The sequence below is a fragment of the Lutjanus erythropterus genome, chromosome 23, assembly GCF_056507025.1.
Source record: "Lutjanus erythropterus isolate fLutEry1 chromosome 23, fLutEry1.hap2, whole genome shotgun sequence".
Classification (NCBI taxonomy): domain Eukaryota; kingdom Metazoa; phylum Chordata; class Actinopteri; order Lutjaniformes; family Lutjanidae; genus Lutjanus; species Lutjanus erythropterus.
Genome location: NC_139339.1, coordinates 21,999,768 through 22,288,125, shown reverse-complemented (window position 1 = coordinate 22,288,125; position 288,358 = coordinate 21,999,768). Strand labels below are relative to the sequence as shown.

General features: G+C 38.9%; 10 protein-coding genes across 13 annotated transcripts; 3 read left to right on the top strand and 7 right to left on the bottom strand.

The window, feature by feature from the left end:
• Positions 1-78,006: 78,006 nt before the first annotated feature.
• On the bottom strand, positions 78,007-145,439 carry LOC146306198 (RAS guanyl-releasing protein 2-like). Of its 3 annotated transcripts, none has more exons than XM_084711756.1 (17): positions 145,017-145,439; positions 126,254-126,390; positions 125,146-125,248; positions 124,038-124,094; positions 122,265-122,396; positions 120,961-121,111; positions 118,537-118,710; positions 112,373-112,489; positions 110,770-111,051; positions 103,611-103,685; positions 103,094-103,216; positions 100,772-100,887; positions 100,530-100,671; positions 89,803-89,839; positions 84,457-84,615; positions 82,023-82,085; positions 78,007-79,600 (listed from the first exon to the last, which is right to left on the bottom strand). In XM_084711756.1, exons 2-16 carry the CDS (start codon positions 126,321-126,323, stop codon positions 82,027-82,029), a joined length of 1,797 nt encoding a protein of 598 aa, XP_084567882.1. In that variant the 5' UTR covers positions 126,324-126,390; positions 145,017-145,439; the 3' UTR covers positions 78,007-79,600; positions 82,023-82,026. The 3 variants fall into 3 exon arrangements, with proteins under 3 accessions (XP_084567882.1, XP_084567881.1, XP_084567883.1); XM_084711755.1 differs by having other exon boundaries at positions 78,007-79,587; positions 145,017-145,438; XM_084711757.1 differs by having other exon boundaries at positions 78,007-79,587; positions 103,094-103,213; positions 145,017-145,438.
• Positions 145,440-147,263: 1,824 nt separating this feature from the next.
• On the top strand, positions 147,264-158,043 carry alpk1 (alpha-kinase 1). Its single transcript, XM_084711946.1, has 13 exons — positions 147,264-147,752; positions 149,627-149,781; positions 149,867-150,065; positions 150,263-150,322; positions 151,054-151,140; positions 151,225-151,301; positions 151,413-151,508; positions 151,588-151,692; positions 152,794-154,630; positions 155,841-155,988; positions 156,068-156,230; positions 157,480-157,666; positions 157,790-158,043. The coding sequence occupies exons 1-13, from the start codon at positions 147,647-147,649 to the stop codon at positions 157,999-158,001; spliced, it is 3,432 nt and encodes a 1,143-aa protein (XP_084568072.1). The 5' UTR covers positions 147,264-147,646; the 3' UTR covers positions 158,002-158,043.
• A 3,268-nt stretch (positions 158,044-161,311) lies between these two features.
• Positions 161,312-164,481, top strand: LOC146306196 (ependymin-2-like). The gene is made up of 6 exons (XM_084712583.1): positions 161,312-161,456; positions 161,635-161,669; positions 161,799-161,933; positions 163,370-163,556; positions 163,643-163,730; positions 163,872-164,481. The coding sequence occupies exons 1-6, from the start codon at positions 161,390-161,392 to the stop codon at positions 163,993-163,995; spliced, it is 636 nt and encodes a 211-aa protein (XP_084568709.1). The 5' UTR covers positions 161,312-161,389; the 3' UTR covers positions 163,996-164,481.
• A 1,945-nt stretch (positions 164,482-166,426) lies between these two features.
• Positions 166,427-170,145, top strand: LOC146306195 (ependymin-like). Its single transcript, XM_084711918.1, has 5 exons — positions 166,427-167,107; positions 167,267-167,601; positions 168,625-168,817; positions 168,984-169,071; positions 169,789-170,145. The coding sequence occupies exons 1-5, from the start codon at positions 167,014-167,016 to the stop codon at positions 169,910-169,912; spliced, it is 834 nt and encodes a 277-aa protein (XP_084568044.1). The 5' UTR covers positions 166,427-167,013; the 3' UTR covers positions 169,913-170,145.
• Positions 170,146-171,594: 1,449 nt separating this feature from the next.
• Positions 171,595-174,702, bottom strand: cskmt (citrate synthase lysine methyltransferase). Its single transcript, XM_084712405.1, has 2 exons — positions 174,542-174,702; positions 171,595-172,581 (listed from the first exon to the last, which is right to left on the bottom strand). The coding sequence occupies exons 1-2, from the start codon at positions 174,621-174,623 to the stop codon at positions 171,905-171,907; spliced, it is 759 nt and encodes a 252-aa protein (XP_084568531.1). The 5' UTR covers positions 174,624-174,702; the 3' UTR covers positions 171,595-171,904.
• A 936-nt stretch (positions 174,703-175,638) lies between these two features.
• Positions 175,639-187,188, bottom strand: LOC146306193 (ubiquitin thioesterase OTUB1-like). The gene is made up of 7 exons (XM_084712425.1): positions 187,070-187,188; positions 182,750-182,811; positions 180,928-181,026; positions 180,636-180,754; positions 178,978-179,062; positions 178,306-178,500; positions 175,639-176,222 (listed from the first exon to the last, which is right to left on the bottom strand). Exons 1-7 carry the CDS (start codon positions 187,176-187,178, stop codon positions 176,025-176,027), a joined length of 867 nt encoding a protein of 288 aa, XP_084568551.1. The 5' UTR covers positions 187,179-187,188; the 3' UTR covers positions 175,639-176,024.
• Positions 187,189-189,669: 2,481 nt separating this feature from the next.
• Positions 189,670-214,025, bottom strand: nectin4a (nectin cell adhesion molecule 4a). The gene is made up of 11 exons (XM_084712656.1): positions 213,956-214,025; positions 206,268-206,465; positions 205,440-205,607; positions 203,182-203,460; positions 202,162-202,279; positions 197,124-197,278; positions 196,862-197,024; positions 195,613-195,688; positions 195,146-195,208; positions 192,667-192,858; positions 189,670-192,523 (listed from the first exon to the last, which is right to left on the bottom strand). Exons 1-11 carry the CDS (start codon positions 214,008-214,010, stop codon positions 192,128-192,130), a joined length of 1,863 nt encoding a protein of 620 aa, XP_084568782.1. The 5' UTR covers positions 214,011-214,025; the 3' UTR covers positions 189,670-192,127.
• Positions 214,026-216,320: 2,295 nt separating this feature from the next.
• On the bottom strand, positions 216,321-227,876 carry fcer1g (Fc epsilon receptor IgFc epsilon receptor Ig). The gene is made up of 5 exons (XM_084712994.1): positions 227,683-227,876; positions 220,161-220,255; positions 219,068-219,115; positions 216,809-216,832; positions 216,321-216,706 (listed from the first exon to the last, which is right to left on the bottom strand). Exons 1-5 carry the CDS (start codon positions 227,747-227,749, stop codon positions 216,653-216,655), a joined length of 288 nt encoding a protein of 95 aa, XP_084569120.1. The 5' UTR covers positions 227,750-227,876; the 3' UTR covers positions 216,321-216,652.
• A 228-nt stretch (positions 227,877-228,104) lies between these two features.
• On the bottom strand, positions 228,105-237,895 carry ndufs2 (NADH:ubiquinone oxidoreductase core subunit S2). The gene is made up of 14 exons (XM_084712556.1): positions 237,751-237,895; positions 236,405-236,508; positions 235,122-235,312; positions 234,549-234,669; positions 233,779-233,891; positions 233,175-233,249; positions 232,913-232,990; positions 232,712-232,797; positions 232,372-232,491; positions 230,168-230,297; positions 229,408-229,503; positions 229,089-229,172; positions 228,621-228,678; positions 228,105-228,328 (listed from the first exon to the last, which is right to left on the bottom strand). Exons 1-14 carry the CDS (start codon positions 237,855-237,857, stop codon positions 228,291-228,293), a joined length of 1,401 nt encoding a protein of 466 aa, XP_084568682.1. The 5' UTR covers positions 237,858-237,895; the 3' UTR covers positions 228,105-228,290.
• A 2,369-nt stretch (positions 237,896-240,264) lies between these two features.
• On the bottom strand, positions 240,265-287,669 carry kirrel1a (kirre like nephrin family adhesion molecule 1a). Of its 2 annotated transcripts, none has more exons than XM_084712462.1 (15): positions 287,378-287,669; positions 266,224-266,373; positions 258,600-258,749; positions 258,360-258,517; positions 258,096-258,246; positions 256,843-256,948; positions 256,033-256,181; positions 255,730-255,857; positions 252,899-253,025; positions 251,552-251,652; positions 250,061-250,277; positions 248,418-248,525; positions 248,022-248,149; positions 247,617-247,730; positions 240,265-241,741 (listed from the first exon to the last, which is right to left on the bottom strand). In XM_084712462.1, exons 1-15 carry the CDS (start codon positions 287,424-287,426, stop codon positions 241,055-241,057), a joined length of 2,523 nt encoding a protein of 840 aa, XP_084568588.1. In that variant the 5' UTR covers positions 287,427-287,669; the 3' UTR covers positions 240,265-241,054. The 2 variants fall into 2 exon arrangements, with proteins under 2 accessions (XP_084568588.1, XP_084568590.1); XM_084712464.1 differs by having other exon boundaries at positions 247,617-247,694.
• Between the last annotated feature and the right edge of the window lie 689 nt (positions 287,670-288,358).

Below are 288,358 nucleotides of genomic sequence, written 5' to 3'. Positions count from 1 at the left end.
AAAAACAAATAAATGTTTTTTCATCTCATTTTAATTAAAATAGGTGCTGAATTTTAAAGAAAAAATCTAAAAGTCAGGCCTCAGTAGCCTCAGGTGCTAAATCAATGGAGCTGTCCGTGGTGCTGAGGTAGCAGACAGATTTTTTTAGTGTGCCTTTTCTTTTCTCTCAGTCCCACCCTTCTGGCAGTTTTTTCTTGACTGTATAGTATCCTATATTAAACTATATAGAGAAGCTTATACAGCGGGTTACTTAAAAGAACTAATCTTCTCACCAGTAGGGTGCTCCCATTAGGCCATCGCCTCCTGCAAAAAAAGTGAGCAAATCGTCAACTGCATATACAGTTAGTTTGCACCATCACTTCTGCTCCTTGCATTCTTGCATGCCCTACAATGTAGTATGCAAGATTTGAATCATATGATGCAATATTTGTCAATCAAAGTACAATTCCAAAACAAAAGTATGTTGAAAGGTTTGGGTAAAGGATAAAGCAGGGTTTCAGGTTGCAGGGTTGTTTGAAAATGGAGGACACGTCAGTGTACAGTGGCAAGTCCATTAGAAAGTCACTCTGCTACAGTGGATACAAATTTAGATCTTAATGACCTGGCAGATAAAAATATAAAGTCAATACATAGTCGATATGTCTTTGGTAGGGAGAAGTAAAGACATATAGCACACAGTTGTCACAGCCATCAGCTTTTTCATAATGGCTCTTCTGTCCCCCAACTGTCCCCTTCGAACAGGCTCTGTATATGTGTGTGTGTGTGTGTGTGTGTGTGTGTGTGTGTGTGTGTGTGTGTGTGTGTGTGTGAGTATGTGTGTGTGTGTGTGTGTGTGTGTGTGTGTGTGTGTGTGTGTGTGTGGTGCTTATTATGCTTCTCTTGCATGCTCTCTCCCTGACAACCTAATTACTACTTTCAGCGATACACTGACACACAGATCGAAAACTGCACTCGGGAACGCGGCTCATTTTTGACAGGGTGGTGGTTTATGAGATGTTTGTGTAGGAGGAGATTTTCTCCCTTTTTTCTGTTTTTGTTTTCCATTCTCAGTACTATGGGTAATTATTTACATTGCTGGTGTCACTGAGAAGAATGGAAGAGAGGGACCGAGAAGGGAGGAAACAGAGTGAAAGTTGTGGGGAAACATGAAAGAAGGAGACTTTCTCTTTCTGGCTTCGAGTGAGTAACTCAAAGCATTTGTAGTGCGAGCAACTTGGTTGATGGATCGATCTGTTCTCAGCCACGCTGGCAGATGTTCCTGTAATAACGTTACATAACTTTGATGAGGTAACATAACTAGCTAGTTAGGGATAATTAGGTGGCATAAACTGAAATTAAAAAAAATATATCTTCAGAATGTTCTGCAACAAGTCTGATTTTATTTTGAAATTATTATTTTGAAAGATTTGTACCTGTATCCTTTCAAAATATGGAAAAAAACAGGCAAGATTAAATTTGAAGATACTAATGGGGCTGGAGCACAACTGATTAACTTATGTTTCAGCACTACAGTGTCTTCATCAGAGTCTGTTTGCATTATTAAAGCTGTAAATTAATCCATTTGATGTCCTTATGCTGCATGCACCTGATTATTATTTATATATTTTGGTGGAACATGCACAGAGAACCCTATTTCAGGCAACATTAAGTGTTTAAGTTAGAATTTTGTGTTGATCTCAGTTATTTAGAAAGTTTAGTTTCAGCCATTTTGGCAACAACCCAGCTCATGAGGCGTGAGGCATGAAAAAGACAAAAAAAGACACAGTCTTTTACTGAAAGAATGTCACCCATTCTTGAGAATCAGGACAAATCATGTCTTAACAAACTAAAATAAAATTTAAAAAATCATTAATGCCAATATTATTTGGTGAAAATAATTCTATATGGATTAATGTATACACAAAATATATGTAATATCAAATGTTTTAGTTTGCTTTAGTTTGTTTTAGTTTCTAAACTTGCTCTTTGTTAGAAAATATCTGTGTCCTGGACAGAATTCACAATGTCAAACAATTAAAAAATGTGTCATCTTTGTTTCATCATCTTTGTTTTAAAATTGACTTTTTGGGAAAAAGTTTGCCCTTTAAAGTTGAGTCCCAGATTTCCATCAACTTCATCAGTTGTTTTACAAAAACATGATTTAATCAGGCATGAAAAGGTTTTGTTATACACTAAGGACCCCAATGTCACTTCCTGGTTTAAAATGGCAGGAATACTGCTCAAACTTACTGTTCAAATAAAATTTCTATTTTTTGACAAATTCATTAAATAATATTGCCATCAGATGTGTCTCAACCATAAAATGTCAACTCTGTAGCCTTTCCAAATCAAAGCTAAATAAGTATTATGGTTTAAAAATTTGTGTTTTGCTTAGCTTTAAGAGAACTCTGAGCAACTTTACAAAAATAAAAGGGCTGCTCACTACATCTACACTGTGAAATGAAAACATTTTGTCAACTCTGTAAGATGTCAACTCTGTCAAATTTTCCGTCTGATGGAGTCGACGTCTACATTTAATAAAAAACGTAATCACTATGAGGTTGTCCTGTTACAAGGTTTAATAGCCAAGAGTTTGATGTTTTAAAATATAATTTCCCAGCATAATTGCAGAATAAAAATCAAACCCCACTCAAAATACAGTTTTGCACCAATTCCCAAGAATGAGTGATTTATTACAAAACATGCTACAGTCAAATCAATGTTGATTTAAAGACAGCAAAGATTTTACACCATAGGCCAATTATTGTGAAATGTGGTAGGGCAGCATGCTCAAATAAAAAATACTGGGTGTTTTCTTGTGAAAATATATTCTATTTTATATTTTGCACTGCTGTATACTTTAGTACCTTGTTCATGAGAAAACTAGCCTGTCATGTTGCCAAAAAAGTGAGAGGAGTAGAGCAGTAAACACTTAGTTTTATTTTTCACTTTTATCAAAGCAAAGCACAGTAATATACAACATTAAATTCACTACAGAGTTGCAGAGGGAAAGTTTTTGGAATTTACTTCTGGCAACAAACTCAAGAAAACCTCCGGAGAGCTGTTTTAATCTGAAACTTTCACACCAGCAACTTTTGTTGACGCTGAGCCCCTCTTTATTACCGGTTTCAAGTGATGCCCATCCACACTGCTGTAATTTTTTAACCAGCCCAGAATGTGCAGGACAACTGAGAGTGGGAATGGAATAAAAAAAAAATCGATGTGTGGATGGGTCGGATTTCTCTCTGTGGCTCTGAGTGGCTGAAGGTGTTTCAGCGGTAACAAGATGAGTTTTTGCGTTTCTCAATGGAGCAGCTTAAACACTCTGGCCAGCCAAAATTGAATGAATGGTCTTGTAGCTTTCAGCTCAATACACACAACAAAATAGGCTAAGTTACTGTGAACCAAACTATACAAACTACATAGGGAAAAGAGGTAACACTTTAACAGTTTAAATGGGTGTGCATATGATTGTCATTACACTGTCATAACTATGTCATTACATCTGTCATCAGCATGTGGGAGTCTGAAAGTTTATGTGTGTTGTCATGAAGTGTAATTCGGTGAATGATGTAATTTTTAATGAAAAGTTGACATTGTTTGACATGTTTGGCCTTATAACATTTAATCTTATATCTTGTAATCTTAGCCTGATGACATATTTATGACAAGTCAAAATGACACACTCATAATCGTTTCTTGATGGAGAATGTCACACCCAACTACATATGACATTATAATATAATGTTAAAACATAAAGCTAGACAGCTTCTTTAAGTTTGATATTGTCAAGTTGTCAGGACAAAGACATCATTAGCTTGGTTAATGTCAAGTAGTCATAACAAAGACATTGTTGGCTTGATTAATGTCAAGTTGTCATTTGCATTAAAAATGATGGTAACGCTTTATATTAAGGTGTCTGTAATAAGTGGTAGTAAGTAGGTAATAAGGGCAACATAAGATGCTTATTCACATTAATGTATGTTAATAACAACCCTTAATAATAGCATAATAAACACATTTATTGTCAGATTATAAGACATTTTTCAGTTTATAACTGTTACACATGCATAACAAAGAATTAATTAATCTTGATAAGCATAGTTAACAAGTTTCATCTAAGTCTTATAAGAGCCTTATTATCTATTAACTAACACCTATTACAGACACCTTAATATAAAGTGTTACTAAAATGACATAAATGACTAGACGACTTTATGTTTTAATATTACATTGTACTGTCATATGTGGTTGTGTTTGACACTGGCCATCATGAGATCATTGTAAGTGTGACTTGAATGTTCTCAAACAATGTCAACTTTGCATTAAAAATGACATAACTGATCAAATTACACTAAATGACAACAGTCATAAACATTCATAAAGATTCCTTCATGTTTATGACACATGTCGTGGCATGGTTATGACAGTTTAATGACAGCGTCTTATGCACACCCCTTCAAATACAGCGTTACCACAAGACAAAATGCAGTTGTTGAAATGAAGCCGTCTAACTGCAGCTGCTGAATAGCGTGGCTCTTAAACAGAATGACTAATGCTAAAGTGAGCAGAGCATTTAAAAGCTATGATGCTAAATAAAGCTGTTGTTAGGAAAGCTCTTCCTGCCGGCACATCGGACAAAGGCCCTTCTTATAATTGCAAAGGCCTGTATTTAAATATTGTTTAACATCAGTGGCTAACCACATTTTCCTCTCTGTCTTCTGTTGTCTCTGCTGTCTATATGTAGTGGAGACCACACTCCCCAGGACTATCTTTCAGCATTTTATTGCGAGGCAATAGACATGGCAACAGCATGTCTAAAGGAACAAAAGAAACAAAGCATTCACAGACTCTCTCTTAAAGAAATGCCTGTGCTGTCTTTACAAAAGTCTACATTAAAAAGAAAAGGAAAGTGTGCTTCTTGTCCCTTATACAATACAGCACAGTCAGAACCATACAAATGCAACAGTAATATAATAGAAGTCTAAAACTGTTTGTGTGGTATACTGGTTGCTTGGAAATGGCTGTATATTCAGTCCTGTATCACAGACATTAATATACAGCAAATGGGTGATTCTACAAAACCGGTGAATGTGCTGTCCTTTACTTTTTCGGTCACCAAAATCCTTTAAGTTGACCTAATAATCACATTAATTATATATGTTCAGTGTTTAATTTCGGCAGTTTATTCAAAATGCCAGGTTTGTATAATTTTCACATCATATGTTTAAAGGCATTAAATCTCATTCACATTTACATTACCATTACATACATTAAATTAGAATATTGGAATTGTAATAAATAGATATTTTTTATTAATAATGTGAAATAAATTTCAGTCACCCAAAGTTATGTCATTGGTTACTGCTACACATGGACACATGGACCTTATTTTGAAAGTTATTCATGGTTAAAGAGGACACTGGAGGAAGTGCAGTGGATAAAAACATACGGAAAGTCAGATTTCTTGTTTTTTTGTTTTAAATGTAATGATTTCTTTTAGAATTTTGCATGAAGCTTTTAATTCCATCATTGGTGTTTCTCATATCACAGCCACGAGGGTGAAAAATTGAAAATCCTTCTTTTGATATTGACACGATTTGTTTTGAGGGAAATGTAATGACAACTGAATTACGTTTTCTATGAAAATAATGACAAACTTTTAATGTTAACTGTTAATTAATGTACCTGGAAAGTCAGAGAAATACTGATAGATAGTTCACTGATGAAAATAGGCACTCTCCTAATACACTCTTAAGTCGAACTGACTACAGACAGGATTATTCAGCTTTTCCGTGGTTATGTTTAGGCACGGGAAGCGGCATTGGCATTAACATTAAACTGAGATCAGATCCTTCCTTGGCCTTAACCAAAGCGATTTTGCCGCCTAGACAGAAGTTTGGAAACAAACCGATTCTGTTGTTACAGTACTGCACTTTTGGTGCCAAGCAAGGCATAAGTATAGTTTCATTCACTCAAAGAAACATGAACATAATCCAGATAGCAGTTACCTTTCACCACAATGTCATTCACTCACTTTTGAGAACTGGATAGGCAGACATTGCCATCATTTTTATTCAAAAAAAAAAATTGAACAAAAATGATTATAATGGCACATTTCATGCCTCTATAAGTATCACACTTTTGTTCACATTTTTAAATTGTTTGAAGTCGTGCATTCTTGTCTGGCACAAGGGTGTTTTCAGGCACACGGCAAGATTAGCAATTTATAAGAATTTAAGCAGGACATAATTTGTCCCAATCATTATTACCTTTACATTTAATATATTACCATTATTGGTTATCACAAGCACTATAGGATCAGATGGAGAATTCAGCATCACATAAGGATAAGGAACACTTCATGGTAAGGGTACATGAATTATCATGAATTCATACACAACTTCATGAATAAAAATAGTAGTTCAACTATTAGGAATGTTCAAGAATTAATAGTATCTCATGCATGACAATTTGTTAATTCATGCAATAACTAAAGTATTTCATTAATGATGTCTTAGTTATTAATGATGTTCATGTCTTCTTCATAAGTAAGTCTGCAGTTAAAGGGACACGGCAAAAAACATGCACAGTCACATCAGTGCACATGTATTTGGTTGAATTCCAATTGTTGAATTAATGATTAACTAAGCATTACTTTCTTATTACTGCCTTAAGTCATGTACAAGACACTGTTTATTCTTGTGCATTCCTGATTCCTCTACTACAGTATATGAATAAATTCATGCTTTTCATGCATGAAGTCATGACTGATTTCTGCCATCAACTAACTGCCCTGATTTACTGGAATGATATACTATACTTTTTGAGCATCTAATAATTCATGTACATAAACATAAATATGTGTAGTTGACACAAAAGAATTTACAGATACCAAAAGTGTTTAGTTCAGTTTCTGTCTCTGGCTGATACCTAAACACAACACTCAAGCTTGAATTAACTTCTTTGGAGAATTATCCTACATGTATTTAAAGTGTGTGTATATGTGTTGGCATTAGCATGCTTATATAACACATACACATGTCGGTGCTAAACACCACAGTTAATCTGTTTGCTCTCAGCTGAATCACTTTGACCTGTGTTTAATATGGAGCTCAGTTCCAGCACACACAGCATTAATCCAAATTAACCTGTGTACTTTTGCTCAGGAAGTAAGCAATCTAACTACAGTATATCTTGTATGAATTAACATACTGCATGCCTGAGGCCATATTTCAAATATTTGCATTAAATCACTGTGGAGACATTACAGAGATGTGATCTGCTGTTCACTACTCTTGAAGGAAAATATCTAAATAAATAACTGAACCACCAGTTGCAGTACTCATTTTAAGTAATCTCACACTGCATGGATAAATTGAACAATTGTTAATAGTGCGTAACAGCAATTTTCAACAATACAAAATAAAAGTATTAGTGTAAGGATAAAATGATGGGTGGAATAAATCTTTTAGTGTTTAAAAAGACATTTTATGCAATTTAAAATGCCCCATGCCAATTTTAAAAAGTGCTGTTATTTATTTTATTTTTTATTTTTTTGCTCTCCCTGCTTTTATCTTGTATTGTTGGTCTGAGACCTCTGACAATACAAAATAAAAGTCATTTCATTTTTTGCTCTTGCAAGTAATCTCATACTGATCATTCAATGCATTTAAATAAGCTTTTAGGTTTTAAAGAATCATTTTATGCAATACAAAATGCTTCTTATCAATAAAAAGTAGTGTCTGCTTTGTCTGCTTTTATTTTGTATTGTGGGAGGGAGACCTTTGACTATAAAAAATAAAAGTCATTACATTTTCTGTGCTTGCAAGTATATTGTCAGTGTAATGATAAATTGATTGATGGTGTGAACAAGCTTTAATAGTGCTTTAAAGAGACATCCTAAAATACAAAATACCCCATATCAATTTTTAAAAGTGGTGTGGTTTCTGCTTTGACTGCTTACATTTTATATTGTAGGACAGAGAAAAAAGAAAGTCGTTACATTTTCAATCATTGCACATTTTAAGTAATCTCATATTGTCTGATGGGTGTGAACAATCTTTCGGTGTTTAAAGAGTCATTTTCTACAATACAAAATGCCACATATAAATTTTAAAAAGTGGTGCGATTATTCTGCCTGCTTTTATTTTGTATAATCGGAGGGAGAAGCCTTTGCGGGGGTAGACTTTCCTGTGAAAGCTCAGGCTGGGTTCTACAGTTCAGCTGCAGCAAGCTGTTTTCAAAAAGCAGGGTGCAATGGTTATTTTGGTATAAAAAGTGTTAATGTTAAATAAAAAGGAAAGATTTCACACTGTAAAGAACTATTTAATTATTTTGACCTGCAAAGTCACAGCTAATGGAAATTCAGCTTAAACCAGCAAAGAACATTTCAAGCCCTGATATGAAGGATGACACTGTGACTCAGAGTTATTTCCACATTCTATGCGGTACTTTATATAAGGCGACTGGACTTGAAAACAAGCCTGTGTTTACATTTTCCCAGGCAAAGTTACAGTGAGTTGTGCATTAGCCAGTTAAAAAGAAGTGGGAGGACATTTTTATTTACATCATTTTATTTTTGACATTATATTTTGTGGTTATTGCTGTGGAAACACTATCACTTTTGTCAACAGGGGCCTCTTAAATCAACAGAATGTGAAAGCTCATTGTAATGGCTTTAAAGAAACATTTATGATACAAAAAGCCCCATACCAGTTTTAAAAAGTGATGTTATTATTCTGCTTGCCTGCTTTTATTAAGTAGTTCCAGTCAGAGACTTTTCATAATACAAAATAAAATTCATCACATTTTCAGAGCTTGCAAGTAACGTCCTAGGTATTGGTATGGTATGAACAATATTTTAGAGTTTAAAAAGAGATTTCATGCAATAAAAAGTGCCCCATATAGATTTAAATAGTTTATAGTGGTTTCTTTTTTTTTCATTTTTCAGCTTTGCCTGCTTTTATTTTGTATAATCAGAGGGAGACTGTTGAAAATATAAAATAAAAGACATTATATTTAAGTAGAAAGGATAAATTGATCCGTGTGAGCAATCTTTAATGCTGCTTTAAAAGGGCATTTTATACAATACAAAGTGCTCCATATCAATTTAAAAAGTGGTGTGATTTTTCTGCTTTGCCTGTTTTTATTTTGTATAATTGGAGGGAGACTATCGGCAATAAAAAATAAGATTATTATTATTTAATTAGTGATTACATTTTCAGCTCTTGTAATTACATTTTAAATGTACTGGATGAATTGATGCATGTGGACAAAGTGGTGTTATTTTTCTGGTTTGCCTGCTTTTATTTTGTATTGTCGGAAGGAGATTTTCCTGTGAAAGCTCAAGCTGGGTTCTGTAGTTCAGCTGCAGCAAGCTGTTTTGAAAAAGCAGACACATGGACCTACATCTATCTATTCAATGGTTATTTTGGCGTAAAAGGATTTACATTAAAAAAGGAAAGACTTCATCCTGTAAAGAACCATTTAAATCTTTTGACCTATAAAGTGTCGGCTAATGGAAACACAGTATAAACCAATAAAGAACATTTCAATCCCTTCTATAAAGGATGACACTGTGACCCAGAGTTATTTTCCCTTTCTATGCGGTAGTTTATATAAGGTAGCTGGATGTCCTTGCAGTTATCACCTATGCTTAAAAGAACATTTGTGTTTTGATGGCAATTCCATGCTAAGCTTCACTGTTCATGTATGTTTTATATTATTTCCCATGCAGACATACTGCCTGTACGATTGCTTTCCCCTCAGTCGGTGTTCAGACAAGAAAACATTTCCTTGTCTGTGAGTCATCAGTATGAATAATGACACTTTGGGCTGAATGTTTGTTCACAGTTCCCCCAAAAGAATGCCAATTTAAAGAAGGCAAAGTGAAGGACGGCCTGCTTCTTGCCTTGAGTGTTTGAAGGGTGGCAGGCGGCAACAATACACACATGCTGAGAGTGGAGGACTGATCGGGGAAGTAATATGTGCTGTGGGTGGAAAATATACTTGGAGGGTGCCTGTGTGCTCAACTGGATTAGAAAGTTAAGAGAGAGAAAAACACAAGCAAACAGGAATATATATCAGTCTAAAGCTGTGAACTGGAATGCACAGCGCTGCTCCCTGCAGAGACTTACTATTTTAACCAGGAAAGCAGATTTACACATTTATCTCACTATTTTAGTCTGTGTCTGTTTGTACTGTATGTGTCTGTGCTGCTGTGCTCTGATTCATAAACATGTTCCAGTGTGTGTGTGTGTGTGTGTGTCTGTTTGTGTTCATTTCAGCACCACCTGCATCCCAGTCACCTCTCTGCGGCAGATTTTCCACTTAACATGATAGAAATGCCTTTGGCCATGAATAACACATTTACTCTCTACTGTACCTCAGGCAAAGTATTACATGATCGGTTTCCTCTGCTAGAATATGTTAAAAATGGAAAAAGCCAGCGTTCCTTCAGGAAGCAGAAGCTGGGGGAAGCGGCATGATTTTAAGGATTGGAGAAAAAATGCTGGAAGAGACAGAAAAACAGGGAAGATCAACAGGAAAAAAAAAGGAAAAAACAGCTGCAGCAGTCAGTAATGATTTGCGTCCCCTCCAGAATCGTGGTTTGCTGGGAGATGGAGGGAGAGAAGGGGGAGTGTGCATTTGTGCGTACAAGTGTCTGCCTGCCCATGTGTGTGTCTGTGGGTGTCAGCGCATATGTGTGTCTGAGGGCTGAGTGTGGAGGGGCTAATGGAGTGTTGATTGCCTGGCGGTAAGCAGGCATCAGTGGGTAATTGCTGCTCTACGGTGTAGCAGCTCTAAAATGAAGACGCATTTCACATTCGATCACCGAGCCTCCAGTATAGATGCACGTGCGCGTGGTGGTGGGTGATGGAGGGGTTAGGGTAGTGCATGTAGTCCCTTATCCAGCCAGTGGAGCCAGATTTAGCAATTGGCAGAGCGATATTGAGCAGCAGGCCACGAAAAATGACACCGACACCTTACCTGCCTGGCGTGGTGTTCATGTGTTTCACAGTATAATTGCAAGCTGTTTCAGTATGCTGCCAAACTGATTCTAAGAGAGTGAAGGCATTGTTAACACTGTAGAGCCATGCAGAAGAAAAGGTGCAAAGCTAGAGGTGAAGCTAATATGTCCTGCCCTTTCTTTTCCCTTCTGTTTTCTCTCCCTTTGCGCCTGGTTGAAGTCTCCCCCTGGTGAACCTCACTCGTGTTGCCAGGCGACAAGGTTGCCTGGGAGCAGGGCTTTGATGAACAGTCACAGTGTAATGGAGGTAGCCCTGCCAACACGCAGAACACAGGGACGGACACAGGCGGACAAACGCATGCATGTGTGCAAACACATGCCGGAGTGTCGCAAGCATACAGTTGGACCAGACAGGACACGAACGCACCCAGCAGAGCAGTGTCTGGATTGTTTTTAAAGGGATAGTTTAGATTATTTTAAGTGAGGTTGTATGAGATATTTCTTGATAGTCAACATATTAACTAGAGTAGGTGATGGTCGGCATGTTTCTAGTCTGGAGAAGGAGAGTGGAGTACCAGCACAAGAGATAAGCAATGACTGATGTGGACACAGTCAGCAACAAAAGATATTTTATCCACTTACAAAAGTTCCACCTCAAAAAAACTTGAGGAGCAATTGTGTGTCCAACAACAAGTACTGCAGTCCAAATTATTGTATGATCTGTGGTTGAAGCAATTTTTTTCCCTCCATTGCCTCCTCCACAGACTCATGGAAGCTCAGGCAGGTTGCAGGAACACTGCAGGAGTGCAAGATGTGTGCAATATTATGATTTGACAATAACAAGCAGCGACAAGTCCTCCACACTAAGTTGATCAGCTGTTAATAACTGTCAGTCATCTGTCAAAAATACACACTGGATGGGGCGTCCCATGTACCAAGGCTGTTAGTCCTTTGCAGCAGCCGCTGGTTCAACTAATGCCTGTGGCTCATTTGCTGCATGTCATCCCCTCTCTCTCTCTACTCTCTTTTCTGTCATCTCTTCAGCTGTGCATGTCAAAATAAAGGGAAAAGCCAAAAAAAAAAAAAAAATCTTTAAAAAGAAATACACACTGGAGTTGGAATTCAGTGACAGCCTGCTGGACTCTTAATATATTGCTCAATTTAAATGTTCTAAACATCTACTCCTTCTATAAGATTATTAATGATTTCCCATGACTCATAACACTCACTCATTCAGCAAACATTCTGCATTAATTTAACCTACAATGATCTAATATATTCACTGTTTTACTTTGCTGTCAGACAGTCTTTCCTGAAAGGGAAATGCCATCAAACAAGCCATATATCACTCTCTCCCAAGCAGCCAAACTCCATAGGAAAAATCAGTAATTGTGCTTTTGTTGCTGACCCTGTGCACAGCAGTACATTACTTAGCTTCCATGCTGGTACTCCTGTCTGCTTCTTCAAACTGCTAACCAGCCTTTACTATATCTAATACACTGACTAGTGATGCGTACCTAATACAGCCCCACTTTAGATGATCCAAACTGTCCCTTTAACTGCAGCTTTGGCTCACATTCATACAGTATTCCATGATTAGTTCTAATTTATTCTAAGAAAATCTACAGAATCTTTCTATTTCACAGCTTCTTCAATTAATGCCTGTGATGAATAGAGCCCCTTGTATTTATCACAGTCAGAGGCTACATCCCCGCTGTTGATTTCCACTGCAGTTTTCCATGACCTACTGAAGTCAATTGCTCCTTGTGTTTTTTTTTTCAAAAATCTATTAAAACATTTCACATACTTTTTTGCTGCCTTGGCAAATGTAATCCATCATTTTAAATGCAAGAACAATTTTTTTTCCCTGACATTACTTTTTCTCTCTCATAGGCACTACAGTAGGTGAAGGAAAAAGTAAAAATTACACCTGCTATATCCCTTAACACCCGCAGAATGCGCACTGATGCCTCAACAAAATCTCAAGTGAAACAGATACAATATCACTGCACACAATCAGACAGTAAGATAGATGGAGAACAACACGAGCGCCATGGTCAACACCATCAAAGCTCAGTATCACTGCTCTACTAAAACGGCTGGCTGAAGGGCCTCGGATGTGGTAATTAAAGAAACGTTTGATCAATCCAAGTAATGAAGTGTCTAACCCACACACACCACTGCCTGGAGCTCAGCTAACATGCAGTTTCCATATCTCTTTGCATTCTTAAAGTAATAGCCTAATCTACAACTTTTCCAAATAATTGGCCATTTTCTTACTCTCACTCTGTCTGTGTCGAACATGATAGTTATTCAAACTCTGACTTCGGTTCATAAAAGCTTTTACAGTCGCTCTAGGAATAGTTCCTCTGGCACACATAAGAGATGTGTTTTACATTTCCAGTGGCTCCAGCAGCATTTCAATTATAGCTGCAGGCTCACAGCCGCAACTCTCACAGCCTTTCCAGTCAGCTGCGTACACAGATGCACACACCACTGACTGTTGTGTTTGGGGTTATGATAAGGCGCTGTGAGAGAGAGCTGCCTGCAAACATGCAGCTGCTGCTGGAAAAAGTACTGAGCTTGACTTGTAAAAGTATTACTGCCACCACAGAATGATACTCCCTTAAATGTTTGAGTCCTACAGTCAAATTTTTACTTAAATCTGCAAAGTCTGACATTTTTTTGGCAACTTATGGGCTCTAAGCTATAAACACAACACTGAAATATTTTCAGTCTTGAAGATAATGTTTGGAAACAACTGCCTATTTACACATCTCACCCTTCGGAGTCATGTTTCCGGCCTGCCGACAAATGTACACGCTGGAAAAAAAAACTGCAGCAGGGCCAAAAGTCTTCAGGTCCTCCAAACAGCCCTCCCATACTTTTCTTAAAGTCCAAAAACTTTTAAAGAAAAATCAAAGAAAACACACGGAGTCCAGCAGAGTTTGATTACTGTAGTCAAGTGCAAGTACAGCAAACCGAGGCCTGGTCTTTGGAGAGCACACTGGGCAAGAAGGAGCCTTCTTTTATACCCAATGAGGTTCCTCCAATTGTGGAGCTTAGTTTTCTGCAGTTTTTCTGAGGCTCCTCCCCGTTTCACAAACCCAGGAATATGACGCCGTTGATCACGGTACATTTCATTAAAATGGATTTTATTTTAGAGTTCCAGCAAATACACTTTCACCATGTATTCTTGCTTTTTTCGAGTTTCCACAAGAGTTAATAAAATAAAAATGAATGGCACAAGGACTTTACTATCATATTAATCTCACCAATTGCAAGGGGAAAAAAAACATGAATGTCCAATATTCACTCTCTTTTAGGTTTAGTTTTGGTCTCCACCACTTGCTGAGGGAATATCTGACTCTTTAGCTACTGAATATTCCATTTGTCCTCCAGCTAGTAGCTAACTCTGTCTGTCTTTTGGTGCTCGGCAGGTAAGGCAGAGTGGGTTTTTAGAGCTTTTATTGCTAAAAATTGCTTTGTCATGATTATGGGTTTCACTTTATTTATTTTCTGGTTTAGTTTATAGAGTTGTCCCTCTTGTGCCTTTGTTTGCTTTACATCTTTATCCTTTTTCACATCTTTTCTGATTGCTGATTAGTTTCATCTGACCCTGCGTGTTGCCCTCCGTCTGTTGCCAGTTCATCTTCATCTTTCGTGACAAGCATCCTAGTTTTATCACCACTGTTTCCACTGTTTGGCCTTCTGTGTTTTCTTGGACTTTGTCGGTTTTATTTGGTCTTTGGATTTATGCCCATTGATTTGGATTTGTTTGCCTTTGGACATTTTGACCTGGTACCTGCCTACTCTTCATGAGCTCAGTTTTTTGTACTTTGTGTTTTGATTTTAAATCATTTTGGACTGCACCAGTCTGCCTTCTCTCTGTATATTGAGTCTGTCCTCTTATTTCTGCTTCTCTCTTGACACAAACTTTGACAAGTGTAGTTTTGGTCTCAGCATTGGTGGGGCAGTTGATATTTCAAATATCAGTTTTACATGTGACGTGAGCCTCCAAGCCCCCTCCCTATCAGCCGATCCAACGCCAGCATGGCATGCCTAAATTGGTCATATTGGAAATGTAGCCTCTGGGTGGGAACATTGAATTATCTAATATAACTTCACTGCAAAGATAATGTGAATGAGTTTGCTCCAATATTGGTAGGGACATGCCCCTACTGTCCGTACGCAAACCTGTCAGTTTGGTTCAGTTTCACATCTCTTGCCATGAGAGATGTGAAACTGAACCAAACAGTAAAGTCGTGGGCTACAAGACCAAAACAATGCTAAAAAATCTCTGCAGAGTTCTGCTCAGTTGAGGTATCATTCTCTGTGGCCTCTTCACTACAAGTGACACATACAATTAGTCACGTTATCCACTTTTAATTGGATACAATTGATTACAGCTGCTTTAAGTAAATCATGACATAGAGACACATTTTTAATTAAGTATTCAAGTTGTACTACTTGTTGTTATTTGGTTTATGCTAAAAACATATAGGCCTCCTTTTGAACCTGGCTGTGCTACTGTGCTTCAGCAATGAATTATTTGAACATTCTCCAAACCATGTCCCTGTGGTGGCTCACATGGAAGAAGTTAGCCTTTAGAGTTTGTCTGCCAGAAAGCCTCCCTAACATGTGGTTAATGGTCTCTTTTACCCCAGACCATGACCTTTTCTGAAAACTAAGTAATTCTGCTGCTTAAACTGAACCAAACTGTGAAAGAAAACCGAAAACATTACAAATAAATAAATAAATAAAGGTTATAAGTCAACTAAGTCTAAAAATAGTAAGTCAATAAACCCCAGTCTCCTGGTTAGCCAGCCATCCATCCATCAAAACCTGCTTCTAGATAGGACTTTGTTGTTCTTTATGCTATCACCTGGGTTACTGAAGCAAAGTTCTCAGTTGTTTTTTTCCTGACAGAGAGATTTCTTGCAGAAAGTCCTGAAGGTTAACTTCTCACATGCATGTCCCTATGTCACCCCCACCCCAAACAACCCAAACAAAAGACACCAATAGGTGAATGAAAGGTCCTCATGTCATCACACATAAAAATACCATAAGTCATTTTGCATAAAGCACTACCTATGTCACTACTGATCTGTTATATATATTGTTATATAATAATATGTTGTTGTTTTCAGCTGGTGGTATTGTTATTCTGTTCCTTTAGGTGTGTGTGTGTGTGTGTGTGTGTGTGTGTGTGTGTGTGTGTGTGTGTGTGTGTGTGTGTGTAAACCCCTTTCAACTTGTGTAACAATAAATAAATAAATAAATAAAAATCCAATCAGATTGCACAAATATTTTTAATGCCTATATTACTGAATAAATCCGTTGCATGCAGATAGATGAGATGAAACTGTGTGTGTGTGTTGATGTAGTGTGTGCCTGTGTACATCTGTGCACAGGAGTGTGTAGGAATGTCTGTATCCATCAGTCTAATTGTGATTATGGCATTTAATTAAGCCAGATGATTTCCACTTCTGTGGTAATCATTAGTTAATGTGTGTTTGTGTGTGTGCCTGTGTGCACGTCTGTGTGTGTGTGTGTGTGTGTGAGATAGGAGTTTGGACTGTTCCATTTCTTTAAGACTGGATGAAACTCTCTCTCTGTCTGTCTGTCTCGCATCAGGATTAGCTCCGTGTCATTTTTCCTGGAAAAGAAAAACTCTGTTGACACTGAAATCCTCATCAAATATCAAATGTCCCCTCGCTAAAAATAGTCACCTCATGTCAAGCCAGGAAAACATTCGCATCTCCTGCAGCAGCTGCAACTCAAACGGGAGACATGTTAAAATGTCACCGTCATCACTCAGAACGGCTGCATCACCCACCTCTGTAGCCGACCTCTGTGAGAGGAGCTTCAACAATAATACAACAACAATAGAGCTGTTTGTGGGATGTGTGAAAGCTTGACTCACTGCTGGCTAATTAAATGACCTGTGAAAGCTGCTATGAGAAACACACGATGCTGTGATACACAAACAGATGGAACTTTTTACAGGCATACGCTGTTAGCTAGCCAAGTGTGAATACAGCTAATTGGAATAAAAGCAACGTAAACGTCCCCGCCACATATGTGTGGGTGCATGTGTAGATGAGATATGCATGAGTGGAGAATTTAATGGGGGATTTCTTGTTTCGCTTGTCAGCTAATATGTAAGGACATTTTCGACAGAACCCAACATGTCTCTCTCTTTCAGTCCCATCAATCTAACATCACATCTACACACATACTTTGTTGGCTTTGATTTTGCAAAGAGACAGCATGATGCATACATTAGCACATATTGGGAAAGGTAAAAATAGAGTAGGGTAGATAGGGGACAGTTGTAACAAGGGACAGTTGCAACAATACTAGAAAACATGCTAGAGTGGTGATACTCATACTGCACATGCTCAGTTAGACTCTTGATGCATTCAACATCTACGGATGGAAGTATTTGTTCTTATGTGCTGTATTTTTATAACACTGACCTCACCTTTTTATGAATTAATCAAAGCTTACTTAGTTTTAAACATTGTTTTGTTGACTTCTAAGTGACACATTTAACATGTTTCTGGGCAAATGTGTCCAGCTAGCACATGTTAAGCAGCCTTATTAAAACAGACCATGCAATGGTGTTTTTCATATGCAGGTCACTGTGGGCTACATGAAAGGATAAATCACCAAAATACAAAAGTACATGTTTATAAATGTTTGTTGCATTACAAATGAATTCATTGTTCCTGTCTTTTGATCAGCATCTGTAACATCTGCACTTAAGGAAGGCCTATGTTCTGAACATACACTATGGCTATAACTGTTATTTAATAAATATTACTGAACAAATAAGTAATACAATATTATCATTGTGAACTGATGTATATTTTCATAATTCTGTGCTTAATGAGAAAAAAAGTTAATTTGTTAACCTGGTTCATTTTTTAAGATTTTGCAATTGTCCCCTGATCATGTTGAAATTGTCCCTGGGGTTGAGGTCAGATGCTACTGACATCTTACCTTCTAATATATATGCTATATGTAATCATAATGAAATTGTATGGGTAATTAACAGACAGATTTATGTTTAATGCATACACATTTATTTGGTATCGTCCAAATAGTCTGCAAAAAATGTTGCAACTGTCCCAGGTCTCCCCCTCTTAGTCCTTTAAATGAAATATAATGCATGCAGATAATTATTGAACTTATTACTGCACTTTTGTTTCTACATACAGAATAATAAAAATGGGCTAAAATTAATTTAAGTGCACTTGACTGATATGAATAACCAAATATTTTTCCAGTGATTGAAAATTGCTCAGCCACCTCTGACTATTGCACACTTGCACACACTACAGGTATTTGATACAAATTGAGTTGACATTGATTTGACTCTTCTTTTTGCTGGTATTCCACTGTACTTTAAATATGAAAGTAAAATGTAGAATTTATTCTAAATTATATATATATGAATGTGGGAAATGAATCGAGAAATTTATTGTACCACATGCACAATTACCATTATCCAGACAAACTATCATTTCTTCACATGGACCATCATGTTTGAAAATAATAATGTAATGAGCAAATTCACAGTTTTTCTTCTAATGTTGACATGACTCTCTGCTCCACCTCTGATGGCAACCTCAACAGTAGCTGTTAGTTCAACCAGTAGTCGACTATTTGTGATGTTACCTTGATGATTTAAATATATATTTTTGGGGCACGAAGCAAAGTGTCAGTTAAAGGGACAGTTCACCCCAACATCAGAAATACATATTTTTCCCCTGCCCTGTAGTGCTATTAATCATCTAGATTTCTTTGGTGTGAGTTGCAGATGAGAGATGCCTGCCTTCTCTCCAATATAATGGAACCAAATGGCACTCAACTTGACGTGCTCAAAGTGTCAAGAAAATACATTTTAAAAAAATCAAAACCAGTGTCTCTTTCCAGAAATCATGACCCAGTTTCTCCACAGACCTTGTTGTGAGCAGTTTCATGTAGGAACTAATTTCTTTCTGCAGTAGAATCTACTGCTACATGAAACTGAAATAACTGAGAAGGTGATCTGTTGTATTTTTTCTGTTTAATAAGGAAAATAATAGGTTTAAGAATATTTCCTTTCTTTACATTTTTTGAATTCATTTATTTTGTTGCAGCTTGCACACGTCGCCTAGCTTTCATCTCATCATGTTTCACAGTTTTCTTCTTTTTTTCTTTATTTACTGGAAGTGGCAGCTAGTATGTGATAAATCTTCTATTTTGAGCCATTACTACTTCGATTCTGACACCAGCAACACAGCAAGTTGACATTTTAACTTGATTTTAACTTGATTTTTGTGGCCTACCCCTTTTCTGGCTTGCATTTTTCCTTTGTTTTGTCGCCAGCTAACACCGTGACCTAAAAATGGTCCATAATTCCTGGTTTTAGGTGTTGCTGCAGCCCTGGCAGCACTTCTTGCTTCCATGCCTTTTAGCTGTCTCCAAACAGCTACCTTGGCTGCAGAAGAAAAGAGCTTTGGTCTCATTTGACGCTCCAGAATTGAAACAAGGTCGGAGTAGGGCCATTTTGACACACCTCACAACACTTATGGTGCACATTTGGTCATTTAAAACAATAGGTGCACTTCTAAACGTGTGTGGTTTTCTTGACAACTCATGTTGGATCAGGGAAATGTTATGCCTCAATGCATCTTTATCAAGTGAACTGATTTACTAATTGTGATCACATTTGAAACAGCCTCAACATCAAGAAACATCAACAGAGCTGTAACAATCCGAACAGACTGATCTGCTCGACTGAGTCGTTACTCGCTTAAGCTGCATATTTTCCAGGTTGTCATGCCCGCACTAAGCAGTGCTTCTATAGTTTCACACGTGTCTTACAATTTTTTGGTATGTGTCTTCGAGACCTTTGAGAGTGTGTTACGCCTGAAACCATTTTGTCAGTAAACTGCAAATGATGAAGAAACATATAAAATAAACCAGCAGCAGGGGAAGTAGACTGAAGCTGACATTTGGCTTCCCTGGCTAGAGGCAGAGAGATAGAGTCCAGCCTGAGAATTAGAAAGTCTGCAGCAGTGAGGGGTAAGGGAGGACACCAAGTGCCTCTCGCGCAGCAGTTAGCCCGGCAGTTCAGTACAGTTTACTCCAAACTAAATCCAATTTGGCGTGTTTGCAAAGGCTGGGAACTGCTGTTGAATATGGCACCATGAGCTGATGCCAGTATCCTCACTGAGACTGGAGGTCTGTTTGTTTATCACCCAGAAATTAAACGCTCTGCTTTTGAGCAAATATGAGCCAAAGTTTAATAGTCCACTTACAGACTTTCAGCAGGTCTGAAAAAAGTCTCATACAGTCAGTTATACTCTTAGAAATAAAGGCGCTAAAAAGAACCAAAGGGTTATTTGGTTTGTCCCCATAGGAGAACCCTTTTTGGGTGCTGGCAGAAGCGTTTTTAAAGGTTCAACTTGGAAACTTTTATAAGAGTTCTACTTAGAACCCAACATATATGTACAACCATTTGTGAAAGGTTTCCCACAAAACCCCCAATTCTACAGAGAACTTTTCTATGTTGATATGGTTCCACTCAGAACTCTCTCTGGGGGTTCTATCAAGAACTGTTCCACCTTCTGGGTGCAAACAAGACACCATCCACAGGGTTATACCAAGAGCTTTTTCATCCCAGATGTTTTAGTTCAAATCCACGCAGGAGGTTCTACCGTGAAATCTTTCATATAACAACAGTTTTATCTAGAACCCACCTGAAGGGTTCTACTGCGAACTTTTTCTGAGCCCAAAGGTTATATCGGGAACCAGTTCAGGGGGTTCTACCAAGAAATATTTAATATTCCAAAAGTTTTATCTAGAATCCAACCAGAGAGTTCTACTGAGAGCCTTTTTGTATCCCAAAGGTTTTGTCTAGAACCCACCCACAGGGTTCTACTGAGAACCTTTTTAGACTATGACACAAAAAACCCTTGACAAACCCTTGATGAAGAAGTTCTTTAAGGATTTCAACAGTCCTTAAAGAACTCCTTTTTCAAAAATGGTTCTTTGGATGAAAAGGGCTCTTAATGGAACCTTCAATCTTACAAGGAACTCTGGACGAACCATTTCGGAACCTTTACTTATAAGGATGTAGAAGTACACACCGGTACTAGACTTGATATTAAAGGTAATCCTGTATCAAATGGAAAGAAGGATGACCTTCATCAGACATTCATCTGTGTTCAGTTTTTAAACTTCAGCCGTGAGCTAAAAGGACATTTGGAGATTTAGGGGTTCTTTTGGGTGCTATAAAAAGTATCTGTGAACATCTTCATTAGTAATTTCACTTCTAATTAAGAAAAACTTGTGCAAAGTGACAGCACTTCTACTTGAATAAGGTATTTTGTTAGTCTTCACAATCAGTAGCAGTGTCCTCCCTAACCCGACCCTCCCTTGTTTTTCTCTGTTTTTCTCTGTCCTGTTGTCATCTGACAGCAACAACAACAGAAGCAGCAGTGGCGGCAGTGGTGACAGTGCCAGAGGCCACGCTGCTCTGCCACACAGCGATCTGGCAGTCTGTTGCCTCCCTCCCCTCCTCCTCCTCCCTCTCCTCCCCTTCGATTCCTCTCGCCTCCTCCCTCGGCTCTCTCTCTGTCTCAGCTGATAGACACCTGAGCAAGACGAGGGGTCAACCTGGCCACCGTGCATGTTGGCCCACCTCCACCGTTTGATGGATAGTGTATAACCCAGTGTGTGTGTGTGTGTGTGTGTGGATGGGTGTTTATATTTGGCAGGCCTTTTGTCGTTCTGTCCTTTTTTATCCTGTAGTTTTGGCCCTTTCTCCAGTTCCTGTCCCACTCATCTATATTAGCTAAGTTTTGCTCCACTTGACTGTCTATAGTCACATTTTTGATTTATGCATAGAAGAAATGCCAGAATTGTTAAAAGAAATGCTAAAATATTGAAAAAAGTTTTAACGCTTGGCTGAGGAGGAAAAGGCTGCATATTACAAAGTCAAGATGTGACAAAAGGTGACAGAAACAAATTTTCAGAATACAACTTGACATTGCTGTTCCTGCCTCCTCTGATGCAGACAAAGCATTTATGTTACACTCTGACCATTACAGGCCTCGACTCCACTCCCGTTGGCAGTAGGGTTAGGCAACTGGATAAATATATTGCCAATCGATGATGGGCTGAATCCATCGTACGATTTTTGGGGAATATTTGTCATGTCGCCAATTGCTGGCTGATGGGTTGACGGTGGCCAGTTGGTAAATTCTAACACATCGCCCATCCCTAGTTGGGCCATATGGTGTAAGCTACTGCAAATTCATATGATTTTACCATTGCAGACACATTTCTAATGTCGGAATAAAATTTTACCTCAGGTGGTGCATGCCCCCTTTCACCTGAGTCGTTAGATGTGTTAGTATTAAGGCTCTTTTATGCCCTCTTTTCGTAACTTTCAATAACAATACCAGTACTGTAATGTTTAACAGGTATATGCTCAGCATCTTATTACAGCATTTTCCTGCTCACAGTTGATAATAAGCACTGAGCACTAAGTCCAGCTGAGGTGCAGCAGTCTTACAGGTTTTTGGACTATAAATATCAGATGATGATATATACTTAATTTCATGGAAATCTTTGGTTGGGTCTGTCATCCAGTGCACAGTTAAAATAACTTGGTTTCATATAGGAAATGGACCCCAGTCTCCTATTTGAACGTTTGACCCATCCATCTACCCTGACATCTGACACCTGACATGGTCACTTTTTACACTATGTTTGTCCTTTGCACACTGGTTCTTATGCACACAGCTTAACTTACATCACTGCATAATTAGCATACCTATTTTAACACAAACAATGATTTATTTTCCTAAACCTAGCCAAGTACGTAGTCTAGATGCTGAAACCTAACCAAACTACAGCTACAGGAAATAGATAAATTACAGATTTCTTTTAGTCTAGAAATTTGACATATTATAGTTTTAACACCCGTGCAACATTTTAATGGAAATATAATTAGAACATTTGCTCTGATTAGCCCTAGCCTGCTACATAGTCACATGCTAAAACACATTCACATGCAGGATCTGCAGAGAATTATTCGATGACTAGCCACCAGCAGATGAATTGCTTTGCTCATGGGCACAGTGATGGTAGCTGTTAGTCTCCCCTACCAAATTTTCTCAGGATGGCGTGGGATTTAAACTGCGAAGCCTCTAGTCACAAGTCTGCATTTGTAATCTGCTGCCCTGCTGGTTCATCAGCCTCCCTCTCTCCCTCTTCCACTCCACCAGTATTTATTTTCCCTCCCTGGGCCAGACAGATGGGAGTGTTCAGGAATAAAAGCGTCAGTATTTACCATATTATTTACTAGCATCAGCGCTATTGCCCCTTTGGCCATGCTAGCCTAAGAAAAAAAACACCTCCTTTTCCTCCTCCTCAGCTTACCTGGACCATTTAGGATTTATGTGGGACAACTATCCTGTTGGAGCCATTTTGTAGCTTGATCAAAGATGTGTCAGCGCTGGGATTCACTGCACTGACCCACAGGTTAAGAGTGTGTTTCGCACACTGTGTAGCTTATATATCATAGTGTGACAGATGAATGGTTTTGTATCTCTGTGGACAACCTGTAACCAAATACGGACACTAATGGATTTTTCTCAGCAGTGTGAGTGTGACAAAGTCATAACAGGTGAGTGACTGAAATTATATTATGACAAATGGCTGAAGATATTAATCTGGAGATTTTATAATATGTGGTGTAAGGGGAGACTGGGGTAAGATGAGCCAGCAGGTAAGTTGGCCCATCCCTTGTTTCTGTGCAACTATGCACATTTGCTGGCATGTGGCCATAAATTCAGGAAGTATCCATCATTTATCTCTGTCTGTGATGGAGAAAAGCACATTAGAGAAGTATAAAGTATTTATGTACGTAAAAAACTTTTTTTTTTTCGCCCATCAAAGTAATCAGGCATAAAGACTGTTATGCCACGACATGTGTATATGTATGGTGATTTGCCAATGTTACCTGGGTCCAGACCTTCAAATCTGCCTGCTCTGCTGAGTTTAACAGCTTCACTAGTCTGGCATCCTGACAGCAACAACAGTATAACTGTGAATTCTTGAAATAAAGAACAAATGACCAATCAGTGTCACAGGAAGACTAACGATTAGCCAGTCAACTCCACGGGGCAAGATAAAGGTCATTGTCAATCTGTGCGCCGCTGCTATAGACAAGATACATGCCGCTATAGAGGTGGTTTAAGTCCAAAAAGAAGAGAAGTGTGTAAATAAGCTTTGGTTGTACCATGATAGTTGCTGAAAGACTGTACTGTGTTTACTGCCACAGTAAATAAATAAATAGTCCCCCTTTATTTAACATGTTTATGCAGCAGCAGAGCTAACTGATAGCTAATGCTAAATAGCATTTTGAGCTAACTTCTTATATGTCCATGACCAAGAAAAAACATGATCAATTATCTGATTGTGTTCGTTTCTCTACCCACAGCTTACAGCTCTGCAGCTCTAAAACATAATTGTCTATAGCCTAACTTGTAGCTGATAACATTAGCATTAACGCAAATGTTAGCGTTTCACAGTGTGGAGGCAGACCAAGTCTGCTGTGAAGAGCACATGAAGGCACCATAGTAACTTTACTTATTTCTTTTCTGTGACAGCAAACACAACACACAGCTGATCTACACACTTAACAGTTGACAAAAGTAACACAACTACTCCTCACAACAAGGTATGCTGGTATTTTTGATTGCCCTGATGCATATATTTGCATATTAATGAGGAAAAACTGTTTTCCTTTGCTCTACTGTAACTTCATTAAGTCATATAGTCCAGAGGTCATAGCTATGATACCAAATGTGTTTGTATCTGTGTACATGTATATGTTGTCTGTTATGTAAAAATATGAAAACCTTTCTTCCCCAAAACATAGTGCAGATTGTTTTGTTTTGTTTTAAGCATTTTATTTTTTTTCATTTTAGATGCAGTTTGCTGTTTCAGTGCCTTGAGGCTGATCAGTATATCAATATCATATTTTTTGTGCTGTAATGTAAAAGTAAGCATCAGGCCCAAAAATCCAGTATTAGTACAATGTGCATAACCGGCTATATTAAATACATTATGTTATGAAACTGTCTACAAAAATACATGTCTTCAGTTACCATGGGGACAAAACATCATCAATAACCTTAAGATGAACTGTTTTTTTAAAGGCTGAACAAGGCGGTGTGTGTGTTTGTTTCTGTGTACAAGCACAACTTCGTGTGTCTGTGTGTGTGTGTCTGATGCTGGGAGTGTGTAATTATGGGCAGATTATGGAAGAAGCGGACGGCATGAGGCAGTCTTTGATGGGATTAAGCACTCAATTACCCAGCTAAATCGCCCCCCCACCCCCCAGCCCCCAACTTTCAGGTTCACACACTTCACACACATGCATACACAAGCTTGAACAAACACCTTTGTGAGCACACAAATACATACATACTTTCTGCAACTAAATACATGAGCTATGCACATCTCACACAATAAATATTTTTTCCTTTTTTTTCTTTTTTCTTATCCAAAGCATTGGGTCATCTGATAGTCAGTCCGTGTGTCTCATCTTGGGTGTACTGAGAACTTTCACTGTTCCTGTGATGATGGGATTTTAAGCGGAGAAGCCATTCTGGGAAGAATTGTGTTCTTCCACACATTTAAATTGGATTCTACCTAAAAAAAAACTTGACTAGACAGTTTTACCAGGTGTTGCAGACTATGTGAATGGGCTGGCCTTATCTGAGACTGTCTGGAATATACTTACCACAAAGTCCTGCATGAGTCCAGTTTTGGAAACCTACCCCCATGCGCACCTGCAAAGCTGAGAACCAGAGCCGACCCATTACCTGCAAATGTCAGTCAAATCTGCTCCCACCTGGAACCATGAGCATAAGCCCCACAACCTGTCCCATACCCCTGATTTAACACACATACAGAGCCACTCGCTTGTATTCTCAACTGGCGCAGCACCTGTGCTTCTGCAGCTGTTGATGTGGTTCCATGGAGACAACAAACTTAGCTTGAAAAGCTTATACTTTTAGAAACCTTTTACAAGCAGCAAAGCCACTGAGACAGTGGTCTTACAGTCTTTCGGTGCACAAAAATCCTCCCTAACTTGACCTTTGATGATGCATTGTCCACAATTTGGTGTACTCCACTGGCTATTTTTGCCGTTATGTCATCCATTTTAGACAGCAGCTAGTCTACAGAGCTGTCAGATTAAACAGCGATGCCCCATTGTTTGGCAGGATGTGGGGTCAAAGGTCGGTTTATAGGCTTTCACAATAAAATCCTGGCAGCTGATTAGGCTTCATACATATTACTGTATGTGCTGATGTAAATGTTAAAAATACTGCACAAAAAATCTTTACTTCTGATTTCTCCAGAGGAAAAAAAACATATTATCATATTGTATATGTTATAATATTCCTCTCACCTTTTGCTCGCCTGCAGTTAGTTCATTTTCACTCATGCCTGCTCCCTTGAATCTATATAAATCTATTTTTACCCTTTTTGTCACGTTTTTTGGACTCTAACTTACCATTTAAGAGTTTAAGGGACTGGCCACTGATTGGAAGTGGAACATATAAGTTAGTCTTCATCCTTGAAGGCTTTTCTTTTTCAGTAAAAAATTGAATATTACATATGTGTGCTTTGTCCAAGTATGTTCAGGAGTTAAACATCGTTTTCACCTTATTCTGGTGCATCAAGCTGTAATGTACTCATAGCTGTACTGAAGTGGTAGCTATCTGAGCTGAGACACTAGTCGAACTAGTTTGCACTCAGCTTGTGGTGCTCAAAGCGCTAAAAACAAATGTGAAAAAATTCTAAACCAGTGTTTCTTTCCAAAAATCATGACCTGGTTACTCAAGATAATCCATGGACCTTGTTGTTAGCAGTTTTATGCAGGAGCAACTTTCTTTCATTGCAGTAGAATCTGCAAGAACTCCTTTCTTGAACTTGAACTGGCCCTTTAAACCTGCAGTAACTTTTCTTTTTTTTCTGGCCTTTGGGTGCAGGGAAAACAAGCTTGAACACTAACACATTTTTACCTCTTAAGCTGATGCGGCGAACTTGTTAGCAAGCAGCTGCTGACAGTAGGCTATTTACACATCCAGCAGACACAGAGGAACATTAGCATTAATTTGAAGTCGTGTTTCTGGTGTCATGGTGAAAGTTAATGCAATATTTTTACTGCTCCTTTTAACTCTTCACCGACCAAAACAGCCAAAAAGCAGCACCAGCAAGAGCAACAGTGAACCAAAACAGTAAAAACAAAAAAAACAAAAGGACCCATAAGAATGAGCAAAGCTCTGTAGAGCTGACACAAACTGGCTGCTGATAATTCTCTGTGGGATCAGCCATGTGATTCACTGCCAATCTAAAAATACTGATTCAAATAAAATATATTAAAGTAAGATTTTATCTGAAATTAAAACTGATAATGATGTCCATTGCGTATAGTTTCTATAGGTTACATCAGGCCTTAAAGTCAGTAGAAAAGCTAATATGAAGCTAACTGTACTGTGTTTATTTACTGTATTTACTGAATTTACTGTATTAAATCATAAAATGACCATGATATGCCATCAGAGATAAAGCTCTGACAACAATACCACAGCCAGCATGTTTTCCTTTGAAATTTTCATTGCAGGGCAGAAATACTGTTATTGCTTGCTTGTTTCACATTTATTGGAGTTTACATTTATGCTGAATGTTCACCGAATGAGTGTCTTTTTATGAGTGGTAAGAAATCATCAATAATCTTTTATAAGGCGTAGATTAAATTGAGCAAAATGTTAATGGAGTCAGGCAGGCAGTAAGGCAGACAGACAGTGAACTCCATTTCCAGAGTGTGTAGCAGTGGGCTTTTTGTTCTCAAGAAAACAGGCTTAGCTTTACATTGACAGACAGCTGACAGTTATAAACAGCTGATCAAGTTACAGTGGAGGACTCGTCATTGCTTATCATTGTCAAAACATAATGTTGCGTTTGTCTTGCGCTCGTGGACAGTGTCCCTGCAGCCTGCAGACAACCTGCCTGAGCTCAGAGTCAGGAGTAAACAACTTGCTTCAACAGTGGACTGATTATTTAACAAGCCTTCAACCTGTTTAATATTCCTTCTGTCTCCAATTTCACTATTTGGACTGCAGTACTGATTTTTGAATGCAATTGTACCTTTCACTTGGCTTTTCCATGAGCTGTTTAAATAAAACAGCTTTGCAGATATATCCATCAAAAGTCATTTTAGCAGTCATAGCATAAACACTGCAACTAGTTGGCACGACAAACACAGACAACTTAGTTTAAAATGCTTATCTGCAATATAGCAGGGTTTGACACGGCCTTGACATGCTCTCTCGGGTTTTTGTAAGCAGTGATGAATTTATGTGCACTGTAAACAGAGCAGACATTTATAACAATACGAATTTTTCTTCATTTCAGAAATCTCAGAAATGGACTTCAGACAGGGCCGTGGGTGCTCTGGTGAAGAATCGTCACCTTTGCCTGTCCGTGGGCATAATTACCACCGCCAAGTTCAACTGAAGTTTGATCATGACTGACAGCATTGGAGTATTTTGGTAAGTTTGAGTTTGACTGTTTGGTTTTTCATATTGTGAAGAAAAGAAAAGAAAAGAAAAGTGCGAAGTCAAAAGTGCAATATTTATCTTTCATATGTAGTTAAGTAAAAGTAGTCATAAGTTTCCAAGAACTAATTACCAAAGAAAAGTATTAATGTTGTTTTGCAGTTAAGTACATTACTCAAGTAAAGGTAATTCATTACCAAGCTTGAGAGGGTTACCTTAAAAATGTATTTTGATAAACTTACTAGTTACCTATTTAAAAAAGCAGTCAGTAACATAATCCAAGTATGAAAGTATTAAAGTGATGTAACTTGATTACTTTAAATTACTTTTGGAGTGTCTTAATACCAGATATGTTCAAAATGTTTAGCTGTATATGTTTTATGTTCATTTTAAGTTTATTAATTGTTTGTCCAGCTATTCCTAACTTTGTTATGTACAAATGCACATTTAGACTAACAGTGGTAATTATGCACAGTTAAACTGAAATTCAAATTACAGTGAAACATCAAGTAAACTTCCATAAACTTATTTTGGAGCTTGTAGTTTTTCCCACACACGACCACCTACAGTCAAAAAATATTTTTTCAGTAGTAGCAGTGGTATTGGCAGGTTAGCTGGGGATTTTTATGTAGATAACGTTGGCAGTCGTCCTGACCTGTAAATGTTTATTTAAATTAGATGTCCAGTCTTGGATGATGACAGCATTTTCACAGCTAAAGGCAGAACTGGAACTTTACTGTGATGCTGTTCCCTTTTTCTTATTTTAAGACATTATAACTGTGACATTTTCCCCCAGTGAAGCATTTTTTTCACTATAGGACATGCTAATGAACTGACTGTAAGATCATCTCGTTTCACTGGGACCAGAGTGGTGTTGTAAGCCTGTTCATTACTGTCCCTTGATAACAAGAGTCAAATCTACATGAAGAAAAAGATTTCCTCTTCTTCATATGAACTGGGAATTCAATAGAGAGGTCAAGTCCCTCCTGTTTCAGTGAGCCATATGGGACCTAACCTAAAAAAAAACATGAATGGTAGTCTATAATTTTTCGTTCCATTTAAATTGGGTAATGAATCACACATGATGTTTGTCAACTTAAAAGATAATTTTACAAGTCAAGAAAGTCACAATTTCTATTAGCTTTGACATAGTTTAGTTTAGTTTTGTCTGAAACTGCTCAGTGAACTACATCTCTCTCCTCGCACAATATATGTCATCAACACCAACATTGCTGGCCAGTATAAAGTTAGCTTACCTGAAGTGTTTTATCCGGTGACTCATGGTCCTTTTCTCCTGATTTATGACACATTTCTGCCGCTGTACAGCATGAATAAACCCTAATCTCAAAAAGTCTACTGTTTCCATAAGGACAACAATACAGCTGCACCAAATGTCGTTTTTGTGAGTGACTAGAAGGGAACTCTTTATTTGCAAAACTCTCGCAAGATTAGTACACATTGTTTCTTTATTCCCTCGACTAATTCTGTTTCATAATGTGACAGCGCTGTGGTTAAAATCTGGGAAGGTTTAGTGACAGAAAACAGGGTTAGACAAAGATCATGGTTTGGATTCAAAAGATCGCTCAGAATGCAGGAAAGAGGATCCTCAGATCCCTCCTTTGGTTTTGAAATCCTACCTAATTTTGAGGTCTCAAGGTTGGAAAGTTATGAACAGAGCATGAGCATGTTATGAGGGCTGTATGTATACCAGCAGTGTGAAATGATGACTTTATAAAGTATATTATAGTCTGTGGTGTTCAGTAGTGCACTGTGAAATGGATATAATCATGTGATTTGTCCTAGTGGGGAGTCCAGTGTCTGCTCTATGGCAAATGGATTTATAATGACACAGAAAACGGTAAGGTTATTGTTAAAGCCATCAGTGAGCTGTTACATATCTCAGTGTTCTCTAATTGAGACCAAGTATAGCACAGTACCATTATGAAATCGGGTATGTTAGGTAAGTGGAACAGCACACATATATTGGTGTACCGCAACCATCGCAACCACATAAAACTGCCACAGAGACTCTTTGTATGCTTACAGACTTGGATTTATCTGAGAAGAGACAAAATCCAGGTTCTCCAGCTGAGTTGTGTGTATGGTGCTAGAGAGGTTTACAGTTGCAAGCAAGACTATCTGCACATAAAAGCTGAATGGTCTGTCTGCTGTCTGTTCTCCCATCATCTGTTGTGTCTTTCCAGTAAAAATATGCCTTCTGCATACATTGGTTATGGTTTCTCTGTAGAGTGGTGTAGTAAGAAAGAAAGAAAGAAAGAAAAGAAAGAAAGAAAGATTGCTTGCCAAGCAGGGGTCGTTTAAGGGTGGCCAATCATCCAATTATCTGGATAAAACAGGTGGCACCTCATTGGGAAAGCTCATTAAAATGGCGTTCAATCTTGGCTCTCGGCTGCCTCTGGAAATGAAAGCACATTTCCTGTTTGGCCTGTTGAAATTTTTCAAATAAAGTCAGGCTGGGAAGAGGAGAGGCTTTCCCTGATGCTGAATAATTGGATGTTTGGATCAGAGCCAGTCAAGATTTACTTGCTATTTCTCTTGTGGAATCCACGCTGGACTGGTCATCATGATGAAGTCTGGTCTCAGGCCTTCGGCTTTGTCAGCAGAGCAAAGCATCCCATCTGTTCTGGGGTCGTCCTTTTAATGCAAGAGCTGTCTTTTCCTCAATCTCGCAAGTTTACAATGTCCGCTTGATGGCTATTTATGGTGCGTGAAAGTTCAAATTGAACTTGTGGATAAAGGTTCCCATACCCAATACACACACAAGAGCACCACAAAGGTCTTTTGCGACCAGCGATTCTGAGGGCTATAGGATTTTTCTTCAATACCCATGGTAGTTAGAGGAATCACACTATGACTTTTTTTTCCATATCGCAAATGGTCTATAAAAGCAAAGGTCAGGCATTTTTTTCACAGCGATTGCTCACCAACGTGGAAAAGAGAGGTCGATTGGGGAAAGAGTGGGAATTGGTTTGCAAGCGGCTGCTTTACAGTTACCATGTCAGGGACAATAAGTCTTAATGGCTGCAAGCACCCAACAGCAGGGAAAAGCATACAGGATACTCTTAGAAATAGGAGTTCTTACTGAAGGGCTGAGGTTCTACCTGGAACCATTTATATCTGAAGAACCCTTTTTTGTCAAGGGTTCTTTGCAAGACTAAGGGTTCCATTAAGAACCCTAAATATCTAAAGAAGCCTTTTTAGAAGAAAAACTTATTTAAGAATTGTCCTTATTATCCTTTTTTGCCGGGGTTTGTCATGGGTTTTTGTACTATAATATAAAAGGTTTCTCAGCAGAACTCCCTGGGTGTGTTTTAGATAAAACTCTTGGAATATTAAAAGGTTCTCTGAAGAACCCTTCAGCGTGTTCTCGATTTAACCTTTCATGTCTTATTTTCTAATGTCAAAAGGTTCTCAGTAGAAGCTCCTGGGTGTGTTCTTGTTAGCACCCTTAGACGGTGGAAAGAGATAGAGCTAGGTAGACCACTCTGAAAGGAGACTTTTCTAAAAGGTTCTAACAGGAACCAAAAACAGTTCTCTGATGGGGGTAAGCTGAAGAACTCTTTATGGTTCTAGTCAGCACCTTTATTTCTCAGAGTGCACCTATGTAGGGTCTCTCCTCGTCAAAACCAGCCATCCATTTTTTTGTGCTAGATTAAAATCAACACTTTGAGATACTCCATGAAATGTATTCATTACACACACCGTTTATTTGTTTGTACAGTGAAGATGAACTGGCAAAGTATCAAACTAACACTCCCCTCATTTATATACTATTATTCCACTCTGATAATGCTGTGGGTATTTGTTTTTTCAAAAGCCTTGTTTTAAGCCGTTATCACATACAGGTCTGAGTCAGCACCGGCGCCTGATGGTGTTATAAACATGAACAGCAGAACTTCAGTGTGTTCACTCGCTTCATTAGCAGCACAACAAATATAACTCTGCTATTTTCACAGGTGTTAACTTGAACCAATGACACCTATAATGTCGCGGTGATGATAAAACCTTATTACTTTAACTCAAATGTGTCTAAAATTACCAACAAGGAATAGACATCATACGCAAGCAATGACTTTAATGAAATGAAACATTAGAGACTAAAGAAAGCAGTGATTGTTTTGCATTGAAACTCACAGAAATAGTGAGATTTTCAGTGAGATTTTTAGAATAATGTGTATTACAGGGTTTCTGAGAAAAAAAATCACATGGAATTCAATTCAAATTCCAACCAGTTCATCCTCCACAGGAAGCTTATTCAACACAGGGACTTGAGCAGTAGGGAACATTAAAAAAACACTAATGACAGACTAATAGCAGCACTAAAAAGTCAAGAATATATCAATTTCCTCTATCACTTGTGACTAAAGCACAGTATGCAAGCTGTATAAGGGCTGAGAAATCTTGTGAGGTATGTAATGGCCATTCACATGCTCAGTTATGTCTTATAAGTTGTTGCAACAGTTTCTGGGTTACTGCCATTTATCATACAGGCTTACTGTATAATTTAAGAACAGACAAAAAGGGTCAGAAATCCTTCAAAATACCACATTAAGACACCAAGACCTTGAGTAACACCCCAGAAAAAATAATGCTTTGATTTGGTATGAAATATTTTGACATTCTGAGGTTCCTGTAAGAATTGGATTTTTTTCAACAATTGGATGGCGAGCACTTCTGTTCATGAAATAGCTCAGAGAAATTGTCAGTATACCCAGGAAAGCCACACATCCTCTGAATGCTCTCTATTCTGTGGTTGTGATGTTTCCTGAGGTTGTGAAGCCACAATAGGTCATCTTATACAGAAAGGTCAATGAAATGGCTATGATGGGGACTATGGGCTAGAATTGGGTTCATTACATTCACATGCTTCCCAGTCATACCCAGTTTATGATATTTCAATACGGTTTAGGGATTCCAGTAAGCAGAAATATTTAAAAACAAATTTTGAACCCACTACAGCTATTGAAAGACAGAGGACTGGGACGTCCCCCCTGTGAGAGGCTGTTTTGATGCCCCCTCTGGAACTTGCAGCGTGTCATGTGAGTAATGTAGCAGAAGCACAGAATTAACATACCACATTATATGGCTTTAATTAACCCTACAAGAAACATAAACCATGTGGTTTCCTGTCAAAGAGGTATTGCAATTAGTCACATGATAGATAAGAAAATGACATTATCTATCATCTGGTTTTTGGGGAGAAGTCTTTTCACATATTGTCCAAAATATCCATATTACCATAGTATGCACTGTAAATCATGCAGGAATGTAGTGGAATCAACTAATCAGTTCACATTAACTTAACATAAATGAAGAACTTTTATTAATTCAAGTTAAAACACTTCTGACTCAGTTCAGTTAACTAAAATAAATTAAGTTTATGAATAAAAGTGATCAGCAGACTTCCCAGAATGCAATGTTTGAGAGCTGAAACTCTCCCAAGATCCTTCCTTTTTTATACAGTTTGAAACAAAAACTTGCTGTGGTTGGTTGAAGGTTAGTATTGGATCCAGTCCCTACCACCTTGCAATCAAAGGAAAAAACAGTGATATATTTACTGTAATAAATCATGAAATGACCAGGACATGTCATCAGAAATTAAGGAAATATGTTAAGCTGAAATACTCCCTACAGCAACAGTGCTACAGCAGTGGCGTCCTCCTTTGAAATTTCCATCCCAGGCTTGAAAATACCTCTTTTGTTTTCCTGTTTCACATTAATTAGAGTTCAAATTGATGACAAATGTTCACAGAACAAGTAAGTCTGTGTATGACTCGTAAGAAATCATTAATAATTTTTCAGAGGTTGTTGATAATTATAACGGTCAAAATAAAATATGTTAATGGACTTTGGCAGCAGAAGGCAGGCAGCTACTCCAGAGTGTGTATTTTCAGAGCAGTGGGATTTTGTTTCAGGATAACAGGCTTTCTTTTACAAAGAAATTGATTTTATACCATTTTTGTGAGCTTATTTTTTCCACTACTGCAGTTTTTCATCTGTTCTTTTTTTTTTCAGACTTTTCTTAAAAACATTTATTTCACACTCTTACATCACGTGACTGGCGGGGTCATGTGACGACACAGCTGGAAGCACCCAGCCCTGTTTTACTGATGCACATCTGTGTGAGTTTGGGGCTGTGGCAGGACCTTTCTGTGCAGAGTTGTCTCTGCCTCTCACCCAGTGTCAGCTGGTATAGGCTCCAGCCGCCCCGTGACCCATCTGGGATAAGTGGTTATGAACAATGGAAGAACAGATGGACACCCGTGTACAACCCTACACACACCCCAATGAAGGTCACTGGGCTAAAACACATCAGCATCTTTTCCTTTCTTTCCAACTTTCCCTTCCTCTCTGTACTATAGTGCCTTTAGACAGAGCACTCCACCACTCGTTGGGTAAGCTGCCTCATTTTTTCCATTTCTAAACCCACCAAGGAGCACCTTGTCCCACCAAAACTCAACTTGACACTCACTGAGCACATCAGTTCTTTCTTCTTTTGTCAACTTGACCCTTCAAACTGAAGAGAATGCCGGAATAGTTATTGGTTTGTCTTGAATAATTACTAAATTATCTCAACTTGTCTTTTCAAATTCAGTCAATTTAAAGTTTTAAGGCAGCCTGCACACTAACTTATTCAGGTTTAAACAAATTTACAGTGCATGTCCAAAATGGAATCAGAAAATAAGCAAAAGTGAAATATGTTTGTTTTGACTGAATAAAAGAAGCCTCTACCAGAAGAAAAGGTGAAGGCAAGACACAAAAATACAATCTATTGAGCCTGAAGGCCTATTAGAAGTGAAGACACCAGTAGACAGAAGTGAGATCACCTGTGTGTATATTGTCTGCTGTTGCTGTTTTGTGCCATTAAACAGTCCACAATGTACAGTATATAGCAGTGTGGAGGGTGGTGGAGGCTGCTAGTCTTCCTGGAAATAGTCTTGTTTGTGTACAGTAATTACACTAATGCTTCACATTAGTGTGGTACTTTATTTCAGTTAAAACAAGCAGATGTAGCACTTCCAGGTACATAATGGCCCTGCACTCACACCATTCTCATATGGCTCTAACATTAACCAATGCTGTTAATGTTTAATTGCGATTAATTACATTCATTTTTTTAAATAAACAAACTTGTGCATGATTACCTTGGTGCATCATGTTGCGCAGAGTCCATAGTGGGCCGGTCTGCGCTGTGATGTGGACAGACCCTATAGAAGCCAGGTATGGGGGCCAGGAGGCATCCCCAGTCATCCTGAAGAAGGAGAGTTAATCCTCCCAGACAGCGGGGAACGGCTGCTATCCCGGCCTGTCACAACCACTCTGGGCCCTCACAGCTGAGGCCGTCACACTGGAAGCCAGTGCTCTGCAGAAAAGAACAGGACACAGGGGGAGAGGAGGGGAGGGACAAGGGGGTATAAAGGAGGGGATTTACATGCGTGGCTGTTCTTTTTATGCCACCCAGAGGACTCAGGTGGAGTAGGAGGATTTATGATACCACCTGAGAGGGTAGGAGGAGGCCGCAGTGGGCGTGAAGGATATTAATGGTTTTATTATTTTGACTTTTATATGTGATACACCTGGTCATATGGTCTGCTTCATGCCCTCCTCAGTGTACTTTTGAAAGTACTCAATAGCAGTGGAATAGTCAGGGTTGGGAGGGTTCCTTTAAAAACGTAGTCAGATACAGTTACTACTGACTATAGTTAAAAATGTAGCGAATACTGTATTCCAACTATCAATATTAATAAAATGTAACTTGATTACTTTCTGTTATTTTGGATTACAATATAATATATGGTGAAATTGTTTAGCCTTATATAATATTTATATTAGTTGTTTGGTCCATAAAATGTCATAAAACAGTAAAACATGACATCCTCGAATGTCAGAGAGTAGTGTAGAAACCAGAAATTATTCCTATTTGAGAAGATGAAAGTAGAGAACTTACATAAAAAAAATAAAAAATAAAAAGTGTAGAAACGATCAATCAGTTATTTAATTCTGTTGCAATCTTGTCAGTTTAAAAGAAGGTCCAAAGATGTTGGACCTATTTTTCATGTCTTTCCTGTAAAAATGATCTTCATTATTGATTAATCTGTCACTCCTTTTCTCCAATAAGATAATCAATTTACTGTCAGAGCAGTGAAGGAACCAGAAAATATTCCCATTTAAGAAGTGCAGAGAATCTGGAGTATTTTTCTTTAAGAAAAATTATTAATTGATTATTAATATACAGTGGAAGTAGATTAATTTAATATTCAATAAATAATAGATTAATCATTGCAGTGTGTTTCATGTTTGTTGTCAGGTTTACTTTATTCACCTGTTCCCTCTTTTGTTGTATGCAATTTATCAACTGAGTGATTGATTTAATGACAAAAAATGGCAAAATTTGCACCCAGTGTACCATTTTTTCACTAGAGGCCATGATAATGAATTAACAACTGTGTGTTTACTCTACATGGTATATTATCCTTTATTTTAAAATTGTAATCCTACTAATAATCCCCATTTTTACTAAGTGTATCTGTGATCTAACTGTGATCTACCCACTTAAACATGCACAAGGATATATAACAACAGTTTTGTAATAAAAGTTATTAATTCTGCAGTCCACATCTCTGTTTTTTTGTTTTTTTTTGCCTAAAAAAACAAAACAAAAAAACAGAAAAAGAGGTAGCAAACATTTAAGTCACATTTACTCATTTACTCTGTACAAATTACTCGGACAGTGTCATACATTTGGATGGAATCATGGGTAGTGTAGGGCCTGGACATCATATCATACTAGTGGTTGGTAACACGTGTCTGACTACAAACATGTGGGTCACATGCACCGTTCCAAGTCCATCATTTCAGATCATTAACCTGCAGTTGGTTACTTGTCTTGCGCACCTAGACTTTTGCAGTGCACACACCATGGAAGCCTTATAATATTTGCACTTAGAGGTTCAATGCCTCAATTTGCAGCAGTTTATATTAAGAGTATATGTCAACAATTAACTTTAACAATTCACCTTTTTATTTAAAGCAATACTGTGGGAATAATTAAAATCTGCCTTTATATGATTGAGATATCATAATATCAGGACACAGCTGATATGACTGTCATTACAAGAACTTCATCTATCTGAGCATATGAAGCCAACTTCTTTACGCATTATGCAACGTTCAGGTAGACTTTCAAAATAAAGGCACAAAAACTACTTGTTTAGGTTTAGGCAGCAAAATTACTCAGTGGGTTAAAATACATGAGTTATGTACATCACATAAATTACCTACTTTACCGAAGTTTAAAAATGTCAATATTGACTATTGGTTTTAAACGGGATACAATCCCCGGTCTCTTCGGTGAAAGTCCTGTGTTTGTTTGCCCGATCCATCCAGCCCATCTCCTCCTGTATACATGGACTTTCTTGCTCTTTATATTACATCATCTGACTTTGATGACACATCAAAACATAATGCTAGAGGGATGCCTTCAGAAATTACTTGAAAGGGGAACCTACAGCATCAAAGTTTGGAGTATCGTGGTACTGACCAGGCTGCTGTATTTTAAATATTGTAAGTGAGTGTACAAAACACATGATCGTATTACACAACATGAGCGATATTTTCCAAATTAACTTAATCATAAGTCAATACAATAGCAGATCATCCCATGGACAGATGCAGATACGGGGGACATCATCACTGTAACCACAATAAAGTAGAATACACTACTGTATCTAACACTCTATATGATATTAAGGTCAATATTTTATTTACAGATTACTGTGCTGCTCACCTTGCAAAGCAGCTGGATTCGCAAGATCACACTTGCAAGAATCCATCTTGCCAGGCTTCAAGTTATCCATTTGTGTCTGCACCAAAAGTTGTGCAAACAATCAGCGTCCTAGGAGGAACTACTGGCAGCTACAGGCAAGGTTTTATTTGTGATGATAGTGAGAAGCGTCCATGGAAGCAACTCGTCTCGAACAAACAATGGCAGCTCCTAAAGATGTTAGTGTAGATGCTGCGAGAGCATCAGTTGTATCAGAAGTGGAGAGTATTTCTTTATGAAAAGAGCAATAGGTTGAAGTTAGCCTGTGTTAGACAGACACAGATAGTTTATCCAATCACCTGTCAAGTTTTTTGTTTAAGTGCCGGTCCTTTTCCAGACAGTTTCTAAGGAGGACCTCTTGGATGGTTCCTTGTAACAAGCCATCAGGCATGTCAGATTACTGTGCTGCCACTTAGTGGCAAAAACTCAATCACAGCTGCTTTAAAGTCTGGCAGTTTTTCAACTTGTGTCCTACAAACTATATAATTATTTTGATGTCACAGGTAGTAGGGCTTATTGTACAATACAAGCTACCACATATCAAATAAAATGTGGCATTGTTTTCATCTGAAATGCTGAGTATTGTTTCTTTTTTTTTTTTTTTTTTTTACTTTCCTTGAATTAAAATTTTTTGATTATTGAGGGTCTCAGTTTCATATCTGAGTAGCAGAGCAGGATACAATGCAGGAGGACTTATCCAGACCATCAAAAAGTCACATGATGATTGATGGCATCAAGGGATCAGAGTACAGGATATTTGAATAGTCACAAATTTCTGCATATGCATTTTTTGTCTTTAGAAGAAATAGTTAACATTAATAACATTCCATGCTGAGAGAGAGAGTTATATGTTCAGATTGATGTCAGTCTCACCTGTGTACAGTAAATACATAGAGAGCCAGCAGCTGGTTAGCTTAGCTTAGCATAAAGACTGGAAACAAGGGTAAACACTAGCTCTGTCCAAATGTAACACAATCTCTATCTCTTTTTTTTAAACAGAACAAAAATCCTAGTAGTAAACCAAGAGTCCCTGGTAGCTGAGTTGGTGGAGTGTGTAACCCATGTACCGAGGTTGAATCCTCTGCAGCAACTGTAGGTTCATAGGAAGGTTACACAGAGTATTTCTTGCCCCAAAAAGAAGAACAAAACTTGTTCATCAGTGAGCTTTATATGCACTGGCTTGAAAACGGACTGTGCTGTCAAAAAAGTGCTTGTGCTTGCTATATTGTAAATGTCAGTTGTTCTTTTATCTTATGTCTTGTATCACTTGAAGGTCATATATACAGCATTAGTTAAGCCTTCCTAAGTTCTGCCCCTTTTTACTCAGGAGATCTCGGACAACTTCCTTCTTTCCAGTTTCCTGTACTTAGATATGTTATGTGCTGGCTCATATAAGTTGAAAAGAAATCAAATTTTGATGATGGTGAAAAGATGTTAATGTTGGAGCTGTAAAATTTACATATGATCACATCTGAAGTTAGCTAATGTTAGCAAAATGTGAGCTAACTAACTAGCTATTACAGGTTCCCAAGACCTTTAACTATCCTAAATTTGGTTTTCTGGATAAAAAATAAATAAATGAGCCTTGCACATATGTGAATATAAGACATAGGAATGGAGGAAGTTGGCAGAGGTTCTACCAGCTAACAAATTTGGTCAAGTGTTATTGGAGCACAGAGCAAAAAGGGGTGGGACTTAAGAATCGTCAGTTTTAAAGCTTGTGCTGAATGATGATCTATTGTCTGTCCAAACTTCAAAAAGGAAGTGCAGTTCACCAAACTTACCACACATTGTGATTTATTTTATTTTAAATTTAAAGTTGCCACATGTCACATGTCATGGCATACATTGAATTTATGTGAATTGACAAGTTTGTCTTTGTAAGAAAAGCATTTGAATCCTTTCACTTTGGTCATCTGGATGGCTCATTCTCACAAAGAGCATGTGGCCATGCTCTTGCAGTCATACAAGGTGCAGCAGCTTTTACAGCATTGAACAGAGTGCAGTAAAAAGCACAAACCATTGGATGAATGTACTTCAGTTTTCCTGTCATGTGTGAAAGCTCCCTAACATAGCTTACCCCTGACCACTCACATTTGAAATTCCATCAGTTGTGGTCTTTTCAATATAAAAAAAGAAGCAGAGTAAAAAAGGATGGGGGGCTAGAATGAAGAGAGAAAAATAGATCAATATTTAATTTTCTCCCCAGGAGATATGTTCAGGCACTAATCAGCAGCGACTGGAAAAGATGACACCTGGAATAGCAAGCAGCAGAGCTGAGCTGTCCTCTCCTTCTCCTTCCACCCCGTCTTTCTGCCTCCCAGGGCAGTCTCTCACTCCGGCTCTGCTGTCTGGCTGTCTGTGTCAGCACTGCGTCTCTCGTTTATTCAGTCAAATCCATCTCTCCATCTCTCTCTGTGCTTCCCATTAGCTCTACAGCTTCTACCTCTCACTCGTCTGCCTCCTCTGTCATCCTCTCATTCTCCCTTCATTCATCCTCTGCCCCCGTTGTCTCAATTTTCCCTCTGCCATGTCTCTGGACCTCACTCCCATCCCTCTCTTTTGCTGGCCTCTGCGTCGCCCAATCTTTTCTTTCTCACTTTCAATCTTTTGCTCAATAACTACTTGTCCAGCATGACACACCAGCAGAGATTGGTCTTGCAGGAGAAAGCAGAGATTCACTTAACAAAATCACTGTATGTGCTGCAGGTATCATTCACAACAGGCGTTCCAGCTGTGCGTGGAATTGGTAATCCTGCATTGTGTGCTCTTTCTTCATTACAAAGCTCTCCAGCAGCTCCCTACACATGAATCTCGCCTCATGTGCACATACAGTAGTACCCTTGTTGGAGATATATGGTATTTCGGGATAAAATAAAGCGTCACACTGCTGTGATATTTCCTGGAGAGAAGAATTACAACGCAGCGCTCAGATGATTTCAGCCGACTAGTTGTGATTTGATTTGCAAGGGTTTCACATTTTCATTTAGCAAAATGGAGCAACCCATCTGTATCTCAAAAAGCATTTCAAATTCATGTTCCTTCTCTCACTCAGGGTCTAACAAGACCTCAAGCGCAAAGAGCTTCATTTCCAACTTGAACAAATTCATACAAATTGGGTCTTATCGCTTCAAATTAGTGCTCAGTTATGGGTCCCAGAGATTCCTGACTGATAACAACAGTAGCATTGTTTTTAATATACCAGACCAGTGGTGGAGGAAACACTAAGATCCTTTTATTTAACTAAAGTAATGCCACAATTAAAAAATACTACTTGGGTGCAAAAGCATACATTGCACCCTCAGTTTAATATTTTATACCTTGCAAGTATAAGGTTGCAGGTCACAAATCCATGTTTGCACCAGTCCATATATGTGTACATATGGTAATATATTCAAGGTGCGCAGACTGTCTTCATGCACATCTCCTGCTTTGGTTCATGAATGAGCAGCAGTGCAATGTACAAAAGGGGTGGGTGAAGGTGAATATAGATCAGCAGGTGTGGTGATGCTCTCTCAGCTAGTCACATCACTCATAGCTCGGAAACAGCCGAGCCGATCACAGTTAAACGTGAAAACAAGCAAACAGAAAGCCAGATTTAGTCACAATCAGACCAGTCGTTACATCAGACCAATGCTATTTTAGCAATAATTCTAATATATCTTACCTTGCACATAGTGACATAGTTGATTTATCAATGTTAGCAGCATTTACACTGCAGTGATACTTTTGCCATGAGCCGTAGTAAGTGGATATTTCCTTCATTAAAAGGGAGAATGTGACGTTTTAACTAACCAGTTTGTTGTGTGTGGAGGTCTGTATGGTTATACTGTAGCAGCCAGGTGTCTTTTCGGGCAATTTCACACAGTACACACAGTAAACACAGTGAGGAGCCATGCATAACCGCACGGTGCTGTGACCTGCACTTCTCCGAGGCTGCAGATTCATGAACATATCACTGGTGCCATTCTGACTCATAAACCAAACTGTTGCTGTTGTGGCTGTTTCAACTTTTTCCATTTGTGTTCCATCGTAATATGCTCATCGGGGACCTCACTCACCCATAAAACCTACTATTGTTGCCAGCTTGTACTGTAGGAAGTAGAACTGATTTTAGATGCATTCCCAATCATTTTGTTCTGGACCCCAGCCTGCTCACAGGCTACGCTTACAACTTAATTCACTAATAAAAGTAAATAAGTACTTTCAGCCAAATTACAAAGTCCTTAAAGTATCAAATTAAAAACTAGAGCTTGACAGTCTTTCGAGTCCAATGTCGATAGCTATATTCAGTGATATTCAATATCCAAAAGAAAATTTAGATATCAATATGTTAACTGATTAATAAGTGAATAATCACATGAAAAACCTGAAACTTTTCTGCATCAACCAGGTTCTCATACACACATGAAAGGAGAGAGTGAAATAATTTGCAACCTGCAAGCCACTAAATCCTACAAAAAAAGATTAAATATACAAAAAATGCTGCCTATTAAACTGGAAAATAAAAAACAATCTGTACTATGATATGTTAAAAACACATATATACACTGGACAACATATGCACAAATACCAGAATAGACTGATATTGCAGAGATAGTCCAGTGTAGGGCTGACCCATATATCTCTCTGGTTCTATTGAAAAAAAATCATCATGCAAAATATTTTTTTAAGATGTTAACACATTCCCATGCATTGTATGCCAGCAATGCTGATCAACACTGAAAAGTAACCGCCGTCAAGCAGACTCCATGTTGTTAGATGATGTCTTATCAAGAATTTCTGGCAGGTAGTCTGACCTAAAGGTAGACACACAGCGAACACTGCTAGGCCGCCAGGAACCGCCTACACTCAGCCACCTGTGAGCAGATCAATCCTGCTGCCAATCTAAACGCTTCCCGCTTGTGTCCGGTGTTGCTGCGCAGATTCATGACACATAATGATACTGATTGCTGCAGGAGCTGCATGTGGTATGAGTGTTATTTCAGGGATGGAAAAACTGTCATTTTCATTTATTTACAATAAATTTACAACTAATATCAGGTGTTACTGGTAAAGACACCACAATTTTCCACGCCTTCAAACTTTGTCCTCCTCCCCATCTGCCTATTTCTCGCTGCTGGCTATCCCATTGAGCTCCTCATCATGTGTTTAGACACTTAACCGAAATAGAAACCAAACATTTTGCTCCCATTTTTCACAAGTTGATCTAAGACTTCTTCGATGCACACAAAAGGTTTATTTCTCTAAAATTTTGTTCACAAGTTTGTTAAAATTCATGTTACTGAGTACTTCTCCTTTGCCAAGATAATCCATCCACCTGACAAGCGTGGCATTTAGAGACGCTGATTAAATAACAGGATTATTGCACAGGTGTACCTTGGACTGGTCACAATGTGCAGTTTGATCTTGAAAAATTTGATTAATAATAATTTGATTTTTTTTTTTATTTGATTTTTATTAGGCCCTGCAGTATGGCTAGTTCACACAGGGCTCAGAGGGTTGGTGGTTCAGCTCGCATCCGGCCTTCCTTGCACATGATACTGAACAATGGCCATGCCCTCACTGTGCAAATGGGTGAATGTCATATGTAGCTGTAAGGTGCTTCGAGTGGTTAATGGACTAGAAAAGCACTAGATAGGAATGCTTCCACCATAGAGGGGTGGAGGGGAGGTGTTTGCGATCTATAGGCTCACCACTAGATGCCACTAATTTCTATACACTGGTCCTTTAAGTAACTTTACAGAAAAACTCTGAACTTTGCACGAAGCAGCATAAAATAAAAATATACAAATATTGAATATATTGAATTGTGCTTAAATATATAGTACAGTGTTCTTAGTTTTTTCCAGAAGTGTAGTATATACATAATATTTTACTAAACTTTTAAACCCAAGCCATTTTGCAGTATCTCTCTGCTCAGTTTCTTGACTGCAGCGAATGAGTGAATGAGATAAGAGCTTTTGGAGGTAAGTGGACCTTATCAAGTGGACGGAAAGGTTGTTCAAGGTTGATCTGTTGTGGGCAATTCTGACATCGGACAGCTAGCTAATCAAGCTGTCCTGCAGATACCCAGAAAGCATGCGCACACACACACACACATACACACGCAACCAGAGCAAAAAAACAGACACTCAAGAGACAGAATTACCATACTAGACTTCCCTTTCAATATTTCACTTTACGGTGTGTTTCTTCTGACACTCGGACAACCATCTGTGGCCTGCTGGTGGACGTAGTATTGGTCTCCGATGCAGGACGAGTATCTATCTGTGTGAGTGCGTGTGTGAGAGTGTGAGGATGGAGGTCTCTTCTGTCTACACAAAGCCTCTGGGGGAGAGACGAGAGAGAGGCAAAGAGACAGAGAAGGAGGCAGGAAACCTTTGGCCCCAATGGGAGGTCCCAATACAGCTGCTGCCTGCCTGCCTGCCTCTTTCTCTCTGACTCTCTGCTTGTACTGTCAACCTGTCTGTACACACACACACACACACTCACAGTTGTGTTTCATCACTGCAGAGGAGAGTGCATTGACTTATATTCATATCCTGGAGATTTACAATAACCCTACCCATAATTACTTCCTAACCCTAGTGCGAACGCTAACCCTAAACCAGCATTCTCCTTAAAATTTAATGATTTACATTATGGGGACTTGTGTTATGCCCCCATAAGGAAGGCGAGTCCTCACAACATGTGTGTATACAGAGTATACATGAGTAATAAACACCTGAACACACACACACACACACACATTATGAACACACAACTGCCTTTACACTGCAATGCGTGTGTGTGTGTTTAATAGAGGAATGTGTAATCACAACTCAGAAATAGTCGATTTCATACTGAAGCCCTCTGCTTGGCCCAAGAGACACAAGATGATTTCACACACACACACACACACACACACACACACACACACACACACACACACACACACACACAGCTTTTCTTCCCTAGTGGGAGACAATGTGTTTAATTAATGCTGACACCATACTCATAGCAGGAAACGGTGTGTGTGTTGGTGTGTGTGATCCTATATCTATGCGTGTGTGTGTGTGTGTGGCAGTATGAGCCTAGAAGTCACCACAGCTACACTATGAGGAGCATGAGTGGCCATTAAATATTATGCAAAGCTCATTCCCACACATAGTGAAGCCAATCTCCCTCTCAATGTCACCTACAAAGTCTTAAGAAGCCCTCAATTAACTTATTAGCAATTCTGCAGAGCTTAACATGGGCGCTAATGAAGGAAGTATGGAGAGGAAATGAACTTAATAGTAGGAAATAGGAATCTGGGCCACTATATTCTGCAGCGCGCTCTCTCATTTTCGATGGGGTCAAAAGTTATAAGTTGTTGATATCTTTTGAAATGTTTGCTGGCATATATCAGGCTAAAGCAATAAGACTCGTGCTGCGTTCGACGTCATTGCGGGTGAATTTGCCTGTAGAAGTGCAAGGCTGCGCTGTCATGTCTGTCTCATCGTCAGCATCTTATGGAAAATGAAAAGTCAACCCCCATTCCTCCTTGTTTATTTGTTTTTTATTACCACTGAGCATCACATTATCTTCATCTTTCACTAAAAAACTGCTGTCAATGACACCCATATCTACAATGCATTCAAAACATACTTATAATGCATTATAATCTGCTTATAGCGGTGTTTAATTTATAATATAGTTATAAGCACTCATGCATATTCATAATGCTTTATAACAATAACCATAACGCATTACAAAGTAGTTTATAATTACTTAACATCAAGTATTATAATCCCCCATAACTGTTGGTCACTCACTGACATTTTATTTTGAAAGATTTTAGTGAATTACAGTTTTCACACTTGTAATACATTACAATTTAAAGTATTATAATCACTGATAAACTGCATTATAATGTGATTAGAAATTACTTTAAGTGGTCATTGGGTGCTTTAAGTGAAGTGATGAAATTCTCTAATGACATACCCCTGCCTTAACGTTACCGCTGGTGTTTCTCACTGAAGGAAAAATGCCTTAAATCAGATAGTCTGTACATCTGGATGTGACATTTAATCAACTAGAAAAGGTCACTCAGTGGAATGCAGTTTCCCAGCAGGAAACAGATGGTGAAGCACCTACTGCAATGCCCCCACAACTGCCAGATGCAACCAGCAGGGATTCACAAAATTACTCCAACACGACCCTTACAAAACATTGATTAGAAACATTGATTCTAGCTGGAACAAGATTTCAAATTGAAGCAGTTATCAAGTACTTGCAGCCTCTAGTGGCCGATGAGTGAGAAATCATCTGTCAATGGTTGTACAAAACAGAGCAGTCAAAAAATAGAATTACTGACTCACTCACCTCACCTCGTCATTTTATGTTATTATATTTGTGTGTAATTTTGTCATAATAAGCATCTGAATTGGGTTGTGGCCAAAAATTGTGTTCAGTGATGTCACTAATCTAATCTAAATCTAAATCTAAGGACTTCATCGTTGGGTCCTAGTGGTCTATTCAGTCTACTGAAAACATCATGCCAATATTTTAAGAAAAGATTTTTCAAGGTCCTTTGGCATACAGTCATGCATGCACTCAAAAGAAATTAGGCTGATCGGTAAAGTAGTGTTCAAGATTAGCTGTGGACAAGTTCTCTAGTGATCACGCTCGCACACACTCATTCACACACACGCATGCACACACAGAGGCAATTACATGATTCCCAATCGTAATTAACATTACTTACATAAACGTACTCCTGCTCTGAATCCTTGTTTCATTTAACCAGTCTTTAAGGGTTATGGACAGGGGTTAATGATATCATGATCCCTGCAAGAAAAAATGTCAGTGAGTGATCAGTAATTATGAAGTATTATGATAGTTGACCTTTTAAGTCATTATAAAATGTTTTATAATGTTTTATGATTATTGTTACAAAGTGTGATGAATATAATATAAGTGTATAGCTGCTTATAACTATAATTATACAGTGCTGTAAGCAGATTATAACATATTGTGAGTGTCTTATGATGCATTATAGACATGGGCATCATAGCAAGAGTCACTATTTCATCATTTGCCATTTGCCTACACCCCCATGCCATGCTGATCTAGCTTAGCAGTAAAGGCCACTGTGGAAGTGTGTGTTTTTCTGTTTGTGCTGATCGACATGCGGTGACATTGATGTGGGTTTTCTATGAATATCCTTTGAATTTCCCCCTGGATGCACTTACACACAGTCTCTACTAAGTTATGCTGATAATGACACAGAAAAGTAACAAGAATATATATGTCAATAATTGCATATTTTAACTTGCATTACCTGATGTTTTTGCAACTGAGTGGCAGCACAAACAATCTGTAAACACAACACTGACCTCAGACTAACAAAGATTTTATGGATGTGTGTGTGCCTCTTGATGATTGCAAAATCATCACAACTTACAAAAATTATTGGTAAAAAAGCCCAAATTGTAAAAAGCTAAATTATCCTTTATGTAATCACACCTCATTTGTCTCCCTCTTCCCTGCCCTCTCTCTCCTTCACTCTTTGTCATCTCCTCCTGCACTTCTGTCCCTCTCCCTCTAAACTTCGTCAGCTCCTCCTTCCCCTCCTCTTTCTGCGTCTTCACTCTCTCCATCGTTTGTCCTGTCCTTCTTCACAATTTGTTCCCCTTCCTCTCCTTCTTCCTTCCTCATTCCCTCCCTCTCTCCCCCTGCAGGCAAGAACCGTCTTGCACAAAGTGATGCGATGGTTGTAATTGGCTGCCCTCTGCCACAAATCAGATCACAGCTGGCGCTGGGAGTGCTCTGGCGATTACCCATAACCCCCCACCCCACAGATCAGGGGCTAACTCCAGAGAGAGTTGAAGAAAGGCAAGAGGGAAAGGGTTAGAGACTAATTTTGTTCATCTACTGTGGTTTTTCCTCTTGTCAGCCCCCCCTCAAGCACAGTGATAGCGGTCATCCATCGATTGAACGTATCACAAACAACAGCTCATTCTTAAGTGGCTCCTTTTCAGATTAGCAACAAGCTGATGAGAGGGCGAGCAATGATAAAGACCTGTTCAGTTTTTAAAACATCAGCCGTCAGTCACCTTTCTCCTCCCCTCTCTGCCTCTCTGTTTCTCATTCCCTCTCCCATCGCCTCCTTTCTGTAAAGAGAAAAGAAGCTGATGAAATCTTTGGGCCTGTGAGCAATTGACTCGAGATTGCATGGGCTCCTCAGACACTCCATCGACCCTCCATTCTCAGTGAGGGGTCACGCTTGATGTGGTCCTTTATTAGCTCAAATTAGGCCTCTGTGTCTCCAAGAAGGGAACATCCATCTCCTTATTCATTTGTTCTTCTTGTCCCATTTATTTACTTAGTTGGCTAGGCAGTGGGTTGTTTGGACAGAGAGCATCGGTCGCCCCGGGCAGGGACACAAATAACGTCTTATGCACATTAGTTACAAATCACCAATGCGAGGTGAAGGTCAGAAAATGGCAAGTAGGTGAAGCAAGGGGAGGAAGCGAAATGCAGTCAGCAGGAGCAAAGGCAGCGCTGTTATGTGCAATCTTACTGGAGAAGTAAGAGTGCATTATTTAATCATATTACTCTCTTTATTTGCAAATGCTTTACATTATTGCTTATAGCCCGGCCATGATGAACTGGGGGCTCGTCCAGGATTTTTTTTTTTTTTTTTTTTTTACCATTTGATAACTTTTTTTTTTTAACTGTTTCCCTTATTTCTCTATAGTCACTTCACTCTGGTATGAAGATCTATCACAGTGAGATGTAGTCATTTCTGCTAAAATTGCCATCATTGTGTGATATTTCACTTCAGGCTAGTCTGAAAACTCTCATTGTTAGTGCCGTCTGGGAAGGTCATCCATTATTTGAGAGTCAGCTGCAGAAAAGCTTTGTGTTAGTGAGCAGATGACAGAACCAGTGGCGGAAGGAGTGCTTTTACATAAGTAGATATATACCAAATGGAAAACAATGATTTATCACAAGTAAAAAGTCAGCTTAGTAGAACTACCAAAGTATTAGAAAGTCCCAAAAGTAAAAGTGTGCATTTGATGACAGAGTAATATTATGTAACAATTCTTGTAAAGTTTTAGCTGGTTGAGATGGAGCTAATTTTAACTACTATTATACTGTTTAGTAGTTAAATCTTTAACAATGCATCACATGTATAAGATCATCATGTTTCAAATGTAAAATCTTAATCTATTAAGTACCTTTTATCAGCTTGTACCCAGTGCTGGGGAACTATTTTAAAATTGTAGTTTACCAAACTAGCAAATAAGCTATGAAATGAAATCTTAAATACTCTCAAAAAATTTGTCATGTCTATATCGTTTGGTCCGGACGTTACAACTTTGCAGTTTGATCCAGACCTAATTAAGGGGTGTGAAACCTCTCCCTAACCTAGTGTGAAAACACTTTTTTCGATGGTTCAGACTTTCGGACCAATTACAGGAGATTGCGACAGGACATCATCAGAGCCAGAAGAGGGAAAAACAATGCACCAGGATAAAATGAGCCACGGGAGCAGATGGGGACAGGTGGAGAACAGATGTTTAATTGACATCTGGTCTGATGACTTTATAAACAGTCAACTGGAACTACACTACTGTACTACGATATTATGGTGACAACAATCTGTTCATTCATCTTTCTCCATAAAAGGCCACTGAAGTCAGGCAACATGCCGAATTGTAAACAACGTCGACGTCAGACACACTCCTATCTACAAACCAATCAATGTCAAATATAGGGAGATGCAGTCCACGTAGGTGATGACGACACAACTTGACAAACAACTAACCAAACCAAATGCAAACAGTGTCTCAAAAACATAAACCTTGGATTGGACTGTGGTCCAGACTTTTAGGTGTGAACGCACCCTAAAACTACTTTCAAAAAGTTCAGTTGTTGTAGCTCAACTGCACCCAAACTACATCACATGAAATTACCACAGTCTGAGTCTGGAAACTCATATTTTTACACAACTTAACTGACACTGACTAAAGTCAACTTCAACTTTGTTGAAGTGTAGGTGTGTTTGATTTATGACAGGTCAGTCCTCACTCAGGCAGCCTGAGGATGTGTTTTAAGGAGGGGATAGGGAGCAGTTGCTGGAGCGGCGTCAGGAAAATGCTACATTTCTGGGGAAAGTCATTGCATTTGATCGCAGACAGGTTATTTTAGAGAATAAGCAGATGATTGTCATGAAATGGCAACCGTGGCCAATAAGCTGTGACATTGTTCCATATTGTTTATGTCATGACAATATGATGGAAATGTAGATTGTAATTAAACTACATGACCAGAAGTGGTTCAATACTGAAATACTTACTGAGATTTAAATGTTGTTAAACTACCACGCAAGTACTGCAAATTGTATTTAAAACTAGTAATTGAATTACATGTTGTTAAATACACTGCAGCACTGCTTGTAGGAGAACACAGCACTACTTGAAATGCAGTGGAGGGGAGGTAAAAGTAGCCTAAAATTACTCAATGCTTGGCAGCAGAGGTAACCCAGAGAAACAACAAATGACCATTGTGTTTAAAGTTACTATGTTCTTTTTCTTTTTTTATTGTATTCATTTGATTATGAATACAAAGGTTCCTCTAAAAATCTGTCCTTCAACACAACAAGTACACAGTATATGACCCGAGTCACAGTCTGTCTCCCTGGCCTTCCTCTCCAGCCATTTTTCTTTTCTTACCTTTTCTCTTTTCATCTCTGTCCTTTGTGTTAAACGTCCCAGCATTCTCCAGTAGAATTTCCCAGTGTTGTTTGGTGGATTTGTGCAGTTTTTTTTTTGTTGTTTTTTTTTTACTCTGCCTGTTGTATTGACTTTGAATTTTGGACTGCACCTGTCAGATTTGTTTGCCTTCTTTGGACTGTTTACTCTGGTTGTTACCTGTGCCTGCCTGACCATCCATAAGCCTTTTTGTATTTCAACAGTAGAACAACCAAGGTGGTCATTTTGACCTTTTCCAAATATATATGCATAATAACTTTGCTGAATTCAAAAATACAATGCTGCTGCTGACTGACTTTTCCTAAAAGTATCTCTATTTTCATTTGAAATGTGTTCCCAACATACCATACAAGTAATTGATAAATTAGACTCATTTAAAAATAAAGTAGGGGAGACCAGGAATGGTTGTAACAGTTTTGTCTCAGTATCTATAACTCAGTAAGTCAAAGCTCTCAAATTAAGTATGCTTACTTAATAAAAACAGCAATGTTTCCAACATTTTTCAGTTTTAGTTTTGTACTCATTTCCATTTTTTCCCCATTGGCTATGATTATTTTTGTGGTGTATCTAAGTGTAAGGTTCTTATCATTACTGTTAAAATAACATGTTTATAAATTATAAAATAGATTTAGTTGTTTATTGCTCTGAGTAATTCTAGATTAATCTAAAATTTGAATCCAATCACTGATGCAGAAAAATACTGACTATGCAGTCATTACAATTTACTACACACAAAAATTCACATTTTGGTGTTCTTTCATTTTTACAAAGATAAACTAATAGAATAAATGCATTAATCTCTTAGCCTGATATTTATCATGAGAGCTAATGAGATAAGTCAAAGGTCAAAATGACTGCTAATGGCCATTCTGGTAGTTATGGAGTTCTGGCAATTATAGTGTTAATACTCCACATTAAAACACTGGAACTGCACCAGCTCTATGGACCAAAACTACAAACTACAGTCATTGTCTTGTTTCTCTTGGTTTTCTCACATGATGTGTGGCAACCTTTAGTTAATGGACTGAAACATGCAAAACATTTGGTAACGTCTTAACATGCTTCTCTATTTCTACAATGCAGTCTTCTCCCATCAGGTTTTCCATAATTTAGAAAAGCAACTGTTTCAATTGCCAAAATTTGACTTTGTAGTTTCTGCGTTTTGCTCTTATTCAGATCCGGTACAGTGTTTATCCCTTGCTTTGTTTTTGTCTTTGGGGCATAATGCACAGATCTTTCATCAATGACCTGCCATTGCCCATTTCCACAGCTGATTCACGACTCAATTATCGGCTCATTAACACACCATATCAATTTATAGATTGATGGCCATGAAGAGCAGTGGAGCCAGAGGCACTGACAGGCTAAAGAAACAGTGTTAAACATGAGCAATTTGGTAGATAGCGGATCATTTCTTGTAAATGGAAGTTTAAGGTGCCTTGTGGCTTATCTGCATCTACATAGTGAAACAGATGGTGGCGATCAGGGGGACGTTTCTACAACAAAGATGGATGCTTTTTGTGTGGTTTAGGTGTGGAAAAGTCACAGAGTGCAGGTTTTGCATGTTTCAAAGTCAGGCAATACATCAAAAAGCACAAACACACTAACAAGCCTCCCAGCAGATATTCACAGGTACCCAACAATGACATGTTTAACCCCCACCCCTTTGATCATTACAATGGAAGCGAGGCAACAGGAATTTCACCGTTTCTCTCCTGTAGAGCCCTGCCTCGGCTTGCAGGATACAAAATGTCACCTGGCTGACTTCACTCTGGCCTCGTGTCTCTTTCAACGCAGCAGGAGGGACCACGCTGAGCGATGAAAGGTGAAGAAGAAGCGAACAAGTGTTCTTGGTGTTTTTTTTTTTTTCCTATGAGCCGTGATTTCGCTCTTGGTCAGAGTACGGTCATCTCCGGAGGGCCAGCTCTGTGTTTTCTCCCTCAGATTTGCTTCTTTTAACAGCTCCTATTTGAATTTGGAAGGAGCGAAAGCGAGGTGAAGGGAGTGCCTGTGAGGGGATGATGGGAGCAGACAGAGAGTACAGGGGTTACTGTCAGACAGAGAGCACTCTCTCCTCTGCTTATCTCAAATTCTCTCTCTGTCTGATCACGAATCATAGCCCTGACTCAACTCAAGCGAAGAGGAGAAAAGCTGGACCCCCTCAGCCATCTTCATTGCTTATACCCCTCTCTCCTTCTCTCCTCTCTCCGTCTCTCTGCCTCTCTTCCCAGCCATGCGACTCGGGGCGGCGTGCTGGCCTTTAAAAAGGCAAACTTGTAATCTGATAATTAACAATCTGCTAAATTTCTCAAAAGGAAAACAGTCATGAGAAATGTCTGCCTCATGCCTATGAGTAGGATGACCTTTTGCTGAGGCTGGAATGGCAGGCGAGGCGAGGCGACTCACTTAGAAGCATTTAATTAGCTCTGCTCACGGCTGTGTGCGCTGCCAATGGACAGAGGAGGGGAGGACGAGATGGAGGAGAAGGGAGGAGGAGGAGGAATGAGATAGCCAGCGAGTGAATTCCAGATGTCTCTTGTTTAATACTTTTTCTCAACCTTTATGCAACAGTAAGTTAGTAAGTGTGAGAGAAGATGGAAGAGGAGTGAAGGGAGGTACAGGGGTTCCAGATGGTTCTTCCTGAAGGGCTGAGGCTCTACACAGAGCCATTTGCTTCTGAAAAACCCTTTTTTGAGGGAGGGCTTCTTTTTTATTTTGTGGAAGAAAAAGATACTTCAAAGATTTGTTGAAAGTATGGTTAAAAGATGTTTTATCATTTAAACAAAGACAATTGTAGCATTGTTTCATCATTAAATGGTAAAAGACAAGACAAGACGGTCATAGGTGAAACCCTAAAATATTATTTATCCCATTGGGTGGGTTCTAAATGAAACCCTTGGAATGTAACAGTTCATTGTAAAGCACCCAGGATGGGTTCTTAATGAAACGATTCATGGTAAAAATCCTAGGTGGGATCTAGAAAAAACATTTGGAATATAAGAGGGTTCTTAATAGGACACCTTGGGTGGGTTCTTTGTAGCACCCTAAGAAGGTGAAAAGGTTCTGTATGAAACCATCAGAGAGGGTTCTGGGTGAAACCATTAGACCTTAGAATGGTTCTCTGTAGAATCCGTTAAAGGAGGTTCTGAGTAGAACCTTTCACAGATGGTTCTGGGTATAATCCTTTAGGTTGAGTTTTAGGTAGAACCTTCTCAAAGGATTCAAAGCATATAAAAGGTTCTGCAAGGAATCAAAAAGGGTTCTCCTATAAAGACAGGCCAAAGAACCCTTTATCGTTACAGTTAGCCTCTTTATTTCTCACAGTGTAGGATGGAAAAAGATATCAGTAATGACTAGCCTCTGTGGGTTCTGCAGTATTTTCTCTTTTTGTTGTTGTTGTTATTGTTGACTCCAGAGGGAGTTGTCTGTGTAGCCTCGAGGTGAGCCTCTGAGGTCATGAAGCGTGCCTTTAAAGTGTGACTCAAAAAAAAAAAAAAAAAACAAGAGCAGGACTCTCACCACCCAACACTTTCATTCTCTTGTCTTCTTCTGTGTTTGTTCTTGCTCTTTGCTTCTCTACACCCGGGCTCACTCACCTATCTACACACTAACCTCGGCGGCAGTATAGGAACATATCAGCCCTTTGGCGTATTCAGTGGCTTTCTCTTGTATGTCAGTGTTCATCTGCTGTAAATAGAACAAAGCTTACAAAGCAGGAAGAAATGCTTTGGATACAAACTCTCTTCATTTTTACCCACTGCATCTGCTGCTCTTTCCTTTTTCCTTACATATCTATTATTGGACAGTGTCCGGCAGGTTACTTTCAAAACGCATTTCACTACAAATTAGTGAATACATCCCCCAAAATGTAATTTGTGACATATTCCATTAGATTACTTAAATTAAGTGACATGTTCTTAATACTTTGGATAACTTTTGGAATACTTGGAAACTGTCTTGCTGAACCCACCTGGGTCACTCTGAATGTAATTAACACTTGTTTTTGGGAATGATCTCACTGGAAAGATCACTTTACTGTTCTCACCAGGTTACATAAAGAATTAATACATAAAGGCAGATGCTGCCATCTTTTTCGCCACAAACAGTAGAGCAGCTTATTGTATTTATTTCAACAATTTGGCTAAGCTAATATGCCTGTTAGTTAGCCAAACTAACGAACAAGTCAGATCAAATGCTACTTGTATATAAATCCCAAATCCCAATTTGCCTAAAGAGGCTTTATAATCTGTACAGCGTAATTCTTCCTCAGCGTGCTTCTTCAAACTAGACTTTCTTGCGACCAGATGTTGTTAATATTTGTATTTCCATGCCAGAAATGCATTCCTGACATTGTCCTGTCCACCAAGTGGTGGATTTCGACATTTTGGGACCTAAGGCAAACATAGGCGTGGGCCCCTCCACAGTCATTGTAAATGAATTTAGGAGTCTCAGTGTCTCTGATCTGTAGTCTGGTGGTCAGACAGTGGATACTTCTGTATCTCTTGCCAGATTGCAGCAGGATGAACTGGCTGTGACTGGGGTGGGTTTTGTCTTTTAGTATCATAATGCTTCCTCCCTTTTTCAGCGCTGCTGGGTTAGTTTCACTTTTCACTGTTCGTTTACACGAGTTGAAGAATAATTTTTGCAGATGCATTACAAGATCATGTAATATTCCAAGTTAGTGGAGAGGCCCTGGGACACTCATGAATTAAGCATTCTGATACAGTTTTAGCAGGATTTTTAGAAAGAGCTACTTTATTAATGTAAACTAAAAAGAAAAAAAAATAATAATTTTATGGGCAACATATGAGTAATTCCTTCAACTAATCTATTGTAACTGTGTTCAGAATACCACCAATTGACAATGTAATTGTAACAGAACACTATTATTTGTATTCAGTCAGTCCCCAGCCCTGCTGGAGCATGACTTGCCAAACTCCATGTTTCTATTCTGTTCTTTAAATTCACTTACATACTGTATCATAGCAGTATTTGATCTTTAATTCCACCAACTGGGATCATTTCACTGTTTTGCTTCACTGCTCTATTGCTTTATGGAACACAATATGGAAATATGTCCCTTAAATCAAACAGAGCACACTGTCATAATGTCAAACGCAAACTGAAGTGTCACTGTGATTTATTAGTGGAGAAAAAAGGAATAACGTATCTGAGAAATCCATAAACAAAACAGCCAGAGGAAACCGATGGAAGTCAATTCAACAAAGTCAATAAAGGATCATTATTCCACCTCATTTCAAGCACATATAGACAAACGCTGGGTGAAATATTAGCACTGAGGCTCCAAGACGCAGCCAGAGCTAATGCACTTAGAGGGTTAATCACTGCATTTGTATGCAAATATGTATTTAAGTGTGTCTGCCCTTATGGGAGGGTTTAATGAAGGAATTGGGCCCAGGCAGTAGGTGACATTCAGCGCCTGTGTAACCTCAGCGGATAGCTTCCCTGACGCTATTTGTGAATGTTAATTGCTTTTCGGCTGCCGCCGCCTCCCCAGTCTCCACCTGTCCCTCAGTCCTGAGCAACATGGGACTCTCGCTGTCCTTTAAGCTGGAGCTGTTGTTTAAAAGAGAGACAATCCTCCGAGGAATAATGTTTGTTGTGTTGGAGCATCACGCCAAAACTGACGCCAGTATGATAAAAGTGTCCCACGGCAGAAAAAAAGGCAGAAGCTTCAATTATCGGAGGTCTGACCCCTTTCCTGTCTGGCTGTGTAAATGGAAAGGATGGAGTGAAATCCTCTTTTCCCTCTCCTTTCTCCTGTGAAGAAAAAGCAGTGTGTCCAATTGCACAGAAAGCCAATCTTTCCAATTGTAATTTCATTTTTTTAGATGACCCCACATGAGACAAAAGAGACAAACCTGTGTTTTTATTTCCCACAATTCTTCTCATTCACAAGCACACAACAACAAGAAAGAGCAGAGGAGGTGAGATGAGGAGAGGCGAGAGGAGGAGAAGGGGAGTGAAGATAGAGATCTTTCCATTCCTGACAGCGAGCTTTGAATTGAGGTAATCCACAGAACTGTGGAAATTAAAACCTCATCTGTTAAAAAAAATGCAAATAGACCTTTTGATTCAGCTGCTGAAGGAAATCAAAAGATTAGCACCAATACTCATGGATTATGTTTCACTTTTATGCTCACTCCCCCTCTATTTCTTTCTTTCTTTTTTTTTACTATTTCCTCCTCCCTCTTGCTTCATCCAGATTTCCGTCAGAGTATTAAGATCTCACTGTTTCACAGTGAGGTAGAGAAGAAAGGCAAATGGATACAGACAGGAATTTGAGACAGACTCTGAAATCTACCTGTGATCTAATTTTGGTCTATAACGTTGATATCAGGTACAATACCAGTGCTTTTCTCATCTTATTAAGCAGGATTCACATCTGCAAATGAAATATTGAACATGGTAAATCAGGACTCGACATATTCTCTTATTGATTGAGGCCCAAATCAGCATCTAGATTTGTCACAGAGAGTGTTTGCTCATCCAGGGGTGTCTTAGTGGAGGTAAAACTTACTAATCAGGGCCCCATCTGACCTTTCTTAAGTCCTGCACCATTTTGCTCTGTGTTCCAGTAACAGCTCAGCAAGCTTACCTCACTCTACCCAACAGAACCTCAGTCAACTTTCTTCTTTCCTTAGATATGCTACATGCTAGTCTTTGTCTTGAAGATGGTTAAAACATTTTTCTGGGGGACTTGTAAAAATGACACATTAGATAGTCACATTTTTAGTTAGCTAAGTAAGCAAAAGCCTAGCTAAATAGCTTATAATTGATGCACATTAGCCACCTTAAGATGTGACTGTAACTGCAATCAAGCCAAGCACATGTCTGAGTACAAGAAACAGGAAAGGAGAAAACTGACCAAGGTTCCAAAAGGGGCAGGACATAGGAAGGATTAATTGATTGAGGGCCGTGGAATAAAAAGTTTGTTTTTGTTTGCTAGTTTTATTTCCAAGTGATTAATGTCATAACCAAGTAAAATTGGCTGAATAAATCGGATGAAAGACTGAAAAACTTTGCATCCAAAAAGGAAAAATTAGTGGAGGCTCTCTCAGGCCCCTCTCACCCCTTACAAAAGGCACTTAATGGTTTAGTCCAGTGTTTCCCAAACTTTTTCCTGGGGACCCAATTTTTTTGACAGGACAAACCATCACAACCCAGGCCTTATCAATAAATTCTGGTAAGTTCATTTGTGCATAAATGAACATTCCTAACCATTTTTACTGCTATTTTCACATCACTCTATATTTTTGTTAAAAAGAAACGTGAGACGGCTCTCTAACTCAGCTCTGAGGCCTGCTTATGAAGCAGCTAGTGAAAGTTTTTACAAGCTATCATTTGACATTGACGTGTTGCGGACTTCATGGTGAAGACACTTTAGCTTTGTTTTTCTAACAATTTTCAAACACATGAAAATCTGTAATTTAATCGTGATGCTTGCTGCTCCAGCGTATTGCTAGCTGCTATTACTTCCAGACTGTTCTGCCTAGTCCCAACCAGTTGTTATTTGTAAGAAAAAATTATAAAACATGCATGAGAGACATAGATCAAGAGGCTCACAGAGACTACTTATGTATAAGCCCAGAGTTTTGCGCTGTGCCCCTGTGCTCATCAATAAACAGTGCATAAATCCTGAAATTACCCTGGCTTGTGATTGGTTGCCACTAAACATTTATGAACGCCATGAATCTGTGTTAACACTCCAAGCGTTTAGTCTGGAGTGGTGTTTAATGGGCTTTGTTAAGTGGACAACATTGCTAAGTCTGTTTCATGGCTATCACCTGCTACAGTTAACAACCTCTCTTTTTTTTATTTTGTTTCTGTTGCTCGCAGGCTTCCTCTTAGGTAGCGATATTCCTGCAAAAGCCATATAAATGCTAACAACATCGCATTGATTTTCCTCTGCGTGTGTGTTTGTGTGTGTGGTCGTATCTGATACATCAATCTCATTAACATGGGAAGCTTAGGGTGAAGCCCTCAGCTCGGAACAATGAAAGACGTAAATTCAAACTGTCTGCTGCACAAAATAAGGCAGTGCAGTGTCCACACTCTGCAATAATTTGAGCACATTAAAGCTGTAAACCTAAACAGTAGTAAACAGAGAAGAAGAAGGGCGGTGAGATGGAAGACAATTTATCTCCAATCACATCAAGCTTAACAATGTGGGGTGTGTGTTTGTAAAAAAAAAAGAAAAAAAGAAAGAAAAAAAAGAAAAAAGCAGGACACTGCAAGTTATCACCATGGCGTGGTGACATTACAGAGAAAGGGCACAGAGATCACGGGGATCAGTGTGTGTATCCATGTATGTGTGTGTACAGGGATGTGAAAACAGTGTTCTGGCAACAACCCTTTCACACATTACTGAGCCCAGAGAAGTATGTGGCTCGAGTGGCTTGTCAGACAAGATAGAGCTCACAACAAAGGAAGGTTAGATAAGGGGACGTGATTGTGTAGTTTGTGGAGAACAGTCCCAGTAACCTGTAAATGATGCACCGCAAAGACACAGCAGTCCTGAAGGTGTGGTTGGTAAATGATTTAATTTTAATTTAATTTGTTCATTTTAATTTGCGCAAAAGAATATTTTTGACCCAAAATCAAAATGCTGGTCAATGCTGCATTCTGCCTCCCCCTGTTAAAAATGAACAAATCACCAATTGCTTGTACCTTGAAAATTAATGCATTTTAATAGCAGGTAAATTTTACCTGTTTGCTGTATTAGGTACAGCAACCTGTACTAGTTCTAGTGTTTTGTCTAAAAAGAACAAATTCATTGCATGCCACACTGTGTGAAATGGATATAATAATGTCTGAATAATATCTGGGTCAAACTGTACAAAATTCAATTTTTAGGCATGTCACATGGTTCCAGCTGCATCATAGCACCACAGTGTAAATAGAAATAAAACAGATGCAAGCAGAGACATGTCTGTGCTATTCTAATGTTTTGAAAATGCGTCAGAGCAATAAACAGACTCTGGCCACTGAGCTGACACTGCCACGCATTGAAGAAACTTCCAAAAAAGGAGGAAATTGTGAAGAAAAGGGAAAAGAGGGCAACACATAATGTAGATTTTGGAAAGTGAATTTGATGTTTTTTAGCAGTGGCATTACGCTCACTTGTAATTTGGTTGTCGTAGAATGATCACGTTTTTGGATTTCTGACACTGCCAGAACTTTGAATGTGAGACGCAATACAGCAATAAAATAATTTAACTGACCCCAAACGTACCAGTCACATGATGTTTCACTCATTCTTGACATCGTGTTTTGACAGTTGGTTTAATTTTTACTCTTCAATTGTGCTGGAAAACCATATTTTCATTATAAAGTAAACATTCTCAACAGGCGTGCTTTCTTCCATTGTGATCATTAGCTATTGGGAGCTAATAAGTTGTTTTTCTCAATGTGAGCATCAAAAGTCCTGCAGGTTGGTTGTAAAATGTGAATCTGGAGCTGACAAGCAGCTTCATCACCGTCCTCTCCATCCTTCCCTCCCCCTTTGTTCCCGCTAAATGTGGAGGACAAACGCGTCACGGCGCTCATAAGCCTTTTTAATCAGCGTGAGAGATTGCCCACATATCTGTTAGCTCTGTCACTAATGGCTATTCTTCCTCATTAGGGAATGCTATCGCTCCTCTCCCTCCACCATGTGCAGGCGTGATCAATTCCTCTATCATTTAGGACCAGATCAATCTCGCAGCCCCTCTTCCTTTTTAAACTTCAATATCTCCCCCTTCCATCACGATGCATTACTGCATCTAATTAGTCACATAGCCTGGGGAGTGGAAGTGGAGCAGGGGAACAGGTCTGTACATCCAAGGTGGGCTCCTGTAGAGCAGATAAGTCTTCATTATAAAAGTAAATCCCATATACCCACGCAGACTAGAGAGGGCAGATAGTAACAGACAGTCTCTTGCTGAAAAGTTTAAGATAGCTGTGGATATTGACAGTTTGTGAGAGTCAATATGACAGAAGTTATTTTGTAGCAGTTTTTTTTTTGTGTTGTCTTGTAATTTCTTTTGTGCTTCTTCCTTCCCCCACGTGCCTCTTATTACTGCTCAGATGGTTATTTCTTATATGCCAGGATGTATTTGACAAGCCCTAGAAAAAACATATGTTCTGTGCTTGTAATCACAATTTGACGCATTCCATAGCTGCATGGCATTTTGGTCTATTGGGGTTACTGTCAGTAAGGAACATGCACATGTAATATGTGCTCTTCTACAATGCAAAAAAATCTGCATTTTGTCAGTTTATTGAGTTCAATTATACTAAACCTTTAGTTACAAAACTCTGAAAATCTGGTGAGATTATCTTGCCTGTTTCCAGAGGGGAGAGCAAGTCATTGTTTTATAAATCAGTGTGTTTGATGACATCATGAAGTGGCGTGGGATCATGGGAGTTGTTATCTTCACTTTTAAATAACCACTATTGCTGATGAAAATCTATTCTGTCCTAACATAAAGGTGTTACAAGAATATACATTGCTGGTATGTTGTCACAGTGTTTTCACTTTTGGAGATGTTGTAATGTTTTAGCAATGTTGCAACAATGTCATTACATTAAGTACAGGAAATATCATGCAGAGGACGTTGAACAGATGTTGCAAAATTAGAAAACTTACATTGTAATGTTTCAACAACAGAAATGCGTCGTTGCCTTGAATAAATGGCGGATTTTTCTGTGTTTGAACATTGCTGGAAACATTTGAGATGATGACAGTACACGGTTCAACAAAATACAAAACTAGCATTTTTAGACATGACATTTTAACATGGAAATGTTGCACCTGTTACAGTCTTCGCACTCAAGTCTGAAGTCCTAAACTTTGAGTTTCAAGTCCTAAATAAGTCATAATGTAATATATCAAGTAGTTTCAAGTCAAAAGGCTCAAGTCCAAGAGAATTCACGAGTCACTGGTGTTAAAGTCCAACTCAAGCGAAAGTGCTTTTTTGATTTTGTCAAATTGAGTGTAATGTCATCAAATTTATGATCTTCTTCTGCTTCCAATGCAAATTAATTTGCTTCTAAACTCAAATTTCTGGTGCAAACAAATGTCTTGTTTAAATGTATTGAGACTCACTTGTAATGGAAACAAACAGAATCACCTTTTTTGCTACTGGTGTAGCAAATAAATGCAGTGCTGTTAACATTATTAAAGTTTTCAGTTGGATGTTTCCTGTAGTACAATAGTAAGATAGTCTTCTCCTTTGTGTGGAAGTGAATGAAAGTATGGATGGGCAAGCTTTTAGCAAGGGCATCTGGGAGCCATTGTTTCCTCAGCGTTTAGCTCTGTTATAAGGTCAATACAGCTATGAAAGCTTTAGAGACACATAACACACTTATAAAACCTGAGTGTAAAGTCGTGCCTTGCAGCGTAACAACAAAGCAAAAAAAAAAATCAAAGCTCTGTATAGTAAGAAAGCCACTGTAAGTATGAACAAAGGAGGCCAAGAAAGAAAAGACAGGCTACTGAAGAGTTTTTTTCTCAGGAGGTGATGCCGATTTGATCTGGAATAATAATTAGAAATACTGTTTTGATGACGGTCTAATCAAGCTGACTTGATTATAACTTTTTTTCCTTACAGCGCAGAATCTGATGCAAGGTTAAAAAACAATGCTTGGCTTTATTATATGCAATACACAGGGCATAGTCCTTTGTAATATTATGCCTGATAAGAGTCGATTTAATTATTATGTGTATTTCATGGATAATGCACAACTTTGCTGAATTGACTACAAAGGTACAGCTGGTAATAGATGAACAGAAAGCAATTACATTTTTTTTTCTCCTTTCATTTTTTTGATTTACACTGTTTGTTGCTGTAACCTGCCCTGTAACCTCCAGCAGAAGAGGATTGTAGGTTACCAAAAGCTGTTGTGAGCTGCCTCTCTGCCATGCCCCCGTCCGTCCCACTGTAGTGTAGAGACGGAGGTATTATTTATTAATAGTCGGTCTCCCAAAAGCTCTGTAAAACATCCTGTTGAGCTCCCTGAGGTGAGCGCTCAGCTTCAAAGCAATTAAAACCGAGGCTACGAGAGTGGGAAGAGAGCAAAGGAAAAATGGATAGAGCAGGAGAACGAGGGAGAGAGGTCTGATGGGCCACAAGTCCGGTGGGTCTGGCTGGCTGCACAGTCAAATACTGTACATTCAGCTTTTATGCCTGAGAGGACGGGGGCCCCGAGCGGAATCACCTCGCCATGTCAGGGATCCCTCATCTGAGTTTAAAGCCCCAGTGAGCCTTGGGACAGGCCGAAAACCTCTCTGGGGGATTATATAACCATAATAAGTGAATGTAGTGATCCTTTCCCTTTCTGTTCCTCTGAGTCACATTAAGAAGTTCCAGAGGAAAGGCCAAAGAAGAGAGGTGAAGTCTTCTTTTTTAATTATTTTTTTGGGGATTTTATGCCTTTATTTTATGATATGACAGCTGAAGTTAGGATAACAAAGGGGGGTCAACATGCTGCAAAGGGCTGCAGACTAGTACTGAATCCAGCACGGATTGCACGCTCAATCAGCTGAGCTACCACAGCACCCCAGGGTAAATCTCTGCTTAAGCCGCACTTCCACCCAAAGTACCTGGAACCTTCAGTCCCAGGAACCACTTTTCTTTCTTTGTCTTTTTTCTTTCCCAGAGTCATTAAAACATTTACACATTCCACTGCCCCATCCTTTCTCTCCAAACAATACATATTCATCATCCTCTCAAATTGTCATTAACGCCGACAGTCAATCAAAGCCACATTTCGCATACAAAAATATACTCATCAATAAAGATAGCTGCCCCTCTATTTTTGTGTATTGCTGTCAAGTTGCCCTTTAGCATTATACCTTATTTTTTGTGCACCACATCCTCATACCTACACAACAGAATCAGTCAATTGCAAACTCCCAAAATGTTGGGTTAAGTTTGGTTAGGTTTTGCGATAAAAACTAGTTATGAAAAGATTGTTGTTGGGTTTAAAATAAGTACGCTACATATGTCACATGACAGAAGTAAAGTAATGGGGATCATATAATGAAGCTTAAGAAACTTCAAATAACTCGTTGATTTTCATTTACACCTCCTCCATATGCAGAATTTCTCGTTTTATGCTTCCTCTGTCACAATTACTACTCCCACTAGAGGTTGCAGCTAACACGGAATGTAAATATGGGTTGTAATAAGCCGCTTGGACAGATGAGCTACACTAATTGCTCTGGTGAGTTTTTTCTGGGGTGCAATATGACAATAGTTCTCTCCTCCATTGGTGTATGGAAAATGGATGCTTGAATTTCTGGTTAACTAATATTCATGTTTTTGCTGTCTGATGTTTTAGTCATTAATAATCTCTCTGAGCATTGGCAAACTGAAGAACTATTTTTCAAGGAACTAAGAGGTTCCTCTGGCCCGTTGTCATCTGTATTTCCAAGATTAAGCAAATTAGTCATTTTTGACAGAGTATACCTGGGGGTGGGCCTGTGCTGTACTTCTTTGTCGGTCCAACTGCCATAAGCTGTCTTTTAACTACATGGTGATGTCTCACAGCGCAGCAAAGAAAAAGCCAATTGGTTTGTGGTTGCAGCTTTTTATAAATGGTGGTTGAATTAAAATGCTGTGAGTACTTGACCAATCAGAAATGCTTAGCGCTTCAAGCCCCACCCCCAAAGTTCCTGTACTGTTGGGAAGCAAGGTTAAAAATGTAAAAGATTAAGATAGTTATGTTTTCCTGATGAATTTGTGGTCTTATTCACTAGTTTTAAGTCTTCTTCAATACAGCATTATGTTCATTTGGTAAATTATGGTCCCATTTAGAGTAAAATAGACGATAGTGGAAAGAATGCTTTGGATCATTGATTGATTGAAGTCATTCTCAGTGAATCCATCCAGTTCAGCACACAGAGCTCACAAAACCCAGATCAATCTGTCATTGGTATTGATTAAATATGAATCAAGACTTTGTTACTACATTGCTTATATATCTTTAAAAAATGTTTTCAGAGAAATATTTTAGTGTTCTGTTTAGCTGTAATACAAGAAAGATTGTGACCAAGCAGCTGCCATTATTTCCTGCTGGATGGGCAAGCCAAAACCAAGCACCGCCCATGTGGTAGTATGTCATGCTTGGTGTCATGGTGGCTCCATCCACTAATTATTCTACTGTCTACGGAAAAGTCCCTGCAGTGGAACTGTGGCTTTAAGATCAGGCCTAACTTCCTGTTTAAATGCCTGCACACTTCTGAAAAGCATTTAAATCATGCAGTTCGAAGATGCTGAACTGCCCTTAGGTGTGAATGTGCGGTTAAAGGATTATCTATTAGCCCCTGTAGGGTGTTTACCTGCCCACTGCTATATCGTGGGATACATTACAGCCCCCAACTGACTCCAAAAAGGCATGACTGGTGTAATGAAAACAGACGAGTATCCAACAACTTGTTGACCAAATTAGCTCAAACACAGCCAACAGCTATGAACTTGATATCTCCACCTTCAAAAGAATCAGTCTTGCAGGAACAGTCACAAGCTCTCTCACATTGTATTCAAAGGCAGTCAACTCATAAACCACAAAGCTCATAAAGCAGCATGAAGCAGGGTTATGCCTATATCCATCAGCAAGTGCTGTTAGGCATCATAAAGGCAGCTTAAGTGGTCTTTAATAAAGGAAGGTTTTACATGCCTCTCAGGCATTTTCTCATAAAAAGCTGAAAGGTTTTGGCCAGTCATTCTCTCTTACGGGCTTGTAAAATCTTAGCATCCTCCTCTGATCACAATGACAATATGAATGTCTTTAGCAGAGGTCTTCTGAGCTTCCAAGAGCCTCATAACCCTTGCATAATCGCCTTCATATGATGGTCTGTCCTGGTATGCCCTGTTGCCCCTCCATTTTCTTTCTTTCATTCCTCTCTTGTCACTCACTATCTATGATTGTATTTGTCATGAGCCTAATTTGATCAGAAGGGAAAAACAGGGGAAAGAGAAGATCTGTGAATAACTTATGAGTGCTCCCTCCAAGAAATTGAGGCATTAGGATACGTATATTAGTTCCACTGCTTTGCTATTCTGTGTCCATCGTCAAGGTGGGTTATGCAACTGAACAGGCTGAGACAAAGTGACTATTTTTGGGCAGAAAGGCTGTGTTTTCCTCAGAGACATGAAGGAGGAGATGCCCATCTCTCCAGGACAAGAAAAAAGCAATAAAAAGACAGAAAAAGAGACCTCAAGTGCAGAAGAATTGGTGACCACCTTTGCACAGGAAGTATTGAGGAGCACAATTATTTACAACAAGAAGCAGTAACTAGAGGGGACACAGACCATGCATCCATCTATCCATTTTCTCTTTATTTAGGTCTCAGTGGAAGCAGGTTTAGTAAGATAGCCCACAAATGATTTCTCACATCCTCCAGCTCTTCCTTGGGGATCCCAAGGGGTTCCTAAGCCAGACAGGATGTGTAATCCCTCCAGTGTGCTCTGAGATTGCCCCTGGTCTCCTCCCAATTGGACGTGCACGACCGGACTTCCACAGAAAGACATTCAGAAGGCAGCTGATCATTTGCCAAGAGCAGAAGCAGGTATTCTGAGCTCCTTCCAAATATCCCCAAGGATGAGCCCAAAGAACCAGCGTAAGAAGCTCATTTTGACCTCTTGAATCCATAGTCTCGTTCTTTCTGCCACTCATTGTGACCTATAGGCACTGTCTGAGGCTGCAACCCTGAAAAGGTATTCATACCAAAATGTATCAAAAACGTCCAGATCTCATCCATACTATTCTCGTTGCCTCTTCAGATATTTTTTCACTAAGTCATTGACCTCTGCTAGAGAGATGGGTGTGTTTCCATCAAGACCTCCAGTTCTGCCTCCCCCACAGCGTGTGTGAAAGTTGGATTAGGAGCTCTTCAAAGTGTTCTTCCTCGGTATATCCTTAGTTGAGGTCAGCAGTTCTTGTTCCCTGCTGAGAACAGCCTGGCCTGGGATCTGCCTCCACTTCCTGAGACGTCTGACGGCTTGGCACAGCGCTCAGCAAACTTTATCTACATTCAAGTTATTGCTTCCAGGACCACATACGCTGCACTCTTCCTGGCCTCATGGTACCTGGGGAACTCCCCGGGCTATCCAAACCAAAACATTACCTTTTTTTTTTTAGTTTGATGGCTTCCTCCACCAGCATGTTTTTTGGGGTTTGGCCCCAAGGTACAAAGATAACCTTCTGGCTACAGCACAGAGTATCTGTGGCCAGAAGACATCATAATATTCAGAGATAATTTGTGGTTAAACATATTTATAGTGCAATTTCTTTGCAGTTTGCTTGAAAGGCAGAATGAGTTTTTGGATTACAGGCTGCATATTTGGGGTCCACTGGAAAATATACAACATGCATCATTTAGCAACTAATTTGCACATCTTATAATCCAGTTTTCAATTTAGTTTCCACTTGGGTGTTATTTAATTAACATCTACTGACCACAAGAGTAAGCAGGTTTGTAGCAGATGATTTGTTTACATATTTGGATTTCTCATGTTGGAGCTTGACCAGTAAAGACCCACCACCATGAATCATTTAAGTCTGGAATTGAATAATCTGCACCATATCTTTGCCTAATGAGTACCAGTGGGATAGTCCAGGGGTGGCCAGCACCACTGCAGAATTATTCAATCACCCAGTTGTTTTTAGCCAAAACTAACATTTTGCATGTCTTGGACAGCTTGATAATACCTCTTTTGTATACACAGTATGCATGGATCATGTTATTACTTTATGTAATTAAATGTATAATAGCAATTCACTCAGATCTTGATGTTACTGTTCCTGGTGTTTTCTATTAATTAAAATGATAATTCAAACGTACCATGCAAAAGGTGGCAAGCACAGTGGTGGAGGAAGTACTCTGATTTTTTTTCCTTAAAAATAGTAATATCGTAGTATAAAAATACTCTTTCCAAACATCGTCTTCACCCAAACCTAGCCATACAGTTTTTCTGTCTAAACCTTACAAAGTAGTTTGTTACCCCTTTACAGCTAATCACATGTTAAAAGGCTGTTTCATGGTGTTTATCATGTTAAAAAAAAAAAGGCTCTCTGACCGCATCAGATACAGCAGCCAAAAGGTACCTTCTGCCTCAGTATCAGACACCGAAGGGCGGTGATATTTGATTGGTATGTGTGAGTTGGAATAAGGATTGCATTGGTGTGCGATGATTTCTTTTTACCACATTTAATACACTGAAATTTAGTGTAATCAACTAACCTTGTTGCATTAATTTAATACATACAAGTTTTCTTTATTCATATTCAAACTGTTTTAGTGATTATTTTCAGGACACTTCACAATTTATAAATATGAGTTATTCTAAATTTAAGTCTTTTTGCTTGATTTGATGAACTGAATGACTGTACTTTACAGAGTTCAATCAACTCATCAAATTAAGTTTCAAAAGAAACATGAGTAGTATATTAGCAGACCTCCCAGCATGCATTGTTTGAGAGATAAAACTCTTTCAGTCAAATTAGTTAGTTAAAAGTAATCAATTATAATACATGTTAAATGTTTATCAGTGACTGAATAGTTGTTGGTTTAACTTAATATCTTAGGCTTACAGGTTTATTTGACTATTAAGGGTTTTTGTTTTTTTTTTCGAATCATTATAATATCAGTTCAAGTTGTCTTTTCAAATTCAGCCAACTTAAAATTTTAAGGCAGCCCGATCAGTAACCTTAAAAGTCCTTGATTTAATACAGCATGCATTTTACTCGATAAAAGTACAAAAGTATTGCATTAAAATATATTTAAAGGACTGAAAGTAAAAGTAATCATCATGATGCAGACTGGCCCATTTTAGACTGATACTTACTTTATTGATGGATTATAATTAGTGATACATTTATGTTGTGGCTGGTAAAACTGGAGCTAATGTCAGCTGCTTTATATACTGTTAGGTAGATGAATCTAAATAATACATAATGGTTTATTAGTTGATTTATATTATGTATTAATAATCTGAATCTGCAAAGTAACTAAAGCTATCAAATAAATGCAGTGGAGTAAAAAGTACAATATTTGCCTCCAAAATGTGGTGGAGTAGAAGTATGAAGTACTATACAATGAAAATACTCAAGTAAAATATGAGTACCTCAAAATTTTACTTAAGCACAATACTTGATTAAATGTACTGTACTGTTAGTGTTATTTTTCCGCCACTGACCAAGCATAATAAATCTTAAGAACTACTTCTTGTCCTTCAGTCATAAATCAGCCGTATAACCTGTTCTACACACATAAGCAACATCAAACAAATGAATAAATGAATGAAGGACATAAAGCTTCAAAAAGCTTAAAATCATAGGGTTATTGAGGCGCTCTGGGCTGAAAGCAGGCTATTTGATGCATTCAGTGATGAAATATAACTCACCTTTCAGAGAGATGATAGCTTGCATTTAGAGAAAAGCTCTGTATTGCAGCCATTTATGCATGCATACTTTTATAGCCTATCATATCTGTGCTTTCATGAATACCTCAAAGAGCGAATGTTAGGCGCACCAAAGAGCTGGTTTTAATCTTCAAAAAAAGAAACAAGGGAATGAAAGACAAAGGCACAATGAAGCAGGGACAGGGATGAGCGTGTTACAGTTCTGTTTTTTTCAGGGAACTCCTGACAGCAGCGGCGTCTTGGCCGTGCAGGTTGTACATAGATAAGTCTGAGGGTCACAAGATACGATCTATGGGTCCATCAGTCAAAACACACTTATCCGCTGCTGAGGTTTACTTCCCTCCCTCCCTCCCACTGTCCTGCAGCCTCAGGAATATTAAATATGCGAGGCGTCTCCGCTGCAGATGCGACGCCATTGATTTTGTGTCAATCCCCCAGGCCGCAGTAACTTGATTTGGTATCAGTGATGGCTAAATGAGACTCCTCCAGGCAGGAGCAGAGAGAATGGAGGAAGAGGTGAAGGGGTTGGCAGGTTTCTCTTCACCTGTAAGCTCCACAAAGCACCTCTACACGTGTTGTCTCCTTCCTCTTAAAGACATCAGAGCGGCTTTTGCCAGGCATTTAGACTGGGTTGCACCAACAAAGATTAATTTTAATCTTAAATGAGCTCTAAGCAGAGTTTAGCAAAACTAGATTTACAATGACTTAATCTAGATATGTGGAACGCAGCACAATTGAAATGTAATCTCAGTTCAACATGAGTATTGATGTAAAATGACATTAAATAGAGTTCAATCAATATGGAAATGCTTAATTACCCAGATTAGAATAAATAAGTCAAAAAATAAATCTGATTGCTGTCTAGAAAGCATGAAAGAGGGCAGAAAATCATTAACTCTTGGCTGCCCTGTATTCCTTAACAAAATGTTATATTGTTTGATAGCAAGCTAAAACTTGACAAAACATTACATTGTTTGTGGGCTAAAAAGCAAAAGCAAAACATTACAGCTGTGTCTTAAATCACTCACTACTCACTATATAATGAGACTGTCATTTTGTAGTGCTGTCTGAATGTATAGTGTGAATTATTATACCCTATATAGTGGACGGAAAATATATCACAATGCATCAGAAAATGTAGTGTACATCCAATGGTCACTAACCAAGCACAGTTGTTTTTCTGTCAGTGCAATACATTCATGCATTATGCTGAAAGAAAAACAACCTTGATGCTGTAATTAATGGTAGAGAGAAAATTACCTGTGTAAACATCACATTTTTTGCCAGTTAAAAATTAACAAAACATTTTATTGTTTGCTAGCTGGCTAAAAAGTTAGTTAGCTCAGTTAGTCTTCTCATGATGGCTCAGCAGAAAAGCTCTAATTTCTCCTCCTTTTGGAAAAACCTGATGGCTAAATTAATGGAGCAATATGGCCAAGTCATGGAAGTAACAGACAGCAGCTCAGCAAGGAAAAAAGAGACTGCCTGGAGGAACTGGCAGACTGTTTTAACAGATCAACTGGAGTAAAAGAAAGAAGAGATGCATCCTACAGTTCAACTGGGTGGATTCTGTCTTTCTTCAAGGAACTTGATTTTAAAGTTTAAAGTTTTCATGCAACAGAATTAAATTTAATCTATATTTAGAATAAAAATTAAAGTGAGGTCTAAATAGGTCTTCATTTGAAGCTAGTGAAAGTCCTACATAAGCAAAAGTAAAACCATCATTTAATCAGGTTTAAAAATGAATCCTTGTTTGTGCAGCCTTATAGATGTATAACACACAACACTGGTCACTGTCTCCTCTTCTCATTGATTAAGGAAGTCATTAAAAAATCCTCAGAGTATTGAGAACACCATATCAAACCTGGAGATAGTGTGCTTCTTTAATTTTTTGAACATTACACTGCAGAGCTCGCAGGTCGGGCCGCATCCCGCTGGGTTCCTTCGGCATAAGTCAAATTTTCTTAAAGCAAAATTCATCATAAGTGATTCAACTCTAATGAGGATTCCAAGCGAGTCAGCAACGAGCTTAATGCAATTAGGGCAGCGGCCATCTCATGGAGCTCCTTTGACTTTGCGAGAGACTGTTTGCCCAGCTGCTTCTTAAACGTGAACAAAGCCAGATAAGCAGAGTTTAGAGTGCTCGGGGCATTTGCAGGGGAGCCTGTTTGACTTGTATTACACGCAGTCGACTCAGTTTATTCAGTTTTAATTCAAAGATTAATTTGTCTTGGAGGTGTTGTACAATTATGACCTGTTAAAAAACAAAATGTGTTTTATTTTTCTCAGGAAAGTCGAGACATAAAAAACTGATCAAACACAATCGCACAACTGAGACTCTGCATGCAAATTGTTGTAGCTGCAGTGTTGTTGGAGGGTTTTCCCTCGGTTTGTCTGTGTGTGTATGAGTGTGTGGGCGAATAAAGAGACTGAAAACTGTCAGCTTATGAAAAACAAGCATGAAGCAACATTCCATTTGATTTGGAGTGTGTATCTGCTTGTGCATATGCACAGGTTTGATTTTATGGGAAGTAACGTAGAGACAACAGAGAAATGTAGTGCTGTTATCTGCATTGTGATGCTGCATTGTGATTCACCATAAACCCCGACAGTCAGAGACTCTGTTTTGTGCCATATCACTGGCAGCGTTCCCACCTTCCTAGTAGGAATCAGCCCTCGTCACGCACACAGCCCATTCAGCAGCTCAACATTGCCACCAAGTGGTGCAGAACAGCCATGACCCCCCCTTTGGTGTGAGGTTAACAGCTCCAGATGCTTGCAGTCAGTGCACCACAAGGGGACGGCATTGCAGATGCAGGTGTCACGGTGGGTTCAAAAAGATGAGCAGCCGTCAAATTATGGCGGTGCTTGGCGGTGGTCCCAGTTTTTGATGAGCAGACATCAAATCAATAATCTGTTCATTAGTCTTACAAGAGGAAATCTAAGAGTGATGTGCTGCTCAAACAAATCAATATTGCATGCAGTTACTCATTGTGCCAAATCCTTTTCTCCATCCATGATAACCTTTTATGTCTATCTATAGCTGCTAAAATGCCTACCTGCCAATATCTCTGGCACAAATAGCCCTCTCTATAGCCGATCAGGCTGATGTGCATTGCAATCTCTGGCTAATTGCAAAGGGCTATAGACCTGCGCCATCTGCTGAGGGGCAAATGACGTCTTTGCCAGAAAGCGTTTCAACAGTCAGGGCTCAAATCTTTCCTTTCCTTGCAATCAAGGTTGCAGTACGAGACAATGAGTGAGCTTATTTCCCTGCTGCCTTCATTATTATGTAATTAGCAGCGGTGCTATTCAATTTCCCTCATTTCAGGCTTTTCAGATCAATATCACAAAGGCTAGCCATTTAGGCTGTGCTGCTAGGAGGCCTTTTCTATAACAGAGGTGGAAGTAATGAATTACATTTACTGTTGCTACTGTAGTAGAGTCTCTTTCTGTATTAAAATGAGTCATTTTACCTTTACTGAAAGGAGCAATATGTAGCAATTCTGCCACTAAAAATGAGAACTTCAGTCCAAATAGTGAGTTTGTGCCATATATGGTATATTAAATATGTAAAATCACTATTTAATACACATTCTATTGTTGAAGTGAGTTGTTTCCCCCGACCTCTCCTCCCCAGAGTCAAGGAAGCTTAGGCAGGCTGCAGGAGCACTGCAGGAGCCCAAGATGCAGGAGCGCAACATTGTAATTTGACAATAATAAGCAAGAACGAGTCCTACACTGTAAGATGATCAGCTGTTTATAACTGTCAGTTGCCTGTCAAAGTAAAAATAGCCTGTTATTCTGAAAACAAAAGATCACTGCTCTAAAAAATACACACTCTGGAGTTTGAGTTCAGTGACTGCCTATTTCACTGCCTGCCAAACTCCATTAAAATTTTGCTCAATTTAAACTTTACAAACATCTACTCCTTCTAAAAGATCATTAATGATTTCTCCCGACTCATAAACAGACACTTGTTCCGTGAACATACGGCATTAATTTGAACTCTAACTAACATGAAACAAATGATAGTTATTCCAGCACAGATTAGAAATTCCAAAGGTGAACACCCCGGCTATAGGTTTGTTGATAGAAAAGAATTACAGCACGTCTCCTTCATTCGGATGGTAATTTTATAATAAATCATAGTAAGTATACTGCATATTTCTCCCTTAAAAAATAGATTATAATATGCACTGAGAAGGGTCAAGGAAAGGAGTTGAACCAAGAGCAGATTGTTGAGGACTTCACAGTGCTCACAGAATGATGTTCAGACAGGTGAGTACACCTACGGAGAGGGAGCTCAACAACCGCTGCGTTGCTTGGCAACATAGCGTCGTATGTAGTAGTGTGTAAAAACTGTGCAGGTCTCTCAATATGTGTGTCTGTGGCCACATTCACAGTGGAGTGTATACTGTATTGTAATATTTTATTCTGCTGTTAAAGGACCAGTGTGCAGGATATTCAGTGGCAGCTAAATGTTAGATTGAAAACATCTCATGAAAAATGTGAAAAGCCAGTGTTTGACTTGTCCATTATGGCCTATTGTGCAACATGGTATCTACCATGGAAGATGTAGATATAATCATTCATCATTCACACTCAGGCTCATTCTAAGGTTAAAATCCACAATAATTCATATTTTCAGGTGATTAAACACTAATAAAAACATACTTATGAATATTGTATCTTACATATTCTGCCAGTAAACCCATTGTCCACAGTGCTTTTACATTTCTTGTTGCTCATTTGTGTTTAATTGCCTGAGTTTTGTCTCTTTTCTGGTTAATTTTAGTGAGGTTACACAGAGCAAGGCTGTTGCGTATTTATAATTGATAATAAGTGTGCACAGACTGCAGAATCTATAAAAATGGAATTTTAATTTACCAATAGCGTCACATATCACCAGATATATGGTTTATATTTACTGGAGTATAATACTGTAGCACTCTGTCCCTCTCTACTGAATGGGAAGAATCAATCACTCGGCTAAAAGAGTCGTTCAGTGCTACAGTAGACAATGACCACACACTTTAGGGTGCAGTCGTCCAGGCTTTGGAGGAAAAGTGGCCATGTGGGTGTGATATTTCAGAGAGAATATAATGTTAGAGTGTCAGGTTTACAACATGGCTCCGGCTTTCTTTTTGTCTGCCCTGTATCGACCACTGTTAAGGTAAAGACACAAATCTGGACATTGAAGGTTCTTTTTTGTCTTGAGTCTGCATACTCTTAAAAATCAGTTAAATTGAAGACTCAGATGGCCATGAACGTGATTTTAATCTTGCATTTATCAATGATGAATCTACTTGCTGTTGGAATAGGCAGCTACATGAAGAAATGAATGAATCACAGTTGCATAATCATGTGGTTAACATGACATGCATGTATGTGTGACCGAGGTCGATTGGTCACGTTATGAACACATCACCTCTGCAGTTCATCAGCTCTTTGTTAGCCGACACGGTCCCACATGAGAGCATTTAGCAGTATCATAGCGCAGGATGAGATATGAGCCAACTCAAGGGCTGGATATAGCCGGATCAATGTCCTCCCATTGAAGAGAACATACAGAGAGGGAGCCAGGCAATCAGAGACCCAGACTGACTTCATCTCTGAGAGTAACTAGATGTGGCATCGACTGCAAGGCTCATTTGTGGCTGGTTATTAATGTCTGTAATAGACAGTCAGAGGACACTGGATCACGGTGGCAGAATTGCGCGGTGGCAGTTGTAGAATCGATTTCAACATCTGGACTGAGTCTGGTTTGGGCGGGGATGTGGTTAGACAGTGTGTTGTGTTGCAATAGCTGTGAAGCTGACTTCTGTTGGAAAAGGGTGAAGTAGTTGCACCAGTAGGTTACAATGTGCTGTGGGTATTCTAGTCATATTCTATTTTGCGCACTGTAAAACTAAACTGCCATAAAAAACTTAAGTCTGAAAAATCAAGTTAAGGTAATTTTGCAATGATTAAAGGGGAAAAAAATATTGTTTATGGTTCACAGTGTTTTCATTATTGTGAAAACAAGCAACCATGACTAATCTTAAAATTTCTTGGAGACACACTGTAAAAATCATGCAGGAATGTAGCAGATTCAACTAATCTATTCTGATTAAGTTAATGTAAATATACAAGTTATATTAATTCAAGTTCATTCAAATTAAAATTTCTATTTATTTATACACTTATACACTTACATGTAACATTTAACTCATAAACATGAGTCCCTCTAGGTTTTTTGCTGTGGAAAAATGAATTGTACTGTACAGAATTCAATCAACTCATTAAATTAAGTTTCTCAGGAGAAAAGACTTTCCAGCATGGTTAGTTTGAGAGTTAAAATTCTCCTGAGGCCCTTCATCTTTGAAGTTAGAGGAAAACATATGATGTAAACTTGCTGTGTGTCTCTAATAGACTTTAAGATAATTCAGGTTTGCTTGCTTTCACAATAATGAAAACGCTGCAAACCATGATGCAGGTTAGTGCTGAATTAGTTAATTAAACGAGAATGAATAACATAAATGTTCATCAGTGGTGCCGAACAGCTGTTGGTTCAACTTAATATTTTATGCTTATTCAACATGTTTTCTCAGGTACAACTGAATTAATATCAAGTTTTTAAGACTTCATGTTAGGTGAACTCATGTTTATAAATTCTGATGTGTTGTGACAGTGAGTGCTAAAAAACTGAGTTTAATTATCTTAAATGAATAAAACCTTTAGATTATATTTATTCAACTCATCATTTAAAGTCAAAAGAGGCTTAAAGTTAGAGCAAAGTAAATGCTAGACAATTTGCATTTAATTAACTGGAATAAATAAAACAGGTATATTTGCATTAAGTTAATGAAAAAAGATTACTTGATTCCACCAAATTCAGGTATTAAATGTGAAAAAACCAAATCATCTCATACCCACATAAGTGTTGGACCTCTGTGTCATGTTTTATGCAACTGAATTTTGCTTTCAGTGCAGGGAAAGATTCAGGCTATGCAGCAATTACAGTCTGACTGTTGTTCAGTGAACCTTATCTCCAAAACGTCGCCTTTCCAGGTACAGAGAAAAATACCTTTGATTTCGACTTGACAGGTCTATTACTCAGGTTAACTTTAATAACCTAAGATCTGCAAAGTTTTCCAAATCCAGGGAGTAATTCACACACATTAATTCTTCAAGTAGAAACCTGAAAATTACAAAAAATTGGCAGCTTTCACCTGAGATTACCAGTATTAACAATAATGGGTATTTTATTTGATGTAAAACAGGCTGTATTTTTTATTTCTTTTTTTTTTTTTTTTTTTTTTTTTTATCAAAGCAGCTGCTAAAAGCTGAAAATAACCCCTTTGATTCATACGGACTAAAGTGAAAAAATGGCTGCAGATTGAAATCCCATTTCAGAAAGACAAGACAAAGCCTTGTTTTTTTTTTCCAGAATCATTCTTATTAATCAGAAATTCTTAACCAGAACACATATTAGAGTGATGCCTTCTGCATTATAGTCTGAGGAATGTGCTGTGGGCTTTTTTTTTTTTTTATCATATTCTAATGGGCTACTTTATACACTGCGAAAACAACAGATTTTTATTTTACTTTAAAAGGTAGTGAAACTGAAATTGTCTGAATTTATAAAAATCAAGTTTATTCAGTAATTTTTTTTGTGGTTCGTAGTGTTTTCATTATTGCAAAAAACATATCTTTCAATGTAGTGGGGATACAAAGCACTTATCATCATGTTTTCCTCAAACTATATAAGAAAAGGGTCTCAGGAGCATTTTAACTCTAAAATAATGCATGCTGGGAAGCTGCTAATGTGCTGATCATGTTTCTTTATGACTGATTGATTTATTAGTTGATTGAACTCTGTGCAGTCTATAAGTAAAAAGAACTCATGTTTATAAGTTCTGAAGTGTTCTGAAAATAAATACTACAAAATTTAACTTTAACTTTAATGAATACAATTTGTATATTTACGGTTAATAAAAAAGAGATTTGCTGATGTTCTTCTACATTTCATGATGATGTATTTTTGTACTGTATGTTTTGATCAAAGCAGCTGCTAACAGCTGAAAATAACGCCTTTGATTCATGCGGAGAAGAGTGAAGAGTGAAAACATGGCTGCGGAGTGAAATCCCATTTTCCAGAATCATTAATCACAGAAATTCTTAACCAGAACAATATTAGAAAGAGGCCTGCTGCATTATATGCTGAGGAATGTGTTGTGGGCTAGTGTACACTGTAAAAATAGATTATTTGTTTTAACTTTAACAAAACAAAGCTTTTGTTCACTGGGATCATTGCAAAAACCCTGACTTATCTTAAAATGTATTAAAGACACTCAGCAAAAATGAAAACATGGCTACTGATTAAATGTCAGAAAGACGAGACAGAACGATGTTATTTTTTTCCAGAATCATTCTTATTAGTCACAGAAATTCTTAACCAGAACACATATTAGAGTGATGACTGCTGCATTTAATACTGGGGGATCGTCCGGGTCCACGAGGATTAGCATGACATCAGTCTGAAAGATTCATTCACAGAATGACAACAAACATCCTTCGTCAGGCGGGAAGTGACACAGAAGGACCGGCAGCTATTTAGCTATTTATACAGAAAAATAAATACCAGCAAATGTGAGGAGTCTCATTCAATGACGAACCGGCAGTTAACAATATGGCACTCGAAGTCTGAATTCATCTCTCCACAGGCACAAAAGCAACAGAATCATTTCGTCTGTCTGGAATTTCAAGACTTCATGTTTCCTAAATGAGTGATAAGTTGGCGTGCTACATGTAAAAAAAAAAGAAAAAGAAAAATCTGGCCAAGATTAGAGCCATGAAGGGAGAAGCATGCAGGATATAAACAGCAAAATACAACTTGCATTAAAACAGATTCTCAGGGAAATAATATAATATTTATGCACTGCTGTCAAATGAAAAGCCTCATTACTCCAGTTTTGGTTTTTTGGCATATGTATATATTTGATTATTTTTATTTTTACTGACGGTCTCAGAACTCCAAAGCTCATTCAAAAACAGATAGAGGAATCAGCGGGAAGTTAACCACTTCCCACTCTCTGCTGTCAACATATTTATTAGGAAAGATGAGCTCTTCATCTGACAGCAGCAATTCACTGTTTCTGCTACATTCACAGTTCTGCAAGAAGATAGATCGTCTATCAGAGCACTGGTACAAGACAGTACTGTATACTGAAACAACACAACAGCAACAACTATAGGACAGTTACTGATATTCAGGTAAACATGACAAAAATATAACGTTGTTCAAAGTCCATCCTAATTATAACTGTCCACACTGTCATCCCAGCTGCTTTCTTTTGTCGGCAAAAACGGACGATTTTTGTCATCAAGCTTTGGACGAGCACCACAAATCAACAATATTTTATCTGACATCAAAATTGGTCTTATTATTGGTCCATTGAAATGTATTTCAAAAGAAGACGATAAACAATAAAAAGCAAAGCTTCTCAGATAAAGAAGACAGTAGCTTAGTCTGGGTGGCAGGTTTACATTCTTGACAAGAACAGCACCTCTTTTATGTTTGAAAGAAAAGTAGACAGCCATTCCAATTTGTGCGCTCAAATTATAAACTTCACTGACTTAAACTTTTTACCGAGAAAATACAATTTGTGGATTTTTTTTTTAATATATAGGAAGTTTTACAATAACACTTTTGGCCCACATTGAATCAAAAATGCAGAAATTTTACATAGAAATCATACAAATACATTCCATTCACATTGGTCATCACATTCATGTGAGTCAGCTGGAGTGGAGCAGTTGCTGTTGCAGTATGTGTCCACTGTGTGGCAGCACGTAGGTATCCTGGCTTGTGTTCAGTGCAATTTCTCCCCAGTGTTGAGGGCTGTAAAACTGACATACTGTTGCACATTCTGTGTCTGGCTCCCGACTGTTCGCTGATTTGGCTCCTCGCACACCGGCCGTGGGAGGGATTCTAAAATAGAGAGCTGGAGACAGTCACTGGCCCGTTCATCAAAATCACACTTCAGTTCAAGGGCTGTGATACAGTGACGGATAAATCCACGGATAGGGCATGAAAACACAAAACACACCAGCGCTGTGATAAAAGAGTATGATGGCAGTGTCACTCGCAAGGTTGGATCAGCAGCTGGGCAAAGCAGGAAAACAGTCCTGGGACCCCAAACCACCAGGGGCTCCAGAAAGCACCACATGCACTGTGTGTGTCAGTTGGTTTGTGGTTATCTGAAGAATAAATTGTTTTGGAAGTATGCACCAGTTAATTTAAATATATAATAAACCAGGTGGAGTATCAATGCCAGGCATAAAGGGGAAAAAAAAGAGATAATTTTGAGAATAAATGTCAAGAATGAACTTGAGATGTTATGAATAAAGTCAAAATATCAAGAATAAAGTTTAAATGTTGAGAGTTAACCTTTGTGCCATAACACAAAAACAGAGAGAGTTTTTACATTGTTTTGCATTTTGAAAATTACGTTTAAATGTCAAGAATAGAGTCGAAATAACATTTTGAGTTCATTCTCAGCATTTCAACTTTTGTTGCCACAATGCAATTTTCAAAACTTTCTTTCTCTGTTTCCCTTCTGCCTGGCCCTAATACTCTTATCTTATAAAGGAGGAATGAGGCAAGTTTGAAGACTTTTATTATTTCTGTATTTATCACTAATAACATTTGTGTTTAATCAAATAGCCCCAAACCAATTACTCATTTTTGTTCCGGTCAGTGCATAATTTGGCAGATCAATGGTTCCTAACCTGGAGGTTGGGACCCCCCAAGAGGTCACAAGATAAATTGCAGGGGGTTGCCAGGAAAGAAGAAAATGTCTCCAATGCAAAATCAGGTTTAAGTTTTAGTTTTATCTCCAATCACTGCCTTTTCCTTGTAAAATACTGATTAGTTTTACTTCTGCAGCCCTTTAACAATTACTCCAATCAACTAATCTGAGAAGAGAAAATTGTTCTTTGATTGAACTGCTCACAGCTCATACTCACATGCAATCATGAGAGGCTGTAAGAAGGCAATATTGTGTTTCAAAGGTCCAGTGTGTAAGAATTACAGGGATTTATTGGGAAAATACGTCAAAAAAAGATCTCTGCACACCTGAATATAGGCTGTTTTCTCCCTGTTTCCAGCCTTTATGCTAAGCTAAGCTAACTAGCTGCTGGCTCCAGCTACATATTTAGCATCCCTATTTGACAGACTTACACTCTCCCAGGATTAAAAAGAGAGCAAGGTAAAATTATGTGACCCTTCCCAAGTACTACTGCTACTTTCTTTTCCAAAGTCTCCCCCCTCCTGCACATCAGAGACTCCGAGCTCTAAAAACGAGGACTCCTCATCACCTTCACTCTTTCTTCCCCCAGGCCATAACCAATCATCAACAAAGACACTTATTGAAACACAGCCCCTCCACTCTGCAATACTTCAACATCATACATCTGTTGTTAAAACAGTCACGTAATATTATGTAAATATTCAAGGTCCTGCAGATTCCATTTATTCTATTTTTGTATTGATTTCACTGCATCATATGCTGCTCATACATGACTCAGAGCAAATTATTTTGCTGCATGTATATACGCTAGAGAGAGAGGGGGGGGGGGGTACCAGCATGCAACTTATTGTGGACACTTAAAACAGTCAACCTAAAAAAATCACTTTAAATGTATGCTATATTTAGAATATTTTCACCAGTTTGCTTTCCTGTTAGACAACCTTTTCCATGCTATCCAAAAGTCATACAATGACACAATTTTTTCTGAGTTTGGCTGGATTTATGAGAGCGATATTTGGCTTCTAAAAGAACATTTTTCTGTCAGAATAGGTCAGGTAAAGCAGTGAAAAATGTTCTAAAAATATAGCATGGACCTTTTTTTAAGTGGCTCAGTGGATACCTTTTGTTGGTGACCCTGACCACTGCAGTACACTGCTTATCTTCCGTGCTGATACTCCAAACCGGAGTACCTTCTGTAGGTAATCTACTGACTATCTATTAATGAGCATCTCATACAACCCAGCTTCAAATAATCTGTTTGTTAATATTGTATGACTGGACGATCCTGATGCTGTGCTGTTTGTAGTAATACCATGTATAGCATGCAGCATTATGCAGCATTATAATGATTGTGGGCAGTAGCTATGATAAAAATGTATAATCCTGTTTCATGTTTTCAGAACTGTTAACACACAGCATATGATGAACTTTGCTTGAAAGTCAAAAAGTCAGTCTGAAGGACACCAGGAGTCATTCTGGGCAAAACAGGAAATCATTACCCGAGGTAATAATTAATCAGAAACACCAAAGATGAGTAGGCAGACCAAACAAGACAATGACAGTCATAGTCGGAATGAAATGAATAGTGTGAGAATAAAGTCAACATGTCTCTCACCTGGTTATAGGTGGACATCAAACACTCCCTCCTCCACTGACTCGATATCCTCTTCAGCAATTACTGAAAACACAGAAGGTCAGGGTAAAGAAATAAGCTTGGTCAACCAAATGAAAATGCAAAACACTGCCTGAAGCCAATGAAATGAGTGGCCTTGTCTGTTTACCGTTCAATTCATTTTCCTGGCAGTATTGTCTCACCCATTGATCAAGCATATTCACGCCGATATAAAACAGAGGCAGGCAGGGCACCGTTTTTTGCTAATGTCTAATGAAAACATTGCATCCATGAGTCACTGGTCTCGCTGAGGTGGGCCAATCATATTTCCATTGCAAATTACACTCCATTGTTTGAGAATATCCTCCAAATGTCAGTGCCCCGAATGTTTGGAGGAAGACAAAAGCACCCTTGAAAAGGTGGAGGTGTTGCAGTGCGGAAATGAAATGCTGAAAACGTGTTATAAAAATTCCTCTAAGTGATGACTGAATTAGATTTTTTGGAGAAGACAATTATAATTTTCTGCTTGAATTTTTTGACACATTCTGGGACTGTGGGGGTGTTTTTCACGAGCGCATTGGGTACTATATTGTGTCTTTTCCTGAAATCAAGAGAGCTAATGAAGCTATTTCACGCTTCTTATGGAAACAGCAGAATCATCCCACCTACAACAGTATTTAAGTTTTTTATTCATTTAGCCTATATTTATTTTTATATAAGGGATTATACAGATAAGGTGTAGCTAATACAAACTAATTTGATGATTTTCTTCCATCATTCAAATCACTCTGTTATGTGAACCTTAAAATACCATGAGAGGATCCCACGAGTCACTTCAGTGTTAGCGGTTAAAACGGCGGTGTGTGATTTGTGATGAAACATGATCTCACAGCAGAAATTCCATTAAGTGTTAATGCGAAAAGCTGGACAGAGCTTCAACGAACTTCAATCACGACAATTTCAAAAGGGTTTAAAGGCATCAATACTTGGTCAAGGTTGGTGCTTTTAACATCATTCCAACAAGACATTCACAAATTATCTGCTCTGAATAATAATGTGTCTGGCATGTTTCTTCTACAAAAAAAAAATCATGTGCTTAGTTCTAAATTTCTTAAAATGACATTTACTCTGGGCCACATTTGGTCTCCAAATTAGGTGTGATCTCACATAGGGAGGTGAGAGCCGGGGCCGTGGTAACAGGGGGAGTTGTACCACACTCAGATCCTCCAGCACAAACCAGCTAGAGTGATGACACTTACTCTGCACATGCTCAGTGAGATTCTCTCCCTGCTTGCATGTGGAAGAGGAGAAGGATCATTTCACCTCGGCAGAAACTGATTTCAAGGTATGGATTAACATTTTGGTTGTACAGTTTTTTTAATGTCTAAAGTTCAGATGACTGCAAACTTAAACTTACATCAAATAACTCTAGTAGTAGCTATGCATGTTGCTAACTAGCATACAAGATTTCATGGCTGCAAGATCAGAGACAAAGAGCATATTTCACTAAATCTAAATGTTCTGGCTAAAGACTCAAAAAATGGCACATACATCAAAAGCAATGAATACTGAGTGCTGGACAAAAAAAACCAGATACAAAAGTACAAAAATAAGTCTGCACACCAGAAACAGCTCCTTATAGAGATTTAATAGTAATAGGCCCAAGCCCTTCATCAAACATTGTCTGAATATACCCCCACCTGAATATGTTAAACTCATTTAATGGTCATTGCTTTGCCGTAGCTGCTCTTTGCAATAGATTTACAGTGGCTTCAGAGGGAAGACAACTCATTTTGGCCAAACTAGAAGAGTGCAGATCTCTTTCAGGCAACCCGAAACTAATGTCTGAATGTAACCCCTGCTATCCTATTAGATATCTGCATGAAATTTTGTCATGATTAGTGTACGAATTCTTAAGTTATGTCCAAAAACTTGTTTTGTGAGGTCACTGTGACCTTTGACCTCCAAAATCAAATCAGTTCATCCTTGAGTCAAAGTGTTCATTTGTACCAGATTTGAAGAAACACCCTCCAAAGTTAGATGTCGCATTCACAAGAATAAAATGGACATGAGGTCACAATGACCTTGACCTTTGACCTTTGACCACCAAAATTTAATCAGCTCATCCTTAAGTCCAAGTGATCTTTTGTGCAAAGTTTGAAGAAATTCCTTTCCCAAGGTGTTCTTGAGATATTACCTCCACAAGAATGGAAGAACCTAAAAGCATAATTCTTCTGCAGTTATATAAAAATGATTTTTCATTTTTCATTTTCATAAATGTGCGCAAAAAAAATTAAGCCGACGGGTTCAGTAGTATGTGGGATTAACTGCGGACAAGCTGCAGGTCGCACACACACGAGTGATCGCATCATCCCCTCCAAATGAGCCATGAGCCTGCCTCATGTGCTGTTGATTTAACAACCACAGCAGCACTCACCTGTGTTCTGCAGGCTGGGTGGGGTGTTGGCAGGTGGAGGGAAGCTGTAGGATCTGGCCTGGAGGGCGGGCGGTGTCTCGTGGCTGATGCTCTTGGTCCTCTTCCGGCACTCAACTGCCAGGCGGCTCCGGCAGGCCTTGTGGCAGTTGACCCCGCAGGCTGCGGCCGGAGCGTTCATGTGGTGGGAGAAGGATGGTGGCAAGGAAAGGTGGCGGGAGAGGAGGAGAGGGCGCGGGGGTCGGAGGAGGGGGAGGGAGAGTCGGCGGGAGAGGAGGCGAGAAGGGAAGAAGGGAGGGGAAGGCCGGGAGCGAGGGGGAGAGACAGGGAGAGGGTCAGACAGAGGGACGGGTGCAAACAGAAACATCGGGGCGAACGGAAGAGCTAGTGGTGACAGGAGAGCGCTTCTACACGCCATGCACACACACGAACACTGGCACACACACACAGTGAGACCAACTGTGCCCGACAACAACTCTGTCAGCCAGCGGGAGTCTAAGAGGAGAAGAGTGACGGGTCATTGAGCAAATAAACACATGAGAGTCAAAGAACCTGATCTCTCAAACACACACACACACACACACACACACACACACACACACACACACCTCTCAGGTTTGTCACTGTGGCCAGAAACTTCTCTCTCCCTGCACAAGATTTTCTTCCACATTTAAATTTTAGAGAAGTTTGACACTTTTAACAAAGGTCTTTTGTACATTAAAATTCCAAGTCATTATCACATCCTAACAGTAATAGGCTGATTGAAAAATTATTTTTCTCCTCCAGTTAGGAAATGTATTACCCTCCTCACCCTAAGTGGTCAAGTACGTACCTTTCATTCATGATGAACTCTGACATGCTAATTAAAAACTTTTCTTAGAATTTCACACCGCTTCTTTCCTCTTGGTTTGTTGCTCTGAATTTACTGTTGTTGTTACCTTGGCAGCCACCTACCGAGTGGCAATATAACCGAGGATGTCAATGCTTGGGTAGCCAGTTGATGCCAAAATCTAAACTTGTGATGGTAATCCTTTTCCTACAGTACATTTATTTGTTTTCTTTTAAAAATGGACTGACACCGACTGCTGTATTGTTTTTGTTTTCCATTTGTACATACATAATTCAAACATTCATTTCCAAAGATAAAACTGATGATTAAAACAATTAATTAAACAATAAATGAAATTAGGTCTGGCTCTGAAACACCGGGGTTGCATCTGCTCCGCTGTCTCAGTGACAAACACCACTATGACCTGAAAAGACCTGAAACATGGATGCAAATTATCTGGCATTTTGCTAACATTAGCTATCAGATGTAACTAGCTAGCTAGGATTGATCTCCCCAAATATAAAATATATTCCTTTAAACAAGACTTGCTGTAATATTGTGACTGTATTGATATGAAAGTTAGGCATTGTGACAACACTCATTCCAAGACACTGAGATGCCTCTCATATCTGAGTCCAAATATCTGAATGTCTCCAGCAGTAAAACACACATCCAACTACACACACACACACACACACATTCAGAGCTCTCGACACACTCGGCTCCTGCACTGCTGAGGGTGATTCATTTCAATTATGTCCCTGCCGCTCTCTCTACCTCCCTGAGTACAGGCTAACAATGGTAATGGGGATGAATGGCTGTGGGGCTTTCTCATTGACTTCCTGTGGTCTCATTAATGCACTGGAACAAGCCCGAACACTCACACACTCCCAGTCTGACTCGCAGACATCACTCCTCCAGAGAGGAGAGGAGACGGGAGAGTGGAGTGTTTGGGGGTGTGAGTAGGGGGAGATGTGTATGTACACAGTGCTTGTGTTTGCTCTCTTTTCACCTCCATCTTTTTGCCTCAACAGCAGCTATCACAGAGGCATGTTTGTCTTTTAATAAGGAAGTTATCCTCCAAGCACCAGAAAAGCTCAAAAATTAGATTATTTTAAACGACTGTTCCCAAATTAAAACGCAATTAAAGTAGAACATTTCTTGTTAATTAAGAAATGAGGCAGTGATCAATTCAGAATATTTGCTGTAGAATTCATCCAATATCATCAGTCTGACATTGGCCTATCACAGCTATATATGTCTATATTAGTATCAGCATATATGTTATCCAATATGTGCCTATATGAAAACCTATTTTGTCAACTGTACATAATGCAGATTCTTTTTATTTGTTAGTGTTATAGGCAGCATTGTGCATATTTGATTCTTAATCTTAATTCATGTTTAATATATACCTATATTTTGCTCTATTTTTTTTTATTATAGTTATTTCTAATTATTAAAAACACAGACAAAAGTTGACTGTTTCAGTGCCTGATGTAATTCTGAACAATAAAGTTGTTAAACTGTTAAATATTTTTGCATCTATTAGATATTTTTAGTCTTAAGTTTTAACCACTTTTGAGGGATCACTGCAAAAAATGTATTTATGTATATATTCTATATCCTGTATATTATATTCTGTATAAGAACAGTGGCCATTATGGTGACGTAGTAAATGTTTTACTCCCTAATATTGGCATTGGCCCCAAAAATCCAACATCAATCTGGCTCTGATTTGTTCTCCTCCTATACACAAGCTGCAGGGCGCGGTACACTGCAAGTAACAGACCACAAGACTTCAAAGGCCCCAAGGAGCATTAATTACTCTGGTTGCTATGCAACTCAAATGTTTGATGATGACTTTCAAGCTATTTAAAGGGATAGTTTTTTGAAGTGGGGTTGTGTAAGGTTAGGTTAATTGGTGATTCTAAATTGCCCCATAGGTGTGAATGTGAGTGAGAATGATTGTCTGATGAATTGGAGACCTGTCGCCCCAGTGTCAGCTGGGATAGGCTCCATCCCCCTGCAACCCTTCAGCTGCGCAGCGGGTAGAGATAATGGATATTGTATAAGGTATAAGGTCGTATAGTCAGTGAATTACCGACAGTAGATAGCTTTTTATGTGTCTCTGGATAAAAAGTGGACCCTCCCTCCTTCCCTCCTGCCTGTCAGCTGCTTATCTCTCTCCCTGTGTGTAGATGATACATAATTTTAAAAAATACAACCACAAACAGCACTGATACTTTATCTAATACATATAGTGGATGGCAGATTGTCGTATTTCATTATCTGGAGAAAAAAACGGAGGAACTGAAACTCCAGGAGAACCGCAGGGAGAGAAATGAAGAGAGTTTTCAATCATTGGAAGGGATATTTCATCATTTGTCAAAATCAAATCATTTATATCATATATAATAAATCATTTATATTTATAGTAGACTAACAGTGTGTTTTCATGCTAGATTCAGTCATAGATAAAGGAAAAATATTGTTGAGATCGCGAGCCAGCCCTGTGCTGCAGTGTGCTGTGTTCAGCCTGACTGATTAACCTGGGTGCCAAATGGAAGCGAACAGTGCTTTGGGTGCTTCAGCATTGTGTTCAAGAATTCACATGCATAAAAAAATATCAAATTAAAGGCATAATTTCAATGAACAGTTGCGTCTGAATATCACCACAACCAGTCAAAACCTCAGTGAGAATTACTGGATGCTTCTAAATGGACAGAGTCACAAGTGGCTCAAACTCTCATGTGTTCCCGTGGCCATGAGAATTGGCACAGCAACTGTAAAGTTAACTGTTAGTATAAACAATAATATACCTTAATATTGATGTTCACTAGCCACTGAAAGGGAACAACACCAAAGCATTTTTTGTTCTGGAAAAATGACACTTAAAGAGATAGCTCACCCAAAAATAAAAAATCAGTCATTATCTATTCAGCCTTATGTGGATTGAAGGTTGGGTTTAGTTTTTCAGTCCACAGAACACTGCTGGAGTTTCACAGGAAAACAGTGTTGCAGAATCTCCCAGACAGTTTAATGGTGACCGGTTTTCAAACAGAAAAAAACAACATGACCCTCACTTCCGCGTGCGCCACATCCATCACACCTCCTACACCCAGCTCAGACAGTGTGCACGCACACATGATGATGGCTGAAGATAAGGCTAAAAACATGGTGTAAATGACGTGTACTTGGCACGTCAGGGCTTTAAGACACTCAGATTACACCAAATGAGCAGTGTGGAGGCATTCTGTTGGGTTTTTTTAGTTGTTTTTTGACATTTGAAAACTGGTCACCATTCACTTCCATTGTGTGGGACATTCTGCAATGGCCAGCAGTGTTTTGTGGACTAAAAAACTAAACCTGACCTTCAATCAACATGAGTAGATAGTGACTGAATTTTCATTTTTGGGTGAACATTTCCTTTAAGTTAAAAAAGGTTGAAAAACCTGCTTTAACACACACTGTCCAAAGCAGTACATTGCTTAGGGTCCTACACTGGTACTCCTGCTGCTTCTCCCACCTAGGATTGTGCCAACCGGGTCCTAATGTAAGTATTACACTGACTATGGATAAGTACCTCATACAACCCCACTTTAAGAAATCAAAATTATCCCTTTAATAAAGCTTAAAAATGGACAAGAGAGAGTAAGTAATTGAAATGCTTGTTTGTCACTACATCAACATAATACTTAACTTTTTCCAAAAAAATTAATAACTTATTTTTGTGAAAGCAAAAAACTGAACAAAGGCTAGGCAGCCTTGTGCTGTAATCAGCAAAGGAAACTAAATTGTTGAGCAAAGCAGTGAAATCCTTCCTGTAAAATATCTGCCTACTCTAACTTGTGCCATTCATGAGGCCGAGCTGTAATCAATCACTCCTCCAAAGACTCCAGCAGATGGAAACTTGCATGATTAGCATTTTAGATTTGGCACCGTCTCCAAAGTTTCTGCTTGACATCTGGACAGAAACATATGTAGCGTGAGTTATTTAGTGCGCCGAACGTCTGCAGATTATCACTACTTAATTTCCAGCGTCAGCACAGAGCATCCAGCGAAGGGAAAGACGGAAGCTGAGAGTGTGTTTCGAACGACCGTGAGGATGAGAGGAGGATGATGGGACGTGTTGGAGGTGGCCTGTGTGTGTGTGTACATTTGTGAAATGAAGCAGCTTCTTCAAACACTCGTCTACTGGGAGCCTTGAAAGGGCAAATAATTGTGCATTGTGTGTAGTGTGGTCTCTGCTGATGGAGTGTATCCAGCTGTTGGCGAAGCCAGCTCTGCGTGTGGACGTCCATTAAAAGAGTGTGATATACTGTATTTGCTGTGGTTTCTGTGTTGATGACATTTACTCAGCACTTCAACTCTATGGATCTTTATCTACAGAGGGTTTGTGTGTGGTTGTGTGCGTGTGTGAGAATCGATGGCGTCAAAAAGACTAGCTAATTCTTGTGGGTGGAACACACACATCTGTGCAGCAGACAGAGACTAAAATGTAAATGAATGGTTCTTACCTTTACACTTGTAGCCTTGCTTGTAGAAGCCCCATATCTACAAACAGGCAGAGAGGAATAGGAAGGTGTTAATTAGGATGTGTTTTCATTTTCTTTCAGGCACAAGGAACATTAAAATCATCAGGGTGAGGCAGCAATTACAGAGAGACTAAAGCTGCCTGAAGGTCTACTATCGTAGAAAATTAAATGCTCCTCTTTATTGTGTATACAAAGTTTTGTAATGAACAAATAGACTTTTGATGGCACATTTTTTTACACTTTTAGCGAACTCCGAGTATTTTGTAGTTGTATGCACATTTTGTAAATGATATTTAAGATGAATCAGTCCTCTGTCCTCTGTAAAAATAGTCTCTCAGAGAAGACAGCAGGTTTCTCATTGGAGAAAAGTTACAGGTCAATGTAGTAGTAAGTTCCATATTATATCTGTTTATACAGTAGTCTTCTCTACATTCATTATACGAGTGTGGACAGATATGGATGTAAATGGCAGTATTTCTATTTTCTGACTGCTCTGTCTGTCCATTGACAGCTGACTTCTCTCTCCTCTAAACTGGCCACAAGGAGCCGCAAGTGATCAACAACTGCTTCAGTCTGAAATCTTGTTTCAGCCAGAAAGAACATATGTGGGGGTCGTGTTAATGTTGGCAATCTCTTTCCGATCAGCACTCAGCTGAGTGACCTCTTCTAGTTCCATCTGGTTTCCTGTTATACAGCCTATTATAAAGGCTATTGACCAAATTGATCACCGATATGCCACCACCTCCTCCAGGCCAGTGGGCCTTCAACTACAATAATTTACTCACAGCAGTTCAACTGAGAAGATGGCTCTGCAGTCTCATGTTGTAGAATATGAACATGATGGGAAAGTAGGGCCACTTTTATCCCTTAAATTCATCTCTGCTTGTCACCATATCCTGCAAGTTAAAGGCATGCTATGCAGGATATTTCTAAAAGAAAAAAAATGTATTGACTCTTAGAAACTCTGGACTTCAGCCTCTTTTGCGGTGGTAGTCTCCAGCCAATAGGCTGTGAGGTCAGAACTCTATAAAAATGTAGCAACCAACAGATACATCGCTGTCTATGGTGTCTCTTCTCTGCTCTCTGTCTGTGAGGGCTGCTGAGAATGATATACACACACATACATACATACATACACACACACACACACACACACACACACACACACACACAGGCAGGTAGCTGTAGGCATGCAGCTATGGGGAAACAATCAGATTTTTTTTTGATGGGGGGGGGGGGGTTGGCCACTGCTGCTGCTGTCTGGTATAAACTAATAACAGAGAAAACATGTTATTATAATATCAACAAGATTTCATAAGGATCTTGATAAAATAAGATTTTTATTCTGTAAATGACAAAACTGGCCATTTTTTTGTGGCAGCAACTCACAGTTTTGCACCCATTTTTTTTTAGACAAGTAAGAGCCACCATGTAAAAACATGTACAGAAAGTCATTCCTGCCAAACTGAAATACTGACTGCATGGCCTCCTCTGCCTCTCTCTGTAATTTCAATAACTTTTAAAGCCACAATGTTCTGTTCATGGAACGACTCCCATCAAGTAACTGTCTTGTTGTGGTTTTAATTTATAATGTGGTAAAAACCAAAGGCAATTTTCCATACCACAACTTAAACAATCAAGTTTTGACACACTAGACTCCAGGATTATAGTGGTTTTGAATGGTTTAGTCGGTTAACTACAAATATCATTCATTTTACATCATCGTCAACTATTTAGCATTCCCTAAATGATTCATTTCCTGCTTTGTCTGTTCATTTCACTACGGTGTGAAAATAAGCCTGCGAAGACTTGCTCCAATTCCAGTGCTAGCTGCCCAAACACACCTTTTAAATAACTATAATCATCCTCTCTTTATAATGGGCACGTCATTGTTTTTGTCAGCAACATTTGAATGCAGAGGTAAAACGTACTGGAACGTTTAAAAAAAAGTCAAGTGCATTCTATACCTGCTCATAACTGTAAAACCAAACAACAAATACTTCGTCAGATTTTTCAGGAATGTGTACTTTACTTGAGTATGTATTTTTCTGACAACTTCTTACTTTTACTCCCTACATTTGAAAACAAATATTTTCAAGATAGGCTCATTACTTAAGTTTTAATGCATTTGAGTGGAATCATTGACTTCAATGGACAGGACAATAGAACATAACAATGATGGTTTCTAAGTGTATCAATTAGTGCATGTCGCACACAACAGACATAACAAGACAAAAACGACATAATGAGACCGAAAAGATATAACAAGATGAAAAAAATGTGAAAAGTGTGACAGGACAAAAAATACTTAAGATGAAAAACTATGTAACAAGACAAAAAAGATGCAACGCAACTAAAAAGTGACAAAACGAAAAAGATGTAACCAAGCAAACAGCAACAGGACAAAAAATACGTAACAAGATGAAAAGCGACGTAACGAGACAAAAAAAAGATGTAGCAAGCTGAAAAAGATGTGACGAGACAAAAATAAGATGAAAAAGTGTAACAAGACCAAAAAGACATAACAAGTTTTTTTTTAAAAAATGTAAAAGACATCACAAGACAAAAAAACATAACATATACATATTAAAATAAAAACAATGTGAAAGATGTAAAACGACAAAAATAAGATTCGATGAAAAGATGCAACAGCACAAAAACCAACCATACAGTAAAAAACACATAAGACAAAAAACACGTAATAAAAAGAAAAACAATGTAAAAGATGTAACAACACAAAAAACTACGGAATAGATGTAACGAGACAAAAACAACATATCAAAACCAAAAAGATGCAACAAGATGAGACCAACAACAGAGGGAGATTCAACCACGGGAAAAACAGATGAGGTTCAGTTTGCTTTACACAACACAGTCTGTAGAAATGTCCTTCAGAGGGTTTCCTTTCACTTTTATATTTTGAGTACATTTCAGAGCCTGTGCTTCTTCACTTTTACTTGAGTGAAGAAGCTGAATCAATATTTCTACTTTTTCCAGTCGATCTTTACACAAGTATCTGTACATCTGCTTGAGTAAAGAATGTGTGTAATATTTCCAACTCTGGAGATCAGTGAACTGAAATGAATGGCAACCAGTAACAGCCTAAAAGGTAGGAGATTCATCTAAAAACATGTGCTTTGGAAGATGGTGGGCCGTAAAAAGAAAGTTTAAACAATTAGCAGTTAATGGACTGGACATGTTAAAGTACCCATATAGTTCAAATGCTGATGTCCCTCATTGATGCTGAAGTACCAAGTAAAGGCTGGAAAAAAAATGGATGATGACAGGGGCACAATGGAACAGAGAGAGAGAGAGATGTAGCTAAGAGAGGGACGGAAGGAAAGAAAGGGAGAGACGGAGGAGGTTGGCGGGACAGAGGGGGTGGAGGGGGACGAGATCAAGCGGGATGCGGGGAGCGCACAGACGGTGGGGGAACAATGACATGAAAGAGCCGAGCTGGAGATCACACACCGCACTGGCACATCTGAGGAGGCACAAAATATCCTGACCTCTTCACACACACACACACACAAACACACACACAGCTACATGCATGCATGCAAACACAAACATGTAGATGCACATATACACACACACAGTGGGAAACGGTGAACACAGCCAGAGGCTCTACAACAAAGAGAAGTCAGTTACGAGCAGAACATCTAAACACTACGATCATCACAGTTCTGCCTACACTGACTGACCTTTACTGCCTCTGTAGACTCAAAACACAATGTGCTACAAACACACAATGCCTTACACACTTCTCTGATGGTTTACTGTAAGCTTGTAGAAAACTAAACTATTAATCTAGAAATGAGTTGGCACTTGAAGCAGAATGTCTGCAGTTTATTGTGATGGAAAATTTTTTACTGCCTGCAGTCACACATTCAATATTAAAGAGGCACTCTGTGAATTTTTTATGTTTATATTTTTGTTATATTTTCCTGATGTCTCTTATGCTTAGCTTAAACCTGAGCTGACATGATGTCAAAGGGAAAGTCTGGATTATTTGGAGTGGGGTTGTGTGAGGTACAGGGCAGGGCAGCCTCAGTCTAAGTGTAAGCTTTTTTCTGAATATTTTCACCACTTTACCTTGCTGTCAGAGAATGTTTTACAATGTGAAACTGCTGTTTAAGAAGCCAAATATCTTTCTCTCTCGACCAACCAAACTCCATAGTGAAAATAAGCAATTTTACCTTGCAGAACACAGGGGCTGTTGGTCTACCACTGCCTCAATCTGTCTGTTTGTTTGTGTTATTGTGTGACTTCAGTGTTTTAAAAGGATAAACTGAATTTACCAAAATCACACAATGACAAAAACAAGCCAACAGATCATGGTAGCAGTCGACCGGCAAATTCCATTTTTTAGAGAGGTAAAATTACTAATTTTGCCTATGGAGTTTGAAGCAAGTGATATTTTGAAGCAAGCAAGCGATATTTGGCTTGCGTAACAGCAGTTTCCTGTCAGAAAAGGCTGTCTGACCACAAAATAAAGCAGTAAAAATAGTCTAATTATAGTTTAAAAATAAGTTAAAATTATATTTATGTGGTCCTTTTCTAAGTAGCCAAAATATTGCTTTCTCTGATGCATTTCACCTCACAGAACACACTGACACTGACTATGGATAAGTACCTCATAAAACCCCACTTCAAATAATCTGAACTATCCCTTTAACACATTTACAACTAAACCTGTGTGTGTAATTACTGTTTGACTGCTGTAGGTAAATGTAATAGTAAATGTTTCCTGACTCTAACAAGGAATTTTGAATGAGAGAAAATACTTCTTCCCTTGTGTTGAGCATCAAAGATTTTTCTCCAGTAAGTACCTCATGTTTTAAGGTTACAGTACCAAAAAGCCGAAGCCTTCTACCTTTTCATACCAGACTTTAAGAGTAACAACAGATGACTTTCTTTCAGGTCCTGCTTTACTGAATAGTTCGATGCTTCGGCAAATGCGGGCAGATGAACAGCTTTTATTACACACAGAGGAGAGTTTCTACTTTCCATTTGCATTGCAACATATTTTTGGCAGTCAGCTTCCATTCCTTTATAAAGTGTTTTAAAATCAGAAAAAGTTCAAATGGCACTCTGCAATATTACATGTTATATGGGGAGCTGGGAAGATAGTTCATGTAAAAGTGGCAAAGTGAGCCCAGATGTATGACACCATGTCATATTAAATCCGAAAAAGAGCTTTAACTAACTGTTGTATGAAAACCCACAGTGCAGGAACGCTATTTGGAAAAGGCTGGATAGAAACCAGAGGATTTGCAACTTTTGCAATAGTTTGGGAGATTAGTATCATATTTTGTTTGAATGTAAGAATGCATGCATAATGAATTACAGAGAAAGATATTAAGTTAATCTGCCATCTATGTTTAAATTCATTTTGTTATTAGAATCACACAAGCCAAAGATGATTTGTAACTTACGTGGCTTTTTGAAGAGTGTACTTCCTATATTTAAGTAACTTTTGTTGTATTTTAGCCACATTGTCTGCTGATGCTTTGTTAATATTGCAGGTTCTGTTTGTGCTCCACTCTCTTGAGTCACATAAAATAAATCACCCATTCTTGAGAATTGGCACAAATCGTGTCCTAGCTACACTCTAAGGACCCCTGTCTCACTTTAACAAAGTTTAACAAAGACGGAAACACTGCTCAAGCGCTGGTAAACTTTCTGTTTTGTGACAAATTCATTAAATAATATTGCAATCAGATGTGTCTCAGCCATGACACGTTAACTCTGTAGCTTTTGTCCAAAGGTCAATTAAATTTACCCTCCGACACCTCACTAATCAACACATGATATCCTGCTGAGTCCTGTCATCACCATGAAGTTGCTGGGCAACCAGCAGAGACTCCAAGAAGTCATTGCACCCGGACAAGAAATAGTTTAGTTTTTACACTTCAGGTTTTCTGCAAGATACATGTTAAATAGTGAGCTTTAGAGATGCAGATAGGCTTGTTTTTTTCCTTTGGATAGAGGCAGGATTGCTGCTTCTTCTGGATCTAACTTTGACTCTAACGGACAGATTTGTCTCGTTTAAACAAGAAAGCAAATGAGGGGGGGGGAAAGTCATGGCAGCTAGAGCTGCAATTAGTCAATGAATTGATTAGCCAGTTGAAACAAAATTAGTCACCAGTTATTTTAAAATTTAAAGCAATTTAAGAGGGTCACTCTGGGCTCTGAGAAATTGCAATGAACATTTTTCACAATCTTGACATTTTTGAGGCTATTCACTGGTTAATCCTTAAAATAACTGGCAGATAAATTAATAATGGAAATACTCTTTGGTTAGAGCTCTAATTTGGTCTATTAAATTTGAAGGCTCCTTTCTCGTTCCAAACTTCAGGCACAAACAGATCTGGTGTGGAAACTGAGCCTGACTTAACAAATAGACAGCGTCATCATCTGTAGGATTTACAGCTGTGAATTTAGTCTTATGCAGTGTGTGTCCTCAGCTGGTTTGGACATCAATGTTTGGGGGGGGGGGGGGGGGTTGCTGCAAACAGAACAGAAAATTCCATGGTGTTTAGCTGTTACAGTTACAGGGACTGGAAACAGATTTGTTTTGGCACACCCCCGCTCCACTGCCGAAATTTGCAACCCAGCAGGATAAGGTCACAGAGACATGTCCATGGGAGGTTTGTTTACAATTGCTGGGCTGCGGTATGAACCTAAACGCACCAAACACAGAAAAGAAAGCTTTCTGCAGTTTGAATGGTAAATCAATCAGTATGCATGATTACTTGAATTAATATACTTGGTTTTGTTGCTTGATTCTACAACTGTTAGAAATAAGGGTTCCAAATGTGTTCTTCCTGAAGGGCTGATGTTCTAGCCAGGATCATTTGCTTCTGAAGAAGGGGTCATCAAGGGTTCTGTGTAAGACAATTTTCGGAAGAAAGATTTTCACAAGGAAAAGAACATTTCTTTGTCAAGGATTCTTTGACTGTAATACATATGAACTCTCAGAAGAAACCTCTGGGAAAGTTCTAGAAAAATCCTTGTAGTTTAAAAGGTATTTGGTAGGACCCTCTGAGTGGGTTTGAGATAAATCCATTGGAATATAAAAGAGTTGTTTGTAGCACCCCCTGGTAAGGTTCTGGAGGAAATCCTTGTAATTTAAAAGGTTCTTGGTAGGACCTCCTAAGTAGGTTCTGAATAGAAGCCTTGGAATATTAAAAGGTTCCTCGTAAAACCTTTGGGTGGGTTACTGTTAGCACCCTTAGAAGGTGGAAAGGTTCTGAGTGGCACCCACCATAGAAGGCTTCTCTGTAGAACCTCTCACAGGGGGTTCTTTGTACCATAATATAAAAGGGCTTTCAGCAGAACCCACTAGGTGGTTTCTAGATGATGCCCTTGGATTATTAAAAGGTTCTCAGTAGAACCCTGAGGATGGGTTTAAGATAAAAGTCCTTGGAATATAAAAAGGTTGATCATAGAAGTGGGTTCTTATTAGCACCATTTGAAGGAAAAAAGGTTCTGGATGGCTTCTACTTTTCATGGATGGTTCTATAACCCCTTATGCTGGGTTCTAGTTTGAACTCTGAAGGTTTCAAGTGAAACCTTTATGAAAGGTTCTACCAGGAACCAAAGAGGTTTCTCCTATAGGGACAAGCTGAAGAACCCTTTATGGTTCTTGTTCAGACTTTCTTTTCTAAGAGTGTACAGTAGATTGCCTAGAATCTGTGACTGTAATAAGACATTTTCTCCAGTTAGAACATTTTCACCAACCTTATTTTTCAGTGGACTGGAGTCTGTCAGACTGTTTCTACTCTCCAGCAGCAGAAGACAAAACAACAGACTGTTCTTGCTTTTCTCATTCTGATTCTGTGAAGCTAAACTGTGAAAGCCCAAAGAGACTCTCTGCGAGCTCTCATATTAAAGTGCTCTGAGCCTGCAGCTAAAAACTCGTTGTTCTCTCCTGAGATGCAAAAAAAAAAAACCCTGTGATGTGTCGTCTCGCTTTGTGCATTTAGTAAAATCATCTGTTTGCCATTAATTAGGCTGTAGGGCCAAAGGTGGCTGCAGGCAAACCAGCGCGAGATTATGAGGATTCATGTGAGACAGAGGAGGTGAGTGAACTCTGCAGTGTTTACAGGAGGCCCGGCTTGGCTCGTACAGCGTGTTTGAGACAAGTGTTGAAAAATGGGCTGCGGGAAAATATTGTTTTTGCACAGAAGCCAAGAGGGAATGCACAAAGCAGGCAGCAGACGAGGAAGTGGCTAATGTATCTACCTCTGCAACACACACACACACACACACATATTCAAAGGAAGAAGCACGCTGCCAGAGTCCTTATCTCTCCCTGCTCTCTATTCTGAGTTTCCCCTCGTGATGGAGTGAAAATGCCAGAGCTTCCCCTGGAGAGTGTGTGTTTGTGTGCGCGAGTGTGTTTTTGAGTGTTAATAAACTGTCAAAGATTATATGAATACATATAGTCTGTGACATACCTCTCTTTTGAGCATTACAGTATTTCTCTCTAGCTTCACTTTACACTGTAAAAAAAAGTCATACTTAAGTTTAATGGAATCGACTAATCTTTTCTCATTAACTAATGTAAATATGGAAGTTTTATTTAATCAGGCTAATTAAACTTAGAATTTCTTGTGTTTATCTTCAGAACACTTTAAAACTTGCATGAGTTCTTCTGACTTGAAATCATGAGTTGAATGAATGCACTGTAGACTTCAGTCAACTCATTAAATTAAGTTTCTAAAGAAATATGGTCAGCATATTAGCAGGCTTTCTTGAGAAACTTTCTTGAGATCCTTCTTCCTCTTCATCAATGTGACTTTAGAGCTGTTAATTTAACTTAATATTTTAATCTTATTCAACATGTGTTCTTGAGTACAACTAAATTAATATCAAGTTTGACTAGAAAAGTTTATTTGACTTGAATCATTACTGAATTAACTCAACTTGTCTCTTCAAATTTGGCCAACTCACTGCCAACTGGAGCTGGAGCCAAAAAATACCTGTGACTACTGCAGAGTCATTTGACCACATCACACCCTTTCTCATTATAGAAAAAACCCTGATGTTAGTGGGTGCTAGTGGGTTTTTTATCCAGTGTAAACAGGGCTTAAAACACTTGATGATTTTAAGTTTTTAAAGTAAAATCAAAATGTAAATTTTTACAGTGTGTGTGTATTATATAGAAATGAATGGGATGTCAGTTCAATGTGAGGGCCCTATTCCTGTTCTCATTATAGCTGAGTGCTGACTCACTGTCTGAATAACAGAGGACTCCTTGGGGGACTTTGGAGGATGTTAAGGGCCAGAGGATGTACACACACACACACACACACACACACACACACACACACACACACACACACACACACACACACAGACTTAACACTGCCACATATAAGGGTTATCATCTCGCCCAATTACCTTCCTCCCATATTTCCCAGAGTGCAACTTCAGCAGTGTGTGGCTGTAGCTCAAAGTAATTGGCATTGCCCTGACCTGACAGGAGGAACCTCTGAGAGATGGGCCTATCACGCGCTGATGGCGACTGCTGAGACAAATAATGAAGTGCAGATAGTCTATAAGGCTACATAAAGCTGTGGAATAGGAGGCGCGAGCACAGATGACCTCTGACCTTTTTAAATAAACTGTGACACGTGCCATCGATTGGGTCACTGCAGAAATCAATGCATTTTGAAACACAAAGGCAAACAAAAGAAAGATCAATATTTGTTTAGGACCTTCATGGGAGCCTGGAGGGTTTATAAATCATACAGCTGATTGTGTATTTAAAATCTGCTTCAAAAATATTGCACACACATTACTTTGTTATCAGTGAGGTAATACACAAGCTTTAAGGGATAGTTCTGATTATTTTGAAGTGGGGTTATATGATGTGCTTATCCATAGTCAGTGTATTACCTACAGTAAGTGGTGGTCAGAGTACCAGCATGGAAGCTAAGCAATGTACTGCTGTGGACAAGGTCAGCAACAAAATGTAATTTGGCCACATAAAAAGGCCCACTTAAAGAAAATCTATATCAATTTCAGTGTAGATTTAGAGTATTTCCAGTGTTTTTTCTTTGCTGTCAGACAGCCTTTTGGACAGAAAATAAATATAAATATGGCTCTCTCCAAACCAACCAAACTCTATAGGTAATATCTGTAATTTTACCTCAGAGAGCACAGGAATTGCTGGTCAACTGCTGCCTCAGTCTATTAGGTCTTATGTGTTATTGTGAGACTTTGGCGAATCGGACCTAACCTTTCAAAACGCCAAAGTCACACAATAACACAAACAAATTATCAAATTAAGGTAGTGGTATACCAGCAACTCTTATGTTCTGTGAGGTAAAATTACTGATTTTGCGAATGGAGTCTGGTTGCTTTGGAGAGAGCTTATATAACAAGGCCTTACTGTCAGAAAAGGCTGTGTAACAGCAAATTAAAGTGGTGAAAATATTAAACTGATGATGATGTTTTTTGCAAGTGGGCTTTGTCTTAGCTGGCTAAAATACCTTTTGCTGCTGACTCTGTCCCCAGCTGTACATAGCTCAGTATCCTTGTTGGTGCTCCTCTCTGATTCTTCAGAGTAGCATGCCAACCTGCATCTACTGTAACTAATACACTAATACAGCTATTGCTAAGTTACTCATGCAACCCCACTTTAAATAATGAGAAATATTCCTTTAAAACATGATGGGTGTTCTAGCAATACTCACAAAGCCAGCGCAGTGCTCACAGAATGTGGGCTTGACATAAGTGGTCTCAGTGAAAGTGTGGATGAAACCCATCTTGCAGTTCAGCAAAGAACTCGCTTTCATAAAGTAGTCGATCATCTCCTCTCTGCTGATCTTCCCATCTCTGCGGGAGGAGGAAAACAAAGATCAGATCAGTATGTAAACTGGTTCAGTCTGAAAACTGCACGGATTTTATGGCAGTGAATAAATCTGTAAATTCTCACTGGTTCTTGTCCAGTTCTCCAAACTTGCTGAGGTAAGGAAAGTTGTTCCTGATTGCTTCAAATTCATCCCTGGAGATGTGGCCGTCGCCGTCTGTGTCAAAGTTCTTGAACACCGACTGTGAACAGGAAAGTTGTTAAGGTTAGGTTTTAGTTTTGTAAATTCTATTGCAGAGTGTTGAGTGCTGACTTTCATTTAACTTTATTGCCTGGACTACTTTGATCTGAGAAGGTTGATTTCATCTTAGAAACATTTATATTTGGTGTTAAATGATTCTGAGAATTAGATTTTTTGTTGTTGTTTATATACTCATATACACATATATCTTTAATTGTTTTATTCTATTCTAATTCAAAACATTTCAATATCTGTTCATAAATTTACTGTGTAAGTACCATGGAGGACGCTACAACTTCATTTCATTGTGCAATTCTATACTTTATAATGAAGTGAACCTTGAACCTTGAATCAATATAAGTTAAGAAGTAATAGGTTTCACAATTAGACTTTGATTTAGGCCCCTGTCTGTAGGCCTAGAGGGCCCTGACGGTTTCCCCAATGTTAATCAATAATGAATAAGTTGTTTTTTTCAGCAATCCATGCATAACACATTTATTTCCAAAGACTTATTTGAGTTACTGAATAGATTTTATCATCACATGACCTGACAGGAGCAAATGGAATTGGACCACAACCAGAAAACAACAAATACTCCCTACACATACACATCTTTTTAAACAAAATCATTTAAGTCCACCATGTTGCGCCGCCATGTTTCTACAGTTGCCTGGAACTTCTTGCCACCTAATCACTGATCCTTTAAATAAAGTCATTGCAATGTTTATCCATGGCATAACAGTAGCACAAGTAGAAAAGATTCAGAATGTCTGCTCAGTATTGTCACTTACGCAGCAAGTTAGCAGTTCAGCTAATGTTAGGTACCATAAGCCACTGGACCAGACAAAGTACGGCTCAGTCCGGCTTTTTACTGACTTGTGATTGACCAAGGTCTCCTATTACAGGCTGAGTTTTCTAAAGCCTGAAAACAGAGCTAAGAGGAGAAGAAGTCTAATTTTCTCTCAGAACACTTGAACTACATTATGCTTCTGACTACATAACTGCCAAAAAATGAGCTGCCTACAAGCTTTAAGGGTATCTGCTTGAATTGCTCTTTATTATTATTTTAAGTAGTATAAAAATGCAATGCTTCTGCTGTTGTGTGTGTGAAAAACACACATTTGATTGGATATTCCAGTAGCCAAATGGTTGAGACTCAGATATAAACAACTTCCACATTCCAGCTAGAGATCTTTGTCTCTATACTGTCAGCTCTCCAAAAATCCAAAAGAAAAGAAAGAGATAAAAGAAAGAAAAGAAGAAAGAAAAAAATCCTAATGGGCAGTTATGCATGACAGAAATCTTTCCAACAGTTTAAGAAGATTCTCAACCACTAGGGGACCTTATATATATTTTAACATTTTTCAATTCCAGGCACAGATGTTGGAGGTAGGGGTGTGGGGGTTGATTCCAAATTACACAGTCCCATAATTGTCAGTAGGCTACCTATAATTTTAGGCAGGTGGTGAAAGTCCCCTCCCCACACCCCTTCAAATGGACCTGTCCACTCATGTCAGAGGTCAAGCAGGAAATAATCATATGAAATGAAATCAGAAAGAGTATGACTATGAATCGAAAATCAAGAGAAAGAGAAAACAAATCTTGAGGCAGTTAATACATTATATAACACTTCTTTGCTACGTATGCTTTGCTTTAATATGGACATAAGGGATGTGTACATTACCATCATAGATGTATGCCCCAATGACCTGATTCAGTGTTTTATTATTTTTTAGTTTTGTCACTGGTATTGAAAAGAATTTATTACTAGTGAAATCCTGAAGGGGATGCTTTTTATTAAAAATGAACGGAGGACACAGAAATGCCTGAAGGCACTTCCTCTAATGGCAGTTGAGAGCAAACTGATCAATAATTGGACTTTGATGATACTGTGGATGATTTAAAATGATGCAGAGCCAGGAAAAAAAAAAAATTGAATTCTGCTCATATTTAGAGCACTCCGTCCTACAAAATAGTTTGAATGTCCTTGATTCCAGGGGGAGGAATCATCAAAACTGGAGTTACAAGGATTTCAGTTGACCTTCCCAGCCTTGGTAATTATGGCATAAGATTACTACCCGTTTGTCCAACAGCAAAAAAGCACTTGAGGTACAGTTATCGTGTCAAGATGGTGGAGGAGAGTGTAACAACAGATAATCAACGCTCAGCCTCCACACTGGAGCCCACAGATTACAATCAGAACTCACCTCCACCATCTTCTCTATGTGTTTCTTGATGATGTTCGGGTCGGCGTTGGGCTTCACCGACACAGCCCAGTCATCGATCATGGTGGGCTTGGGGTCAGGTGCGGGGGTGGGGCTGGAGTTCTGCTGCAACCAATGAGAAACCAAAGACAGTGAGATCGATATGAACCCAGGGAAGCAGAAACTGTCATCAAACATACAAAGAAAAGAAAATTGAAGCTTCTGTACAGAGCAGCAGTCAAGGTTGATTTCCAATATCTATTTGTGATGCTTTTATATACTGCACTCAGTGCAAAGCTGAGAAGAGCGTGGGGTGTATCAATAATGGGTTCAAAGAAACAGTGCCTAAATATCGTAGGACATAAAAACTGTGTGAAATCCAGCTTCATAAAGCAGGGTGAAAGGTGCAGAGAAAAACAGGAACATCCATCATAGGCAGGCAGAAGCAGAGTGGGGTCAGCGGGATATTTGAGAACAGGTCAGTACAGGACACAGAGTGTCACATCAGCGTGCTGCTCACCGCTGGTTTGCGTGGTTCTCTCTGCAGAGACATCTGGTAGATCTCCTCCTCTGTATGGTACTGGTCTAGAGATACCTGAGCAGAACAGGGAACAGGATTTTGTCTTTAATAACTTGACTGCACATTGTTTTCAGTGATTTCAATAAATTGTGATGTAAGCTGTCAATTATATAAGATTTCTGGGGCAACTGACAAAAACACCTACAAAACAACAGTGTGGGAAAGTTCATTTATGACTCATGATCCATCTTGAATTCACACCATCATAGAAGGAGCTACAGTTCTTTCCATTAACTTTCTAAATGTGAATGCATACATGGGCTGGTTATAGCCTTCTTGTGAAAAGCTATATTAAGATTTATACACTGGCTGTCAATGGCACTTTTATATATAAAAAGCTGGCAAGATGGCGGCGCACACTGTCGCAGCAGCTCAAAGCTCTCCTTTGTTACTTTTTAATACACTACACAAACCCCCCCTTGTGCAATAACTAAAGCATAGCCCAGTACATCAATACACTTTGCACTTTATGTACTTCAATACACCAGTTCCTCAACATCCTTTGCACTTTATGTACTCAATAATATGAGCAGCGGTTCCCAAACTTTTTCAGCACAGGACCCAAAAGAGAAATCTGGTGTCTCTGCGGGATCCAAACCTACATTATCATTATTATTATTATTATTATTATTATTATTATTATAAATTGATAAAGAACACAACAAACCATGAATTTAAAATGTATATGAAATGTATTCATTAAATTATAAATGTATCACAGCAATAATCAAATTTGCTAAGTGTAATATTAAGCTTCTCCACTTCCTCATTACAAACTTGCACCATCTACTGCAGTGGTTCTGTAACTTTTTGTGCCTAAGGCACATCAAAAGGCAAGATAAAATCTCAAGGCACACCTCTGTTCATATCCATGGAAACCAGCCTCTATCACCAACCAACGAAGGCACTGAGTAACAGCCAATCAGAAGCAGAAGCAGAGTTCCCAGAGTGCCGGTGTGGAAAAAATAACTCTGACAACTGCACAGGTTTTTAAAGGATTTAGAGTATATAATTTCCTTCTGTATTGGGAAATAAGTGCATACGAAGTACTGATACAATAAATTCACCTTCTGTGTAGTCATATATTGCAGTAATAATGTGTGGTGGTCATGGCGCAACAGTGTGCCTTGGCACACCGTTCAGGAACCACTGGTTTACTGAAACACTAGAGGGCTTTTAATTTAAAATGGACACAGGAAGTTGACTTTGTATCAACAGTGTAATGCAGTAACTTTAATAGGGCAAACGGAAGCAGACCAAAACAAGGCTTCATACTAAAATAGGCCTGGTAGTAGTGATAGTCCACATTTCCCATCATGCCTAGTGCTGAACTGAGTAGTCTGTTAAGTTTCTAAGTTTGTTTTATGCTCCAAAATGCAAATGTTACTTTTGTTATCGTTTGTAATGTGTCTGTTCAGAACAACGTTGTATATAGTAGTGTAAGTGTCACTTTTGTGCTGGTTTATGTTTTTACCATTAGTGATGTGCGTCTTACATTTAACTCAGCTGTATTTTCACAGTGTGGTTTAGGTGTCTTGCCCTCGCTCTCATCACTGAGACTCGCTCTCTGTCTCGTACGTCGAAGTGCACACAACTACAGCAAGTAATGTGTGCTGGAGGTGTTAAGTTATTCTGAAACCCTTTAACAAGACAAACATAGCAGGGTTTCTGTACATATATGACCACCATCACTTGATCAGTTCCACACTTAGAGTAGGTTGCAGAACAATGAAAACTATACAATGTGGTTGAAAGTTCAAAAAGCCTGTAAGTGAGCCTTTGATCTTAGATTATTTTATTATGTACTCTGTTCTCAGACATTCAGGCTCAGTTTCTACAACAGTATTGTTTGTATAGTATCCATGAAGAGAGTTTCAGTCTGGAGCTGTTGATGAAAGTTTCACCAGAATTTAGAAAGCTTCTCTTCATTCCCTGCATTCATGTCCACCACAAAATAAATACATTCCTGCAAAGACTTCAGGCAAAAGCAGCGTCCGACTGCAAATATCAGTGCATCAGGCACCAAATAAGGTTGGTGTTTACCTTCACACAAACAGCTGGCAAATATTATTGTAAGTCTTCAATTTGCTCAGTCAACACTGAGGATCAGATCATGCTCACATAATAATCAGATTATTTGGGAATGTCAAATTTAGAAACTCTTTTGACTCAAATTTATATATTTTCTGAGAATGTGCTTTAGTGTAGCATTTACCCAGTCAATAAAACCACCAGATATTTAAGTGTATTTAATAACCAGTTGGTATTTTTGTCCCTTTTTTGTATGTTGGGAATGTGATTGATTGTAGACTAACAACCATTCCCTACTGACGCAAACTATTTGCCTGATGAAGGTCTAGTTGTCGCAAATAAATGTTATATTGCAAGCTGTGACTTTGTGTACTTGTTAGTCCACTTGTTCGCTCGTTGATCTTTGTTTTCTTTATTTGATTCTACGTCTTTGACTGTGATGTACTTTGTGACCGGAGTCCGGGAACGATATTAAATGTATTTAAATAAATTTTGCTTGCTTGCGCTCTCACAAACAAACCTGTTCATTAAAGAAATTGTTAAATAGAGCTACCTCTTACATTATCAGAGCTGCTACGGCAACAGCCGCATATGATCACCCAGTTGGCCTCATGTTATTTGATTAGATAACTGTAATTGTGTTTCCTGGGCTTTATTGAGTTGAAATGCAGAAGAAAAAAGGCTTTTCTTCTTGTTTGGCCTCCTGATTGAGTCAAGCTTACCGTATTTCAGGGAAAAGGTTAACTGCACATTTTTCAGCACATCCGAGATGATACAACAGAATCTCCTTCATTTGAAAAGCTGATGAATACAACTCAGAAAGGAGGAAAAAAGTATTTTAAACCTGTGTGGTTTGTCTGTTTTAGCTGGCAGCAGAGGACGTCATTATTTTGAAGGATATATTGACTTTCTTTCCATCTCCTCACTGTGAGCCAAGCAGGTCTCAAGCTAGATCAACTGCAATAAGCGCTGGCATAAGATAATTGGATATTGACTCTGTCCAGAAAACTTTCCCAGCGCCCCTCAGCTCCCAAACCCGTCAAGTTGTTTTCTGTCATTTTCAAAGAAAAAAAAAGAGTAGAGCCAGCTGTAATCTCACAAGAACACCTGCCGCCAGATCGAGTGATTGATCTCTTGGGATTGTATAAATTCTGAAAACTCCCCGCCTCAAATCCGGGAAACTCTTATCTGCATCTGCCAAAAAAATACCAGCACACACACACACACACAGAGGCTTTTAGTGTGAAGTGCTTAAACATCACCTCAGCTTTCATGCTGGAGTGCAGGCAGCAACAAAGCTCAGATCACTCTCACTCCGTGTTGCCAGTTTAAGAGCTTGCGCTAAACATAAGATCTGTGGTTTTGCAGCAGAATGTGCTCATTATGATTCACTGGCGACTGACATTTTGAAGAAGTTGCATGATTACTGTTTCAAAGGCTGTTTACATTTTTAACATTTTATGGTAATGACTATACTCATTCTTGAGAAATGGTATGTTATGCTATGTTATCAGTGGTCATTGTTAGATTTTATGGGATTCATTTAACACATTTTTTCATTGTTTTAAACAGTCTGGGACAAGGATTTTCTTCTGGCACAGAAATTAAAAAAATTAAAGCAAACTTAAAGCAAAACTTTTAATAATTTACATATATTTCAAATATATGAATACATTTTCACCAAAAAATGAAAGCCCAGAAATCCTTACTTGGATTTATTACCTTAACAGGTATGCTTTTTCACATTGTGATCATTACAAGAGTGATGGTATTAATCATTTTAAAGTTTTTTTTGTTAGGACATGACGCAATTTTCAAGAACATAGTAAGAATACTGTTCATGTCTATAGCACTTGTCATGACAAAGTAGTTCACAAGTAAAAGAGATAAGAAACCACAGATCAGTATCACTGTCCTATCACAACAGACTGAGATTGAGATTTAAAAGATTCTGCTTACACTCTTTTTCAAAGCCAAAACGCTCTGACAGCAAAAGTCATTCAGTCTTTAATCAGGATACAGCAACAGACAGGAGGTTTCTGTGCAGGTTAACAATTTAAAGTTCAGTGAAGTTCAAAGAAGAGGTGCTGAATCAGGGGTCCTGACTCTTTGTCCCGGATAAAAGCATTATTCAAAAACAATGGAATTTGGCTACCGGATAACAGTCGACCAAACGTGTAGACATAAACGTCTGATCCTGTTTGTATCACTGAATGTTTGTGGTAATCTAATGAATGCTGTTAATTTAATTATTTTTCTAATTTATTTACAAAATGTAGTGTGTTAGATCACATTGTTGTACGAGCTGCACGTCTGTTTACTTCCTGTCAAGGCTAGAGTAAGTTTAACTACACACTTAGTGAGTTTTCATCCTTGACTTAGTTATTTCACTTTTCACAGTTAGCTTGGTAATATTGTTAATAGTATTGTTTGTTATGTAGCGTTTGTGAGCATTTTGATAATCAGCTCACTGTTTTAGGTGACCATTAGCAACATTAGCTAGTTAGCTAGCACTGTCATCTTCATTCAGACTCAATAAATACAAAATAAAACTCAACAAAAACGTCTTGACCTGAGAAGGGTTTATTCTGACCAAACCAGATTTAGTGAGTGATGGAGCAGTGGAAAGAAGAGTTTTATTTTGTTTCTGTTGAGTTTGAATAAAGATGATGGTGTATCTAAGACATTGAGGTGGTTATCAAAAAGCTCAGAAATGCTGCAAAACAAACAAGAAAGGCGATTATCAATATGTAACAAGATAGCTGTGAAAAGTCGCTAGCTTAAGAAATAAACTTAAGGATGCAAAATCTTTATTGTGAAGGTAACTTTACTATAGCATTGTCAGGAAAGAAAAAGTGGTTCAGTTCGTGAAACAGATACTCGTCACACTACACTGTGCGAGTAGAAATTCAAACAAATTTAATTGCCTTAAGCTGCCTAACTGCACATAAAAGAATTGTCCTGTTGTGGAAAACTTATCTACTCCCATCATCTAAACCCTGAACACGTGATGTCCTTAAAATTGGGGGAAAAAACATTAAATTCACCATAAGTGGTTCCTCTCATAGATTCTATTCCCACTGGCAACCATTAATCTGTTATTTTGTTCAGCTGCCTGCCAGTGAAATTTCACGGTGTGTGAGTGCCTTGAGGCCTGTTCACCAGCCAGCCCCTCTTTAAAGAGATGTGCATGCATATGGGTGCATATTTTCATTTGTATTTACCCTGGTTACTGGCCCCATATTGTAAGTTTGGGACACTTAATGGCACTGCAATAGCCTTGATCACTGATTTCATTTTTGTTGTGCAATTTATTGTTTATATATTTAAATATTTTATATTTATTTTTTCTGTTTTTAAGTTTCATTACTATAATCATCACAATTTGTCTTAATTTCCATTTCTATAGTTAATTCCATTGTTAGTATATTATTATATTGTTATATATACTGCATGAAGTTTAGTTTGCTCACACTCAGAAGTAGTACAGTACTTAGCCTGTTGAAACAGTTGTAAAATGTTTTCTGTTGCTCTGGAGGAGCTTTTAAAAGGCTAAAAAGATAATCCTGTTGATGTCATCTGGGTTATTATGGCTTAGGCTCATCGATTAAACTTTTGAAAGAAGTTGACATTTAGGATGCTAGGAGGATTTTACACAGTATCCCTTTAAAATTTGTTTCAAAACATTTTTTTGTTTGATCCCATTCCAAAAATTATCAAAATAATATTACATACTATGATAATGGCACATTAACTGATTACTGTAAATCTTCCTCTGCCCTTTTATAAAGTACATCAGACAATCCATCTGATATTCTGTTGTTTATCATTAAAATCAGAAGTGGCAAAAGTACTAAAACTCTGTACTCAAGCAGTAGTGTAGATACTTGTATAAGACAGACTCTGGTAAAAGCAGAAGTACTGATCCAACTTCTTTACTCAAGTAAAAGTGAAAAAGTAAGAAATGTAATCAGAGTATAAAAGTAAAGAGTCACCCTCTAAAAGACATTTCTACCAGCTGTTTCCATGAAAGGCTAACTGAATCTCACCTTTTCTTCGCAGTCGAGTCTCCATGTCTCTATTTCATCTTGTTACATCTTTTTTTGTTGTGATACATTGTTTTAGTCTTGTTATATACTTTTTAGTGTTGTTACGTCTCTCTCATCTTAATTTTTCATCTTGTTACGTCATTAATGTTGTTCTTCCACTTGTTATATCTTTTTCGTTGTATTATATCTTTCATGCCATGTTTTGTGTTGTTACATCTTTTTCATCTTCTTATGTTTTGTCTTTGTATGTCTTTTTTGTGTTGTTGTGTTGTTGTGTTGTTGTCTTTTTCATCTTTTGTCTTGTAATGTCTGTTGTTCTTGATATACTATGCAATGACGGATACATGTGTTGCTGATCCATTAATTTAAGCTGAAACTGTTTTTGATGTTGGGAAAGTGACAAAAATGACACAGTAAAAGTAATCAATAATTCCACTCAAGTCTATTAAAATTACAAGCCTGTTTTGAAAATATCATAAGCAGAAAGTATAGAGTTTTGTGTTAAAACGTAGAGCGTGAAAGTAAAAAGTTGTCAGAACTAAAATCCTGTAGTAAGATAGTAAATTATTTCTCCTTCCTCTATTAAATTTCACTTGTCATTTTCAATCTAATCAATGTTTCCACTCTGGATCATATCTGTTTAAAACAACTGAATGCCATGAGCACGAGGGTTAATGCTTCAAATGCTTTGGTTAAATATAATTTCTGTCCACAGATTTTGTCCCAGCTGGCCGCTGTACAGTTTGTCTGACTGTGAGCCAATCAAATCACAGCAGAACTAATTCTGTGTATCAAACAGACTGCCTATTACACTGGCTGGACACAAAGTGTTTGTCCTCAAAGTTTGCCCTCCTACATCACTGCTGTTGGGGTGCTTAATGAGAGCTTTCCAATTCTGCTGCACTTCATGATGAATTTAGGAGCTGATCGCAAGCTGTTCTTTGCAGGTACATCTTTAATTCAAGCCAAACATCCATCTTGGACGCTGCCTACATGTTCTGTCCAGTCTTTGCACTCACCGTGAGCAGGTTGAGCAGGTCTGTGTTGGCGTCGATGTTAGGCGGTGTGTTCTGGATCATCGCCAGCTCTTGAAGGATGGCGTGCAGCTGTTGGGTCTTTGTCAGGTTGACCCGTGTTTTCTCTTTGTCCGCCCAGTCTGGCAGCGCTACATGCACGGCTATCAGATCCTTCAGGTGCACACCAAGGATAGGGAATCGAAAGCCCGAGCACTCGGAGAAGCGCTTGCGGTACTGACTGTAGTTCCCACATGAGGTCACCAGTTCAATGAGGTTGTTAAAAACCTGCAGGTTGAGTGAATACAGGGGGATGAAGTTAATTTAAGAGGAACATAGAAGAGTGCAGATCTCTGCCAGGCAACAGATGGTGACAAAGTGTTTTTGTATAGTAACAGAGTAATACAGTTTTCTTTAAGATGCATAGAACAGCATAATGGTATTATAACCGGGTGTCCTAGGGTTCAAGCTTAATAATGAAACAATTAACCCGACAATAAGCCCAAACTTCTCAATTTAAATGGGTTTTTTTTATTCAGAAAATTGCAATCAGCTGAAATTCAGAATAATTTACATTTAATATTGCCTATTCATAAGTCTAAGCCGGCATGTCCCACTGGAATTTGTTGCTTTTCATAAATTTGACATTTTGGAAAAGAGCTGATTAATTCGCCAGTGACTGAATTTAATTCCAACAAGTAACCAAATCACTTAATATACAGTATGTTACATATTTTATTAAGTTGTGTGCTTATATTATCCCAGACATGTTTCTTGCTAGCCATTGCTAGCTAGTTGCTAGTTGCTATTAACAGGAAAACACAGGATATGTCCAGATACATCTGGATACTATAGTTACTAGTGGACCTTGAACGCTCCACTATGGTGAGCATGTAAATGTTTTTTAAAGCTTTTAAATCACCTCAACCATGAGAGGTCCTTGGTCATAAGGGCACACACAAAATATTGTAACCTTCTCCAGCATCGCCTTGTTTGTTGTTGATGAAGAACATTTTGACTCTTCATCTTCTTTGAGATAATGTTTGACTCTGAGTGGCACCCTGCACTGGATGTGTTACTCAACATCCAAGCCAACATAAAGGACACATGGAAGTATGTAGGTAGTGATGATTGCATTGTTTGAAACAAATGTATGTAGTTTCATATGTAAAGGGGGCATAAATGAGCCTTTGACCTATTGCATGACAGCACTTCCGCCTGGCGGAGATAATGATGTACAAAATGAGCAGGGATGAGATGAGAGTTGGCAGGAAACAGAAAGTCTGTCTCAAGAGAGATTTGTTTAGAAGAGTCAAAAACATTCTGGAAAACTTTGCTCCAGATGGACTTACATAACTGACAAGACTCCCCCAACTGTTGCATGCAACTTTCCAGTTATATGGCTCAGATTCATACTTCTAAAAAGCCACTGTGTAGGAGTTACGGGCACAGATAAGAAGTTTGGCAGCTCTCACGGGGAAGATGTGGATTACTGAATCAAGATTCAACATCATTTGTTTGCTAAGTGCATCAACATGCAGCAAGCATTAAAATTTATCTGATGGTGTTTGTCTGTGGAGGCTGAAAATAGATACTACAGCTACTGCACCTTGTTGGTCTCTGTGCTGATGTGGGTCTGGGTGTCTTTGAGACGAGAGATGGAGCTATTGCTGAGGCCGCCCACCACCGCCATCAGCGTGTTGAAGTTCTGCAACTGCAGCAGCTTCTGTCAACGAGAAGGAAGGAAAAGAAACGTTAGTTGCGAGGGTGAAGGAATGTGTAGGCCACTGCCAAAAAGGATTTTAAGGAGAGTAAAAGACAGAAGGTGACAGTAGAGGTTAAAAAAGATTTACAGTATAATGAGGCAGAAAGATGCAGGAAAGAAAAGTGATGAAGCCAGAGACTTTTGGAGTAATGTTCAGCAGCCCACATGCACATCCACACATGAACCTAATCTGAATGGACCATCATACTGCACTCTTAAATATATGAGTTCTAAAAGAGTTCGTCCTGAGGGGCTAAGGTTCTACCTTCAACCATATGCCTATGAGGAACCCTTTTTTTTCATAGAACCCTTGTAAGACAAGAAGTTATATATATACCATTATAAAATATATTTTGGTGCCCCCTGGGTGGGTTCTAAATGAAACCCTTGGAATATAAAGGATTCTTAGCAGAACCATGAGGGTGGTTTCTAGATGAAACTTGGAATATAAAAGGGTTCTCTGTAGTATCCACTCAAGGCCCTTTTCCAATAAAATCACTCTGGTTGTTGAATGGTTCCGCTCAAGGTTCCTGAAACCTCAGTGCTATCTAGTGAACCAGCCTGTATTTCCACCAGTTTTGATCAGAACCATTGTAACCCAGGTTGTCATCAACAGAGAACATTACCAAGAAAATTCTACTATTTTTTGGTTCCAGCTGGGAACCAACTTTTCAGGTGACGGACCAATTTATTTTTGGTGAACATGCTTTTAGCGGTTAGGTGCTTAGTTAGGTACTTCAATGGGAACGGACTCATAGACCAATGTGTTTGTGTAGGTTCATGTCAGCATTCATAAAAAGTAGAACAGTTCTGGAAAGAACCCCCAGAGAGTGTTCTGGGTGAAATCATAATGCCATAGAAGGGTTCTCTGTGGAACCTCTCTGAGAAATTTCTCAGGGGGAACCTTTCCCAGATGTTTCTAGGCATAATCCTATATATACAAGTGCTAACTAGAACCCTATAGAGTTCTTTGGTTTGTCCCCATAGGAGAACCCCTATTTGTTCCTGGTAGAATCTTTAATAAAAGTTCCACTTGGAACTTGGAGAGTTCTACAAAGAACTCAACATAAAGTGTTATATGTAGAACCATTTATGATAGTTGTCCCACAAAATCCTTGTGAGAGGTTCTACAGAACCCACTCTGGGGATTTTATCAAGAACCTCTCAAACTTCTGGGCATTAACAAGAGACCACCATGGGGGTTCTACCAAGAGGTTTTACCTAAAACCAACCTTGGCGGTTCTACTGAGAACCCTTTTGTATTCCACAGGTTTTATCGAGAACTCACCCGGGGGGTTCTACCAAGAAGACTTTTATATTATGAGTTACAAGTTCATCAAGCAGATCAATAATCATTGAAGAACTTTTTGTTTCAGAAAGGGTTCTTTGGATGAAAAAGAAATGGAACCTTCAGTGACAAACCCTTACTTTCAAAAAAGGGTTCTTCAGAACCAAATGGTTCTGGGTATATCATCAGCCCGTCAAGAAGAACCTTATCAGAACTCTTATGTCTAAGAGCGTACTGAATGTTCTAACCTGTCTGCGTCAAACTTAAGCTCGCACTTTGTGAATGGCACTCAGCAGGGCTCCGTGCTGCCCTTCAGCCTGTGTGGCATCTCACTGAAAATCAATGAGGTCGCAGCTGTGTGGGAGGGCTGCCAGAGGGGATCATTTGATTCAGCTCAGACACCCTTTGGAATCAATTGGCAAAGCAGAGTGGAGGGCAGCCCGGCATTTGAAGAGGAGGTTTCGGCCAAAATGCACGTGCATGCGGCCATCAGCGAGGCCTGGGAAAGGTCTCATTGTCAACATGCCAGGGTCTTCCACTGCTCTTTGCATGATAGGCCTCGGAGGTGGAGTTCATCTTCTTGTAACCCAAATGTTACCAAACAGCAGCTGATTGGTGATTTGGCGTATTTATCAAAGCCAGGAGGCACAGAACGTATAGTGAAATTAATTGTAATCGAGCTTGTCATTGAGCATGAGAGCATTTTTGCATTTTAAATTAAAGTCTGTGCACTCAAGAAAAAGACTATGAACATGAGTCATTTGAAAAGCACTCCCAACAGGAAGCTGAAATGGGACACAACCAGCCACCCCGAGGGAAGCTTTGGGAAATGTCAAGTAAATCGAGGCTACCTTCTGTGCTGCCACTGACTACATCTGAAATCAGCTTGAACATAATTTTTGTCCCTGCATGTGCTCATGCTGGGCCACATTTGTGAATACCAAAGTTTGAGGCATGTCAAATTGGCAAAAAATTAACAATGGGGTTTCCAGCAGGGACGGTCTGTCCCTGATGTATCTGCACAAATGTTTACCCAGTCTGCGTATATGACACAGTCCACACTGACATCTGGACACTCCACTGAAAGTGAGAAACACTGATTATGATTATGTGGACACACTCAGCAGTGTAATTGCTCCGTGAAATAAACCGAAGGCAGTTTAAACTAAGAAGGAAGTCACAATTGGTCAACATGTTGGTCTGTGCTCCAGCTGAGCAACCTTGGTATCTGAGCCAACTAACTCTATCTAATTAAGTATCCTTTTTCTGTAAAAGTAACATCTAGGATCAAATCTTGAGTTAGCTATTATTTGCAAAACACTAGATGATTAGCTAGCTAATGGCTGATGTAGATTAGCTAACTAGTTAGCCAGCATTGTGCGAACATTACTACATTTAAGATGTGAATAGATGTCCCCTGGTTTTGAACTTTGTAAGAGTTTGCACACCTTTGTATTTTTTAATTGTGAATCTTTCATCTTTACTTAATTGTAAATCTTGGTCTTTTTAACTGCTTAATAATTTATGTTTACTGTAGTTTTATTTCACCATAAAGCATGTGAAACCCCCCAGCATGTGAAATGTTCTACACAAATAAAGTTGCCTTTCCTTGCCTTCAAAGCAATTCAATCATAACGGTCTAATAATTATCAAATAATTATCCATATGTTAATTACAAAATCATCCATATGTTTCAATAATAATGTAATCCAAAAAGTGATACTTTAGGAGACAGATTGGCAGATCGTGAGTTCTAAACTTATATATGTGGTCATGTTATTTATATAAGCCCTTTCACACCTACTCCCTTTGTGTTTTAAGATTTCAAGACTAAGGACCAAAGTTCTCCTCTGCTTGCAGTTCTATCTTAAGCATTTGCCCTGCGGCTGTGCATGTACACTATCTATAAAAATGATCTGAAAGAGCCACAAAGGACACACATGATTTTGGGCACCGGCAGTGGTGATATTTGGAAAGGAGGGTAAAGACAGGAGATCAGGAGGGACGGAAGCCAGAAGGAGGTAATCCTCAGGCCTTCTGTCACAGTCATTCATCCCACACACCAAGGCTGGTCAGAATCAGCATCTGTCTCATCAAAGCTTTCACAAAACGGTGCAAAAAGTCCAAGCGTTCAATATCAAGGAGGGTGAAACTTGGAAGCGCTGCTGCTGGGCTCCCCTGACAAGAGGCCTGCTGAGGTGTTGGAGCGTTGGTGTATTAAGACTGAGGGAGGTGGTGAAACCTGCTGAGCCCCCGCTAAATAAATGATGAGTGACAGAAGTTTGTTCAGCAGATGAAGAAATATGGAAAGTGGCTACGGGACTGAAAACAATCCAGGAGAAGACTTGCAGTAAGTAATGAGGATGCATTCACAGAACACTGCAGGCTATCAGGATGAAAATGATTTTTTTTCTGAGCTGTCTGTGGTCGACTGAAGCTCCCTCGCTCAGCGGAGATGGGTGAGTCGTCACATAAAGGGAGAAAGCAGCCCATCTGGCAGACCAAAGCAAATGATAACATCAAACTGAAATTACATCAATTACAGCAAAGCCCAGGACGCCGTTTAAAGGGATGTTTCTGTAGTGAAATAATGACAGTCTCCAGGCATATGGGCACAGGACCATATAAGGGAGCGGGCTGGCAGCTTTGTTTGGAAGTTGTTGGGGAGAGACCAGATTAAGTTAAGATTAGGATTACTGCCATCGTGACCTGTAGGTGACTGTAGATGATTTCGGATTATGAGCATTAAATTTACATGGATAGATGATGAGAAAAAGGATAGTTGAACTCTCATTTATACTTACTATGTATTTGGCGAAGATTAAAATAAGAAGAAATCTTGTGCAAATCAATCAATGTGCAAAAGACAACTGGTCCCCTAGAGAAGAATAACTAAGCACCCACTAAAGAGAAGGCTGGCCTTCCCAGTGAAGGCTGACCTTGCAAGGAAAAGATTATTAGCCATGCAGGCCATATGACTCCAGGGTTAGCAATGTTGGCTGGTTTACCACTTTGGTCCAGATTGAAATATCTCAACAACTATGGGATAGATTCTCATGAAACTGGTGCAGAAAATCCCAAGAGGATCGATCCTTTGGTGATCCTTTTCCTCTAGAGCCCCAGCAGTTGGACATTTTCTGTTAAAAATGAAAGGTCTTGCCAACTACTGGACAGACCGCCATTAAATCTGGTATGTATGGTCTTGCCCTTCGAAGTATGAGTAATAATCTTTGGTGATCCTTGGTGATTGCCTGCAGATGTACATCATCTTAAGTGCTTCTTTGCAAATGATTGCATGCGAACTAAGGATAGGAATTTAGAACCAGAACCATTAAGAACCGGTTTCAAAATGTCCAGTTCATCATAGGCCTGTGCCCCAGACTGTATCAGTTCCTTTTTTATCTATGCTGGCAAGTTTTCCTAACAGTTGTGCATTGCAAAACACTGCCCTCAACATCCATCTACAGTGCTGGAAACTTGCAACAGAGATGAAGGTAGAGGTCAACTTTATTGCAACATATATAATTACACAATACAATTAAACAGATTCCGTCGCTGCATTTAAACCATTATCATATCAGGAGCAGTGGACAGCAACTGTGGAGTTCCCAGGGACCAACACCAGTTGTAAGCCAGTACCTTGTTCACCTCACATACATGTCTTTGATGGTGGGGAAGCCCACACACTCAAATAAGATCAATAAGCAGAGTCAATCAATCAATCAATGCCCAACCCTTAGGCTAACATGCTAAATTAAGATGGTATGTACTTTCAATGCGAGCATTTTAGCACGCTGATGCTAGCATTTCACTTAAAGCACCACTGTGCTGAAGTACAGCCTTACAGAGCCACCAGCTGTTGACTTGTTTCACTATGTGCACTTCTTCTTGCTTCATAAAACCAAGTGTAAAATTCAGTTACTTTTCTCTAGAGTCACTTTTATGGTCCATGTTCCCCCAAATGTATCACAGAATGTACCGCTGTTTGTTTGTTTCCCTCCTACCTTTCATTCCTCTCTGTAGCTACCTGATATTTTGCAGCTGTGAGTCATGCCTCCTGCAGACACTCCCCACTGACTCCTCTATTGTTGGACGTACCATTGAGTTCTTTCTAGGCAACAGTAAGTGCAGATACTGTATAATGAATTCATGACACACTACGTCTTTGCAGCAAACAGCTCATTCTCTTGGGGATTATTAAAGTTTATTGTCTATTTGTGAAAATCTTGAATCTCAAATTTAGGTGATCTTCATTCGTTCAAATTAATTGAAGTTTTACACCCTGTTGTTTGAGACAATTTTACAACCACTTAGACCCATAAAAACCTTTGGATAATGCCAAAGATGCATCATCACCCAGCTAAAAGGAGACTTTCTTAAGACCTGGAGATGCAAGGTTTTCTCCTGACAGCAGTATTATCTTAAAGAGCTCTCAGGTGGCATCTTAACATGCTAAGACCTCAAAAGCCTTTTTAAATTAAACTCACTTTTTCTCTCAACTTGTGCCACCTAATGGGAAATGATCATGTCTTAATATGCATGTGCAAGTCACTTCCTTCCTCATCTCCCGGTTTAATCTCTAATTCACCTTTCTACAACTTTCTCTGTGGTTCCAGGCAATCATTTCCTATCAGTCTGATTCTACTCGAACCCACCGACATCACTCCATGCTAAAACCTCTGCAGGAGACGGTCTTAATTAAGGGGCTTGGCAGACAGACCTGTGCCACTCTGATGAAGTGGGAGACGACGGCAGCTCTCTGCTGCGCCGTGGGCTTGCTGAGTACCATGAGCTGGATCCACTGGGAGACGCTGTTGAAAAGGGTGATGAAACGCTCCAGGATGGGGTTATCCACCGTGCAGCCGTGCATCACAAAGCTGTGGTAGTCCTGAAACTAAAAAGAGGAAGGAGCATTAGCCAATTTTGTTTTGTTTATTGGACTTGTGTTTCTATGAATCTTGGCAATTGCATTCTCAGAAATGTTGCTGTCTATTCTCACCAAATTTCACTCATTTTATAAACATCTGAGGCAGAGTAGCACTTAAATTCAACCATCAATTTATTTTTTATAATTAAGGGACACTCCACCAATTTCACACATCAAGGTAGTTGTCTTTGTAGGCTCTGTGAGAAATAAGGGGTGTGGACCAACAAGTCAGACAAAAGACACATATGTAGGATCCAGTATTTTTGGGCTTGATCTGTACTTGAGACCAAAAGTCAGGATATCTAAGGCCCTGCTGCTTAAACTGACCCATCCCAGGCCCCTGTGGCAAATTAGTTTTCCCAGAGTGGTGAAGGCATGACCCACCCTAGTCTGCCTCTGACTGGTATTGCTATTCTTACCCTAACCTGATCCAATCACACTCCGCATGCCTTAGCCAGCCCGACCCAAGAGACCCACACAGACAAAAGCAACAACTACCAGCCAATCAGAGTCATTGTAGGGGAGGTCATGACTTCACTCTGCCAGAGAAAATCATTTTGTGTCTCAGCAGAGCCTCAGTCAAATTTCCTGTTTCCTTTCAAGGAAACTTAAAAAAGTTTTTAGTTTAACTAAAAAAAGTTTTTAGTCTCCTGGCTAATCTACATCAATCTAGCTGTTGGTTAGCTATCGATTAACAATTCGGCTGCATCTGAAATTCCATACTAACATGCTATTTAGTTGGCTTGTTTAGTATGTCCAAAGCCAAATTTACACAAGGTGCTGACTATTTCCAAGGAAAATATTTTAGTATGCAAGCCCTGGACATTACATCCACATTAAAAGTCCCACAATGCAATGCAGATATGCAACTGTTATTGGGACGGTTTTATGGATGAGCAAATTTAAATGGCTAAAGTACCTCTTTAAATACGTAATTCAACATTTTGGGAAATATGCTTATTTTCTTTTCTGCCAAGGCGTAGATGATAAGATTAATATCACTTTCAAGTCTGTACAGTGATTAGTGCTGCTGGGGCCTGAAGCTTGTTTAGCTTAGCATCAAGACTTGAAAGAGTGTTAGAGAGCTAGCTTGGATCTGTCTAAAAGTAACAAAATCTGTCATCCAGCAACTCACTAATTAACATGTTATATTTTGTTTGTTTGTGGGGAGTTGTGAGCCTTACTTTTTCTTGGCTCTGTCTATAGTATTTTTACCTTTGGAATAAGTGTATTTCACAAATTGCCAAAGCATTCCTTCAAGGCAGCAGTGTGGGTGCCAAAGCAACCAGCTGGCTGATTCACTAGCTGATTAAGCCAATCTTTAATTTGGGAAATATAGGGGAAAAACAGATTTGTTTTCACCAAGTAAAACTGCAGAAAAGCATCATTACTGCAGTTTTGGACCATTCCTGTAAATTTCTTTGTATCTATAAATTAATTTTAAAAAATGTCACATTTATCATCAGTGTACTTCCAACCATTATTTTACACTTTCATTATCAATAAGATGGACAGTCATTATTTGTTTTATTGATTACAGGCCCTATCCTTGAAAAGCAGCTGATTTTTCATCTTTTTTCATTATCAACACTACATTTTTGACCCAGTGCAGCACTGCAATGCATCTCAAAATGAGTGAACCAACACCCAATTTATATTCCCTTGACTGCACGATACAGAAGTCATGATTTATGAAAATGTCTTTTTTTTTACATATCTGATTGAAAACAATCCAACACCAGTTTGCACAAAAAACATGATTTAGGAACATAAATAAAAATGTAGACATCCGTTTTTGCAAATTAACCCCTCATTTGTTGTGGCTTTCATTATGGCCATAGCAACTTCTTTTGTTTTATATTTGGCCCGAATCTCTTTTAGCAGAGAAACAAAGACAAAGCCAAGGCAAATCACTACCACTGCCCCCGTATCGCCACCGACACCATCACACTTGAATAAATGATCTAAAATCTACAATTTAAGTCGGCACAAACCCAGTCATTGCCTTTGCTTCCCAAAATAACTCTCAAAGAGCAAAATGTTTCTAGACAACAAATATAATTACTGCCAGTAAAAGTCACATTTTAACCACGATTGCTTAGCAACTACAATGAGCCTGCAGCCATGTAAAATTAAATTTAAAGAATTCAACAGCTATAAACGTTGCATTAGTTACACAGATCCCACAGCTCGAGAAGACACTGCGGTCACACTGACCAGGATCTTGCAGAAGGATTTGTACTCCAGATAGGTCAGGTGTTCGGCCAGTTCACAGGAATCAAGGTGGTCAAACAGCAGGGACATTTTCCTCTTTTTGGACACTGATGGGACTCGCTGAGTCACCTGCCGCTTCCATTTATATGATGGCCTGAGGACAATAAAGCACATAAAAACTGCAGAATATTTGATGGAAACCTTTTTACTCTAAAGGGTGTGCAAAAGACAGTCACTGAAAAATAGACAAGACAAGACAAGTCATTACACTGTCTTAAGCATGCCATGACACCTTTCATGAACATGAAGGAGTCTTTATGAGTGTTTATATCTCTTGGTATTCATGTGTCATTTGGTCAACTGTGTCATTTTTAACGCAAAGTTGACATTGTTTGAAAAAACAACAACCTGACATTAATCAGGACTTGTCATATCTTTGTTATGGCAACTTGACATTATGAAACTGTTAAGCTTTTATTTTTCAACATTACATTATATTGTCATTCGTGGTTTGTTTTGACACTGGCGGTCATGAGACCATTATAAGTGTGTCATGAATATTTTACCTGATCTCAAGTAAAGTGGCACCATTTGGACTTGTCATAAAGATGTCATTAAATGTTATAAGGCCAATTTAACAGCAGTACACTACCAAGGAGATTAGCATACAGAGTTAGCTGATGGACAGATAGCAGTTAGCTAATTTACTTTTTGCTAAAGTAGGCTAACTGCTGTCTGCTGCTATCTGTAGCCAGCATTAGCTAGTTAGCTCAAGTTAGCTTAACTGTTTATTAAAGTCTGATAATGTCAAGTTGTCATGACAATGGCAAAGTATTATTAGCTCGATTAATGCTGAGTTGCCATAACACTGTCAACGTTGCATTCAAAGTGACATAATGGACCAAATGACAACAGTCACAACCATTCAGGTGTCATGACATGGTTATGACAGTGTACTGACAGTCTTATGCATACGCCTACCACAAGTCCTGTAAAAAGCAAAACTGAAGCAAACAAAATGAAGCATTCATTTCTGGATGGGTATTCCCTCATTTGCAAACATGCAGCTGTAATAAGTTACAAACACACTCCACAAAGCCTCGTCCTTCTGGACCACTAAAGGGAAGTCGAGGTCACACAGAAATGGCTTTTATGGGAAAAGGAGAAGTCAGTGACCCTGCATAGCACAGCTCAGCAACGTCTGAGAACGGGAAATAAAAGGCCACACTGACATAAATGCCCACAGACAGAGACATTCATTCAGGCTGTCAACAACACACGCAGCTTTCAGCCACCAATCCACTCACACGCTGTCGAGGTCAATGAGCTGACTCTGCCTCTCGTTGCCCTCGGTGGTCAAGAGGTCTTTAAAGCCTTTGATCTGGTCGGCCAGCTCCGGGTTCAGATTGAACTCTGCTGGAAACTCAGAGATCCAGTACCTGGAGGGCACAACAAAGGGATGAAAAAAGAGACAGAGATGATGAAAAATAACTGGAGGAAAGTGGACACCGCAACTTTATAGCTGTGGTGTGAACTCTAATATGGGTAGCATTTACTGTATGCACTGGAGTATTCAATATTGAGGGAGAGTCAACATAATCTGTGTGAACGTTAAGCCTCATATGAAGCTAATCAACCAAACAGAGCAGTAAATTGGATACCAGTAACTGTTTTTTATGTCACTTTCTGTGTGACTTCATGCTGCCAGGTCTGTGCTGTCGGCTCTGTTGTTATGGACGCCTCCTCTCTCCTCTGCTTGGAAATTCTATGGAACTTAGATTAGCATCAAGCTGCTGACTTTCTCATACTTGTGAGTACGTGTTGTGACCCCCCTGCAAAATCAAGCTGAGAAACTTGTATTCAGACTGGTTAGAGCAAGTATGCAGTTGTGTTGATCTGCGCTTAGAACATTATTGCTGTGAAATAATCAGAAAATAAGTTTTATTTCCCAGATTCAACACCTTCCTCGCAAACACCACCCCCTCCCCTATTCAGTGTTTGCATTGCTTCCTCACTGATGTGCACGTGTTAAAGGACAACAGTGTGGTAATTTAGGGCTTTTTTTTAACTGAGAAGAAATGTGTTTCCTATGAATTGTAGGAATTTAAAAAAAAACTGGAGAAGATCAGTAAGAAGGACTGTGGAGGTGGAGCATCAGAAACCACATCTACTGGACCGCAGCCTCATCAGCCACCAGGCCAGAGAGAGTGGTGAAAATGACCTCTATCCTGAACTATGTGCAGGACACCCAGAGACATGAAGACCCCCTGTCCCCCCAGTGCACACAGACTGCACCAAACAAGGGACAAGAATAAATAACTGACAGCAGGTGTGTTACTCATATACAGTCCAAACCTTATCATGACTCCTCTATATATAAGTAGTGATCAGAAATTCATCACACATACTGTCATTAGTTATTTGTACTATGTTATATTGTAAACATTTTTATCCTTTTTAGCAGCTCCTGCCTTCTATAAGCCTGACCGACAAGAGGACTGTCACAAAAAACAGACTTCATCTGTGGAGGCTTTCCACAGCGTCATCCTTCACTTCACACCAAAGAATGCTATTTGCATTTCTTGAAATGCTGTGCAGGTAAATGAAATTGTGGTTACTTTGAACGTGTTAAAATGAGGAGGCTAACTAACCTTTTAGCATGCTAGCAAACAATGTAATCCTTTATTTTTTTTTTTAGCTAGTAAACAATGTAACTTTTAGTTAACTTTTAGTTGCCTATTTTATACTTGCTGCTTTTTACTTTATTTTTTTTTAGCTTGCTACTTTTTATCCTGAATGCATTTGGAGCGATGATTGTGTACATCCTCAGTAATTAAACCTATACATACACGAGCACAAATGTATGTTTAAAAAGCAAGTATAAGTATAAAGTAAGTCTAAGTTTAAGACCTTTCCACAATTTAGTTGGTTTATATAGCCTATAAAAAGTGGCTTTTGACCAATTTCTGTGTAGCTGCTGTCAATATTCAACTACAGAACCCATAAATCAAGTGCATCAGATCAAAGTTCAGAAAGGAGTAGCATAAGACGGGATAAAAGAATGAATGACAGTTTCTTACTTGACAAGGTGACATATTCTTGTTCGGCGCTCAGCACTGCAGCTCTCTTCTTGAGATCTAATCCAAAAGTCAAGGTGAAACTTTGCTGGAAAACTATGACAGTTTCTACCCCTTTTCAAGCTATAACAAGTTTCTCTTAAATTGCATTAAGGAGATCTTTCAGATTTTTTTAAGTGGGGCTTTGTGAAGTATATATCCATAGTCAGTGTATTAAATACAGAGAAGAGAACTTTTGTAGGAAGCTAAATAATGTACTGCTGTGGACAGGGTTAGCAGCAAAACATTTTAGCCACTTAAAATATCAATATCAGCTTAGATTCAGAATATTTTCACCACTTAACCTTGCTGTCAGACAGACATTTCTGACAGAATAAAGCCATTAAATAAGTCAATTATTGCTCTTTCCAAAGTAACCAGACTTCTTAAAGAAAATCAGTAATTTTACCTTGCAGAACATTGGTTAGTTTGTTTGTGTTATTGTGTGACTTTGGTGAATCCGAACTAACCCCCACCTCAAAACACAAAGTCAACAATAACAAACAAAAATAACCGATTGAGGCAGCACTAGACCAGCAACTCCTGTGTTCTGCAAGGTAAAATTACTGTTTTTGCCAAATGAGTCTGGTTGCTTTGCAAAGAGTGATATTTGCCTTATATTATGGTGTTTCCCTTTTGGAAAATGCTGTCGGACTGCAAGGTAAAACTGAAAATATTCTAAATATACTGTACACTCAAACTGATGGTGGGCCTTTTTTATGTGGCTTAAATACTTAATATTAAATTAATTAACTTCCAACATTGGTACTCCTGCAGCATCTCCAAACTGGGAGCCATTTGTCTTTTTTTAATACACCAACTATGAATAAAGTACCTTATACAACCCCACTTTATACAATTTGGGCTACCCGTTTAAAATCTAAGATATAGGAGAACAAAAAAAAAAAAAAGACAAACAATACACTGTTTTTTTTCCCTACCCAAAGCCCTATGCGAGGATCTGGCCTTGGTTCCACTGCTCTGTCAGCAGCGTCTAAAGAGATATTTGCAGACAAACACCATAGAACACATAACACATCCAAAGATAACAGAAAATGAGGGAGAAGGATACTTGAGCACAAGCTTCTTAGCCATGTCGGTCGAAGGGATGTACCAAGGCTGCATCATGAGAAACATGCGGACCAAGGACGTGTCCTTCAATGCGCCCTTCTCATCTATAAGAAGAAAATAGCACATCACTCATTATCAAGAAGATGGAGCAGGTCACAATGCAAGCAGCAACCGATATTATTGAGTATCCATTCTGGTGGTGAGCATGTGAGTTATTGTCTGATCACCAATATGTGTAACACTATACATTTCTACAGAAGATATTTCTCTGAATTACAAATCACTGGCTTTAAAATACAAACAATTATAACATGTAATTTGTTTTTATTGACTAACTGTGGAATAAAACTAATTATCAGCCATTCTTGGGACAATTAATGTCATACCATAAACAACCTTAAAAAATATTAATACCAATACCCTAATTCCACTATTTTGGAGAAAATTTAGTCTTTAATTATTTATATCACCACTGTCTGCTGCAAGCCTCAAATATGCCTTTTTTTTCTTTTTTTTTTTTTTTTTTACTTTTTTTCATTTATCAATGCTATTGATCATCCCTTATGTCTGTCTGTGGGTTTTACAAATATTAAACTGCTGAAAAGTGTTAAAAAGAGCAACTAACTTTGACTAAGCAGGATTCAGTTAGTGTAAAAACAATAAAACAAAACACAAAACAATACCTACTGATAACATAGGTGATAAAAATGTGTTATTATAATCATCTTACTTTTACAACTGATTTTTAATGTTGTGTCCCTGATTTTTGTCAACTTTATTATTTTATCCACACCCTAAGGACCCTTGTCTCCCTTCCTGGTTTAAAAAAAAACAGGAATACAGCAAAAGCACAGATAAGCTTTCTATTCTATTTCATTTTGTCAACTCCATATGACAAATATCTGACGGAGCTGAAATCTATATTTAATTTTTAAATATTAAATCTCTAGGAGGTTGGCCTGTTACAAGGTTTGATAGCCAAGAGTTTGATCTTTTAAAATATATTTTCCCAGCATAATTGAAGAGTAAAACAAAACCCCCACAAAATATGGTTTTGTCACAATGAGCTTTATACCAATAGTAATAGAAATAATGTTCAAATGACCAACCAAAGGCTTGGATGCAGGCCTCCACCAGCTCGTCCACTGTGGCCGACTGCTCCGACAATATGGACTCCATTTTCCCTTTCCTCTGTTTTTCTTCCCTTGTTTCTCGCTCTCTGCTTTGACTCTCTCCGTGCCTTTCACTGAACACAAAAGCAGATGACAAAGAACAGATCAGAGGCGAGAAAAATAGAGTAATTATGAAGCAAAGAGAGAGGAAATTAAATTGACAGGGACTGTTTGCCGCATGTTTGGGATAGTTGTGTGGTCGGTTGTTTTGCATCCTGCTCCACACTGCACTGAGTGAGACAATCAGGGACTGTTTACACCACAGTTAGAGCTAGTCACATTTAATTGGGGTATCTGCCAGTCAATGTCATCTTTCTGCTGGTGTGATAGTTTGATTTGACCCAATAAATACAAAGCATCAATGTACATAAAGGTTCTAGGAGCACAGTTTAATTGGACCAGCTCTCGGTGGAGAGGTTAAATGTCTTATTATGGTGTAAAATGCTGACAGGCCTTGTATTTGTGGGCCTATTACTCTTGACATGTGTCAACACAATAACTAAGCAGTTATTACAAAAACTATGCATTTTGTTTCACTTAACACACATGGGCAGAATAAAATTAGCAGATTTATGACTTAAAGAGACAGTTTAGCCCCACGATCAAAAAAACATATTTTCCCTTTTACCTGTAATGCCATGTATCTGTCTTGGTTGTTTTGGTGACACATGGTGAGATTTTTGGAGACATCAGCTGTCGAGATGTCTGCCTTCTCTCCAATATAATGGAACTAAATAGCACTTGGCTTGTGGTGATCAAAACACCAAAAAATCACATTTGACAAACTCAACAGCAAAGTCTCCTTTCAAAAATCATGACCCGGTTGCTCAAGCTACAGACATTGTTAGGAACTACTTTCTTTCTGCTGTAGAATGTACCGGAACTACTTTCTTTTCCGATAGAGAGAAAGTTCCTACATGAGACTCTGAGGTCTGTGAATTATTTTGAGTAATTGGGTCATGATTTTTGGAAAGAGACACTGGTTTTGATGCTCATTATATTGGAGAGAAGGCAGACATCTCTACAGCTTTTACGTCCAAAAACTCTGCAAGTCTCCCCAAAACAATCTAGATGAATTAATAACAGTACAGAGGGGAAATCTGTATTTTTAATTTTGGGGTGAACTGTCCCTTTAAATTTGGCTTGAAATAGTGAAAATTCATATATGGTATCAAAGCTGAGTGTCTCATAAGCATCCACAAAAAACTGAGTAAACTGAGTTTTTACATTTTGTGGTATTGCTACTTCTTAAGAAAAGGATCTAACCACTTCTTCCACCACTGATTAAATAATCGAATTGAAATAATACAATAATAAAAAATACCATGTAAAGTTTTGACTGACAGCATCAGTTCAAGTGATATTCTGTATTTGTCTTCAAACGTCTTTAATGTGAGAAGTCTAATTTACATTATACAACCATCCCTGCTTTATGACTGTGAGCCTGATATGGGCATGGTTAACATGTTGCACTGCTGCAAATTTAGCACACATATAAGGTCATTTTGATGACAGAATTTGACAGTTGATGCCTTTGACCTCAAAGTGGCTTCTTAGAAAAGCTGATAGAGAGCCGCAACCACAATCAACAGGAAGCCACAATTTATTATCAGTTCTCGACATGCTCTATAATGCAGTCTGTGGTATACAACACAATGCAAAAAGCATGCAAGTATTAAAAGAATATTAGCACATATTTGGATTTATGTGATGACACTGTTTTTCAGACATTTTGTTTTAGAAATTAGTGAATAAAATAATATATGCTGGTGTTTTTCTGGGTGATCGAGCAAGACCTCACAGCAGGGAACCATGGCAACCACAGCTCACTGCCCAGTCACATTTTCACAACATATACACACACCTCTACACACACAAAAAATACACATTTTTATCTAGAAAAGTGTGGTTTAAGAGTAAAAGGAGCCTGAAGGAGTGTATTTTTTTGCTATAATCCCGGACGCGTTTATCACGTCTGAAGAGGAAAATACACTAATCCTATCATCTGTATAGCACAGTCTGCTGGTGAAACAGAAGATAAAAGAAGCCACTGGATATTTTGGTTCTGCAGATAAGCATGAAGGTAATGTTGAGGTTGTAGTCGAGTGACAGAGTTAGGCCACGAAATCCACAAACAACACACCCCGCTGCTGCTGCTGCGGCAGCATCTACTAATGGCTCCTCAGTGTTGTGGTTCTGTAGCAGAGTGTGAGAAGGGTGTGATGAGTATGTGTACGTATCTATTGTGCCTGACACAATGAAGCCTTCCACTGCGCTGTCTCTGCTGCAACGCGGTGGGCGGACACACTCAATTACAGGCTTCACGAGCTGTCTCAGCCACACACACACACACACACACACGTTTCTGCAGGGATGGAGGGAAAAGAAAACATAGTGTGAAAAAGAGAAAGAGGAAACTAAGACAGGAAGTGTCTTAAATCTTAATGTTTTGGACTTTTGGATTAAATCTAATTTCTAATACTTTTTAGATTCTTACTATTAGCATAAGACCTCCTATTATGTAGTTATAAGGCTGTTGTGAATTTAGGTGTCCAGTGGCTTTATAGAATACATGAACAAAAACTAGCAAAACACTTAGTACTACACATTTTGGCCATATAGTATTGAGATTCAATACCCAAAGCTATGATAAGTTTATGAAATATGATACTAATAGTATATAAAAATAGGTAAATTAGCTCCAAAGTCTTTCTGAATGTTAGGGGGTCATTAAGTGTCATTTAAATCACCAAAAAATACATCTGACAGACTCAACAACGTCTCTTTGATGTTGTACATTATCCCAGATGTTTCCAACCACGTTCAAACACAGAAAAATCTGTAATTTATTTAAGGCATCTGTGCATTTCCTGCTAGCCTTTGCTTGTTGCAGCAGCTAGTCGCTAATCTGCTAATTTCCCATATCACAGATTTGAAGTGGCCAATCAGGACACCCTGTGGAGGTAGGAGGCTACAAATTCAGGGATGCATGCAGGATGGTTTCAGCATGTCCTCACCAGAAAAATGGCTATATAATTGCATTTATTGTTTAGCCGCAACCTCTAGTGGCCATAGTAATTATGACAGGAGCAGTATAAAAAGCAAGAAAGCCCACGTAGGGACATAAACACACGACTTTAGCCCAAGAGACCAGGGTTCAATATGTGATGTCACTTATGAAATGTAATATACTTATTTTAACCCAAACCATGATTTTTTCCTAACCCCACCAACTGCAACCACATACTTGAATTCTGATATGCCTATCACTGATACTCTCCAACAGTCATATATGTTTTTTGGAAGTCATTTAGATATGAGGATGTGTTGGAGGTTTCTAGCTAGCAAGTATATGACTGTGATCAAAGACTGTGATTAGGCTAATTGTTGTACAGAGGTTTTTGTTCTGTAGTTTAAAACTGGAGATAAAGTTAGTCTTATATATATACATTTGATTTTCTTCTGCCCAGCAAAATAAAAATGGCAAAATACTCAAAGTAATTAAATATGTGCGTTAAATACATTTCATTACAATACTTTACATGTCTGATCATAGTCATATAGTGTCAGTGCATTAATGTCGCTATAATAATAAGTAGGACGGGGGTGGAATAATGAGTTTAAAATCTGTGCCCTTATCACAAACGTGGTCAGACCAAGTGTTGAGAAGAAACGGACTAGTGAAACACAATCAAAATGATGTTCCGTTGCTAAAGATAGACATGAAAGTTCCTGGGAGGGATGCTAAGGTCACCACAGGAAATAAGCCTGAGCTATAGAGCTGTGATGTAAGTGTGAAACCTCAAAGAAAAGAACACACCAAGATCTGTGATAACTAGGGTTGATTATCATTCACATTTGAACCAATAACAAATGTTCTCATCCCAGCTCCTCACATACTGAGAATTTGTCACCACCCTTCAGCGTCTGATATTGAGGCAGACGGTACCCTTTAGCGATTGTATCTAACGTGGCCAGAAAACTGTTTTTAACACCTGATTATTGCCATAAATTATTAATGCTGTGAAACGGTCACAGTTTGCTTAGGTTTAGGCGCCAAAACTACTTGGTTAGGTTTCCGATAAGACAGTGTTTGGGATTATCATAACTTCGTTACATTAGGTATACCACATGACATAAGTGAAGTGACTTTTGGTTTTGGTTTCCCATGGGACAGAAACATTGGTCTCCTGGGTGTAAATCTTTTGTGTGTTTGAGCCATCCATCTGCCACACTTCCTCTTTGTACTACATCAAAAACCCAGGGCGTCTTATACAGCTGCGAATGGGTTTATTTTGTTACTTGAATAGTATCGCTTTCAGCTGCAAACAGTTACCGTCCAGGTCTGTATAAGTCACAGACAAAGCGATGGCAAATGAGTTGGGAACAAGATCTGGCTGACCAATACAATACCAGTACTGGTACCTGAAATTCAGTATCCAACAATACCTTTTTTAGTATTTTACTCTCTCTGTAATAACAAAAATATAATTTCAGTTGCAAAAAATAAACTTAAAAAACTCCAAACTCCTTATTTCCACAATTGTCATTTATTTAGAACAGTTTATTTATTTAGAACATCATTTTTGTTATTTACTTAGAACGTTTTGCACCAACCACACAAAATAAAATGTCTCTCTACCTCCTTCATCTGTACAGCCCACAGCCTGTCAGTCTGTCAGCAGGGCATTTAACACTGTTGTTTGTGTTATTGTGAATATCATGCAATTCAAGAATAGTGGTTTCTTACAGATCATATAAGGTTTCAGACAGAGTAATATATCTCACACACTGTTGTAGTGTGCTAAATATCATGAAGGTAAGGAATTTCTGACCTAGTCAGTGGTTGACTATTAGTTAAGGCTAGTAAAAATGCTAAACCAAAGTTAAGACAGTCAAAAAAGCCAAGTTATCTCCAACATCAGATTTTCAAGTGAGCTCATTAATCACCTTAAGTTATCGATAAAGTTAAAATTTTCTTGTTCATGGAGGGTTGAGTTAAACGTTTCAGTCACTGGCTGCAGGCATGCTAACATTAGCCATGACCGCTGCCAGCTTTTAGATATCATATATTTTGTACATTAACTTTTGAAAAGTTTAGCCACACTTGCAACTGCTTTCAGCTCTCCATTGCCCTGACTCTCCATGACTTCAACAAGCTGCCCATCTCTCACTTTGTCTCTTTCACTCTATACTCTGTCACATATGCTCTCCCAGGTACCGAAATTTGGCACAGATCGATTTATAGGTACTTGGTAGTACCGACATAATTCGGTTTGTACCCTTAGAAGTACAGAGTTTGGTGCCCAACCCTAACAGTCGCTATAAATAGACATGAAAGTTCCTGGGAGGGATGCTAAGGTCACCACAGGAAACAAACCTAAGCTATCGAGCAGTGCTGCAACTGTGAAACCTCAAAGAAAAAACACACTAAGACCCAGACTCAGAAAAGGCAGCAATATTTCTAATTCACATCACAGTCAAGATAGCGCTGCTCACATGTGCTTATGAATAGAACAGAAAGAAAAGTGACCTTTGACGCTAATATTGCGACACAAAAAGTGATTAGTGATGAGAGCCATCAAGACCTGAGTTAAAATGCATTTCTGTGCAACAAAACAGGCGTCTGTTTCACTTTTATGTGTAGTTGAGAACAGTCTGTTCTCAGGAGCCAAATGAGGATATGAAACGACTTTCTCTGCAGATCTCCCATCGCTGAGAGGCCGTAACCCTGAACAAAAAAAAAAGGAAAGGAAAAGCATAGAGGGTTTCAGTGCCACCTGTGCAAAGGTTGAGCCTGCTTTTAGATGTGTCTAGTCTGGCACTGCAGCACAGGCTGTGCCCGTCTCGATGATGATACCATCTTGCCATCTAGTCTAATACACCATTCATCATCCTGCTGACAGCAGCTCTTTGTCGCGACCCAGAGAGCAATTCTCTCTGTGCTTTCAGGAGACTTCAGAGGCTGATTTATCCATAACAAGCTCCTCCTTACGTCTTCCTTGCAATTCTTTAAGCATTTTTCCCCACAGTGTGGTTTCTGATACTGTTTCTTATAGCTGTGAAGCGGTAGATTGATTGTTAGGTAGCATGCTCTGTGAGAGCTTTGGTGTTATCCTTGGTTGCCTGGTGACAACCGTCCAGGGCCATCGATCAGGCAGATTAGGGGTGGGCTGGGGCGCAGCGGGGATAAAGGGAAGTTGACGGGTGCCTGGTCAATTCTGACCATGCAGAATGTGCAGTGTGCTGCTGCTTTCGTGGGCACTGAAAATGTCACATCCTCTGGCTACAGACAGACACTCTCCCTGTGGTCCTCATTTTCACTATTATAGCCAATAAAATACATGAAAAGTGTTCACCACTTCACATCCACACATTGCCCTCTTCAAAGATGACTGTATATTGCTTCTTTTACTTCAAAAGAACACTGTTTACTGCACAAATATACACATATATCGTATATGCAAGTAAGTATTTGATTCACTGGAGCTTGTCTGCATTAGGCAGTTAAATGTAGGGCTGCAAATGGCAATTACTTTCATATTACTGATCTGTTGATTATTTAACAGATTGATTGATTTAGGGAAGTATTGTTCATTAACCTGCCATGCAATTTCCTCATTAATTGTTTGTTGTATAAAATAAATAGTTTTTAAAGTTTTAGTTTTTAAATATAAAAGGTTTCTTAGAGCTTAAAAGGTCCTGAACCAGGTCGTGTACCCACAGGTACTCACCAGGTAGCTTGCCAATATTAGAAATGAAAATCAGCTAATAATATCAAGCCTAATCAAACACCAGGATGTTTTTTGTTGTGAAAAGGAACAACACAATCTTTGACCCAACCTCCAGCCAAATAATGAGACATCACTGATCCAACAGAGATGGAGGCTAGCTGCTAGCTAGTACATGAAAATGGATCATGGGTCGTGGGTCTACATCAACATGTTGGGACTGGGCGGGTCAGCTTTTTTACTTGGAGATATTTGCATGTAACGGGTCAGTTCTGGTCCTCAGTTTAACAGGTGTGGACAGGTGTTGGCTTGCAAAACTGGACCCATGCAGGACTGTCTTCAGTCCATAACAACATACAGATAAAATTACAATGTGACAAAGAAAAGCAGATTAAATACTCGGTCTTCGTCAATACTGTTTATTAAAATTGTTGTCCGTTAAAGTTGATTGACTGCTGCTTGGTTGGCCATGTAAAAGCCCACTTTTAGACTTAGATTTAGATTTAGACCTATTCAAAAATCATGGTGGCAAGCACACTCAACATTTTTACATTACTAGCACAGAGCAACATATTTAACTACAGATTAGGACTGGGAATCAAGAACTAATTGCAAACAATCAATTCTAAAATTATGATTACAGTACTCAAAGAATCAGAATCAGAATTGTTTAACTCCAGTTGATATCCAACCATACACTTGTGTAAAGTGAGTCTGTTTTCTATCCAGTAGAGTTAATTATTTTGTGTGTACATGTCTTTTTCCTGTCTGACTCACTCCAGACTATGCCAAGTATGTCTTCCTAAAAAGCCCACACATTTGAAGGAAACTTTAAATCTTCAGTGCCTTTCGTGTCTTACAATTGACACTGGAGCTGACTGATGAGAAGACACTGCCAAACACATAGATAATGATATCCATTCTGCTATTGATAATCCCATAATGGGCTCATTTCTATGCTAGTTAATACCCCGAGCCAATGCACAGTCACCATACAGCCATTGATTTAGTTTCATTCGCTCCCTGCTGGCATTCGGGTAAAACAAGTTTGATTGATGTTTTCCGATGTGCAATCATTTGTTCACTCTGATTAACTGTTCGGCAGGCATTGAAAAACACACACACGTTGTCTGGTCATTCTACCTCTCTCACACACACACACACTGAAAGGGTCTAGCTCCAGCATTTTTGGAACACTAATGGTATTGTTCTACAGATAGCAACATGACCAACTTTGGTCATTCGCACACTGAGTGACCACTGCCGGGGGCCCTAAAGGAAAAGTCAGGAGCTCACTGAGGTTGAGAGTGAAATGTCATCTAGAGCCACCAACAATGGGTCTCATGCAAAAACATTTTTGCATTTTTATCTTGATTTCTCTTACTTTTTTTTCATACCAAGGGCTCATACGAACACACCACATCAGATTCAACAAATCTGCGTGTGAAGACATACGGCCAATACACCTGACAGCAGGTAATAATAGATCATTAAAAGAATGATGATAGACTTTATATGTAGATTTACAGTTTTATTATGATTTGAAATGTAGTCAAACAGCATAATTATGAAGTGCAAGTCATTTTTCAAACTCAAAATGTCTTCAAACTAATGAAATGTACAGTCATTAGTGAAAAATTTAGGAGCAAATCTGTTCATATGAGTGGCTCTTGCATGAGGCCCAGTGTGGCCAGTACTTTGGTTTTGGCCTTTTATAAATGTTAATGTGTATTTTCAGATATATTTTACTTTTTTTTTTTTTTTTATCATCAAACAATAGGCTGGTTTAGAGCCCCTCTGCAGTAAATCTATGGACCCAGGGCTTATGACCTACAAAATTCAGGCTTAAATGAGATGAGTTACCTGCATATTACCTGCATTAAACTTCAGCATGTTAGCATTGTTACTGTGAGTTTGTATGTTAGCATATATAATGTAACCATTTTAAATAATAATAATCTATCATGTTTTTTATATTCTAATTAATAATTATATAAACTAAAAAAATAAAAATAAATTTAGTTTTTGATGGTTTGATTGTGTCATGTTTAGTAGTAAAATAATGTTTATGCTATACTGAAAGTGCATTATAAGTGATTTTGCATACCATATATTTAGCATGTAAAGGTATATATCAATATCCAGAAAATACTTTCTTGAATAGTGTGTAGGATTTAGTGCCATCTAGTGTTGCAGTTGCAGACTGCAACCAACTCACCTCACCCTCCTACTCTCCCCTTCCAAGCATATTATGAAACTTGCAAAAAAAAAAAATGGTGCAACATGGCAGAAGTGGCTTGTGATTATGCACTCATGAAAACATGCTTATGAATATTATGTTCCACTTCTTCCATATTTTACCAATAGATCCTGTTTAAATCATACACAATGGTCCTTTAAAAAATGTGATATTGATATGTGATCGATATTGGTTGGTGTGATGTGACTTTTTCCTCAAATCATTTGTGTTGCTGGTGCTTCTAGACACAAAGACTACATTTCCCATAAACCCTCTTGCTTCTTGACAGTTCTTTACTTATCTGTCTCCTATTAAGTGTTCTTTCTCCATTTTCAATTTTTCTAAAAACCCCAATGTCTTGATAATTTACTGACTAACTTTGACTCCAGTTTCCAAAGTGAGGGCGAGTAATCTGCACTTTGGAGTTTAATCTCATTTTTCTGTCCTTGAGAGACCGTGTGGACAGAATTACAAGTCTGCAAAACATGCATACAAACACTACTTCTTCATTTTATTCACACAGCACCCTTATCTCTCGCCCAACACCCCCTAGTTTGTTTCAGGAAGTTGTAGCAAGGGTGTCGCATGATGGGACAGATATAGTTCTCCAGAGGGGCCTACCGAGCGGCTGGTGGCAGGCTCTATTTACAGACTGCAGGGTACTGAGAGCAGGAAGGGAAACGTTTCCTTTTCCCTGGACACGCAGAATGCCACATCGGTGGGGGGGGCACCGGCTGCAAACTGAGATTAGCAGCTACAGTTGCTCCTTAGGGAGATGGAAGGAGGAGAGGGGGAATGGGAGATAAAGAGGGAGACTCGGAGGCAGGAAGAAAGCATATACGGTACCTCATTTCAGCCCAGTCAAACAGAAAGACTGTTGGCGGAGGGATAGTGATGATGAAAAACACAAGAAGAAGAATACAACTTGAAGAATACAACAAAAGATTTATGAGTTCTGAATCAAACTTTTGAAATAAACTAAACAAAGTTTTGTTGACCTATAATCTTTTGTTGAGATGATTAACTTTTTTCTTGTACAACATGCTTTGGCAATACTGTACTTTATTATGGTTATTCCAATAAAGCCTCTTTTAATTCTTTAGCTAAACTTGAATCTTTGAGTTTCAGACACTAGATCATTAGTTGGTAAAACTTTTTCAAAACCTAAGAGTTTAAGGCCGTAGATATACTCGCTGTTTAACCATGCATTTGTGTTCACGTGTGCGTAGCGTTAATTTCTAAGGATGTGCACAAACATCGCTCCAAATGGACGCAGCCATAAAGCATGGGGATGTGTAGGGGTGCATATGCAAATGCATAGTTAAAGGCAAGTATATTTCCAGCCTAAGTCTGACTTCAAAACTCAAAGTTGCCTTGAAATTTTGCATTTTCTCAACTTTTTCCTTTTTTAAAACTTTATTTGTTTTAACTTCATGAAGTAAGTATCCAAGCAGCCTTAAAACTGTGTGTTGACTGAATTTGAAAAAAACGTTTCCCTCAAACCATAAAACAGAGAAGAAAGTTTTGACTCTCAAACAATGCATGCTGATCATGTTTCTTTAGAAACTTAATTTAATTAATTGATTGAACTCAGCACAGTTCATTAATTCAACTCATCATTTCACATTAAACTGTAAAAATAAATAATTTGTTTTTATCTTATAGAAGTTAGTGTCTGGACTGTCTTAAGTTTTTAAGTTGATTTTAAAAAGACAAGTTGAGGTAATTTCATAATGATTCAAAACAAACTCAAGTCAAATAAACTTGACAGTTATTGAGTTCTACTTGGTGAAACATCTTCACTAAGCTGAAGGTTTTAAGTTGAACCAACAACTCTTAGGTTACACTGATGAACATTACAAATAAACTAGATTTTCTTTTTTGTTTTCTCAGTTTAAAGGGTCAGTTCTTCATTTCGCACTCAGGGGTTTTATTACTCTCTTAAACAACACATGCTGACATGCTATTTTGCTAATCATGTTTCTTTAGACACTTAATTTAATGAGTTAATTTAACTCATTTTTGTATAATTTTTGAAATGAAGGTGGCCAGCAGGACTTCTTCATGATCTTGAAATGACATAAGAAGTTCCGGGAGAAAAATATGTAGATTTCGCAATGACTTGCTGGGACGTAGCAGCTGGAGAGTGTAATGTTTTATTAGGTCCTACAAAATGAAAAAAGTCACGCATCCTGTTCCACATCTGGCTCACTCTCACATCTCAGCTTTCTGCCTGTCATGTGTGAGACAGAAAGGGCACTGCTGCAGATCCCATGTGCTGTTATAATATCTGGCCCCGTACACAACAATGTATCATTGTGTCAGACTGTTTTTGCTGCTTTGTTTTCAGGCTTCCTGCTCAAACTTCTGTCCTTTTACCAGATGTGAAAAGTTTGCTTCATAACAAATACCGGAAGGGTGTGTTGGTATGCGTGTGTGAAATGTGGCGAGTGTATGTGCGGGTCTGCACTTTTTTAAAACCTTGTTACAAACAATCTCATATGGAGTGAATTTTGTGAGTGTAATGAATGTTCATTCCTTTTAGATAAAGTTTTTTTCTCTTTATTCTGTCTTTTTCTCACTCTGTCAGTTATCTCCCTGACACACACACACACACACACACACACACACATACACACACACAACTTCCTTCTCAAACTCTTGCAGTGTGATGAGTGAAAGATGAGAGCACATGGCAGATTGTGTAAAAGAGCAAACGTGGCAAATCATCTTTTGCAATAGAACATGAGAGCTTGTTTCTCCTGGTGAACACCCAGGCCATTCCTGCCAACCGTCTATTAATTTCAGAGCGTGCTGCGGTCAGGTTTCATTATCTGCTGCTCAGCAATGCTGAAGTCAGGAGCCTCACTTCCTGTTGTTACCAAGTGTTTCATCTCTAGTGAACAAACTCCTTATGTAATGACATTAGTAGTGTTAGTATAAGTATTCATCTTCACAAGAAAACACATTTAGCAGGTAGATGATTCATGTGGGAAACCATGATTTAAAGGTATAGTACATAGGTTTTTTTTTTGGTTTTTTTTTTAAAAAGACAGAATTGCCAAATGGTTGTGGAGCATAAAATAAAATACTGTGGCAAGCAGCATGGAATGAGTTCATGTAAGAAGTTCTTGGTTTGGGCCAGTAACTTCCTGGAGAATCCACTGGTTGCCTAGCAAACCTGTTTTTAGGATTTCTGCTAAGCTAAGCTAACCGCCTGCTGGCTGTAGCTTTATGAGTGGTATTGATCTTGTCATCAAAATGTTGGCAAAAGTGACTGAACATGCTTTCTAAAATGCTGAATGATTCCTTTAAAGTCAAGCTTCATTATGTCCACCAAGGAGGATATGTTTTTGGTTCTGTATGTTTGTCTGTTTATTTGTCTGCAGGATTACAGAAAAAACTACTGGCCGCATTTTCATGAAACTTGGTGGAAGAGTGAAGCATGAGCCAAGGAGGAACCCATTAAATTTTAGAGCCAATCCAAATCATGGGACAGATACAGAAATTGTTTTAAACGTTAATTAGCATGGTGAGATTTGCAGCATTTGGCCTTGGTCGAGGTGCATGCTGTCCCTGAATGTCCCTCTAGTTTTCACTGTTTCTGGGTGATTAGAGTAATATAATTTGAAAAGCACAAAATTGTGAAATTAAAATCATCAAAATAGACAAGACACACTGAAAATCTTTCAGAATTTCATCTTGCAATCCCCAATGCAGACATAAACCAATTCCATTACTCAGAGGCACCAAAAGCAAAACCCTGCATGCACAGACACGGAGAGAAGACTGAGTAACTGCAGGAAAGCATCCACTCAACAACAGCCACTGTTTAAGCTGTTGAGTCCTTTATTTTTCACAAATTCAGGATAATTATTGAATAATAATTATATTATTCAGGAGTAATATAATTTGAAAAACATAAAATCATAAAATGAAAATCATCAAAAATGAACAATACACACTCACTTTATTTACTCTCTAGCTTTCTCATTTGTTGAACTGGGGATGGGGGGGCAACTTCGAATGATGCATTTTTGAACCACCCTACATATTTTACTTTAATGCATTCTTCATCATCAAGACATAGATGAGAAGATTGACAACACTCTCATGTATGTACAGTAAATATATAGATAGAGCAAGCAGCCAGTTATCTTAGGGGGAAACAACTGAGCTCTGTCCAAAGGTAAGACCAGCAACTCCAAAACTCACCAAGTATTATATATTGTGTGTTTAATCGGTACAAAAACCAGCCGTTGTAAATAATTTTTGTAACCTCCTGGAGTCTCCACTGGTTGCCTGGTAAACAAGTCCAGTCTTTATGCTAAGCTAGGTTAAATGGCCGCTAGCTTCATCTAGCTCTTAGCAAGAAAGTGAGTAAGTATATTTCCCAAATTTAATTATTCTTCTGGAGGAGGAGGAGATTATGCTTTTGGTGTTGTTTGTTTGCCAATTTGTCTGTTTGTTTGTCTGCAGGATTACAGAAAAACTACAGGCCCGATTTCCATAAAACTTAGTGGAAGGGTGCAGCATGAGCCAGGGAATAACCCATTAAATTTTGCAGTGGATCCAAATCATGGGGCAGATACAGAAATAATTCTAACTGCAAGATGGGGCATTTGGCCTTGGCAGAGGGCTGTGCTCTCTGAGAGCCCTTCTAGTTTTCGCTTGTTTCTGGGTGATTAAAGTAACATAATTTGAAAAGCACAAAATTCTGAGATACAAATCACCCAAAATAAACACAGCACACAGTCAGGATCCAAATTATTACACCTTCCAAAGGAGTTTCAACTAGCAATCCCCAGCGCAGATGTAAACCAATTCCAATGCCTGGAGGCACCAAAAGCAAACACTGCATGCAGAGACACAGAGGTACAGCTGTGTAGCTGCAAGATAACATCCATCTAACAACAGCCACTGTTTAATCTGTTGAATCCTTTAGTTTTCACAAATTCAGGTTTTCTAAGAAATGTCTGTGGTTTATAGAATAGGGCATATACTGTATCTGGAAACTAATTTGTTCTTTGCAGCATTTATCTGCTTCATTTCCTCCTACCTGTCAGGGCTGCACTCACTGAACTATACAGTGGTTTTTGTACAACAGCCATTCTGAACGAGTTTCATGTAATGTGTGACTGCTCTGAGTTTCACATTCACCCAGCCGGTCTCTTCATTATTCCTGCAGGTTGTTTTAACAGCATTAGCTCTGGCTAGTTCCTGTTTATGTATTCCTCCCTAAAGCAGCTTGCATCCCTGAGCAGACCACAAACCCCACAATTTCCTGCAGTCATAACACACCATTCATTATGCACATTCAGATAAAGAGCGTGAGAGATTACAAAACTGCAAACAGACGGAGGATGAAAACAGGTGGAGAAAATGAATGCACTTTTTGGATTGCAGGTGCATGAGACGACAGTTACACTCAGTAATTTTTAGATTCCTGTTCTGAAAGTGAGGCACGCCTAACATCTGTAGAACAGAAGGATGCCAGTAGACTGAAACTTTAATTAATCACACCCGTGCAATCAGCATCACTGCTAATTCACTGCCTGTAGTAATCACTGCGCTGGCTAAGATTACAGCAGCCAAGAAGTTTCGATCCGCCCTCCCACCACGTTCACCCACTACTGTGTTTCACCCTGACTTATTTAATTCCAGCCACAGCTTGATTTATAGCTCTTCAGATCCGACACTTTCCCTCGCCAGCTACGTTCTCCACCAGTGTCTCCCAATCCTCTCTCTTCATGCCTTTAAAGGTGAGGAGAGCAGACTGCATTGACAGACTGAGATTTTACAGGGTCTGTGGCCTTTCATGGGAGCTGAGGAGGTGACAGAGGAACAGAAGGATCCAGGGAAAGACAGAGAAAGAGCAGAGAGGATGTCGGGTTTACTTTTTGCAAATCTGCAATTAGTTTGTAAAGGTTTGTGCACCCTTCGCCGTCCTTAGTTACTGTTGCTATGTTTGTAAAGCTTTCCATTCTTGCACGCATATGTTTGCAGTGACAATGGTGGCAGATTTAATACCAAAATTGACAGTAACTTTTGGAACAAAAGATATTTTATTCCACAGAGAAGCAAACACAATTATGATATATAATGCTAATTAAAGATTAATTAATGCTAAACAACTAGGGCTAAAGCTAGCTTTATAGCTAGCTTTAAAGCTGAAGTTAGAGGCCAAAGTTTAATCCATTCATCACACATTTGTTCTTATGGTTTAGATTTTTGAAATCCCGTAAAAAAGATGCCACCCTACTAACTCATGAGATTTTAATCAATTTAAAATATAATAATCTTCTTCTGTGTTGGGCTGTTGGAACTGAAGCGAGCTGAAGTGAAGTGCTGGGCTGATTTGAACTGAGAGAGTCGCTTAAGGTACGTACATATGTAACTGACCATTGCAGAGGGTGAGGCTGTGTCATTCATGTGTTCACGGGGCTCATATAGTGCTGGGGGACCATGGTTCCAACACGTCACCAAGCCATGTTTCAGGTCCGCCCAAAAAGTCCTTTACACTGTTCAACAGTCTTCCACAATTCAGTACTACATAGTTCACATATAATGTGTATGGAGGAAAAACTCCCCTTTTCCTGCACAGACTTTAATGATTAATTGATTAATTAACTGTTAGCTTTTTCATCTGTCTGTTAAGTAAAATTTTTTTAAAAATTCAACCCTACCCTGCAGTGACTGGTTACAGTTGCTAATCTATGATTGGACAGTTCCTGTTCGGATGGGAGGGTCTAGCAAAGGGTGAATTAGAAGTGAACCTGTTCACACTGAAAGATGTCACATCCACTCACATTTAGATCTTTAATTGTTGTAGTTTTAGGATCACTGCTAAGTCAGTGGGAGTCGAACCAAATCTGATGCTGCAAGCCTTTAAATTCTCTTTTCTAGTGGTTAAATCAATTTTCTTTAAAAACTTGCAAATCCAGTTGGTTTAGGTTGCAGTTATTTGAACACCAGTGTTGTCACTCGTCCAAGATCCGAAAGAGTAAGTACTCTCTAGTTTTAATGAATGACTCCAAACATGCTGGGTATGAATGCTGCTGAACAGGTAAAGTGAAAAAGGTTGATACAGGTAATTAGGAGTGTAGCACAGGGACTGTGGAGGAATAGATGAGTTTAGCTAATGAAAAGTGAGAAAGAGGCAGAAAGTGCACTGGACCGTACACCCCCAATGACTGCGAACATCCAGCACACATGCTATTGCTCTTGTCTGCTCTCTGTAATTATTGAGTTTAGCTTCCCTCTTCCTCACTGTGTTGTTTTATTCTTTCCTCTCCTCCTCCTCTTCCTCCTCCTCCCAGATTTGTTGCCGTTGGTCTTTCGGATTGAAGCAGAAGCCCTGCACAATAGACCCAATTATGGCTGGCATTCGTGATAACTGCAACATTGCTGCAGGTTGAGGTGGCTGAAAGTGATGCTAAATATCAAGGGTGGCTGCTCCAGAGGCCTGAAGTAATTGCACTGCGGCAGCGAAGGAGAGAAAGGAGAAACAGAGATGCAAGGGCTTTTTTTTCTGAATGTCCTCTACTTGATATTACCGCTATACCGGAGGCGCTTTGAATCCTTGAAATCCCGTCTTTTTATCTCTCAAGTCAAGCACCACTTCACTTGTTGGCTATGTGAGATCACAGAGGCCATGGGGTACTTTGAGGTAACTGATGATCAAATAAGCTACAGTTTAAATGGACTTCGGACTAATTGTGTTATTGATTTGTGCTTTGGTGATGGATTTGTGTGTGTCTGCACTCCACATATGATGGCTGATGTTAGTGGCTGCCTCATTTGCATTCTCTGTAGCTGATGCTGATCTGTTTAAACAAGTTCACACAAAGCAAGCTTGTCCAATATTCAAAATAGGAACAGTTAAACAGCAACATGTTGTTTCAGCCGAGCCAGCCACATTGAAAAAGACCGTGACTTTTCTGTATGTGATGGGCTGCAAAACCACAGCTGCTGAGACTTTTGCATGTCCAGAAAGGCAGCCAGTCACAGCTTACGAGTCAAATCCCACTGCTCTGACACCAAAAACATCGGTGGATAAGGCAGGGGTGAAGGCAGAGCGAGTAATCAGCAGCTCCGACACTCAAAGATGCCTTCTAATCCCTGCTGCTCTGAGGGCGGTGGGAGAAAATCACCTTGAATCACTGCAGTCAGACAGCTGCAACCTGTCTATGAGAGTCGGTAATGAGGGGGCTGAGAGAGCGAAAATAAAGCAGGAAAGGTAGGCCTGACCTCTCGCTTGTTTAATTCAGCAGCCAAGGCTGACTCACAACGAGCTGGGATGTGACCTCGGCTGTTATATTCCAGTCATGGAGAATTGTCATCACCACCACCGTGCTTGTTGGTTATTAGCAGAGCTGCTCAGGGGCTTTGAAAATCAGAATCGATGCTGATGGACTCCAGGGATGGAAACAGGGGAGGCGATTGCCCCTATGGTGCACCCATGTTTGAACAATCCCAGCAAAAGTGCCCTCTTGGATACCCCTGTGGTACATAAAACATGAAGTGCCCTCTTGGGTGCCTTCCAGTAAAGAACATGTGGCAAAATGGCCTCTAGAAAACATAATGAAGTGCCCTCCATGGTGCCTTGAAGTGGACATAATGTGTCCAAGTGCACTCCAGGATGCCTTCCAGTGGGAAAAACTCATAGCGCCCTCTGGAATGCTGTCCAGTGGGGAAAATGTAGTGAAGTGCCCACTAATGGACAAAACGTAACGCAGTGCCATGTAGGCTACGATACACGATAGAAAATCTGTTTGCCTTTATGTGCCTCTAAATGGTTAATATAGTTCATAGTTCCCTTTGTCTTTTTATTACAAAAGTGTAGTAGTTGTACTTTAAGACACATAATAAAGCACTTTTAATCTTTACTAGGAACTGGAACTGTTTTACCACAAATGCATCTTGGCTTTCACTGTGCTGGTGCCTGACCACATACAGCTGGGGCCCTTTTCATTTTTTCACCCCCTGCCGTTCAGACAACCTGAGTCCACCTCTGACTGTCAGTGCCACTTGATGGATGCCTCAGCAAGTGGCCAACCATGAACAGATGAATCAGAGCTGAAGGATCAGGTTCAAACTGAGCTCCAGCACCTTCCCTCCTCCTTGATGGGTCAAGCCACAACTTTGCATGTCAACAGACTTTTGTTTACCATCATTCTCACACCAGTCAGAGAGGGTTTAGGACCCTGCCACTCCCTCAATCTAATTTTAGGAACAGGCGTTCCTCCATCCTCCTCCTCCTCTACTCCAGCTGCTCTGTGATGCTCCTCTTCCTGAAAATGACTGTCGACAGGCCCGTTAATTCTATTAGTTCGACTAGTAGGGGATATTTGACAGCTGTATGATACAACCCAGGTCTTCTTCTGCAGGTCTGGGCATTACAGCCTCCAACACAAATTGCAAAGCTGCATTCATGACACCCAAATGAGTCAACATGAAATTCTCATATTTGCTGTGGTTGATGGTGCAAGAAGACAAGTCCATGCCTGAGTTTATCTACTGTTGCAATACCGTAACACCCATTTAAGCTTGTGTGGTACAAGTGATCAAGAAGTCACCCACAGAACACAAGACAACATCACACTGTGGTGTTTTTTCTAAATATAAGTGCCTGACCAGACGCCAGACAAAGACATTTGAAACTTGCCATGCGTAAAAATATCCGCTCTCAGTTTTTGCACGAACATGCAAGTTATGAGACATTTCTTACCTTTAGAGTTTGCAGGGTCCCATGCTCTTGCTACAGTGATAACAGTTGTGGAGTGAGCACTGAGATGAGAAGCGTTACATCACTTAAAACGCCTGTTTGGCTTCGGAGTGGGAACACCGGGTCGATGATCGAAACCCAGAAGAACTCATCAGACTCGGATCTTTCTTCGGAGTTGATGCAGACGCTCCTCTCAATGAGCTATGCGGGTGTCTTTTTTTTTTCACGGATCGTTAACCCTACAAGTCCTCTCCCTCTCCCGGGCTCGGGTACAAGTTGTGGTTGTGCTGCGTGTTGGTGTGGCAGTCAGAAGCAGCTGAGCTCAGTCATCTGGCCGCAGCTGGACGGCGTGCCAGCCTTCTGCTCATGTTCCAGCTGTGCAGCAGCTCCTCACACACACTGCAGAGACACAGTCCCGCCTATTGGTAGTATCACAGCAACACCACATGTCCACATGCTTGTTGTGTGCGTGCTGCCACGCGCCATTACGCACCACAACAATCAGTCTTTTTCCTCGGCTGCGCTGCATTATCAATGCGTTTTCTCTATCAAAAGCATTTCCTGACTTCTACTGTTGTGCTGCATTCAAATACACTTCATGAACTTCAACAATTAGAGCATTTCGTGTTTACTTAAGCAATCAAGAGACAGACAGCTGCTGCAGTGGGAGAATTTGTTCATTAATAAATATATATTAAACAGGATGGCAGCTAAAGAAAATACATTATATGCTGTATTGTTGTTAAATGGGGTTCATCGTAACGGTTCCATGTACAATACATCTTTTTCACTGTCATACATGGTACCTACAGTACACAGACCTGTTGCTACAGAATAGGTTTCTGCTCCCTTCATAACGTCACGTGTTGCGTTCAGGTCACACGGGATCTTAAACGTAAAACTTTGTTTATTTGATAAATACCACTTTGTTTTGTTGGTTGGGTCGGATTACGGCTAACGAATAGAAATTGCCACTGCAAATTTTGTAATTAGTAACGTAATTTTCCTACCCACCAGGTCCACCACAAAGTCTTGACTTGTCTAAGAAACAGACTTAGTAGAGCAATGGGAACCATGAAGAAAGTTTCATCATCTTAGAATTGGCTTTTATTTTAATCAACAACGTATTTAAGTAATCCTTGTAACAGTAACCTAATTACATTTTTTTTTCAAATGGAATCGGGGTTGATTTTCTATTATCTATTTTTTGTAATGTGATTGCATAATCCTGATCAGATGTAATCTACCTAATCCTGAATTTTCCAACATAACGACATGTTGCTTTGTTGATACGTGGAAAGTACGAGCTGCAGGCAGTTTGGAAGTCACATACTCTAATCATACATCTCATCACTAAAAAGTTTCGAAGTTTAAATAACTCAGTTTGTCTTTGCTTTTTTGCGCACTTTAGAGTTAATAGTAGGCCTTTATTTGAGCGTCATTGTTGCTTATTTTGTAAAAGAAAAAGACATTTTCATGAATAGCTTGTGGATTTCTACAAAAATAATTCACCATGTGAAATAAATATATAGGACTACAGAATCGCAATCTGATGTTAGAGAGAGTTGCTGACAATAAACGTCCCCTACAAGATCAATAATGATATATGTAATAAACAACCAATAACCTTTTTAGAATTTATTTGATTAAAAGTGTGTCTCTGTCACCTGATCTGCACACTATTCTGACAATGTCAAATAGATTCTGTCCAGATCTATTGCTCATTCTGTACTTTCCTCGTTTTCTGTCAGTCGTATTGTATACTGGGAGTCACGCTACCAGCGCTCTCAAGGAGGAGGAGGAGGAGTTGCGAGATTTCCGACAGCATATGAAGGCAGCATCGTATAGTCCTGCCTTACCAGGAAGGAGACAACCTGAAGTCAAGGTAGGTGGTGATTAACTACCGTATATTAAAGTTATGTATTGTTATTGGACAATATACCAAAGATACAGTCAGTTTAATTTTGTTTTAAATGTATCGAAGTAAACAACATCAGTTTATGGTTAGATACACTCTGGCATAACATTTGGAAATCTGTTTGTGAAAAGAGCATACAAACTCATCATGCTTCATAATATTATTTCTCTGTAGTCACTTAAGTTGAAGTTATCCTCAGACTGAAGCTCATACACCCAAAATAACAAATGTTCATGCATAATAACTTTATGACAAGTCAGAAAATCTGCTGCGTATAATATTCTGACCGAAAATATATGTCACCACAAAGTCGTTATTAACTGTCACAGACACAATGTGACTCTGTTTAAGGACTATAAACTGTTTTTTCATCACCTGGGACATTGTTTCATGGGGATACGAGCACATCAGCAAAGGTGGATTTTAAAGATTTTAATAAACAAAATATAAGGAATGATTTTTCTTTGTTGTCCTGTAATTTAGTCTTTTTTCTTTCTTTCTTTCTTTCTTTCTTTTTTTAAGCCAATGATTTAATCTTTCACGTGGTGACATTTACAAATAAACCTGATGCTGCAATCCTTTCTCAACAGCAGTGTGGTCAGACCGTGGGATTCCCCCTCCTTGGGTCACTCAAATACAGGAACTGAAGTAAAGAGTCTGAGAAAGGAGTAAATCCTTTCATCCCGGGCAGCAGTTTCAACATCTCTTTAACGGAATGGACAGCCAGGAGGTGGGGGAATTACTGGAGGAGTGTCTCAGAGCAGCTCGACAGTCCACTCAGCCCACTGAGGCTCAGAAGCTGGACTACTGCAGCTGCAGAGGTCAGACACTAGATGGTGCTGTTTGGTCAGATTTCATTCAAGCATGAGTGGGAGTCAGAGGGGAATTTGGTTGAGCAGATTTTGTGGTGCTCAGATAAGATGCACACATGTGGTTTGTGTTGGGAATGCAGGACAAAGGCGTTCTTTACAAATGGTCAGTGAATCCAACATGGAGTTGGGGATTTCCTTTTGTTTAGTTAATGCTTTTCAGCGGTGTAAACTGGGGCAGCGCTCATTCTAAACCTCCATCTGAGCTCAGTATAAACCAGTCCCTCTGCCTTCAGTGTCCTAATACAACATGTCTCTACCAAAGGAAGGACAGAAATGCTGAACACCTAAAAAATAGTGGCCTTTTGTTTTGATTTTGACATGAATTAACTCCTGCTATCAATCCTAACGTAACACTGAAGCAATTCTAAGAGACAAAATGCTTAAATGTGTCCATTTAAGTCACAGTGACTCTGCATTCAGAAACTGTGTCCCATCCCACTATTTGAAGCTCTGTTCACAGTATTTTATAAACAATGTTGTTACGATAAGAGCACTTTGCTGCCCACTGAAAGCAACGCATAGTCAGATAAGATCAAAAACAATGAGTAGATGCAGATATCTCTGTACATTTTTAAACAATGAATGATTCTCATCACTGCAGTGCATGTTGTAACTCATGCTTCTTTTCCACCACAGGAACTTTCCCTAGGGACTAGAAACATTTTGAGGAAGTTAGTGCATTCCCACCACAGTGGCCGGAGTAGAGCCCGACCAATATGGGATTTTTGAGATGGAACAAAAATAGACCTTTGCTATGTGATTTGTGCACTGATTTTGCAATTATATGAATATGCAAAGGCACTCAGAAGGCTTTTTTAAACAAATTAATTAATAATTCTTAAATATTATATATTTATTCATGTTAAATACTTAATAAACATATTTGCCATTACCAATATATTTGTGATAGGCCCATATCAGGCCAATATTGGGTCAGTATATCGGCAGACTGCTATATTAGTCGACCCAAGACCAGGGTCTGAAGTTAGTACTAGGACATTATTTTACCCCACAAAAAAGTCCCACTACAGGGTAGTACTTTAAGTGGTGGAACTTTCGGGTAGGTCTTACAGTGCTTAACATTTCTAATTGGTCGAGTACTTGCAGCATTTTATTTCAGGCACCATTTTACAAATCTGCAGCCGCGAACCAGTTTATTTTTTGTTTGCTGTGTTTCGACACATCAACATTGGAGTTACAGAAGAAAGCGTACGGCAGATGGAATTTCCTCCATGCTTACTGTGTCCCACGAATAATGATGCCTGTCCCTCACTGTATATGGCGTCAGCGTTGTTTTATAGTCACACACAAAAATTAGACTTTTTTATACCTCTCAGGTCTTTAGACTTTTATGGAAACACAGACAACAGTGGGCTGAAGTGACCTTTTAGTGCCATGAAAAGTAGTTCTTGGGACTAAAGGTTCCAGGTCCTTTGAGTGGAAATGCAGCTTTTGATTCAGTATTGATTCTAATGAAAGTGCATTTTGTAAAACAGCAAGTGGAGAAATTAAATATCTGAATAATTTGATTATACCAGCCCTGACTTAGAGTAGTATTAGAGTGGGTTTCATAATAATAATAATCAATAAGTTGATAATACTGCTCTTTACTTAGATTCATTGAAATTGAGCAGGAGAACTTATTTTTCTTAGTTGATATAGCATATACTTATTGCTTCAATTGACTACATTTTACATCAACGCTAATTAGACATCCTCATACAAAGGAGGTGGATTTTCCCTTTAAGTAGAAAAAAAAGTTTAACATGTATTTTCCCTTTTATTCAGACTCATGGTTGTGAAATTCCACTTGTTTCGCACAGACTCTCTGTGTGCAGAACTGGCCTCTCTCCTGCAGGAGGCGATGGACATGAAGTGGCCCTTTGTGCCGGAGAAGTGGCAGTATAAACAGTCAGTCAGTGCCGATGACAAAACCAACCTCAGTGACCTCATCAGCAAGCACCTATCTCAGTTACTGGTAAAAATCACACCACTAAGACATGTTTTCTTTGTAGTATTACATACTCTCTGTTTACTTGTTTACTTGTTAACTGTGTTGCCAGGCTGTTCTAAAGGCTTCCATCATGGCTCAGGAGGCCCGCTCGGCGCTGGCGGTGGTCTTCTTAGTCGACCGCTTCCTCTACTGGACAGATGAGTCGAGCCGGCTGCTGAAGATCACCAAACTGCTGCATAGACGCCACCATGACATCCCTGTGGCCCCTCAGCTGGTCATACGACAGGCCAGAGTCTATTTTAACTCGGGTACAGTGTGGTGGAGGGTGGGGTTGAGAGTCTAGGACTGGTGATGATACTTCCTAACTGTTCTTAAATTTGGATGATAACACTTTGTACATCATCATAGCAATCGTTTCGAGAGATAAGAGTGATTGATGCAAACTCACTGTGTTACAATTTACAGACCAGGATAAATGTGAACATTATTATTGGTTTCCTTACAGGCAAACTACAGAAGGCAGAATACATACTGAGCAGTCTCATCAACAATAGTGGAGCCACAGGTAGGTTCCTTGTTTTAGACGAGAGCAGCCCATCTGGGTACGCTGCCCTCGTATCATGCCCCTGCCCCTTTTTTTTGTGAAAGCAGTCCCTCTAATTTGACTGGCAGTAAATGCAAATTCTAAGCTTTTTGACAGCTATTAGGAGCTCAAATCCTACACTCGTAAAAATAAGGGCTCCAAAGTGGTTCCCCGGAAGGGCTGAGGTTCAAGGACTGTTGAAAACATGGCTGTTAAAAGATCCTCACCCTCAAATATTCAAATGTTTATCCAGGTTTCAAGATGAAACCCTTGGAATATAAAAGGGTTCTCAGTAGAATCCCCTGGTTGGGTTCTTGTTGACACCCTTCAAAGTCAGAAATGTTCTGGAAAAGAACCCCCAGAGAGAGTCTGTCACTTTTTATGTGGTTAAAACACTTTGGTAATCTATCCTGACTGCAAACTAACTTCAGATGTGGCAAAGTGGAACCACTGCCTCTCTTTTGATAGCTGTTTGTGTTTAACATGGCAACTGTTGACTAGTGCAGCACTTTTCGGCATAGTGGCACTAGTTTTTTTCAGTTTTCCACCAGCCCTTTTACCTGTTTCACACAAAGGGGGACAAGATCATTCTCAAGACAGGGACACGACATGTGGCGGCTTTCATGTGTTCCATTTTAATTGCCTTTAATGATGTAACATGTTTTTTTTTTAAACAAACTAAATAAAATCCAAATCCTTGCTGTCTTATACAGGTTGTTGGGTGTATCACTCTCAAAGTGACAGGGCTCTTGTGCAGGCTGTCAGTGTTCAAGTGCGTGGAATGATTTTGCAAAAGCTAGGTAAGATCTTTTTTTCCTGAATGAAAGAGAATAGTTCACTCAACTGATACATGAGTATTATGGCCATTCTGTGCTCTGTTTCAGGCCTGTGGCTACAGGCTGCAGAGTTAATCTGGGCCTCTCTGGTTGGCTACTATGCTCTACCTCAACCTGATAAAAAGGTAGTCCAGACACACACCATATTGCCATCACAGTTGCTACATCATGAGCTTGCAACATGCAGTTTACACACTGTTATAAACCTTTGCTCTGCATGGCTGTATGTTTTATAGGGCATTGGAACCTCTCTTGGCATACTGGCCAACATATTGGTCTCTATGAATGATGAGGACTTTCACGCTTTTAGAACTAATCCGGATATTGATTTGGTAAGTCCATCTGACAGTGTTGTTTTGTATAATACTGCCTAATTATAATTTCTTGTCATTGTCTGATTGTTTGGAACAGTCTTTACTTGGGGACAGGAGTCATCGTCTTCTTTCAGCAGCCCAGGCAGCAAAGATGGCGGTGGTGTACAGCCAATACACTTCACTCTATGTGTTGACCAATGTGGTAAGTTGTTCATTGACAGTTGTCTGCTATGGCTGTGATTTCCTGCTGTTGACATAAATCAGAGGTTTTAAAAATCTGACATTTGTGGGCACACACTCAGACAAAATTGTGCCATCATCAAGTCCCAGCCCTTTTTGCTCTGTGCTCCAATCACAATTGAGTAAGCTTGGTACCCAGCAGAACCTTGGTCAGAGTTCTTTGCTTTGGACAGTTTTCCCCTTTCCTGTTTCCTGTACTTAGATGTGGTATGTGCTAGACTCCTTATATGCTATATTGAAAAGAAAACCAGATTTTGAAGATGGTTAATATATGTTGCTGAGAGACTTGTCAAAGTGACATATAGTCACATCTGAAGTTAGCTTGTTCGCAAAATACTAGCCAACTAGCCAAAAAAATCTACATCAAGCATTAACTTTAGTTCACTTAAGATATGACCATCTTCAAAATATAGTTTTCTTTGAAACATAGATGAGCCTAGCACATAAAGTACAGTAAACCAGAAAGGAGAAAGTTGATGGAGATTCTGCCGGGTACAAAGCTTGCTCAACTGTTACTGTTGCTCATGGCAAAAAGGGGCATGACTTTAATTTTAAATTTAATCTTACCATGGAGTCACTGAGGTGTAACCTGCAACTTGAGCCCTGGGGGGGGTTTAGCATATATTTATTCACATTTTGGCAAATTGGCACCATTAAATATATGCTTGATTAGGTATTAGCAATACTGCTACTGAATTACTTTGATACTCAGAAAAAAAATGTTGAATTTCTATTATTCTTTCTATTATTTCTAAGCAGATTTCTAGATTTTTATTCACAATGGAAAGCGAGGATAATGATATCCCCACTGAATATAAAAATATGTGTATCTTGCCTGTGTTCAAATTTGAGTTATGACTCAAACTTTGTAGCTCAAAACTTAAAGCTCATGTTTCATGTACTTTGTGTCCTTTTCAACTCTCCCTGATGTTCCATACATATAAATGAATAATCTCATAGTTTCACAGCAAGTAAGAAATGAGAGAACAGGTCCAACTGAATTATTCCCTATTCACTGCAGCTTTATTATTCCTCTGCCTTACTCTGACCTCTCTTTCTTCAGGCAACTCAAGGGACCTGCTTGTTATCATACAGTTTCTCAGTGGAGTGCCCTGCGTCTCAAAGGCAGTCTTTCCTCCTGCAGGCTAGAGAGGCATTCACAATCGGCCTGCTCACCAAAGCAGAGGGTGAGCTGGTCACCAGCAAGCAGGAGCTTCACACTTTCCTCAAGGCTGCCTATTCCCTCACTGTCACCCACAAATGGCTTGGCACTCCTCAAGAGGTTGTGACACAGGCAACTCAAGCTTGCCAAAAAGCGCTGGCAAATTTCTATGATTACAATGCAGACACCCAAGACAGAGACAGCCTCAGTGCTAAAATCATGCAGCTGGTCACCCAAGTGAAGCATCTGTTGCAAGTGGAGCCTTTCATTAATTCAGACAAAGGGTCTTTTATCCCTGACAGCTACAGAAACATCAAAGACACATTGGTCAGTTTCACTCTGGAAGGCTTCGCCAAGGTGATGCAGAGATTCCAAAAGTATCATGCATCAGTGTGTGAGACAGCCAACACAAATTGTGAGGGGGGTAAAGATGAGGTAGATGGGGCAAGACTTTGTATAACTGCATTTGGAACAACCATTGGTACACTCGACACAGAATGTAGCACTGAGGCCTGCAAATTGTCAAAAGATGCACCCAAAGGAGAAGTGCCACAACAGAGAATTTCAAACTCATCTGCTGAGCACCCACCTCAAAAGCCTGACTTGTGTACCACTCTGGGAAGCACAGATAACCTTGGCTCTTCGTGGCAGGACTTTTCTTTGAGTAGTTCAGGGTCTCCAAGGCCCAGCAGCAGCGGCTACACAGGAAGTATTGCCATTGAACGTGATGTAAATGCAATCAACCAGAGCTGTCTGACCCCTGACATTAATGATGATCCATCTGATCAGTCTGTTGATAAAAACAAGAAGCGAGACTTGCAGGGTTGTAACTCTGGTATCAGTTCCCATACAGTCCCAGGATCTGCAATACCTGCTACTTCCTCCTCCAATGTGAGAAGTGGTTCAGGGAAGTTTGAAGTGGTTCAAGCTGGGATAGAGACACTGGACACTGAGGAGGATTGGATGACTGATGTTGTTGGCGTGCCGCTGAAACCGTCAGCAGCTGAAGAAGCAGCACAGTCTTTATCCCAGCTAACTCTCAGGACATCCTCCAGCTCGCTCAGTGACAGTTTTGGTTCCCAGTCATCATGGGAGAAAATCTCAGTTGACTTGATCTCTCCCGCAAACAGAAAACCTCAACCACACAGCCTGCCAAAAGCAGGAACAAGCCAAAGTATCAAGTCCTCTGAGTCTGATGGGAGCTTCTTCCTCTTGGAAACCCTTGATTCTGTAATCCCTGATTCAGCTCACGATCTCGCACGCAAAAACATGTCTTCATCGGAATCCAGAGCTTTGTCCTCACCACAACCTCTGGAGGGCCTTCATGTTGACCTGAATATTGACAGCAAAGGTGACTCAGTGTCTGTAAAACCTGCAACCTCCAAGAACTCCTCAGCAACCCCACGTCCAGACCTTTCCCAGTTTGTTCCAGAACAGTGTGCTTCCACTGAAACATCCACAGAGAGTTCATTTGAGATGCTTGAGGACAATCAAAGTGGAAACCAAACCAGTAAAGTCCCTTCTACAGAAAAAGACAATGCTCCCCAGATGAAGAACCCCTTGTGCTACAGCTGCATAAAGCACAGCCCTGGAGCTGATGTCGTCCCTGAGAGACAGTATGTGTTGTCACAGCAGGACTACCAAGCCCTATTGGCTGGAGTTTGCCATGAATGTCTGCTGAAAAGACTGCACAATGACAGGATGCAATTCAAACTCAAGAAACACAGAACTGCCTACAGTAAGTCTGACTGACCATTGTACCATTGTATATCTTTTTTGCCACGGTGGCAGTGTGAGTCAGGGATGGAAAAGTCAGTCTCAGTCCACCACATAAGTTCAGAGTGAAATGTCTCAACAACTATTGCATGGATGGCCATGATTCTTAATGAGTGAATATGCTGAACATCAGCATGTTAGCACTGTCATTGTGAGCATGTTTGCATGCTAGCATGGCTATGGACTCTGAGCCTTGTTGTAATTTGTCTCAATGTTTTCTGAACCGAGCAAATGCTCCTATTCTTCAAAATTAGCACAAATAAGGCCAGTTAGCTGTGAGCATGATTATATGTAGAAACCAGCCATGTCTTAAAGAGTGACGAAAACATTGGGCCTGTTTACACCTGGGTACAGGAGTCTTGGGTGATTCAATCACAAGTGGACCGCTCTAATTAATCCAGTTCACACCTGGCATCAGAAAGCGTCTCCATATGTGTCTCAAGTGATCTCATGTGATCTTGTGATCACTAATTACTGTACAAAAACACAATTTGATAACTTATACAAAAACAAAACTTTATAATTACTAATAATTCACTAGCCTTGGTAGAAACTGGATCATATTTTATGGGGAAAATATTTTCTGTTTTTGACACTGACAGGCTTTAGCTACCATGCCTCAGTTCTCCCAATGGTGCAAAGCTCCTAATCTAGCTTTGTAAACACCAACACTCCTCTAGTCCCCTGAGCTCAGCTACTAGCATCAGCTACTAATATGACCCCCAACTATACAGCTAACTGAGCTAACTAGCTAATGGTACCTAGTTAGTTGTTACCTTAGCAAAAGTAAAGCTCCTGTCTATCAGGAGACCTGTCACATAGAGTTGAGGCAGAGCAGCCGGACGACATCAGACAGCACATCTTCATGTGTACTCCATCCACGAGAATCCATTTTGCATGTTGTTGTGGTTACATCATGCAGACGACGTCAGTTGAGTAGGCAGCCCTTCAACACCTACATGCATACACACTGATAGCAGAATGTGGTCACATGCAGCTCAGACCATCGCCAGATGTGGTCTGAGCAATCAGATCTCAGTGCGTCTTGAGTGCATTCACACATGTACTTAGAGCTGTCCACTTGTGATCAGATCACCCAAGATGAATGTTAGTATCAGGTCTGAACAGGGCCATTGATTGCAACTGTCCACTAAACTGAGTGTCTGTATTAGGTGCTCTTCATTTGAAGTTCTCCAAAGTCACAGGGCTGTGGACAGCCAGGGAGACCTGCGTTTACATCGGGGACCCAATGGGGATGCAGGGCAAGCAGAGAACAGCAATATGGGTTCAGTTTTTACACCAGGAGGAAAGGTTAAGCAGGTACGTAGCTGCATATTATTGGCATAAAATGAACATAAAGACTTTTATTCTCACTTTATTTGTATCTGTTTGTCCTTAGTTACGTGGGGAAAGATTACTTGAAGCCAAAGGAGATCCAGTTTCACCTGAAAGACGTGGAGAGACAGATGACAGCTCAGTACTATGTGACTGAATTCAATAAGAGCCTTTACGACAAGGAAGTCATGGCTCAGATCTTCTTCATTCCCTCTGAAGCACTACTGGTGAGGCCAAGCCATAAAGACAAAATGAACAAGCCAAGCATAAAACAACAGAGGTTCATTTCATTCAGGGAAAGCAGAGATAGCAGATGTGGCATTAAAATTAAAATTACTTCCCTTATAAATACCACTTTAACAGAACATAACTTCAGAGAGAGTGGAGTGCAGGATAGCCTGCAGCAGTCTTGGAGCAGCTTTCGTTGAAATTCATATGTAATATGGAAGTACACCCTCCAGTTGTTAGTTCATGTCTAGAAACATACTCTCATGACAGGTGTGTAGACAATATTTTGTCAGTTATTCATCTAGAACGTACTTTGAGCTGTTAAATGGAAACTTATAATACAAATATAAGCTTAGCGGTGAGTATTCTTCTGATTGTTACCACTCTTAGAATTAGATTGAAAAGAAGGAACTAATAATGTCTTCTGAAATGAAACACCATATAGCAACAATGCAGTACATTCTTTTTTTGTACATATTTTGATTATTGACAGAGCACTGTCTAATCCAGTTGCTTGGATGGACATAAATCAAGACAATAATGTCCATGTTATGACAGGTTAAGAGGAAGGCCAGTTTGACGACAGGGAATACAGTACTGAGGTGGTTTTCTTGCGGGTTTTGGCTCCTGGCACCCCATGGCTGAGTCAACTAATAAGGCGGCTAGCTCCGCAGCTAACTGAGCTAACTAGATAACACCAGCTACAGGTAACACCAGACAAAAGTTAGTCTGCTTTAGCAACAAGTAAACTAGCTAACTGCTGCCTGTCCATCACCTAAGTCTGTAAAATAAATCATCTTGGTACTGTCCTCTGTCATCAAACTGGCCTTATAACATTTAATAACACCTTTTTCAAACGTCCAAATGGTATCACTTTAGTAGAAGTCAAGGAAATTATTCATGATGCAGTTACAAAAGCATTTGATAAACTTTATGACACCTTTATGACAAGTTCAAAATCTGCCTCTTTACTTTTGGTCAAGGACAAACATTAAAACCGGTGTCAAAACCAACCCCATATGACAGTTTAATAAAGCTGAACAGTTTGAAAGTTTGAGTATGTCAAATGTCATAACAAAGACATTATTGGCTTGTGTAAAAACTGTGTCTTATGCACACCCCTTCAAATTAAATGTTATAGAAACATATAATAGACAAGTGTACATAAATCTAGTTTTGCTGCCATATTAATAAAACAGGCTTTCAGTATTACCTAACATGTCTCTTGTTGTCTGTACTTGTGAACAGATTTTGGATGGAGATGAGATCGTGGGCTGTGTAACAGTGGAGCCCTACATGCTTGGAGACTTTGTCAAACTGACCAACAACACTGGAAAGAAGGACAAGAGCTTCCAGGCTACAGAATACGGCCTCGCCTTCGGACACTTTACTTACCTGTTCTCCGACTGCCAGGAGGTTGTTGTCGACCTCCAAGGTGTGTCTGTGTTACTGATCACTGAAATCACTGAGAGTGACATGATTTTCCACAGCCTTAAGGTTCAGTCTTATTAAATTCCTGAAAACATTATTTATTGACCTCTTCTCCTTCTTTTCACAGGGTGGGTGACAGCCAATGGCAAAGGACTGACCTACCTCACCGACCCCCAGATTCACTCCACCAAGACCCCCAAAGGCCCCTCTAACTTTGCTGCCAGAGGCCTCAGGTATTTTCTGGAAGAGCAACATGGACCAGAGTGCAATGGTGTTTGCCAGCTGCTCAAACTACCTCCAGTGGTCAGACAGATGCACAGTCTGCCTCAGAAAACCTGAGGAGGTACTGACACTTATATCTACATATACTGTATATATACATTTTTTAATTATCATTATTATTATTATCATTATATTGACAGTCAAATATATATTTAATGCTGCCTTAAAAACTAATAAAAACAGTCTGCTTTAAAATGCAAAAAAGTGCATTTTGGACAACATATATGCCAACACGTCTATCAGTGTAGGTAGATTTGAAAGACACTACTGAATCATATCAGACAAACTTATCATGTTTATGTTTAACTGTATGTGTACTATAGTGGAGTAGCAGTATAAAGTAGCATTGGAAAGAAATACTCAATGTACTTAAGTAGCACACTAATAAATGTACTGTATTTACATTTCACCACTGATCTCCCACTGCAGTGAATAATAAAATTTTGTTTTGTTTTGTTTTGGAAACAAAGTCTGTTATCAATGACTGTGTCTTCACTGTGTGACTGGATTGCTGTCTAACTGGATTGGCAGAGCAGGAATCACCTGACACTGTGACTAATGAGGTCAAGTGCAAGTCTGGACTTTTATGAAACATTTCCATCATCAGCAGTTCATACCCCCTATGCAGAAGTTTTAGATTTTAGTTGTTTTTATTTATTTATTATAATAAACTTAATTTATTTAGCACTTTTCAATGTTAGTGCTTTAAAACAGAAAGAAAAACAGACAAAGCAGATGAAAAGAAAACATATGAAGCATCTCCAACAGATTTCACAAAGAGAAAGATAAACTAGACATGCAAACATCAGTACTGACTTTCAAAATAAATGTGTATATGCAGGTTGCAAATGATTAAAATGTAACAGTCTTTATTCAAACATAATGTGGTTGTGATTGATTTGGTGCAACAACAACAGAGCAGAGACACTGTAAACTGTATGAGTCACAGGTCTTGTGATACAGTATTTACCTAACCATACCCAGTCACAGTTCAGCCAGTCAGGTGATTGTTATAACCTTTTATGTAGGCCCGTTAACCTTGTGACTGTTAAATTGAGTTTGTCATTGACAAGCATTTGTTCCACATTTCAGATTATGTAACAATAGATTATGATAACAAAGTATTGTCCTGCTCTTTTAACCACCACACCTATCACAGTGGTGTGTGATTCAGTGAAAATAGGGAAACATGCCCGGATTAATGTAGCCGACAGTAATCAGAGATGGGCAGTATTTGTTGGGCAGAAAACATAAAATGAGATTTGTAACAAAATACTTTAAGATTTTGTATTTAAATACATATTTTTCCTCTGGCCTGTAGTGCTTTTTATCCATCTAGATTTTTTTTGGTGTGGGTTGCACAGTTTTGGAGATATAGAGATGCCTGCCCTCTCTCCATTGTAATGTGACTAAATGGCAGGAAGCTTGTGGTTGCTCAAAGCTAAAAATAAATAAATACATTTGGAAAAATTCAAAACTAGCATCTCCTTCCGAAAATCATGACTTGGTTACTCAAGACAATCCACAGATGTTGCTGTGAGCAGTTTCATAAAGGTAATACTTTCTTTCTTTCTTTCTAGTAGAAAAGAAAGAACTTCCACTACATTCTAATAGCAGTAGTTCTTTCATGAAACTGCTCACAACAAGGCCTGTGGATTATCTTAAGTAACTGGGTCATGATTGAAAGAGGCAGATTGCTCAGAAACTCTGGATAAACAGCACTACAGGCCAGGGAAAAATATGTATTTTTTATTTTGGGGTGAACTGTCCCTTTAAAATGCATGATTCAACATGTAATTTTATTCTCAAATAAGACACATTTTTATCCAAGTTGCAGACAAAAAACTGTTCAATAATTAGCCTTATCACCATTAAATGCAAGTGAATCATGTTAAATGTCCTGTCAAGTCTAGCAACACACTCACTGTGAATTACTGCATTTCATCCATGTTCCTCATGACCAGTAGCCTGTGGCTACTAAATGCCTAAAATGTGATAATAGTAGTTTGTATCAACCAGGGATATTCAACTTGCTTTGCTCAGGGGCCACTTTTGAAAAATGCCACAAAGTCAGGGGCCAATTAATAAACAAAAATTAATAATATTTACCAAATACAATTAATAAACATTAAAAGGACCCATCTAATCTTTAAAATTTCTCATTTTCAAATTAAATGACTTAGTTTGATAGTTAGATTAATAGTGCAAAGATTGACAGATACATCAAATATTTTACTGCATTTAATTGCCGCAACTGCACTTTAGTTGTAAATACTAAAGAGTTTATAACATAAATTTACATTATTTAATGTTGGAACAATTCATAAACATGGCTGATATGCAGCTTCCCGAGCAAAAGCCATGGGTCACTATTAGACATTTAATAAATTATTTAAAGAAACGCAAAAAAATCCCAGTGTGAAACAAGTCGGTGGGCCACCCAGCACCCCATTTTGGGCCAGATTTAGCCCCCAGACCTTAGGTTTAGTATCACTGGCATAGACTGTATGTTTGTATTTTTAAATAGCAAATTACTTGTGTTTTAATTAAATACATTTTCCAAAGCAGTATTTTGTATTATATTCTGATGCATTTGATGAACAAATATTTGTAATTTGTAACAAGGTACTTTCTGATGTATATTCATCACTGATGATAATGAAGTAGAAATTATATTGTCCAATCTGTTGTATACTTGAAGTGTATGACCTCATTTTTTACTGTTTAAGTCGTAAACTTTAAAGTGAACCATATACAGTTGTGTTCAGCACTTAAGTGTAAATATTGAGTCACAGGGGAAAAATCAGTTGGTGTGAATCCAATGAGTCTATGGAGATTAGGTGACATCAGGTACTCTAATGACTGTGAGGACACACCTCCACATCATATGACAGTGATGTCATTCATGGCGCTCCACTCCGCTCAGCCAAAATCCAGTTCTGAATTTACAAGCTGCCATCTTCTGTGATAACAAACAACATTCTTCACCCCTGACCCACTGTGCACGGACCTCACAGTCACTGTTTATATGCACTTAAAGAAAAAGTGAACTTTTCTGAACATATTTCACTGATCAGGGAAATATATTCTTAATTTGGTTGTAAAATTTGTATAGATAAAACATTACTTAACAGTTAAACACATAAACACATCTTATGTGCAGTCGTCTCCTCCATGAAAATTATTAACCAGCTTAAAAGTAGAACAGATGTCATTTGTGGGGACAGATACTGGCCTTTATAGTGTTTTATCTTGATGTGAGCTGATAACAGAGGCTTTTCACTCTTTGACTTACAGGAGCATGATAGGGTTAAAATTAAAACCAGGAAGCAACAGGTTCTCCTGGAGCATCAGTGTCTGCACACAGTATATAAGGAAGTCATTCCCCTGCCAAGCAGCACTGTGTTTGTGGCTGCCTGAGAACAGGAGCTTGGAAACCTAAAATATGAGACTCTTAGTGGTGTTAACAGGCCTGCTGGCAGGCTGCCTGGCCGAGAAGCCTCACCCATGTTGTAAGTAAAATAACACAGAGGTGAAAGTATTTTGTGGTTCTGTCTAATGCATTTTATGCTTTTTCAATACTTAAAAATAGTTTGATTTCCACTGCTTAATTACAGAGTAATCTGGCTTGTTGAATGCTGTGTGATTTTGTTGATAATGCAGTGTTATAATTTCTTCTTCCACAAACAGCAAGTCCTCCTCTTCTGACTGGGGCTCTCAGTGTGGTGAGTGTTTAATGCTTCAACATGTGTGTTTGAAAGGCCCAACAAAGCTCCACCTGAGCATAACGGCTAAACACATTTACAGTATATAAAAGAGGTAGATGTAAACTCACTCACATCAAATTTCTCCAGTCCTCACAGAATGAGAAGCTGTGGACTTACGCCCAATATGAGTACGATGCATTTGGACAGCGGATACGGCTCAGGGAGCAAGGTGTCTACGAGAATAAGACGTTCACCTATGATGCTCTTCTGCTCTTCAGAGAGGTGACCAAAGCAATTACATATACATTTTAGAGCAGTTACTCCTGATCGGATGTGAAAAGTGTTATTTAAATATTTTTTTTATCGAAGTAGAAGCACAGAAATCACAAATTCAAATTCTGATACTGAAAATACTATTGCCTTCAGCATGGGCTCCAGATTTAACCACAAATGATCTAAAACAAAGACATTTAACAAATACAGCACAACAGACATTTCATGTGGAACTTGTAAATAATTTATATGAGGAGTAGGCCTTTGATTATTATGTCAACTAAAAAATAAGTTCACATTCTAATCCAAGTTTAAGCATTTATGTGAATGTACAGATTTAAATGCTTAAAGACTCATGTAACATCATTTTAACTGATAGTTTTATTATTTAATATTAACTTGTTCTACAGCAAACACACTGTGCTTTTAAAAAGCATTAAATCTCCCCACTTTTTGTGTTTTTGTGCATAGATTTACAAAAAAGAAACCCTGAATGGATTCAATTGTCATTTAATTTAAGCAGATGCTATTAGCACCCAGGTGTCAGAAACCAACAATAATATTTGCACCCAGGGCTGGAATAGACAACTTAAAACTGAATGGCAAAGACAAACCATGATCTTTTTCTGAACATGACCAAGTAGTTTTGGGACATGAATCCAACCTGACCCTAACCCTAACAAAGTAGTGTTGTTGCCTAGATCAAGCACTTTTGCTTCTTAAACCTAATAAAGTAGATATGTTGCCTAAACCTAACCAAGTAGTTTTGGGACATGAATCCAACCAAGATGTTTGGTGGCTTAACGTAACTAAGTAGTTTTGATGCCTAAAGCCAACCCTAAACCTAATCAAGTTGTTTTCATATCTAAATATAACGCTAAAGCAGTTCAGGTGTCTTAAACTAACATAGCAGTTTGAGTGCCTAAAACTAACCAAGCAGCCGTTTTCAGTGCCGAAACCTAACCAAGTTGTTTTTGTGCCTTAACCTAACTAAGTTATTTTGGTGCCTTAATCTAACCAAGTTAATTTTTTTTACCTAAAGCTAACCAACTACTCCATGTGCTTTAACCTAAACAAGTAGTTTTGGTACTTAAACCGAACACTAATCCTAACCAAGTCTTTTAGTGGCTGGACCTAACCAAGTATTTTTGTTGCCAAAATCCAACCGAGTAATGTTGTTTGCTAAACCAAGTGGGTTAGGTATCCAAACCTCACCGAGCAGATTTGTTGCCCAAACCTCATCAAGTAGTTATGTTGCCTAAAACTTCTGAAGTAATTTTGTTGCCCAAACCAAGTCTCTCCGAAGAGGACTTTGTCACTTTTTAGGGCCCAGAGATAAATTGCCAAATATATTAAAAAATCAGACATAAAAGAAAAAATATCAAATTGTCAAATTAATCAAAATTATCAATGGTCATCCTCATACCACAACTCTCATCCATCAGGCCACCATGTATGAGATCAATGCCCACGATCGTACATGCAAGAAAAAGCCTCTGAAGGCAGACTTCCAGCCTCTGGCGATCCCAAAGACTGCATCCCTGCTGGGCCAGATTGTTTTGGGCAGCTCATCTGGACCTGGACAAGGACTCCTGGTCAACAGTTGGATAGGAGATGTGCCCGGCAAAGGAGGTTAGACAGCTTGCATTGGTGAAAAAATGCCCAAGCCTGCCATGGTTCTCACTGTAACGCAATCTATTTTATCTCCGATCGCACAGGAAAGTTCATAAGCACAGTGACTGAATTCGGATGCATCCCTGTCAGCACAGTGTACCACACTGACGAGTTTGGATGGATGTTACTAAGGTAAGTTTACATTAACATCAACACTGTAAGAATCACTCTGTAGGCAGTGTAACAGTGACAGGCCAGACACTGACTTTTGGAAATCAGGAACATTTGCATACAGAAAAGTGATTGATATGTCACTGTCTTTCTGTTCTCTAGCTACTTCAACAACGTCATTGGGCTTTCAGACCCCGGCGTGCTCAACCCTCCAGACTTCTGCCAGTCTGCAGAGAGTGTAGAGGAACCAGTAGACTTCCTCAGCTTGTTCCACAACAGGCAGTGATGGCTTCTTTGAACTAATGCCTCCAACCTTTTGTTGATCCTGCGAAGAGCCTGTGTAATTCTAAACATCTAGAGCTGAGTATCTTAGATGAAATTCTGCAGACTTTGCATACTGTCCAAGACTTTGTTTGACATATGTCTGTCTGAAATTTAAAACTGACCTAATGAATGTTTTCATATTGATAATGGATGAAAAAATGTGTTTCCCTCACCTCTAGAGAGGTTAACATCTTTAAGAGTATAATTTACTTTTTTCTAGCTTGCAGATTAGATATACTTGATATGTTAAAGCTACTAGCTGTTTGCTAACATGTTCGCCAAAACACCTTTAGGAATGATACTTTACCAATGTTGTATTTTCACCTTGTTCTGCTGCAATTTACATACAATATACTACATTCTCCCACTTTATGTGGATGAAGCTTACCAATATGTTTCAACATGTAATTTTTAATCAATAATCAATAAAATATAAGAATACTTAACACATTCATATCATTCATTTGTAAGTATTGGAACAAAACAATATATGAAGGCGGGTTTGATTTTTATGCTTCAATAATGCCAGGAAATTTGTTTTTAAAAGATCAAATGCGTGGGTGTTAAATTTATAATGAGGCAACCTCTTTATGATTAAATCTTTTATTAAATGTAGACATCAGATGGAAAAACTGAGCTGATGCTAATCAAAGCTGATGCTAATCAAAATCCACATTTTGAAACCATAAATCTTATTTAGCTTTGATTTAGAACGGCTATGGAGTTGACATGTTATGGTTGAGACACATCTGATATCAATATTATTTAATACATTTGTCAGAAAATAAAAAGTTTACTGGTGCTTGAGCAATATTCACTCCTTTTTATAAACCAGGAAGTGAGACAGGGGAGCTCATTGTATAACTAACCCTCTTAACACCTGATTAAGTCATGTTTTTGTAAAACTCTGACCAAGTTGGCAGAAATCCGAGACACAACTTTTAAACAAAGATGATTATAATAGCATATTTTAGTCATCAGTAGCAGTGGTGGCTGGTGATTTTTTGTTCAGGGGGCTATATTGAACATGTTAACATTTTGAACCAGTGTATCTCAATATACAAAAAGGCCTTAATTTGTATTTGCTGAGCTGAATAAACATTTTTATAGCCTAATGGAACTTGCATAGTTAAGTTACTTCAATTTGTGTAAATCCTTTATAATAATTATCTTTTATGCTACAATTTGTTATGCTGAAAGACTAAATGGAAGAAAATTATGAACACACTAAAACCTATTAGAAAATAACATTTAAGAATAAATAAATAAATATATGGTATTACATTTGAAACTTAAAAATTGACATGTTGTGGGTTAAAATTTACTATTTGTACATATATCTTGCTTATCTATAGTTCTACTTAACTTTTTTTTTCCTTATGCTTGGTACTTGTTACTTTTAAACTGTAATTGGCCACACGCTGTGTTCCTCACAGAAAGAAACCAATCACAGTACCTGCTCTCAATTGTGATTGACGTAAAAGGAGAAATACTCAAGGCAGGCGCACTCTGTAGCAAGAACAACCAAGCTCTCCCTCTTTCATTCAAACAAAACTTGGTAGGGTAGACGGCAGGAGAAAGACAAGCTGACAAACCAGAGCACCCATGGCCATATCTCAAGTCAATGTTTGAGGTTTCGGAAAAGAGAAATGATTCATATCATTTCAAATGTTTACTGTGTTTACCACAAACAAACTACATCTCTGCTTTCAAGAACTCCCCGTCCAGCCCGAGAAATCACATCGAAGTACATAAATAAACACTTGTTTCACTCCAGATAAACATTTTGAATGAAGCTGACTGAGGTTGTGGTGGTTGTGGTTTTATGTGATGACTGATGATTCAAGTTACATTTTATAAAATTAAAATTTGAGTGAAATATTTGTCACTTCACTTTTCAATTCGACCCCCTTCAGGACCTTGTCTTGTTGTGTCTTGTAAATCCATTGACTTTTATCTAGTGAAAATGCAGAGTTACTGAAAATCCTGTCAGAAATATTATATATTTACATAAGGGAAGGGAAGGTCCTGAGGCATCTGATATTAGAAAATATACTTTGTAATTTGGACTTTTGAATACTTAAGTATTTTTAAAAGCATGTACTTTTGAATACTAAAGCAAGTACTCTGGCACTTTAACTCAAGTAAAATTTTGACTGAGCAACTTTCACTTCTAGAGTAATATTTGACCAGGAGTAACTATACTTTGATTCAAGTACTGAGGTTGAGTACTTTGTCCACCACTGGATATTTGTGTGTAATTTTGTCATAATTAGCAAATCAATTCTTGAGTTATGGCCAAAATGTGTTTGTGAGGTCACAATAACTTTGACTTTTGACCACCAAAATCTAATCAGTTCATCTTTGAGTTCAAGTGAGCGTTTGTGTCGAGATTGAGGAAATTCCCATCAAGGTATTCTTGAGATATCTCATTCACAAGAAGGTGAAGACCTGAAAACATGATGCTCCTGGCCATTTAAAAAAGTGTTTTCTAAAATTCTGAGTATAGAGGTCATCCAACATAAAATCATGAATGTGCACAAAACAAAATTAGACTGATCAGTCCAGTAGTATTTGAGATTAGCTGCGGACAAGCTGTAGGCCCAGTGATCACACACACACTCACACTCATGCACACACAGAAGTGATTTCATGATCCCCTCCAGGCTTAGATATTGACTTCCTGGACCAAAATTCTACCTTCTAAATTACCTTAAATTGAAAAGATTTGGATATAGATGAAGACTTTTATCTTTATGTGGTAAAGACAAAGTAATGACTACAGGGAGAGCGTAAGAGATGACATGACTCAAACATCTTGGGACAGATTCAAACCAGAACAACTTAACTTTATTCTAACAGGACTAAGGTATGAGGAGTCAAAGAAAACCTGGCAGTGGATGCAGACTGGGAGCCTCACCAGTTTGTTTATAAGGAAGTGAGCGCTCTGAAGCCGCAGCGTATTTGCCTCAAAGTGCAGATGAAAGTGTCACTACCATCGGACAACATGAGAGGACTCGTCCTGTTTGTGTGCCTGTCAGTGGGCTGCCTCGCTCAGAGACCACAGCCATGCAGTAAGTTTTTGTTCTGGTTTTCTCCTGAGTATCCCTCCAGTCTCATCCATTTACCTCTTATGTTTTTACTTCAGCATTTATGAGTAAATATTATGCTGCAAGCTGAGCACAGCTGTGATATAGGTGTTCCAGTTATAATACTACATTTCATTTTAACAGCATCCCCACCACTGCTGACTGGAAGTTTGTCTGTGGTAAGTTTTGATCTCTTCACACACATAATTATGCAACTGTGTAAACCAAATTCCCTGACAATACATTTAGAAAATATTTTATTCACCATACTGGCTTACTGTAGCAAGTCTAATTTGGTTTTATTTAATAAGAAAACTTTGTTTCATGTTTGTCATTTTCCCCAGTCAACCCAAAATGAGAAGCTGATGGCCTATGCAAAGTACAGCTATGATGCACTGGGAAAGCGTATCCGCCTCAGAGAGTTTGGATCTTATAACAATAAGACCTTCGAGCTTGATGTCCTTCTACTCTACAGACAGGTACTGACCACATAACAATGATATCTTGATGTAATGTACAGTGAAAGTGACTAGGGATGTAATGATACCAAAAACTCAAGGTACAATAATACCATGATAAAAAAAAAAAAAAAGGTCCACAATATAATATTTACTGTGATATTAAAAAACAAAGAAAAATGTTGACTTGAAAAAATGTCCTTTATAAAATGATAGATTTTATGTATACATTGTAAAAAATCATACAGGAATTGGTGGAATCAACTAATCTTTCTTCACTGACTTCACATACATATATATATTCAAGTTAAATTTAGAATTTCTACTATATATTTTCAGCAGACTTCAGAACTTACAAACATGACTTCTTCCAACTTGAAGTACTTTTAACTTTAAATAATAAGTTGAATTAATGTACTGTGCATGGTTCAATCAACAACCCAATCTTTTCATAGTTATAGTATTATGAAAACTTGCTGTGTGTCTTTTTAATGACGAACTGAGACTGAAACTGAGAAACTGAAACTAGGAAAATGTCAAATCTGTTTCAGATGTTCCTCAGTGTGACTGAAGAGTTATTGGTTCAACTTAATATCTTAAGCTTATTGAACATGTTTTCTCAAGTACAACTGAATCAATATTAAGTTCATTTGTTTAATTTTATTTTAAGGCAGCCCTGACAACGAAGAGATGACAGGAAAGGGGGTAGAGAGAGAGGGGATGAACCGGTAGCTGCTGCAGAGGACTGAGCTATAGGGGCACCCCACAAATATTTTTATTTTTTTTCATTCGTTTGTTTTTTACAGTCCAGCATTTTTTGGGGGGTCCTATTTTTCCTTTTAACTTAAAGTATTTCAGATTTCTTTCTTTAATAAAAGTAGCCAGCCATAACACAGGTGTAAAAGATTGGCATGAAATGTCTGAATTTATTATTTATCGCTGTAGATGTTATCACAGTCTGGTACAGTACTGAAACACTTTTATTGCAATATTCAATATAGTTTTACATCCCTACAAATGATTATGCACCATCCTGTCCTACAGGGTGTTATGTACATGATCAACAACAAGAACCACACATGCTGCAAGAAGCAGATGAGCGTGGACTTCCACCCGCTGGCAATCCCACAGAGTGCCACCCGGCTGGCACAGGTAGTGCTGGGCAGCTCCTCTGGTCCAGGACAGGGCGTCCTGGTCAACACCTGGTATGGAGAGGTGCCGATGAAAAAGGGAACAGGTAGAGTACATGATGAAACTAGACTAGAGGAAATTGGACGGGAAAACTGCAAAGTCATGTGGCATATGACTTTCTGTGATTCTTCCGTCTAATCACTGTCCTCTCAAACCTGCCCGTCTGGTTGTGCTGCCTCAACTCACTTGTGATCCACTTCTGTTTCTTACAGCGAAGTACATGAGCACCGTGACTGAGTTTGGTTGCGTCCCTGTCAGCACTCTGTTTCACACTGACAAGAGTGGGTGGGTGGTGACCAGGTCAGTGCACACACATGACAACCCACAAACAGGAAGTATCAGATTTCTCACCAGACACCAACTTTTTGAGAAGTTGTTTATATAAAATGCAACACACTAAGACTCTACAGAGTAGAGAGACTGTACTTGAATATTTCCTTTTCATGCAACCTCTACTCCACTACATCTCTGAGGCACATATTGTACTTTTTACTCCACTACATTTGTCTGACGGCTTCAGTTACTTTTCAGATTACAATTTTTCATAACCTTCCTGTCCAGTGAAAACTTTGTACCTCCAAATGTGTTGATTTTGAACATTTCTGACAAACTGAAGGATTAGGGGGCTTTATTTTTGGCTTCGTTGTGGACAAGTTCCATAAAAGCCTTTAAAGGGAGAGTTCACCCCTAAATCCAAAATACATATGTTTCCTCTTGCCTGTAGTGCTGTTTATCCATCTAGATACATTTGGTGTGAGTTGCTGAGTTTTTGAGATATTAGCTGTAGAGGTGTCTCTCCAATTTAATACAATAAAATGGCGCTCAGTTGTCATGTTAAAAGCACCAAAAAACATACATTTGACAAATTCAAAAGCAGTGTCTCTTCCAAGAAAACAACACTGAACTGTGGCTCTCATTTTGACATTTTCTCCTCTCATACTCCAAACACATTTAAGTATCAACCATTGTTTTATGTCTGGATGGTTTTATTATCCGCTCTGTGTTTTTCTCCCTCAGCTTCTTCAACAACGTCATCGGAATAGTGAACCCCGAGCACCTCATCCCTCCACCTTTCTGTAAGGACGCCCGGCTGGTGGTGGAGGACGGAGAGGAGCCGGTGACCTTCTTCAGCCTGTTTTAAAACAGGACGTTTTCAGAAACGTTGTCCGCTGTGACATCTACTACACATGACTCTTTGCACTTTATTATTACTTTTTTGTGGCAATCATTAGTGTGGTATTTGTGATCAAGCTGTCCGTGAAAGTCATGTCATTATTATTCAATCACTTTAATTGATACATTTAATATTCTACTATGTGTCCTCAGGTCATTTGTGACATGATGTGAACTTTATAATTTTACTTGTGATCTAACATTAGGGTCAATGATAATGTTTACATTTTTTAAGACATTAAAATATGTTCAATGAGGTCTTCCTCTCTCCTCGCCCTCCTTTTATTTACACATAAATAAAGTTACAGTAAACACAGAATACTTCTGATGATTTATTGACAAGACTAACAGCTTGCAGCTCTGCAGCTCTGCATCACAGTACTAACGCATGCTTTAGTATATTTATGTTTTAGCTGTCAAGTTTTCTATGTTCACCATGTTAGTTAACATGCTAGCATGGTAACATTTTGTAATTACTGTTACTGTAGTATAAAGTAGGCCTACAACTGAGGCTGATTGCAATGTCATTAGTTTTGCAGTATGGAAACCGAGAGGGCATGCTGCCTTTTTTGTTTTTAAGCTGTTATCTTGATATCATACGTTAATTTATTTTGTTATCTTGAGAAACCAAAGGCCGATTCTGCAAGATCACGAGATAAGTATGGAGGAAAGGAAGGAAATAATAATTCCATCAGCAAGTAACATCATTAACAAATAGACAAGGAAAGACAAAAATACATACAAAAAACAAAAAACAAACATATTATTTACTCTGTAAAGCTTTAGATTACAGCCTGCAACGTACTGCGTAAGTACTTGGGAGTAACAGTGTAATTTACTTAAATAACGCTGTACCAGCACAGTACCTACTAATACATATATATAGGTACTGGTTAACAACATGGAATAGAAGGGTAACAATTTGGGATTTTAAGAAATTAAAGTTTTTTTGTTTTTTTTTTCACTATGGGGTTCCTATTCTCACACATATAAATTGTGCACAATGCCTTTGTTCATTTGGTGACTCAGTCAGGTTATCAACCCTTCTGTGCTGTTACCTGCAAATATTTAATCAATCAAAAGAGGAAGACATAATGGGAAATTCTTGATTTCTTTTACTGACATGTAAACATCATTGGTAAGACTCAGTCACTGGGACTTTTTTTCTTTTTGCAATGGTACTGAATGCTAACTTCACAAGCCAGACTGTTTGTTACACAGAACTATCTGGGAAGACAGCCTTAGAAATTCTCTGGAAAAGGGCAGGCATTTTAAAAAAAAACCAAAAACACTTGGCAGGAAATAGGATGAGCTAACCTCACTCAATCACATCATACTCTTGCTGAAGCCGGTCTGGAGAAGAGTGAAAACACATTTTCCATGGAGAAAAGCCTTCAGTACCATTCTTTGGCCTTCTTTCATTGACAAAATACTCTCCAGTTCTGATATAACTGACACTACTGTAGTATTACGCTAAGCTCTTCAGAAGCCACCATTGTTTGTTTGAGACGAGTCACTTCTGTGGATGCTACTCGCTGTCGACAATTAAAATCACACCTGCAGCTGCCAGTAGTGGAGGTATAATGTATTGTTTTTTTACACTAGTACTGTATGGAAATTTAAAATTCTGGTAGCACGACAACTCTAATAAGGAACAAGTGAGTAGTGGTGAACTATCTCACACAGAAAAAGTGTGTGTCCTCTACATTGTGATACTCTGGGTGAGACAGTTCAATGGCCACTAGATGGCAGTGTATAACAAGTAATGATAGAGAACGAGAAGACTGCCAAATCCTACCACTTCCAACTCTAAAAACTGATTTACAGTTGGAGCTGACACATAGATAAAAAGAAATTATGAAAGTGTTGGGGTAGAAAATAAATCATCCATTTTTATTACAATCATGTTCCATAATTTACTCATTTGATATTATGACCGTTCAGAAGTAGAGAGTTATGGCTATGCAACGGGGCGAGGAGTCACTTGATAGCAGTAGTAGCACACTCCCCTCAGCTCCCCGACCTCCTGCACCCCAACATCTGCTCCCATCACCCACTGCTCCTGTGCCTCAGTCTCCAGCCACAGCATCCTGGCGTCAGGGTCCTCATCGGAGAACTGCAGCAGAGATCCTGAGCTCCTCAGCACCTTCAGACACTGCTTTAGCATCAGACCGGCCTTTCTCTTCCCTTCCTTAGACCTCAACAATGCGTCTGTGGTGCCCTTGTCAACTATAAGGTCTATGCTGCTAGAACAATAGTGCTTGTGAAGCTGCGTGCAGTCCAGCTCTAAGAACTTGAGCTGAGACGAAACGTTGTGAGGTTGAACGGCTTTGGCTTGGACGTGTTCCTGCATCAGTCGCACAGCAATGGGGGAAATATCAGCACAAGTGACCCGCACTGGGTGAGGAGAGTGTTTGTAAATACAGGGTCCTAAAGCAGAGGTACCGCAGCCCAGATCCAGAACCTGGAGCAGAGCATCAGGGTGGGACTTGGTCTGCAAGAGGGGCATGATGAAGTCTCGAACAGCCTCAAAGCCAAAGAACCACTCAAAGTTTTTAAAGGTCGTTGACCTGCTGCTGCTCTCAGTGTAGAAACGGTCCCAGGTTGCTTTCTTATCCATGTTTTCAATCAGTTCAGCTGGACAGAGACAGAGAGATGAGAGAGATTATCCAACACGAGTCATTAATAAGTTAGCATTAGCAGTAAAACACAGATACAACTAACCTCAGAGCCTGTATAGTTCTGTCATACTTTGTCACTTTCAAATGAAAGTGTGCCATATCATACTGTTGGAGATAATATTGTTAGAATTTTTTTATAATAAAAAATCATTTTGTGTAAGGCTGCACCATGATTATTTTCACTGCTGACTAATCTGTTGTTTATTTTCTCAAATAATTCATTATTTGTTTGGTCTATAAAATATCAGAAAATGGTGGAAAAACATTGATCACTGTTTTCCAGAGTCCAGGATGACATCTTCAAATGTCCACCTTCCAAAGGTATATAAATAAATAAATGTAAAAGAATAAAGAAAATATAATAATATAAAATATAATATATATATATATATATATATATATATATATATATATATATATATATATATATATGTACATATATATATATATTATATTTACATATTTTATTTACACATACATACATATATTTAAGAAATTGTAATCTGAGAATTTTAACTTTTTTTACTCAAACAGATTAATGAATTATCAGAAGGGTTGGCTTAATTTAGTAATTGATTCAGCAACCATTGCAACTCCAATATCGTCATACTGTTATGCACAGCAACAACAAGCATGGCTGAAATATTGGAGGACAGAAAGGGGAACAATTTAAGTAGTGTGAAAGTGGTTTGGTTACAAAAGATCAGCTTAGGCCGCAACAAATCAGTGTAATATATAATAAGCGCAAAAAGATTAGAACAACAAAGGTGCAATACAATAAACAGAACGCACACCTCAAGCAGAATCACCTGGTTGTGTACAAGGAGAGCCAAAAAAAAAAAACAGCCACTGCTACTTTTGTAATTTAGTAAAGAATATCATTTTTGCAGAACACACTGAAGTATCCTGATGCTGTTTCAGGGCCATATCATGCACCTCTATTGTCCAACTAAAAAAAATCTGGCAATTTAATGTTTCCTTGATTATTAAAAACAAACAAACAAAAAAATAAAATGTTCTTATAACACATCATTAATGATCTTTTCTTAGGTATTTAGAAGCCATTACTGAATTCTGCATGAAGAAAATCTACCAAACTGACTTCATATGTGATTTCAAGTTTGTCAAATCATTAAAATGAATGGATAAAACATATATTCAGTTGCCAGTTTATTAGAAACACCTAACAGGAGCTAATGCAGTTCTTGTTGAAACTGTTTTAGAGAGGTGTTGATTCAACTGTATGGTCTTTTGGAAACTGCTTTTGTGTGTTGCTGTTTAACTGTATAGTGTTACACTGACTGTCAGGTGTTTCTATTATTTTCACCACCCCATTTATATGAATGAACAAACTACATCCTCCAAAACGATCATACAGTTGAATGAACACCTCCCTGAAACCGTTTAAAACAAAAACTAAACATTATAAACTTCAAGAATGTGGGATTTATTGCTGGTTTGTTGTACTAGACCGAATTAGTTTTTAATTTTGACATGAAAAAGTAGTGTAAAAACAGAAATGAAAATGAATGATATCTTAATTAGTAGTGTCATTCTTATCACTTGTGTTCACGCTACTGTTTCATATCAATATGACAGTCTGTCAAGCAGTTTTTGACCGTGTGTCCATTAAGACAACTGTAGTACACGAATGTACACACAACTAAGTACAGTGGTAATAATAACACTTGCTAAAGCAATTCACTATTCAAATAGTCAGACACATTGACACAATGTAAATAAAGATATGAGAATAGTCACACATAACCTTACAACTATCACAATGTAGCTCGCTAAGCTAGCTGACTGCTTTGACACTGCCATGTGTTACTATTAGTAGTTACAACACTGATACAGGAACATTTCACTCAACACGGATATCAAAACTTAAGCATTAGTTTTTGTTTTAAACGTACTTGTTAGAGAGGAGTGGTGCCGTACACACGCTGCAACAATCCTCCTGCATGACACCGTCAACGACTTTGAAAACGGAGACATTTTCGCTCTGTGACTTTGATAGTCCTCATTCGCCGCCAGCGACAGAGCTCTCACTCCGCCAAAATTTTGAGGTACCAACAGCGACTATTTGCGTCCTCGAAAGCGGTAAGGAGACAGCATGTGTTTTATAGATGACGATCTTTGATAACACAGCAATGACGTGTCTGTGCACGTGTGACTGCAGGTGCAAAGTGTACACAAAAATATGACACAAGATCTTCTATGTATTTTATTTATTTATTTCTTGCCAGCCTTTTCTGTTAAATTATTTAATGTTATTGTCTTACCTCTTTATTTTTATTATAAAACCAAATGCTCAATTAATTAATTGTAATAAATTGTGAGAACTTAAACTTTGTTTAGTTCTTCTAACTTAAAAATGTTGAGTGCCAACAGCATTCTTTCTTTTGTGTTGATTAAACTCTACATTTTTAATTATGAACTTTACATGAAATAATGGGTTGTTATACTTACTTAGACAAGTATGTCCACAATGTGTTTACCAAGTAAGTTTTTAGGCAGATGTTCCCGATAGTGGTACTCGTACAACAACTTATCACTGTTTATGGTTTATAGGGTTCATTTATTTCAACCTTTGCGCTCACCAGTGCCATTGTTCCTTATCTGATTCTATACAGCAGGTACACCGTGACGGACCTGCATGTTTTAGGCTGACAAACCAATTGGTTCTCAATTCAGTGCTCCTGTAGACATTTACTTTTACAGCTCTAAATGATCTGAAAAATGATAAGTTGATTGTTAAACTGGCAGATTATAAACAAATTTCACTAATCAATTAATCATTTCAGTCATTTAACAAGATAAAACAGTTGCTGGTGTCAGCAGTGATAACTTTTATCAGTGCAGTAAATATCTTTGGGTTAGACAAAATGATCTATACTGGACAAATTTCCTCTCTTTCTCATTTAATCAAAAAAAAAGCAAGCTATTGGTGAATCATGAAATGATTGTGGCCCTAAATTCAACATGACTTTAAAAAGAACATGACAAGAAATAAGATGTAAATCCCTTTAATAAAACTCAATGAAACGCAGTGTAACAAAGGAAAGAATCCAACATAGAGCAAGTAGATAACATTTACAACCACAAAAGAAAAAAAAACCTGTACAACTCTAAATGCCTGGAGTCACTTCTATTCTTCCAAAGATTTTTTAATTAACCATTTTGTGATGACTGAAGGGAAAACTTGGGGAGAGGGGTAAGGTAGGCATGTAATGTGATTTTAACTTTTATTTTTATTTATTTTATTTTATTTTTTCAAATACATGAGTGTAGTCTCATACACAGATGTATACTTCATCAACGTGGCTGCTGAAGTTATTTTTTAAACCCACTGCAGCAGCAGCAGGAGAAGGATGAGGTGGGCTGCGGCCAGGAGTGTTATTTGTACAAGATGTCGTAATGGCCAGGTCTATAGAGGAGGAAGATGCGTGGGTCGCCGCCTTCAGGGAAGACGTGATGGTTGACTGTTCCTCCCTCTCCTCTGTCCATGTACTCCACCAGGATGGATACGTCTAGAGCCTGGGCTAAGGCGATGATGTGAATGTGGTCACTTTCTTTAGACATTGGCTCAACCTCCTGGAAAGAGAAAAAAACAAGCACATGAAGTGTGGGTTTCATTTTACAGTAGAACTTAAAAGGTTTGACTGTGCACTTTTTAAGCAACAAAAATCTACATATGCATACGCTCTTTTTCTAGAGCGGTCATGTGGAACTCTTAAAGCATTTAACAGCCACCAGCTTAAAGGGACAGTTTATCCCAAACTCAAAAATACATATTTTTCCTCTGGTATGAAGATTTTGGTGAGCTGCAGAGTTTTTGAGATATCTGCTGTAGAGATATCTGCCTTCTCTCCAGTATAATGGAACTACATGACACTTAGCTTGTGGTGCTCAAAGCACAAAAATACCTTTGAAAAATTCAAAACCAGTGTCTCTTTCCAAAAATGATGACCTGGTTACTCAAGATAATTCACACTCTTGTGAGCAGTTTCCCTTGCAGCAAATGCAGCAGCTGCTTGGTGATGATTCAGTACGTCTTACTGAATGAAGCTGATGAGATTTAGACTTTCTTTTCCACAACAGATGTTCCCAGACAAAGCACTGGTCAGAGATGGAATGAGTGCTAGATTATCTTTCTCTCATAGGTGCAGTGCCAGCGGAGCACATCGAAATGATGCTTCACCACTTTTGTTTTCTCCAAAGGAGGAAGTAGAATGCCAAGAGCCATCTTTTTCAGGTTGCTCTCTAGAGGAAGTAAGTGAAAAGTATGATGCAGACTGACAGTCACAGCAGAGAGACAGATAGAAAGAGCATCCTCATGTAGATTGACTGCCACGCAATATTCTCAACATGATGAAACTATTCACTGAGTCAGCCTAACATTTGATCTTGTGGTCAGTTATAGTAGACTAATATATGTAAACTTGCACCATACCAACAGTGGCTAAATGACCTGAAAAGAGGCACAATTTAAGCATGCAGGTGGATGAATGTGCGCAGTATAGATGTGCTCCCCTACTTGAACATACAGCCCTACACCTCTGCTTGCTGTACTAAGTACTGGCACGTAACAGAAATATTCTGCAAGAAAGAAATTATGTTTACAAGTTTATGACTACAAAGGCAGCCCATTTTAAGAAACTATGGCACAAGGTTTTGACCAAGAAGAAGGAAGCATGCAATGAAAAAGACAGAATCTGTTAAAGGCAAAGTGTTACATGCTGACCTAATATTTAAATATGTACATTCAGCATAGGCACTTTCCAATGTGGACTCTTCTCTATTAAAAGTTTTACCAAACAAAACAAACAACAAAAATTCCTAAAGTTCCCATGAAGTCAAAACTAATGGTTAAGTGTTTTTATCACACATGTATTGCACTGTTACCTATATGCCAGTATCTGACCCCACAATGACAAAAAATTAGGTTTGTTGATAATGCCAGGTATTTCAAATGGTATTTCAGAGTAGGTCTTTTCCTCAAAAACAATTAAAAATTGTCTGATGACTCATCATGCCATCAGAGGTGTACATTAAATTTGCATCCAATGAATGTATGTGAATGTAAGGAGAATAAACTCATGTTCTGGAGTAGACTGGAGTGTTTCTACGAGCCTCACTATAAGAAGCACCATTTTATAACTTTAGTCATTGATTTCAGTGAAATTGGATCGGATTTTATGGAGAAAATATTTTCTGGTTTCCCCTCTGATGTCCTCTGGCTGCTCAGCTTCAAATCTCTGTGATTTCATCACACAGTTTCCTGATGGACAGGTGGCTTTCGCTTACTTGTTGCTAAAGTAGCTAACTGTTACTGGTAACAGGCAACAGCACTGGCATCAGCAGCCTCCCAGTGAACACGGCTGGCCAAAGGGATGAACACAGCCTCCGAGATGAAATACAGTACCAAGGTCATTTACAGAGTTTCCTGATGGAAAGATAGCTTTACTTGCTGCTAAACTAACTTAACTAGCTGTTAACTGTCATTAGCTTGATCAGCTCCGAGATGCTGGGATCCAAACTTGGAGAGAAAAACACCTCGGTACTGCAGCCTATTCCCTATCGTCAAACTGGCCTTGTTGGTCTCAGAAGCCGTTTCGGTCTGGGAAGAGACAGCTGGTAGGGATGCTCTCTCTGTGTGAAATTTCAAACAACCCACCTGCTGACAGAACTCCTTGACAGAGCGCCCTCCCTCTATGAAGTGCTGGAAGAAGCTGTGCTCTCGCTGCAGGTAGCCTGAGGTGAGCAGCCGCAGGTACACGACCACATAGTCTGACACGTTCTGGTCGTTGAAGGAGGCAAGCACCTCCTGCAGGCTCGGCTGTTTCTCACACAGTTCGATCAGGTCCATGAACTTGGAAAGGGAGGAAAGGGGTTATTTTTACATCGTTAGATTGATAAGTACGTCTCCACCTTGCCAACTTGCTATCCAACTGGCCAAATCTAGTGAGTGTGTCTGCTCCAGCTGACAAAATACATCATGTACTTTGGCAGATAACTATTCAGAGGTGGCAGGGCAACGAGCAAATTACAGTGAACTCTAATAACGTAATTCAAACAGACATCACACACTTAATCAAACAGTATAGAAGACTGAAGATAGAAGACTGTGCGTGCTGGGAGAGTGAAGATGTTTCACAATGTGTATTTATACATACATCCACATAAGTTATTGATGAAAGTACTTTTAAAAAGCTTATTTACAGCACACTGTTCACTTCAATGAACAAAATAATGATGTCATACTATTTCCTACTATCATAATGTCATTTAGGTTTGTCAGTTAACAAAAGAATGAGGAATTTAGTTTGTTTTTGTGCCAGAAACTCACAGTATTATGAAAATCTTCAATGGTGAACTCAGTGAAGCCCTCGTTCACCAGGTCCAGTTTACTTTTAGATGCCACTGCTTTGAACCTGAAGAAACAAAAAAAAAACATGTTCAATAAGCTTGTGAATATTAGGGCTGCCATTTTAAAGGGACAGTTCACCCTCAAATCAAAAACATATTTTTCCATCTAGATTGTTTTGGTGTGAGTTGCTGAGTTGTGGAGATAGTGGTCATCAAGATATCTGCCTTCTCTCTGATATTATATTTGAGAACTAAATGACACTAGGGTTATGGTGCTCACAGGGCCAAAAAATACATCTGAAAAACGTTTGTATTAGGGATGTTCCAGGCTAGTAATTTACCACTAAGAAAGCAGTAAAATTTGAGTACAATTTATCAATTGATAGTTAAACAATGTCCAAAAAATTCTGCTTGCATTAAGAGTCATTTGAAGCCGTTTATCACAGTCTATCGCCAAATCCTGCTTAAATGCTGCTGAAATGTATGGCACTTTGCACCATGCAATAAGAACATTAAACATTAACCTACAAAACATCTCACTAAATGCTTCACCTTTTTAGCTCGAAAAGGAACACAGTGTCTGTGGGTATTCATCCAGAACTGATGTTAGCTTCCAGCCTGACACACTAACATTAGCAGTGGCAGCAGCTGGCTATGCTTGCGGGTTAATGTCCTGGTTTGTGATGTTGTGATGTGGTTACACATTGCTCCAGGTGAGTGGTTATATACAGTTTATTCTGACACAGCCTACATTCATCCTTATTTTCATTTTCTATATCAAAACAGTACCAAATCACGCAGGTTTTACGAGCTGTTATCTATCCCACTTTACTGATAAAATATCTGGGCCATCAGGGCATTTGCACAGGGTGAGAGGGACCACCGTCTGCCAGAGCTGCGGCACTGACAGATGGAGGCAGGAGTTAACTGGCTTTGTACATGAACAAAATATTGATAAATAGTTTAACTGACCAGTGTTTCTTCTGCCAACTAGTGAGGGTGGCATCATTTAATTGTATAGTAAAGTAATCATACTACATACTACATACTTGAGCGGCTCAATGAGTAGATCTATGCCTTCTTCTGCACAGTGATGCAGTTGGTGGGTGTAGTTGCAAAGAGAAAACCTTCACAAAACTGTTCACAACAAGGTCTGTGGATTATCCTGAGTAACCGGGTCATGATTCCTGTAAAGTGACATTGCTGTTGAGTTTCAAATGTATTTTTTGGTGTTTTGAGGACTACAAGCAGAGTGGCATCTACTTCCATTATATTCAAAAGAAGGAAGCAAGCTCTTCAGCCACTACAACAAAAAGTCACACCAAAACTAACTGAATTGGGGGTGAACTGTCCCTTTAAGTATAATAGAAAACAGTTCAGAGACAGAACAAACTGACAGAAAAGCACTAAAAAAAAGCACAAAGTAATGTTAGGTAACTGTTTATATACAGTAATTGTGTAGCCATGTATTGTTACTAAAACCAAAAAATATATATATATTTATCAAATCTGCCCTCCAGCACAGCCATGAGAAGACAAAACTGTGCCAAAACAGACTTTACTCGTCCAAGTCCAAGATCATAGAAGCGTGAACTTTGAGTCTAGAGCAGCACAAACAGTAACCAGTGTGACACTCACTTCTGAAGCTCTTTGCTGTCATCTAGCAGGGACTCGAGATGTGCGAAGCCAAAGGCTCTGTAGAAACAGTTCCCATCTGGCCGTGTCTTACGAATGTATGAGTATTTTTTGTATAGGTCCTGCAAACAAACAAAAAACAGAATTAGACTGTGCAGTAAAATGAAATGCAGTATGTAAGCAAGACAGTTTTGTTTTGTTGGTCCGGATATAACAACACTGAGGACTGGAGGAAATGCACTCTGATGTAGATGCAGTAACCTGAGAGCAAGTGGTGCGATGTGGTTTGACTGACCTTGATCTTGAGCTGATAAACTGTGTCATCATCAGCGTATTCCCTCTGCAGCACCGACAGGTCCTGTCTGTCCGACACTAAAGGGTTACTGTTGGCTATCTACACACCCACACACAAAAAATTTAAATTAGTGCATGAACTGTAAGAGAATGAACTCAGCTGAGGGCTGTGCTTGTAGTTTTGACATGAGTTAGAATTTTGACAGAAAATTTCATTATACTGGTTTGAAATACAGTAAGCTAATTTTAAACACAGGGTTCCTCCTGAGGTGTTTTACCCCCCATTCCTCTTGATACAGAAAAAGTCAGTGAACACTGTGATTTTGCCATGCTGCAAGCCAAATGTCACAACAGCATCTACATCATTTTTTAATAGCATAGGTATTTTCAATACTATCAAATGAAAAAATAATGGAGATCAGAAAATTTTGTAGGGCTCAAGATTATTTTTACTGTTGATTAATCTCTTCATTATTTTCTTGATTAATTACTTGTTTGTTCTTTACAATGTCGGGAAATGATGAAAAATGTTTCCCAAATCCCAGGATGCATCTTCAAATGTCTTGTTTTGTCCGCAATCCAAATATATTCCATTTAGTGTCACAGAGGAGTGAAGAAAACAGAAAATTAAGGGTGTAAATCACAAGTTCAGTCACAATACAATACGATATAGATTCTTTGGACGATGATATCTTAAAGTCTGCCACAATTTCAACTGGATTCAGTTCAGGGGTTTGTGATTGATATCAGATGATATCATCTGTCCATTTAAACATATTCAATCACATTTATGAAAAGCAACTAAATTATGATTTGACAATTCTATGACTGAACCTTTACAGACAATTGTGTCACTGACATTACATAGGAATTTCAAACTAAAAGTGTATCTTAAAGATTACGATATAAATGCAAAATGTTTTTTTCACTTTGCATCTATTATACTGGATCAATGAACACTGAATTGATTCAAATCAATGTATCGTTACACATCAACAGAAAATATTCACACCCATTAATCATTTTAACACATGGTATCTAAAAAGTATCCGAGTATCAATACTTTTGACAACAATCTTACATCACCATGTAAATAATCAGGCCAGCAAATAATTGGTTAACCCAAAACTCACCTATCTGAACTGTGCACCCGGTCAGTAATCAGAACAACCCCACTGATCAAACAGGAACCTCTCAGCCCCTCCACCAATCCTTCCAGTTACTGATGCCACAAAGTCCCCTTTACATCTACAAAAACTCTTTTATTCCCTCTGTGACCATCACCCTGAATAGATTAAAATAGGCACTGTTCTCTGACCTGTTTTATACTGTTCCTCAAGTTTTAACAGTGTTAGTCCTTTTCCACCTGTGTTTTTAAATGTGTCTTATAAAAGGAAAACTTCTCTTACTTTGTGACAGACAATACAGTTATCTTACCTTATACAAAACTTCCATTGCAATCTTCAATATGTTGTGTTTTTTAATAAAATAACTTTTGATTATTAGGTCATAGCTGTGTAGTCAAGTTTCACTTAAGAAAAAGTTACTGATTACTGGGAAGCTTTGCTCAAAATTTCAGAAAACAAAGACCAATAGGTGAAAAAACATCAACTGTTGATTGAATAAATGCAAATAATTGGAACATAGCATATATAACATAAGTTCCACATCCATTTTCTGGGGCTTTAACTGAATGACAAATTACTTAAATCTGGAATAGTAACGGTCCTGTTGCTCAGAGGCAGAATAATAGCAAATCTTTGACTGTTATCTGAAAAATTAAAATCAAGGAATGCCCTTGCCAATAAAAGTGGATTTCTCACCTCCTGCTGGATTCTGTCCTGTTGAGCAATTATGGCCTCGTCATAAGCGAGGCAGTTCACTCCTGTATGAGAGAGGAGGGACAGATTAGTTAGGCTTCAGGACTCCAATTGGAGACTATAGGCCAAACTGACAGCAGAGCTTTTACAAGTGATGGATGACTCCATAGGAATCCTTTAATGAAATATGCAGCATATTTTGGATTTTAAAATATGCATCAGATCATGGCCAGGGTTTATAAAGCAGAGCTGAAAATTTGTCAACTCAAAATTTACACCCTTAGTGGAAAGTCACATTGCTGCAACATTACATTACAGGCTACTGAATGAATAGAGACAGCTATAGTGTTGCAGTGTTAGGATACTGGAAGGTCAGTGGTGCAGATTTCTAATGCACTAAATGCAGTAGCAAAGAGCAAAAAAATCTAAGCATTGTTAGAATTAAGAATTTATTTCAGCTGAGCAAACTTCATGTACACATTAACCTGCTGTGCTACTAGGAAAACTATACGTTTTTGGCAGCAGCCATATTGATATGGAATAGCTGAGTAAACACAAGTGATACCAGTGATACTAACTGAGGTCCTGTTCCATTCAATGAAGCAAACAGAGCCTTTTCAGAGAGTCGACATGCGCAATAGCAGCACCCTGAACAGAACTTAAATTTGCATCAATGGTATCACCTGTGTTTACACTACTATTTCATGTCAATGTGGCTGCTGTGAGAAAGGTCTAATGTTTATTGGTGGTCTATGCACTTTTACCATGGTATGGGAGAATATTCCATTCTGATTGGCTAGCAGGTGTACGTTAACATCGATATATGCAAACAGTTCAGCTCAGGTTTGGTCACCGATATTCATCTGCTACTCAACTGGTAACGACAGCAACAATAAAGAGCACAGCTGTTAAAGCTCACATCACTTCCTGACTAGTGGCGATGCAAACAAGAGAGCGGACAAACAAGTATTTAGTTTTCCTAAATGAGGACACCCTAAACTGCTCTGTGCGTCAGCGAACAGGCTGAGCGACGTGTCGCTTGAAAAATCGCTCGCTCTGGTACTTTTTCAGCAAAGTTCCATACACCTCCAACCTATTTTATATGGTTAAAATCGATGTCACATCCTTGACATTTCTGTTTCCCCTCATCAAAGCAGTCGAAAGGAAGGACAAGAGACTAATTAACAAGGCTGAGATGAAGCAGCACCTTTCATTTGATCCACAGCAGCCTTTTTATAGAAATGTCCTCAAAAGGGACTGGGTTTGGAAGGATAAAGGAAACTTTTGGGACTTTCAAGAAAACTGTCCTCCAACTATTTAGAAACAGGGATGATTTAAGAAAATTATGTTAGTTATGAATGAATAACTCAGACACCTAATTTACTCATCTACAGATGGAGTGCACTGCTGTGACATCGCTTGTATATGTATATGTGTAGATGTGTTACTCATTATCAACTGTGGCAGGCCAGCCAAGTTTGGTTGTAAAAAGGAACTAGAATTATTCCTAATCATGACAATAATAAGCTCTTGCTTCTTAACTTTAGATTCTGAGTGCCAAAATTTCAGCAAAAAGAATGCTTTCATTTCATATTGTTGGCAAATGAACATGGTATAAGTGGGATAATCAACTTTTAGATGTGCTTTCAATGGTTAAGTCAATTCGCCGAGGCAACCATCCTCTGCTTCATGTCACGTGGCTCTTCACCTCCATGTCGTGTCTTCAAACTGTTTAACATACACCTACTCACTGATTATCCCTTACCTGTCCAATCTAAATAAGATAACCAATAATTTCACGTTTATGTTAAAAAGAAGTTCATATAACCTGTAGTTTATGCACACCGGAGGATTAAAAAACTCATGCAGTGAGCAGTGAAAAGAATATATTTATTCCAGCTAGAGAGAAACAATCAGATTAAATGTTTACATGGTTAATATTTTCCTTTTGATTGGAGTATCAAAGATTTACACCACCCTTCTCAATCTGAAAATTCATTCCAGTCAGGCCAGAGTAGATCAGTCTCTTCTGACAGAGGTGTTTCCGTGAGGCACTTTTATTCTGACTGGATGTAAACACCATGTAAACAGTGCTACCGTTACAACAAAAACAAGAGTTCTAATTTGTCAAATGTTCGCGCATTTATTTTTTTGTGAAGCACATCAAAAAAAACTTCAAACATATTTTAGCATCTATAGAGCATTTTGCCCAAGAATTCAAATTAAATGTTTTGATAATATCTTCAAATTCAGATGTTATTATAATCCATATTTATCAGCTATTTACGTTGATACCAATATAAAAAGTGTGACAGTGATAGATATTTATCATGGATCCCAAGCCAAAATGTACCCTAATTTACAATATAAACACAATGCATATGTTTTATGTCCATTACATTTCATCATCCAATCGGTTCAGCCGTAACGAACATACAACCTGGTCTCACAAAATAGTTACAGGCAATTATAATGTTGAGGATCAGGTTTAAAGTTTCAATTTTTTCACTTTTTTGGATCAACTGATAATCTTTCAAGACAGTGATTGTGATGCATCTCAGAATCGATTCCCAACCCCCAGAAAATCTGTCTGTATTTTCTTCTGCTATAAGGATGGGTGATATATTGATACTGTACCATGAGGTTAGATATATTCTCAGCTTTTGAATAATGGTATATCATGACGTAAGTGTTATCTTTTTTTCCTGGTGCGTTCTGGACTACTGTAGAAAAGTGACGGTGCAACATGGAAGACCCTGTGGTAAATACAACAGGCTCATTTTAAAGGCAATAAAAACACAATGATTCTTATTTACAGGTAATAATACACAGATGAAAACATATTTATGAATATTATATTCCATTTCTGCCACAGGGCTTTTAAAAGTAGCACATAGTTATAGTGAGAAAAAAAAGTCCTATATAAATAAAAAAAAAAAACCTGATGCATTTTGATGCTTTGATAATCATTTTATAACTGCATTATAGCCATCTGAATCAGAATTGTGAGGTGCCAAGACATTCCCACCACTGATATCTACGTTACTGATGATGACTATTACTCAAAAATCAGTGTTAATATTATGTAAAGGCACAATCAGCCATTCCTACAACATGTGCAATATTGATATCAATGTATTTGGTCAAAAACATAATGATAGCCATATAAAGCAGACGCCAGGGCTGCACAATTAAACACAGCTGCAATAAAATCGAAATATGGCCAAGTGCAAAATCCAAAATCTCATATCCTGAACCAAATCACTTTTTTTTTGAAAAAGTGCTAATTGTATGAGAAAACAGTATTATAATGAAGTACAGTAGTGCTGCATAGATGACCTGGCCTAAAAAGCTTGTTCATGTCTGTTTGGTACAGACCTCAATAAACACAACATGACATCATGATTTTGATTGTTCTTTGTTTGGTTGGTTGGTTGGTTTGTTTTATTTTGTTTTTTCAGTGAACAGGACCATTTAAATGCAAAACAGATCATTTCCACTTGGCAATTAAGTCGAAATAATCGCAATACGACTTTTTACCAAGTTGTACAGCCCTACCAGGTGCTGGAACAACCTGTACAGAAATGATGCAGCTCCCACATAAATAATTCTCAGATGAAAGAGAAGGTTTGTGCAATCAGAAAAATCCTATTTATCGATCTGTTTGCTTATTTATTTTCCTTTTTAACACAACAAAGCAACAGAGGAGTTGGTCTGATTATACCCACGTAAAAAAAAATATCAGAGCGGCATGTATTAAAAATTTACTGTTATGAAGTCAATAAAGCCTTTACAAATACAGCTAATGTTAGGTATTCCCTTTCTGTTTTCAACATCTGCAGTCACCACCGGCAACAGCAGATGTATTGAAGCTATTGTCAGCAGTTAACATGAAAACAAGTTAATCCACAACACCAGCCACCGTCAGTCAGCTAGCTCGACCTGTGCGAAAACAAAACTAATTCTCGTCACGACGAATAACGTCGTTTTATCAACCAAAAAGGGGGTGTCCTGTCTTAAATACTAAGCATTTACTCTCAACGTTTCCTTAAGTCTAAAACTCTGGGACTGTCACTACCTGTTTCCCTGTCAGTAACTAAACAAGCGTTTTTCTTTGTGTAGCAGTGGTACCGTTAGCTAGCTAGCGTTAGCCAGAAGCTGTGGCCTCTGTCTCCCCCTCACCGCCGCATGTCTGACACTTTTATCACGGAGAGGACAGCGGCTCAAACACCGAGAGGACACTCGTATGGATGTGGACTTCGCTTGCAAGAGAAAAGTCCGCGCTGTTTGTTGGATATTTAATGTTGTAACTGTTTCTCTCACCCTCCATCTCTCCCTGTGATGATTCCTGCTGTTCCTCCGCCATCTTAGCTGTCGAGAATCTCTTCTTGTTCTTCTGGCTTTCCGGCAGGCTGGATGCCTCTCGGCTCATTGCTGCCTCCTATAGGTCGAGATTAAATTACAGTTCGGAGAAGCTAGCCTTAAAAGCTTTCTGAGAGAAAAAAAAATCCTCTTGGTTAGGCTCAGGGAGAAACTTATATAAAATAGCTAGATTTCTGCCAGAAATGGCCAAGTAGGCTGGTAGACTTTATGATGATGTCACATATTTTAAATCACCTTTCTTGGTTAAGAGATCCTCCTTGCATTAAAAATTCATTATATTCATTATACTTTGTAGACATAGTCATAATTGACCTTGTTTGCATTTCAAGGTGTCCTGTCAAGAGTTTTACAGATGTATCTTTTACAATGCTGACTTACAGGTGAAAATGGTTTTTGTGCCGCATAGTTTTTTATTGCAATACTGCAAGTGGCCACTGGGAAAATTGGACACAAAGCTGAGCAGCAATGCCTTATCTACTTTCAATTATATGCCTATGGCATTCATAGCCCAGGGCTGTCCTTTGCCTTGTGCAGAGTGAAAGGCCCTGTTGTGCCCTGGTGTGATAATGCAGCATACAACCTCCATGTAACATTTAGAGTTGTCCCAGTACCCGCAATTTTGAAATACGGTGCTATTGATAAGTTCTTTTCTTTTTTTCCCTCTTGTTTTACACTTAAATGTAAAATCAAAAAAATCTGATGAGCTATATGAGGGCCAGTTACAGTTCAAGCTCAAGGATTGACCACACATCGCCTGTTTATGACTTCAAACTTAAAAGCTGTAAGTTTTGCCATGTTTTATGTTGTTTTTTACTGTTTATTTCATAGGATAACCAGTTGAATTAGCATGCGGCACAGCTAACATAGGTGCCATCTACAGTGGGCACTGGGGTTTATGCACCCCCCCCCCCCCCCCCCACCCCCCAAAAAAACAATAAAAGATGGGGTGCAGCACCACCCAGTCCTAAGGCAAAACGAGAAAATTATATATATAAAATTGCCACAGACTAATAAATTCCACTGGCATTTGAATGGACATCTAATAAAGTCCTATCATATGCTATATTCTTCATATTTAATTTGATGAGGCATAGTGTGTGTTTTGTTGCTCTTGTGTGTTACTGGCTGAGCACACTGAGGGCTTTAATTAATTGAGGTGCCAAATGTCATGAATTCAAACATCTCTGACAGTGCAGTTTGTACAGTAATTGCTGTCTACCGCCAGCATTGTGTGGAAATAATTACAAAGATTAAACAGAGAAGATGCAAAGTGTGCGCTGTGCTCAGACAAGGGATAAAATGTGCTGGACTGAGGTTTGCTGCCACTTTTGGAATCTCAGACAAAACTCCAAGTGAAAGCCTAAAGCCTGCAAGAACACTGGATTCATACTTTATCCAAAACACTTCTGGGTTAAATATTGGCAGAGATGGAGGCATATGATGGTTTTACGTCCAACAGTTGACTGCAGCAAAATGTGCCCCTCACTGAAGAAAATCAAGCAAAAGCTCCTGAAGAATCCCTCTGATATCTCACACCAAATGAGTGAGAGCTTCTTATAGCCTTGTTCATTTAACTTTGAGTCAAGTTTAAACTACGCTGTGAATGTTCAGAGCCCTCTGCTGAGCCCAGCGGTCACCTCTGAATGAAAACAGAATATGGAATCCGTCTCAGCTTAATAGAAAGAGTTTTAAAACACCAAACCACTTGCTTTTTATGAATTTAATTGGTTCTCTCAAGAATTTTACTTCTTTTACCCTCTCAGTTGCCTCTCCATACACGAGTAAACCCTGACAGTCAGTTATCTTATTAAATCCCCCCTTGCCTCTCTAGTCAGCCATTTTATTTAGGTCTTTCTCTCTGTGTATTACTGTATCATCACTGTAAGATCAGTTTTGGTCTCAAGACCACTTTTTCAAGGTCTCATTTCGGAATTAATGTTATTTTACTCAGTCATGTCACAGTTTCAGACAAAGAAGGCTCTGGATTTCATTTCAAGACTGGTCAAGAGTACAACTATACTGTCTGATTTATTTGTTAACATCATTTCTGTTATTGGATGTAAAACTTCCTGTAAAACTAACAGTCTTTGTATGTCTTGGTCTTAATCTCAACACCTCAAAGTCTTGATCTTGCCTCAGTCTCAATACACTCTGGTCTTGGTCTCTTTACTGCAAATGAAAACTGAAAATAATAATAAAACACTACCTAACAGGTATGTCTGACAAGTAATTTCACACTACTATCAATAATGTTTGTCCAGGGCAGGACTTGAAACCCTCTTCTCCCACAGGAAATCTCTGTAGTTCATCCATTCATCCACCATGGGTTTTTATTTATTTGTCATTTTCTTATTTTACCTTTATTTAACCAAGTCATTAAGAACAAATTCTTATTTACAATGGCGGCCTGACAAAAGACAAGAGCCTCTTGAGGAAAGGAGACAGGGATGTTTTATAGCTAAAAAAAAGGGGGTCAGGTGTGAATGCCAAGTTGCTGCCATGTGTCTATTCATACCTGAGTACAAATAAACACTCTGTAAGAAGGGCAAAACCATGCATATTTATTTCATCCCATCAATACAAGGTGACACCCTATTTAGCCCTCAAAATGAATGAAAATCCAGGCGTGTGACCAAGAAGATCACTTTCCAAAGTCACAGTGGAACGCAGAGTCTTTCATAGTACTGCAGTTTGAAGGCTCATTCAAGTCTCTGCACTGTCAAGCAGTAGACATCAGGGGGCACTGTCTGCAACAAATACAACCTACATCCAAGCATAGTGCCTTAACACCATCTACCATGAAGAAACCATTCAGCTCTTACCTTTTGGCTGCCAGCAAATACTACATGGGACAAACTGTCCCAGCATTCTTTTAAAACAACACTTGTAACTCAGAAGTCTTTTGATATTTGTGTTTGAAAAAAAAAACAGTATTTACAGAAGGTAATAGAAATCAAAAAACAAAATAATACTTCATATTTGCCAAAAAAGCAAATGATATTTTTTAATTGCCCCTTTGGCACATTGCTGCCAGTATCAGGGCTGTAACACAACCTAACAACACTCACATCCACATATATAGCGCATATAAACAAAAAAATAAAAATAGAAGGGCACTTCAAAGTGCAGACCTCTGCCAATGCCAAATGCCATATCACATCGCGTTAATGAAAGTGAAAAATAGTTTGTGTCCGGCGCATTATTTGGATTTGCTCAAAAAATGTATGAATTCTTCCTTGACCCATGCTATGCCCTTCCACCAAGTTTCATTAGAATAAGGCCAATACTTTTTTCTGTAATCCTGCTCACAAATACACAAACAAATAGAATACAACAAACAGTACATACTTGGTTTTGCATAGTATTAGAAATAATAACAGATCATGTTAGACTCCTCTTGGAAAAGTATTCTCCTGTTTTGGATGCCCAAAAGAAAAAGCACAAAGTACAGATACAGTATGTCCGCAGTTGTGGCATCTTTTTTGGCACTATGTTCCATGAGTCCATATACATTTAAAAAAATATCCCAATAAAGCAGCCAAGTAACACGTAAACCAATACAAAATAAAAAAAAAGAAATAATCTATTTTACAAACATTAGGCAGTTTTTCACCTTTCATGCACTGCGTGTGTGTATGTATATACCTGAAGGTACACAACATATATGACCTCCACTTTATTTAGTGTGTTTATTCATGTCTAATAAGTAAAAAAGTGTTTAAATTCACATCTACTACATAAATATGTGTGTGATTGAAGGTGTAGATGTGAGGTTGGTGAAAAAAAAGGGGAAGATATGGGGACTAAAAGATAGATATATTGCATTTTCTGATATGCTTAATTACTATATAATTGACTCTTTTGATTTTAAGGCATACTATGCTGGAATTTCCTCAAAAACAATGTATAAATTCATACAAAAATAGTCCCTAAATCATCATTTATGATGCCTTAAGTGTGTAATGGTGTCTTTATCTGCAGAGACCCTGCTCTTTGCCTGTATTTTCCCCTTTTTATCAGCACTTTGCTGTATTGGGGATGTTTGTGAGCTAGCATCGGTATTTGGCAACTTCGGAATAAGACTCGGAAATCAACCTCAACTCTAGGCAATGGTATTTTTACAACCTGTGAATGAGATGCAACTTTTTGCTGGTGTGTTTACAAACAGCAACTGACAAATTCTGAATATTCTACTTTTAAGTATTATAAAAATATTTCAAAAAACATAGTTAAAAACAGAAATCATTTGGATATTTTTTACAAATTTACAATTGTCAAGTCATGGCGCACATGATAAAGGCACTAGTCATGTTTTGGCTGTTTGAAGTCTTTATCTCATCCAAACTGTCTCAGTGCCCATGCAGGCAAAGGCATGAGGACAGTAAGACAATATGGAGGTATGCATGTTGCAGGTGTGGCAAGCGACGAACAAGCCCGTGGTCTGGATCACATCCCAAACCATGTTGTGTAAGGGAACTTAAAACAGGCACAGTGCTGATACTGAACACCACTGAAGCAAAAATCCACTCTGAGTAGATGTGTTGCAATCTACTTCTCGATGTACCAACATTCCCACAGCCTCGTCTACTTCTCTTGTATTTCCTGATTTCCTAGTGCATGTTCTTGAGTGGCTTCAACATCCCCCACAAAAAGTATGTCAGCTGAGTTCACCTGTCAGCTACAGCCTGAGTAACAGAAGCTGTATTGCGAAAGACGAGCAAAGAATATTGTCTTTGATTGTAGCAGCTGCACAGGAAATATTGCGACATTGTCTTTGTTAATGCCAGTAATCCCTGGAAATATGCAACACGCGTCACCCAATGTCATGAAGAGATCAGGAAGAGTCCAGTAGATACTTTGGAGTGGGTTTTTCTTTACAGACTGTTCTATTGCACCGTGTTCCCTCATAATAAAGAAGATGCAGCATTGTGATTACGGCGTATCCGTAAGACCAGAGATGGTCAGTCTTGTAGTTTCACGTTATGTTCCAGCTGCCTGCTAAACTATCTGGGCCTTGTGGATCACGGAGGCATGGGGACTGACTATAGTCGGGCTTGGCCGGGGTTTCGGTCTGAGTGTTCCATTGCTCTGTTGATAGCGTCGCGTACTGTGAGCCTCGGACACCTGGGAGCTGTTCGTCTCGCTGTCTTGATCATCAGGATGCTCTTGACTGGCGGGACCGCCCAAACCTTCATCAACTTCGTCCTCATCATCTGTTACTGGTGGGTAGTTGCAGCTCATAGGAGCGGGCTGGTGATTCTTGGCGACGCTTCCTGGCCGTGAACCTCCGTCTGTTGGGATAATGGCGCTGCCGTTCAGCTGTCTGACAATCTCGTTGGATTGTACCACTGGGAAGGACGATGGCATGAGAGGAGGGTGGAAACGAGTTTCCTGCTGCAAAGACACAGTGCAGGCACACTTATAAATTACGTCATCGTCAGGTAAGTATGCAAAGGCTAATAAGCTGGGTGAGATGCATTCCACTATTAGTGAAATCAGGCTTTGACTTGCCCAGAAACACACAAAGACACACTTACCAAAGACATGGTGCTGTTTCTCACATATGTCTCCACTCTTAATCGGTTCTCCTCGTCCCTATCCAGAGCCCTGTCTCTCCCCCTCCTCGAGTTGTTGTGTAGCACTGGTCTGCCCAGATAGTCGTATGCTCCCACTCCTCCTCCCCGCCCACCTGAGATAGTAGATCGGCTGTCACGGCATTGAGCGTGCTCCTATCAATACAGGAAAACACACCAATCAGTATTCACACATACACTGACTACAGGTTGCACAGGTTGACTGAAGTGACCTCAGTGATAGAGGAGAAGCAGACCAAGCAACACTGAGATAACTTTATTTAGGCCTACTTCGACTTCAGATTAATGAATTAAAGCAAAAGTTTAACATTTTGGGGAATATGCTTATTTGCTTTCTTACTGAAAGTTAGCATAGATTGACTAACATTAGCATTAGCATTAAGACTCAGGAGGATACATCTAACCTGGCCATGGATGGATTACTGAGCAGGCCTACTGGGGCTCAGGGGCCCAAGGGCCCTCTTTAAAGTGACTTTTAACATTTGTGAAGATCAGTCATGCTACTACAAAGAGAGAAAACGACAACAACAGACTCACAAACGTACCACAAAAAGACATAAAGCAACAACAGAGAAACAAATGTACCAGAAAAAGACATAAAATGGCCATGAGGAGACACAAAAGTATCACAAAGAGACATAAAAGTACCACAAAAAGACACAAAGCAACAACAGAGACATGAAAGTATCACAGAGACACAAGACAACTACAAAGACACAAAAGTAACATAAAGAGACATAAAAGTCAATCATACAACTACAAAGAGACACAAAATGACTGATCACCACCAATGACAGACCACAATGAGACTGAAAACAACAATAGAAATGCAAAAATGCCACAAAGAGACACAAAACGACGGCAGGGACACAAAAGTGTGTCTCTCTTCTGGATATGCTCCTATAAAATGAGTCTGACTGTGTTCAAAATCTATTTACCAGCAGTTATATCTGGTTTATTTAATCCATAATATAGACATCTAACATGTTGCAGTTTAGAGCCACACTATTTCTTGGCTGAGTGCAGGAAGTGCAGTAACTTCCTGTTATCAGTCTTCTCATCTAACTCTCAGCAAGAAAGCAAAATACTGAACTATGGCTTAATGACATTATTGGTGAAGTCTTCCTTTATTAAAAAAAGTATCTCAATATGACCACATTGGCAGATTTATGTAGGCCTAGTTATGTTACGAAATACAAGATTTTAAAAAGTAATATAACTGCTGTTGCTGACAGGCTGAATAGTAGTGAAAACTCTAGGGGTCCTTTTAAAAATATTATCTCTTCCCTTTACTGTACAGGAAAGAAGAATTCAGAGCAGAATTATGTAATTCTTTTATGGTATGACTTTTATGACTAATTTCCTAATAATTTTTAAGAGGCTTCTTAGAAATAATGATGTAGTTATCGTTGGTAATATTAAAGTGAGCAATAAGTACAGTTTCAAATAATTAATTCTAGGTCAGTGGTAGTATATCCTAAGACAGACACGGGAACAAGTATATGAACATATAAGAAAAATTAAGTTTCCCATACTAAACAAAATTGATGAATGAATTTACTTGGGTTGAAGTAGAGCTTATCATTTCCTATAATTAATACCGAAAATACAAAGTTCTTACCAGGGAACTTAAGGAGAAAATATTAAGAAATTATGGACCCATAAAATAAACCCACTGATCAAGGTTATTTTCTGGGCCTTAAAAAATAAAACATAAGGTTTTAGCAGTGCATCTAAATGTAGAAAATGTCTATTAATTGTGAACTGGAATAACCTTGTACATAACACCATGGTTAAAGTCAGCAGTATTACAGGACACCGTATGAATCAAAAAGAACAGTTCGACATTTTGCTCCTTCACCTTTGTTCTCAAGATCTCTACCACTCTTATATCTGTGCGCTAAATATGAAACTAAACAGCCAGCAGTCAGTTAGCTTGACTTAGAATAAAGACCAGAAACAGGTAAACAGCTAGGTATGTCACAGCTAGTTATCAGTTATTTCTGTGTTGGACACAGGGACTTTTTGGAGTCTTATCATCACTATAAGACCTTGTGTAAAGCCATAACTTGTTGATTTTTCACTTTCAGTTTTAGCTTTATATTCAATGGACAGACATGGGAGTGGAAACAATCTTTTTATATATGTCAAACTATTCCTATAAGTGAAATGCAGATGTTTTAAAAAGTTAAAAAACAAAGCCATACTCTAGAAACAAAAGTTTGCAAGAAAAAAGTTAATAAAAGTAGCTCAAAAGTCTTCACAAATATAATCTGTTAGTATTAGTCTCAATATCTTGGATGCACTACATGCAGATTTGAAATGCTGAAGCTCAGAACTTAGCCGCCTGGCATCTGGACAGTAAAGCCTCAGTCCCCGGCCCTGGCCCTGCATGCAGAGATAGATAGATACGTAGACTGACCCCGAGGGAAGACAAGCTGGTCCTTATGGTTCCCTCCACCCTCAGAGGGATGTTTTCCTCCGTCTACAGTGAGAAGAAACAGGGCTGGATTAGATCTGGGACTCAACACACTCAAACTTTGCCAAAATCCCCCAAAAAAGTCTAACTAACATCACGCAGTTTCAAAACTTCCAAACACACTCACTTTTTTCCTTGGAAAGAAAAATAAAGTAGGTCAACAACGACTGATGACAGATGAGATATTAGCATCTGACTGCCACAACTAACTGACAGTCGTGGTTTTAGAGTGCAGTATTATGTATTCATTGCGATAAGAATCCTTGAATAAATGAGAAACATGGGACCAGAGGTCTACTTATTATGATCAATGGTGTCATAAAGTCTGACAGGCCGAATCAGGTCGTTCAGACATGGGAGAAAACATAAGATGTATGTTGAATGTGAAAAGAATAATTCAGCGATTGTACCGCTCCTCTGGTGTCAGTGCTGATAGAGTTCATCCTCCTGAAAGAAGCTTGCCTGGAGAGAGTGCTTATCTCCTCCCTGAGAAACAAGAGACAGAGGAAAAAAGGAGACATTTATGTGAAGTATGTGTACTTTTTAGTATTTTAAGTTTTAATGTAGCTCACACTGCACATTTTTCATTTTTTATTTAGCTCTCAATTGGGACAAAACCCTTTTTTTGAGGGCGGTTTGATTTTTACACTTCAGTTATACTTGGAACATATATTTTAGATTAGATTAAACTCTTGGCTATTAAATCTTGTTATTAAAACAGGCTAATCTCCCAGTGATTACATTTTTTATTAAATGTAGACAGTCACATGGAAAATTTGTTGGAGCTGATATCTTAAGGAGTTAAAGATTTTTACATTTTTTACATTTCACAGTCGCAGTGAGTGGGCATTTTATTTTTTGAAGATGCTCAGAGTCCTCTTAATGCTAAAATACACATTTTTAAGCCATAATTCATATTTAGCTGTGATTTAGAATGGATATGGAGTTGACATGTCATGGTTTGACACACATCTGAGAGCAATTTTAATTAATTAATTTGTGGAAAAATGTAAAGCTTGAGCAAGAATATTTTAAACCTGGAAGTGAGACAGGGGTCCTTTGTATAACTAATCCTGTTTATGCCTGATTAAATCATGTTTCTGTAAAGGTTTCACAGAGTTGATTATAACTGCATATCTTTACGTACTACCCTGAGCAGTACGTACGCATTACAACACTTCACGAGTATCAACACCTCTCTTATCATGTACCTGTAACATTAGCTACACAGTCAACCACTATCATTAGCTACACAGAACAAACATTAATGTTAGCTATACAGAACAACTGATTTTTTTTTACCAGATAACTAGTAACCAACCCTGGGTATAGTGATTTTTTCAGGTTTTTTGGTAGGACATGATTTGTCAATTGTCAAGAATGGGTGTTAGTTTTCCTGCATATATTTTTAGTTTCATTTTGCATATCCCACACACACACACACACACACACACACAGTCATTTAACTGAATTTTACACTTTTCGCTCCTCTAATTCTACTTATCTCGCTCTATGGATGTAACTGTCAGTTGTAACATGCTTAATAGCCCTGATTTGTTCCATTCTTAGATATTCTTATTGGCTTAACTCTTCCCTGCGGAGATCATTATGGTTTTATCTCGTCTTATCTTAATTAAACATCATGTTATCTCGACATACTTCTTCTCTGTCAGCTCCATCTCCAGTTTCTTGTTCTTGCGTTTGTGGTGGCAAGTGATGGTGATGACGATGATGAGCATCAAGATCAGCAGCCCGCCAGCCAGGGCCCCCACGATGATCATCAGCATGTTTTCGGACATTTTCTGCTCCTCCGTTTCAGATTCTGTAAAGTGGAGAGTCAGTAAGGAAGCAGACTACATGTATTCTCACAGTACATGTTATTATGACAAGTCTTAGTGTGTGATGTTGACAGTGACTGTACCTTGCACATCAACCTTCACGTCCGCCTTCCCTACTCCCACATCATTCTTTGCTGCACATTGGTAGGTGCCTGCATCTGACAAGCTTAGAGGTCGCCCAAAAGCTAGCGTTCCATTAGGGTGGGGGATCACACCTTCTGGCAACTCTCCATCCATTCTGCAAACACAGAAACAAAACAAAGTCACATCACAGGGCATTTAGATTAACACATGGTTACTTACTGACTTTATAATCCAAGTTAAACACACAATGTTTCTCATTAAAACAATAACAAAAGATGCAGTTTGATGACATTGTGAAGTACCGCGGCATCATGGGACTTCTTTTCTTCACACTATCTATTTCTCTGAGTGTGAGCATCTTCGGAAACATTTGGGATAATGTAAGTACACAACTCAACATCTTTGTAGTAATGGGTTCTTCATTTTTTGTGGCGTGAGGGACTGAACATTATACTATATGTCACTATTTTAAAGGTACAGCGCACAGTTAGTGGGATCTAACGGTGATTTTGATTATGTGAACATGTCGCCTCACCCTCCCCTTCCAAGTATGCAGGAAAACATGGTGGCCACAAAACTCATTCTAAGCTTTGGAAAACATAATGATCTTATTTTCAGGTGATTATACACACATGAAAGCATAATTATGAATATTATATTCCATTTCGGCCATATTCTGCCTGTAGATCCCCTTAAATTACACAATGGACTTTTATGAAGCAAGACCATCCCCATAAGTATTTTCTTTGGACCCTCTCCTTGACTAATATACAATATTTAATAAAAAAAAATCCTCAATGCACTGCATTTTGCCAATAATGATTATTTCATTTAAACAAGAGTATGTTAATAGAATAATAATCACATAGGTGGAATTAGTAATTGTAGAAAACATAGAAAAGTGGTGCTCTCTGTTGTCCCCACCATCTGTTACTGCTTTACAAGAGCATAATTCAATCCATAATACTACTGACCCTGTTTTCTCACCAGGCTAATCACAAGAAAACACTGTTTTCTCGACAAATGTATTTATGTTGCTGCGTGTAAATGTGTATTTGTTCTGAGGCACATGTAAAATCCCCCTTATTCTATTCATCTAGAATTATAAATCCCATTTACCATATTTTCCGGCATCTTTATTTTTGAACCAAAAGCTTCCACTTTATATGACACATTTATGTTTTCACATACTTTAAAGTAGTTCTGCTGTCTGTAGAGATCCAGAATAACGTACGTAGTGACAAATGACACACTGTCTATACATTGGAGAGATAACTTTGAAGCTCAAAATAACCTCCACTAATCTCCTAAACACAAGTGACAACCTGGGCTGGGCTGAAAAATGAAACCAATGCGAAAAGCAAGCCAATCCCCTCAGACAACCATATTAAAATTAAAAATAACTTTACAGCCTGGTACAGAAAACGGTTTTGTTCTCTAGAGCTAATTTTCACATTCATGTTTACTGTATGGGGTTTGTTTTTTTACACAACTCACCTGTTTAAAATACATTAAGGCTTAAAATTAGTGACCAGTGGGTATCGTCACAGCATCATTCAGCCCTCTGAGCTCCACCCATGATTCACTTTTTGAATATGTTTGATTAGCAGGAAGCTAGATGAATTAGCAGTCATACGTCACTGTGTTGAGATCAACCGCACCTCCCTTTAGGTGAAAACAAACACTGTGAAAGTGGCCAGTCAGTAGGTGCATCTGTGCAAACACTTTATCACAGGTTATTTAAGGATGCTACTGAGCAAATGATGTGCTGGTTGTGCCTGTAGATCAAAGTGAATCAGAAAAGTGTCTTACTGATGGTGTAACTTGAGTTTTTACTAAGTAAAAGTGTGTCCCTGCCATAAAACACCTGTTTTTGGAATGAAGTTTGTTTCAACAGTACTAAAACAGCAAAATAAAATGTCTTAATGATATAAAAAGTTACAGATGTCTGTAATACATGACCTTCAGATTCACTAAGGTGATGTCAGGTTTGCTGACCAACACACTTTAACCATAGATCATATATTAAATAGGAATTCATCCAGTTTAATATGCGATCTGTGGCTCCAACTGGCTATTTGGACAGTACTCATTTTTGAATGCAGGGACTTATAGTTCCTTTAATTAGTGAGAGAGAGTAGAAAACTTTGGCTTTATTTGTTTTAAAATATATCTTATTTCAATTCTGTTTTACACTAATATCAAAATAATGCCCCTCAATTGTTTGGAATCACCACATTCACTAGTTCCCGGCAGTGTGACTCAGAAAAAATGTTTTCGATGAGCAACACCGTCCGGGGTGTTGCCTCAGTGTTGTTGTTGTGAGCGTATTTGACTTAATCCGTTTGAACAGACTCGACCTTTAGGTCTGCCTACTGCTGTGAACATGATCAACCCGCATTGTCCCAGAAATACCAGGTGTATTTATTATTATAGGAGCATATGCACTGAAACAAACAGAGGCTACACTAGCCTTCATATTGCACAACATAATCTTATACTTTTTTTAATTACCAGCATGTCAGAGGAACTGTCTGTTTTGCATACATAGCGGACACCTTCATGATAACATCTCGCACAAACTCACACATTCTGCTTCCTCTTCCTCCTCTCGCCTCCCCTCGACTCACCCCAAACCCCCTCCAACTACTTCACCTCTCTCCTTATCAGGGCTGCTCATCCCTTTCCCTTTTCTCTCTCATCCCCCTCTTTCTCCCTCCTTCGTGTGAAACTGTCTAATCTGTCTGCTCTCTGCACAAGCCGCAACACGACACTGTGACACCAGCTATTACTTCACCTGCCGCCTTTTATTGACAGAGCCAACAGGTTCGCCCGCTGCTGCATGTGAAATGCGTGCACGAGTAAGGAGAGGTTGATTGTAACTCGAGACTTCAGTGATGACTTGGTTTAGTGTGTGTGTGTGTGTGTGTGTGTGTGTGTGCGTGTGTGTATGCTTGTATGTTGGCGTGTGTCTGGTAAGCCTTACTCACAAAAACTCATTTCCCAAGGTGTGTTCCGGTGACTAACATCAACTAATATGTAGATCATCATTCAGCAAAAACAACTCACATCAGTAGAAACCAAATTTACCAAATATTTTAACTTACATTTCTTTACATTTCAGCAGGTGAAAATATACCTACACTCCATCTGTGCGTAAGGAATTTCTCCCTTGGGGCCTAACTGTCACTTCGCATAATTCGACAGGAGCCATTCTTCTTAAAGTCACTTTTCGTGGCATACGTTTTCTTTTCTAGCCAAACTCTACGCCACACCCTGAGAATATCTTAATGCACCAATGGAAATGGCTCAAAGATGATACCAGGCGACTGAAGCAGAGGAAGTCAAGCATTTGAGGCAAACCACCATCTGGGATTAAAGCCAGGCAGCGATGTGTCCCATTTTAAATGACACAACATTTGAATCACTTTCCATCAGCAGCAGAATCAGGAGGTGACAATGCCAGGGCTTGTTTGGTTAAGTCGTGTGGATAGGGTGGAAATTCCCACCTCCACTACCACCATAAAAAGTTATTTCAACTGAGTATGTAAGTGACCAGGCTACATTACAGGACGTGGAAAGCAACAATAAATGTGTTTTCTGAGTTTGTCACACCACAGAAATATGTGTCATTAACCACCCTGTCAAATTAGAATGATTAAAAACAACGCTAAATAAAATTCAGTCTCAAAATCATGAAAAAATGCTCCAAAACGCTGGTGGGGGATGTCCACTCTTCTCTCTCAGTGTCAAACACCGCCACAACCTGACAATGACCGGAAACATGGAAGCTCTGGCCAGCAGCTTTATTGGACATGTCCAGATATGTTTGAGACACCAGAGCCAGAGGACAGTGATAGGACAGCATGTTTAAAATAAATAAATACATAAATAAAAAATTGCTCCAGAAATCCCACAGGGTACCTTTAACTACTATCTACTGTCCAAATAGTGATGTATTTCAGACTGAAACAGGATAGGCAGGTGGAACATAATGTTGGGAGCACTTCAGTTTGAGTATTGAAAAGTGGACATGTCATAACATGACATACCATGCTGTTACCACAAGCGCTGTTCCCCAATAGTTGACTAAAGCATTAGTAGTTGAGAAAAGTCGACCAAGATTTCGCTAGTTTTACTTTAGTTAGTCACAAAAAATAAAAAACTCCAAGTGGGATCTGCACTTTGCTGTTAGGCCCGGGGGAATGTTGCAACACAAACTTTTCTTCTAGTAACACTAAAGTCACCGGCGCACTACTGCTAACTGTGCTGTAGCTGCAATTAGCTAGTTAGCTCAGCAAGCAGTCCTATTAGACTGGGACAGAGCCTAAGATGCTAGATGCATGTGCTCCACACACAGAGGCTGCCATGTGTTCAAACCAGCCTGTGGTGCCGTGTATCAAATAAAAGCTAAAAAAGGAAAAACAAAATCCCTATATGTGTTAATGATTCTTCTGAAAGTCTTTACCAAATTTTAGCATCAACTGAATTTTAATCAGATCTGTGACTAATTTGGAATACAGTGTAAAGTGTTCACTGTGTATTTTGTTTCCAAACCACACAAGGCCAGATATTGTAACTAGAATGGAAGAATATGAAACTGACAAATATCTCTATAAAGTGAGTTAATAATAAATGGTGAGTTAATTTCCCTGAACCTCTTATTAAAGTATATACTGAATGTCAATATGGCTTTGAAGGACATGCTTTTTTTAGATAGCTAGATAGCTTAAGTCTCAAGCACACTGTCACATTAAGGAAGACCAGGACTAGAGAAAACAAACACAACATCCAGGTCAAGTGGAGGCATTTTACTTAGAACTACAATTATTGCAAGTGTAATTGTTATTTGTTACTCTGGATCCTGAGATGACCCGAGTGCAACCTCGCTGAACGTCCCATTTGACTGGTGAAATCACAGCAAAATAATTGGTATAATCACCTTCAAAGGTATGAGAAAGTAGCAGTGACCAGACGCATCAGACAGTTAGTCACACGGGTAGCAGACAGTCAGAGAGGGGGCGGGTCCTACTGTACCTGATCCAGGTGAAACTCTGTGGTTTGGGGTTTCCTCCACTCACGCACCTCAGGGCAGCATTCTCCATACCCACAGACCAGTCTTTATTGTAGCCAGACACCTCAGCATGAGGAGGAACTTGGGAGAAGAAGAAGAATTTAACAGTATTGTTAGGTTGAAGCAAATGAGAGGAGAAGGAGGCATGAAACACAAAAAGAAAAAAGCCAGGATGAAATGTTGTAAAGGCTAAATATTCAGTGCATAAACCACCGTAAGTTTCAAACATTCAAAACCAGAGCTAAGGGTTAAGGGTATTAGCTACCGTCTCCAAAATGGACAACAAAGAGAAACAAAAAGAAAAAGATGATAATGTTGCTCTCCTTGAAGAACATGGAAACCACAATAATCCAAAGTAAATTTGACTCAACCATAACAAATGCATACAAACAAAAGATGTAAAAAGAAAATCAATGTGAGAAATCTGCTGTGTAAAAAATGGATGAAGTAATGAGTAATGAAGAAATGAAGAAATATTACTGTAACAGCAAGAAAGGAGACAAACAGTAGAGAATAGTGCTAATGTCATTGCTCAGAATGTTCAGTGGATTTTCCCTGTCCAGCAAAAAGTGTGTTGGCATCTTCTGCATAAATTCAGACACTGTCGCATGTTAAACATTTTCTTTTTTCTTTTAAAGGACTGTTTCTGAAAATTCTGAAAATGGACTCTAAGGACCCTAGATGAAAAAAGGGAAAGGGAAACTTGACCCTAAGTGGTTTAATTTTTGTGAATTCAATATGGTGAAGAAATGTAAGTACTGCAGGCCAAACTGAGTAATACAGAGAGCAATGTGAAATGACAAAGTAATACAGTACTTGGGAAATATGGTGTTGACAGTGATTAAAACGTGAAGTAAAGCTGTGGAAGTGTTACCAATATTGAAATTCTGTTTTGAATGTGTTAGAGTTCTTTCTCAAGAGATCAACTGAAACCTTAATTTTTATTATGTAACACTGCCTCTGCATTATTGATGAATACTCACAGTGCACCACCAGCTTGTTTTTGAGCCGGCGTGGGCCCGGAAAAGTTGGATGCCACACCAGACAGTCCAGCTTCTTGCCATTCATGCCCCTCAGGGGGTGCAGGGAGTAGTGTGAGGAGACCGCCCCGTTTTCAGAGGTGCGATTGACAGACTGGCCGTTCAGGTCGGAGTCCCAGGTGATGCGGGGAGGCGGGCGACCTATAGAGCGGCAGGAAGCAGCCTGCCGATAGGACTGTCCCTCCACCAGAATCACAGGGTCCAGGGAAGAGATAGGAATGGCTGGAGGGAGGATTGTTAGAATACTTCATCAGAGATAATGATGAGAAGAAAACATGCTTAGCAGGTAGTGTGGGATGCACACATAGACTTAAAGAAAACTGTTAAGGGTCTGTATTTCCTCAGTCAGCTTCATAGTAGAGTGATTGGTCCTGCATAAACACTTTTTATGGCAGATATTAGAATGGTTTTGGTTATTTCACATGAAAGATTTAGTTTTTACTGCAAGGTGTACAATTGGGTAGTGACACTAAGGACATGTCCCTACCAACATCCAAAAATTACTGCATTGCAATAGCAATAACTTTGATCAAAAATATAAGTACTGTTGTCAGTCACTGTCTAGTCAAATTAAGTTAGTGAGAGTCAGTGTTGTGACAAAGCACCTGTGCTAATTTAAGATGCAAAACAATACATTTTTAAGTTTTGAAAGATTTGCATGCTCCCCCTCATTATGCCTTACATTGTTCTGGTCCACTGCCTACCCTTTAGTTACTATGTTTTCCCCAATTTTTAATTTTTTTAGATCAATGCTGAATACTCGGCGACGTGTCTGATCAAAATCTGAACAAAGTACAATTTAAAGGTGGATTCTGGAAAAAGGATATAGTTGACCGTGAGCCCCATTCCCAAGTGCATACTTTCTGAGCTGCTGGCTTGGACAGAGCTAGGAATGAAAGTCAATCAACCAAACCCAAAGCGTCTCAGATGACTGAGATTGAACAATCATCTTTTAATCTTTAATCTAATCTTTGTCTAAAATCTTTTACTCCACCTTTAATCTGGACTTTTAACAGAGTTTCCGTTCAGAGTTTCAGTTGAATAGTAAATTTAAAATGTGGGAAAATCTAATGAAAAATGTCTTTAACAGGATAATTAGACTGAAGATCAAATAAAAAAATAGCATTATTGTAATTAATTCCTTGTTAGGAGTGTAACAATGCTTTACCTAAATGAGCAGTGTGTAGGATTTCATGGCATCTAGCAGTGAGCTGGTAGATTTGAAATATTTCCCCTCACCCGCCTCTTCCAAGCATGTAGGACAGGGGTCTGCAACCCTTACTATCAAAAGAAACATTTTTGGCAGAAAAAAAGAAAAACATAATCTGTCTGGATTAGCTATTTCCCTCCAAGATTCATTTTTTGGATTTTGCATCCATAGCCTGGAGAGACATAAGACTAGCTACTGGCAAAATTTAGAGGAAAAGGCACTGAGCCATAGACGTAGACCATGACGCACATTCTAACTGATGAAATATTAAATTTTTAAAAAATCCATTCAGTGTCAGAGGATGTAAGAATCCCTGTAGGCCTACAACAATGGTGTGAAAATTAAAATGTTAAAATAAGAACCATTATTCATTTCCATTTAATTTTTTGTCAAAGTCTAACGGAGGCAAAAGGCCTGCATGGGGAAAAAGTTTGTGAAAAACGCTTATCTTAAAGGGACAGTTCATCCCAAAATCAAAAACACATGCTATTCATCCATCTGCATTTTTCTGGTGTGACTGCTTTCTCTCCTCTATAATGGAACTAGATTTCTAGTAGAAAGAAAGTAGTACTGGTAGATTCTACTGCAGATTAGATTGTGGATTATTTGAGGTAACAAAAACAATTATTATTTTCATGTGATTATACACAATTGAAAATATACTTGTGAATATAATATTCTATTTCTGCCATATCCTGCCAATAGATCCCACTAAATCTTACAGACTGGACCTTAAATGTGTGAAAAAGTATTGACAAATAAGGTGTTGAGTAAGTATGTTGTTATTATTATGTGTTACTAAATTATGAATCATGTAGTGGAACTCATTATGCCCTCAAGCACATATGAACAACAGCGTTGACAGTCATATCGATTCCCTTTGTGACTGGAAAAACATCAGTTTCTATCCCACATATGAGTGCTCCTGTTGCCGCAGTAACAAGCTAACTGAGCTAGTGTTTTTCTACTGAGCCATGAGGGAGGGACTCACTCCACACGATGAGTGACATCTCTTTGTCAAAGTTTCCTGAGGGGAAAGTGCTGATGTGGCAGATGTATGTCCCCTCATCAGAGACCTCCGTGCCCATGATGACCAGAGACGAGTCAACGGTGGGGTCGCTGCTCTGAAAGCGCACGCGTCCAGACCACGTCCCGAATGCTGCAGACAGAGACAGACACAAAGAAAAGAAGGAGAGAGACCAAGACAAAGTGTAAGGAAGGGCAGGAGTCAAATGAGTGTGTGAGGAAGGATGTGACACAAAAAATTAAGTCCAGCAAGTTCAAAACAGACCTCAGGGTTTCATTTGTCACTTTAAGTTCCACACACATGCCCGCATCCTCGAAATTGCATTTACATTCTCGACGTTTAGCTCACGGTCTCATCCAGCGTGTCTTGCACTCACAATGGATGTAAGCTTCGATTCTCAAAATACCACAAATTAACCTAAAGAGAAGGCACCAAAAATAACCAGCGCAAAGACCAGAGTCTTGGCGCCCTTGAAGTATTCACGTGATATCACAGTTAAACTGTCAGCGTCTTTCACAGGCCACAGTTCATTTAACACTTTTAGATAGTTGCGAACATTTGCCTTAAAGCTGTATTAGTTCTATGAGCGGAGAAAAAAGCCTGCAACCAACACATGTCATCTGAAACTGACAAACCAAATTGTTATACTACCGGAAAGCTTTGAGTGAGTGTAAGATAAGATGACATTTCTCATGGTGAGGAAAGGCGAAGTTTTCGGTGTGAAGATAAGCTTTTTTGCATGTGGCTGAGGATGTTAAGTGACCGTGACTTGAGGCCACAATGACAACTGACCCGTCTGTCCATTAGTGTGGTGTGCAGTGATGATCTGCTCCTTGGTGGCATCAGGTTTCTCTTTAAGCCAGGTGACCTGCACCACCACGTTCCCCTCATCTGGTTGGTAGACACAGGGCAGGACGGTGTCCTCGTCTGCCAAGGAGCGTAGTTGATTTTTTGTAGGGAGATTTGCAAAGTCTCCCTGCGTCACTGTAACTACAAGAGGAGAAGGGGAGGTGAGTGTTTGAAAAATAAAAGAGATATTGAGAGAAAGACATATTCCGCCTCACATCAATCCCTCTAGAGATCATACAAATGGTTAAATGATGAATTGCAATGCACCAGTGCTGCTGTTCTGAGCAATCAGCAGAAATTGAAGGTAACCAAGTAGATTTTTCAGGTATCTATACTTTACTTTTAGAGATAAAGATGTGCCAAAACAAAAAATGACATAACAAGACAAAAAATTACGATGTATCAAAAAGAAAATTAAGTAACAGACCAAAATGACATTAAAGAATGTAACAAAACATAAAAGACACAACAAGACCAAATATGACGTAATAAGACAAAAACAAAGTAACAAGATTAAAAAAATTACCTAAAATAACTCAGCAAGGCAACTACCTCTAGCAAACAGTGATCTTTGACCCACAACCCGAACCTGTACCTTCTTATAATAGCCCATTATGTGCTAATTAGCAGATTTAAGCCAAAGAAAACAGCTCATCTTGCTAATTTGCTAACTTCAAAAGAGAGTAGGTGTACAAGGAAGAAGCTATACAAAGCATTGTGCCACTGAAGAATGAACACTGACCTTACTAATTTATCTTTGCTGACCCTTAAAGTTAGCCATAGGGTACGCTCTCTGAGTAGAGAGAAAAACAAACTATTCACATCATTTTGGTCTGAGCGTCTTTTGGTTAGCAGTATTGACAGATTGGATGGTTTCCCGCCCAGGTGGGCTGTTTTGGGTTGCATGGTGCAGGGCTGGTTTACCATGATTTGGGCTGGTTTTAAACACATAACAAATTATTATTATTATTATTATTATTATTATGAATCAATTTCAATGGATTTGGGGCAGTTATTGGGTTGGAAAACATCAAACCAATCTGCCAACACTTACAGTTAGCCTGCTTGTGCTCTGAATAACCTGTGATGGTGCAATTCCCAACAGACATGTATAATGTTACATTACAAGTATAAAATGTTACATTACATTACAATGTTACATTGTTTCTTCCCGTAAAAACAATAGTTGATTGTTTTCACATGTATAATGTAGACTGATACATTTGGATAATGTAGGCTTTAAGTTGCAGACAATTTGATTATGACAAGTAGCTAACAGTGTCCACACAGTGCCCCAGTTCACTTAGGATTTTTTTTTAAATTTTAGGAAGTAGGCTACTGCTTGATTTTGCTTTATTTTTGCTTGAGTTTAAGATGACGCTACAGCCAATCAGCTTAGCTTAGCACAAAAGGCAAAGCAGCTAGCCTGGCTAGGTCAGAACACAACAAAATTCACCTACTAAAGCCATTAAATTTCTCTAATCAATACGGTCACCATTTGCTAAATCTGAATAAAAGTCACAGTGTAAAATAGGAAGTTGTGGTTTTACGGGGGATGATGGGCCAAAATATTGTCTGGACACAGAGAGCCAGACTAGCTGTTTAGCCCTATTTTCTCAAGTCTTAATGGTAAGCTAACTGACTGCTGGCTGTAGTGTCAAATTTAAACACAAAATATGTGAATTCTGCCACAAGGTGTCTCCCTCACATTAAACCAATAACAGCGACTTAGTTTAATGATGTTGTGAATGATGTGTGAGCTCATGGGAGTTGTTGTCTTCATTATTAAACAACCTCCATAGCAGATGATGATCTATCTGACATGACTCAGGACCGAAATTATGTTCACAGATGAGGTAATGTAATAAAGCAACATTTAATCACATTCGAAGACTTCCTTGCTCACTCTGACGTATCTGAAATATAATGTGTTTTTCAAGACATAGCAAGTAGTGGCTCTTCAGAAACACACCATTAATTTGAATGCATTATGAATTTCTCTGGATTTGATCTTTGTTGGGAATATTTGGGATAATGTGCCCAGCTAACCAAAATATATAACACAGGTCCAACGTTTTAAGACATTTTGACGTGGAAATTATCGGCTTCGACAGACATATATAAGAATGGTGCCGCTCTTCTCAGAAAGCAAATAAGCAAATTTTTTGAAATTTTGAAAAAATGTCACGGCATGTACAAAAAAAAACCTTTCATTTTTAGAATTTCAAGCCAAGAGAGGCGCAGATGGGTTTTTAAAAAGTCCACACAGAGTGAAGACAGGAGGAAGAGAGAAGAGAGAACTGGTTGTCTATCAGATGAGCTAAAGATATGTCGCTTAACTAGTTACTCAAGATAAGTTTTCAAAGCAAACTTACAGACCTCGGTGTCTGGACAGAGCGAGACATTTGACAGGGCCTCAGGAAACATACAGAACATAAAAGAGAGTCAACACACACTGGGTATTGTGTGTCTCATACTGTCACACCGCAACACTGTAAACCGCAAACCATAAACGCTAGCAAATGCAGTATCTCTCTCATTTTTCGACTTCTCTCTCGGTCTGTCTGTCTATTTACAGATCAAATTTGATCTGTTTGATGTAGACAGACTATAATGTGTCACCTTATCTTCTGTCCTCCAGCGATCACGCACACTTAGAGAATGCACAGTCACAAGGTGCTGATCTCTGCAACCCATGTTTAATGGTTAATAAGTAACTGCAAGAGTTTGTTTGGGGGATATTTCTCTTGACATGCTGCTAAAATAAAACTGAATTAGGTTTTGTGAAATTTCTGCTAAGGCATACAAGTGTGTTGTTTGCCCATGCTACAGTAAAAGCCTGAACAGGTGATTCATCATCACAATGTGTTATTATATTGCTGCTCTTGGCATCGGGCTCGTGTTGCTGCTGATTGATTTACTGTCTGAAGGAGCGGTTTCCTGATGGCGATGACCCCATTGAGACTGAAGGAAAACAGCTTGCATGGAAAATGAATCGCAGTAAATGGATTACGCCCAAACACTAATGATATATCAATGCACAACATGGCAGACCGTGTGTATCTAAGATGAAATACAATATAGCTGGCCTTTTCATCAGCTGCCTCTAGAGCCGACTAATCAGTAAAAATTAGCCTCTTGAGGAATTTATGTCTCATGACGTCTCGCTGTTTGCTGTTAGAAACAATACAGTCATTGTGCAGAACATGATGCTTCTGACTTGTTTTTACTGATAACTCACAGTATCTGTTTTGGCATGTCTATGTTTTCAGTTTCACTTTTGTATGTTTTGACTTAACATCAAAATTCTCCAAGTGACCATTTAGTTGCAAGTTGCAAGTTGCAGTAGCAGAATTGTAACACAGATGCTACAGAAGGAGGCTACAGCCACGCTAACAGCTCTGTGACACTGTACTTAGGGGCACATGAATGCTTTTAGCTAAATGCTAGCATCAACATGCTCATCTAATTTTTATTATGTTCACCATCTTAGTTTAGCATGCTAGCATGCTAACTCTTGCTAATTAGCACTTAACACAAAAAACAACCAGTCACTAAAACTAAATTACTGGGTGTTAAGTTCTAAAGTTTACTGTCTTGGTCTGACCAGATCGATCACTTTGTCTCCGTGATGAGAAAGGGCATCGCTATGTTGAGGAAATGCTCTGCATACAGTATGTTACACCTTATGTTATGAATGATGTTTTCACTTGTTGTTGTCACACCTGGGGCCGGTTTCACAAAGATAGACTTTGACTATCTCTGATAGCTTGAGCAGATAGTCAGGCTTCAGACAAACGTCTAAATTCATCTGTTGCACAAAACAGTTTAGTTCTTGACTACCTTAAGTAAGACTATGGCACAATAAATTCTGGGCAAATTAAGACCTTTTTCAAAATTAAAAAAAAATGGCAGTCTGAGTGACATCATCCAGCTGCTCAGCTCTGTTTACCAGAGCAGAAAATATTTGTCTTTTGGAGGAACTTATTTTTACCTTTTACTTGCAAAGTTTAGCGAGGGGTGTAACAACACAAGAAACAATCTGGTATGGAATAAACAACAGTGACAGTAAACAGTGTTAATCCCAGGAGCATTAAAATGAAAAAAAAGTTATAAAAATATGATCCAAGAAGCAAAGAAATCACTGATCCTTCATAACAATGAGTGTTAAGTCTGAGTCAGCCTGGGGGTAAGGTGTCTAATATTTGGCTGACAGTTAGTCAGTTTTTATTGTGAAATGGACTAACTTGCAATTGACTAATCTATGAGCAAAATTAAGACAAGTCTAACACTACAGACTAATGTAAAATATCTTTGCGAAACCAGCCCAGTAATCTGATCAAGTCTGCTTGAAAACACCTTTAAAAACTTCAGATTGCACAGAACAGAGCAGCCAGATCAGTTCTTTGTTGTTATTTCCAAGCCAATGTTTGTGAGATGCATAACTGATTATCCTGGTTAACTGTGGAGACTAAATTAAAATCCAGTCTTTTGTTATTCATGCATGTGGTCATCTTTAAAAACACATCTCAGTTATTTTTGTTTGTTTTTTGGTATTTGACAGATTAAAAACTGATATTCCTCCAAAAAGTAATGAAAATGAAGATTGATAAGCTTGAATGTAAATGTTTTATTGTATTTTTGGAACCTTTTGATTTATTTCATTTATTTATTTTGGTGTGGTGTGTTTGTGACAATTTTGTTTTTGTTTTCATTATTTCATTATATAGGTTATTGTTATTTACTGCTTCATGCACAGAATCATTTCACTCATTTTCTGATCTAGATTTGTAAAAAGTAGTGATCGCTGAAGTTAAAGGTGAAAAATGTAACACCCTAGAGTTCAAAGAGGGGGACTGCGGTCCAAATTCAAAATACTGGAACAAGTTCTTTCCCCATGCTCCCTCCTACTCTGACTCGAAGTTGAGGCAGGCTGCCTGCAGGCTGCAGGGACACCAAACAGGAGTGCAACATTATACTTTGACAATGACAGGCAACAAGAAGTCCTTCATTGTGAGCTGATCAGCTGTTTATAACTGTCAGTTATCTGTCAATGTAAAGTTAAACCTCATCCTCTAGAGAACATGAATGTTTGTACAAAATGCCAACAGTTGCTGTGAAATTTCACTCTGGACTTAAGTGATGGAGGATCGACGGACACACCGTCAGATATTGCTATTAATAGAGTTATGTGGTTTGCATGGCTAGTAAAAAATCTAAAGTCACAAGGCCTGAACACGGATGAAAGGTCGTGTCACAGTAGGGTGTAACATCAAGAATGCTTCAGTTGAAATGTACTTTCACTTTGCTGGGTGTAATATATTTTTAAATTAATTCGTCACTGGCATGTGTCACCACGGTTTGGTTTCACATCTCTAACTGGTAAGGAGGCTCTCAGGAAGTAATGCGATACCTGCTGAGCAGTGCGTCCAAAAAGATACAAACAACTGTTTATTTACACAAAAGTGTGTTTGGTGTGTAGTGCATAGGATGTGATTTCAGACGCTGCATGAATCTCTGTTTCATGTGGGTGAATAGAATTTAAGATTCAGTTGATCCAAACTGATCTTCATGAACAGATCGCCAAATATTCCAAAATCAGCCAGTGTGACTTGTACCAAGAAGTCACTGAAGACGGCAACTTTGCGTGGCAGCGTAGGTTCTCAGTCTGGGGACTCGTGTGTGTCAGACTCTTACAGGTGTTGATTCAATACCTGATATGGGAATCTACTCAGATATGTCAGTGAGTTGAATGTGATTCATGCATTTACCATCAGCCAAGATGAGTGTACTCTGCAGACAGGTGTGTTTTTCCATGAATGTGTGTGTGTGTGTGTGTGTGTGTGTGTGTGTGTGTGTGTGTGTGTGTGTGTGTGTGTGTGTGTTCGCCACAGTGAGGTTTAAGTCTACTGTGGAATCTGCCTGCGCTGCATTACTGGAATATCACTAAGCACATCCTGACTTTATGGGGGATTGAAAAAAAAATTATTTATCATTGGCTGACAGTAAGGAGTAAGTGATCGTGAAGAAAGATGGGTGATTGTTGAGTTTCATTCCAAGATCTTCAAATACTGACACTTTGGATCAGTGGAACTCAACAAAACAATGAAACTCAACAATCAACCCAACCCAAAGCATCTGTATTTGACAAGCTGGGAATGAGATTCAAGTATCAACTATCTTTCTCCAGAACTGCTCACTCAACCGTAAAGTATTTGTATTTTGGCAGATACACTCCTGAATTTACTTGCTTGATAAGTAATAGGCTGATACACTGGTTAATGCATTATTGTACTGTGTAAACCAGTAAGGCAGTGCAGTAGAAAAACTTTTTGAGGCTGCATTTATCAGATGTACACACACATTTTGGCAGTAGGAGGGTCCTTTCAGTTCCTCCGAATCAAACAGAAGTAGGGGAACTGATCAACAGCAACCTGTTTTTCCTGAAATATCAGACAGCACCACAAGTGTTTTCTTGAACCGTGCTGCTCCAGTTCAGTCTATCCCTAAGAAAAGCTGGCCCCCTGCCCAGAGCATACAGAACTCGGCTTATGAATATGTATGAGACACTGTGGGCCGCATATTAGCCAGATTTCATATTCAAGAAAACTAAAGGTCACTTCTGCAGTATTTTCTTTGGATACCACATTTTAAATACTTATTTGTAATGTCCCTCCCCGCATTACCACATAGATATTCAGTCTGTTGCCACTGCAATAGACTGAATATCCCCCCACCCAGCCTGGTGTTTGCAACCCTCTAATCCCTGTCTGCCCAAGACTGTTCAGGAATTGGCTTTCCTAAATCGCCCCTTTTCGCTCTGTGCTGCAATAACAGTTGAGCAACACTGGTACCCAGTGGAACCTTGATCAACTTTCTCCTTTCTTGCTAGAAACAAGACACAAGGTCAATTAATTTATTACTGCACAGCGGCATGGAGGGACCTGTAAGCTAGCTATCAGACAGATAGCTAAAGATTGGTGTAGCAAAATGCTAATGCTAAAACCTAAGGCCTCCCCTAGCAACATCTTTTAACCATCCTCAAAATTTAGTTTTCTTTTCAACATAAATTTGCCTGACATATAGCAGGTACAGAAAACAGGAAAGGAGAGGTTCCAAAAGGGGCGGGGCTTAGGAAGGGTAAAATACTGTATGGCATATGAACAACTCAAATTATATCATTATAACAAGTCTAAAATTCAGTCTACATTTCCCATCATACCTAGTGATGGTTTGTTAAGTTTGCTATTTTACAGCATACAAATACTATCTGGCCATCGTCACTGAGAGCTTCTTCCTGGCTTTCAATCCATGCTCTTTGCCACACTGTGTCATTTTATTTTACTCTGCGCAGCCATCTGGTGACCCCCAGAAATGATCTCGTGACCCCCTCGTGGGTCCCAACCCACAGGTTGAAAACCACTATACCAGACAGTTTCGGAGGATCACTGTCATCTGACATACACATAAAAAAGCTCACAAAAAGGTCACTATTTACTCATTGTTGAATAAAAACAGCACATCCCTGAAGGCAAATCATATCTAATACCAGACAAGGTAAAGACTAAAGACACTGTTAGAAGAATACCACAGATTGTTTTGCATGAAAACACTTTGGACAGACTTCTTACCACAGATCCAGAGGACACAGAGACACAGAGAGAGTGTGTTCAGCAGAGATGTCATTCTCCTCAGCAGTTACTGTTAACTCTGCGCAAGTTGGGACAATTTCAGCGCTGGAACAAAGCTCATCAGTCCAGGTAATAAAATCCGACTCACGCCTCGTGCTGCCGGATCATCCTTGGTGGTGTTAGTTTTCCTAAAGTCGCAACTGAAGTAAAGTCAGTCCTTGTGAAAAAGTGTAAATCCTCTGAGTTTGGTGAGGTGTTGCTTTGTCAAGCACACGCCATCATGTTTGCCCTTTAGAAAAAAAAGAAGGCGCAGCTCTACCTGTTTGGGATTACACCTGTTTGTGCTACACCTCTCTCTCTCCTTCTTTCATACGCACACACACACACACACACACCTACCCACACACGCAGATACACACACGTTTGCGCCAAAAGTCACCATTCCGGTTTGGTTGAGGCAACATGACAGTTATTTTCCCGTCTTTACTTGCTCATTTCAGAGGAGAGGCAGGTGAAAAGCAGGCAGTTTAAACTGCGTCCAAGTGACGCAGACTGTGCGTTATAATAGGCTACTGCACCAGGCTGGTGCCTAACAAAAGGTGCCTCCTCCCATAGGGGAAAAAAACAAATTAATCCTTTAATTAAACGGGATAATCACAAATACCAGCAGAGATGAGCGCCACAGAGACGCTATTTTCATCATCTAAGTCACAGAAATAACCCAATCTGAGTGCTTTTGGTACATTTAATCTCAAAATACTATGATTATGCATAGAAAATATCTTTATCTACGACCACCTCATAAATCAAGAGTAGGGGAGACTGGGGATGTTAGTAACACTTTTTGTTTATTGTGGCTCTTTGTGTTAGATCTCTCAAACTTTGTCTACAACAAATAAAACTCACCTTGAACACCTGCTACATCATCACAGTCACAATCATTATTTTAGCCTCGAGTTTGCAAACTGTCATCATTTTAAAGAACTGTTACAAGTAGCCATTACATAGCTAATGAAACCCAAACATCAAATTAAACTAGAGAGACTGCCACTTTAGGTTATGTAAGTCAAACCCTCGCATCTACACTACATGAACGCGAGGCAAAAAAATATTCTTCATCTTAAAATTTTACTTTCTTGCCTGGAAATCTAACGCAGTGTTACAACACTCCCTGGTTTCCCCTACATCTTACTGTATGTTTTCCCCACATGATCCCATTACAATATATTTTTTTTCTGTTATTGTTTACATGTTTAACAGGTTTTTAATCAGTCTGATCTGAGCTAAATGTGGCACAGATTAAATCTCTGAGTATTTATCAGCTTCTGAGTCTGTTAGTAGTCAAACATGTTAATGAAATTAAAAAATAATTATGATTTTTATCTCTTTTTGTGGTTGTTTACCTTACAACTGGAGGTTACCACTCCTTATATAAGCGTAACATCCAGAAGACAAGGTTGCCCCGACACACCACTTCAAAGAGGCTCATTATTTAATCGGCAAGTTTAACATTTAATAGGTTTTGTGCGGGTCCAAGTTTAACAGCTCTTCTCTGTCCTACAGGCAGCAATTTAAAGCTTTACAGCAGTGTGTGTCTTTTTCTTTTCTTCACTGCTGGGAGAGAGCAAGGTGTGTGTTTGAGTATGAACAGGTAAGACACCAGAGACACCATCACTGCCATCCTGTGGTGTGTAGGAAACACTGCTCAGTGTCTCCCAGGCTGCACTATAGAGGGTGAGCATGACTATACGGTCGTATACCATAAAACTATATTCATCAGTGACCATCTTTCACCAAACTATAACACTTTGGGGGCCATTCACCATAGCTGTGTAAAGAGACTGAACTGTAATAGGCACATAAATATATGGAAGCCCATTTACACCGATGTGATGAAAAAAAAAAGAATCTGTAATTCAGTATAATAATAAACTTTCTTAAACAGACAGTCATTATTTTGAAATATTAACTCATAACTTTTAAATACTAACTCATTGTTATAAACAAGTCATTATTTTAAGATATTAACCCATAATTCTAAAATACTAACTCATAAAATGAGTCTTAAATTTGAAATATTTAATCATTATTATAATGTAGGTCATAATTTTGAAGTATTAAATCATTACTATAAAATAAGTCATTATTTTGAGATATTAATTAGTTATTTTGAAATACTACCTACTTATTGTAAAATAAGTAATTATTCTTGGAATATTAATGAATTATTAGGAGATAATTCATTATTTGGAGAAAGTTTCTCAGTATGATGACTTGCAGGATGTTTTTTTTTTTCCATCACATTGGCGTAAATGTGCCGCCACAGAAATCAGCTCTGAATCAGCTACACACAAGAAACAGAACATCTGTTTTATTTTTTATTAATAAGTATTACAATAAAAATGTCTCTGAAGCATCACAGTTAACAAAATATGTTTGCATAAAATTCAAATATATTCAACAGAGCAGTAGAAAAACCTCACAACAACAAGGCTAAGCATTTTTAAGAATTTCCCTTCTTCCCTCTTCCTGTCTCGTCCTTCGTAACTTCCCATAAATTATACAAACGCAAAAGGGAAATGAACACTGGCGTACGTAATCTCACATTCTCTCAAAATATATGCAGGCAAAGATATGCTATATTTAAATACAAAAAAGGGGAAGAAAACATCTGTCTTGGACTTTTCTCTCATCACATCACTTCTTCATGCCAATAGTTTCATATGTGTCTTGGGCGTGAGGAGTCAGCCCCTGAGCGGAAAACAGAGGAGGAAAATGAGAAATTCATTGCACAATATTTATTTATATATATTCATGAATCAGCTGTCATCATGCACAGCACCGAAAACTCACCGTGTAGATGCCCTCCTCAACATTCTGTTATGGGGCAGAAAAGAACAGTATTAGATACAGTAAGACATGCAACATGCAGTGTGACATAAAATCTGATCAGACATGTTTGTAGTTTCTTGGTAACTGAGGTGCTCACGTGAACGCTGTGGAAAGAGGAAGGCAAAGAAGAAGCTACACGAGAAGTGTGTGCCTGCGTGTCACAGTTGGTTAGGCTGTGCAAAGTTTGTGGCTGCTCATAGGAAATAATAGACTAAAAAAGGCAAAGCAGTGAAACAGCATGTGAAGAGTCCTTGTGATGAAACTAAGAACTCATTCTCTGCATGCTTTCTAGAATCTAGAAACATGTACACCATTAACATGAATAATTTTATTAATTTTATTTTATTTTTTACTGAAAAACAACTTTAAATAACAACACATATTAAAGCTGATATATTAATTTGTTTTTCATTTTTAAAAAGTTCCGTTCAGGTTTGATATAAACCCACTTTGACGTCACCCTTTGGTTTATCGACTGCTGTTTTGCTGTCATCATTTTGACTTTTTTTGGAGGGAGAAGTTACCGTATTTGGACATGAGCATGAAGGATACGAATTGCTAATGCCTGTATCCTTATCATATCTGTCTCTGACACATCATGATAGCGGCTAGTCATTCACAAGGCAGCCACATTCTAAAGCTTACCCTGTTTTTAAATGGGACCATAATTTAAAAAATGAACACCATGTTGTATTGAAGGAGACTTGAAACTCGCGATTTAGACCATAAACTCGTAAGGAAACTGTTAACTGAGGTAATGAATCAAGTGAATGTAAGGTGATTTTCTCATAGACTTTTATGCAAACTGGCTTCTTTTTACAACCAGTGGCATTACCCCCTTCTGACCATTGGAAAGAACAGAGGTTTAAAGGGATAAAGGTTTATTTGAAGTTGGGTTGCATGAAGTACTCATTGATAGTCAGTGTATTATCTACAGAAGATGTTTGTAGAAGCAGAGATGAGCACCAGCAAGGAAGCTACACAATGTACAGCTGTGGACAGCATCAGCAACAAAAGGTATTTCAGCCACTTAAAGACGACTACCTAAAAAGTGTACACTACATTTAGAATATTTTTACAGCTTTACTTTGCTGTCAGACAGCCTTTTCTGATGGGAAAGCGCCTTTATATATGCTAAATATGTCTCTCTCCAAAACAACCAAACTCCATAGACGAAACCAGCAAATTTGACTCACAGAACACAGGAGTTGCTGGTGTTCCACTGCCTCGATCTGGTAGTGTGTTTGTGTTATTGTGTGACTTTGGTGTTTTAAAAGGAGAGTTCAGTTTCACGGAAGTCACAAAATCACACAAACTTACCAACAGATACCAACAGCACAATAGACCAGCTGCTCCAGTGTTCTGCAAGGTAAAATTACCTAATTTCACTTATGGAGTTTGGTTGGTTTGAATGTTATTTGCATTATGAAATGGCAGTTTCCTGTCAGAAAAGGCTGTCTGATGGCAAAGTAGTGAAAATATACTAAATAGAGCATATACATTTAAACTCACTTTTTTAGGTGGACCTTTTTTAAGTGGCTAAAATATGTTTTTGTTGCTGACCCTATCCACATTACATTACTTAGCTTCAATGCTGGTGACCCTCTCTGCTTCACTTTTATTCTCTTTCTGCTAGAAAATCCTTCTTGGGTAGATTTAGAGGGAAAAAAAACTTCAGGGTTTGGGTTTAAATAACAAGATTTCTGCCCTGGCTAACTTCTCCCATGTGACATTGGCTTCACTTTCCGTTCACCATCTATGCAGTCTATGTTCCATGTCACTCAAATTTATCAAAAAAACAATACATATAGATTTACATATACATATGTTTTCATTGGTCTATGATGAGCCCGCTCATGGCTCTGACAGCTTCTTGGTGGTCTCAGGAAACTGAAACCAACACATTTTAAAAAGAAAAAAAAAAAACTTGCAACAGACGGCTGCCAGGGCAGGGCTGCTGAATAAAAAGAACAATAGGTGTATGTGGACATGAAGAATGGTATTTAGCTATTTCATTTTTCATGTTTGGCTGTTTGTTTGTCCACTGAGGTTTGAACTGGTTGATTATTCTGCCTCTGGTTTGTTCACTGAAACTCCAGTATATGTGCTGTGGTGAGTTGTATGTGTGTTTCTGCTAACCCCACAACACACATTTCAGACTACATGTCACGTCTCTCTGTCTATATCAGCCACAAATGCACTGCATGTGTTTATTCTTACCTGCTTGCCTTTTGCTTTCCCAGCCTCAGCCTCCCTCGCATTGTAGATCTGTAGAAGACGATGATGACGAAGATTAGTGATAATGACCAGCACAATTCTTACTGTAGTGTTACCGTTAATTTAACATGCTTACACTCATTTAAGGTTTATTTTGGGGGAAAATTTTAAGTCAATAATGGTGAATATCAGTGATGTCACTATATTTTCTTCTCTTTACCCACAGCACCGTCACTACACATGCTCCTTTTATAAATACTTAATATGTGCAGCTGAGGATGTAACAACCATGGATTAACAAGTCATATCTAAATCTAAAAATAACACAGAGAAGTAAATCAGTTTAAGATATTAATGTATTCTAGTAAAATGTTTTATGTCTTTGATCCTTTTTTCCTTGTCTTAATGTTCAGTGTGCTTTATTTTGCTGACGACACCCTACTTTTCACCCACACATTAATAATGCACCAGATCCTTTAATGATACTATTCTTTTCTTTCATTAGACAATGCAAAATAAAATAATTCTGTTCTCTCATATACTGCGTAAAACCTTGGACTTATTTAACCCCTGCAGCCACTTATAATTATATTTATATCTTCACTTCTGTGCAATACTGACTCAACATTATGATAATTATGTGCAATAATTTAACTCTGCAATATTACATTTAAATTGTATATTTCAACTAATATTTTTAGAATACTCTACTTTTTAACACACTGATTTATAGACCCGATTTTTCAGCATTATTGTATTGTTTTCTTTATAAATGTCTATGCTTACCAATGGCAGGCGGTAAAAATAACTGTACAAAAATAGCCAATCTTTTTGCAGATGGTCTCAGTTGCTCATATAGGTCATATAGAGGCATCATTCATAACCAGTTAAGAACTCCTCGCTGTAGCTTTAAGTAGTAACCCTGTGTGTCTGTTGTGCAGGAGAAGAAGAAAGTTAAAGGTACCATGCTTTCTCTACTGTTATTTCAGCACAAAGCAAAATGGGGTGGGACTGACAAGTTTTATATATATTAATTAAAAAAGCTCAGTCCTTGGCTGTGTATGTTTCTGTAAAGGCAAATACGTAGTTGACAAACCTTAATTCTACAGTAGAGAGCTGTCAGGATGATGCCGTACAGGAACAGGATCCCATCCAGCACGTAGCAGATATGTGGCTCTGAAAGACCAGCGGCTGAGGAGACACAGGAGAACACTTAATTGTGACGAAAAACAGAATAACAGCACATCTATGTACAATAATAAGACTCATTTGCCTGATTTTTGCACAAATCTATCCTGTAATTCATCTGGTACTGCTTTTAGGGCAACACACAAAGCAACATTTTCTTGACCGCCATTTCACACGTCGATTTGTTGAAGTGACGACTGCTGCTGTCAGTGACGGTGGGGCTGTTTCACTGTTGTTTGAGTAACCATTTCACCATTTCAGATTGAGAAACAAGCAGCAACAGCAGCCATTACATGAGACAGCAAAAGGTACACAACAAACTACATATGCTATCTTGATGTGTACATGCACAGTCTATAAGGAAGTACTGATGGGCAGATAGCGAAGAAGAGTAGGCCTCTTTAAGCTGTATGTTTCAAACAACATTTGATATACATATGAGGAAAGTAAAGTTTAATTAATTTAATAAAATTAAAATAAATTGAATTACTAAGAGGATGACATACTGCTGTTGTTTAGATGTATTTTAATCAATTTTGGGCAACCACAGGTCGAAAATTATGGCTGTATACACGTTCAGTTAACATGGTTTGTTACGCAGAACCATCTGGGAAGTTGTCCTTAGAGACTGTTGGGAAAAGGGCAGGCACTTTCAAATGGATTACACCAGACGAGCAGTACGGAGGCATTTTATGTTTATATCCTGTTGTGTCTTTTTAAGTTTGAAAACTGGTCACCATTCACTTACACTGTTTGGGAGATTCTGCAACACTGTTTTCCTGTGAAACTCCAGAAGTGTTTTGAGGACTAAAAAAAATAAACCCGACACTCATTTGGCATGAGGATGAGTAGATAATGACTAAATTTTTATTTTTGGGTGAACTATCCCTCTAAAGCACAATAAAAGATTGTGGTAAGAACCCGTAGAATTTGTACAAGCTGTTCATAAATGCATCATGATGTCAAATGTCACTATAACTGATGATGATTAAATTATGTTTATATGATAATGTTTTATTGTTTGTTTGTTTGTTAGGAAAATGTCGCAGATTATACCTTTAAGACAAATACATTAAGTGTACCATGCTATCATGACTGTACTTCCAAGTCTGTCCAATCCAGATGATTCAGATGTTTAAAAACATTTACATTTCTGAAGAAAAGCCACAGAATTACAGTAAACTGGATGGATTCTGAATCATCACAGATTCATAATACAATGACCAGTCTTTGATTCACTGTCAAGCAGAAGAAAAGTTTTTTTTTAAAATTATAATCCTAAGCACAACCATGCATGTGATGACAGGAAGTAAAGAAAAAGAGCAGCATCCAGGAAAGCTAACCCCGACTTCTCCCGTAGACGCAGCGTCGTTGTGCTATCGTTTGATCGACTGCTCACAGAAATGTAAATTACACAAAAGTGAGGATAAAAATTTAAATCTCCTCAGACACAGTTGTACGAGTTAAAAAGACTTAAGGCAGAGAGGTAACAGCTTGTTCATACTCAACAAATGATGCAATGACTAAAACTTTTTATAGGATTATACTCAGAATTTCACATACTCATGTGTCACATACATTCTTAATAGCCATTTATATTATTTTCAGTTTTCAGCGTGTGCACTTTTAATAAAGGCCTGTGGAATTAGAATATAGAAAAAGTAAACCACTGTAACCAAGACTTTAAAGGGATCACACATCAAAGACTCATCGCAGAAGGCTTTTGTCTTCAACCTTTTTTACCCAGGAAACAATATGTTACCGAGAGCATAAGAAACTCTTTACAAACTCACAGTGACATGGGCTCATATTTTTCTCATAAATATGTGACACTGAACTGTACATGTAAAGCATTTCTGATCATACAGCCAGTATTTTTAGGATACATTGGCTCTAGTTTAGCAGCTATTGAACGGAAAACATTAAGTGCGATATTGCATCATCGCTTGAGAATCATACTTTGGGCTTTGTGCTGTACTACAGAACAATATCTCATTTTTATGCTGTAAAATAATTATTCAGAGCTTTGGTTTTATTTATTTATTTGGAGTATGTCCATTATTTCCTCCTGTACCCCTCAATTTAATTGGTTAATCATATTTTTTTAACCATAGATGCACAAAACACTATTGTGATTGTAAGTAATTAACCGTCTATTGCATGAATTATTAGCTAAACATGATAAAAATGTTTTAATGTGTTTTTATTACTCAAAATTGCTGAGTGATGCAAATATTTAAAAAAAAATAATGTTTTTAAAGGAGGGTAAATCCTCCTCTTTTTTTACATTTTAATTTTCTTATTGTTTTGGGTAAAGGGATTAATGTAAAATTGCAGCCTAGACACCAAATTTTAAAGATGTTTCAATATTTTTTCAACTAAAATGTACTTCATAAATATCTGTGTGCTATATGGCAACAACGCACAATCGTGGAAAATAATACAACATGTGATTTCTCTGTAAAAACGTGTAATTACAAATATGGAACCTTTCACTTATTAATGATGTTTCAGTCCTCAGACCATCAAGTAAAAATAATCAAATGATTATTCCAACTAATAATATTAATTAATATTGACAAATTTCCATTAGATGGGGAAATATGATGGTTACTGAGAAATGAAACAGGATGAATCATTAATGAGTAATTCCTGATTACTGAGTAACTAATGATTAAATAATAAGTAATAAGTAATTAATGAGTCAGTAGCTTGTTTAGAGTTAATCAGGAGCAGCTCATGAAAATGGTCAGTATGAGCAACTCACAGACATTTATGAACTAATTATAACCTAATGATTCATTAATATCTGCCAGTCTGTTCTTTAGTCTAATTATTCATTAACTGTTCACTAATTATCAAGTTGTTCCTGATTCATTTCTCACTTATTCCTTAGTAACTAACACATTATCAAGTAGTGTTCATGATCACTCCACTTTAAAGTCACTTCTCATAAATTTAAAAATACACAGTGGCCGGTTTGCTACGCAGACTAAGTGTAAAGACCGTCCACCGCACAGAGCAGCGTGAGGCTCTGATTGGCTGGTAGAAAAGAGAAGTTCTGTCTCAGAATACTCCGCAGCAACACTGGACAGTCAGACTTCCTCAAAAGGTGAGATAATGGAGACTGTGAAAGTTAAAGAAAATGGTAAACAGCTGCTGTAACTGAAAGTAAAATTCAAAGACCTGTCAAAATCACAGTTTCACACAATTAATACATTTAAATCATTTGACTGACTTGTTGTTTTCTTTTTCTCCAGTAGTTTTTTTTTTTTTATTAATACATATACACATGGGCCTACATTTAAAGCTACCACAAAGAGTTTTTTTTTACTTGCTCATGAAGTCTGAAGTTTATTGCCACTTCCTTTATTTGACCGTCTGCATGTACTTTACCTGAGTATTTCAGTTTTATGCTACTTTAAAATCATGCTCCACTACATTTTATTGAAATATTGTACTTTTTACTCCTTTGACACTTGTAGTTCTGAGTTATTTTTTACAGAGTTTTTTTTTACTTGCTCATGAAGTCTGAAGTTTATTGCCACTTCCTTTATTTGACCGTCTGCATGTACTTTACCTGAGTATTTCAGTTTTATGCTACTTTAAAATCATGCTCCACTACATTTTATTGAAATATTGTACTTTTTACTCCTTTGACACTTGTAGTTCTGAGTTATTTTTTACAAAAAAAAGAAAACATAAGATAAGCTAATGTGAATGATGCTGTACTGTACTGCTATCCTACCCAATAGTATTCAGTGTATTCACAGTAAACCCACAAAAATGACCTGCTCACTGTATATTATCCTACTTGACACAATATATTGATTTAAAAAAAATATTTTATTAATTCTGCTATGTCCTTCAGAGTCGATGATCAGAACTGTTGTACACATAGCAACAGTCTGTTATTCTTAACAGCGGTCTGCTATTCAGAAATAACAGTCTGTAGAAGGACCAATCAGAATTCAGTATTTAAGAAAACCATGTAATAAAATTATAAAAAGACCGTGAAAGGAGTCGTTCCAGGAGTACTTTTACTTTTGATATTTTAAATACATTGTGCTGATAATACTTCTGTACTTTTACCTAAGTAACATTTTGATTTCAGGACTTCGAGCTGTATTATCATATTCATGTGTAGTATAATTTATATCAATTATATTCAACTTGAGCCAAAGTATGTCCATTATTTGGAATCGAGTTTAAACAGTAAACATATCTGGCATAAATATATAAACTCTAGAGTTTCTTCTCTCACATCAGATGGAAGAATCTATGATGAAATCTACAGACAGCAGGCATCATTTTCTGTCCCGTCTCTTCCTTCCCTTTCTTTCTCCGTGAATCACTTTTCTGAAATTTGTCATCACATGACTGTTTCTCACATAAACACTTGTTATGTCCTCTTTTCACACTGAGAGCAATTTGAAAATACCTCCTTGCTTTCTGTTACACTTGATATGAACTAATGTTCTTTGGTAGGACAGTTATCCAGTCAGCAGGCGAGTATAAATGTTACCTTTGGTTTTGAGCTGTACATGTTAGTGCTGCCTGTGAGCCACAGAGATGTGGTGAGTTATCGACATGAGCATCTCCTATTTGGTTTCCGCAGCTCACATGTAGCAGTTTCAAAGGAAGCAGCCATCACTGTGTAAGCCACCTAAAATAACTAATAGAATGACAATACAGTGTGACTAATATGTTAGTATGTGTTTCAACACACTGCCAATATGCACCATTACACTTAGGTTACTTACATTTACATTTTGGAACCAATTTCACAGGTGGATCTCAGTGCACTTTCAAAATAAGTTTCTCACAGCCACAGACACCTGGCAACAGACTGTGTGATGTAATGAGACCATGACTTCAAAAGTTTGATTTAAAAAGTCTGACTGCGTATCACAGTAGAGGGTATATTTTATTTTAAGGGAAGTGCTGGAACTTAACTAAGTACATTTACTCAATTTATTGAACTTAAATAGAAATTTGAGGTATGTTTCTTTTCATGCCAGCTTTCTATTTCTACTCCACTACATCTAGGAGGAAAATATTCTTTTAACTCCGTTACATTTATCTGACAGCTTTAATTCCTTAACAAATTTAGATGTTGTCTTGTTATAAACAGGGTTACCACGGCATGAGAAATGATGGCTATCATTCCATGTAAATTTATCAACAGCATTGAAATCGACTGTATTTTTGTACTTCTATACTTCCATGAAGTCTGTCAGGACATAATATTTTGTGAAATGATTAGATTGAATTTGTTCAACCAAATGAACCCTCTGTTTCCATTCTTTTAAAAGTCCCTGTAACTGGTGGTTGGACAAGATGAACACTGTCCTTTGAACATTTAATCATCAAAACGGGATTTAGTTTTCACCAGTGGAAATGACATTTTGACATGTTGAATGTTAATTTAAGATATCTGTACAACTATTTTTACATGTTACAATATGCATTTTTACACGTAGATATCACTTTTAGTCAAAACTGACAAACGAACAACATTAATTTAACTGTAGATATCTGTAATTCCATTTTTACCGGTAAGATTACAGATATGTACAATCAAAATTCCACATATTGAAAAAGGGGTTGTGACTATAGTGGAATTTCTTTTCTGATATGTGCGACAGATGTCTACAATAGACGTTTCTACAAGTAAAAAAATAGTTGATAAAGCATTAACATTTTAACCAGTGAGAAAAGAATTGTAAATATCTTGAATTACAATTCCTACTACTCATAATGACATAATGGATATGTTGGCTTGGAATTAAATGAAATTATTGTTGTAATATCTACAGTTGCTGTAACCACTGCAGCGTTTATGTTACAAGGACTTGACACTTTGCTCTATGAGTAACTGACAGCATTTCTCATTATTATTATTTTTTATAAACAAAACTATCAGCTGATTAGTGGAGAAAATAATCATCAGATTAACCCCTAATGAAAATAATCATTAGCTGCAGTCCTGTACCTCAACCAACTACAACAGTAAAATCCTGCCTTTACATTAATCCATGAGTAACGATGATCTAATGATATATAAAACAGTATATCAATCACAGGAGGCACTTTTCTGCATTAAATACTTTGAAGTACATTTTCCTGATTATACTCCAGTAATATTTCTAATGCAGGACTTTTACTTGTAAGTATGATTTTGGTACTTTAACTTAAATACAACGGCCAAACACTTCCTCACCACGGGTTAAGAGTCTAAAAGGTCGGAGATCTTTTTCTTTTAAAACTGTGTACACCAATTGGCTGTGACTTTGCCTTCAACTGTAGACCACAGATACTAGAAGTAGGCCAAAGCTGGTTGTGGTTTGCAATTAAAACTGAAATAACTCTATGTAACATCACTTCCACACTGACTGATCCAGTTAGTTTTGTACAAGAAAATAATCATTGCAACTGTTTGTGGCTACAACACTTACAATTATTTTCATTATAATTATAAAACATCAGAAACTGCAAAAAAAAAAAAAAAAAGGATCGCATTTTGTCAAGTTCATGCCTTTGAATTCCTTTGCTTGTCCAACGAACAGTCCAAAACCTAAAATGATTTAGTTCCCTATAGCGTATGACAAGAAAAAGGAGTAAATTACCACATTTGAGAAAGTGGAACCATTAAATATTTGGAATTTTTGCTTTAAAAATTACTTACATGATTGATAATTAAAGTAGATGCTGTTTTTATCCTTCTGTTACATCTTTTTGACCTGTTACATGCCCAATATAAACTGATATTTTTAAGGCTGAATATGTCAATATGTCTATTGTTTACACTGAAATGCTTTTGTAAAAGTTGTAAAATTAGTTTATTTCATTTTCTGACTCTTGAGTTTTCTTAACATCATCACTACAGTTTAAGGGACAGCTGTCATTACATTACTACGTTTTTAACTGTAGTAGTGCTAGTACACATATGTATGCTAATAAACACATTATAAATTAGCTTTGGTGGCAGCTGAAGTTACCAGGAACCTGAAACTAATCGTATAAACTGAATTTATTTGAGGCAGGGTGTTTGTGAGAACTGGTTCAACAAGAGCGCTGGTTAAAAAAGTGCCCAATGCGCCAGCACCTCTCGCCACAAGTAACAAGAAGTGACAGGGTCAGCTTCTCTTTTCACAGGAACTCTGATGCGGTGACTACATTTTTGCTGCCTACACGAGTGGAGCTGGGCCAAAAGTCAGAAAACCTCACGGCTCGAAATAAATAAGTATACATACGCCCAGACAAGTAGCAGTATTTAAAAAGAAAATGTTTTGTCTGGGTGTGAAAGTGTTCGATCTTAAATCAAAACCATAATCTTTACCCCAGTAAACCATGAAAGTCACTGTGAGGCCTAAATCACCCTTACAACCCAGAGAATTGTAAAAAATTCAAGTCTCATCCCAACTCACCAGCTTTCCCAAAACTCATCCACAGAGGAATGGCCACCAGTAACGGGGTCCTGCCCCACACGGCCATGGTAACGCAGGTTCAACACGGACAACCGGGCTCGTTCAGCGACCAGCGAACAGCAGACACAAAGAACTGTGGGTGTTTTTTTCCTCTGCGTTGTGATAAAACACTCGAATGTCGCATACCTCACAGCCAAGAGGGGAAGTTGTGGTCTGAGCTCTAAGTCCATTTGTCTCTGATCTCATCAGACCACTCCCCCCCTGCTATCACCAAACCAGAGGAAGGACATACAACCGAGGCTGGTTGTTTAATACTTGATTTCTCAGACAAGTCAAGGAAATGGGGCAGTTGAAAATAAAAGAGTTTCTGGTCTTATAAATCACTCTATTCCAATGTGACAGTGAAAAACACACCTCACTGCTTTGTTGTTGGGTCATAAAATATTTATTCAGTTTATTTGGACATTGTACATCACTTATAAGCAGAGTCATCTGTCAAAAGCCTCACTACAGCGAAAAGTGAACAGGAAGAGAACCTGACTAACAGATGAGGGGAGGAGAGAATGAAGTCTCCTCTTCAGGGAAACCTTCACATGAGCAGCATCGTATTAACGGTCAACTTCGCCAAACACTATGTCCTGTGTACCTGAAAGAAGAAGAAGAAGAAGAAGAAAAGGCTCAGTATGACTTCATACAAACGCCTATAATTACACTTTTACAAGTTCCAGAGGGGAGATTTTTGTCCTTCTGCAGCTTCAAGCCTGATTCCAAAAAAGCTGGGACGCTGTGTAAAATGTAAATAAAAACAGAATGCAATGATTTGCAAATCCTTTTCTAATATAAATAATAAAAAAAGATTTGCATTATATTTTTATGCACGTTTCACACCACATTCCATCTCATTTGGAAGCATAGTTGAATTTAGATCTCATTCTCACCAATAATGGCCACCACGTCAGCGAGCATGTGTCCTTTGGCCATTTTATCCAGACCGGCCTAGAAAGAAGAAAACATTTATTAACAGTGAGAATAACTGAAGAGCAGCTCTGCAGACGAGCTCATATAAAAGTGAATATTCATAATTCATCAGATTATAGCCTGAAGTTAATGCACTAACTACTCTAATAGTTTGTTTATGCAACTTTAAAGACATTTTTAGCCGAGAAGACCAAATTCAAATGACTACATTAAACAGCAGTTCATGTACCCATGAGCGAAGAGATGAACAGGAAGAAGGGAGGGGGGTTGGGGGTCTGTACACTTTTAAAAATGGTTCTATAGTACTTTATAAAATCTACTTAATGAAGTAAAAGTAGCCTTGAGGACAAGCCGTTAAACGTGTTGAATAATTGATACCCGGTGTGTTTAATATTTCACAGTGTCTTGTGAAGTTTTTAAGTGCGCACCAAGTGAGCGAATCCAGGAGCTTTGATCTTGCAGCGGTAGGGTCTGCTGGAGCCGTCTGATACCAAATAAACACCAAACTCTCCCTGCAAGCGACACACACACAAATACACTCGAGTAAGCATATTACATCACAACAAGTCCCTGAAGGCCTACAAAGGCTTCTCTATTAATTAAGACTCAAAAACATTATGTATACTAAGGATCTACAGAGTAGTACACTTAATAAAGTGGGTATTTTGTTTGCTAGGTCAAGATGGTAAACGCATATTTCATATAGAAATGTTTTCCAAATATTATACCCATTCTGAATGGTCTCACCTTGGGTGCCTCCACAGCTGTGTATGTGGCCCCAGGGGGGACCTGGTAGCCCTCTGTGTACAGTTTAAAGTGGTGGATCAGAGACTCCATGGACATCTAAGACAAAGACATAAAACATGTTACGTCTCAGTTACTGTTTTGATAATGATGCACACAAGAGTTGAGTCTGAGCACTGAGATAATAATCATTTTGGTCACTATAGTCGTGATATGAAATTTTACATCATCTACTGGATGAGGAACAGTTATTTGTGTCTGTGACAGAAGAAGCATTTTTGCTCTGATGTTGTTGGGTTGTGGTGAGATATGCTAAGAATAATCACTAAGTGTTCAGGTTCTGGTGGAGTGATAATAATTTCTGATATTCTTGATATGTCCGACCTAAAAGATGCAACTCTGGGGGATAATATGAAGCTATGAGGAAAAAGCTGCTTTTTAGAAATAGCACTTATTGAATGTGCACGTGTTGAATGAACATACAGTTGTAACAGTGAAAGTTGTGAGGTGAATTCAAGGTGATCTGAAGCCTCGGGGGGCAGCCAAAGTGAAGTGCATTTTACAGCAGAACTGCCCTAATTCTATAAAGAGGGTAGTGTAAAGACAAATTAGTGACACCACTGAAATTTAATTAAAACACAGAAGTGATAAAGTGCAGGGGGAAACCCACGCAGGAACATTTTCAAGATTCAATAGCCTGCAGGCATTTTAACGCCGCCGCACAGGCTGAGAGGAAAAGAGGAAGTTTCTCCGCTCAGCTCACCTTCATCTCAGATCTCTTGGGTGGGGCAACCTTGGCGTCATCCACCTTAATCTCTCCTTCTGGCATCTTGTTGAGCGCCTGGAGCATGATCCTCAGGGACTGTCTCATCTCCTCCACTCTGCACAGATACCTGGACACACACAGAAAACAGCAGTGAGACACAGATGCTGATAACACTGCATCAGTAAATCAGCTCAGTCATTCTGCGAAGATCACTGGTGAGTTTATCGCAAACTGCGAGTGTCCTTTCAAACAGACGAGGTCATATCCTTTCATTCTTTCTGAACAAAGCACTTCTGATTACGCTCACAGCTCCATTTGATCCATTTCTCAGAAGAAAAACACTCAGAAGAAACTGTGCTGGGTAAAAGGCACTGCCTATTCTGCCTCAATAAAAATATTTAACCAGCAGCATTAAGCTCACACTACCAGCTGTGTCTGCATATAAACTATGATTTATTTACACATGGCTGTCTAGTAATGCCATAAAAGCCTTTCTAAAAGACACAATGCCAGATTGAATGTTAAATGTTTAAATGATGTGGCAGACTCGCTGTGGAATATTACGTCCGATGCAGCTTTAATTAAATAGCTGACATACCATTGCAAATCAAATGTTCAGTCTTAATAATGTGTTTGATATAATGTTACCACCACACCAGAACTTTGATACAATACTAGTATTAAAAAAAAGACTACTAAAAGACTCAGTTAGTAGAGCATCGGCCCCATGCACTGTGGTTGTGAGTCCTCTGCAGCAGCCCTGGGTTCAACTCTCATCTATGGACCTTTGCTGCATGTCATTCCCCCACTGTCTCTCGCCCTTTTCTGTCATATCTTCATCAAGGCATAAAGAATATTATATATATATATATATATATATATACATATATACATATATATATATACTATACAGTCTTTTAGCCTGTAACTTAGCTTTGTTCAGCCTCTGAAGCTTGAAACAAAGTTAGCCAGCTGGCTGTACTGACAAAGCTAAATTAATCAAACAGTAACGTAAATAACAGCAGCATGATTGAAATAATCACAGTAACAACAACACACAGAAAAGAAACGCCACTGCCACCAGTGTAACTAAGACATGGAGACGCAACAACCAGTAGTAACAGCTTCTTTTTGATTTCTCTCCCATGTCAAAAACAGAACTTCACCAACAACTCCAACCTTACAACATCTACCTCAGATAAAATCATGACGTCACAATGACAGAGGGTTTAATAGTCAATGCTATGCTGCAAGACATATTTCAGGCATTACAATAAAGACTGAACAGAACTGAACAGTGTGATAATTTTCTTTATAGCTTTTGTACCTTCAAATGTATAATTACCAGAGATTGTAGCATTTAAAACACATGATATCATCAATATGACATTTAGGGATGTTCCTGTTAATCACATTCTTTAATGACCAAATTGTATTTTAAATGCTGCTGCTATCCTTCAAAACATGACAACCTCTCACTAAATGCTTTAACTTTTCAGACAGCACAAACTCTGCTGCTGGGTGAAAAGAGGGGCAGCCATCTGCTAGAGCTGCAGCACCAGCTAGAGGAGGGCAGCTGCTTAACTGCTCAGAGGCAACAGTTAACTGGCACTGTACATGAATGAAGTACTGATGAATAAATCAAGCCACTAGTATGTGTGGCACCCACAAGTGAGGGTGGTGACATTTAATCATATAGTTGACTAATCACACACATCCCAACTTAGTTTGATATGTATATAATAAATCTGAAGTGGAAAGATAAGGATTTTAGCTGTGCCAAATTAATTTATCATCTTTTTTAATCAGCTTCAATCAGCCAAGGGCAGCATTTATCTATTTTCTAATTAAATGATACACTGTTGTTGATTTGATTTTAGAGAACTAATTTCCTCAGTCGGGCAAGTATGTTGTACATCATAAAAAGAACCTAACAACATCCTTGACAATCAAGAGATCTTTGTCAGTCACTGATGTGTCTATGTAACAAGCACTACACTGCAGATAAATAAAGGTTTCTTGCATGCTCATGGGGTTCAAGTATGGCGTTTCCTTCCTCCTATCTGTAAAATGTGTCTATACTGACATGAAAATTTGGTGAAACAGGCCTCTGTCTTGAGATCGAAAAGGGGGCAAATGGAAAGAAAATGGAACAGAAAGCATGGTTAAATAATAAGTACAGCCATTTGCTCATCTTGTACCTGTCATAGCAGTCTCCTTTGCTTCCAATAGGGACGTCAAACTCCACTTCGTCATACTTATCATACGGCTGAGACTTTCTCAGGTCCCACTTGATGCCCGACCCTCGCAGCATCACTCCACTGAAGCAGAGAGGTGGGAAGTATCACAGTTAATACACATTTAATGCTAATCAAACAATGTCTTCAGTCTGAATAACTTCCTAAATTTGATTCACATTGTCATGGAACTTAACTTTCAATATTTTAACTACCCTGAGGCTCTCAATAAAATATTTATGAATTTCATAAAAGGCATTTGAAGGGAAGGAGAGGGGTCTGTTCACTTTCACTAGGGGGTTACCTGAAGCCGTAGTTGAGGGCCTCCTCAGCAGTTACCACCCCGATGTCCACTGTACGATTCTTCCAGATACGGTTGTTAGTCAACATCTGCACAAAGGAAAACCAAAAGATTAGAGCATTCAGACAGATCTTCACCACATCCTTTCTGTGTCTTATCATGTAAAGACCATGCGCTGTGATTAAAACAATTACGGTCATTCACCTCTTCTACTTCATCGATTCTGATAGAGAAATTCTTGCACCACTCGTAGATGTCGTCCATCAGGCCGAGGGGCAAATCCTGGAACACATTTAAGATCATTAACACTTTATGGATCAGGCAATTTTTTTTTTAAATCATAATCTGATGGATGAAGTGATCTATAGGTCATGTGCTTGATAGATCTTTGCTGTTGCCCTTTGCAGCTGTTAAAACAAAATGATTTTCAGACATGAGAAGAGCATTATTCACTGAGTTCTCCCACCTGATGTACACCACCAGGTCTGATGTAAGCAGCGTGCATTCTGGCTCCGGATACTCGTTCATAAAACTCAAACATCTGAAGAGGAAACAAGGGTAACACAGTTCAGACAATCAAGCAGTCAACATTTAAAATCCACTCAATTGTTGGTGTTCTGTGTCCTGTATGTGGGAGTCAATAATTAATCCAGGGTGTCTGAGTATGTCTTTAATCTGAGGGCATATGATTCTGAAAGTTCTTTTCAGCTGACTGGGTATCGAAGTAGTTGTGTCGGGAAAAAGCTTTCTCAGAAAAATACGACTACAGAACATTTTCCACTGAACATTTCATTATGAATATTTCACGAGGCCTTCTAATACACATCAGTTTGTGTCAGGATTAGTGATAAAACTAACTGCTGCTTTACAATATATACACAATCATCAGTTTATTTGGTACAGTTAATGCACTCCAATACAACAGCCATGAAATAACATGAAGGTTATAATGATTTAGAGAAGATTCAACACCTCTGTACTGTTTGTATTGTGTTATACTGACAGGTGTTTCTATTATTCACACTTAGATAGTGTGTATTATAAAGGATGGAGTGTGACATCATCCTGACCTTCTCTCTCTCCTCAAACATCCAGAAGAAGGGCGTCATGGCTCCAATGTCCAAAGCGTGTGTAGTGATGGCCATGATGTGGTTCAGGATGCGGGTCATCTCTCCGTACAGAACTACAAACACGACACAGGTAACCATTTAAAGCTGAAATAATGAGCATACTGACAAAAAAGATATTTTACATGTACATTCATTGATTCCTGCTCAAATGTGAAGGTTTACATTTTTTCTTTGTGGTTAACTGAATGTCTTAAGGTTTTGGACTGTCTTCTCAGACCAAAAACGCCAAACCAAAACCTAATTTAAATGTTGCCTTGGATCCTGGAAAATTTACTGTAAATGGGCATCTTTTGCTTTTTGTTATTTTACATACCGTTATCATTAGATGTAGTCATATGACCATTAACAGGGGCTGACAACACAGCTGAAATGTTGAGCTTTTGACATAAACAGGGGACGTGAGCCATTAACAATACACAGAATGTGTGTAATTCTGAGGCACCATTCCTGGCATAACCTAGCCTGGCACACCCAAACAATTTGCAAATGCAAATTAGTCTGGAACCTCTCAGTTCATTTTTACCAACGTTACCAACAGGCACAGACCCAAATGCCTCTGAAGCAATTAGAAGGACATAAAAGCCAATCAGAGCAACAAAACCTGTGACAAAGCCGAGTTGGTAAATGAAACTTACCAAGTGGTCACTCCACAACACACACACACACACATAAAAATCAAATATGATAGAACAGTCTTTTCTTGTCTGTACCTCTGATCCACTGTGCGCGGGGCGGAGCCTGGATGTTAAGCAGCCTCTCCACAGCCAGCGAGTACGCCTCCTCGTTGCACATCATGGACACATAGTCCAGACGGTCAAAGTAGGGCAGAGCCTGGAGTATAAAAAGAAGAGGAACTAAAGCTTGCTGAGTAGGGGACTTCCATGAATCACACAGCACATGGTAAAGATCCTATTAAATTAACTTTGATCAATTCCGTTGACGACAGCAGTTGAGTAATAGGGTGAAGTGCTTTCTTGCATCATATAGTTTTTACACAGCTTATACTCCACAGTATGTTGTTGTGTTGAACACAATTAGAAAGTATTCTGCAATGTGTTGTGTTGAAATTTACTGCTCTGTCCTTTGAATGCACCACAACTTCTCCGTTTCTCAACCTGGTCAAAACCAAGAGAAGCACTACTGACTCTACAGTCCCTGATATCACACCCTTGTATACATGCATACATACAGCATAAAACATTCCAGCCTCTAGCTAATAACTATGACTTCTAGAATACAGAAACACAATTTTTACAAATATTTTACAGTATGTTGTTCAGTACCTGCAGGTAGGTCTTGTACTCAATGAGCTTCTCTGTGCCACGGTGAAGCAGGCCGATGTGGGGGTCGCATTTCTTGACAGACTCTCCACTGAGCTCCAGGACAAGACGCAGCACACCGTGAGCTGCAGGATGCTGGGGACCAAAGTTGATGGTCAGGTTGGACACATCCTTCTCTGCAGGAGGATCTTTGTCTGCAGGAAGACAACAAAACAATACAGAGTCACTTTCCACTGCAATGTAGTGTAAACAAATGTGTCATGCTTAGTTGCTAATTTCCCAACAATAGGTCTGACATGGAACAATGTGTGTGCTTAATGCATTTCTTATCATAAAACCTGTAACTAGAAACCCACAAAGCAACCAGTCCAATGTATGGCCAGGCACCGTCAAGCTGCGTAATATTTGAACAATTTGGTCACATACCCAGGTCAGCAAGGTCAAACTCTGATATACTGTATCTAATAGAATGATGTCAGTTTCATACTGTCTTGGCAAACCAATGTTTTACATTTCCCTTTTGATTTAATACAAATAAAATGCTTAAACAGGTGAACTGAAACTTTCATGTAAGGTTTAGGTATTGATTGTGTACTTCCAGCTGTGATGCTTCTTTATATTGCTGTTTATAATGTTACTTCTATTTTTTTTCTCCCCTTTCCTCTCCTCTTTGGTGCTACGGAGAGTAGATCTGATTATAAAGTACATCCAATAATATCACTGATTAAGGGGACAAATTATGACACCATACTATAAAGTCCGTCCTTTCAATGACTGTCCAAGTCAGCTTGTGTTTATCTTCAAATTAGAATGTGATTAATTCACATTTATTTTCCTTTGTTATGATTATGATTGTTTTTATTATTATTATTTTTATTGCTATTATTAGTGATGTTATGACAGTGATGATGGTAGTAATAATATTTTGTAATGTTGTTATAATTGTTATAATTACAATTTTATTTATTTTTATTTATTCTTTTTATTTTTTAAGTTTTTGTTTGTTGGATTTTCCCCTCACTTAAAAAATACTGATATCAGACCTGTATAAGATGCCTATTTATTGTATGTTTCTCTTCTTGATATAACTGATTCTGCACAATGATATGAGTTTGGAGCACATTGAACAAAGTATGTGCATAGATAAAATACGTCAATAAATAAAAAGTATTTAAAATAATAGATTAAAAAGAATAAAAGGCCTGAAAAAAATGAGTAGTTAATGGGGGGAAAAAGAAGCCTTTAACTAGTAGCCGTGTAAGTGTGCCTGCATGTGTGACTGGTACCGTTCCATGGGGGTGGGGTCCATTTCTCATTCAAAGCAGTGGGGTACATCACTGCCCCAGCAAACTGCTCTGTCCACTCCACATCTGGCTGCCACTGTTTCTGCCTGCAAAAAAACAGTTCAAATATTCTTAACATAAGATAAGATAACATAAGATACAGTAGGTGCAGTAGCTGTCACCTCTCAGGTAACTTGCATGCTACCAGAGATACTTTAATCCCATTTTGTTTTGGCTGTCACTTCGAAAATGTGATTATCTGGGCTAGGTTGTGCTCGCCAATCTGACAAGCGATAATCAGATCTCACTGATGAGGGAAACATGCACGGCCAAGATGCAGGTCATGCTAAGATAACAAAATATCATGGCTGCAAAATTAACTGAAATATGAGCTGGAAGTTGCTCAGGATTCATAAAGTTGTATCTGATCTTAATTTGCGGTGCAAGTAAAATGTGTGACAAAACAGCTTTATACTATAGTACTGCAAATCATTTCTGTTTGGAACAGACTAGAGCTATACAATATGGTTATGAGAATAATAAAAATAATTTAAAAAATATTCAAAATATAAATAAATTAAATAAATTAAAAAAGCAACAACAACAACAACAACACAAGCATGTTTGTTACATCTGGAGAATACGATTTGTAGGCCAGGCCATCTCTGCAGCACCACAGTACTTGATTCTAGTGCTGTTTTATCGCATATTTTTCCTTTAATAAAATATTACAGCTTCTGTTATTTGGATATTACAGTTGATAATGCTGCTATTTCGGTAATACTGCGCTTATTCCTGCAGCCCAGGTACAGACCTCAACAAATGTCACATCACCATGATTTTTTTTTCAGTGAAGATTTTAATGTTGAAATGATCATTCCCACTAATCATGAATCATACTGTAATCATAATATCTGACAAAATATTTTGTTTACCATATCATACAGTCCTACTAAGTATGTTTATTAATGCTAATTTGCAGAACACAGAAACAGTGTGGTAAACATTGACACACGCTGGCTTATTAGACAGCTAACAGTTACCTAAGCTAGCATCTTAAGTAACGACTAGACAGCAGAAAAGGTAATCGATCCTGCAACGTATGACAAAGCTATAATGTCAATACTTAACGCTATATGCGTGCTTTGCAAAGAAGTTTTCCATTCCACTCAGAAAAAGCATACACTGTACCAGATGAGTCGAATTATTCTGAAGAGACTGAGTCGGCTTATTTAGCATTTAGCTAACATTAGCCTGTCAATGAGCGTATTAATGTGGACCTCAAGCTAATACGGCATGAAATATAATGGTTACACGAAGTGTCACGTTTTGTCTTGTTGTTAACTTACCTGTTTTGCAGCACAGTACAGCCGGGGCTCAGCAAATTATTGCTTAATATTAATTTTGTTGAAGGACGTCCTAGTTTAGTGAGCGACCTCAACATCGTGGCGGCCATCTTGGCTACAACCTCTGGCCAATGACGTAGCTGAGTTTTTTCTTTTGCTGCTTCAGACACGCTACATTACGTGAATAATGCGCGTGACTGCCACCTATCGGCACGTTACATCAACATATTGAAGTAAGTAGCCCCCTTTTTGCTGATGTACAGTGTAGTAGTTTTGTTTTAAAATCAGTTTTAAGTACCCTGGAAATTATAAAAGTAAATATATATGATAAATATAGTAATACCGTATAATAAGTATGATAATGTTCATTTCTATAACCAAGCCAAAGCAATCAATATACCTTTTTTTGTGAGCCATACAAATATCAAATAACACAGGTGTTACCAGCTACATTATCATTAATTATAATTATATTAATTAATTAATATTTACTTATCACTTACTTACTTTTTATTTACTTAATTCATTATGAATTATATTAGTCTTTACCCTATACTGCTGTATGTAAAGACCTGACCAAGATTCAAAATTAAGTCTCCTTATGTCAAAATAATGTCCACTTTAGCCCATCTGCCCCAAAGACACCAAAGTCTGCATTTTATAAAAAACAGTGCTTTTATTTATGTAATACTGTGGAAAAATAATTACATACCATTTTTAAAAAATATTGAAGATAATGAAATTAAAAAATGAGAGTTTGATAATGTTCGTTGTACATCTTTTGAACAGTTTTCTCTGCTACGAAGAACAGTACAATAAGATAAACATTGGATTTTTCTAAATTCAAAGACACAATAATACAGGATACAGTCCTACCAGAGGTATAAAAGTACTGTAACAGGATTGTGAGAGAAATGATATGGACATATACTGAAACACACACTCGCACACTTAGACACAGACATGCACACACACAAACATACTGTATACACACCGACATGCATACAATAGTCGCGCGCACACTCGAGTCAGGCGCTGCGTGTTTACAGTATGCTCCCCATACACACGCAGTCATTCACACATCTATACAAACACACTGTACAAATCGATGTGCGCGCAAACGCCCACACACTCCCTCTTGAACTCTCTCACACACACTCGCACACCCACCCACACACTCGCAGTCACACACTACTACATGTCAATATTGTGGACAAGCCTTCATTGAACCTCTCCATACACATTCTCCTCTGGCCGTTTTTGGCAGACAGACGATGAGGAATGATTCAAAATGGAAATGTATGACATGTTCCCCTATAAGGCCACTCAGTTCTAAACCCAACATCTGTGTTTTTCTCTCTGTCTGCACCAGGCGTGTAGTTAAGAGCTCAGAGAAAAAGGCTCCAGCCTACGGAAATGTCTGGGAATGACTCAAGGCCCCGAGCCTGGTTTGTAAAGCAACAGTCACCAATAGAAGGAGCTTCTACTGCATATACATGGTCTAAGGTGAAGAACAACATGAACACTTGGCACTAGGTTTCTTTTGTACACTGGTATACCCTTCTGCTGTGAAATAACGTCCTGAAATCAGGCTCTGCTGTTGGCACGACTCTTCACTTCACGTCTCAGTGGAATCACCCAGGCGAACTCCCAAGTTATGTGCGCTCACGTTCAAACTTTTGGTCCATACATACACATTACATGTTTTACATTGACAAAAATAATTCTGTAATGTTAAAAAATAGAATACAAAGCTCTAGTCTGGTGTGCAAATAAAAAGAAGACATTACACAGATATAGATAAGGGACGTCTAAGCATGAATACTGTAGATGCAGTGCAAAATGATGACAACCCACCCCAACCCCACCCCCAGCCCCAACATACTCCCCCCACGCTGCCTAACAGGCATGATGGCATGTACCACTGTACACAAGGGCATTATGGGATACTATATATATATATGTGCTCTATGATCACTGAATAAGACTCTGAAGGGACAGCTTAGCCCCAAATCAAAAATACATATTTTCCTTCTTACCTGTAGTGTTACTTATACATTAAGAACATTTTAGTGTGAGCAGCAGAGTTTTGCAGACATTGGCCGTAGAGATGTGTGTCTTCTCTCTAAGTGTTCAAATAAAAAAAAAAATCTTTTCTTCTAGCAGAAAGAAAGTAGTTTCGGTAGATTCTACTGCAGAACGAGAGTAGCTCTGGTTGACTGCACTGAAGAAAGAAAGTAGAACTTGATTTGAGCCGTTTAATAAAGGAACTACTTTCTCTCTAGTAAGAAGAAAGTATTTCCAATAGATTCTATTGCAAAAAGAAAGTAGTTCTGGTTGATTCTCTGGTAGAAAAAAACAGTTCCAACAATCCACAGACCTTGTTGTGAACAAATTCATGTGAGAACTACCTTCTTTCTAGTTGAAAGAAAGTCGTTCTGGTTGATTCTACTGTAGAAAGAAAGTAGTTCCTTGATGAAACTGGTGTTGAAATTTTCAAATGTTTTTTTTTGGCTCTTGAGCATCACTGAAGCAGCCTGGTGCCATCAATTACATTATATTGGAGAGAAGGCAGACTTCTCTATGGCCAAAATCTTCAAAACTCTGCAACTCACACAAAAACATCTAGCTGGATAAGTTGGACTACAGGTAAAAGGAAAAATACATGTTCTTCATTTTTGGCCAAACAATCCGTTTAAGGTTGCCTTTTTCAACGATGAGGCAAAACAAACAAACAAACAAACAAAAAAAAATGGCGGCCAGAAATGACTTCCACTGGTTGAGGTTTCTCCCGATCAGCGTGTACCATATTAGACAGTCAGTTAGTTTTGCCTTAAGACGTTCTCTCTCATCATTTACAAAGTCAGTTCATAGCAAAAGCTATAGGGCTCCAAAGATCTGTGATCTCTTGTCCTCTCTCTGCTTCCTCCTCTCTTTCCCAGTCTTGATTGTGACTTGCGCCGTCCGCTCTTTCAGAGCTCAGATATACAAACACATCGGGAGTGAGGGAATTCAAAATTGTGTGGAATTTCCCTTCCCTGTCTCACTAAAACTCCGTCTTTTCCACCTCTGCTCGCTCTGTGCCTCTGTGTTTCTCATACCCTCCCTGTCTCACGGGCATGGTCTTCTGACTCTGTGCATGGGTGTGTGTGTGTGTGTGTGATGTTTTTTGTGTTTTGTAGTTGTGTTTGTGTGAAAATGTGTGCGTGTAAATCTATGATTGTGTGTGTTTTTAGGTGTGACACTATTTATAAGATGCTTCCTCATGCTCTGCTAAGACTGTGAGGTGTTTCTGCGTCTCTCTGTCTCACACGTGAGTCTGCATCCTCTGTGTGTGTCGGCTGTGGGAGTAGTCAGAGTGTTGCGAGGTGTAGGAGAAGCGAGTGGAGCTGCCGTACTTCCCTAGTCCAGTCTCTGATCCCGAGGGAGCGGGACCCCCGGGACCCACGCCGACCCCGGGGCTCCCCACCCCGGATCCCACCCCGGGTCCCACCCCGGATCCCACCCCGTACATTTCGTAGGACGGGCCGGCCTCCAGGGGGGCCAGGCTGGACGGGGCAAAACCCATGCGGTAGGTCTGGTAATGCGAGGGGTAGCCATAGTTGTCGTAGGCCAGCTGGGAAGTGGAGTCCAGGAGGCTGCAGTCGCCTGGGAAGTCGCTGGCCACGGGGGCGGGGTTAGCCGGGGGCTGCTGGTTTTGGCCCCCGCGGGTGAAGGTGTTGAACTGGGCGTAGCTGATGTGGGACAGTCTGGAAGGGGGCCGGGGGTCGTAGCAGGCCTGGGGGCGGCCAGGGGAGGTGAGGGGGCCGGGGGGACCGGGGGCTCCTCCGCTGGCTGTGGCTCCTGAGCCGCCAGCGCTGCTGCTGATGGATGCAGCTCCCCCTGGTGTTCCTGTAGGGGAGCGGTAATCAGAGTAGTGCATGGTGGAGCGGGAGGCGGGGCGGCCTTCATCGTGAGTGGAGGCTCGCACGTTGTAGTAGCCATTGGTGGGGTCCTGAAGAAACGGCAAGAAACAAAAACAGAGTGGGTATTAAAAAGAGATATAATGAGATGATCGTCAACATTATTTACTATATACCAGTGTATATACTCTTAAGTGTATATACTCTTAAAGGGTTAGTTCAGATTATTTTAAATGGGGTCGTATGAGGTACTTATTGATAGTTAGCATATTAGCCACAGTAGATACCAGTCAGACTGAACTATCCCTTTAAGGACTCTAATAATAACATTATGTTCCTTCCTGATCCCCAAATAGAGATTCTCTTTCTTGTAGAAGGTCAGAGGTCAGGGTGAACTGTGCATCTCCAGCTGGTCAGCATCCAGGTTCAGATTCATTAAGATTGTGCCGTGAGGACACTTTGCTCTCTTTTTTGTGACTCAGCTGCTTGAGATGAGAGTGCCCTTTTAGAAATGTCTGCAGATGTTTACAGATATTCCATATTATTCAATGCATAACAAAACAGTACAGAACAGCTGATAAACTGTATAATTAATCCAAATACTGAACACAATAGTTGCCTGTCAATATTGCACCAGAGATGTTTTTTCCTGATATTTTTCAGGGACTTTTTGTATAATTATCTGTATATAATATGTATTTAATTAATTTTTAACATTCATATATACTTAATAGGCTTCTTCTTTGACAAATTTACTGTTTTCTTCTGTTTCCTTGATCCTCGGTCATTGTTCTATTAGCTCTTTAGATTTTTTTTTCTTTTAAAATGTTTTTTAATGCAGGATGGGGCTGTTTAGCTGACTGAAGGCTCTGTTAATATATCTTGTGTTCAGGCCTTCACCGAGCTCTTATTCTGTGACATTTTTTGTAAGTTTATATCTTAAATAATAATCTAAACTTTAAAAATAATTTAATTTAGTGTTCCTCACGGAAATGAATGAAATGCGTCGGAAGGTGGCATGAAGCTTTGGTGATCCCTAGTGGGACAGGGGTCAGGACCCCCAGGTCCAGTGTTCTAAAGCGCCCTCTAAATTTGTGACACGTTCCTAACCTTTAACCTTTAAATAAGGTGTTGGTAAAAGTTAATTTTCATGGCTTCGTTAATGCTACATAAACATGACCTACTGAAGAAAACAAAATTATTTTTCCTTCATATTTGAGCTGATGTAGTGTAGGTTAGGTTTTATCTCCATAAGAAATGAGCAGATTTTCACAAACTAAATCACACTGCCTTTCAGTTGAGTCTTCATACTTGCATTTTGGCCACACATTTCTTCTGTTACAAACTTTTTTATTGTGGTATGCCAAGGACAAAATTTAAAATGAAATGGTGATTTCAAAGGGGTGAACTGTCTCACCAATCTCTGCTGTGAGCAGCTCCTGCATTTCCTTTGCAAATAGGATCCAGCAACAGCACATTCAAAAATGATGTATACAGACTTTTTGGTACAACTTGAGTGTGATTCAGTCACATTTCAGGTTGAGCGAGTCAGTGATCTCCTTTGAGTCCCTTCTTAAAACATTTATAGGACAGCTTTTTTTTTTTTTTGGACGGGGTGGCTTTTTGCCTTTATTTGTGACAGGACAACTTGAGAAAGACAAGAAAGGGGGGACCATATGCAGCAAAGGTCCACATGTCTTTTCTTCCTTAGAAATGTTATTATTTTTATATTTTTGCATTTTACGTTGTATTGGTCTACATACAACAAATTATTTTAATCTGTTTTCTTTAAAAACTGGATGATTTTTGACCTGCTTGTATTATTTTGCTGCCTTTGTGAAGCACTTTGTAATGTGGATTTTGAAAAATGCTCTATTGATAAAGATTTTTCCTAATGTATTATTATTTATAGTGTACTTGGACCAGGCTAACAAGAAAAATTCAAAATTTTTTATTTGGCCATTTTTTCTAAAAGCCTTCATGAGATTATGTTAACTCCAGTTATCTCCAGCAGGGTGGATCCCTGCCAGCATGCACCCGTCTGGGTGAAGTAAGGATGCTCTCCCCATGGTGAACGCTTTAATGTTGCTCTGCTATTATTTCTGACATGATTCTGCCATCTCATTGTCTCTCACGTAGCTGTGCTTCTCCCCCCACCCAACCGCGTTTCACTGCTTTGACACTTCAGGCAGCAGGGAGGCAAAAAACAGTCTGGCTGAGGCTGTTGTCGGGGTGATCTAACCACCTCCTGGGGTGGATTCATGTCTGTGTTTCTTCAAAGTGATCCAAGGCAGCACTCCAGCTCAAGGGGCGGTGTGTTTGCCCTCACAAAATATTCATGGGGGGGAGTTTCAGCAGAACATTTTGGCAGCTTTATGCGTGAAAATACATTCATCACCTAAGCCCAACCCCACGGTGTCAAAATGTATAAATGATTCATGCCAGCTGAATGGGCAGGGTAGGCCTGAATGTCCTTTATCGTTTTAAAATTTCTTTCCAATGTGAGTTGCGTTTTTTTCTATTTTGTCTTTTAATATCTTGAAGACGAGGGAGCCAACTTTCTCAGTAATCAGAGAAGCTGGTTGCCTCACAGTTGGACTGAGAGTGAAGGGCAGAGGAGACCAAAGGAGCTCTAGCAATTAAAAAAAGGCTGACTGCACTGCTTTTGTCTTAAATAACCTGGTCTAATATTCTCACAGATATTGAGTTCAACACTAACACTCAGTTTAAAAAGCCTCCTACAAACCAGTGCAGGAAGTACAAAACATCTCTGCTGAAGAGATGCTGAACTCAATTGTTTTTGTTGATTGGTCCAAATGACAGACTGGCCTCAAATCCTAAAAATTAGTTTGATGTTTTGTTTACTTACAGCCAACAACATGTTGCCCAGAGGACAAAAAAAAAAAGCAGTCAATGCCAAAAAAGCATCAACACAAAGCAAACATATTGTAGAATGAAGAAACTAGAGGACAGAAAGAGGTCAAAATACTTGTGAGGCTTGAGAAATCTGCACTGAGAGGGGATTTTGCACCGATGCAGAGGTGGAATTGTTTAAACTGGACTGTAGTCATATTTAAGTCAGATGTAATAATATTTGTTGGCTAACAACAGTTAGATAAACAGCAGCCTCTTTGCTTTTGCTCTTATACACTGTAAGAAGATTGTACTTTTTGAGACTTTTTAAGGCCAATCTTGCAACAAAACAAAACATCAAGTGAAAATATATGCATATTCTTCTCAGTAAATACATACATTGTCAGTTCAAAATCTGAACGACTTAAAAAAAAACATCAATATCATGAACAAATGAGCAGTTTTCTCTGCTCTGAAACAAACACAAACACAAACACAAACAGCAAACAGTGAACAGACTGTAACAGGATAACCAAGACATTCAAATTCAAAGATTAAAAGCACAGGCATTTTGTGCTTCCTTCTGCACTCAATAAATAAATACTGAAGTCCTCCCCAAACAGAATTTAAGACTATTTAGTACTTTTTAAGGCCTTTGATTAATAAATGTGAATTGAAGACATTTTAAGACTTTTTAAGGACCTCTAGTCACGCTGTAAAAGACATGACCATGACACACAAATGAAGGAGCAACAATTTCTGAAATAATTTAATGCAACTTTCATCACCAGCAGTAATAATTCACCTTTAAAACATTCCCTTGACAGTCTTGTGAATCATGGATGTTTAATGAGGTATTTCATGTGTTTATTACTGTTAAAGGTACGAAATGTGAATTAAAGAGAACATCCGCCAAAGTGCATATTATTCCCCTGGCCTGTAGTGCTGTTTATCCATATTGATTGTTTTGGGGTTGCAGATATCAGCTGTAGAGATGTCTGCCTTCTCTACAATATAATGGAAATAAATGGCACATGGCTGGTGGTCCTCAAAGCACAAAACAACATTTGAAAAATCCAAACCCAGTATCTTTTTACAGAAATCATGACCCATTTACTTTCTATTTTACTAACTTACTAACTTTTCTTTCTATTAGAAAGAAAGTGGTAGAAAGCAGATTTTAAAGTAGTTCTGTGAGATTCTACTGCAGAAATAAAGTAGTTCTTACATGAATTTGCTCTTAACAAGGTCTGTGGATTATCATAAGCAAGCAGGTCATGATTTCTAGAAAGAGACATCACTGTTGAGTTTTTTAAATCTTTTTTTTTTTTTTTTTTGGTTCTTTGCGCACCACAGAAAGCAGCATTTAGTTCCATTATTTTAAAGGTAAGAGATTTTCTATGGCCAATATCTCTAAAACTCAGCAACTCACACCAAAACAGTACAGAAAAAGCTGTATTTTTGATTTGGGTGTGTACTGAAGCAGGCTGTTAGATCTCCTGTAACTCTTCTGGATACATTTGATATTAAAAAGTACAATAATAGCTACAAATTTTGCTCCAAGTGCCACTCTGGATGGGAACTTAGTTGCTCAAATAGCTCAAAAGATCGGATCAATTTTCTTTGTCTTCTGGCTACAGATGCACGTGTGCACCCTCTAGAGGGTTCAAAATGAACATTTAAAATAACTTCAACACTTTAACATGACTCTAACACTTGTAAAACAACAAATTCAATCTTTTGCAGTGGCAGCAAAGCTGAAATGAACAGCTGGCAACTAAAAGGAAAAATCGCTACTTGCCAAAGCACCTGGAGTACTGTAACAGCACGGAAACATTTTTCACTCATTCTTCAGAATTGTGACAAAACTGATTGAAAAAATATTTTGAGGGGGGGTTTGATATTTTACTTTTCAATTATGCTGGGAAATATATCTAAAAAGACCAAACTATTGGATAATAAGCCTTGTAATGGACCATCCTCCTTGTGGTTACTTTTTTTTATCACATGTAGATGTAAACTCTGTCAGATGGAAAATCTGATGGAGTTGAAAATGTTTTTTTCATTTCTTTTCACAGCTGTAGTTCACAGTTCTCTTAATGCTAATCAAAATACACATTTTTAAACCATAATTCTTATTTAAGTTTACCAGTGTTTGAGCAGGATTCCTGCCTTTTTAAACCAGGAAGTGAGACAGGGGTCCTTAGGGTATAGCTAACCCTTTTCATGCCTGATTAAATCATGTTTTTGTAAAACTCTGGCAGAGGTGATGGAAATCTAGGACACAACTTTAAAGGGCCAACATTTTCATTAAAAATCAATTTTAAAATGAAGATGATAATAATAGCACATTTTTATGATTTTGATATCAGTACATATTGTTAGTTATAGATTTTGAACACTTTTTTTAACACATTGTTAAATTGTTGGAAGTTTTGAATTCTTGTCTGGGACAAGGGTGTTTTCTGACACAGAGCAAGTTTAGAAAGTAAAAAGATTAAAGCAAAGCAAAAACATTTCATAAATTACACATATTTCACATATATAAATCCTTAAAGAATAAAGTGTCACTAAAGAATTGGAATTAGAGTGTTGATATTCATCATTTACATTTTTTTTTCTTTGTTAGGTCATGATGTCCTTTTTGATGTTCTTTTGTCCCAGTTGTGAAGAATGGGTGATATATTAATGAATGAAGCTTCATTTATGGTATATATCTCTCAAAAGATAATATTATGTAGTTCGTGTGATTCTTATTTCTGCCTAGTGGATACTCTGAGTGTCATCTCAGATGACATCACTTCCATCAGAGTCGAAACACTGTACATCATTGGCTGAAAGTCATCACTCAGAGTCACCATGTCAGTAACGATTAGGATATTTGCAGCCCTTTGAGGTATAATTAGAATGAAACCTTGCTCCCACTCCACAAGACCTCACTGACTTTGGCATCATTTTGTGAATGTATTTGGATGTATCTTTGGTTTTCCACCTGTTTTGTACCTGTGATTGCAACCTTTGGCAGTAATTTTTGAGTCTTTTTCAAAAGAAAAAAGTTAGTTTGTTTAGATTTCAAAGACAATCTGCCGCCCGAGCGTTTCTGTGTGAGCTCACCTTTAGGTCGTACTCCTGACGGGTGTCCAGGGTGTCGCTGCGAAGGTCAGACTTGAGCTCTATGTCATCTTTAAAGGGCTGATTGGAGGGAGAGAAGGACACAGAGGGGAGAAACTAAACCGTCAAACAACAAAACAAAAACAAAAACAAAAAGGAAGGAGAGAAGGTGCCATAACGAAACGGAAGAGGGAAGGAGGCAACAGGGTGTGACAGGAGAAGAGAAAACGGAATTGAAAAAGTGTTAAAAGGAGCAGTTACAGGGGAAAGCACAGAGTTTGTTTTTTAGTCAAAAGGTACAGTGTGAGTCGTAGGGAGAGGTTACTGAGTTAATCTGAGGTTTTTTCTACGACTACAGGCTGTGTAAACACTGTCCGGCCCGAACATACATATCCCGCTGCTGCTCACCGAGTACATGGCCTTGACCATACGCGAAGCCGTGGACACACTGCCGGAGTCCTCCTCCAAGCTGTGGGTCTCCTTGTTTATCGTCTCCACCTTGATGTCGGGCTTACCCAGGGTGACCCCGCGCCGACCTGGAAGCAAAACACGGCAAGGTTGAATACAGCTGGACACGCGCGTGGTGTTTTCACGAGCTGGAGGAGCAGGTTCAGAGGGGACCTGCATCCATATGGTGGAGAGGAAGCCGTAGGTGTGTGTTTTTCTTTGCTTTACCGCAAGGTGTTTGTGTCTAGTGATGAGCATTTAAAGCATAATCCTCTGAAAAAAACATGAAACTTGTACTGTACATGCAGATTGGCTCTTTATACTGAATGTGTTAAGCACATGGAGGGTATGACTCACTGCCTTTGCGCTGCCGGTAGAAGATAAGAACGAGCACCAGCAGAAAGATGAATAAGAGGATGGTAGATCCCACCGTCCCACCAGCTATTATCCCCACTGGGACTTCCTCTGAAATGAGGGGGTGAAGGAGAAAAACAGAGAGACATAAATCAAGATTTTAATGTAGAAAACACACCTTATGAACCCAAAGTATATAAGAGTGGCCCAATTTCCAGCTACTGAGACAAATTCTGAGGTTGAACAGTCTAAAGGCACACTTTTTTACTGCATGTGGGACTGCACTGAGATTGCAACTTTTCTCACAAATAATACAGAAACTGCTTGATGTAAAGCTACCCCTTCATCTTAAAATGTTTATTTTGGGGTTATATCCTCCCAGCCTAGTTATATCAAGAAATAAACAGACACTTATGATGTGTTTACTGCAAGCAAGGCATTCAAACGCCTTATCATGGAAGAATATTCAGGGGCCACAGGTGGGCCAAGAGAAATGAGTATGCTGGGGAGAACATAAGTTACATCCTGAGGGGGAAAGGTGAAACCTTTGGAAAAAATTTGGGGCCCTTTCATCAAACTGCTGGGAAATGTTAGTGTGTCAGATGTGCAAAAAGTGATGACCAAGTGAATCCATAAGAGATCTGATTAACAGTTATAGGGGACTACATATGGTCGCTGATTTCTTTCTCTCCTTGCTCTCTGACACGTACGGCAAATGTGTCTAGTTTTTAATAAATCTTAACAATATATACATCAATTTAAAATTTAAAACGTGTAAATAGGACAGAGCCATTTTACCAGTGAGTCTTACCGGTTGCTTCAAGTACCTCTTGAACTGATGTGATTATGTGCACCTTCTAGGATAATGTTGCTCCTGTCCCCTTTTTATTCTATTTTGTTACAGAGTAACAGGTGATACCCAAATAATGATTTTTTTTTCACTTCTGCATCTTAATTTTCTTGACCTCTTTTATCAGTGTATGTAATGTCAAAATATATATACGTTATACGACAAAGTTCTTGCACAAAGAAAATCCTGCATACTGTCACTTTACTTGCTTTAGTTGCAACATTTTGGTTCACGGACCTTTCAGGGATGATTTTTACCTGATAAAGTCCTGAGTATTAAAATACGGCTGCTGCACAATTAATCAATATATTATTGAAGCCAATTTGATAAAGGAAAAATGTGACAAAACAGCATTATCACACAAAGATAAGACAGTAAAGTACAGAACTCTTTGTAGCAAAGAAGCAAAATGTACATTATCTCACAGAAAGTATCAAAGAATAAAAATGAAAGTAGTATTAGAAACCTAGAAACTACTACCTTGCCTACACTGGTTTAATACAGGTTGATGATTCAGAAAGTGTCTATCATATTGACTCAGTATCATCATATTACCACATTCTTCTTTTGCAAAAAAGCAAATGCACTATGTGCATACACAGATAGTCATTTTTTAGATTTTTATTCTACTTCTCAAGAGCTTTATATATAGTAATGGGATGATAACTAATTTGTAATAATTACTTTACAAACTCAAATCAACTGTTTTCTCCTAAAAAGGCTGTTTTCCTAATGGAAATTGTCCCTGACTCATGAAAGTGAAAAATAAAATGACTTTATAAAACACCAGTCTCACCAGTCTCCTCCAGTGTAATGATCATTGTTCCCGGGCCGAACGAGTTCCAGGCCGTGCAGTTGTAGGTGGACAGGAAGTCGGATTCCATCACATTGTTAATGGTGAGGGTGGAGAGGACGCCGCCGCCCTCGGCTGACGGCTTGCTCTGCTCCACCGTGTACCTCTCCAGCAGCGTCCCCTTCTCCTTCTCCCACACGTTCTCCTTCCACGCCCACACCTACAGCACACAGGAGGCCAGATTGGATTATATCACAATTAGTTAACGGCTACAGAATGGACATCTTGTACTTAAGTAAAGTGTGTGATAAAATTCTCCTTTGACGAAAACAGTCATTTTAGCGTGCAGAACACAGGAGTAGCTGGTCTACATCTGCCTCGATCTGTTAGCTTGTTTGAAAAAGCTTCAGAAAAAGCTGTCAAACTGCAAGGTGAAACTTAGTGGCTAAAATAAGCTTTTCCTGTTGACCCTGTCCATAGCAGTACATTGCAGTACATTAGCTTCCTATAATACACTGACTATTGGGGTTGTACAAAAAGCCCACTTCAAATAATCAGAACTATCCCTTTAATATGACTAGAGTGACTGGTTGATACGATATTCAGTAAAAAGCCTTTATGACCATATATATCTGTCTAACAGGAACACATACAGTACAGAGACATGACAGAAATAGATCGCACAAATTTACAGACTCACATGTAAACACACACTTTGCATGACTTGCTAAAACCAGCAACAGTTTGTATGTTTCCGCAGAGTGAAGTGGAGGTGGGTGGGGGTGACTGAGCTGGCGAGAATCTTGCACATTCTCCAACTTTAAAGCCACTAAAAGCAACTGTATTATTCAGCATTGAAGTACTGTAAGGCGAGTTAATTATGCATAAGCCCACATGTTCCCATAATCTGCCCACTTATTCCAGAGGAGGATAATCTCCTGGCTGTGGCGTTTACGGGGACAACTGTTCCTCTCCGGTCCTTTATATTTTATAAATCTTTTTCTGTCCCAACCTCCGCTCCGCCACTTGCATTAGGAGCGTGCACTTGCGAGTCAGGATGGATCAGTCACAGTGGTCGGGGAGCAGAGGAACTACTACTACTGCGTCTCCGTGATACAGCCGAGCGGAGCATCCAGGCTGATTTCTGACGCAGGAGCTAAAAGCGGAGCGGCTTAGTGTTAGTGTTGGTTTGTTTATGTGATGGGATGGAGGAAAATTCTGGGAGAGTTTAAGGGTGAGTCACCACTCAAAAGGAAAAGGGGACAGTGCCTAAAAGCATTTGCCGTGCAGGAGTGGAGCCATTTAGGAACGGGACAGTACAGTAACAGTAAAATACAAATCGCTGTCAGACTAAAAGGTACAACCTTGTGCTCTTCATGACCATCTGAATAATTAATGTTGGGCTAAAATTCGGACATTTCCATGGTGGGTTTGGTGCCAGACATATTTAAAAGCACTGTTTTTTTTGTTTCACGTTCTTTTCGTTTGACTTACAATCTTATCCGGAGGAGGTGTACTGGCTATGTAGCATTTCACCTCTCCTCTCTCCCCTCTCACTGCATACTGGACCGGATCACTGGAGATGATGGGAGGACCTGCAGCGACCAAAAATGAGACATTTTTCAGAGTGATGTCAAACAGAGAAATTAAAGAAATTACACTTTGACTGGGTGGCACCAACAAAGATTAATTGAATGTAAGATTAGTTCTAATCGCAGATTACCACAACTAGGTTTAAAACCACTAAATCCAGGTTTTAAAATTGTTGTACAATTAAAAACTAATGTCAGTTTAGTAAGTCCAAGTGTATTGATGTTAATTGAAATTAAATATAGTTAAATCAGAATAGAGATGCTTGCTTATCCATATTAAAATAAACAAATAAATAAATAATACATTTTAATGCAGTCTGGACCTTGTAAGTATAAAAGAGGGATAAAACCATTAACTTTCAGCTGCTTTGTCTTCCTTAACAAGGCATTACATTGTTTGTGACCTAGGTGAAAAGTTAACAAAATGTTACGTTGTCAGCTAGCTAAAAAGCTACTTTCTCTGCTGTCTCTGCTATGTAATCTTTAACAAAACATTACATTCTTTGTGAGATTGCAATAAAAAAAAAAAAGAAAATATTACATTGCTTGCTAGCTAGCTAAAAAAGGCATGAAGCAGAAGCTCTAATTTCTCCTCCTTTGACAAAAACTTGAATTAATGGAGCAATTTAGCCAAATAACAGTAACAAAAAAATACAGCAGCATAGTGAGGAACAAAGAGACTCCCTGGCAGCATCTAGCAGATTGTTTTAATTGATCAACTGGATAAAAAAAAAGAAAAGACACATCATAAAACTCAGCTGGGTCAAGTCTGTCCCCTAACTTCTTTAAGAAACTAAAAAGGGAGTCAATCTCAAGTGTAAGTTTAAAGTTAATACTAGACTGGAATTTAAATTTAATCAAGGTTAAGAGTAAAAACTAAACTGAGGTTTAAAGGCAGGGTTAAATTTAATCTTTCTAAATTTTTATGCTACTTTATAAGTTTGGTGCAACATAATTTAAAGTTAAACCACGATTTAATTGGGTTTAAAAATGAATCCTTGTTAGTGCTAAGCCTTATAATAGCACAACTGCAAAAATCATACAAGCCTGGTGTTATTTTCTCTTTTTTAAAGACATTGACCTTATCATGCCCGTTCAAGAGGATTTGTATGATATGAAAAATAAATGGCCACCACTTTGGACATACATACTTTTCCTTTTTTCAATTACTGACAAGCTGACCTTTCAGAAAGTACAAGTTATTTAGCTACAAGCGGTGATACAGTAAATTGTGTGGATGTTTTCTGACCGTTGACGGTGAGTGTGACCTCAGTCTCTCCTACTCCAATCCGTGGGACGATGGCCTTACATACATACTGGCCGGCATCCGCTTGGCTCACAGACTTCAGATACAGCTGGTTGCTGTTACTCAGAACCTGTGGGGGAGTGAAAAAAAGGGCACAAATATAAACAAGGCAAATCTGCTAAACAGCAGGGGGGGATAAACAAAATAAAAGCTCACATGTACATGAGTAGAGGAGAGACTAATGTGCCATTGTACCTCCACCTGTGTAAATTATTATTTTAATAGATCATGATGCATATTTGCACGTCTGCCCTTATTTCAGTATGTGTTCTACTACTCTGACCCTAACTGGCTAACAATGCAAACTTGCACGTCCGCTTTTAACCCATCACAAAGGTTTTGCAGTTGCCTAGCAACCACATCCATTGGAAAATTAGCTGTGTGGAAATTATGGCTAAATATGTAACCACCTAGAGAGAGAGAAATACCTGAGGAAGACCGATTACATGGATGTAGGTGTAGGCCAAGTCAGTCCTAGTCTGCTACGGCAGATTTCATTTCATTTACGGTGCTGTGACTGTCTTATCCTGCCCTGGTCTCCACTCTGTCGCTTAAAGGGAAAGTTCACCACTTTTCATGTGTATGTCCAGTCAGTGTTTATGGAAAAGGTAGTAAGTTGAAGCAATACATTCCTCAGTGTGTGCTTCATTAACCAAGAAAAGCTGAGTTCTAAAGCTGCAAAATCTGTTGTCACAGTGATGTTATTGGTGTTAAGGAGAACTACAGGCTATATTAGCTTGTATTTTTCTAGTCTCCTCCTCTGGGTAGCCATGGGACATGCTAGATGAGTATTTTTACACTATGGTTTAGCTGACGAAGTAACAGCTATAGGGTAAGATAATACATGGCAACATGGGTGTGGGCCTCAGAAACCCCACGTGCAATGCATCCTGATACATGGTGGCACTGCCAGCAGCTGAACTTGGTCAACATAGTAGCACAGAGGAATTTATTCCTTCAGTCAACTACATTTAGTGTCAACACTGACTGGACAGCCACATTAAAAGCAAATTTTCCCTTTAATGAGAGTCAGAGCAGCTAACGTGCACAGACTGTTTGCAAGCAGCAGCAAAGCATCAAGGTAAAAATATTAATGCTTACTTATTTATTACAAGACATATTTTTAGCTACATGGTAGATGCAAACCACAAAACAGTGATGGTTCACTTAACAAGATTTTTGCCCCAAAAAGTGATTTTTTAAAACCAAAGTTAAATTCAACTCAAAAACAGGAATAAACATTTTGCTCTCTTGGCTGAAGGTGGGAATATTTGTTTTTTTTGTTAATGTTGTTGTGACTTCAATGAAAAGACTGATACTTCTCTGATTTCTGTGTAGTAAATATACAGCTCGAGGCAGCAGACAATAGCAATAGCCTGGAATAAAGACTGGAAACAGCTGGTCTGGTTTTGCACAGTGGTAACAAAAATCCACCCACTAGCTAAAGCTCATTAACATATAAACACCTGTAAAACCACAAAATGTAATTTCTCCACTTTAGTTCACTTCTTTTGGTTAAACAAGCAAGATCAAACATGTTGATGTTAGTGAACTTTAAAGTTGTTGGTTTGCAGAATTTCATACATTGGGACGGAGCCAGGCTAGCTGTTTCCCCCACTTTCCAAAATTTGTGCTATGGAAAGCTAACAGACTGCTGCTGCTATTTTCTGTACAGTCATGAGTGGTATCAATCTACTCATCTATTTCTCCATAAGAGAGCAAATAACAGGGTTCTTTCACCATTCAAGTCAAATTCAGCACTTTTCAATAATTTTCAAGATGCATTTTCAAGCTTTTCCAGCACCTTACAGCTGTGGTATATTACATTTTCATATACAAATACTCAAAATGATTATTTCACTATTTCATCACATTGAGATGCTATTGTTCTGTAAACAACCATTACCTTTTGTAATGGCATTCTCCAGAAGGGTGACAAGTAAAAGGAAGATACATAAATGACTGAACATCTGACTTTATTTCTTTATCTAAACAAACTATTTGCCAATTGCCATTTCAAGCAGTTTTGAGCACTTCTTGCAAAATCCATGAACTTTTGAAACCTGAATGAAAATTCAAGTATTCCCAGAGCAAAGGAAAAGTTCAAAATATGATCTAGCCTGTGTCTCCCTAAATGAGCTCAGAATAAGACCAATGTGAGACTGACAATATTCTTATACTTCTTAAATTCGGCCTTTGTCTCATCTCAGCCTGAGACTAATTTGAGCACACTAATGACCTTAATTTTTTTTTGTCTCACTGCACTGATTTTAAATTTGTCTTAAATAATCTGCTCTTGGGAGAAAAGTGAGATCTAGAAGAAAACTTGTCTGAAATGAGATCTTACATATGTCAAGCTCAAAATAAGAATCTCATCTACTTCTCATAACACAAAGAGAGAGGACTGAGAGAAACAAAATTTTACATTGAATTTCGAAAGATTTCCATCACCCATACAAACCCTGAAGTATGTCTGTTTCCCAAAAAATCTGAAACAACAGATTTAACATCTATTGAATTTTGTTTTCGTCCTTGTTGTTGTTGTTGTAAATACTGTAAATAAAATCAGATTTTCAAAGCCACAGTCAATGAATTTTATTAAATGTAATCAGATTTTTAGTGATAAAAAATAATATAAGAGAAAAGAAAATAATAATACCCCTGAATGACAGGCTGCTTTTGTAAACACAGGAGAAGAAAGTGTTAACTGTAAAAGTAGTGTGAATACAAGAGCAGAGGAGAAATGTGCCAAATGTGGGCTCTTAGCTTCTTACCATGTTTGAACCCTTTTTGAACCAGGTGAGTGTGAGCGGAGGGTTTCCAGCCCATTTGCAGTTGAGAGTGACATCAGAGTCGACGTCTACTGTTTTTGGCTGCGGCTCCACCAACAGGATCGGACCAACTGGAGAAACAGAAACAGAGAGATGCTCTTTGTTGTGCTTGAGTAATAATGCAGTAGGACTAAAGGGAAAAAGAAACACAACAATGGTGTGTTTTATCCCTCTGACTCCAGACGTTTGTGAGTGAAGTGGGCCACAAGCGACTGAACAAGGTGAGATGAGTAGTGTGTGACTCACAGTGAACGTCCACCAGGATGCTGACGTTGGTCTTTCCCACAGCATTGAAAACCAGACAGGAGACGGGCTCGGTGAAGAAGGAGTGGTCGGCCTTGGTGGTGAACACACTCTCCCTGGCACCCTGCAGCACCACGCCACCCTTAGCCCACCTAGGGTTAAAATACACTGTTAGATACAATGGAAAAATTACTGAACCCCATGTCTGCCAATGTACTGAAAAAAAGGCCCTGTAAGTCATTATAATGACAAACCGTCTCAAAATAGTGTCTTAGTATCTCAAAATATTGAGTCAGAATCTCAAAATAATGAGACACTTCACTTAAGTCATTATTCTGAGATACTAAGTCTTATTTCATAAAGGTTTTTCATTATCGTGAGGTGGTATTTTGAAGAGATTTTTCATTATTTTGAGATACTAAGTCATTATTTTGATAGTAAGTCATTATCACAATCTTGTTTTTCATCGTAATGGCAAAAATAGGCTTCAATAAATAATATATGTGAACATCCTGAAACAATATGTGCCACAAATGTGGACTACATATATTAAAATGTCTTGTTTTTTTATATCCTCCAAATGGAATGACGTGTATTTCCTTTTTATGCCCACTTAAGGTGGATTTAAGAATAGACACTCCTCTCAAAGCAAGATGAAGAAACAGTATTTTAAAATAAGGGCATTTTCAGCAAAAAAATCATATAAAACCAAAATGAAATACTATACAGTTAAGTAATATACAGTTTGTCCAGGTAGCTGCTACTTTAAGAGGCCCAGTGAAAATGAGAATGTGCTTGTATGTGGATGCGGACCTGTAGCCCATAATAGGAGGGTTGGCATGAGCCTGGCAGGTGAAGGTGACTCTGTCCCCCTCCAGGACAGAGCGAGGCTCAATGGACAAGGTCACTGTCGGTGGATCTGGAAGAGAGAGAGAGAGACTCACATAACAACAGCCTTACTACGTCTAATATATGCCGCAATCTGGAGGACAGTCGGATGCAAAATGGCTCCCATGCAGTTCTTAATAATAGCTATAAAACATTAAGCTGTCAGCAGATGTTTTATGTTTCAAAATATGACGCCATGTTGCTTTTTAAAGCAACATTTCATGACTTATTACTATATGTTGTGTAAAAAAGTGTAATTACAGATTGTAACACAAATGACATGCTTTCAAAGATCATGTGATATATCTTCTGTTTTTGCAAATACCTGAATTTCTATATGATATTAAAAAAACAGCTGGAAAAGGTCACTCAGCAGCGGGCAGAGGCAGGAAACAGATGGTGAAGCACCTACTGCAATGCCATTAAACCTGCCAGATGTGACCAGCAGACTTGCAATGTTTTTTTCTTACTATAGTATAAGTTTTCTTATCTAGAGCTTTGCAAAGTTTTTATTTGTTAAGTTTTTTCTGTATAGTACAGTCTTAAGTTTTTTAAGATGCATAGAATGGTTTAATAGTGCTGTAACATTGTAATATTGTGTCATGAGTTCACCTCACTGTATAAACTTCAACAAGAAATGGGACAATAAGTCCACACTTCCGTGGAGAAACGCTCAAAAGCTGAAACTCTACATATTAACTAAACCTAATGAAAATCAATTCAGAACTAAGCGAGTAAAAGCTGATTGTCAAGTCTTGTTTTGAAGTTTTGAAGCCTGCAGCTCTCATGTCTTTACCAGAAAACCTTAAATGCTCCAATGTAACAACTGTGCAGACACAAAGCAGAGATGGTGGCAAAGCTAACACATTAAATATGGGATTAATCTGCACATGCTCTGGTTTAAAATGAGATAAACTTTTTCTATGTATGTCAGTTTGAGCTTCAAAAGAAACCAAAATGTGGCCTGCATCCAACTAAGTAGGTGTTGTTTTTAGCCTAGCAGCTGTTAATGGCTTGTTAAGAGGAGTGACAAGTCAGCAGGTATGAAAGAAAATTCTATATTTAATGATGTAATAAAATCATATGATAGAAATATTAAATCAAATTGAAATACAACTTAATAATATTTCTTCTTGAGGTTAAGTCAGTTTACATCTTAATGTTATTGAATTTCTTACGGTGTACGTTGAGGGTGACAGTTGTGCTTTTGCCGGTGGGAACAGCCAGGTTGGTAGCCACACAGCTGTAGTTCCTCCCAGTGTCACTGTCGACAGGCTGGATTGGCAGGTAGCTGCGTGTGGTCACCCTCTTCCTGTCTGGAAGCACCTCCTGATGATGGACGGCAGACACATAACAATACAGATGAAACACTGTAAGTGTACGAACATGTCATGGATGTGTGTGTTTAGTGTGTTTTCTTATGGTCTCTATTTCAGACTCACAGTGGTGCTGGCAGCCCCCTCCACAGGCAGACCATCTTTAAGCCACTCGATCATAGAAGGTGGTTTGGCCCCTCGAGACACGCAGCTCAGGTTGTAGGACTCCCCCGCATTCAGCAGCACCTCCGGACCCCCATCGATCACCGGGTCGTCTGGGGGGACTGGAGCAGGAGAGAGGAGTGTTAGAAACACGCGACATCTCACATACTTTCTATAGACATGTGCACTGTCACACAAACGTACTGAGGACGGTGAGTTTGGCCCTCCTGGATCTCAGGGCGGCATCAGGGGCCTGGCATTCATACAGGGAGTCATCAGACAGATCAGCTGACAGGATCTCCAGGTTGTACTGGCCCAACTCCTGCATGAGCAGCACGCGATACCTGGGCCAGGCTGGAATACAAGTTAAACAGAAATGTCACAATTATTAAATTTTAAACTTTGATACAATAGTTACAGAAAAAAACTTGATACCTCTTTCAATGAAAAAAAAGTCTAGGTACGCAAAATAGGATTTAAGACAGAGATAGTCAGTGAGCACTGTTTGGTTTTGCTGCAAGCCAAATTTTGGGCAGGACAAAGACTGAACCGAACAGCCGTCTTGAATGAGCACTTAGTCTTTTCTTTTTTATAGCTTTGGTACTTCTAATACTAATGCTAGTATTGTATAATTGGTATTAAAAAAGTATTGATACTTTTGACAACCGTAGGGTTAAAAAGTCATGAAAACTTTTTGATTATTAGAGTTCCACATTCACAATGAATTTTATATCTGGCTTTTTCTATCTATTTGAAGTTACGGCACATATGCTATCTGATAACAATATAAAGTGACATGCATTGCAACAAAAATGAGATACATTCATTTTACATTTTAACCCAAATTAATTTCCTCAAATGCTAATCAGGATTTTAAAATAGAATGTACAATTGAGAGGTATGCAGAGTTCAAAGTTAATGATTTTTTGCTTGCCCAGTCGAGCAAGTGGGTCAAAAATTTACTTACCTGAAGTCAACGTTTACCCTGTACAAATTGTTTCAGTAGCCATTAATAAATAATGACAAAGACAAAGTTCACTGTTTAATATAGGGCTGCACTGTCTATAAAATGTCAGCAAATAATGAAAAGTGTCCATCCTGATTTTCAAAGGCCAAGGTGATGTCTTAAAATGTAGACGCACAGATATTCAGTATAGTATGGCAATACATGGAGAAAAGAGGCTGTTTAAGAGGCTCAAAACAGCATTTTGTGCGTTTTTTGCCTAAAAAATTACATTAACGATTAATTGATAGGGGCGGCACGGTGGTTTGGTTAGTTAGGAGCTGGCAACTTGTCCAGGATGAACCCCGCCTCTCGCCTAATGTCAGCTGGGATAGGTTCCAGCCCCCCGCGACCCTTCGGGAATAAGCGGTTACAGAAAATGGATGGATTAACTGATAATCAAAACAGTTTGACAGATTAAATATTTTGCTAGGCAGGTGAGAGGCCAGATTTGTCCAACATGGCATTTTACTTGCTTCAGGCAAGCGGACAATCCTTCTTGTTAAGCTCTGGGTATATTTCAAAATATTAATAGCTAGTTAAAAAAAGCTACTGTAAGGACAGGGGGTTTCATGGATCCTCCAACCCAGGAGCAATTAGCAGTGTATTGCAGTATAATGGACAGACTGTCACATCATCTGAGACGCAGCTTGATGAAAAGCAGGAGACACGGTTTGGTTTCATATGTTTCTAAATGCTGGGGAAAAAATACCTTCCAAATACAAACTGCTTATTCATTAAATGTCTCAGGATCCCTTCATACCCATGTGGTCTGTATCAGAATTTGAAAAAATGCCACAACACCACACAGCTTGTTTCAGCTCACGCTGATAGTAAAACATCAGATCTGTCTCATACATGAGGCAAAAATCTGACTTTTTCTCCATCAGGCTAAATGACACCAGAGGGATGCACAGCCACATGATGTGATAGATATGCACAAACAAATATGCATGACCAAACAAACACATTCACACATTTCTGCACGATACACACACACACACACACACACACGCAACAGAGCCTCTTCCCCCTTCCCCCATCAGCCACACAGCCCAGCTGTGTCACTGCTGTGCATTCTCACCATTAGGTGGCATCCCTGCTCTCTCTCAGCAGCAGGGGGAAAAGATGAATGCATTATGACAGCAACGTTTTAGAGGACTCAAATCGACTCCAGTCCATGGTGCAGAATTCATGTTTGCTGCCCAGACGTAGATTGCATGTGAAATTCTCTGTGCCGTTTCCACGCGCAGCCTCCGAACTCAGCTTCGCTGCCTGCCTACCCTTGTGTGTCCTTGTTTCTGCATGCATGTGTGCATGTGTGTGCCCGAGTGTGTGTGAGTGTGTGCCTTGCATATACGTGCATTTGCATGTGAAATGTCGAGAGCGAGAAAGCGTATGAAAAGCCCAGAGAAACGAGGCGGGGGAGCAGAGGGACAGAGCCTCATACACAAACACACACACACGCACACCCACTGAGTGTATGTGTGCATGAAGCGGCCAGTGTTCATTCACATGTTTTTATTTAAAAGCTTTGGCTTGAAGCGCTGGACCATTACAGTAACAATATGATTAAAATAAAGGGAGGGGGAGACAGACAGAATGGAGAAGGGGCAGAAGACGAGGGACAGAAGGGCTGAGAGAAAGAGGAGAGCACGAGCTGAGAGTGTGTCAGGCAAGGTGAAGGTAAGGAGAGAGACAGAGAGACAAGGTAGAGAAGTTAAATGAAGAAGAGGAGCGAGGGCTCAGCACAGCAGAGGCAGCTGAAAGAAGCAGAGCAGGAGGGAGAGGGAAGGAACCAGGGAGCTGAGATGAGGAGGTCGCAGAGGAATAGCATGACAGACTGAGGAGAGGACAGGAGAGGAGAGAATTAAAAAAATAAATCCCAAATCATAGCATCCAGGGAGAAGAGGAGAGAACAGAGGAGAAAGACAGAAGAGGGATAAAATGTTAAAGGTAGCCAAAGCAAAGGAGAGAAAAAAAAAAAGAAAAGCAGAACCTTTTGTTGTTAGTGCATGGGTATGTAGTAGACCTGTAATAATTAATGATTGACATTTTTCACCATTTTCTGACATTTTGTATGCCAAACAACTAATTAATTAATTGAGAAAATAATCAGCAGATAATGAAAATAATTGTTAGTTAAAGCCCTAGTATGTGGGGATCCTGAGACATGTGATGAATTAGCAGTGTTTCATAGGGCGCAATTATTTTCATTGTTTATTAATCTGTTGATTATTTTCTCAATTAGGCAATTAGCTGTTGGATCCATAAAATGTCAGAAAACGTGTTTCCCAAAGCCCATGATGGCGTCTTCAAATGCCTTGTTTTGTCCACAACCCAAAGATGTATAAATATTCACAGTTAAGAAGCTGGAATCAGAGGTTTTTTACTTTTTCTTCTTAAAAAATTACTCAAACCAACTTGATTATCAAAATAGCTTAACAGATTAATCGTTGCAGCTCTATAAAAAATTCCTTCTGCTGATTTTTTAATGGCTAGCATACCTAAAAAGCTGATCTTCCCGGTCTCATTTGCTTATGTGGATCATACAAAGGCATCAGTAAAAAAAACTGAGACTTTCAAAACAAGTTCAAGACACATTGTAGTATCTTTAAAATTATAATAACATATACTATATATAGTTGTATAGTGACACTCAGTCATCATTAGCACAGAGGAAAACAAGAACAATAGGACAAAGTAACATATCCTGATGATTATTTGAGGTATTAATTAAGGTTAAAAATTAAATGACTGTATCTCATTTTTGTTTCCACGTGTCACTCTACATTGTTTTCAGAGAGTGTATGTTTTGCAACTAGGGCTGGGATGGATATTTTTTACCGATTTGACAAAGCAACATATTCCCACAGGATAGCAATTTACCACAACTGCCTTACATTTTATTGGACATTATTGAAGCATACTACCGTAAGTGTAGCGTAGCTCCTTTCATGAATAGGGCCATATTATAGTGTGCACGGCACAAGTGAAGGAGAGCAAGCAGCAGACTCAGTGACAGTCCGGTTATAGCGGAGCAGAAACTAAACTTAGCAGCAAGTAGGCCGTCTGGCAGTAAATGTACAGTTCAGAATACAGCGTGTCAGTTACTAAATACTGCTGCTTCTCAAGACCAAGAAAAGTCTTGTGTTGGAAATTGCCGGAAAAAGTGAAGGGTTAGCCCTGAAGTAAGCTAAGCAGGACAGGCTAATGATAAGCTACTACTAAGACTAGTGTTGTACCTTTACAGTGGCAGTTTGGTGTGACTGCATCCTTTTCAGAATATTTGTAATCTAGCCTTGAACAGCAGCTTCTTTTTTGGAGACATGACAAAATAAATGATAAATTTTCCATGCTGCAAATGGTTGCTGTTGCTGCATGTTGTTAGCCACCCACTGGCAATCCTAAGATACTTTAAGTTGAGTCTGTCCACCAATCAGAGGCTGTGTTCCTGACTTGTCAACCAATCAGAGGCTGTGTTCCTGACTTGTCAACCAATCAGAGGCTGTGTTTCTGACTCGTGTGTGACAACACTGATCCATAATTGTATTAATAGATAGATGCACTGATCTCAACAAGAAGATAACCCTTCAAAATAAAATTCATGGTGATGATGGTAATGAGCTCAACCCTGTGGCAGACATCATGTGACCACAGTGTTGCGATAATGCTGTTATCATCACAGTCCTACTTGTAACTTTAAATTGAAAAAGTGACCCCAACTCAGATATAAATTCATTATGAAGGTGGAGAAGTGCAAGAACCTCAAGCAAGTCCAGTTGCCTTCAAGAATCTTCACAGACAAACAACCCAGAACATTAAAGCGCAAAGGCTGAGGTAAACAACAGCAACATCCACAAAAACAAGGCAACAGCATGTCACAAATGATGCAGTCTCCCTCTGGACAAATCAGTTAAAAATATGCCCACTTGTTTTGACCAGTAATTGCACATCCCCCTTTGGGCTAATCAGAGCAATTCTGGAAATGCTGCAACACAGCGATGAGATGCATCATTCCCCCAAGTTTTGTCAAAGTCAGACAGTCTTAAATTGTTGTTGTTGACAGACGGACAAGCGGGGGACTTAATAAATCAAATGGGAGATTTCATCACTAGGGACAATTGGAGTGAACAGTGAGGGCACAGAGCTGCACAGTAGAATGAGGGCTATATATTCAATGAATCTACCTTTCAATAAAAATCAGATATTAGCCAGTCAGTGTCATCCACTACTGATCTGACAGAGGTGATGATGTGATGCTCCTCAACCAAGTTGAAGGGTGTCAGTAAAATGTGCCTGAGGGAGCTCAGATTTCCCCATCAAACAGTGGATGATATGTGCAGAAGGTGGCCAAAGTCAACCTTAATAAGTGCACAATTTGTCACAACATGGTGTGATGGGATCACTGCTGCTGCTGTGTGTAGTAGCCTGGCTGTATTTAGCATAACAGTAGCCTCTTACATCTCTTGGCCAAAAACTGCTCTGCTGGCTCGATCACGCTGTAACTCAAACATTCAGCTGCAAAAACATTTTGTCAGCATACATTAGCCGCCGCAGTTACATACACGCAATGTCATACTGGGTGAACATGTATCATTCAAAATGCTGCGAGAGAGCACTGAAACAGCACAGTTGGCTCAGGCTAAGAATATTCTGCAAAATCATTTGCTGGTAAGAGATATTTTTGTCAAAGGTCAAATGTCGGCTATTGCAACTGCAAAGTCTAGCATGGCCATAATGCTGGGACAAGGGGAAATGGTCACTGAAAATACATAGCTTCATTACAGCTAGCTCCCACTGTGACAGCATGTCATAAAGCTGGGCCCATTGGGCAAAAGTTCCTTAATAACTTTAAAGCACAAAGTGGTCTGAGAGAAACCTAGACTTCTGCTCCTCTTCTTGGCTTTAGAAAATCTAGCTTGTGACAGTCAGACAATCAGAGGTCCTTGAATTTGAATGAAACTTGAGAATCAACCATCTTCAAGCCACCAATCCAAAGTATCTGTAATGTGACGACCTAGGAATGAACTATCTTTGTCCAGAATCAATTACTGTACTTTTAAGACTCAGTTATCCTATCCTATATCTTTGTAGTCATTTTGTAGTCCTGTCAGATAATAAACCCTGTCGTCATCACCACCAAATGTCTACATCTGACTTAATTTTTAAACTGGGTGCTATTTATTTAACACTTTCAGGAGGTTTGGTTTGGTTTCATTTATCAATTGCTGTTGGCTATTTCTGCATCTTCACTCTCTTGTTAGCTAGCTTTTGCATACTTGTAACTGCAGCACAGTGTCAGGGTTTTCTAAGTGACTCTTGTTGGTAGTAAGTGTGTGCGGTGCAGTATCATAGCTGGTTGCAGCTGATGGCCGCCTACCATAGAGCCTTTTTCAGCTTTCAGTTTCTGCCTGTTAAAAGGGAGTTTTTCCTTGTCAGTGTCACCCTAGTGCTTACTCATGATGGGAATTGTTGGGTCTTTGTAAATTATAAAGAGTACAATTGAGACCTATTCTATATGGAAGTATCCTGATATCCATTATGATTTGGAGCTATAGGAATAAACTTGGCTTGACTAGTTTAGTGGTTATAGTGACAATAAATAGAAAACTGATGTTAGCCTTTAGCTCAAAGGACTGCTATGTCTAAGTACAAGGGCTGGTTGTGTTTAAAAAAATGTCAATACCAGTACCCTTAATGTTATAAGAGTACTTCATTCGATACCTATCATGTGAATGCAAGCATTCTTTATATAATCCCTCACCATTTATGTATTCATTGTTGTTATAAGCTACAGGTGTACAGGTGTGTGGTATAGCCATACTTTTGAACATTTTGGTCACATTTCGTCATGCTAAATTGCCAACTCCAACAAATGCACTGTGCTTGACTTCACCACATAATACAGACTGAATGGGTTGTAACTGCTGCAATAGTGGGCCAATCACATCACATTAAATCAAAGAACTCTTCAGTAAAATCATACAAATAGTCTTAAGCATTTTTTCTAGTCTGGGTAAAAAAAAGGATTGCGTGCAGGTATTGCTTGACTGGAGAAGTTACAATCTCACAGGGATGTCTTAGATAGTCTTGTTTTAGCTGAGTTAGTCTACAGTCTACCCTCACACCCCCTGGTAACTGCAGAAGTACCCCTTGGGATACAAGTTCCCTGAATAGAAATTACTGGTCTAAGCTGTCTCTATAGTATATATAGTATTGTTGTCATGCATGCTACAACTCTGGTGCTTGTGCAATTATAGTTTTTTTTTAAATGGTAGCGATTGGCCCAACAAGAACCAGGGCTAGTGGATTGAATGGGAGGGTGGCCAGACGTATCTACAAATGAAACATGAGCTCACAGATTCATCTGGTTCCCAGACTAGAGAGTTAAGTGTAAACTCTGCATCATTTCCAAGATCACCTTCAATGTGAAAACATCAAATTTAAAGCAAAGCCCGTAAATTTTACGTGTGGCACCTCGGTGGCCTCCACAGAGATTGATTTCAGTTCCAGAGCAAAGCACAACTCTGACCCTCTGCACTGCAAATGTTCCAGATGCCACTGTAAGCATAAATAAGGTTTTAAACATTAAACACCTCGCTCTGCACTGAAATGTGGTGATGTGGTGTGTAGTGAAAACAGCATCAGAAAGAACCCAAGACATTCAGTAAAATACAACTTCTCTTCCTTTAAACACGCAGCATAACATTTTGCCTATCAGCAGTTCCAATCCAAAAGTATCAGAATCAGCTCTGAAAAGCCCATCTTAGTCACATGCTGAGCAGAATGAGGGGAGCCCGAGGAGGCCGTATGATGTCTCACCCTGGAGGTCCTCTCCGATGCCCAGAGCCAGGCCATCTTTGGTCCACTGAACAATGCCTGAGTAGTTGAAGACAACACAGGACAGGATCACCCTCTGGCCCCGCACCACCGACTGGTCTGCCGGCTCCTGAGAGAACCTCGCTGTCCACACTGCGGAGACAGACAGAGAATAGGGAAAGAGAGGGATAAGTTAGGGACTTTCTCATTCTCACTGTGCACATACTAGAGGCAAGCTACTGTAAAATCACCCCAACCACAGATATAGCATATTATTGTATCTGTAGTTTTATGGTTAATTGATTGAAAACTGCATTCCCCCGGCAGAAATGGAATGCCACGATTGCCATCTTTGATCACACACGTTGGCTTGCAGCCATTAGCTGAGCGCCGAGGAGTAAAAGAGTGGCGTGGAAAGACGGAGGTGTCAAAGAAGAGGAAATCAGAAAGAAGAAAGAGAAAGAAAGAAGATGAAGAAGAAGATGTGGTTAATGCTGACTCAGGAGAAAATAACTGGGAGATCAAACAGTCAGCCATAGGGTCTCTTCTCATACCCCTTTTTCTTCTTGCGTCCTGACTTTTATTTCTTCAAAACTCTCCGGCCCTCCCTCTCGTCTCACTCTCTCTGTCTTCATTCCTCCCTATGAGTCATCTCCCAGGCTTCCACTCCCCAACCAAAACTACAGTGGCTGTCATTGTCTACTAGACTCTCTTCCTCCAGTCTGTAGTCCACTACCACGGCAAATACACTGTCAGAATAAAGGGCCCCGAAAATGTTAAGGTTAAGGTTAAGGTTCTACCCAGAACTATTTGCTTCTGAAAAACTATTTTTGGGTAAAAGGTTCATCAAGGGTTTTTTTTTTAATATATAAAACTAAAGGTTTGACTAAGAACCCTTTTCATCCGAAGGATTAAAGAGTTCTTCAAAGGATTGTTGAAATCTCAGAAGCAATCCTTCATCAAGGGTTCTTTGTACCATAATATAAAAGAATTTTCAGTAGAACCCCTTGGATGGGTTCTAGATAAAATCCTTGGAATATAAAAGAGTTCCTGGTAGAATTCCCAGGATGGGCTCTAGATAAAACTCTTGGAATATAAAAGGGTCATTGGTTGGTTGAAGACAAGTCAAACAGAGTTCTTCAAGGATTGTTGAACTCTTTTGTCAAGAGTTCTTGTACAATAATATAAAAGGGTTCAGGGCAGAACCCCCTTGATGTCCTCTCCTTAGAAGTTGGAGTGATTCTTGATAGAATCCCCAGATGGTGGGTGAGTGGGTGGGTGGGTAGAACGATCACACCAAGGAACTTTTCATATAGGCCTTTTCCACTAACACTGAACTGGCCTCATTTTTGTTCCCAAACCTAATTTTGAACCCTTGCATCTCCATCAAAAATAAACCAGCTGGAACCAAGAAGTTGCAGGTTTTCCTTGGGAACCAAAGGGGTAAGGCATATTCCTTAGGTCACTGTGCATTGTATTGATGATCATCCTTGATTACAAGGGTTACACTCAAAACTAGCGGAAACATAAGCTGGTTCACTAGATAACAAGAATCTTGAATGGAACTATTTCAAGAACCAGAGCTAATTTGGTGAAAAAGGTTCCACAGGGGGTTCATGTGAAACCTGTCACGGATGGTTCTAGGTATAACCCTTTATGTTGATTCTAGGTAGAACTATCTGAAAGGGTTCCAGGTGGAACCTGTATAAAGTTCTACTAGGAACCAAAAAGAGTTCTCCTATGGGGACAACCCAAATAACCCTTTATGGGTGCAATTAGCATCTTTATTTCTAAGAATGTAGACCAGCCGTGCTGGCCCACCGAGTCCGACTGACTGTCTAATATGAGGGAAAAACAAGAAAAAAAAACGTCTGCTATTGTTCCACGCTGTATGATGACAAGTTGTAATTAGCTGTCCCTTGAAGACATGACACCCGCACAATAGATGAGAGGCAATCACCGTGGAGGATTCGCATCTCGCTTTAAATTCTCATTCTTTCCATTCTGTCTCTTCATTTTTCTCCCCTCTCCCACTTATTTCAAAGAATATCTTACAGTAGATCATTAACCCAATGCTGCATCCTCCTCCCCCTCCACCTCAGCCATTACCTCTCTCCTTCTATTCTCTCTCTTAATGTTGTATGTCCTTTACCCAAATTGCCTTGCTTCACTCTCTGCTTTTCCCTCCATATGTATGCATCCCCACTCGCCTCCTTCACTTTGTACATCTATAATGCTGTCTATGAATGTCCTTTTGCCTGCACTGATTTTCCTCCACCGCTCCTGCACTACAGTATGTGTGCGCCTCCTTCTTTCTATATACATATATAATGCTGTATATGTCCTTTTACCCATAATGCTTTCTATTTCTGTGTTCCTCCTCCTCGCTGGTTGGAAGGGGGTTAGAGGCGGACTGTCACAACTCATTTATCACATTAAATATCAGCCCTCCAGCACTTCTCTCTCCCTCTTCTTTCTCATTCCCCCGTTCAACCCGTCTCTCTCTTCTCTCACTTTTCTCCCTCACTCCCTTTTCTTCACCTCCTACCATTTACATCTCTCCTTCTCACTTGTTCTATCCACTTTTTTTATCACTTGTTCCCCCCCCTCCTTCTTTCCCTTTACACTCCCTCTCTCATTCCCTAACACTTCTCCCTCAGAGCCCTCCAGCGCTTTTCTGAAGGTTCCCATCTCTCTCACTTTTTTTTTAACAACTGCCATATGCCTCTTCACCCCACCTCTCGCCTACCCATCGTGACCCTCGGTCCCTATCTCTCACATTTGTTCCCCTCCCTCTCGTATACACAGCCATGCACTCTCCCCCTATCATGGCCAATTTGGTGTGATTTGCAGAGGTACAATATGCCTGATAATACAAAAGAATGCAGTCATGCAAAAAGATTTCCTTACCAATCACAACAATGGCTTCTGACAGTGCAGCACATTAATATTCTGAAGATAAAGGAGATGTGCGAGGATACACGGTGAAAAGGGAATCAGATGCAGATGGAGCTTTGCAGCATACATACCTAGAATAGCTTTGCACTGAACCAAAAAAAAAAAAAAAAAAAAAAAGCGGCCCTTAATTTGCTCCCTGAGGAACACCCAAATAAACTGGATTAATAAATTAAGATAAATAATGCAAACAACACAGCAACAACGGTTGCTGATTAAAAGTTGGGAAGTAAAATCATGCCATCAGTCACAAAGCCACAAAAGAATGCATGTCTTCATTTGCCAACCACCAACATACCTCAAAGCTGAAGTCAGTGCAGAAATGGCTTAGTCAAATGATTTTTATATGGCAACTACATGCTGGCATGAAGGAAACTATGACTGTTACCATCAGGGCTGGGCAATATATCCATATTATAACGACACCATGATGAGACTAGATACTGTCTTACATTTTGGATTTTGCAAGATCAAATTTTCTTAATATTTTGTGAAAGCAACAATAGTCATCCCTACAGTAATATTGCAATATTGATAAAGCCCTAAAATCTACAACTATACAGTAGCCATAAACAGTCAATACACAGTATTTCTATTATATATATAAGAATTCAGGATCTGATATATATAAGAATTAAGGATCTGATTCATCCATTTGACTAATGTCAATGTGTGTCTTGGTGCCAATTTTGAACACATGAACCGGATCTGGGTCAGTTCTATGTTTGTATAAAAGGCATATGGATGGGTTCTGGATAAGCTTAAAGGCCCGAAAAATTTATTTTCTCAGCCGTCCTCTTACATAAACATACAGTTTTGGGCCAAAGTGTGAATAATTTTTGGTTGGTCAGAAATTAATAATTTCTTTCTTTTTTCTCTGTGCTCTTCTCACTGGTTTAAAGTGGGGCTAACTCAGACTTAAGACATATCAAATTAACCAGACAAACTGAGTGTTACATTCTTAATAATAGGCCTACTTAAGGATATTTTTACCCAAACTTTAAATTTCATTGTTGCTCATAATCATAGTCATAGATATTCATAGTCATGAATATCTAATGTTTAAAGAATTGCTTAAGATTACAAACCAAGCTCGCAGGGGCTTTCAAGAGGGTTGTTTGAATTTTGTCAGGGTTCAGCTTTTACCTGGTTGCTCCTTTCTTGCCTCTGTTCAGCTGGCCCACACTTGCATTTTCTGTCTTCAACCAAACTGCAGTCAGAGCCCAAGGTGACGTCTTCAAGTGTCTTATTTTATTTAACCAACAATCCAGAGCTCAATACATTCACTTTACTATGATTTGCTTGATTTACAATGACTTTCTTGAAGAATTGCAAAAACAAACAATGGATCAGAATAGCTGGCAATTAGCCTAGTTCAATCCAGACAAATAATCATTTCAAATATTTTTCTTGTATTTTATTTCTAGACTTAAACCTGCAATAACAAAATTTTTGGCCACTTGGGCACAAGACGTAAACACAGCACTTACATATTGTTAACATTTAACTTGCCAGCAAACCGCTGATCTTAGCATTCATACGGAGTTGATTACTATTAATGTAATATAACTTATATTCACTCTTGTTTTTGCAGTAGCTCTGTTTCTGATAGGGCTGGGCAATATCTCAAGATTATATATTATATCCACACTGCTGATGATTATGTTGTTTATCACAACTCTCGTATTGTCAATATTTTGTGAAATCACCAATAGTCAGCCCTACAATATCATCACAACATCAATAAATATTGATACATATGGTCAAAAATATTGTGATGTTTGATTATGTCTATCAACCAGCCTTAGTTTTTGGTCTCTACTTGTTAAATGCTTCACTATTCCCACCAGCTAATTTGCTAACTTTGCCTTCCTGCCATTTCGTGCCAGGCTGACTGTCTGCTGCCGCTGAAAACACTGCTGATGAAAGTGGTGGAGTGAACCAAAACAGCAGAACTGCAAACTGTAAATAAACAAAATAATGAGCAACCCCTCTATGTCATATGATCCATTGTAAATATTAAAAATAGCTATTAAGTCTATTTTCTTGAGCTTTTATGAGAAATCTGGAGTGAACATACAGTATATACATGACAGATATGTTCTAAGCGCACTGTAGCAAGAACATATGACAGTGATGCAACAGTAATTGAGGTTGAGAATGTATAATCAGCAAGATATTTTGGAAAAGCCGCCATTATAAACAAAAGGTAATTCTAGCTCTAATTTCCTGTATGCATCTGAATGTGAAAAAAAAACTCGTATCCATCTACTTCTAATTACTGGAATGTACAGTGGATTTACACCATCTTAAAAAGCATTGGAAGCCTTTTCTCAGACATACATGGGTGTAAAGAGAGTTTAGCTGGGTTTAAACTACCCCGCAACCTTGACAGTAGCCTGAGGGCAAGCAAATCCTTTCCTCCAACACCTCAGATATGCTAGCTGGAGGTATTCCCTCAACTGCCTCAGTAAACCACAAACATAATCCAAACTGAATGCTCCTGAGTGGAAGCTACACAATCTGCAGAGAAAACACCCATGCAAAGGCTGAGGACTGAAAACACTGACTCATTTAAACATGTGCTCATCGCCTTCTGATTCCCATATTACCCAGTTAACACTTGTCAACATGAGTGTGTGCGCTCGTGTGTGTGTTTAAAGAAGGAAATCTATGCACAGAGAGCAGTCAGAGTGAAGGCAAAGCAGGAGAGTGTATGCAAGGGAGCTTGTATTCTTTCATTATGTGGGTTATGCTGCAGTGACAAATTTAGAGTGTGTCCTGATTTCCTTGAGTCACTGATCCCCAAGATACCACCGGGAGACTCCGAGCACCCTGTCCACACAAAGACCACGGCCGTAAAGAGCTGTGACCATGACCACATGCGCACGGATGCACGCACGCACGCACGCACGCACGCACAAACAAAAACAGGCGGCAGCGCAGATGACCTAACCTTCACCACATGGGCTAACCATTTCCTCTCAACACACACACAAACATAACCACTCTAAACCCCAAACATATAATCGACACGTAGAGGCGGTTTCCTGAACATGGATCACACCCCGACTCGGACTGGAGCGTCAGAGCCAGAGGAGCATCTCCGGCTCCGTTGGGAGCAGGTCTCAGTTTAGTCTAGGATTAAGCACAGCCCTAGTCAAAGTTTGGAAAGGGATTAGGATTAATCTGGAGCCTAGGACAACAGCCCCTGCAGACACTGTGACACCAACCTCGGCTTGTCAAAGCAGACACAAAGCCAAAGGCGAGCACGCACAGCTTCGCCGGGTGACTCACCAAAAGCATGGCCACACGCCGCCATAGTGTGAACCACCACAGCAATTTAGCCTGAGAGCACCTCTCGCACCATTGCAATGGTGTTTTAATAGCAAGGTAATGAAGCATCAATTTGTTGCTGAAAATTACTGAAAGAGTATATGGATGCAAAGATGTTTGCAGCTATTTTTAGCAAGTGTGCTGCTCATGTGCCCTGCATTTCTTAATTTGCCACACACCCTGCTGTGAGGTGCTGAATGTCAAAGCTTGCTGTACAGATTTTAAATACAGGCTCTCTGTACGGGACAGGAGAGGAGGATGCAGCAGAGAGTTCTGGGAAAAGGTTCACTGGTGGCATTCAGGCTCATTGAATCAGATGCTATTAAATAAAATGGCATTTGTATGGATTGTTATGCATCGATCTAATTATCTTTGTGTCTGGCCCTCTCCCCGTACCCCTCTGTCTGTACCCTCCAACAAAGTCCCCCTGCCTTCCTCTCCCTCGCTCCTCTCCAGCCAATCCTGCGCTTCAGCTGGATCACAGACTTGCGTCACCATAGCAACAGCTGACGTGTAAAGTAACTGCCCAAAAAAAGTTTTCTGTACGAGCGTGTCTGCGAGTGCACAAGGCGTATGTGTGCATCTGTGTGTCTGATGAAACCCTCCCTTATGCTCGGTACACCCATTTTTATGAAAAAACATTTTTCAATGACCTCATCCTCCCTCCACCTATCCAATTAATAGTCAGGCGGCCACGCCGGGCTCTCATTATTTCTCCCTTTCACCCTGCCTCCCCACTCTCCTCACTGTTAGTCAATCCGCTCCAAATTGATTTTGTTATCAGTCTAATTCCATATCGCCGCTGTGTGTGGCCGATGTGTTGGTGTTATGGAGGGGCTGCCTGAAAATGAGATGCAGGAACGGGAGAACAAAGAGACGGCGAGGTCCACAGACATAGAGCTGTGAAGTGTGATGGAGGAGGATGACATCATTGTTTCAGGACAAAGTTGCAGCCACAGGAGTCATGCGGCACTGACTCGCCCTCCCTGTTTTCTCTATATGACTGTACATACGTCTAGATGTCAGTCAGTCAGTCAGCCCGTGCACTGATTGATCTGTCTGTGTCAATGTGTGCATGAGACCCTTCACATTTCAGTGCCCAAGTTCTGTCTCTAAATTCAGAAAACTTATTTAAAACACAGATCTTTGTTTTAGCTTCTAAAAAGCTGCACTGGAGATATTAAGTTTTAATGTAGAACAGCACTCTGCAATGTAAATGATACATGCACTGTGTATGTATGTAGCCTACATACATTTTTATGAATATATGCATGGTGTATGCACTATACAGTGCATGTAATATATGTGGACCTGAAAGAAACGATTAGGGCTGCAACAAATTATTATTTTTAATATCAATTAACAAGCTGATTATTTTCATAATTAATTATTTAGTATATAAAATGTAAATAACCTGTGAAAAATGCTTGTCACAATTTCCGTAGGGCTGCAACAATTAATCCCTCAGTCAATCAATTATTAATCAATTATGAAGTTAACTAATTAATTGAGTACTTTTCCAAGACAAAATGCTCTGATTTCAGCATCTGAATGTGAATATTTTCTGGTTTGTTTACTCTTTTATGACAGTAAACTGAGTATCTTTGGGTTGTGGACAAAACAAATAACATTTGAGGTGTCTGGGCTTTGGGAAACACTGATCAACAATTAAAACAAACAACTATTGATCAATTAATAAAAAATTAAAAAAAAAAAAAAAAAAAGACCAATTAATTGAAATTGAAAATAATTGTTAGTTAGAGCCCTAAATTTCCCAGAGCCCCAGACTTTTTTTCATTTCAAGTTTCCTGCACTTTTTCCAGTCAAATTCAAATCATTTTCAAGGTGCATTTCCAAGTTTTTTTTCCAACATCTTATTGCTGTGATACATTATAATTATATTAATATACATATTTTTTATCACATTTAAATCAGATGTTATTGTGCCACTGAACAACAAAATTACATTTGGTGCATTCTGCACAGGAATGACAATTTAAGGAAAACACAACTAAGCAGCAAATCTGGAACGAGCGAGCAAAACTCCCACTGCAAAGACATCTCAAGACATCTTAAGACATCTTCAGGTTACTTCTTTTGTCCAACCAACAAGACCAAAACTCTCTAACACTTTTCATTTACTATCATAAATGACAAAGAAAAGCTGCACATCCTCACATTTAAGATGCTGGAACCAGTAAATGTTAGACATTTCTGCTTGAAAAATGTCCAGAACAACTAATTGACTATCAAAATAGTTGGCAACTAATTTTCTTTCGATTTTGATTGATTCATTGACTAATCATTGCAGCTGTACCTTCAAGTAATAATTATTTTTCACTGCCAAATAATCCTCAGTCTACAAAATCTCAGAAAACAGTAGAAAAACTGCCAATATAATTTCCTTGAGCCCTTGTAGTATCTTCTTTTGTCCAACCAACAGTCCAAAACCCAGATTAATTGACTAATCATTGTAGCCCTACCTGCAAGTAACATTTATTTTCATTGGCCAAGAAGAAAATAGGGGACAAAGTCGCACTGCAATTTCCTTGAGCTCAACCAACTGCCCAAAACCCAAAGATATTCAGTTTACTATGACATAAAACAGAGAAAAGCACCAAGTCATCATGTCTGAGAAGGTGGAAGCAGCAACTTTCAGAAATTTTGCTTGACAAAGGATTTAAGCAATTATTAATTTATAAACAACTGTTGTCAATGAATGTTCTGCCAGCCAACTCATCAATAAATCCACCAATCATTTCAGCTCTGCACTGTATCCATGTTCTACATGAGCGTATGCAGTTCCTCCCTCTATTTGTCTGGCTGTGGGAACTCTACCACCTGTGCCTGCCTTCTCTCAACAACATGGCCGCCTGGCAGGATGGCCATAATAACCTGTAACCATGGCGACGGCGCTATAGGAACAAGCGAGAGAGACATAGATGGAGAGAAGCAGGGAGTGAAAGGAGGCGACCCACTGAGCTTGCTGACACCCTGTCACTCAAACACAAAGGTGACTCCTGGAGGTGGGGACGGAGCGGAGGGAAGATCAGGGCAGAGGGGGAGAAAGAGCCAGAAAGAGAAAGACACGGAGACTCCTTCCTTTGTTTGCCGCATTGTCTGCCTGCTCGCTCCCTTCCTCTGTCATCTTACCTTGCCGTCCTCCCCCTTACTAGCAGTCAGCGACCTCTCTCTTTCTTCATCTCTTTTGTGGCCTTGGCCCCTTCTCATTCCCTATTCACTCTCTGCTTTTGTCCGGCAGCCATCTACTCAGAAATGATCACTCCTCCTCCTTCTTCCCTCCTCCTACCACCTTACTCCCTTCTTAGGCTACCTTTCCACCCTGTCCTTCCCTTCATCCATCCTCCCTCTTGTTCCTTCTCTCCGTTACTATCAAAATGGTTGCTGTGGAAACACGTTTATTTGGAAATGGCGGGAGAAGAATTATTCCAACGCTTTGTCTGTCGATTTTGATACTACTGTGTGAATGAGAGTGCATATGCTCCTGTGAAGGTGTGCGCTCGTTTTCTATGAATGTGTGTGTTTGTGCAGGCAGAGTGTGTGTGTGTGTGTGTGTGTGTGTGTGTGTGTGTGTGTGTGTGGGTGTGTGTGTGTGTGTGTGTGTGTGTGTGCACTACCCTCCCATCCTCTGGGGCTCCTCTCTCATACATGCATTTCACATCTGAAGAGCTTTATTTGTACCAAACCTCTGTTACAGACATTGTTACCATGGCTACAGCCAGTGAGGACCACTGACACAATGACAGACACAGTGGCCATGGCAACCCCAGGATCAGTGGTGGGTAATATGATAATTCATGGATGAGGCATCTGACACATTACGGGCACATGAATATGCTCAAGCGCTGGAAAGCCGGCCTGTCGCTGGTAATCCATGAGCCTTTGTGCGGCCAACATGCCGAACGGCTGACAAAGAATACTCCGCTGTAACCAAGGGTGACCAGAACTAACAATAGCCGTCCTCTGGATAAGCTCGAACAAGGGGATACATACATATCAAGCTGCTACTCTGCAGTAGTGGAGCTTGTAGGACAGGGGTCGCCACAGAATTCAACTGGCACAATCGATATCATAATGAATCAATAATTTGCGGCAGTGGTTCCCCATCGATTTTGGGCAGCGACCCATTCCTAAAGCCACTCAGCCTCCGAAAGCCACGTGATCAAGCAAGTAAACATCAGCCATGTCAACTGTGACAGCTTTCAAATGGTCAGCCAATCCACCTCACGTTACAGTCTACAGTATGGTAATGGCATCCAGCAGGACTATTTTACAAGCAGCGTCCCATCGATAAATCACCTCCTCCAAGGTCTGCTTTAATTCAATCCAGTGTAATCTAATTTTATTGATATGTACTGTAGCTTCTTGCGATGTCATCTGTCACAAACCATCCAATAAAAGCCTAGGGCCTTGACCTCCTACAGTGGAGCAATATTCATACAGAGCCCCTCACCAATATCACCGCCAGAGCATATTGTCACTTTGAAGAGGCGGAGGCTTCTCTGCTGATAGCAAACACAGTAAATGACTAGAAAGCAAAGTGAGTGGGGTGATAATAAATCTGGGTTGAGTACTGTAGACTTTTAATTTGAAAGCCTTTGGATGGCATTAGAAAAATCCAGTACAGTTTGTCTAATACATGAGGAGGATTCTCTCATGAGATAAATATGGACCAAAATCTTTTCAGAAAAGCACTGAACTTTTCTACTTTTACTTAAAATTAACTTAAAATAGCCTATCATGTTATATTTTATATGTTTAAAAGCATGACCACATTAGTCCATGGCCTTGATCTGGTAGTGTTGTTCATAGTTTGGGCTGGGTTCCTTAGTTCCAAATAAGGGGAATTTGAACACAGCACATAGTGATATTTGAGGGCCCTATCACGCCAACCTCATTTGGTCAAGACAGTTGGACTTTCACAACTGATTCAAACCAAAATTACGGGTGCGAAACCTCCCCCAAACCGTGGTTCAGATCAGACAGCCAAATGCTAGTCTGACTGAAAGAGGTGGTCTTGGTCCAGATCAAATTGAACCATGGTTCAGTTGTGTGTCTGGTGTGAAAAATATTTCTTGGATGGTTTGGACTTTCAGACCAATTACATGAAGTTCTGGCAGGCTAACATCTGAACCAGAAGAACACAACAAAACAAAATGAGCCACAGTAGCACACTGGGAAAGAAGGAGACCAAATGTTTAGACATTTGGTCCGAAGAGTCAGTTGGAAAAAAGTCACATTCTTTTTCGCTTTTCAATTATTTTCCAAGAGGATGAAATAGAGAGGAATTTAACTGACAACACACTAACATCCGATGCCTGCCTTTCTACAAACCAATCAATTGCAAGTACAGGGAGACGCAGCTCTGGTACGTGACGACAACAAGACTTAAGCCATGTTGTCATATATAGTTCTTTAGTGCGCTTGGATAATTGCAATGTGAAACCAAAATTAACCAGATCAAATGTATACAATTTAACAAAAACATGAACCCTGATTCAGACTACGGTTTGGACTTTCAGGTCGGTGCTTCCAACTTTGTAATGACAATTTCTGTTTGTTCCTGTTCTGTTTCAATATGACTGTGTCCCCTGTGCACAAACACAGGTCAACAAAGAAACGGTTTTCAAAGGTTTGCTGTGGAAGAACTTGGCTAGCCTGCACAGACCCCTGACCTCAATGTCATCATAAAACTTTACCAGGTGGGACCAAGTCATTGTTTTGTTAGTGTTAGTCTCAAGTTTTGACACTGATGTTTGATATCAAGACAGGCAAGTCCTGAGTCAAGACCCAAATTAAGTCCCAAGTCCTGAACAAGTCGTAATGCCATTTCAAGTCTCGTCTCACTGTTCTTCATGTAACTTTGAATATCTGTAATGTTTTTCATACTGCAGTTCAGCTTTTGTTGACCACTTTGTAGTTTTTGTGCATGAACAAAATTTTATTTGGCATTATTTTTCCCAAATGGAGCTCAGTAACATAATATTCATCTTCATGGTTTTCTCTTGCTACTTGAGTGAATGCTGTCAGACTTGTTCAAACTGAGTGGGACTGGGGAATTAAGTGTTGACTTGCTGGGGATGAATAGTGTTAACATTAGTTGATTCAGGAAATAAACTGATGGGACTCTTTTTAAATAACATACTTTTTAATCTTTGGGCTTGGGAGAAGTTATAAAGTATTTTCATGTCAAAAGGCTCAAATCCAAGTGAAGTCCATGTCAAGTTCAGGTATTTTGATTCAGTCTTCAGTCTTCAAATTTGTGACTTGAGTCTGACTGAAGTCCACACCTTTTCTTTCACCCAACATCAGTGCTTGGGGGAGTAAATCCCTGCAGCCAGGTTTGGATCTCTAGTGGAAAGCCTGAAACCACAAGTGTGGATCCTGTTATATCACCACAATAAAGCCCATGGCCCATGGTAATTTCGGCTGCGTAGTGTATCTTCAGTCAAACTGATGTGACTTGTTAAGATGCAAACTATGTAAAGCCTAATGTGGAGCTGAAAACATGAGTAAACTGAGTTAAGGTAAGTATTGCCTCCAGGGTATAGCATTAAGTTGGCAGTGGCAGTCTTTGAGAAAAAATAACACATCTGCACAGAATGGTTTTAATGACTGGACTTCAAAGCCATTGATGATTATTACTACTAAGAGATGGCTCCCTCATTATTTGTAGTCGCCAACAATTTAGCCTGCAGGCTCTTATATTACATGACGAGGGGACGGCGAGCGCTGCGGCACTGTGGTAACGGATTTAGTTGGACGGCTGACCCTAATGTTGTTATCGTAAAGGGAAGATGGATGGAGCAAGTCGAATCTCTCCCCCTCTCCTCCCTCTCTCTCGGCCCTGTCCCCGTAGAGGAGCATAAACTGGGAGAGCGGAGAAATGAAGTGACATCATCAGCGTCAGCCACATTCCTGCGGAGGGAGGGGGTGAGGAGGAGGAGGAGGGGGGAAGAGAGGCAGGAGGAGGAGGAAGAGGAGGAGGAGGAGAATGTCCCAAAACTTTTGAGGTTACAGGACCGACATCCCCCCTCCCCCATCCCTTTAAACACACACACACAAAAATGCATCCATTCTCCCTCCGATTGTGTGTGCGCAATGTTTTCCAGTGCACATAAGTGTGTCCGTGTTACAGTACATGGGCTCCTCTTCTCATCATGTGCTCCCTGTTTTAATTCATGTGCTTCTCCTCCTGCCCCCTCCCCCACCCGCCTCCCCCCCAACTTATACCACCACTACCCCCCTCCCCTGCCCTCCCCTCTCCTCTTCTCTCTCCACCGACCAGAGGAATGCAAGAACCACATCTGGAACTTATTAGAGAGCGAAGAGAGAGAAAGGGGTAGATGGAAAGAGAAGGAGAAGTAATGGTGGGGGAGGTTGGGGGGGTAGAAAAAGAAAAAAGGAGTCAGATTGAAAAAAAAAAGAAGTCCAGGAGGGGACAGAAAGAGTGAAAGAATGAACTTTGGTAAGCAGAAAAAGGCTCATGTTTGGGAGAGGAAGCCAAAGAAGCGAAAAAGAAAGTTAGCAGCAACGCCGATTAATGCCAATTAACCTCGGCGGGGACGGGGGCAGAGGAAGAGCTCGGCTGGCACCTCAGATGCGGGTTCAATCACTCCCGATTCCAGCGCAAATGTAGCCTTTGAACCGGCCTCGACCATATTCTGTCTGAATGAGCGGCTTCACTGTCCCCGCTGAGGGAGCAGTCAAGCCTGAGTAATAGTCCCTTTCTCTCCGCCACTGGCCTCCCGACCACTCCTCCTCCTCCTCCTTCGTCCCTCTCTCCTCTCTCCCGGCTCGCTTTTTCTTTTCATCCAGCACACCCTCCTCTCCACATTATAATGCTGCCCCCCCCCCCACCTCACCACCTCTAAAACAAACAAAAAAAAAAGTCTAATCACTCACGATCAAGCTTCACCCACCTGCCCGCAAGACGACTACCCTCTTTGTTCCCCCCTTACCACTTCTCCCCCAAACAACTTTTTCTGTAAACCGCCCCACCCCCTCCACTCCATCACCCCAAATTGGTCCTCGCTGCAGAATGTGGCCATGCAGTTTGGGAAAACAAGGCCAATAGATTCAGTCAGATGTGATAAAGTGTTCCTCTCTTGCTCGGGGGACTCTGCATAAAGAAACATTTTTAAGGGGATGTTTTTTTTCCCTGTCTTCTTTTTATAACTTGGATGCCCCCGGCCTGTCAAACACAATCAGATTATGGGGCCTTTAAATCCTGGGGCTTCACTTGAGGAACGTTCATGTAGCTGTTGAGGATGCTCAAAGGAAATGTGTACGCTTTGTGGATTGGACACAAGTTTTGATAATGAATTATCCAACTAAATTCTTCCATACCGATCAGTTTTTGACTGGATCATCTGAAAGCAAGGCATGCAAGCTGCTTCTTTTTCTCTGAGCACCCACTTCAAAAAGCATTATAGGACACTTGTGTCCAGAGGAATGCCCTTAAACAAACATATCAACCGAGAGAAGCAATCAACATGTCACGCATTGACAAACACCCGTTGGGACAGAAATGCCAAGAATTTGTTGATTGAATGGAACCCAATGGGGAACAACAGGCGTGGATGTACATTATAACATTACGGGCTCCCTTCCCAGATTGAGCTTTACAACTGGTTCAGTGATTGCTTTCAGTGGCTGATGTCAATTAGAGATGCTTTTCGGTAAATAGGCTTCATTCACATCCAGTAAAAAACCATGACCCGAATTCGCATATTAACGGTAGGATGCTCCAGAGCCATATCTCATTCGCTGTGGGATCGAAATTAAAAACAGACTTCTGCCCCGCTACATATGTCACTCCAGATCTACACTCTGAGCCAGAAAGGGTTCACGATAACACCACAAAATGGTTCATTAGCCTTGAAAACCATGGCAGAACGCTTTCAGAAAGGTTCATGGTGCTATTAATAGATCTACAAGTGGCAATCCAAGAGATCCTCAATGGAGGATTTTGACCAGTTTCTGTGGCACTTTATTCCTCATCAGCCACAGTAGCAACCACTGTTCATGTTTAATCTCTTATATCCTTTATCAGAAGAGAAACATGTTCACCCAAGTACAGTTATAGTGGTTATTACAGCCCGCTGTGAACCTATCCTTTTGTCACCAACTTTAGTGCTTGAATTTCTCCAGATCTGCATGAGCTTAATGAGTTGGAGGTCTGGCTAATGTGAGATTAGCTCAGGCTAACTACTCAGTTCTTTTATTTCTTGGAAGAATATAAAACACATCACTTGCTGTGTGATTCTTTTCCCCTGCAAATGGAAAAGATTTCATCTATAAGCAATATCTGGGCCTGCGCAATAAAAGAATAATGGTATGTATCATCAATAGACACTTCATCAATAACAATGAGTAAATTAATATAATGTTAATACAATGATAGTTTTAACTTAAATGCATTAAATGCAAATCACCATGAAAGCATATAGCAAATATAATATCATATCCATTGACAATGGCGTGTGCAACAAGTGACATGCAAACAGTCAATCATTTATCAGGTGTCAAAGGTAGATGCAAAGTTTTTTATGCCCTGGCCCCACAAGCCTTGCCTTGAGGGACAGCTGTATTCATGAGATCATACAAGAATCCAGCTTGCCAGGCTTCAAATGATCAGTTTTTGTCTGTACCAAAATGGTGCAGCCAATCAGCATCCTACGAGGGATTACTAATTACTACTAGCTACATTTTTGTTGTGATGACCGCTAGAAGCATCCACGGAAGTGCTGATCTGATGGGTTGAAGGTCGCACATGTTAGATGTGATGGACAGATGGTTCATCAAATCACCTGCCAAATTTTTCTGAAAGCAGTTGCCCTTTTCCAAACTTTTTCTAGGGACGACTCACAGATGGCTCTGTCGAACCACCACTGTGGTTCCCACAAGCCACCAAGAACCTAAATTTGGTGGCCCAAATGTAAAACAATACAGAAAAGGCAATTTAATGCAACTTAACACATCCCTCCTAAACTGTGATATTTGAGTTGTCCACTTTTCCCACAAATTATGATGTGATGTTTCCTGAAGGCAATGCTTACCAGGGAAATTAGCTTGACTTCCTGGCTAACTGGTGAAACTGGCAACACACACTGCAGTACAAGGTATTTTGCCCTACTCAGTTGTACTGAAGCAATTTGGTTGGTGCCATAAATCGAAGCTGGGTATCGAAGTTTGATCGATTTGATATCCAGCACTTCACTTAAACTCCTCCTTAAGGACCAAGAACCATTTGCTGTTTACGTAGAATGTTGAACTAAAAAGCGTGAAGGAATCTGGATGTTTGTGGAACTGTAAAGTGATGGCAAAGCCTGAAAGTATGGTAAGAGTGGAAAAATTCAAAATACAGTGGTTCGATTAAAAATCAAAAAGATAAACTTAAACCATTTTTTCTGCTGGTCTTAAAAATAGGTCATTAAAAATTATCAGTAATGATCCATAGTGACTGAAATGAAAAATGTTATTGTGATAAATGTTTCAGCTGTTGCCCAGCCCTAATATATACAGTTAGTGTATATGAATCAGTGATAGAAAGTGGAAAATTGGAATTTATTTATTATTATTACTGGCAAGAATGCAAGAAATGTTGTAAATCAGCAGTTTTAACAGAGTGTTTTAATACTGCACTGGATTCTTTATGAGGCTCTCCTAATTCCTCACTGTTATTTGGACTATTACAGCCCATTTTGAGTCATTAACATTACACACAGAATAGTAGAACCACTACTTTCCTGATCAAACAACCCTTGAGGAGAGGAACCCTTCTTTTTCTGGGTGTAAAAGCCACCCGAATGTGTCTGACTCCTCCAACGTCTGAATATTTTCTTTGCTGAGCACAACACAGGAATCTGTCTGAGGTCTATGATTCACAGCTCGGCTGTGTGATTCAGAGCCGAAGTGTACAGTACACGGGCAGCAGCAGCAGCGGCTCATGGCCTTCGGTCCGCACAACAGGACAGAGACTGACAAATCATACACCTGCACCGGAGCCTTTGTCCGAGTCAGCATTTGAGCCTTGCGTCTGGGCTTTAAGTGCAGTGCTGCAAGTCCAACCTCAAGGCCTCCTACTCATTAGGAAGTTACAGGAGTGTGTTGGTCATGATTGATTATGCAGTAACACTTAACAGCTGCGTTAATGGTGGCGCTTGCTTGGGACTTATTACCAGGTTGGTATGTAGATACAAGGCTGGGATACTAAATCAATCCCTCCAGTGGTGTAGCTAGTGGAGACATACTGTAGTTAGTCCTGGCTGTAAGTGTATCATTGAGTCTAAATAACTTAAAAACATTCTGTTTCACCAAAGCTTTAATTAGCTGCTCCCCTAATAACCATCCAATCATTAGCACTAGTAGGCAATTACATGTGTGCAAATTGCAGGCTATGAAATACTGTTTTACTTGTCTAATGAAGAGATAAGAGTCTCGGTGCTCTTAAGAAAAATGCTTCCAAACTTAACGTGAGTATTAGCTGCAGGGTTCCTACACCTTTTACAAAGTCTAATTCAAACACTTTTCAAACATATTCAAGCTTTTCCAGGTCCTCACAGCTGTGGTAAATTATACATATATATATATATATATACATATATATATATATATATATATATATACATATATATATATATATATATATACATATATATATATATATACATATATATATATATATATATATATATATATATATATATATATATACATATACACATATATATATATACACATATACATATACATATTTTTACTTGCCCTTATACAAACTGTTTTATTTATTGTCAATTATCAATAATAACAAAGACTAAAGTCATAGTCATGTTTAATCTGGGGATGAAACATGTATAAAATGTCAGAAAATAGTGAAAAATGTCCTTCGTACTCTCTAAAAATCCAAAATGTCTTGTTTGGTCAGTCGAAAACCCAAAGATGTTCAGTTTAATATAATAAACAGAGAAAAACAGGATATCTCCATGCGTATCTCCTGCGATTTCTGAAAGTTTTTGCATAAAACATGACTTTTTAACAATTAATAAATTATTCAAAGTTTAAACATTTAATTTTTTTTTAACCTCTTGTGAGCTGTAAATTTTACTTGCCTGACATGGCATTTTACATGCCCCAGACAAAGCAGGCATTCTTATTGTTGAGCCCTGTACTGTACAAATGGTACTCAAAATGATGATTTCACTTCTTCATCCAGTTTAATGAAATGTTATTGTGGTATAAAGAACTAAAATTATGTCTTGTGATAGCATTCTACAGAAGTGTGATGAAATTTTTCAAATGTGTCACATGCGACACGACAGTCGTATGCTGTTAATGTGTACCAATGTTCTATATATCATTATATATATTTTTGTTTACATCTTATTTCTATTTTGTCTATATTGTTGTATATAGTAGTATAATGCATGTACTTTTATTTTTACAGACTTTTGCATACTTACTATTTCTATTCTTATATTTTCTATATTCCTATATATACATCTATTCTTGAATGTGACCTGTAAAGAATTTCCCCACGGGGATCAATAAGGTATTTCTGATTTTGAACAATCACTTCAATTGTAAATAACTTCAATTTCATTTAAATCTTTTCTATTTGTAATTTTCAAGCCAGCACGAAGCCAATGCAATTTCTTATGAAAGAAATGCAATTACAATGTTAAAGAAGTTTCAAGCACTTGATCCCAAATCCAAGTACTTTTAAAAACCTTGAAAAATACCACATTAAAATTCAGGGGTTTTAAGGATTTCCAGCACTTGTATGAACCCTGTATCTCTTTTGAGGTGATCTTCATTTCAGCACTGTCTGGATTATATTTACTCCTCTTATGTTTTCAAACCCAAATGCAAAAAAATCCACAGTGCAACATTTATTACATCATTGTAAATCTTGCTGAACATAACACGGCCCCCATGCACAGCCTGCTAATCTTGTCTTCGGGAAAGCCTTTGAGAGCAAATATCTTTGTGTTTGAGAGCCCAACATGGAGTAATAATGGATTATACAGTTGTAACAGTGCAACAACAGACAATGGGACACATGGCTTCACACATGTAAATAGGGCTCTGTGTTGTGTGTGTGTGTGTGTGTTTATGCACATCTGTAAGTGCATGTGTCACTGAGCTAGTCATGTGGAGTGAACGGTTTATGAGTGGACAAACTGAACAAACAGCATGTGGCAGTAACATGGGGTTTCGTGGAGTGAGCAGAGGGAGGTTTGTGTGATTGCTTATTGAGGTGATTGCCACATTGTGTCATGTGTGGATTCATGGAGCGCCTGATTTGTCGATGCTCTTACAGTATGTAAGCCTGAACCTCCAGCAAGACACTATGGGTGGATGCTGAGCACTGAGCGATACAAAGCCTGGCAGACACGGTGACATCATCCCTTTCCATACCTTCCCTTCCACCGAACACGCCCCCTACCTATCATGAGGCGGTCGTGGTCGACTGGCCAGGCAGACGCGCACGCTCCCGGTCAGCCAAGGTAGACAATAGAGGGGTGGAAAGGGAGGTTTGATTTGCTGTGTGTACACGGCCACGCCACACAGATATGCCTCGATCAAACAGGTAGCTTATAGAAATTACAACCATCCTCCTCCTCCTCCTCCTTCAGCCTCCTGTCTCCCAGCAACTCGGTTACAGCTGTGATTATCATAAGCCAATAGCCTACCTGGCACCCCACAGGTATGGAGGGGGAACAGATGCATGGGCGCTGCTGCTGACACTGCTGCTGCTGCTGCACATGCCTCACTGTGCTGGTGAAATGCACAGACGAGGCAATAGAGCAGAAAGGGTGAGAGTGGGCTTTGTGTCAGACACACAGGTAGGACAGGAGCAGCACAGGGGTGAGAGGGGGTGAGAGAGGGGATGTATAAGCTGTCTTTGACTCCAGGATGAGTGGTAGCAGTGGTCTCATTGACTGACATGCCATTCAGATGTAGTGATAGCATAGTGTGTGTGTGGGCGTGTATTACGCCTGTTGTGGGGATATAACACTGTTTACTCACTGACACTATGGGGACCAGCCAGACTTATGGGGACCTCAAAACATAAATCATTAAATTTTGGGGTGAAGAATTAGATTAGGTTAAGGTAAGTGTGGGGTAGGGTGAGGGTAAGGTTAGGGTAGGGTTAGGCTTAGGCCAGTAGTCGTTATGGGTACAGTAAGGGTAAGTCTCCAGGAAATGAATGTAAGTCAATGTAATGTCCTCTGAAGTGATGGAAACACGACTGTGTGTATGTGTGTGTGTGTGTGTGTGTGTGTGTGTGTGTGTGTGTGTGTGTGTGTGTGTGTGTGCTGCTGGCATGTAGAGCAGCGCTGGTCAATCACTGTCATTCCCGTCACGTCCTCAGCGCCTCACCACGGCCCGTCTGAATAACGGCACCGGCACCGGGGCTTCGTCATCAGCAAAAGGTCATTTAGGCTGGTGGGCACGCGCATGCACCAAGTCATGTTCAAGTTGGACGCACGCACGCGCGCAGCACGAATTCACACGCTAAGTAAAGAGAGGCGCGCCACAATGATGATAAAAAAGTGTGGTGATCCATTACTGCGGTGCGGACACGCGCGCGCTCACACGTACGCTGCACGTGCACGCACGCACGCGCGCACACTCGCCTAAGGTGATCCATTACTGCGGCTCATGTAGGACTGCTATGAAATCATGTTATATGGCTTTCTCTTTTTCTCTTCTGGAGGAATAGCAGCACACAGAAGGGCTGTGTCTGCTTTAAAGCCTCTGTAGTTTCACGCAGTGTTAAATTTAAACCTTACTCGCCGCGTATCATGCAAGGAAATTGATAAAAATGCAGTCTTACCAGTTTGAAAACTCAACACCAAACTCAGGAGCAGCAGCAGCCTCTGCATGGTTCAGCCGACCAATAAGTCCGTTATTGGCTCAAACCTCCGTGAGGACAGCATCAAAAAGCGTGAGTTTACTGACTTTAACGATAACTGGACAAAGAAGAATAATCCTCCTGCGTCGTCCCTCCTCGTTTGTCCCCTGACTCGGGTCGGACTCGTTCAGCTTTTACACCATTTCACTCCTTTTTTCTCCTCACACTCGCTCTGCTCTTCTCCGCTCTCCAGCGACACAGTCCGTTTTCTATCTACTCCACACCGAGGCTGCAAGCTGGCAGCAATGATACCTGAGACTTCCGCTCATACCTTTCAAAATAAAACTCACACTGAAGAACGTTTTTATACAGTACATATACCCATATTGGTTTTGATTATTCTAATGCCATGTGTGTGTGTGTGTGTGTGTGTGTGTGTGTGTGTGTGTGTTATCCATATAGTATTATATTACCCTCATTATACAAACATACTAACATCTGTTTCCCATGCTAATAAAGCCCTAATGAAAAAAAATACTTGAATTTAATCTATATTTACATTTTTCTCTACATTCTTTGTCTGAAAATAATTTTCATTGGAAGTCTAAGAATGTCATCTGCAGACTATGGTTACTGTCTTTATTGAGATCCCTTTTGAAGATATAAAGGGATTTACAACTGCGAACTGTTTAGAGAATTTGTTTTTATGTTTCTAAAATTCTGGTAGAAATAAAAGAAGGCTGAATACGCTGAATAGTGTGCTTTTTGATGTCCCCTGATAAACAAATTTAAAGTTAAAACGAAACGAAATAAAACAAAACAAAAGCGGAATAAACTAACTAAACTAAAATAAAATAAATAATAAAATAAAATAAAATAAAAGCACGCCTCACTTCCTTTTTTGTCCTCGCTGTAATCTGTGAGACTTGACATCATTTTCTCATTAGCGGGGCATTCCTTCCT

What these genes read in the sequence shown, in the direction of transcription:
- LOC146306198 (XM_084711756.1), bottom strand. Translation starts at nt 126,323, where the DNA reads ATGGAGTCCATATTGTCGGAGCAGTCGGCCACAGTGGACGAGCTGGTG. An exon ending in GGCCTGCATCCAAGCCTTTG is followed by an intron (nt 125,249 to 126,253) that starts GTTGGTCATTTG and finishes TTCTTCTTATAG; the next exon opens with ATGAGAAGGGCGCATTGAAG. An exon ending in GTGAGCACTGCGCTGGCTTT is followed by an intron (nt 89,840 to 100,529) that starts GTGAGTATTGCT and finishes GCCTGTTTGTAG; the next exon opens with ATATGGGGCTTCTACAAGCA.
- alpk1 (XM_084711946.1), top strand. Translation starts at nt 147,647, where the DNA reads ATGGACAGCCAGGAGGTGGGGGAATTACTGGAGGAGTGTCTCAGAGCA. An exon ending in CTAATCCGGATATTGATTTG is followed by an intron (nt 151,509 to 151,587) that starts GTAAGTCCATCT and finishes TGTTTGGAACAG; the next exon opens with TCTTTACTTGGGGACAGGAG. An exon ending in GAAACACAGAACTGCCTACA is followed by an intron (nt 154,631 to 155,840) that starts GTAAGTCTGACT and finishes TGTCTGTATTAG; the next exon opens with GTGCTCTTCATTTGAAGTTC.
- LOC146306196 (XM_084712583.1), top strand. Translation starts at nt 161,390, where the DNA reads ATGAGACTCTTAGTGGTGTTAACAGGCCTGCTGGCAGGCTGCCTGGCC. An exon ending in CTCTTCTGCTCTTCAGAGAG is followed by an intron (nt 161,934 to 163,369) that starts GTGACCAAAGCA and finishes CTCATCCATCAG; the next exon opens with GCCACCATGTATGAGATCAA. An exon ending in TTTGGATGGATGTTACTAAG is followed by an intron (nt 163,731 to 163,871) that starts GTAAGTTTACAT and finishes TCTGTTCTCTAG; the next exon opens with CTACTTCAACAACGTCATTG.
- LOC146306195 (XM_084711918.1), top strand. Translation starts at nt 167,014, where the DNA reads ATGAAAGTGTCACTACCATCGGACAACATGAGAGGACTCGTCCTGTTT. An exon ending in TCAGAGACCACAGCCATGCA is followed by an intron (nt 167,108 to 167,266) that starts GTAAGTTTTTGT and finishes TCATTTTAACAG; the next exon opens with CATCCCCACCACTGCTGACT. An exon ending in AGTGGGTGGGTGGTGACCAG is followed by an intron (nt 169,072 to 169,788) that starts GTCAGTGCACAC and finishes TTTCTCCCTCAG; the next exon opens with CTTCTTCAACAACGTCATCG.
- cskmt (XM_084712405.1), bottom strand. Translation starts at nt 174,623, where the DNA reads ATGTCTCCGTTTTCAAAGTCGTTGACGGTGTCATGCAGGAGGATTGTT. An exon ending in GCACCACTCCTCTCTAACAA is followed by an intron (nt 172,582 to 174,541) that starts GTACGTTTAAAA and finishes GTCTCTGTCCAG; the next exon opens with CTGAACTGATTGAAAACATG.
- LOC146306193 (XM_084712425.1), bottom strand. Translation starts at nt 187,178, where the DNA reads ATGAGCCGAGAGGCATCCAGCCTGCCGGAAAGCCAGAAGAACAAGAAG. An exon ending in AGGACAGAATCCAGCAGGAG is followed by an intron (nt 181,027 to 182,749) that starts GTGAGAAATCCA and finishes GTGGGTGTGTAG; the next exon opens with ATAGCCAACAGTAACCCTTT. An exon ending in TTTATCAGCTCAAGATCAAG is followed by an intron (nt 180,755 to 180,927) that starts GTCAGTCAAACC and finishes GTTTGTTTGCAG; the next exon opens with GACCTATACAAAAAATACTC.
- nectin4a (XM_084712656.1), bottom strand. Translation starts at nt 214,010, where the DNA reads ATGACATCTCTGCTGAACACACTCTCTCTGTGTCTCTGTGTCCTCTGG. An exon ending in CCACACTAATGGACAGACGG is followed by an intron (nt 205,608 to 206,267) that starts GTCAGTTGTCAT and finishes CTCTGTCTGCAG; the next exon opens with CATTCGGGACGTGGTCTGGA. An exon ending in CGTGAAGGTTGATGTGCAAG is followed by an intron (nt 197,025 to 197,123) that starts GTACAGTCACTG and finishes TCCACTTTACAG; the next exon opens with AATCTGAAACGGAGGAGCAG.
- fcer1g (XM_084712994.1), bottom strand. Translation starts at nt 227,749, where the DNA reads ATGGCCGTGTGGGGCAGGACCCCGTTACTGGTGGCCATTCCTCTGTGG. An exon ending in GATGAGTTTTGGGAAAGCTG is followed by an intron (nt 220,256 to 227,682) that starts GTGAGTTGGGAT and finishes GTGTCTCCTCAG; the next exon opens with CCGCTGGTCTTTCAGAGCCA. An exon ending in GGAAAGCAAAAGGCAAGCAG is followed by an intron (nt 216,833 to 219,067) that starts GTAAGAATAAAC and finishes GCCCCATAACAG; the next exon opens with AATGTTGAGGAGGGCATCTA.
- ndufs2 (XM_084712556.1), bottom strand. Translation starts at nt 237,857, where the DNA reads ATGGCCGCCACGATGTTGAGGTCGCTCACTAAACTAGGACGTCCTTCA. An exon ending in AAAGGAGACTGCTATGACAG is followed by an intron (nt 230,298 to 232,371) that starts GTACAAGATGAG and finishes GTGTGTGTCCAG; the next exon opens with GTATCTGTGCAGAGTGGAGG. An exon ending in CAGCTGTGGAGGCACCCAAG is followed by an intron (nt 229,173 to 229,407) that starts GTGAGACCATTC and finishes TGTCGCTTGCAG; the next exon opens with GGAGAGTTTGGTGTTTATTT.
- kirrel1a (XM_084712462.1), bottom strand. Translation starts at nt 287,426, where the DNA reads ATGCAGAGGCTGCTGCTGCTCCTGAGTTTGGTGTTGAGTTTTCAAACT. An exon ending in CCTCCTATTATGGGCTACAG is followed by an intron (nt 256,182 to 256,842) that starts GTCCGCATCCAC and finishes TTTTAACCCTAG; the next exon opens with GTGGGCTAAGGGTGGCGTGG. An exon ending in CTACCGGCAGCGCAAAGGCA is followed by an intron (nt 248,150 to 248,417) that starts GTGAGTCATACC and finishes TTTTGCTTCCAG; the next exon opens with GTCGGCGCGGGGTCACCCTG.